General features: G+C 41.4%; 6 protein-coding genes and 1 long non-coding RNA gene across 10 annotated transcripts; 4 read left to right on the top strand and 3 right to left on the bottom strand.

The window, feature by feature from the left end:
• The first annotated feature begins 14,869 nt into the window (after nt 1-14,869).
• On the top strand, nt 14,870-20,964 carry pi15a (peptidase inhibitor 15a). The gene is made up of 6 exons (XM_075452330.1): nt 14,870-14,995; nt 15,124-15,451; nt 16,138-16,256; nt 17,701-17,833; nt 17,925-18,040; nt 18,951-20,964. The coding sequence occupies exons 2-6, from the start codon at nt 15,176-15,178 to the stop codon at nt 19,084-19,086; spliced, it is 780 nt and encodes a 259-aa protein (XP_075308445.1). The 5' UTR covers nt 14,870-14,995; nt 15,124-15,175; the 3' UTR covers nt 19,087-20,964.
• Nucleotides 20,965-30,679: 9,715 nt separating this feature from the next.
• Nucleotides 30,680-52,725, top strand: LOC142370065 (cysteine-rich secretory protein LCCL domain-containing 1-like). The gene is made up of 15 exons (XM_075452486.1): nt 30,680-30,943; nt 31,480-31,836; nt 38,485-38,603; nt 40,947-41,079; nt 41,180-41,295; nt 41,945-42,045; nt 42,126-42,314; nt 43,030-43,090; nt 43,207-43,273; nt 43,757-43,887; nt 44,006-44,049; nt 44,145-44,217; nt 44,308-44,383; nt 44,481-44,614; nt 50,391-52,725. The coding sequence occupies exons 2-15, from the start codon at nt 31,576-31,578 to the stop codon at nt 50,440-50,442; spliced, it is 1,557 nt and encodes a 518-aa protein (XP_075308601.1). The 5' UTR covers nt 30,680-30,943; nt 31,480-31,575; the 3' UTR covers nt 50,443-52,725.
• An 8,252-nt stretch (nt 52,726-60,977) lies between these two features.
• On the top strand, nt 60,978-116,871 carry dok6 (docking protein 6). 2 transcript variants are annotated; one of them, XM_075452489.1, is made up of 10 exons: nt 60,978-61,132; nt 61,249-61,337; nt 90,538-90,645; nt 95,313-95,427; nt 99,873-99,992; nt 102,110-102,299; nt 102,648-102,786; nt 103,838-103,943; nt 110,558-110,590; nt 111,859-116,871. In XM_075452489.1, the coding sequence occupies exons 2-10, from the start codon at nt 61,272-61,274 to the stop codon at nt 112,008-112,010; spliced, it is 1,029 nt and encodes a 342-aa protein (XP_075308604.1). In that variant the 5' UTR covers nt 60,978-61,132; nt 61,249-61,271; the 3' UTR covers nt 112,011-116,871. The 2 variants fall into 2 exon arrangements, with proteins under 2 accessions (XP_075308604.1, XP_075308605.1); XM_075452490.1 differs by lacking the exon at nt 110,558-110,590.
• Nucleotides 109,749-111,899, bottom strand: LOC142370069 (uncharacterized). The gene is made up of 3 exons (XR_012767782.1): nt 111,811-111,899; nt 110,614-110,681; nt 109,749-109,841 (listed from the first exon to the last, which is right to left on the bottom strand). It is a non-coding gene; the product is annotated as an uncharacterized LOC142370069 (long non-coding RNA).
• Nucleotides 116,872-117,636: 765 nt separating the features above from the next.
• cd226 (CD226 molecule) lies at nt 117,637-122,234 on the bottom strand. 2 transcript variants are annotated; one of them, XM_075452488.1, is made up of 6 exons: nt 122,074-122,234; nt 121,055-121,378; nt 120,523-120,903; nt 120,088-120,190; nt 119,269-119,323; nt 117,637-117,755 (listed from the first exon to the last, which is right to left on the bottom strand). In XM_075452488.1, exons 1-6 carry the CDS (start codon nt 122,135-122,137, stop codon nt 117,729-117,731), a joined length of 954 nt encoding a protein of 317 aa, XP_075308603.1. In that variant the 5' UTR covers nt 122,138-122,234; the 3' UTR covers nt 117,637-117,728. The 2 variants fall into 2 exon arrangements, with proteins under 2 accessions (XP_075308603.1, XP_075308602.1); XM_075452487.1 differs by having other exon boundaries at nt 117,662-118,806.
• Nucleotides 122,235-122,712: 478 nt separating this feature from the next.
• rttn (rotatin) lies at nt 122,713-154,876 on the bottom strand. 2 transcript variants are annotated; one of them, XM_075452485.1, is made up of 49 exons: nt 154,738-154,876; nt 154,275-154,462; nt 153,302-153,491; nt 153,038-153,136; nt 152,842-152,932; nt 152,487-152,601; nt 150,807-150,957; nt 150,327-150,495; nt 149,739-149,926; nt 149,395-149,510; nt 148,320-148,487; nt 148,030-148,242; nt 147,836-147,948; nt 147,619-147,745; nt 147,169-147,294; nt 146,774-146,890; nt 146,354-146,493; nt 145,632-145,803; nt 145,454-145,553; nt 144,148-144,233; nt 143,529-143,646; nt 142,904-143,000; nt 142,713-142,778; nt 142,411-142,602; nt 141,313-141,555; nt 140,633-140,789; nt 139,390-139,556; nt 138,835-139,054; nt 137,751-137,879; nt 137,523-137,633; nt 136,812-136,970; nt 136,340-136,417; nt 135,575-135,767; nt 135,323-135,435; nt 133,925-134,012; nt 133,399-133,600; nt 132,957-133,047; nt 132,467-132,617; nt 132,089-132,226; nt 131,204-131,406; nt 131,007-131,112; nt 130,673-130,770; nt 130,342-130,419; nt 129,779-129,905; nt 127,098-127,288; nt 126,465-126,738; nt 123,188-123,291; nt 122,928-122,997; nt 122,713-122,802 (listed from the first exon to the last, which is right to left on the bottom strand). In XM_075452485.1, exons 1-49 carry the CDS (start codon nt 154,766-154,768, stop codon nt 122,723-122,725), a joined length of 6,744 nt encoding a protein of 2,247 aa, XP_075308600.1. In that variant the 5' UTR covers nt 154,769-154,876; the 3' UTR covers nt 122,713-122,722. The 2 variants fall into 2 exon arrangements, with proteins under 2 accessions (XP_075308600.1, XP_075308599.1); XM_075452484.1 differs by lacking the exons at nt 149,395-149,510; nt 149,739-149,926; nt 150,327-150,495; ... (5 more) ...; nt 154,275-154,462; nt 154,738-154,876 and adding an exon at nt 149,283-149,362.
• Nucleotides 154,877-164,096: 9,220 nt separating this feature from the next.
• Nucleotides 164,097-172,688, top strand: socs6a (suppressor of cytokine signaling 6a). The gene is made up of 3 exons (XM_075452516.1): nt 164,097-164,445; nt 164,883-164,952; nt 167,591-172,688. Exon 3 carries the CDS (start codon nt 167,717-167,719, stop codon nt 169,319-169,321), a length of 1,605 nt encoding a protein of 534 aa, XP_075308631.1. The 5' UTR covers nt 164,097-164,445; nt 164,883-164,952; nt 167,591-167,716; the 3' UTR covers nt 169,322-172,688.
• The last annotated feature ends 71,105 nt before the right edge of the window (nt 172,689-243,793 follow it).

Here is a 243,793-nt window from a genome sequence, read left to right as displayed (position 1 = left end):
GTGTTTGCTCCGTGAGACGCTGCTCTCCGATAGTCCCTCCCCTTCTGGTGAGTTTAAGACTGTTGCCATGGAAACAACATGTGAATGTGATGATACATCCCATAATTAACATTGGGAGATGGGGCACTTCTATTTGCGCCCCTTGAATTCTGCCCAGCAACACCAGAACCAGAACCGCGAAACCTACCTGTACCCTAATCACGTGACCAAGAACAAAAAAACACACAGCTCATAATCAGATAGAGAGATAGACTGTGACATTACTGCTAGCCATTACTCGTTTGGAAGTGTTTTAAAATGAATAATGTAGACTACTTGTTGAGGGTGCAATTTAGTACATTGTCCATGGGGGAGAAATTAGAAATTAAACGTTTGGGGGCACACAGACCAGACAACTTGGTCCTGCTTCAGCCTGGTGATAAAACAACTCGAACTTTCAAGACGGAGTGGTTCAACAGAAAGACGTGGCTAACTGCTAGCGCCTCAAAACATGCACTATTCTGCCCCACCAGAAATTTCAAGCTAGAAACGCCACTGGTCTAGGGATAAAGCTACGAGAGTCTACGCCATCTTAGACGAGCAAAGTAATCGATCTCTAGTTACCTCCCAGTTCTTTGAAGTCTTCAACGACAAGAGTTTGAGTTCACCTTACACTTTGAGGACATGTGCTGGAGTGAAGCAAGTGTCAGGGAGGAGAGCTACAGGATACGAAATGGAATCTCTAGACGGAAGTGTTCGCCTTCCATTACCAAGTCTTATAGAGTGTAATGATATCCCAAACAACCAAGACGAGATTCCAACTCCCAACGTAGCGCTTAACCATCCTCATCTGAAGTCACTAGCGCACCTGATCCCGGAGGTCGATCCAAATGCTCCAATCATGCTCCTTCTGGGTCGTGACATGCTCCGTGTTCACAAAGTTCGGAAACAGGTGAATGGCACACACAATGCACCTTACGCACAGAAGTTGGACTTAGGATGGGTGATAGTCGGCAATGTATGCCTGGGAAATGTACACAAACCACCTACAGTTTCTACCTTCTTCACCGCTGTTTGCAATATTGGACGCCCAACGCTTTTTCAACCATGTCCAAATGTGTTTCACATTAAGGAAAGATATGGTGGATGTCCAGTTAACGAACACCTTCCAGTGTGTTTAGGAGAGTCAGTCGTTTGTGAGTCTGATAACCTAGGATGCTCGGTGTTTCAGAGAACCAAAGATGACAACCAAGTGGCACCTTCAATTCAGGATGTGCACTTTATGAAGATAATGCAGAAAGGACTTTGCAAAGACTCAAGCAACAGTTGGGTAGCACCACTACCTTTTAAACATCCACGCTCACGGCTCCCTAACAATAGGGCTCAAGCATTGAAACGTCTCACATCTCTTAGACGCAATCTTGTCAAGAAGCCTGAAATGAGAGAACACTTTCTCAGCTTCATGAGCAAGATGTTCAAGAATAACCATGCAGAGTTAGCTCCTCCACTCAGTGAAGAAAAAGAAAGGTGGTACTTACCCACATTCGGTGTTTATCACCCAAGAAAGCCGAAACAGATTCGGGTTGTTTTTGATTCAAGTGCCCAGTTCAATGGCATATCCCTCAATGATGTGTTGTTAACGGGACCTGATTTGAATAATACACTCCTCGGAGTTCTGATCCGTTTCAGAGAAGAAGCAGTTGCCTTTACAGCGGACATAGAGCAGATGTTCTACTGCGTCTTAGTTAAAGAGGAGGATAGGGATTTCCTACGTTTCCTTTGGTTTGCAGACAATGAACTCTCAAAGGACATAGTCGATTATCGTATGAGGGTTCACGTTTTCGGCAACAGCCCCTCTCCCGCAGTGGCTATCAACGGTCTGCAGCAGTCTGTTCGAGGTGTGGAGTTCCATGTTGACCATGATGTTCAACATTTTGTGATGCATGACTTCTATGTGGATGACGGGTTGAAGTCTCTACCTACTGCTGAGGCTGCCATCAGCTTACTGAAAAGGACACAAGATGTTCTTTCCAAGTCAAATCTGAGACTGCACAAGATTGCCGCAAACAGCAGGGAGGTCATGGAGGCTTTCCCACCATCGGATCGGGCGAGTGAGTTCAAAGAGCTAGACCTCAATGTCGACCAGCTTCCAATGCAGCGCAGTCTAGGACTTGGCTGGAACCTACAAACAGACTGTTTTCACTTCAGTGTCTCGGAGGAGATAAAGCCATACACTCGACGTGGCATCTTATCTACAATCAACAGTCTTTACGACCCTCTTGATTTCGCAGCACCAATCACTATCCAAGGCAAAGCAATCTTAAGAGAACTTGCAGCAAGTGGTGGAGATTGGGATGCACCTCTACCAAAGGAAAGAGAGGATGTATGGACAGCGTGGAGAGTCTCTTTGACTGAACTGTCTCACCTTTCGATTCCCAGGTTGTACACCAAAATGTCACCTTCGACAGCTGACAGCAAAGAACTGTGCGTTTTCCGTGATGCGTCGACTAAAGCTATTGCGGCAGTTGCGTATTTGAAAGTCAGAGATGTTGGAGGTAACAATCAGGTTGGGTTTGTCATGGGCAAAGCCAAATTAGCCCCACGTCCAGAGCTCACAATCCCCAGATTAGAGCTTTGTGCAGCAGTGCTTGCTGTTGAGTTAGCTGACTTAGTGTCTGCAGAACTAAGTTTTAAGTTTGACGCTGTGTCCTACTATACAGACAGTAAAGTGGTTCTGGGTTATGTTTGTAACGAAACAAGACGGTTCTATGTCTATGTCAGTAATCGGGTACTACGGATCAGAAGATCATCTAATCCGAACCAATGGCATTTCGTACCCACAAATCAGAACCCAGCAGATCATGCAACTCGTTCGGTTGCTGCTGGGCAACTCATCCATACCAATTGTTTGGTTGGGCCTAAGTTTCTGCATTCACCCGAGCTAGTGGTCTCCAAGAGAAGCTACGATCTGGTAGAGCCAGAGAAGGATCCAGATGTGCGACCCCTAACATCTGTCTTGAGCACAACAACATTCCCTGGCCATTTGGGTTCTCAGAGATTTGCTAAGTTTTCTTCCTGGGAGTCACTTATTCGTGCTATGGCCTGCCTTTTGCACATAGCCCGTTCTTTTCATGACAAGGCAGCAAGAAGCGACTCCTGCAGAGGCTGGCATTACTGCAGGTCAGATGTCAGTGTTGAGGAGAAAAATCAAGCTTCAGCCATCATTATTAGAACAGTACAAGAGGAGTTCTATCGCCAGGAGATCAAGTGCATCCAGGAACAGAAGAAAAGTCCTCAAAACAGTCCTCTGAAGAACTTGGATCCCTTTGTTGCTATGGACGGGTTGTTGAAGGTTGGGGGTCGTCTACAGCATTCTGATCTTTGCCAAAGTGAAAAAACTCCAGTGATTATACCGGGACAACATCATATTGCGACTGATCATTCGTCACCACCATGAGCAAGTACATCACCACCATGAGCAAGTACATCACCAGGGCCGACTCTTTACTGAGGGTGCCATTCGGTCAGCTGGCTTCTGGATAATTGGTGGAAAGAGGAAGACGAGCAGTGTCATCCATCAGTGTGTGGTTTGTCGACGACTTAGAGCTCCCGTTAGCATTCAGAAAATGGCTGACCTGCCAGAAGCTCGCCTGTCTACAGATCCTCCCTTTACGCATGTTGGACTTGATGTCTTTGGTCCTTGGGTCGTCTGCTCAAGACGCACTAGAGGTGGTCTTTCACACTGTAAACGCTGTAATAATCACGTGTATGAGTGTGAGAGCTGTTCACATTGAAGTCATTGAATCTCTTGATTCATCCAGCTTCATCAATGCCTTCAGGCGATTCATTGCGGTTCGCGGACCAGTCAAACATATCTACTCGGATCGTGGCACCAACTTCATTGGGGCTTGTAAGGAAATGAAAGTACCTTCTAACGTTGACAGTACTGCAGTAAAAACCTATTTGTCAGGTCAAGACTGCGTGTGGACTTTCAACCCTCCTCATGCTTCTCATTTTGGCGGAACTTGGGAGAGGATGATTGGTATTGCAAGAAGGATTCTTGACTCAATGTTCATCCAGATGAAAGACAAACTTACTCACAAAGTCCTGACAACTTTCATGGCAGAGGTTGCAGCGATTATCAATGGTAGACCTCTGGTTCCTGTGACAACGGACCCTGACGATTCATTCATCCTAACGCCTGCTGCTTTACTCACTCAGAAAGTAAACTTTGTTCCAGCACCTGCAGGGGAGTTTGAAGCTTCCGACCTTTACAAGCATCAGTGGCGCCAGGTCCAGCATTTGTCTAACACCTTCTGGGACCGATGGAGGAAACAGTTTCTCCCAACACTGCAGCCACGCAGGAAGTGGTTACTTACTCATCCGAACATCAAACCAGGAAGTGTCGTACTCCTCAAGAACATTCAATTGCCAAGAAACGAATGGCCTCTTGGACTTGTGACACAGACTTTTCCGAGCAAAGACGACAAGGTCCGGAAAGTCGAGGTGAAGGTCTGCAAGGCAGGAGGTTCTTCAGTATTCCTCAGGCCTGTCACTGAGATAGTGCTTCTTTTCTCTCCTAATGACTAAGGACAAGGACTGTTGTAGTCTAGTCAGTGGCGTGAAGTCACGCCAGGCGGGGAGTGTGTTGTTAGGGGTTTAACAAGTGTTTTTATGTATGGTGACTGTCTCTTTAAGAGAAAACCCCACAGTCATGCATCATGTGATCTCTACTGGGAGGGACAGTCAGAACTCCATGTGTTCAGTCAAGCTAACGCCAGCTGCATACATCTTTGCTTGGAATGTAGCATCGTGGGTATGTTGTGTTTAATATATTATAAGAGTTACTGTAAGTTAAGATTATGTAAAACGGTAACAGTTTGGAACACAAGGTTAAGTTATGCAGGACATTATTTCATTCATATACGATAATTGCATATGTGCATGTTAAAAAGCTGAATGAGTGATGTATCTTTTTTGTGTGTTTTAGTTTCACACTTCTTCAATGTTAATAAACCTGTGGACAAAGAAACAACGTTCCTCAGAGTCGTGATATTGGGGAAGAGTTTAACTGACTGTCGAGTCACATTTCCTTCGTGTGATGAGGGCAGCACAGCCACCTCCTTCAAATGACAGTTTTGGGAAGTTATCTAGTACTTTTGAATAAACAATCTGAAAAAAAATTCTATAAAAAGATTTATATCTCCTGTTGGAAGCCACAGCTTTAGGGCCACTGGCAGGAATTTATTGACCTACTTTCACAGCTTATCCTATTAGTCACGGAAAAAAATCATAGTTTTTCCATTTCTTTTTTTACCTTTTGACATGAGGAATATCAAGAGGTTATTAATATTATTTCAAGTAGGATTGTAGTGCTTAGGAGTCAGTTTCCTTCAGTAAGTGGTCAACGTGCTCAGTTTGGATAATCAGAAGCAAATCCTGTTGGACTAGCCACGCTAAAAGCTACTTAGAATTGAAGTATGGGAAAGAGTGGACTTTTAACTATCTAAAACAACTCTTACCTTAAATTTCATTGTGGTTTGAGGAAGAGCTGTATTCTGGATATTTACAATGCATCACTCCATTGGACAGTACTTTGTCATTATCTTTTCTCAACTGCAGACTGTCCAGGTTGCAACATGCACCATGTCAGAGAACGTCACCTCAAATAGAGCGCCATGGGACATTTGTGCACGCACACCAAAGCGACCTTTCTAGAATGCGATATGTCTATGAAGGTGGCGATAATGTCGTACATTTTTTTTTCTTTACAGATTTAAGACAATCCTCTCAATGGATGTTTGTGTTTTCAACCATTTCTCCATTGTTGATCACAAACATCAAGTGGATTCTGGCTGAGCTGATGGGAAATATTCAATAAAGTTTCACTAGTCTGACCTGCACCTCTGAGAACTTGGGAAAGCCTAGCGCAGAGATGACGAAGACAAGGGGCTAAAAGAGGGGACTCCCAGCAATCCTCAGAGACTTTGCTTCAACTTAACTCAAAATCCATCACTTGTGTGGTGCACAGACCACAAGAAAGCTTGAGAGTTACTGATAAGCTGGATCCAACACTAACATTGATGTCATTATAAATGTGGACTTGGCAAGAGCCTGCTAATGATGGATTGATGATTATTCGTTGAACGTCACTGACCCAAACTAACTTAAAGATAAAAGATAAATACGCAAGAAGCCAGTCTGATACTGAACATCTTACATTTCTTTTCTGGTATCATATTACCCACAAATCAAGCATGAGGGGCTGAGAAACTTTTTGAACACCAGTGTTATAGTTCCTTCTGTACACAACCTGCTGAACTCTTCTTGACTTAGTGGTTTCAATTCCAGATCAAATTTACCCTCAAGGCTGGAAAAGAGCAAATAAGGGTGAAAGTACTGTAGAAACACAGATCAAAAGTCAGGAAAAAAAAACTTTTGCACAGTTTGAGATCGAACTGCATGTGGATACAATATATGAACATTTAGTTTAGGCACTGTGTCCAAAGATTTCCCAGTTAGGTCTGTCATCAATCAACTCACAAACAAGTTGAAATCTGAGTAACATCTTGTTGAATCTTTTATGTTACACATTACAAAGAAATCCATCTTTAAATCCAAATGCTGTACAATGAAAATTTGTGTAAGAGTCTATTTTACGTCTATTTAAATCATGAAAGGAGCAACCTGGAGTGTAACAATGGTATCACTGGAGTTATTGTACTTTGTTGCTCGGGTTTGCTGGCAGGTAGCAACTTGAATTGGCTCTAATAGGATCAAGGATGAAAATCTGACATAAAAAATAATCCAACATAACAATTTGCATATTCTTTAACGATTAATGGTACACTTCACCAGATGTCACCGCTGCACTCTGGACACAAGCACTGCAAGCTACAGGCTTCCCAAACGCACTAAAGCTCTTACTAGGTGCCAAATAAGCAAGGATCAAGTCTTAAATCTCTCACATAGGTTTAGAGACCAAGTGGGTTTTTCACCCACTTTTTGACGATAACCATTTAATTCGGTAAAAAGAAGTCTAACCATAAATCTTGAGCAACATATTGATATGTTAACTCTCACTTTATGATCTGCTCTTAGTTTTCTCCCTCGAAAAAAGGCTTATTGTGGTTACAAAGCTTGGACATGTCTCCTTTAGACTTATTGAGTAGACGTATATTTGCTGTGAGGGAACGAGGCCCAAGGGCCCTGACCTGCCAATAAGAGTGCCAGACACAGGGCCAGTTTGACACGGTCCAACTCATTGCTCATCTGCCTCCAGGCCTATACCGCCACTGCCTGATTCAGTCAGCCAGCCACCCATCAAGCATCAAAATGGCAGCAAAATATCAAAAGAAACCTTCCTTTGTAGGAGTAATCAGCATTTCCAGTGCCTGTTTTCAGTGAGTATATATATATATATATATATATATATATATATTATCATGCTAAATGTTGATGCTAAATCAAAAGCTCAAAGCAGGAGATAGTTAGCTTGACATTTTTATCAGGGAGCAAGGGGAAACACCTGGCTTGGCTCAGCACTAGTCTGCATGTTGGAGCATAATCTTTTGAATATTTCAGTTTTGTACAAATAAAAAACAAATTACTCTGTATTAAAGTACTACTGACTATCCTGGCCTGCTCAACCTGGTCTCACAGGACTACAGTACCAAAAGTTTGGACAAACAAACTTATTCTAAATGAATAACTTTTTATGCCCAAACTTTTGACTGGTATTGTGATGATTGTGACCTCTATAACATTGCATTGCCTGGTTGTTACAATAAAATCTTCTTGTTGTGGAGGAATGCAAAGAGAATTCAAGTCTCGGGGGGCATAGCTCTTTGTGGGAAATAGGATGAAGTTGCCTTTTACTTAATATTTTATTAGGCTTTTGTTTTCAGTCAGTGTTGGGTTAGGATTAGGCACCAAAACGTATATGACAGGTTTAGGAAGAGGAAACTATAACCCCCAGAAGTCTAGCTTTGCCATTGTAGAAAATAAAGTGCGTGCACAGTCTCTGAGCTTTTTAGAATAGGGGTGTCATCTAATCTAACATGCTAGTTTGTTTTAAACCTTAATATCGTAATCTCTCCATAGGAAAAAATTGGTGAAGGACAGACAATAAAAAAAAGAAGAAAAAAATAGACTGAGCATGTGATTGGATGGAACATTTTTCTGTTACTCTCCTAGGAGATATTTAAGCTATCACATCAACAAAGCAGTGGAAGTGCAGCCAGTCAGTGAAGAAGAACTGACATTGCTGACTATTATCACACCTTAAATCCGCCCAAAGCTTTCAGTATTGGATGATGGCTTTTTTTGTGTTGTGTCCAAAAAGACATAGCTGGTAAAATAATATATCTATATATACATTTTGTGAGAATTTAACTGCCTTTTAAGTTATTGCCAACACTGCCTAGAGCAGGACTTGTCACCATGGTAACCGAGAGAGCGGAGGAGAAGCTTGTTGCTCTCTGTGGTGCGGGTGCATAATGTCAAGAGGTTGTAGTCATTTCATGTTTTTCATTGGGACCAAGCTGATGTCATTTATAATCAATATACATCATTGCAATGGATTATCTGAATATGTAAGAAAGCAAACAACTATATGACTCCAATAGCCAAAATATTCCTCTCAGTGTTTAAACGCACAAAGCAGCAGTCTTTATAAAACCAAACAAGCTACAATATAGCCCAAAAAAGATGCCACATGTCCACAATATCTGACAGTCTATAGTCTATTCTATAAAAGTAAAGTAAAACTATACATTTTAGAAAACTCTGTTTTGGTTGTTTTGGTTTTGGCAGCTCACTTCTGAGTCCCAGGTGATAGTTTTTGTTACCTCCTGTCATGACGATACATCATAAAAAGCCTTAGGTCTAACTTTAGGTCGCGCTGGAGTTTTCATATTTGCCTGTCTCTCTCACCTGACATCTGAACCTCTTGAGAAATGTCTGTGTGTGACCACAGCTCTATCCAGTCTACAAGGCTTGGGCATCAAAGATGGCTGTAAATGTCTTATAGATGGGTGAGAATATCTGGGGGCAAAGGAATGTAACATGTCAAAAATAGATACACAGACGGAGTGACTTATTCCTGAAGAATAAGCCCACGCCCCATCTCTAGTAATCCCTGGGATTTTTCCCACACTCTAATCGGTGTTACGGGAAAAGGGCTGTTTACATTCTATTGACATAATGTTTATTACGATTGTTTGAAGCGCTTTACAGGTTCTTTAGAGCAAATTAATAGTTTACCCAATGTCATATACATTTATTATCCATTTCAGTTGTTCCTAAAATGCTGTTTAATCTGAACCTCAATTGCCCCCGCTGTCGTTTCATGTTTACTCTTTAGCTTGGTTTTCTGGTCTTTAAACTCGGTTTCCTTCCTGTGACTGAGGTTGGGGAGAAACTCACCTTGTTCTTTGAGCAGTCAAACAACAGCCAGACTTGTATCTAGACAACAACGGGGAGAAACATCCAGTCTTCACTGCATTCTCCGCAGTCATGTTTGTGGAAGGTGCTGTTCTGTAAATACTGGGCTTTAGCTTTGGGCTGAATTGGTGTTATAGTCACAGTACCAATTGTGGCTCGTCTCTCTCCAATCAGACTTAATGAAAAGAAATCTTATCTCCTATCTAATCATTAGCCGCCAGTGATATTATAGTAGCACGTTGCTTTATATACAGTCTAAACACTGCAGGAATTTAATTTTGAATCAAAATTGAAGCTCAGCGAAGCTTTGATCAGAAGATATTTATTGACTTAATTATTGTGCTTGTTAGTGTTTGGACAGGGGTAATAATCCTCTCCTGAACTTCTGACGGGGATACAGGGTTGAAGTTTTCTCACCCACAGATTTTTTTTTTTTTTTTCACTGTCCTATTGTAAAGGTAACAGACTGTGTGAAACATACAGTATTTGCTATGTAACTATATATTCCACTGATAAAATGTTTAACAGCTGTGTGTGCAAAAAAGCATCCCGGACAGCTTGATGTTAGAGACTGGGCTTCCTACCAATGTAAACCACACTTGAAATGTCACCAGTTTTTTTTTGTTTTTTTTTGTTTCCCCTTCTGCCAACAAAAACCATTCATGACATCACAGCTTCACAACCCCTAAAGCTGCCCCAATATGGTTGCATTTCATGACAACATATAAAAGCTTTTGTTTGTTATAGTAAGATGTCATTTTCACCATCTGTATATGGAAAGAATATCTTCACCATTCATACCACACAGATTCATTTGCTGTATGTCATTTCTGTAAGAGCATCCTGGATGCCTCGTTCAACCTTTTAGTAATCATTGGTTTTAGGCAACCAGAAGGAACATTATGCAAACTAAAAAGGTTTAGCATCCATTTGCCATCGCGGTTGGATTAGGATTTGCACTAAAAACTGCTTTCCTATGCAGGATTTTCCTTTGCGGCTGTATCCGAAACAAGTCTGAAATTGTGATATAAAAAGCTCAATATATAGCCATTGCATGGTCCAACAAATCTACCCTCTTCATAAGTTAAAAACAATGGCTGTATTTGTTAATTTGGTAATGGCAACATGAACAGTGATCACTTGAAAAGGAGGTTATGCACAGTCATCAAAACAAACCACAAGGACAACACTGCACATGTCCAAGCAGCTCCCAGTTGCTGCAGTCATTGCAGGGTTCCTGTTCCACCGGAGGCCACAGTTTCAGGACTGCTGTCTCAGGACCAACGTGTCAGGACCGTCATTATTTACAACAGCCGCCTCTAATGGCCCTCAGTGTCGAAGAGAAAGCTACGTTTTTCAATTCGGGTTTTTTCGTGTGGCACTAAATCACAACAAAGCTCGTCTCAAGGCACGACAATCCAACTTTCTTCCCTTTTGAGCAGAGAAGGGACCCTGATAACGCAAAGCCAAAAAACAGTAATCTTTTCTTTTTTTTTCTTTTTTTTTTAATTAAAAGTCAAAAGTAAATATGTTGATGCAAAGTTTACAGAACATAAAACAACCCTGTCTTTTCTTTCCAGTTCACTTAAATTTGTTTAAGTCTAACCCAGTGTTCGACTGTGTTAGACTTTAAATGAAGTGTGTTTATAGAGTTTGGCAGTTTTGATTGGGACAATGCTACAGTGGGGTTTCTCTGGCTAAATAAAAAGTACAGATCTTTATTCTTGAATAAACTACTCATACTTTTGATCGTTAGAATTAAATCAACAAATGAAACTAAAGTCACAGATTTGCGCTGCAGAGGAACAAGGTGAACAAATGATCTCCATACGCTGGACTGGTTTATACTGACCCTGATGCTGTAACTCTTTTCAGATTGCTGTACATGGCAAACTGTTTTGGGACAAATTTTTTGCACTTTGTATAAGTCGACAATCGTTCATCGGTCACATCTGGAGCATCAGCGAAAGACTGTTTCTCTTACGTTTTTGAGGTGGGCACATTGTTGAACTTAACGTATAGGTTTTCGTATTGGTACATTTTCTTTTCCACCCTATAGACATGTAGAATTGGTGTTTAATCTGTAAGTGAGAGATCACTCCGAATGTCTGTTCTGCGAACAAGTGCACGAGAAGCCAGACGGACAGAACAGAAGCCAAAATGAACATAAAATTACAATGAACGTGTCACAGTACCTCCTCTCCTTTGTCATCCTAATTTCTCCAAAGGAAGCAAAACTTCTATAACAACATGTGTAATGAAGGACTATCAGACTAACTGATAATCATGGCTCAAGAAAGACCAGTTCTATCTAACATGACTGAAAAATAACCACATACTAGGATTTATTTATCTATTTTTTTTTCCTTTCATTTTTCATTCAACTACTTTTATTAATCCTACCGTATATTATAAGTACGACCGTCATTGTCTGCATTGGCAAGCTTCATACATTGCATGTTTTGGCTGGCAGTTGGAAGTCGACTTTGTATAGCGCTCAAGTGCTATTTTGTGTGCCCAGATGCTTGCAGCACGAGAACAACCCAGCAAGCATCTGGTTAGTTAGTTAAGAGCCCTAACTTTGCAGAGGACAGGTGTTTATCATTGTGTTATATGAAGTAGAAAAAGGACTGAACATGACTTTAGAGCACACGTGCATAACGACTGATCCCGAAGGTCAGTACACAGGCTCCCTGCATGTGAAAGACAGCCTCAGTGCTAACAGGATCCTCAAAACAGAGCTCATAGACAACCCCAATCACCAAAATATGAATGCAGCACAACCTCAACTTCACATTCTCTACAATCCCCTTGCTATTTGCTTAGCCAAGCTTTCTGTCTCCTGTTTCTAACTTCATATTCACTCAAAAAACCTGATTGTGGCATAAGTCATCTCTCTCTGCAAAGAAACAAGGTAGCATTTCTTAGTAAGCTCTTCCTAAAATTCTCACTTGTAAAGTAACACACTAAATGCTCATCCAGATGCAAGCTATCAAACAAAAGCATGCATCTCACAGCTGCATTTCTAACTTTTCAGACTCCTAAAAGTTTTGGTCTTTGAAGTAATTGGATTTTCTTTTTTAAACAATTACCATTAACATGCTGCTTTTAGTGACTTTCCCATGCACAAAAGATTGTGTCAGTACAGTAACAATAGCCCAGGGCGGAGTGCACAGCTGGGCTGGAGTATGCAGCATGTGCTTTGATTGCTTGAATCATAGACAGAATCAGGAGCCAACCTGAATAGATTGTAGTACTTATTGAACTTTCCAGGTCAGTGTACTGTACTCTAGGCCCAAGTAAAAAAGAAAATCCCCAGTTAAATCTATTTACTTACGCTTTTGTGAAAAAAGAAAGTGGATATTTTGGAAAATCATTGCACATCACACTCTGTACCCTTAAAATTGTGTAAATTCCTTCCTGCATTTCTATTTTGAATACTTCTGCCATCTAAAAACCTGATGAAACCCATGTTGAGTCTGTCTGGTCTGTGTCTCCTTTCTTGCTTTCCCTTCTGCTCACTACTGCACCTCATTCCCTCTGCTGTATTGGCATGGACACTGGGTTTCAGGAGGCCTCTGGAGAGGGGGAAAAGCATGGGGGAAACTTGGAACAATATATTGTAGGTAAATAAATGCTCTGTCTGAAAAAGAATGCCTTTTCAAAACACACTCAAGCCCGCTTGGAGAAACATGTGCCCCAAATAATGCTCTAATTACTCCTCTGATAATATGATAATAATGCTTCAATCCCTCTTGAAGTCACTGGGTTCGCTGAGCAAACAAGGACCGGCACTCTGAGGCTGAGGGAATATCATCTGGGGCCTTGAGGAGATTGCACATGAAGACATTGTGTATGTCTCTGTGTGCGTGTGAGAGAGATAGAAAGAGCGAAGGAGAAACACCAACTGTAGAGTTACAGTATTCTTTTCAGTCCCGATTCCAACTTTTCCACAGTGAAACTGAACTTTTGTCGCCATAGTTTAGCCTTGGATGAAAACCCTACAGCTGATTAAACATAAAAACAGGGTGAAATGCTGTGAAACAGGTGTGTGTTAAGAAAATCTGATGATATCGATTTTAATATGTCCATAAACCTGGGGATAAGATCTCTGCGCTCTGTCGATCAGAATCCTTGGCTGATTATTAATACCAGATGACTGGATGAATCAAAACACTGAGCAGATGTGATGGTGCGAAGCCTCATCAGGGAAAGGAGAAACAAAAAAAAAGATGCTGATTTAGTTCAATAAGATAATAGGAAATAATTCTGAGGAAATGGGTTTAAATATTTACATGAAAAGCATGCATGCACATTATTGGCTAATCTTAAAACTTTTAACCAAGCTTTCAAAATATATTAAAAGGTAACCAAATGTTTATGTGAGTTTTGATTAATTTCGTCCACATATATTATTTATACAAAAAATGATCACAACTAAACATCCCACAGACTCTGTTTACTCAGATCAGATATTTATACTACATTTCTGATTAATACTGAACAAAATCTTAGCTGCGGTCAGGAAAGAAGAAATGCACCACCTTTTGGACATAATCTAACCTCTCACTATGACCACTTTCCATCACCATAAGGCTCTCAGTCAAGCTACAGTGTAAAGAAGGGGCTGAAAGGTATGGACGGAGGAGAGCGACCACTCTTGAGTGATTCCAGCACCTGAAATGTCCATCACTTCCAAGAAATTTTTTGGGGAATGCACCAGTTGTTTGCAGCAGGAAAAGAGAGGGAAAAGAGAAGGATTGGAAGAAGAAAAGGGGGAGAGAAAAGGGGTTCCTGCGTCACGTTGCTTTAATTTGTTCACCAGCTGCCAATGAAAACGATGACCCGAGAAGGTTTTTTTTTTTTCTCTTTCTTTTCTCTCTTGGCTCCGCATCTCAGCCCTGGAAAGCCACACAGCTGGAGACGCACTTTGAACAAGTGTAATATTTATGTGACAGAGAAGTCCCTGGTGCACTGATTTCGTTCGCAATAACTGCTGGCTTTCTTCCCATCCAAGTCCTGACCTGTGTTCAGCTGTATATGGCGCTGATGTGTCAGCTTGATTAAACAGTTAAGGGGAATCACACAATTTATCCTATTTGATATGACTAAATATGGACATAAATCACATTTTTGATACAATAAACACGAATGACATGACTTATTGGATTGTTTTGTGGCATTGTTTTGGCTTTATTATGAGAAAAGCTGTTTTTTTTTGTTTGTTTTGTTTTATTTACAGTTACGTTATCCATTCTCCTACTTCATGTCTTTGTTAAATCAAGAAAGATCTATAGGGAACAAATTGGGAGAAACCCAACACAAAGCATCCAAACTTATATTGTGTCTCAGGTGACGAGGAGGGGCTGTGCTTCCACCTCTGAGTCAAGCGCAGTTCCTGCATTGTCCACTGCAATATATAAACCCGCAAAAACGGACATCTCCCGAAACACTCACAAAGTTCGCAAAGCACAGAAACGCTCACTCTCAGCCCTCTCTCTCCGAGGCTTTCGAGGTGATACTGCCTTGGCAGCGCGCACAGAGGGTACAAGGCAGAAAGCTCAACAGAAAGGTAGGACTTATTTTTGTACATTATGTGGGAGAGTTGGAGGTTTGAGCTTTAAGTATGTCTGAACACTATCCTTCATTGTGCGCACCACGGCAATTACTTGAAGTTCCGTCTTCTTGGTTTATTTCCAGAACTATCCTCGGACTCGGGATATTCTGTCTGCAGTTTCATAAAAACCCAAACATGAAACCCCAGTTATTCGCAATAGACTTATTACTCGTGTGCATATCTTGCGGAGCAAGTGCACTGGCAACAACTGTCCGTGTTGCCTCCACGTCCCCGCCAGCGGCCAGTATCGCCAATCTTGGCGCAGCGCGCAGCAGTGGAACAGATGCGGCGACTCATTCTAAATCCCGGAGGAAGCGTTATATTAGTCAAAACGACATGCTTGCCATTCTTGACTACCATAACAAAGTAAGAGGGAAGGTGTTCCCTCCTGCCTCCAACATGGAATACATGGTAAGTAAAAGCTTTCATTCAAAACTCATTCTCGGTGCATAAATTAACAGTCACCGCAGCTTGTTCTGCCACTGACTAAAACTGCTTCAGTCAAATACACAGCTGAGATAATAATTTGTCACAGAAGATAATTGAGTTTTTAAGTATGGGTATAGTGTTAAAAAAAGTGATCATCGTTTTCAGGTTTTACTTGGTATCCTCATCTGCTCAGCACATTTCATGCCAAAGTAGTCACCATTGGAGGAAGAGAGGTGTTGTATGATATCAGTAGCCTGCTGGCAGTTGAGCATTGAGAAACAGTCAAATTGAAAGCTTGCTGTTAGTTCTCAACTCTCATATCAACACAGTGCTCAAGTGGTGTCTCTTCATGTGTTGAAACTACTGTAGGAAGTGTCTCTCACACAGCATTCAAGTCATGATCCATTCCCAGTGAAAGCACCTGCGCCTTTGTTTCATTGTTGACATGTCTTTTTACATCACAAAAAAAAAGTAATTCCAGCGAAAGACTGACACCAGTTGCGATAATAGAAAGTTTCTCCTCATATGTAACCACTTTGATGGATGATTTTTGTATCTTGCCATGTGACCACCTGTAACAGAATGCTCGCTGCTAAATGAAGATGTTGTCTTGTAATCTTTATGTCAGTTATATAATGGGTTTCCTCCATGTCACCCTTTGTGTTTAGGTGTGGGACGACACATTAGCAAAGACAGCTGAAGACTGGGCTCATTCCTGCCTGTGGGAGCATGGCCCGTCTCACCTCCTCAGGTTCCTGGGTCAAAACCTCTCTGTCAGGACAGGACGGTGAGTGACCTTTGACTCCTCTTCCCGCTCCCTGACATCTGCTGCTCCTCTCAGGGATGACCGTCTCTCAGCAGTAGAGGTCGTTTCCTTGTAGCCCCCTTTTTCTCTCTCCTAAAAGTTTCTGCACTGTGACCCAGGGACTGCTTGAGGAATGCTCCTGTGACCCTTTATATAAACAGAAGTTGTTCTGTCAGCCTTGACCCTTGAGGACAAAAGCCTATCCCTTTAGTGGGTCTTGACTTTCCATTTGGCAATACAGGGCACCTTCATGTGTTCCTGAACTTTTAAATTTTATTGAGGAACAACATGAGACTCAAGGGAAAAGAACTGACTCTAACTGCTTCTGTGCACTCGCAAAGAGGGCTCTATAGCGGCTATTTCCCACAAAAAATTCCCAGAACTGCTTTGAAATAACAATTTATTCCTTTCTTTAATCTTTCATGTCCAAAAGACCAGCAAAATTGCGATGCTTGAGCTTTTCCCCGACATTGAATTAGAACGCTTATTAGCAGTTCAATAAAACACAGGATGCAGTGATTTATGTAGCTACTATTTATTCCCTATTAAACAAAATAGCTGTGAGTGATTGCGGTGGCACAGACCATGGGCATTTCATTCATTAATCTCAGGTTCTTTAATTGTTATTGCGCTCAGACAAGCTTAAACAATGGAACCGATGTTCTTAACACCAACACAAAATGTATTCATGTTAATCAACACTGAGACTGAATTGTTGGAACGTTCATTGAATAAAAGTTCTGGAAGACAGAATGGAAAACTAGATAGTCAGCATACAGTTATATGAAAATAAAAGAAACTGAACAATCTGCAGATAAACTGACAAAAGTCCAAGGTTCAGGGCTGGAGAAAACCCTGCTAACAGAGATTTTATTAAATCATAGTAGCTCCTCACAAAACTTTATCCTTATTTTTGGCTTTAAGTAAGCCCTTGGCAAAAAAAACAACCCTGCTAACAGCTGCTAACATCTGGCTTCTGAGCAATGGGAAAGTTTAACCAGCATTCAGTCCTGGATCAAATGGACTCTCCAGTGGTCACTAGTTTTTATCAACTCCAGCAGATGATGGTTTTCAGTGAAGGCGCTGCACTCAGAGATGCCAGAGTAGTCACAGTGAACCTTTTTCTTTACAGACACACACATTTACCAACAATAACATTTCACACTGAGGCTCTGAAACTAATAGCAACAAATTGCTGTCAAAAAGAGATGTGATTGATTGATTTTACCCGTCTGCAAGACAGTGCTCAGTGCTTTTGTGTCGGGGGAGTCAAATATCATAAACTATAAAATAAATTATCTTGGATACGATGACTCCTGTCAATCACAGTGGTGGTTTGACCACTAGGGGGTCTAGGTTAACCTCTAATTTCTGCAAACAGATAAGAAATGATCACTTTTTGAATTTCTCTGTATTTTGTTCACAGTTATCGATCCATTCTTCAGCTTGTTAAGCCTTGGTATGACGAGGTGAAGGATTACTCTTTCCCCTACCCCCGCGACTGCAACCCTCGATGCCCTCTCAGATGCTATGGGCCCATGTGTACCCACTATACACAGGTAGGAAGATAGTTATTGAATCTTTCCTTAAAAAACAGTTGAATTGGAGCTGCAGTGAGATTAAGTGAAAGCTGATCACTCTGTTTTACAGATGGTGTGGGCAACATCTAACAAAGTCGGCTGTGCTATTCACACGTGCCACAATATGAATGTATGGGGCGCAGTGTGGAAAAGAGCAACGTATTTAGTCTGCAACTACTCACCTAAGTAAGTAGGCTTTGCAACCTGTGGGTTTACTGTGCATACTGTTATATAATCTGATTCAGTGTTAGTTTCATGCTTTAACATGATGACAGTACCATGACGACAGGCTTAATCCCAACTCAGCCCATTCTGAGTACGTGCTGATTTATGAAATGCCACCCATGTTGATGGAGGATTCAGACAACCCGAATGCAAGCTTGTGAACCGCTACTGTGTTGCCAAAGCAATGAAAAAGTCTCCAAATAAAATTCAAAGCTTGGCCAGACTTGTGACTCACTTATGACCTTGGCTCCTTAATCCCACTGGTTTAAATCATACTCTATGTAACAGCAACAGGCTCAGGACACGCATGACCTCTATGGGTCTGTTAACTTGAAATTTTTTACCATTTATTGAGAGACAAGGCAGTAAGTTCTGACTCTATCCTGCTTTCCACTCTACAGAGGTCACTGTCAACAAAGGAAAAGTCCGTGCATGATGCCAGCTGGCAAGAATTTAATGAATCAAAGTCATGTCAAGATAGAAGTTCAATTTAATCCTGTGGCTTGTAGACGCTTAAAATATATTTGACGGGCACACTGAGGCAGGATTTACTATTTTTCTCTTTACAAAGCAATCTCACCTCAAGGTCAAAGCTAGTCTGATTTAAACATGTTGGTTTCCAGCATATAGTTGTAGGTTGTCTTACTGAAGATTACCTTATATGACTAAAAGCTGCAGAATTTGACCTTGTAATGACTGTTGAAAATGACCCTTTAAAGATGATATCCCATACTTATTCCTTCTAATCTTGACTATTTGATGAAATATTTGATAATCAGTTGATTCAAGTTGATGTTTTAAAAAAAATCTAAAACAGGCATTTCTGTGATCACTACCACATTCACTTACAGTAAATGTTGTTTTCTTCCAGGGGTAACTGGATCGGAGAGGCTCCCTACAAAGTGGGTGTACCCTGCTCCGCCTGCCCTCCCAGCTATGGGGGCTCATGCAGCAACAACATGTGTTTCCCAGCTCTCAAGACAAACTACCTTCACTGGTTCAAATAAGCACAGGTTTCCTCTCAACATAAGCTGACAACCTACAGTACCACAGAGACATTATTTTAATTGAGTAAGCATTTGCACAACAGTCACGGACCACACTATTTTGTATATATAGGCTTATTTAAGGAAAAAAAAACAACATTTGAAGGCATTGAGCGATTAGATTACCTGTAAATAATTTGTAAATTAGTTACTTTTTTTTTACCGGACTGCTATGACTATTTGAAATAATTAAATATATGAAAATATATTTCTATGTAAAATGGGTCTTTTACCAGTGCATACTGTGTGGTGCTGCAAACGTATTAGTTTTTACTATTTTAGTTTACAGTAAACAATGTGGTAATTAAGACTACGGCTACACGAAAACGAAACGAGGTTTTTTTTGAAAACGGGTACGAAAATTCTTGCGACCACACGGAAACGCGCTGCTGGTCCAGACGAAAACGATGAAACGATGCAGTACACACGCCACTGTGTCACGCCACGCTGTGAGACAATAGAGAAGTGTTAAAATTGGCTCACAGCGTCAACGTGTGACTGACGCAAAAACGTTTTAGCTGTAACAATGGAAACGAAACGAGGCCGTTTTCAAACTTTCCCACTCTGGAACCCGTTTTCAAAAACTATCGTTTTGGGGTAGTGGGAACGCCGGCTCCGTGTGGCCGCGACAGCGAAACGATAAGAAAAAGTATCGTTTACAGTGAAAAACGTTTCCGTGTAGCCGCAGCCTAAGACATTGCAACTGTCACAGCTCCTCATACCTGCTCACTTTGGTGCTATGGGCATCACACCTTCATGCTGTGTGCTCTGCCTTCACAAGAATGTTGGGATCAAACGGGATCAAAAGGATCATAGTTTTTGAACTCAGAGGGAAACTTTACACTGGTGGCGTCAGCTTCACTGTTGCTTATATGTCAACAATGACTGTCAAACTTCACACTTAAAACAGAACTTGGTAACTTGAATAAAAGCCTGTTTCTGTCACATTTTCAGAAACTGTTACTACTGTGTAAGAGTAATACATAGGACAGAGAATCTGTAATCACGATGAGGTTCCTTTAGCTCCTCCTACTGCTTCTAATGGGATTTTCAACTACACAACAACCTTCTCTGCAGGGAGGTGCTTTAGAGGCAGAGCTGAGGCACAGCAGAGAGGGACGTGGAGGGACCTGCAAGTTGCATTAATTTCCAAGTCCACTTTTTTGTCAAAGTTACCAAGTTGTGCTCTAAGTGTCCTGCAACAAACAACACAGAGTATACAAAAGGTAGACTGGGATGTTTCCATTTATAATACCTCTGTTGTCAATGGTTTTTAAACACAGTGCAATTTCAGTTTAAACCTGCACTAACTGACTTGTTATACTGACAATTCATCCTTTGGAGAATTTGCACAGTTTTATCCATATTTCATATGTTTATAACAGAAAGACCACATGCAATAAATCAGACCCACATATGTGCTCTGTAATATACTCACATACATATGTAAGCATATAAGTATGTAAGTATATTGGTATGTTATATAGTATTATGTATATTCATATTTTCTATATTTTGTTATGATCACTGATTTTGTTTTTTGGGAATCAGGCACTCGAGTGCACCTTAATTGTTTGTAAATTTCTAAAATACCAGAAAAAATTGTTGTTTCTTTTCTATGTGTAGATAATCAAACCATGACTATCCTAAATCAACTATATTGTAAGTTATTCATTTTTGTATTGAAAAGATGTTTAAATGATATGGATTTTTATTACTGTTTTGTAAAAGGATTGCAGTATATGAAAACATATTCAACATATCCAAGAGAACAAAAACCCAAAAGTAGGAAAATAACATTTTCAGCACTGACAGTATTTAAATCAACAACGAGATATTTATGCAGTGAATTGCGTTTTTTCCTTTTGTTTGTACATGTAATAAAATGCTCTATTTTGATTGTTACTTATTGTCTTGTCTCTAGCCAAAAGAGTATTATTGTCCATTGTCCGGTCTGATGCTATCTGATGTTGATCTACTTCCAAAAGTATCAGAATTGCTCTTTGATTCTTATTCGAAATGCCATATCCTGCCAATCATAAGCTGAGAGGGAGAAGAGAAGACTTGTTGGGACTACAATTGAATCCAGAACAAGAAATAGTTGACATTGGCCCCAACTGTCTATGTCCTCATAAATGGATTGACAGCTGACAGGGTTTTTAGGTGAACCTCCTGTGTTGGAGTTTGTCCATTGAAACCCATAGACACACTGATGTGTTGAGCAGATGCTGCAGCTCCTGCTCTTTTCTCATGCTGGGTTAGCATGATACTAACGCTGACTGGTCAGCATGAAAACTACAAAATCAACAGGCTATTGAGGAAACACATTAACACACATTATTGCGGCTAAATCCAACACCAATTAGTTCAGCGCCACTGTAGGCTAAGCAGGGGGGAAATCAATTGTCTTACGCGCACTCAATGATGTAATGTCCACACACTCACTCCGGTTTCTTCCGTTTATTGCTCTCCATATCATTCAGACTCCAATAGTCCTTTCTAATTGCAAGATAGAGCAGAAACGTTGAGATAAAGGCTTTTAGTCCATGCGATGTGAGAAGTGCGATGCGATGCGGTGCGATGCGGTGCAATGCGGTGCGATGCGGTGCGGTGCGGTGCGGTGCGGTGCGATGCGGTGCGATGCGGTGCGGTGCGATGCGGTGCGGTGCGGTGCGATGCGGTGCGATGCGGTGCGGTGCGATGCGGTGCGGTGCGGTGCGGTGCGGTGCGGTGCGATGCGGTGCGATGCGATGCGATGCGGTGCGATGCGGTGCGATGCGATGCGGTGCGATGCGGTGCGGTGCGGTGCGATGCGGTGCGGTGCGATGCGGTGCGATGCGGTGCGGTGCGATGCGGTGCGGTGCGATGCGGTGCGATGCGATGCGGTGCGGTGCGGTGCGATGCGGTGCGGTGCGATGCGGTGCGGTGCGATGCGGTGCGATCCGATGCGGTGCGGTGCGATGCGGTACACAAAAGGATAGCCTTCCCCCGTACTCACCCCACGCCAAACTGAACTTGCGCACAGGTGCCAGGTAGGGCTAATTAAGGGCTTCCAATTGCGCACCACACACGCCCAGTGTCACACCCATGTCCAATAAACAAAAAACACAAATCAAAGTGAACCAATAACCATGAAGTGTACCATAATGAAAACAAAAAATATAAAGAAAATAATTATGGCTCCTACACACATGGATGAGCCAAACAAATGTTATCAGTTAAACAAACACTAGTTTACTGAGAACTGGACCGCAGTGAACTTCTTCCCAGACAAATATAGGCTGATCATTTTTCACTTTAAATTTTGTACAGTGTGAGGGTTTCAAAGCAATTCCATGATTAAATTAATAAGCTCTATCCATGCAGTAGTTCAGTCTTATTAGACCAGCACATTCCCTGGGGCCAGACAACAGAGTTTTCGAGGAACACATTAGTATGCATTGGGGAACTTCCATCTGTCTGCAAAAATAGAGGATTTGATGACAAACGTATGATTGATGGACGGTTTAAGGCACATCCAAGTGATGTGCAGTAGTGTGCAGTGGAGAGTGAGGCAATCTGCTGGTGACATTTATCTGGTTTGGCTATCGATAGGAGACGTAGAGCAGAGTCTGTGGATATGAATTTGAGATCAAGTTTCGTTCGATGAGTTGAGTCAAGGATGCAGACAAAAAACATCTTCGAACTGAATGGAATCTGTAAATCAATTCCTTACACCACAGGGTTCTATTGTTTCATTGATTTCGTGCTCAGCTTCGCTGATACATCTATTTTTGTGTTGTGCTTCTGAGGAGCCTGTCTGTGGCTTATAAATATTTCCATGACAATCACTTGGTAGCTCTTCCTTTAGTACAGTACCCCCCCCTTCTTAGATCATGCTAGCTTTGCATTTTTCTCAAGCTATCCTCAACGAGGACACAATTTTCTGTTTTATCATGTACCCAAAATGTCATCAAACAGGAATATATAGAAAAAAGGCAGTTTGAACTGGATTATGTAAAAAGGTTATAAAAGGAGTTTTTTACCGGTATAAGATAAACAAAAAAAATCTGAAGGTTGGAGGGAGCCTTGGCATAGTTTTACAGGATTATAATCCAGGAGACCCAATGTTGTATCCTGTTTGAGGGTTAGGGTCTCTTCCATCTCTGTAAAACTAGCAATGCTAAGCTCATATTGTAAAGACAAAACAGCAATAAAATGATTAGGGCTACTAACTCATTCAGTAAGTGACAGACTGGTGGGATTTTCAAGGTGGCACCCGCTCGTACTCACTTCATTTTTATCTTAAAAATGCACCAACCTCAAAATACAGACTGCAGACCCATGTCCTCACTTGTAATCTGAGTTCATTTGTGTCCATGACATTATTTGCATTTCATGCTTTTTTTTTGGTTTACCATAAGACCGGGATCCAAAGTGACAAGCAGCAGGTTGTGCTTGATCGTTTTGGGTCCATGAAAAAGATCGAGATTAAGCACATTTTCCATCTCTATTACGTCTCTTCGTAATAAATCCAAGTCAATTTGGTAATTCAATCTACCAGTGCCAAAATCTACTTGCGCATGATGACACATGTAAAGATACACCTCTCTCCCTAATAACGCACATGAATTACTGCCCTGTCAGATCAGCTGTTACTGCTGAAACAGTTAAGTCCCCCTTATAAAAGGCAGCAAAATGTTTATTTGCAAAGAAGAGTGAGATTTCATTGGAACCAAGGCAGGTTGATAGATCGCAGTTTGAAGCAGTTTGTTTCCAAACGTGCAAGCAGTTCTCCAACCCCAATAGTAGTGAGAAGTAGGACTAAGAGTTTCTAACAGTTTGAGTATAATGAGTATTATTGAGTATAATAATGAAAAGTTAGGAGGAACCTTGGTGTATGTTGAGACATTTTGTGATGTTTGCAGCACAGCTGCATAAAGTCTCTCCTTTATAGTTTCTGTACTCTGCAACCTCTCTGGACTCCCTGACTTCACAGAGTGCCTGACACTTGGCTTTGCTTCTCCTCGAGGAGGATATTGAGAGAGACTTCTAATTCATTGCATTCTTTTTTTTTTTTAGCTCTCCAGTCCTCCTGAGAAGAACAGCAACTATGTTTATTTAGCTCCCTTTGCAGCTCAGCTGTCGGAAATGCACCTTGTGCCCTACCCAAGCCTCCCTCTTCAAGCCTTCGTAAAAAAATCCTTCACTGGCAAAGCAGCACAGCAGCTTAAAGGTGGGGTAGGGGATCTTTTTCTGGAACATTTTTTTACATATTGCTTGAAATACTCTTCACACCCCCATTGCAACCAATTAATTAAAAGTTTTGACACAAATATGAAAAGTTTTAGTGGCCTCTAGAATGTACAATCTAGGAAAAACAGTATCCAATCATTGATTGGATACTGATGCCGTCTATCAAACTGCAATCTGCTCCTCCCTCCCCCTCCTTCCCCCTGTGCGCGTACCCTGCTCCGTGAACGAATTACGCGTCCAGAAGCTTGGCAGGAAGCTAAACTAGAGCCAGCTTGGCTAGCACCTAGCATTATTAAACGTATAGTTAGCATATACTAAATACTAAATACGGCAACGATCGATGCTTGCTGTCAGAACAGCGCTCGTGCACCTTCGTGCTCGTGCGCGTTCATGTACTCTAGAGGCGTGGCTTCGGGGGGAAAGTGAAGAAAAGGGTTGGGACTTTTTACCTGTGTATTTTCAAAATGCAGCTTCGCTGGACTCAAAATCCAGGATCTCCTACCCTACCTTTAAGGACATCAAAGTAGAGCTAAAGTATCCTAAAGAAACACACAAACCTTTCAATGCTATGTAGATCCTGTACATTACTCCACGAGTTTTAGGAATTTTCCATCAGTCATAATTCAGTAGGTTTCCAGCAGAGATTTATGTAATAACTTTTAATGTGCACAAAACGGAGCTTATTCCTATATCTGAGCTTAGGTCAGGTGAGAGCCAGTTGACTTGTTTCCCAAAGTCTGATGTCAGCTTCTGGAAGCATGTTTTGGGATCTGCTTGAGTGTTGGCATTGACATGTTAAAAAGTCTTTTGCTGCCATAAATCTCTCAGCAAAGAGTTAACTGCAGGTTTTTTTGCAGACCTCCTTCCCTTGAGCTGGATGCCCTTACTTCAAACAAGGAGTGAAAAATAAAGCTTTTCGGGTACACAGATCATTTGTGGTGTCTCGGACTCTCGGGTGCCTATTTTTATGTATAATACTGTTTATTTAGGATGGTATTGCTATAATATGCAGGGAAATGGGTCATTTCGTAGAGGTTTGTACGGCTGGACTCCCTTTGCTTGAAACACATGAGTGAGTGCTGACGTTTCTCGCAATCAGCCACAATGAAATAGGACACCAGTTTAGTCTTGGCTATACGGCTTATGTTATGGTCACTTTTCTTGTCTAGTGACTTTCCCTTCTTACGTGGTCTAGTAAAATATAAATAAAGCATATATGACATACTTCAGAACAGGTAGTGCACGTTAGAACAAAGAACGTAAGCTGGCGTTATGTCATAAAACTGTATAGTCTAAATTCAACCTTGTATGTGACCTTAAAAGATTCGACCTGACATGTCAGACCCACAGTGGCTATAAGAATAAATCTGCAGAACGTCTAACACTGACACAAACTAGACTTGACCCTCTAGTTTAGAATATGATCACAAACTGAGGCAAAGGTGGCCTACGTTCAGTGTTTGCAACTGTAGTCTTTGTCTTGGACGAGCTCATGTTACCTCCTAGCAGGGACTTCAGACAGGCGACATCCTGCAGCTGCAAGACATGGGCCAAAATCAATGTCCTCTCAGAGGCACATGGCTGGGAAAGGGCTTCTTAATCAGATGGGCTTCTTCCTTTGCTCTCAACTCTCTTTTCTACGCATTGTCAATAAGCTCAGAGAGGCTTTGAGGCTGACTACTGACCTCTTTGCTTCAATGATGTGTTGGGCTTCAAAAAACTCCTTTTTCTGTGTAAATATCCCTACATCCATGAAAATGTACTTTTTACTTACAATTCTTTTTTTTTGTTTTGGCTGTTCTTTTTTTCAACTCTCTGGGAGAAATTTACAACATCCCGTGTGGCAAACCAACCTTCATATCAAATCCAAGTATGCACGACTTTGGGATTCTCTTCAGAAGATGACCAGAATGTAAACGGAATTACTGCAAAGTTACTTGGTTTCTCTTGGTTTTCACCACAAACAGCAATCCAGTCAACATGCTTAGTGAAGCAATGGCACTGTGAAACAGTGTTCTGCTAGAATGACTAAATTGGTGGTTTCATGATTTTTTTTTTTTTTTTTTTTTTTTTTTTCTTTACAAAACAATAGGGCTTTTGGATACCCACAACTCTGGGCTCCCAATTCCTTGACATTATCACTTTACCAAAATCTTGGCTTTTTTTGTTTGCTTGGGATCTCGCTCTGATATTTTGAAAGATGGATGAGTGCCTCAGTTTACCCAGAGCTGCATCTGTGGTGGAAAAGTGGTGAAGTTGAAATGTTTAAGTTTGTCATCAGGAGCTATTTTTTCTTTTTTTTTTCCCCAACTTGAACTGCAGTTTATTAAGAGATGCACATTGTCTGACATGCTGGTTGTAAATGCTGATTGTATGTGAAAGGACACTGACACCTGGTGGTTATGGGAACAGTCGCCACTTCCTCCTTCTGTGCAAAGAGGTCCAGCTTTTACCTTGAGACATTTTTTTTTTTACATTCAGAAAGTTTAATATGACAATGGTGCCATGTGGAATCTGTTAAAGAGACAGACACCATTATTCAAGAGGCAAAACAGAATTATAATTTGATAAGGCGCTTTATGTCATATGATGATAAAGGGTATGGAGGAGGGGTAACTATCGGTGTCATATCGTTTTTAAACCTGCTTTACACTGATCTTTTTGGACTGTGCCCAATGCAAAGGTGTGTGATAGTAGCCAACATCTCCCTGTCTGGTTGGCCGTTTGTCAGGAAGATGGTGGTGCACCGGGAAAGAAAGAAGCAGCTCAGACTTGGTTTACAGCCAGATCACTTTCTTTAAAAGGCAGAACCAGGCATTGACCTTGGTTGAGGATGCCCTCTTCTAGATTGATTAACTGGATTTTTACAAATTGTAATCATGAAAACGAAATAACGCTGTATGTAGAGTAGAAATGCAACATGCTGAACAGTTCACATACATTATTTATATGGATTTGGTTTTTGGTTTTATAGATTTGGCCAACATCAAAGCTAAACTCTTCAGCATCCTGATCAGTTGTTTGGTAAAGCATATTTTTAGACGCTACATTTTTAAAAAGTAATATATGTAGTTATGTTGCGCTTAATGCTCTCCTGTGTTATGTTGTGAGCTTTTCTATATTTGATGCTTTTACCGCAAAAAGATTTATCGGCCATTTGTTCAAATAACACATTTCCCGTAATAGGAAACTCGATAGAGGACACCAAAAGTAAACAACAATGTGAAACTATTACTTGAGTGTTATCATCATATTGACTGTTATGTTATATCTAATTCAAAAGCTTCGACAATTTCTAAAACTACGCATTTAGTTCCCTATGACTGTACAAATACTTGGTGTGTTGTTTCAAATTGAACTTATACTCAAATTAAGCTCCAGCACATGGTAAAATACTACTTTTACTATCAGTAGTGTTGTATCCAAACATAAGAGCCATTGATCCACATAATGCATAGTGTCTTTTCTTTTAACATCAAATATAAACCCTGATTACCACCTGCAAACCAAAACAGCCCAGCTTCCAGTGCTGATTTTTCGCACATGCATTGGCATCTCTTCACCACTGGGGGGTATTCAAGGGCAACCTAAATTCAGACAGACCTAAGCTGGATATCTGAGGAAGGCTTCTGCTAAACACTGCTGATAATGTCACAAAAGCAATGATGCACTCTGGAACATCTGCCAAATGACCTTGGTGCTCTTTGCTCCCATCCTCACCCCGTAGCCGTTCCAACAATCTGACCTCAATCCAGCTCCACCAGAACCATTAGGGAGAAATGCGCCAGATAACACAGGCCAACAAAAAGTGTTTTTCGAGTGTTTGTGTGGTTCGCTGCTGTGTCCAGAGGCTACTGTTGTGTGGATATGGGGCCTGGCACAGTTTCTGCATTCTGCTGGGTTCATGGGGTTTCTCGCAAGACCACATGCTGAATGGAGGAGGTACAGAATGGAGCGTCTGGGCGCACGGCTTAACAGTGACTGTGTTGGTAAGATAGAGAGGATAGAGAGAACAAGCAGAGAATTTGAGAGGGAAAGCGTCTATGTGAGAGACACAAGCAGGGGAAAAGGGAAAGTGTGTGTGCGCGCATGTAAGACACTGAAACAAAGCCCAGCGCTGAGTGGTATGAAACAACAGATGCAACAAAGGAGGATAGAGGGATAGAGAGAAAGATCTCATACAAAACGTCTAACAACAGAAACTCAGGCATGAAATCATTTATATTGCTTTACCTCTGCCACAAATTGTGTGTATTTATTGGCAGGCACTGTGATAAACTTTAATCAGAGAATGCTTTGCTTGTTACAGATGGCCAGACCTAAATCACCACATGGTAAATCACACAAATCTCAGAGCAGTCGGTAAGTCTTTCCTGTGCACATACTTTCATTCTTCATCCTCAGAGACAGAGGTATCCTCCTACAGTCAGGCTTTTTGTGTTTCATATCTCAAGCTTAACAAACTCTTGAGAATTTGAAAAAATTGCATGGTTTTTTTTTTATGTATTGACTTTTATGTGCCCTCTCACTCATTTGCTCTCACTCTCTTCCAGCAAAACCGAGAAAAAACCCCCCCACATATGCACTCAATCTCACACTATCTCACACGCACTTTATCTAAATGTAGTTATGGCATTAATTCTATAGCAGACGAATGAGAGCGTTCAGTGTTGCTTTCCTCATGGGAGTTGTGAGCAAAAGGGAGAGCGTTGCTATTTCAGCTGTGGTAAAAGAGGAGGGGGGAGGCCTGCCGGGCCTGACCGCAGAGAGAGGGCCGCTGCTGGGGCCGTGGCTAAGGCCCCTGCTACTGACCCAAAGAGCAGACAGTAAACCTTGGGTTTATGGACATTCTGAATGCGGTGGGTCCCCAGTGTGAGAGCTCTTGTTCTGCATTTAAGAAGTAAGTTAGACAGCAGAGACACCCTGGTGTACCGGGTTTTTATTTCTGTGGTCTTTATATACAGTGATCAGATTAATCAGTTAGTGGCTGTGATGGAAAGTAACCAGGTACATTTTCCAGACTAGCATACTTTGATATAGATTTTGTGTTGGGCTGTGTTTGACTTTAAAGTTCCATGGGAAATAGACAATTTAATCTTACCTGACAAAATGAAATGCTGTCTTTAAGAGACCAGAGTAATTATGGCATGTGGCACGAGAAAAAGACAGGTGTTACTTTTGTTATTACAACAAACAAACCTCTCAATTTGAGTTGAATTAGACTAACTGAAGCTCATAGCGGTCAAATGGTCCAGAGTCCACCTCGACCAGCTACAATAGTTAAAAGCTATTTACATATTACAAACTGATAGAATAGAATATGTCACAATGTTCAGTCTGACTGCTGACACACACTGTAAACCCTGTAAAAATCATGAGATAATAAGGCATATCAATGCATAAACGAGAGAAAAAAAAGCCTTTTATAGATGTAGCCTCTGATGTTCAGGGTTTTTAGGCCAAGAAAAAAAAAAAAAACTAAACAAAGCAGAAAATTACATGAGTTATGGAAACAATAATAAGTTCAGTTAGTGTTTGGTTTGTTGAACATGTCAGCAATAGTACTCGAAGACTATGTCTCCCCTCAAAGGGGGTCAGACACAAGGGGCCTTGTGCTTCGCTGCTGTTTCCACAAGTGCCATAGCAACGGGTGAAAATGACCAGATGACAAAAGGCAAAACCTGCCTCTTTCCATCATGGAATTCACTATGTGCTACAGTGGAGAGGGGAAACAGTGACGACAGGTTCAAGTCTTGGAATTAACAGAGAGTCGGTTTGTGTTGTGGTTGCCCCGTAAGGAGTCACCTGCAAACAGGCTGCAAGGGCCAACTTTTACTGTCGAGTCACACAAAGGAAACAGCTCTCATTTGAGCCATTGTAGTTTCTCTCAAGTCTGTCACAAGTTTAGGGGGCAGCATTTAGACAACATTTGGGGCTTGGACCTTGACAGATGAAAGCCTAATAGACATCCACTGGTACTTTGATGAGATTTTGATGTACTGTGACCTTTACATCACATTAAAAGTCAATGGTGAGTATATTTTATGTAGCTACCTGAAAAGGCATCATGCAAATGCATGTTTTTAGCTTGATATTGCCTGTAAGAAATTTAACACTGAGTGCATTATGGGGGGGAGAGAGAGAGAGAGAGAGAGAGAGAGAGAGAGAGAGAGAGAGAAAGAAAAGACTCTGCTTGTATGAAACTACACGCGCACTGCCACGCACGCGCATTAAACGGGAGGACTTTTTCCAACCTTTGCAGAGGCGTGGTCAGGGGCGGCTCTCTGCAGGAGCAGCCAAGTTCAGGATAAAATGTGGATAGGTGACTCTTTATCGGCTCTCGTGCAAAAATCCCGAAAGAAGAAAGGCTGTTTTCTCTTTAAAAAACTAGTTAAAACTGAATGAAGCGACCACATCACACCTTTGGTTTATGTGGAAAAAAAGCCGTCCAGCGACAGTCATCCCCGCTGCACCTGAGCTGTGGAGAGCGGATTTCTGCTTCTTCTTCTTGCTGCTGAAGTTTTCATACAGCCAAATCTCTGTCAGGACCTCAAGATTTGGGCTCTGCTCCAGTTCATTAAAGGTAAATTATTTCCACCGTCTGCATTAGATAACACCACTCTGTTTCTGTTTCAATATGCATAACTCTCCACATTTTCCATTAGATAGTGGCTCGTTATATCAGCGCATGCCAGCGATACTGCTTGCATACCAAATGGCTCAAATATGTATATGTTTACATTCAGCTTTGGAAATGCAAGAGCAGATTTTTTGCAACACTCATACCTCTAAGCACTTTTAGAACAGCTACAACTGACTAATTTGAAATTCTGTGTTTCTTTTCAAGGGTCTACCCTGAACCACACTTTTTTTTTAATGATTAATTTTCGAGAAAAGTTGTTTGATTTCTTTAATCCAGTCATTCCCAGCCTGCCAGTTTGCCCTCAGTGAACCCCATGAGCTTACAAATGGCATTGCACCAGACCAAGTGTCTGCAAGCCAATGCACTGTTCTCACCAAGTTCAATATTGACGTACGTTTTTCAGTAAATCTGATAGAGCATTCATTCAAATCCCTCCAATGTTTCTGTTTTCTCTTTTCTCCTTGGTCCTTTGCCAGCTCACACCATACATAAAAGAAGAGAAAACTTTTTCCCTCCCCATCCATCCAACTTAAGTTTTAGAGGGATCACCACCATCACCAGCATTTCCAGGGATGTGGCCAGTATTCCAGAACTGGCTGAGGGGTGTGTCCTTGCTCCTGCTGCTCCACACCACCGCATCCATGGTGATGCTCCCCAACTCCACAGGCTGGGAGCAGATATTGGACAAGTATCTGGATGAGGATGGGGACTGGTGGGAGGCCAAACAGAGGGGGAAGAGAGCAATTACTGACAGTGACGCTCAGCTCATCCTGGACCTTCACAACAAGCTCAGAGGCCAGGTTTACCCCCCTGCTTCCAACATGGAGTACATGGTAAGCGGATGGAGGATGCATATGAGACCTTTTATGATAGATTTCTGTGAAGAAGTGCCCAAATACTTCACTGTTTATGACCCTCTGAGTGAACTCCATAAGAGTCTTGCACATTTGTGTGCCATATAGCTTAGTGTGGTGACCCAGTCACCGGACCACCTGGCACTTGTCCCACTTGGCTCCCACATGTAGCATGCCAGCCTCTAAGTAGTCTCGCACATGAACCCCCCCAGCGTGCACACACACACACATACACACAACTTTGTACCCTTGTGACTTTGGTTGTTTTGCCAGAAGAGAAGAATTCCACCAACTTGCCAATGATTACATTTCTACAGCGCACTTTTTTTTGCATGCTGAGAGATTTGTTTGACTTTATCCTTTGGCCATCTTATGTATGTGCAGCGCCAGATCACTTTTCACAGTGCAATTAGAATCAGAGTGCGGCACCAGGGCTTGTTTTACCAGCTGGCTGACCCCCTGCTAAACACACACATACACACACACAAGCAGACCACACCTTCCAAAAGCCAGAAGTTAGCACTCTGCAGATCTGGAACTTTTCCAAATACACTACATGTGTTGGCACAGCAGTACATGACCTCCAGTGGTGCTTCACAGGTTCAAAATCAATACTATGTACAGAAGGTAATGAGGTTTTATCACCCTTTCATCTTCACTTAAAGAGTAACAGAACAAAAGGCAGTATTATTCTCTGGTGAAGGCAAATAAACAGTTCCTGCTGGGGGCAGTTGCTGGACTGTGTAATTGTATAATTGAGAGGTTGGGCTTGAGGACCCCTTATATGTATATGTATGTGTGTGTGTGTGTGTGTGTGTGTATGCATGTATTGTGTGCAGGCTTCTGGTTGAGGCGCACACATGTGGAGAAATGCTGAGCAAGCAGTGCGCAGCTCTTTTGTACTGTCTCCTGTTACAGTTGGCTATTTTTCTAAGCTCCACGGGCACCCAGGGGTGAATACGGAGAGGCATGCAACAAGAGGATGTGAGGTGAGAGAAAGGGAGAGAAAGTTAACTGGGAATGCAAGGTAAATAGAAAAGGAGGTGTGAAATGAAAGAAGAGCTTTGCGAAAAGAAAGAGGAGGCAGCATGAAGCAGATGGAGAGTAGCAAAAAAGGTGACAAAATGAGTGAAGTGAAGAAGTTGATTGGGAGTGACGCAAGAGGAAATGAGAAAAGACACATACTTGGAGGGGGCTCAATGAAAGGACATCTTTATCTACAGTTATGTAAATGTCAATATTTGAGGCACAGTTTCACAGGTCACATCTGAAGTGCTTTTTCAGTGACTCTTTTTTTCTTTTTTTCTTTTGCGCTTTATTTCGGAAGGGGCTCCACATTTCTCCGCATTTCCTCCTGTCTGTGTTGAACCGCTGTCACCTTTCAGAAGCCTCACAGCTTCAGTCTGCTGGAAGACTTCACAGACATGCTCGCCTGCGCTCCAGACGCACACTCATGCATGCAGATGCACTCGCGCAAATCCTCGCGCACATACAGAACCATTTGGCCATCAGCTTTATCATTGTCTGCCATTGTATTAAACCACAAGCCCAGTGACCCTCTGTGGCAATCATCACACAGACAAGGAGATAACATCAATTCAAATCCCCCTCTTCCTCCCCCTTCATCTGCTTCCCTCCCTCTGCCTCCCTCTCCCTTATCCCCGTGGCTCCGTTCCCATTCTGTCATTATCCAACACAGAGGCCCAAAAAATTCCCTGGATAAGCATTCACACTCTGTAGCGATCCACAAAGCCTTAGTGTGGCTTCAGTAGGGGGACAGAGGTTCTGCCTCTCACCCGTATGTTGACCCACAGGTATAAACAGAGCAGTGTCAGCGTTTGAAGTCCTGTAAGACAAACAGATGGCATCTTGGGAAAAAGGGTCCCACCTGTCTTGATGTTTAACTTGGCTTTGCTGGCCTTCTCTCAGGTCTGAGATGGCAGAGATATTAGTGACTTATAATAAAGCTCTTTTGATATTTTTCAGTCCAGGATGAATCAATGCTGACCTGCAAGCTCTGAGCATTTTAATATACTGTGGAATAATGCGCCTCATGTGAGTGAAACCTGTGAAACCCAATATTTAAAGGTCTAGGTTGATAGATATGTGGACAAGCATATTAAGCAGAATGCACCAGTTGCTGTCAAAGGAAAAAAAAAAAAAAGGATGAGAGATGAATTATTTCCAGCTTGTTTGGAATATTTAGCTCAGAGGAACTGGTTATGTGCAAAAAATCTCCATAAAAGGGTATCCTGTAGATCCAGGTGCCTATAGCACATCCAATGACTTCTATATAATAGTAGCTAGATACAGGGTAGTATAATCCTACTATATGTTGTCGCAAGGAAAAAAAGAATATATATGTATATTTGGCCTTATTTTTTTGTCAACTAACTAGACTACCATTGTTTGCCATAGAAGCATCTCAACAGCTGGCTCCTTTCATGACAACTGCTGTGATTTTTCTCAGATATATACTGTTTTTCGAAATAATCAGCGATATATCAGACAAAAAAAACTCCCCCTTGAAATAAGTGGGTGGCATTCAGAGCTAGAGTGTAAGTGGAAAGAAAACTTTTTCTTTAAGCTGTCAAATTGTCCACAATTTTCACTCTCCGGGCTCCATTTTTTCATAAAAAAAAAAAATAGAAAGATTTGTTATGTCTTTGTGATCTCTCCCAGTGTGACTCCTTAAGCCATCAGAACAGAGACAAAATACCCACCTACCCCATTGACACAAATGTATAAAGAGAGCAGGATTTTCCACAGTAATCCCAAGAGTTACGCTGTTTGTAATTCAACTAAGTCCACATATTTTTACACAAGTAATGTGTGTGGGAAAGCCCTGCAGTGCACACAGTTGCAAAGCCATGTCATCAAGGGTCATCTTTTTCTCTAAATAACTGCAGTTCAAGATAGGTTTAGTGAATCTGAGTCCGGTAGAATGTTGCACACAACATCACCATGGCAACTTTAACTACCTCTCAGAGCTCTCGGCTGGTGGTCTTTTGATAATCAGTGTCTTCTCTCACTCTCTTCGGTTTCCTCACTCTTAGCGTGAGCGTAGGCACAGACGATTTCAGCAATCCCACTGCAGTTTATCCAGAAAACGCATCGCTTAGTTTCAGGGAATTTTTCCAAATCACTTTAGAATTCAAACATCCTTTAAAGCCTCAAAAATATGTTTGTTGGCCCTCACCTCCACTACTAGTGGGAGTCCAAAGCCCACAGGGATCCCACCTAATGGAATGCAAAACGTGTGAACGCTGCTTCGTCTCCATTCACCCTTACTATGAGTTTATTACGGTGCAATTCGCAGTAAATAACATTGTCATGAAACTTTGTACAGATGCCAAATAAAAATGACTGTCTATCTGTGTCTTACAGCTCTGCCATCTCTCCAATGGAAATTTCCTTTCGGTTTCATCCAAGTTTCTTTTTTTATCCTCTGGACAATGTCTTGAGCTGCGGCCAACAATGTATTGCTCGAGCTCACAACAGTCTGGACACAGGCTTTCCTTCCATTTCTGACCCATCGGCTTGTTCTAAAACTTTTTTTTCATTGCTGCAATTCCATGCGGGCTAATGTAGTTATTGCTAAGAGCAAAATAAGCACTGGTCTGATCCCATCATGTCTGGCTCACTTTTAATGTCTGATACCTGAGATATCTTCTGCATCATTTTAGGGCAATAAAGGGATGATAATTCGGCCCATTTTATCCCTGATTAATAATAGTTATTATTAACAATAGTAATTGCTTTTGTTGTGGTAAAACTATGTTATATTATGATACGGAATTTATGGGTTTTGCCGTAGAAAAGTTTGCTCAGTGGCCAGCTCCAAGTTTTTAGTGTCAGCTGATGTGGGTTAGAATGACCTGCACGAAAATAACTGAGTGACAGCTCATACTAGGGATTAAACGTAAGGGTGTTTACAGGCAAACTGACGACCAAATAGTTGTTATCTTCCTTTTCCTTTGTTTTTCCATCATTTCCTTTCTGTTAAGCTTTATTAGATTAAGTCACCCATTTGCATCCGTGTTTTCTCTCTCTGGAACACCTCCTTTTTTCCTTTGCTTTACTTTCCCAATTCCCATATCCTTCCCATAGCTGCGACCCAGTATTCCTCAGCATGCATCATTGATTATGAACAGGAAACCCATACTTGCAAAGGAAGTATCCCTCTGTACCCCTGGAATGCAACCAGATGTACATGGGAGGAAGGAGAAAAAAAAAGAAAGAATCCAAGCTGCAAATGAAGTGTTAAGCGAAATAAACAATGCCGTGTGCACAGCGCTGAAAGACTTTAGCAAGGGAGGTGTTTTTCTTTACCGGCCCTGCAGAAGTGGGGTCAGAGTGGGTGGTGGGTGGGGTGCTTCGCGGTTACAAGGCCTCCCCTGCTGGGGTAACTGTGCAAACAACAGCAGCTTGACGAGCTGCCTGTACTCTGTACAATCTCCACAGATGAAAATCACAGCATATGACCCGGCTGACACGCTCTGAGCCTGCTTTCTCTGCAACTTTTTTCAGGTTGATGGAATAACTCAGCTTATAGATGCTGCTCGTGATTATTGTTATTATAACACTCTTCCAGCCCATCACAGATCATACTGCTGTGATACAAACCATAAACCATAATCCTCCAAGAAGCCTCAGTCAGTTTGTTCGTTTTTGACTTGAAATTTATGTGCGTAGAATTCTCAGTTTAAAGTTTTCACACTGATAACCATTTTTTTAAGTGATGAGAACATTATGTTGGAAAAAAAACACAGCAGGAAAAAAATGTCCTACATCCTTTAGTTTGCAGATCCATTGGTGGTGTTTCTTTTTACTATGCTTTAGCTTGAAGTAGCTTTTAATCAACAGTTAGAGAGACGAAAAAGTAAACGCCCACTCGGTGGAACTTGAACCCGGGCATCCGACATGCACATTTAGTCTTCATTCATGGTACACCCATGAATGAAATCAACCAGTTGAGCTACCCGCTAAATGAGGAGTGTGAATGTTGGTTAGTTTTTGTTGAGGAGGGCCTCAGTTTAAAAAAAATCTATTAATCTTATCCCGCTGTACTCATTGGATTGATTTTGTTTTTCAATAGAGAAAAAGGTTTTTAATTTTTTTTTATCACTGTGTGAATCTGTCAAACTGGTGGCGTAAAATTATTCAAAGGTCTCTACTCAGGCAAAAATGTTTAAGTTGTAGAGCTGTTAGCCATTATGGTGTCAAAAAAGGAATAAAAAAAACACAGAACAGAACTTGTTGAAATGCTGATATTTAAATCGGCACACTGCCAGCAGAGGTCTTGTCAGAGTACAATGAGTCTCCAGTAAACAAATTCTCATTATTGCTTCAGCCTTGGCTCTGTCAGTCATCACATGGTCCCACTGTACAACGCAGACCACAGACAAATTCTCTCACACAGATATGCTGGGATGGGTTATCATGTATTTGCTCCATATGCCAGTTATGTAACATTCCACAAGGCTCGGTGTTAAAACCTGCCGTTTTGCACGGTGTCCGGCAATTGGTCTTGTTGATTTTCAAAGAAAATAAATAAATATGTCTACTAACTAACAAATAGGTTTGCCAGAAGCGGCTGAAGAAACTGCTCTGAGTTAAGACTTGATTTGCAGCACTGCCAGACATCCTGCTTGTTAGGGAGGTGTGTGTTTGAGGGGCTGATGCAGAGAGCCGCAGTTGTTTGTGGTGGGACTGAAAGTGGGTGACGGAGGAGGAGGTGGTAGAGGAAGCGGGGGGGGGGGGGATCCGTTATTGGATGAGATTTTCTTCAGAGTAAGCTGAAAACCAGGGTCCAGTGTGTGAAATGTGAAAACTTCTGACACCTTTCACTATTATATTACTACCATTCACAAACTAATTGATTTTCCTGAAGAAACCTGTAAGTCATCCCACACTGAAGGTGCATGGAAAGGTGTGCAATTAAGGGCACACACAGTGTCCTTTAGAGGAGTTACAGCTGTGTTATTGTAACATTTTTATAGTAGAGTGGAGGTCAGCTGTATGGAAGGACAGTTTGCATTCCCAGGAAAACCTCAGTACGGCATGCACCTAGTCATTTCAGACATATGGAAGGTAGTACTTTAGGGAACAAAAAAATTTAAAAATATTTTTTAAATTACCCCCTGTGTCATGAGATGACCTATCTATACGGAAGAGTATTAGGGCCAGGCATAAGAAAAAATATTTATATTTTGCCTGTCGAGAATAAAGTCGACATGTCGAGAAAAAAAATTAGAATTTTTGAGAAAAAAGTCAACTCCTCTGGTCCATCATCTAATTACTTTATTTTCGACATTTCGACTTTATTCTCAACATGTCGACTTTATTCTCGACATGCAAAATATAAATATTTTTTCTTATGCCTGGCCCTAATACTCTTCCGTATATCTAGGACGTGAGCTGGGTAGCTATTAAGTCAAAAACACAGTCTCTTAATTAGCTCACCATCATCCCAACTGTAAATATCTCCACTTATTAGCATCGCTCTAACCTTATATTGCTACATCTTACATCCTTGGCTTTTGGTTGGCAGTGGCAGCTCATTACCACTTTGCATTTGACATAGCCCAGAGATCTAATGTCTTTTCCTTCTCACCTCTTGGGCAGGTGTGGGACACAGAGTTGGAACGTACAGCGGAAGAGTGGGCAGAGACCTGCCTGTGGGAGCACGGTCCCGCCGGCCTACTGCCACAGATCGGGCAGAACCTTGGCGCACACTGGGGAAGGCAAGTCATCTATCAGTAAATACAGTTTATGTGTGTTCATGAGTGTTCATCTTATCAAACGGTTTTTTGTTCGAAGCTTGTTTTTCCAAATGCACTTTTTCGTGATTGAATCAGCTCAACAAATATTTTCGACCCAATCTTTCCGATCCCAAATAAAACCACCACTTGTCGTCTTTAGATGACTGCCCGTGTATGAATAAAAAAAGATAACAAATGCCGCATTATTTAGTGAGATTTACTTCAGCGCAATTTTTGTTGTACAATTTCACTCAAGTCCTCACAAGGGCTTTTTTATGATACTGAGGGCATACTGATAAAAATGATAACCTTTGCTAAACAAGCAGCTGTGAGCACATATATTACACAACTGTCAGTGGCATTTATCCACTGCGAGTAAGCACCTGAAAGCCAAATAACCAATACTACTGCATGGAAGGCAAGTGGATTCACACGTTACAGACTCTTTGTTGTTTGGCTGGCCTATTTGTTCACACCGCCTCCACAAAGCTCCTCTTCACTTAAGAGACTCTTGTTCCACATCTATCCATATCCCCCAAGAGTCAATATGTTTGACAGATTGTAATGAGATTGACCTGGAACACCTGGTAAAAGATCAGTATCCTTGGTTACTGAGCAGTGATTGCCAGTTAGAGCAGTCTCGACAGACGTATTGTCACTGCTGTTCTTATGACTGGATGTTCACTGTAGATGGCATGTTTGTTGTATAGTTGAGTGTATAGCAAATTATTTTCTATATGGTGTAAGCACTGGTGAAAGGTATCCAGGTACATTTAATTAACTACTGTACTGAAGTACAATTTTGAGGTACTTTTACTGTACTTAAGTGGAATCATTTTATACTACTTTATGCTCCCGGTCCACAAAATATCAAAGATTTCACACATTTATCATCCGTTAACAGCTCCAACATTTAATTCACTGTTTGTGTTGTCTTGCAAGCCACATGTTAGACATTGTTTACTCAAAGGTAATTTAAGGGGTGCTTGTTTTCTTTTCCTGGTACCCTGATATGATCTTTTGTGAAACAAGGCTTTGTAAAACAGAAATACAAACAGAATGCAACAATTTGCAAATAAACAAATGTTATAGTCACAATCAGAACAGAGTAAAATGTCTCACTTTCCTGTTTTCTTTCATGAAAAATTAGTTCATTTCAATTTTGTTGACGGCAACATGTCTCAAAAAAGTTGGACCAGGGACAGCTGGTGATTATAAATGGTATTAAAAAGAAACAGCTGGAGGAACATGTTGCAGCTAAGTTGGTAAACGGCGAACAGGTCAGTAACATAATTGAGTATAAAAAGAGCACCTTAGAGTCTCTCAGAAGTAAATATGGACAGAGGTTCAGCAATCTGCAAAGAACTCCATCTACAAACTGTGGAGCAATTTCAGAATGTTTCTCAATGTAAAGTTGTTAAGTACAGTAAATAATACAATAAAAATATAAAAAAATCTGGAGATATCCAGATATTAAAATGGACTAAAGCAAAGTGGAAAACTGTTCTGTGGTCAGATAAATCAAAATGTGGAATTCTTTTTGGAAATCATGGAAACCGCATCATGTGGACTAAAGATGAGAGGCACCATCCAGCTTGTTATCAGAACTCAATTCAAAAGCCTGCATCTCTAATGGTATGGGGGTGCATTAGTGAAAAATGAAACTGGCAGCTTGAAAAATGTGTAAGGTACCATCGATGCAAAGAGGAATATTTTAACAAGACAATGCTAAACCACATACGGGCATCTATTACAACAGCATGGCTTCATAGTAGAAGGATCCAGGTGCTACCTGCAGACCTTTCCATATCTGAAAACATTTCAATGATAATAAAATTCAAACCACAACAAAGAGGTAAAGAATGGGACGGCATTTCTTTCCAGAAACTGGTCACCTCAGGTGATAGACATCTACAGACTATTGATAAAAGAAAAGGGGATGTTACACAGTGGTAACCATGGCTACGGGCAAACATTTTTTCAATTTTGTTGCTGACATTGAATTCAACACGTGCTAATATTCTTCATGAAATGGTCAAATGTGCCACTTTCCACATTTGATATGTTTTCTATGTACTATTGTGCATAAGGTAATGGGTTATGATTTGTTAAAATCATGGCATTCTGTTTTTTTTGTTTTTTTTTCTATACAATTCACACAGCGTCCCAACTTGGAATTGTAGTTGTAAAACAGAGTCGAACTGAATTAGCGCGTGTGTAAAATCTTTACTTCCAAAACTCTTAAAAGGCAGCTTAATACAAAGTCAGTGCCATAAGAAGTGTTTGAAACATTGTTGTCTTATGTAAGCTTACTGATCTCCTCAGGTATCGTCCAGCTACGTTCCATGTGCAGGCCTGGTATGATGAAGTAAAAGACTACTCCTTCCCTTACCCTCAGGAGTGTAACCCCTACTGTCCCTTCAGATGCTCCGGCCCAGTTTGCACACATTACACACAGGTAACTGCTGTAAGACTGGATCGTACCTTTTGAAGACTTTTGCTGATTTAAGGCACATTGTTGTCAGTTATTTGTTGCTTGTGTCGTCATTCTTTTATAGCTGGTTTGGGCCACCAGCAGCCGAATTGGCTGCGCCATCAACGTGTGCTACAACATGAATGTGTGGGGACAGATTTGGGCCAAAGCCGTGTACCTTGTTTGCAACTATTCGCCAAAGTAAGAGTTTTTGTTGTGTATGTTATAAATTGGCTTTATTCTTAGACTCTATGTATTCAAATTCTGTAGTTTACTAAATAATCTATGTTCCTAGTTTGTACTTTTACACTCTGCTCATTCAAACGCAATGTATGTCCAAGACTTTAAGATGACGTAGCGGGATAAAATAACTGGGTCAGATAAAGCGTCTCTATTAGGACAGATAGGTCTGGGACAGTAGATACACACCTAAAAAACAACACTCACACACACACGTTGTTTAGCACATCCAAAGAACATGACGAAGACCGTGGATGGCCTGCTTATATCACTAGCAAATGTCCAATTATACTTTGTCGAGATAAAGGTGAACATAAATATGAAATGTTTCCGGATATCGGGGCTCTGTCTGACGGAGGCTCTGCGGGAGCTCTGTCACTCTGAGTCCAGCGCTGCTATACTTCACATGTGACCACCAATAAATACTTTGTTTAACTTAAGATTTCTCCAGCTTGTTCTTGGGCTTCCAATGAAAGAATCGAGCTAACAGTACCAGGCGCGCGATTTGTATACAGGCTGTGGAAGTTAGTAGAAACCTAAATGTAGCCTTGTGTGATTTATTTAAGTAGTTTATGTTCAGCAAACCTGGTTTGTTACTTCGCCTGAACAGGGGAAACTGGTGGGGCCATTCACCTTACAAGCATGGGACCTCATGCTCTGCATGTCCTCCGAGCTATGGAGGAGGATGCAAGGACAACCTCTGCTATAAAGGTACGCATGACCTCCACAAATATAGATTGAGGAAGCCTGGGGAAACAACTGCTCACCATTCCCTGCTTTTGTTTCTTTAGTTGAAGACGACAGATCCAATGTTCTGCAAGAGGAAACAGAGGAAAACAACTTTATTGAGCCAGAGCCCCCCCGTGCTACGAAACCCCGGCCCCGGGCCTCCAAACCTGCACCTCCCAGGCTCCCGGCCCCTACCAAGCCCCCCACAGAGGACCTGCAGAAGAATGAAGTGGTCAACACACAGCAGATGTGTAAGCTGCTATTTAACTGTTTATTCTGGATCTAGTTTCATCTCAGATCGGGGGGGGGGGTGGACGGTAGGATATGGTTTTATGGGTGGGTTCAGTGCAATATGTACTGTAAAGAAAACAGTGCTCTTTAAAACTGCGTAAGAACCCCCCCCCAAAAAAAGAGAGAGAATTTGCCGCTCGCTTAGTTTTGAGCAAGCAATAACGGATAACACAAAGAAAATAGACCTTGACCGGAACTATTTTTCTTGCAGTTTATCTTGAATTGCCTTGATGTTCTGTAGCCTTTATCTGTCATCTCCCTGATCATCCCCAGACAGTTTCGAAACTGTACTTAATATTTCGAGTCACTGTTGAGCTGAGAGAGGGGAGCTCTTGTTTCAGCCCGATCCCCTGAGTGTGTGTTTGTTAGTTTTTGGCTGGCTGAGAAGGGTTGGAGGGGGGGGGTTCGCTGTGGTTTTTAAATGGCTTCCTCTCTTCCGCACAAGTGGCCTGTGCTTGCAAGCTGAGACGCTTCCCCTACTATTGCTGACCACCCTGAACCTAGTTGCAGAAATTCTTGTCTTTGGTTCTGGAAGCGTTGCAACAATGTCTCCCCTGGGTTTCCCTCAAATGTGGCTTTTTCGTAGCTAGTCATCTGAATCAGAGCTGCTAGGCTCGTACATGGGGTTTCCTGTAAGAGCGCTCACTCAGAGGTCTCTATGTTTATGTGTTTCAGCTCAGCTAGTGACCTGTGACACTAAGCTTCGGGATCAGTGTAAAGGAACACCGTGTAATAGGTACCGTGCAGATGATACAAAAAAATAAAAAAATAAACACAATCAATGATATTCCATATATATGTATATATATAAACTTTTTTTTCACATGGTTCTTTTTTTGCATTGATTGACAGGTACGAGTGTCCGGCTGGATGCTTGGACGCAATAGGAAAAGTAGTTGGGACGGTATACTATGAGATGGTGGGTACATAAGTTGATAAGCTAGACTATAGTTTGAATAATGCTGCGTTCAAAGCTTGCTATATTTACGTCTGCGCGAGGGTCACCAAAGACCATCTACAGGAAATAAGAATGCAAGAACACAAAATGGCATGAAAATTTGTGTGTTTGCGTGTGCAAAAAAAAAAAAAAAAGGGTCATCTGTCCTTAAATCAACTTTTAACTTCAACATGTAATGCACAGAAAATCCCACCATGTTATAAATCATATGGAAGATAAAGAGGCCTGACACACATCTTCTTCTTCCCAGCTCCCAACATGTTTTGAGTCAGGCTACTCCAATGCTGATATTGTTGTGCGCTCCTCAGCTTAGCATGATCCAAATTATGTACTGTGTTACGACAGCAGTCGTGATTAATACAATATAACAGCCACAGCATGTGTATAACCACTGTGCCAGCAAAATGTAAATGACACTGTCAACGAAATGCATTTTTTTTGCAGCAATCAAGTGTATGCAGAGCCGGTCTGCATGCTGGTGTCATAGATAATGATGGAGGATGGATGGATGTAACACGACAAGGCAGAAAGGACTTTTTCATCAAATCCAACAAGAACGGGGTGCAGTCATTAGGGTGAGAGAGTGATTTAGAAAGATGAATTGATAGGTTACTAAAAATATCTGATAGTTGTAGAATGTAAATAAGATAGTTAAAAGTAATAAAATCTTGTGTGTGTGTTTCCTCTTAACAGAAAATATCAAAGTGCTAATTCCTTCACAGTTTCTAGAGTGGCAGGTTGGTTCAATTTACACAAAGTATTTAATTTAAGAGAATGACTCAATGTATACTATGTTGCAACAGTGGACATTCGCCGTTTTTTTCTTTTTCAGTTAAAGCCATCACGTGTGAAACCATGGTCGCACAACTGTGTCCATATGAAAATCCTGCAAGACACTGTCCAAGGTTTGAACCCTATTCTCTATGTCTGACCCACACGTCTCTTTCTGAATCACTTTCGCAAACCACGATCTCCATCTTGTCGCCTTTTTATAGGTTATACTGCCCGAGGAACTGCCTAGAGGAGAATCCTCACATTGCCAGGGTGATCGGAACCAGAATATACTCTGACGTGAGTTCCTGTTTTCGAAGCTGAGCGTCTTGAAACCCCTTTTGTCGAATCCAGAGAGGGAGACAATACTGACCTCTCCTCCTGTTCACTCCTGTAGAGGTCCAGTATATGCCGAGCGGCAGTCCATGCTGGAGTCATCGAGAATGATGTGGGTGGTTACATCGATGTGATGCCAGTGGACAAGCGGAGATACTACACTGCCTCGTACCAAAATGGCATTTTCTCAGAGAGGTATGACGTGGCTACTCTGCAAGTATTGAGTGGATAGTGTTTGTGTTCGGTGTGCAGTTGTAGGGGAAACTAACGTTTACGACGTTTCTTTTTTTTTTTATAATCGCATAGCAAACACCTCAGTTAATGTAAAAGCACTGAAAATGATACCTGAAATTGGTGGAAGCAACATTGATAGCTGACACATTTATTGAAAGTTTAAAAGGAACTGAAAAGTAATGTTAAGCAAAACACGGATGATGAAAGTCAGGGGTAAGAAATCACTGGCTTTCAGGTTGAGAGAATTTTAAGCGCTCTTTTCGCCCTGTGGCCCTAATATTTTCAAGATGCAGACATGTCATTACACCTCTCCTGCAGTGAGGGGGATCAGCGAGCCTCTAGTTTAAAATGATGAATTGCTTGGCAATCAGTGTTGAGGGGATGAGTGAATCTTTGTGTAGCTCAAGGAGTGGTTTTGTCTTTTGGGTTGTGAGTAAGAAAGAAAGGACAACCTCTGGACAAAGATCTACAGCCAAATATAATGGCTCAGACAAAGAGAAAAACAAGGACACAAAGCAATGAGAAGGCACACCGAGGAAACAGAATCCTGCCGGCATTTATCAGGAAGGGGATCAATATTCGGTGAAATTCTAAACAGTTCTAGCTCAGTCAGGACCGTAAAGTGGATGAGTTAATAAGGTCGAGGAAAGCAAATACAAAGATAGAATGAATTCCTGTGTATAACATTTGTTTTGTGCAAACGTTGTTATCTGAAACTAAAATAATTTATCTCCGGCAGATTGCACTGCTGTGATTATTGGAAGCGGCACTGGCTCGGCATTGCTCATGATATTCAACAGTGTGAAATTAGCCTTTACCTATAAAGGCTGCCATTTTTTAAATTAAGTGGATTCTGCTTTAAAGCTCACATCAGAGAATGGCTGTAAAAAAATCGACCCAGAATATATTCACAACTTACATGGTCTTACACTATCCTTAGCAAGAGCACAATTCCTCCGTCTTCAACTTAAGCTTTGCATAAAGAAATAAAAGGAGGCCAGAGCTAACATTTCTTTCTACCTATACTTATAATGAACTTAGAATGAGAACCAGTATAATTTTCTGGCTCTGTAAAGATAGGTATGCGACATGAGCATAAACTTAAGCTTGTGAAGAACCAATTGTTACATTGCACATTACCTGTAATCTAAACTGGCAGTTATGTTGAATTGTCTTCCTGTAAGATGCCTCGAGATGAGTTTTTGTTGAAGAACAGCAAATTAATTGAGCCAATTGCAACTGAGCTAATATATCAAGAGTTGTCTGCGGAATGCATCTACTGCATCTGAATCGGCACAAAAATTAGAAATGCAACATGACTGATCACATCATTTTCATTGTTTTAGTTGATTACCGCATGTCAAGGTTAAATTAGACACTCTAATACTCTCTTTTTAAACTCTTTCAATAGTTAGTTGAGAATCCGGTGCAAAAAGTGACTGTATGAAGTGTTGAGCCTGTTACCATCTTTAGTTGATGTTTGTTGGGGCTCATTCTGCTTCTAGTCCTCCTCTTACTTTTTACCCTTTTTTACCCCTGGAGTGGGAAGCATCATCCAGTGAACTTTGCTACATTTTGGCTGAGTCTCATCAGACGGTATCTCCCTCTACGCTTCAAAATTTATGCGGCTGACTCGTGTTCTGTCACATTATCAATAAACACCAGTGACCCAGTGCCATCACGCTGCCTCTTTACTGATGATGTTTTATGCTTCAGATCACGCGCCTTCTCCTTACTCATTTCTTCTAATCATTTGGATTCATCTGAGTTTCTTCTTTCCAGATTGTGTGTTCCAGAGCTGGTGTGGCTTTTCTTTTAAGATGTTTTTAATGGCAAAGTCGTATCTGATCGTTCTATTCCCGAGGCTTATATATGGTTTGCACCTTTTGGTGAAGCCTCTTTATTTGCTCTCGTAAAGTCTTCATTGTAAATCTGGATAATGATATGCCTACTTCCTGAAAGTGTTCTTCACTGAAAGTGTCCCTCCCTGGACTTACAGGCCTTTTTATGTCACTGCTCATTATTGTATTCTGTTTGTACCAAAGCTTTGATTTAGCCTCTACTAATGTTCCTGCTATATATTTGATGGGTTGGTTTTGTTTTTGCTACCCAAGGACCCCTTGTTTCACTTGCATTTAGAGCACTTTGATTAAATGTTGTTGGGTCCACACAGGTCATATTTCAGCTTCCAAATGCAAATGCCACCCGATTCAATGCCTGACTTTTTACCTGCTTAATTGATTAAGAAATAATAAAGAGCCAGCTCACAGCTACCCATGCAATGGCGTTGGAATAAATTGTCCAATTAGATTTGATCCCCTCTAAAAATCAAGTTCTACATATTGAGAAGCTGCAATTAATAAATGCTTCTATAAAGTGCAGTCAGTCTGCATTTCAAGCTAGAATTGGAAAATAGTGGCTTTGTCCTATTATCAAGTTATTTATGGAACTTACTCTATACAGAATGTAACGCATCCATCTTCACAGACAGTTCCTATATATATAGAGGGCAGCCAGTCTGTGCTTAAAAATGTTTTACACGTAGTGAAAGACAGCACTGGACACAAGATAAAGCACCCAACTAGGAAATAACGGGTTTGCAAATAGTGTACTTTGTCTTCACGTTCCGTGTGCATTCTTGCTTATTGTAACCCCGTGTTTCTTTTTCCTTTACTTTATGGATTATACAAAAAGAAGGATTGAGAGTGAACTACTCTATTCGGTGCCGTGTGCTAACGCACAATAGGAAACAAGAGACATCATTGGTTTGTACGGTAGCTGTAGGAATGTTAAGCAGACTTCATTTCAGCTTATGCCAACCACCTGTCATTTGACATCCTGGCTCTCCATGAGTCCTGGATTAAGCCTGAAAACAATGCTACCCCGGCTGCACTTTCGACCAACCACACATTCTCCCACACCTCTCGTCCATCTGGGAGAGGTGGTGGAACGGGCCTGCTCATTTCCAACAAATGGGAATACAACCAACTGCCTCCAGCACAGTCTCCTCCCTTGAGGTTAATGATGCCACGGAGTCCCTCTGCTCTACACTGAGCTCATGTCTGGATAGTCTGTGTCCTCTATCCACCAAACCCGCTCGATCCTCCCAGTTCCACCCTTGGCTTAATGATACTCTCCAAGCGTTGCGCACCAACCTCAGTGCTACCGAAAGGAAATGGCACAAATCAAAAGATCCTGCAGATCTAACTAAATTCCAGGCACTTCTGTCATCATTCTCATCCAGTGTCATTGATGCAAAAAAGTCTTTCTACATTGACAAGATTCACAGTACTAATGACACCCGTAAACTTTTTTCCACTTTCAAAACTCTACTTAATCCTCCGCCCCCGCTACCTGCTACCAAACTGACGGTAGACACCTGTGCCTCATTCTACTGACAAAGTGGCAGCTATAAGCAAACAGTTTTAACGAACTGCCCACACCCGAACCTTGTACCACAATATCGACATGCAGAAGTCCTACAGCATCATTTTCTTCATTCACCCCTCTCACTTAGGACTGTGTGTCTAAACATCTCACATGTAGCCGTCCTACTACATGTCCGCTGGACCCTGTTCCTACTAATCTATTCCAATCCATCGCTCCTACTGTAACTGCAGCGGTCACACATGGGATTAATGCTTCACTGACATCGGGCACATTTCCTACCACATTCAAACAAGCTCGGGTTACACCACTGCTCAAGAAACCTTCCCTACCTCCAACTCATGTGGAGAACTATTGGCCGGTCTATCACCTCCCGTTTCTGTCCAAAACCATTGAAAGGGTGGTCTTTAAGCAGGTCACTGATTACCTCTCACAACACAACCTCCTTGATCCAAACCAATCTGGGTTTAAAAGTGTACACTCCACTGAAACGGCTCTGTTGACTGTGACAGAAGCCTTAAAAGAAGCCAGAGCGACAGCTAAATCATCAGTACTTATCCTGCTCGACCTATCGGCTGCGTTTGACACTGTCAACCATTGTATCCTTTTGTCCATACTCTCAAGCATGGGCATCACAGGGAGAGCACACTCCTGGTCGGTCATTCAAAGGGTCCTGGCTTGGTCACACTTCTGCAGCGCACCACCTCGCCACAGGGGTCCCCCAAGGTTCAGTACTCTTTGCCATATACACCACCTCACTGGGCCAGATCATCCGATCACATGGCTTCTCATACCAATGTTATGCTGACGATACCCAGCTCTATTTGTCATTCCCACCTGAAGACCAGACGGTCTCAGCACGGTTCTCAAACTGTCTCTCTGACATATCAAAATGGATGAAAGCCCATCGCCTCCAACTAAACCTGAACTGCTTGTCTTTCCAGCCAAACCAACCATACACCACAGCATCTGCATACAAACTGAATCCCTATCTCTTGCTCCATCAAAGGTAGCTAGAAACTTGGGTGTCATGATTGATGACCAACTAATCTTTCAGATCATGTTACCTCCATTGCTCGATCATGCCGCTTTGCATTGCTAAACATAAGAAAGATCAGGCCATACCTAACCCAACACGCCACCCAGCTCCTAGTGCAGGCCATGGTCATGCTCCGGCAAAGGCTTATGTCACAACTTGGTCACTCCAGTCGTCACAGGATTGTCGTCTAGCAGTGCCTACACCACGCTTAAGACAATCCAGACTCTTTTCATGTGTTGTTCCACGACGGTGGAATGACCTACCGAGCGCTACCAGAACAGGGGGGTCCCTGAATATCTTCAAGAAACTCTTGAAGACCCAGCTCTTCAGAGAGCATCTCCTATCCTAGCACTTACCCTGTGCTTCCCTATCCCTACCCCTTCTACTGAACTTTATCTTTCTGTACCTCCCTCTATGCCTGCACTCTATCACTACACTGTCCCCCCTATCACCTCTGACAGAGTCTGACTAGTGGTTTCCTTCAATGTAGATTATTGTTAGCTTTGATGTCAGCTGTAATGTTATATATTTTTTCAATTGTAAGTCGCTTTGGATAAATGCGTCTGCTAAATGCATAACAAAACAAAAACAAAAAAAAAAGCTTAAGCCAGGCTCACCCAATTCAAATTTATTCAGTGTAAAATGTCTTTTTTAGCCCAGCTCTTACAAATCAAGCGGAGTGAGCAGGTGAGCCCTGCGATGTTTAAACTTTAATGCCTGTCTCTGATATCAAAGGAGAGGCTGCTTTTTATGAAGTCTCTGGCCAGTCAAGACATTGCTGAGGCTAATAAAGTGACTGCATGAGTAACACGCTGTACCACCTTCTGACAGCATTAAGGTCAGAGGCCCATACCAGTCTCTATCCTTGACGTTAAAACTGACTCACATGCTGTGTAGAATGCTCCAGTTTTAAAGAGATATTACATGACCTATGCAGATGGGAGACTCTTTCCAAGTTTCATTTATTCAGAGGCACAAAAAAGTATTTTCGCATGCATCTCCATTTGCTTTTGTCACTCTGCTGAGATGCTTGACGTCTGCCCATCAACTATCTGTCACCTTTAGCCTTACAGCATGTCTGTCTTTGTTGCATAAAGTCCCCTGTGTTTGGGTTCTTTACTTGTTTTCTCAGGAAGCTTCACTCTGCATCTGTTCCTGTCCTATCTATCCTATCTATGTTCGAGTGTCAGAAGAACACAGTCCATCTGTTTGCATGTGACTGCCATCTACGTCTCTTTGCCAAAAAGGCTGGGACATGTTCTGTATCTGCTGCTCCTGGACTTAACAGCCCCTTGTCTCTCTTCTCTGCAGCCTTCAAAACCCTTCAGGAGGGAAGGCGTTCCGGGTCTTCGCGGTGATTTGAGCACCCTGGAGGGCTGTTTCACCAAAAAAAAGAAGCGCACTTGAGGCTGTTGAATATGTGGTAATCAAGCCACGTTGTCAAACTCGGTGACTGAAATGTTTCTGGCTCTGCTACACACACAGGGGTTACAGGTCGTTACCACGGCAGCATAAACCCAACAACAAAAACGTACGCAGTGAGAACCTGCCCGTCCTCTGCCTTGTGGAATTTTCAGCTTTTGCGGGAAATTCCAGAAACTGTAAATATTTCCGATTATTTTTGTTGTACATATTTGTTAATAGTGTAACTGTTTTTACCTTTTTACCATTGTCTTGCCCTTTTTAACTGAAATCTGTGTATGAATATTGATTATAGAACATTATAACTGCACTTAAAAATGAATATCATTATATTGTATTAAGTCTGGCACATTTTTATTGGTGCTTTTGAGAGGTGTCTTGCCATATTTTGTACTTTTTTAATGGGGGGATGGGGTATAATGCATTTATTTTTGTATGATTATGCTTTATATCAATATGAATTGTAATGAATGCTGCTATATATTTTATGTATTGTTATTGCCTGCCTGCTGGGTTTTGTTTGTATTTTTCCAAATGATGTGGTTGAGCTAAAACTCCCTGCCGGTCAGGAAGTACATTCGTCCCTCAGAGTTGTCATTCTCTAAACAAAACCTTTGTATCTCCATCGTGCATTTCATTTCACAGGATGTCGCTACTCCAAAGATGTTTTCAGGTCATTTTTTTTCCCATCTTGATAAACAAAAGCAACAATTTGCAACGGTTTTATTTCATACACTGTGTGCCTTGTTCCCATTTTAAGCAGCTATCAGCCTTTGTTCAATCTGCAATTGTCATAATGGGAAGTTTAACTGTATTATTACGCGTTTTTCCCTTTGCATCACAGAAATTTTCCTCCTACGGATTATAAAGAAAGGTACATGTAACAATAATAAACAAAAGACCGACCTGCGATTTTCATCAGATAATTGCATTTTAAGTCAATCAAAGTCTTGATTCACAGTTATTTAAGTGCCTTAACATTTTAATTAGTGGAACATTTATTCTTTTAGATTCCCAAACATTTACCTCTGAACAAGAAAAATCTAAGTTGTGGTCCTCTCACCATCCATGGAGCAAAGTGACCCTTCTATTATCGGTTCCAACGTGTTCTCGTCTGGCAGTGTTAGAATGTCTGTAGGGCTGCAATGGGTTTGGACTCAAGCTGCCATTATACGCTATTCCCCTGACAAGTGCTTCTAAATTTGACCTAATTGTCTGATTGTGGTGCTACAGGCTTGGTGGCACTATGAGAGAATACAAGTGCACATTTGAATGGTCTATGTGCTTGTCAGGTGCAAGTGAGTGGGAACAGTAATTCCTATCTGCATTAGCTAAAACCATTGCAGGGATCGCATAATCTTATAAGGTCCTCACAACAACTAACAACACTTGGTACAAAATTAATGGTCTTGAACAAAGGAAACAAGTTCTCGTTTACTTGAAATGTAGAACTGCCCCAAAACGAGAAAACTAGACTGCACATACAACTGTATGTAATAAGTGCACAAATGCCCTAATTGTATGTAAACAACTTCCAGTATGGACACAGTATAAAGTAACTAAACACAACACCCCTTACATTTACTGTCACACACCTTTCTGAACATGAGCACATAAATATGTCATGCTTAGATTAAACTTGATCACTTGACTTATGATTGGCTGAGCTCTGGGGGACAACTGGGTCTGGAGAGATTGATAGGCTGCCCGTGTCTACCCAGATCCTGTGAGAGAAAAGAGAGACATACATCAAACAAGTGTCAAAATTCACAGCAGGGTGCAGTGATAGGTGGTATTCAGAGGCTTTGAGGAATGAAAGGCAAGAGGAGGAGCAGGATAGCAAGAGGGTGAAAACAAGGGACAGAATAAAGGGCAGAGATAACTACTTGAAGGTTAGAGAGGGGAAAAAAGCACAAGGTTTTGATGTTATGACGGCTTTATGAGCGTGACATTGGGTACCCTCTGCACAGTTTCTCCTCTTTTCCAAAGTTCCACTGTCTGTAAAAACAATACAAAGGTCAAGATTCCTTACAGTTTTGCAGAGGGGGGGTCCATGTTGTGCACCTTTAAACAATTAAACACATTAGATGATAATGATAGATTATTATCTATTTTCGCAAGCAACCCACCGAGACTGTTCATAGGCCCCACTAGACAGACGAGGATGCATTAAGACCAAAACTGATAAAGCGAAAGCCACGGGCCCATTAGAAACAAGGAGACCGAGTGCTGTAAAGACAGATGGGATGAAAGACAAGCTTGCAGCTCGCAGGGCCCGCATGGTGCCACCAGTGTTTTCATACTGTCGTTTGAAATAAGGAAGGTCATTAATAACCTCCTTACTGTGTTCTGCTCGGCTGCAGGCTGGCGCTTCTTGCAGAGCTAAATGTGGCGCTGCATGGCAGCAGACTGGCAGGCTATGTCAAAGGGACCATATATACCTGAGGACAGGGAAAGACAAGGAGAGAGGCAAGCAGGCAGAGTTTGGACGTGCTTGTGCATATGTTTGTGTGTGTGCCATGTATTTAGTTTGAATTGATTTTAACTTTCTTACCTGTTTGTTTATGTACTGGGTCTGTGCTGTCTGGCCCACTACATTTGGATGAGAATCAGATAGCTGTGATCAGTCAGAGAAGCTGTCAGTGCTGAGGTGAAAAGTTATGGTTGCCAGTAGTACTGACTGTGTTCCTTCTTGTCAAACCTTTACCTTGGCGGATGAACAAAACATAACTTTTGACAGGGAGCGTTTTTTTTTTGTTTGTTTTTTTTTCTTTTACCCTTATGGTCCAAAAATATTACATGCACATAGCCACACTGTGAATGAGTTTTTGCAAAGGCACTTTGGGTACTTTGGTGGGGGAAAAAAACAAGCTTTTCCTGAGTTGCAACGTGACTCATATAATTATTGAGTTATTTTAGGCCTCTATGCCTTTAAAACAAACCTCTGACAATTCTTAGACATTTGATTTATAATAACCATTCATTACGACCCACTCTGCTGCGACCAACCCACCCAACATGACTGAAATTGGGAATCGTGTAGCACATATTCAAATTACTGCCACGGTCTCCTCGCTTAGTGATGAGATCCTCAAACTGATGCTTTAAATGTGTCAGTCAGGGGGGCTAACAAAAAATATACAGTTGGGCCATGTTTTGAAGTGTGGCCACTGAAACTACCGCTTATGGCATTCTGCTGTATATCTGTAACATGAGCCTTTGGGGTGCTTATTGAATCCAAGAACAGAAAATACTGCTATTTGTGGGTGCCATAGTTACAGCAACTAGAGAATGTCAACAAGCAAGACTTGGCACATGTGTTTGTTAATTGCTGGGTGCTTTAATGGAGTAAATACTCATGATGTGTTCGCATTAGAAAAAATAAATAAAAGAGACACACTACAAGAAAATGACCCTTTGTTTGATAGAGAATTTTAGAAAAATGGGAGCTGTTGCATTATTACCTAGTTATGAACAACTGGCAGAGTAAATATTTACAGATTATACAAATAGTAATATTGTGTATATATGACTGCACGTATTTACAAGTTGCCGCAGCTCTGTCTATCAAGGTTTTCTTCTCTCCTGTACACTGGCGCCTCTGTGTGCTCGCAGTGATTAACATACATTCATCTTACTTCTGTCATGACAAGGCTACGGCTATATTTTTCAAACGCCTCATTGCCAGGGGAGAAAAAAAAACTTGGACATCACGAGATTTATTGTCAACAGTTTGCACACGTACGACACCAATACTGACATTAGTTCCTGTATAAAAAGGTGTCAGTCAAGCTGTTTTATGCCCCGAATGCAGATGTGGGCCACATGTAGAAGTCTTCCTAAAACAAGCAGTGTGGAGAGTTGTGCTTACAGTACCTCTCCAGGAGGGGCTGGCTGCCTCCCAGACTGCACTGCTGTCAGATCTGCCCCTGCAAATAAACAAAGACAAGTCTGCATCAAATCTGGGCATTTAGGAAAAGAAAAAAAAAACGTCTTAATATGCTGCCTTACGAGAAGTAAAACTAAGCTAGTCATTTCTCTCCAGATATTTCCAAAAAAACTATATTTCAATAAAGTCTTAGTTTTAGGCGTAGTTACAATATTGTCAATGGGCAGTTTTCCTGTTCATCCTCTAGATGTGGGTCAATTGAGATGGCACAAATAGTAAACAAAAACAGCATTGCAATCCAGGAATGTGGCATAAATCTTTACACACAACGCCAGTGATAACAGAGGAAATGGATTTCGTTTCAAAGAGCCATGCCGATCCAAGGCGCAATCTGACAATCTGTGAGGAAGCAAATGCTGGAACGCAAAAAGGAGGAAAATAAATGTGGAGAAAGAGAAGGAATAGGGGCAGAAGATGCCTGCCAATGCTACAATCTGAAAAGCGACAGACAGCACAGTTTGAGGGTCACGGCCAAACAACAAAGCCAATGCGTGGCAGATGGGCACACACACTCTTTTGCAGTCAGTCATAATACAAGGAGAAGGAAGTGGGACATTCTTGGGCCAAAGCCTGGAGGGCTCAGGGGTGGTGGGAGAAGAGTTCAGCATGAAAAGCAAAAAACAGGGAAAACTCGTGAAAAACACAGCTCATTGTAAACTACATCAAAAGGAGTCCCAAAATAAGTTTGTTTTGAAGGTTTTTGTGCAAGTCAGTGAAACTCTTTCTTTTTGTACTTGTCCCATGGCACAGGAGACAGACTTATAAGCAGTGGGCAAACAGAGTTCTGTGGCAGAAGCGCTCCTCTGTATTTACACTGGGATCATGGTCGAGGTGCACAGAGTGCAATACATACAGAGCAGCAACCAATCAGGCCCTGATGATGGGCCGCAAAATCATGGACGGAGCTGTCCAAGGGCTCTGACGTGATTGCTGACCTTTCATGTATTTATAGAGGAGTTTAGATTTCCACTCATTTTCCATGCTCACATACGAGCCGTTGTGAAGGAGGCCCAGGAGGTAAAAGAGTAGCTTTGTCTCGACCTGGATGGTAAACCCTGGAGTCATCCGCTTCTGCCAGTACCGAATAAGGGCCCACAAGCCACGGCCATTGGGAAAAGCACAAGAGCCACCTGTTTTCTATTAAATCTGTCAGATTAAATTCGGAAGTCAATAACCTGCAGTGCTCAAGGTGTAGTTTGAGCCAAATGTGACCCTCTGCTATGGAGGACTGAAACCGCCACGATTCAAGATAAATACAGAAATATATAAATGGCTCAATACATAAAGTGATATGCCAACGTGCTACACGGATCACACTCCTATCAAAAGAGATGCCCAGTGATAAAGAGAAAGGGCAAACAACAACAGACAACAAAAGTGTCTATCTGGGTGATGAAGTTTATGTGAAGCTTCATAATGTATTTGACAAATCACTCGCTCTGTCGCGAGCTGATTTCTCCTTTTATGTAGCAATATAAATCATCTGTATCACAGCCTGCACTGCTTATTTATCGCCTTATGAAACTATAGCAGAAGTAGAGAGATCTCATTATCATGCAAAAGGAACATGAAGACATTTAAACGGCCCCTTGAAAGTACTCTTAGCACTGCAGACAATATTGCCCTCTGCAGGGCAAACACATTAGTCACGCTTGTCTGTCTACTCCTTTTTTTTTTTTGAGGGACGGTGATGAGATAAAAAGACTCAGCAACGCATTAGCTGGTGATTTTACAATGAACCCGTTCACAGAAAGGCTGTGATAGAACCTAAGGACCCTGACTCACACTCTCTTGACTTGTCCTGCTGGAGTGTCCTCTGCCAAAATGTCCCTGCTTTCTCAATGTCAGATGCTGAATAGTTGACCCTGACCTCTGAAAAGTCACACCTTCGCATAGAAAGCGAATGAATTCTGCTCCTTGTCTCCAAATTAGCGTGCAACATGAAAAAAATAGAAGAAAAAGATAAAAACTGGAATTCTTGCAGTATAGGACCGAGGCACCTATTTTACTCTTTTATCATCCACGAAAGAGCTGAGTTTGATGAACTGTGGAGTCGTTTTCTCTAAAAAAAACAACACAGCAGCAGAACACTTAAGTCTCCAGAGATCCAGCCTGGGGTTCAGCAACACTGTGACACAAGATGGACCCCAATTTAGGACACAAAGACTGGGTCAAAACAGCAGGAGGTATGGGCTTTCTTTACTAAAGAGTGATCTGCTTCTTCTCACTTTGTGTGTGCATGCCCTGGCCTCTTTTGTTCCTATTTTTGTGCTCTTCCCTTTGCTTCCCTCTCATCTGTCCACATCTTTTTCTTCCCTCACTTCCTCCGTCACCTCTCCATTTTTCTCGCCATTCACCTTTTGTTGATGTAAAGAACATGAATATAATTTGGGCGCCGTGATCCTGTACGTGTGTATCAAAAACGAGACATAGTGTAAAACTGACCTCCTGTCAAAGTGACTGTAAACTTGAAAATGGTTTAAATTGATACAGAATGGCCCAAATCTTACCCGAACGTAAAAGCCCTTTTCATCTTAATCTAGAGAGATTGGATTGAAAACTAAAGGTCGATCTGGTAAGTCGTTTTTTTTTTTGCAAATGAATTTGCGGCAGCAGACGCGCTGCTGCTAATGAAATCTTATCCTCAGTCCACTTTTTATGGGGGGGGGGGGTTGATCTGGTAATGTGAGGAACCCTTATAAGAGGCTTATACATTCTGCTCATACACTGACTGATGTGAAGAACACTCCTGATTCGCCCACTCTCATGACTCACCTTCTATAGAAGGACAGAGAGGCCCTCCAACCACTTCCACCTCTAAGTGTTATGGAGTAAATCGCAAACATGTCATGGCCTGATCCTCTGGGACTACACACAACCTATGCCATCCTGTGCTGTGTGTCTAACCAATGTCCTCCTTGCACGGATAAGGACCCACTGAGCACAGAACCACCTACATCTCTTATTCCGAGAAATTGGCTTTTCTTTTCGTCTTTCCACCCAAGCTTTTTTCCTCCAGGCATCGACATTTAATCAAACCCAAATCCCATTGTGACTATTAACATATCAGGCTGATACGAGTTGCTGTAAAAAGCTTGAGTACAGGAACCCGGAGCAGAACATTACCATAATGTGTGATCTCTATTTTCTCTCCTCCGCCTACATGTAAAAGTGCTTACCTGGCAAACAGCTAACCACAGAGAGGCATATCTTTCCCGCACTCCGTCTTTTCCTCTCTGCGCTTATCTTTATAGAAAGTGTTAATTATTTAGCTGTTTGTGCTTGTGAGCCAAAGAGCATTCAGACAAACTAAGCATTTAATATTTCACCAGGCCATTAAAATCCTCTCTGGCCCCGGTGGTGACAAAATAAACAATTCGGGGGTTGTTTTTTTCCACGGATGCTCTGTGCTTTTATAGATGGCATTGCTTCTCTGCGAGCAGCTTCCGTGTATTAATCATCATGGACGTGAAGGGGGACTGATACGTGAGGTGAAACGAGAGTGAAAAATGATGATGATGATTATGAGGTCAGTGGCTGATAAGTTGCCATATTGGAGGCGAGTTGTTTTCTACAGCTCAGCAGATATTGGCTGCTTTGCCCGTGTCCTTGGTGAAGGTCTTTTTGCTCTTGAACGAGCCTCAACACATCTGACCCCGCTGGCAGCCGCTCATGTATGTCAGGGCCATATGCTAGTTTGCATGGCAGTGTACACACAGGGCATGCAGCCTCTCTACCTGGGACCAACGAGGGGGCCAGAATTGGTTGTTAGTCTTGTATCACGGCAGGCAATTACTTCCCTAAAACTGGGACAGTTCTCGGCGCTGACAGCCACCAGAGTACGATATTTAGCGCAATGAAAAGAAATTGTTGCTGTCAGCATTGTTTTCTTTGGGAGACGATGACAAGGCGGCGGGGATGGAACAGGGCCACGTTGTACAAAGAGGATTATGAAGACAAAACAACTCTGACAAGTCTGAAATTTGAGGACACATCCAGGGAGATTTGAAAAGTATCAAAGTCAAGCTGTTCGTTGGAGGGGCTCGTTTCTGCGTGCCCTTGTGAATGTGATGAGCAGAAAAAAGTACAGAGAATGAATTTTTACCTCTGCACTGAAAAAGCAGACACTTGACAGAATGGCGCTTCTCAAAGTGGCAGCCGCCAATACCATGCTGAACAAAGCCTCCTCTTGGCAGTGAGCATTTCACTCACTTGAATCACAATAAAAAAAAAAAAGAATAAATGAATGAATGAGTATAAGGAATAGAATAATTGCGCGGAGGTTTAAGGGGCAGGCCGAGCGAGAGCATCTGTTTCCTCAATTATAAGAAATCACTTGTTTTCTTCTTCTTAAAATGAAAAGTGCTAAATAAATTAAATTAGGAAGACTCGAATGAAAGGACTTTGATCCTCACTTAATCATGCAGTTATATACTGTACATAGCTTATATAACTCCGTTACATAAGCCACCTCTCTTCTTTGACTTTCAAACAATACGAGTAGTCCTTCCTATCAATGCACCTGCTTTCTAATACCAAGGATTTCATTCTCTGTGATTGCACCACCTGAGCTATGCCTCTCACTACATCCCAATCAGGATTATAGCTTTGGCAGGGATCAAATTTAGCCTCTGTGCTTTTATTTTCCACGCTTTATGATTGCCAATTTGCAGCGTTGTGTCTCCTATATACAAGCTACGGGCAGTGGTTGAGTGCTTTGTACAGTCTGGTTGGCTTACAGTTACTTTGTTGATCCGTTAATAGGGCACTGGGTTTTATTATTCAGCATATCAAACAACATCAGTTGAGGGCCACCTGCTAATGACAAAACACAGTGCCAGCACACTGGCAAGCTCAAATTGTATTCCCTTATTAACAGGCTGTCTGGTGAAAAATATGGAGATGCTATTCATGCTCAGACAGGTAGCAACCACAAGGCAAGGTGTTCCAAATTATTCCCAACACTAGCCTCTGCTGTATTTCTGCGTATTTTCTTAGAATATGTTGTTGACGAGGGTAAGAGGGAATAGAATAGTTTCCCAACTTTTCAAAAGTTAGAATAAAATTCACTAAAGAATCAGAGCTATCAGACAAATAGAGTGTTATAAACATCCGAGCTGTGGAGCTTGAACATGTAATGAGATGTGCAAATGTACAGACGAAGAAACCCCCAACAAACTGTGGCAATAAAAGGTGAATCAAGACAGCTGCTACACGCTTTCAGGAAGATTTACTTCACTGAGTTACCAGTTTCCTCAATGCTCACAGACACTTGGTAGAACTCCTACCAGTTGGACTTAATTAGGCTGAAATGGAAGATTTTAAGCTGCTGTGAGCAGATTTGCATGTAGTGGTGGGTTTAAGAAAAGTTGCATATGTTCGGCAAAGGGGTGGATCCAGCATGATCAATCACTAGCTCGTGTTGAAACAATTAACATTCCACTTCATCACACTCGGTAAAAATGCCGAAGATTAAAAGAGGACATCTTCCACCACAGCAAAAATGTTCATAAGCACATCCCGAAATCTGTGATGTGTATAACGTGGGTGCTAAAAATTTTGCCTTGACCCTCACAGGTCACCAAAGGGAAAACCCGGAGGTGCCCTCAAAGGCAGATGGCGAAATGATCTGACAGAATCTAAGCCTTTTTGCTGGAGGAATGGGCGGAAAAGTCTCCAACGAGAACTGAAAGACTCCCAGCGCTTACAAGCTCTGATATCTGCCAAAGGCTGTGTAAGTGGCGGTCATGCAGGGTGCTGCGAATTCTTCTCCTTTTCTGGTACTTTTTGAAACTGCGAGAGATAGAAATGAAAAAGTAATAAAACTTAAAATATTCAAGATACGTTTCATCTTTAACTCGCGGCTTTTGGAAATCAGGTCATCTTTTAGTCACTTAAGTATTCACTTAACTCTTCATAATATAATTATTAGCACATAAGATGATGAAAAAAGAGCAAATCTTCACATCAGAGAAGCTGAAGGCAGCACATACTAGGCCCACATAGGAAATGGCTTAAATGATTAATTTATTATCCAAGTGGGTCTGTTACTTTAGTAATCTATCAGTCAATCAGTTTTTGCTAATAAGCTGACATCTTGGTCTGTGAGAGTATCTTATGCTGTGCTATCTCAGCAGACTAAAAGTGATCGGACAGAATCCTGATATTGGACTCCTGTCTGAGGAAACATTTCTTGGAAGTTACTAACGTTGATTGACATGAAAACATGCCCAAGGCTGAGCTCAGTTATAGAAATGACCAACAGAGTAAAACATCAGCCCACCAATAGGACGAATGCAGACTAATCCATCAGGACAGATGTGCAGTTCTCTGGTGAAATGACGTATTCGCTTAAAAAAAGGGGGGAATAAAAGAAAAGGAAAGCAAAAAAAATGTTGAGAAGGAGGCTGAGGGAGGGGGAAAAAAGGGAAGGAAAAAACACCTTGTCCTTAGCAGATATCCCCCACCCCCTCGCTGCTTCGGGGATGGTGTGGTCCAGGAAGCGCGCCTCTGCTCTCCTCTTCTCTCCGGCTGAAGTGAATCAGCTGACGAATGGTATCTCCCTCCTCTCCCGGATGGATCGCGCCGCTGAACCCGGCCAGCCTGAGCGCTAGCTGACACTGGAGCAGGTTGCCCGCAGCTTGCACTCATCCCGCTGGATGTCAAACGGACCGAGCCCCAAGTAAACGCTCTCGCACCCTTAACAAAAAAAACCAAACAAACAAAACAAAACAAAAAAAGACAGAGAGAGACCACTTTATTATTCATTTACTTATTTTTCTACCTTCTGTCGGACAGGAAGCCGCCCGTTTCCCCTCACCATGGCTTCCAACTTCAACGACATAGTCAAGCAGGGGTACGTGAGGATACGGAGTAAGAAACTGGGGGTGAGTACTGTTGCACTTGCTCTCGAGCGCGGCGGAGGAGGAGAAGGAGGCGGAGGGGGAAGGGGAGTTCCAGTTGTTTGAAGTGAAAGGCAGCTGGGTTAAGGAAGAGGCTTTAATTGTTCCGTAGGCACCGGTCTTGCTGCGAGCCTTACCAAAGGAAAACAGATTAGAGCCGCACGAGCAGCGGTCAAGTTTCTCTCTCGGTGCTTTGCGCTCGTGCACACCCTGGGTCTGGGATATTGGGGAAGTCTGGATGATTGACAGCCGGTACATGCGCAGGTGGTTGTAAAACATACCCCCCCCCCCCCACACACACACCTTTTTTTCCACCCCAGCTGAAAGCAGTTTGTAACTTTTTTTTTATCTTCGAGAAAGTTGGGCTTTAGCTAATATTTCATCTAATTACTCCCCTTACAAAGGAGAGAAGCTACCTTCTTTTAGAGATGCAAAGGCTAGGACAGATAAGTTCAGACAAAAGTAGTGTGACTGACATTAGTCTGATGACGTAACGTAAGTAATTTTGGTGTGCAGACGGAGAACACAATAACAACACTCAGAACACAGAATTGTTAGTCTCTCGATTAATTATTATCTGTGTTGAATCAGTCTGATGGCAGCTCCCCTGTGCCTTGATAGTGGATTTTTATTTAGATATAGGAAGTAGAAAATAATTCCTAGACTGCTTACATTGAATGAATGCTACATATTCAGTCATGAGGGCCCTATTGTCTGACTCATCAAGCCATCTGCTTTTGTTCATACTTCCAGCTCATTACGCTAACAGAGCGGTCACACTCCCTGTCCTCTGATGAAGTGTGATGATGGGGGCTAATGATGTCTGCCTCCTCACATCATCACCTGGCTTCATCAACACTATTCTGCTGTTGTTACAGCTCTTGAGGATCTCTTCGATAACTCGCAGAGAGTAATCATTGTTGGGAGAAAGAGAGAGAGCAACCGTCTGTGTCTGTGAGGGTCTTGAGCCCCGCAACGAAACAAATGAAAGCCCAAGACGTCTCTTGTTGTTAACATGCTAATAAGCTCGCTCGTATCCAGCTGAGTCAGTTTGTTTGCTTTCTGCATATGCTGTTAGAAAATGTTGGTAGCCTATGACTTTGTAAAGCAAGTGAGGAGCGCACGCTGTGTTGGCTGTGCTGGAGGTATGGATGCCATATCGCTGCCAGCTCTGCATCTCATCCTGCTGTTTATGGAGGAAAAAAAACAAAAAAACAGTTTGTGTCCCGATCGCCCACACTCCCTCAGCCCTCCACCGCTCGCTGGCTGTTTCATCATCGAAAAGTCATGCTGAGATAGCCTCAGAGGACCCCAGTGTGGGCAGACTGAAAGGATTTATCTGCACACGTAAGGGTAGTTATTCCAGGACGGCTCTCATTTGGAATCAGACAGAGCAAAACAACAAAACTAAACAGGATCAGGCATCTGTATGCCTGAATCAACAGGCAGGCACGGGTACATCTGGGTTATCATTTTTATTTATTTCATTTCTGTGGGGGAAAATGCCATAATGTAGAGTGATTAGAGAGATACATACACGTGTGGGTTGACTGGAAAGATACACGTGCAGGGAGATGATTCACAGCTGGCAAAAAGGAAAGAAAAATAAACGTATTTTTGGAGCTCATTTGCAACCCAAATCCAAACATCTTGTTTTGGTCTTCCTTTTTCCACGTTGTTACTGATTTACCGGCTCAGTGATGTGTGCATAACTGTAAAGTGAACAGAAATTCACACCAGAGGGGTAACTGAGCACACTGGTATTTAATGAAACACTTTGCATCTTTGCTTCTTTAAAGCAAAGCTTTTTCTTGATTTAAGAAAAAACATCAACGTCTACCCGTCTAAAGATGAACTAGAAGAATAAGAGTGGCACGTAAGACATGTTTAAAACGAGGGACGAAACTTTCTTTCGACATTGTGAGCAAGATTGTGTCTTGTCTTTCATATGTTGGCACTGTGACTTGGCAACGGTTACCGTTGAGCAGGGCAGGTGACACAAGTTTCGAAGCTTCATGACCTCTCTGACTCCTCACACTCTGTCCCGACCATAAGCGCTCATGTGCTGTTCTTAACAGCAGCCTAGCTCTCTGAATAGGTAAGAAAGAATATCCACAGAAGCAGAGGAAGGCTACAGGAGGATAGCAAAGTATTTTTCATGCAGCTGTTCATGGTAATCGGGGAATGGTGGAATTCAACTTTAGGTCCTCAAGACCTTTTAAGAGGATCTGTTGTGGTGTTCCGCTGTGCACCTCGAATAAAATGTTCTCCGGAATATTCATTCAAATTCCCACCTCACAGCGGTGTTTCGATGTGTAAACGCTCTTCGTCAAAGAAAATGGCGCCCGGAGGAAAACAGAAACCGGCCTCTTAGGAAGTTTGATGATCTGGAGACAGAATAATGTATGAAAATATAAACATTTGACCATGTTTTAACACCAGTCCAATAAAACTTCGCCATTGCAAGCTCTTGGACTATAATATACACCGTATAAATCAATCACATGCTTGATTTAGAATAAATATCTTTCTAAACCAAGACATTATGGATAACACTGAATGTTTTAACCTGACCGGATCCAGATAGTCAGAATGCGGAATTATTTGTGTTATTCAGTATTTAGCTTCAAGGAGAGGATTTGTGATTTAAAAAAAAAAATAGAATAAAATAACTGCCCTATTATAGAATCCGATCCAGGACTTTAAAAGGGTATTTACGACGCAAACCACGCATTGTTGATAAGACGCCGCCCACCGTGAGAGACACGCTGGTTGGAGCTGGCCTTGGCCGCATCTTCCACGGGCTGCTCCTCGTCTCAGTTACAGACGCAGTAGCCGTGTGCAGTGGAATTTCACATGCGTCACTGCCATGTTTCATCAGCACAAACGGAAGAATCTTTTCAGAGGTGTTATAACGTGTGGTTTGGCTCATATTTGACAAACTCTCGGGACTCATAACATTTTCTCTCTCAGTCATTGGGCTATTAAAGTGGTTAGACTTGCTTGGCACACTCAATTGATGTCGAAATATTGTCAAAGGTTCACATTTTAATCGATTATATAGTTTTTGATCACCTGATTTAGTCAGACGAACCGTTGCACTTATTACTGTCTGTATTCTTTTGTCTTGTTGTTTTTACAATTTCTGCTCGTCTTGCTCACGCACGATCGCTCTTCATCGGAGGCAACAAAGATAACCTTTCTTGTGTTTTTTTTGCAAACTTTCTTGTAGTTCGCAAATAAACATCTAACCAAGGCTGATGCATTTTAGAATGAAACTTTCAAGCCATGGCTGAAGCTTAGCTGTAAGCGCAGAATTAGAGGGCTTATTTGGAACAGAAGGACTCTTAGTCGGTTGCAGAAAAACATTTACAATCTTGACACTTGCCAAAGAAGAGATTACTATGTACTCACCATACAGGGTGCCAAAAGAATTTCAGTACGACCGCTATTCTTTCCTTTTTTAGTTATTTCTACTGTTAAATGACTGAAATTTGGACCAGGGTGATGTGCAAAATAAACTTTGTCATGTCCCCTTTATCCTCTTAATTCTCCAAAAGTCTGTTACAAATATCCCATGAATATTCAAACAAAAAGTATTGCCAAGTGTGGGGTTGGGTGATATCTCTAGAGTCCCTATTTGAACACAAAATTGCTTTAATTTCTGAGATTTGTTTGCCTTTGTAAGCGAGATTTGATAGCCAGCCCTGCAGCTCTGTGTGAAGTATCTGTGTTAAACTGCAAGTCTGAGCCAGATATGTCCATGGTGTTTTCCTCCCCATGTGATGGTTATGAAATAAATACATTTTTTTAAGGCTTTAAAGGTCTCTCAAATATCACATATCAAGACTTTGGATCTCTGTTGACCTTCTAATGCTCCCACACTGGCTTCTATTGTAACGCTGTGCCATTTAAAATGAATTAAACATTATTTTTATTAAAATGCGGTGCAGTTGAATGCTTCTCTGTATGCAATATGTATTAAAGTGGCCACAGCAACATGAACAGCTTTGGCTGAACTCATCAGCATCACTCACTGTGATTGGCTCATTTCCAAAGCCCATCATGTGTGAAGGTTGAGGCCATGAGGTCAGTTCTGTGTTCAGCAGAGTTTTCAAAAACACCTACTGAGGCACTTTTCTCCCCCCCCCCCTCATTCGGGAGCGTATGTTTTAGTTTGAACTGACATGAATGCCAACGATTTCCTACATTAACTAACTTCTTTGTTTCTTTGTTGCCGAGGAGACAGCGGTGCTGCACTAGTGAATCTTGAATGCATGAGAGGTATCTTTGCTTTCTCATATTCCCCTCCTTTTCCTCACCTTTAAACCTATTCTGTCACCTCCCCTCCCCTCCATCTCACCTGTAATCCCAACACGTAACAGTTCCTGTTCTCATCTCCTCTCCCCTCTTTTATCTCTCTTCCTCTTTCTTCTTTATCTGGATATCTACCTCACCTTATCCCCCTTTCTTCCTCACCTTTCTCCCCTTCACTGGTTTTGTAGACAGCTGTGGGACTGAGCACAAAAGCATCCTATTCATCACCCCATACTGCACCCTCCATAACCTCAAAGGGCTATTCCCCCTGACACAGTGCAAAGACACACACGCGCACACACACACACAAATTGGCTCGGTGCAACACTGAAGGACTGGCCCACACATCACACATGCACCCAACAATCAAGTAAACAATCTGCTGCCAGAGAGCAGTGTGTGAATCGTCAATTAATTTGAACCATGTTGCTTTGTACCATACAGGTTTTTTTTTTTCTTTACACGAAGACAAAGTAAATGCTTACAAAAGCCAAAAACAAGTGAATTGTCTCTGGGGCAGAGCTGAACGAAATCTGACTGCGTCTCCAAAACGGCAGTGGTGGTATTTCCGTCATCAAGGCGTGCTCTTTGTTCCCTTTTCTGCAAAAAAAAAAACGGCCGATGCTATCAGTGGGATGGGCTCCCCTTGAAAGGCCTAATAACATGACCTTTGATGAATTTGTGTGTCGTCTCAGTCCAGGTACATGTTTCCCAGGCTAAAGACCACCGTGGTAAATAGAAAAGGTCAGCTGTTGAATGTTTTCTTACCGTCCGTCCAGCTCTTCTTCAACCCTTAGCAAAACTAGTCATTTTCAAGCTTGCTGCGGGTTCAGGTTTGTCTGCCATTCTCATCTATTTATTTCCATGTTTGGATGGCTTAAACGTGTTGGAGATGGGGTGCCGGCTCACAGGTAGGCGTACGGTGTTTTAAGAGGACACGGAGCACTTCACACGTAGACTTCACACGTCTTGTTAAAATTATACTTCTCACCCTAATAAACGTGGAATAATGTTGTTAAAGCAATACACACAGACAGCTCAGCGGTATAGCTAATTTAATATTTATTTATCAGCAGGAGTTGGATTTGCAGTCGTCGTGTGGAGGTCTCAGTGGTGTCAGCTGCCATGCGTGCAAATGTGTGTGTGTCAGTATCGCTGACGAGCTCAATATTTCTCTCACGCATGCGTCTACATTTGAAGGAAAACCTTTTTTTAAATGTAAAAATGTAGGCCTACATTCGATAACATACAGACTGAATATAGCTTGAATGACCAGCTGATGTGCAGAAGTGCACTCCCCTGTATATCGGGGCTGTGCTGGATCTTTGGGAGAGGAGCGTTGTGGCATTCGAGCTGCTCAACAGTCCCGAGTCGTCTTTGTGATATTTGGCGTTTCATGATGCTTGAAATGTTTTTATTTTATTTTTTTTCAGTTGGTGAAAGGTCTGAGCTGCAGGTAGGCCAATCCAGCACCTGGACTCTTCTATGGTGAAGCCAAGCTGTTGTAATAGATGCAGCATGCAGTTTAGCATTGTCTCGCTGAAATATGCTAGGCATTTCCTGAAAAAGACTACATCTGGCTGGGAACATGTTGCTCTAAAAGCTGTGCTTTTATTTCAGCTTTGAAGTTGCCAGCTCCGTTGGCGCTAACGCACCCCCTTATCGTCAGACATGCAGGCTTTTGAAATAAGCGTTGATAACAAAGCAGATGGTCCCTCTCCTCTTTAGTTCGGAGGATGATCCATGATTTCCGAAAAGAATTTCCAATTTCGCTTTGTTTCTAACCACACGGCGGTTTTCCACTTTGCCTCAGTCTACTTTTAATTGAGCTTTGGCCCAGAGAGGGCGGCTGTGCGTCTGGATTATTATCATTATGATAGAGCTTCAACCTACATTTATGGACGGCACGGTGACCTGTGTTGATAGACAATGATTTCTGGAAGTGTCCCTGAGCCCATGCAGTGATTTCCGTGACAGAATCATGTCTGTTTTCTAAAGCAGTGCTGCTTGAGGGCCTGAAGATCACGGGCAACCAATATTGATTTTTGGCTGTGTCCTTTGTGCACAGAGTTGTTTTCAGAGTCTTTGAATCTTTTGATTTTTATATATTTTTATATATATATATATATATATATATATATATGATGGAATATTTAGAATTTTACATTGAGGAACAATATTCTGCAGTCTTCCTTTTGTTGCCTCTCCTCCAACCTTTATAAGATTTGTTGCTTCCATCAAATTCAGGATGAGACCATATTTTTAAAGAAATAGTAAAACATCTCACTTTTTATATTTGTTATGTATTCTATAGTGAATTAAAGCATGTGTGTTTACATTTAAAATGGACAGAAATTGAGGAACAGAATGAACTGTTGATGGCGGGCTAGCAGGTAGTGGGAGGAGAAGGGGCGGCAAAAACTGTACTGCAAAAAAACTGATTTAATCTCGACAACTAGCTTTATGCCACACTAAGCTAGCGGGCAGAGTTAGCTTACGCCCGGCAGAATTAGATTTAGTAGAAATTGAGGTGTTTGTTGTCTAAGCCGAAATAAGATCAGTCCGTATTGAGTTCTGAAACTTTAATGTCACGTGTTGATTGGTTCATCAAGTCTCTGGGTTACCAAAGATAACTTGTAGCCAGCGGGGGTGTGCTGCTTGTTAATAAACCAGGAGCTGGTCCGACAGCTGTCAGGAACAAGTCAACATCCATTACATTCTAAACATACATTATTAAAGATATATTTGAATCTTGTTCAGCTGAATGACTCGATAGCATTAGCGTGTGCATGTTCCGAGGCATCAGTAATTGGTCACATGACTGCATGTAGCGTTAAAGGGCCCAGTCATCCTCAAGAAGTATGTGGTCGGTCAATCACTTTTTTGCTGAAAGTAGAAGCACGCTTGGAGTAAATAAGAACTATAAAGGCTTTTAAAAAAAACACAATAATTAGCTTAAAGATGCCAGAAAGCTGGACAGACTGAATGGAACCACAGTATCTATTTTCAGTGGGTGCATGATGGCAAATTACATCATTTTTATGGGTTGTTTTTATATATATATAAATATATAAAAAAAATGATTATGTCGCATTTTTTAAGCCACAACCACCTTTGATCATCTTTTGTGCCAAATTTTCCACACGTCGCACACTTGATATTTTGTGTTCATCCTGCAAAACATGAAACAGTGAGATGTAATGTATTCATGAGATTCAGAATATCCGAAAATGAAGTAGTGAACTGCACAATGAGTCTGTCTTTCTCTCTGAAAGTCAGGCGCATGTTGAAGTGAAACAAGCGAGCTGATTTAGACCTAAAAATGTAGGAATAATAGACAGCGTATGCACTATCGCGTTGATGTAAGTCACAGAAGTAAAAACACAATTGAAGTGCCTTGGTCAAACCACCACATTAAATGTCAACGCGGAAAACACATTAAAAATACATCAGATCTGGTTGAGAGTGAGGAGGAGCGAAAATACAATCAGCCATAAGTCTGGATGTAAATAAATAATCAGCGAACCAATAAGCATGGCTGCAAACAAAGAGTTTAAGTCATTCATCATCTCAAACACAGAGATATACTTTGCGAAAAAACAAACAAACATGTACAATGCTGTTTTTAGATCTAAGTGATTTAAAATGACTTTTTTTTCCCTCCTTAATACGTGAACCGTTTCTCAATAACGTGTGTGCATACAGCCTCTTCGATGGCAAATAGCTTTTTGAGATGTAAGAGCTTGAAACTAAACACTCCGGCTCGATAGAACATAAACCACTTTTGGTCGTGTTAGAAGTATTAAAGAGTTAAAGTTCCAAAGTTTAAAAGAAGATGCACAAGACGAGAGGTGCTTCGTGCAAACAAAGGCCAAAAAAAAGACGGTAAGGAATGATGATATCCAGTTACGATTTGCGTTTACACGTTTCATTATGAGGATGAAAGATCTGTGATTCTTTCAGCGGATGCACTCTTTGGCAAGAAATGAAGGTTGTCCATCTAAAGTTGAGACAGAAAAGGATTCGTCATTTAATCAATTAGCCAAAAAGCAACACCTGACCGATCACTTTTCTAAATTCTTTAGTTTCAGCTCCTCAAGTGAGAGAATTTCTCAGCTATGTCACGATAAATGTGATAACTTTAAGGATTTGCACAACACTGAGCAATATGAAGGTGCAAATGAGAATGCTTTTTCCTAATTGTTATTGATATGGAATAGAGGAAAAATATTACAGGAGGAATTGGTCAGAAAAAGAACAGTTACCCAATTTTTGAATTACACTGTTGTGAACTGTTGCTCATTCCATCTGATTTTTCATGTCCCTTAAGACACGGGGGTGGGAATCTATAAGCTTGTCTTCATCCCACTCCTTTCCAAGCTTATTTGAATTTGCACAAATACTTAGCCGCTTGTTCTGTATATTATTTTTGCTTGGAATAAACTAAACGAAACGAAACGAAACCTCCCATTCCAACCTGCCCTGTTTTTCCACCTGCTGCATCACCTGATCTACCCACTTGATTCTGCAGTGTACTGCCTCCCACCCCTTAGTCAGTGGGCTGGCTGCTTTGCCCCGTTGCTCTCCAGCCCACCGTCTCTCAGCTCGTGCCTCGCGTGTTTTTCCGAATTCACTCTCAGCTTGTGGCCTTTCTGTTTGTTTGCCTGCTTTTTTTTTTTTTTTCGTACAACCTTTACTGTTGGTTAGTAAAGCACGAGATTTTTTTTAGATGATTTCACCTCGTGTGTCATGCATGCTTTTGGGTCCATGTCTAAACCTTGGTATGATTACACATAGAAAGCTGAATGAATCCTCCTGAAACTCGAATGCTTGTCCACTTGCAACCAGTTTTGAGCATCAACGTAGTTAACCTCCAAGCCATGGGTGCTGTGAGAGGGCTCGGTGTCTGGGAAATGTTTCTTGAGTAGCCCCGTATCACAAGACAGACATGTAAAAAAAAAAACTGATTTGTATTGATGCATGTTCTCCCCGTGTATGCGTGGGTTCTCTCCGGGTACTCCGGCTTCCTCCCACTGTCCAAAAAATCATGCATGTTAGGTTGATTGGCATCTCTAAATTGTCCTTAGGAGTGAGTGTGAGCGTGCATGGTTGTTTGTCTCGTATGTGTCTATGTGGCCCTGCGATGGACTGGCGGCCTGTCCAGGGTGTACCCCGCCTCTCGCCCATTGACTGCTGGGATAGGCTCCAGCCCACCCGCGACCCGATCGACGGATTCAGCGGTATAGATAATGGATGGATGGATGGATGGATTTGTATTGAGAACATGCATTAAGCCCGCATAAATAATATGACACGTGTTTGCACAAAAATACAAGCAGGCGCGGTTTTGGTTGATTTGTATTCAATACAAGAAGCCTCTTCCTGGAGAGAAAGACATAGGTGATGCTGGAGGAGTTGGAGAAGGAGCTACTGCAGCAGCAGAGTGGTGCCACCTCGGCTACACGCTGAGGTTGGTGACAGGGAGGCATCTTTATGCAGCTGGTCTTCCTTTGTGGTTGTGAAACATTTTTGTGAAAAGATGTAACCTTTATGATAACAAGTATGTCCAGGTGACGCATTCACAGATGTAAGACTGTAAGATGCACTGCATTAGAGACCAGGAAATGTTATGTGAACGTTATAACAGATGAATAAACAAATGAAAAGTAAGAAACAAATGGCTACAGCTCAAATAATAAAATGGCTTTCAATAAAACTATTAATTATAGGGTGAAAAGTTGACCAAATAGCAGAAGTTGAGCTATCAAAGCAAAACAATTTGAAGGCGCACTCGTATCGATATTTTCTTAAGATGTATGAAACCGATTCAAAAAGTCTTTGATCTCGTCTGATCGTCAGGCTGAAAAATGTGAAAATTAATTAGACTTTTGGATGCCATAAAATTTTGACCCTTGTACGAGCAGGGCTGGAGTGGTGAGGAGAGCAGGAGGAGCAGAGGAGAGGAGTGCAACAGACAGATGGGACACCGTAAGAGCTGGACAGGCAAAGAAGAAGAGGATGTCAGAAAAGACACGGAGTGAACACAATTGGTCTCAGTTCTAAATGAACCCTTGTCAAAGGTAGAAACTCTGACACACGATTTTGTAAATGATAATAAAGAGTTGGCAGCTTACAGTTTAGTAAACATCTGTCATCCATGTCAAGGTTCCAATTTCTTCTCAGTATTTTACTTCTTCTACTAATAATAAAAAATGACACAATTCTGAATGGGGAAACTCAGATTGTACTAATGTTGTCTTGATTTCGATTTAGAAATGTCAGTTCGTGCAAACGACTGGTACAACACGTCGTATCTTCATTCTCCTCTGAGGAAAAAATTCAAATAAGCCATCCCGTTGTATGAAAATCCAAAGAGTTCTGCACTGGGTTAAGCCCGGTTTATACACTCTAACTTCGACTCTGACGCTCATCTGGAATAATGACATGACAGACTACTTATTAAATCGCCCCCCCCCCCCCCCCCCCCCCGGTAACTCCAACCCTCTCGTCTACACAAAGAGATTACAAAAGCTTAAAAAACACTATCTTGGTGAAACTTTGGACAGCTGAGTCTGACACAGTCTGCAGCTTACAGAGCAAAGTGATAAAGATTAGAGGTTACAGCAAATAAAAGAAGGGGGTGTCTTTATAGTCATTAAATATATATAAAAAAAAAGAAGTAAAGAGTTATGACTCTTTAAGTACTTTTCCCTGTACTGCTCTGCTCCCACGTCCGTGCACAGAAACTCCCTCCATTAGCAGCTATCAACAGACTTATTCCCCTTTTGTCTTCCCCCAGCTTTTTTCGAATCTGCAAGCGCTTGTGTCCGGCAGCCAGTGGCCTATATGTGGACAGCATGCATTGTTATGGTGTGTGGGCATGTTCCCACTTGCTGGCGCAAAAGCACCCGACACAGCAGAGGCAAAGGAGCGGAGAACAATGTGTCTATTGTCCAAGATGGCACAGCCGTTTAAGACGGGCTCTTGCCACTTCCATTCACTCACTATTAACCATGACGGGCTGTCCAGAACAGGGACTGTTTGGAGATTCCTCATCCTGAGAACTGTGCTTGTTAGTGGACAGCTGAAAATGCGCCCCCAGCTGTGTACAGGTTGCTTCACGTGAGACTTCCGAACAACACGTTAAATGTGATGAAGTCAGATTATATCGGTTAGGACGGGTTTTTTGCATCTTGCATTTGTGTCTTAATTTGTGTCATTTCAACCGAGGCAGCGAAAAAGCATTGTTTTGGTTATGGTTTCATCTGTGCCTTTGTTTTTCGGGCTCGGTGCATTAATTCACAGAAACGCGGAGCTATATACCGCATGGTCGTTTTCTTTTGGTTTTCATCAGCTTACTCCATCAGACAAAGGCTTCGAGACAAATCGCCGTGTCTTATTGGCCCTGATGAAAAGCATCTCCAGCAGGATATGGGAACAACAGCGCAACGGTCGTTATTCATGGTGAAAAATGGGCCTCTGTTATTTAGTTGCTTTCATTAATAAACCTGCCGGAATCTCACTCGAACACTTCATATCATTGATGCCTGTTCTGACTGACTATGAAAGAAATCTTCTTGTAGTGAATTGGGTCAAATTATTTGCAATTAATTTAGTCAAAAACCCAACCAATGAAATATGGCCCAATAACATGGTTTGTGGTTAATAACGGCGCATAGCAACACTTTAGAGGTTTACAAAGGGGCATTTCTGATTATTTAGTTGGCCATGAAATCTGCACACACTTGTGTCCTTAAGACAAATTGTTATCCGGTCTTTTGCAGTCTTGAATTCGAAAGTCGTGCAGATAAACGTTCGGATGAGATATCCATGCTGCTTTTATGGGATCTGCATCTGTTGGTTGCAACCCCGTTTGCCGTCATCTTTCATTTAACAGAACACATCACGGTTAAGATAGTCTAATTTTAGTTCCCTATGACCTCAAAAATGATATTATACACGATTACAGTCAAACCAGCCACAAAGCAGGTGTCATGCAAACATGTTTCATAGCGAGGAAAAAGAAGTTGTAAAAGAATGACAATTGTTTATGTAAAAATCCTGATTTGAGGTGATCGTGGTTGCATAAAGGCCATATTCGACTTCCATGTAAATGTTCGAGAGGAGCGGGAATGAGAATGAGAAGAACCATTTGATGAGAGTTGATACCTTTTTATTGGCATAATCTTGTCGCACCCCTGCTGTCCAATGTTTTTGAACTAGTCATCGCTGTCAAAAATGTCTGTTTGCCTTCTTTTTTTTTGGGACTTCATTTCTATTAAAAAGCTTTTAAATTAAAAACCCTATTCTTTGCTAGGGCTAAGGGGATTATGACATTTTCAACAGGCAACAATTATATTGTTTAATGCAAGCATTTGTTTGACAAAAAGTAATTTCCTTGTCAGCACAGCCTGCCCACAGAGAAAAAAATACTTTATGTATTATGTATAGAAATGCTTTTCTTAATAGTCTCACTTAAGCAAAGGGAACTGATTTGGACTCAATGTCTTTGGTGAAGTTCTAATTAAGTCGAATAAAAGTTAACACGTTTTGCATTCCTATACCTTGGTAAAGCTTTTGTGCAAAACCGTCCTGTCATCTTTGTTCAAGCCCCGCTAAATGACACGATACTGGATAAAAAACTGGTTGAGCCTCAATCCACCTCAATGCAGTGGGCCTGGGTTTCAAACCCAGCCCGGGGCCCTTTGGTGCACTTCATCCCCTTCTCTCTCTGCCCTTCTTCTCCTGCCCTCTCCTCACTGTCAATAAAGGCATGAGAGCAAAACCTTTCAAATAAGTCCTGCTAATAAAGAAACCAAACTAAACACATCACCTCAGTTATACACATTTCAGATGGTTTTCTGGTTCATGTTTGTATTATACATAACATCAACTTATCCCAAGCTCAGAGATTTACCAACTTCTCCTCATATTAGGCTAAATTAAAGCCATGTTTTTTTTTTTTTTGTAAAACTAGTACTTTTAAGATAGATTCACACTACGGGGACACTTTGAGTGTCACTGGGTCGTTGTGGTGTTCACACTGTGCGTGCTTCAGCAGTGGTTGGGAGTTTTGAGTTTGTTCACGCCACTAAAATGATAGGTCGTGGGTGGGGTTGTTATCGTACTCGCGCAGTCACACACGATGCGATATTTCATCCGGCTTCACTTCCCGACTTGTCTGACGGATCTTTATCAAAGAGTTCTATGCTGTCACAAATTTCTTTACTCCTCGTTAACATTGCATGAAACAAATAGCTCCTGGTGATCCAATCTGTTCTGCTCACCTGATCTGTTGAGGAGACCCACCGGTTTCTCCTCACAGCTCCCCATACTTTCCTCACTATGCTCAGTCATTTCTGTTGCATGTTTGTTATTAATCCTTTCTTGATTTTCCCCTGTCATGTCCCAAGACCCCATCTCTTGTGTGCTCATTGTTTTTAACTCCTCACTCACTAACTCCACCTCCAATGACTGCCCGTAACATCAGGCGCCTCTCAAATCTGAACTTTGAAGCGTGCACGCATAGCAGTTGATGACCGTAGATGGAACTCTGATCTGGTCCGAGACTTCCAACGTTTTCCTGTGACATGAAAATCAGGCTTAAAGTCTCGTCGTGTGATCGTGGCTTAAGGGAAAGGCTGTTGCTGTTTATTAATGCTGTCTTAATGCTGTCTTAATGCTGTCTTTCAACCACATTGAGATTTTATTCACTCTGCCTCCTTTCACTGTTCTCTCAGCAGTGACTTTGTCTTGGTAGAGATGCTTAGGAGGTCATTTTCTTTTTGTTGTGGATGGAAAAAAAGATCCATGGATTTCTAATGGGTTTTCACTAAGAGTAACGTCAGATGTATAATTCTAAAAAGGGAAAGTGTTTAGCTTCCCATCGTAGTCCATTTGATTCACATACTTCACCTCTAAAGCCAGACTGCGGCTTCACAGTTCTCTGTACTGTGTGGCTGCAAATGTGCAAATGCTCTGGAGACTCACCTACAACGCAACAGGCCTAGAGGAATCTATCATAGTTCCATTAACACTCAAGCTTCATCCTTCTCTTGCCTTCCTCCCCTCATTAATCAACAGACCGGCCCTCGGGGCTCTACTCTGCGGCCAAGCTCACTTTCAGTGTGTGTCTCTGTGTGTGGGCGTACAGTTTGGGGGCATCGTGTTTGTCTGTATTTGCATACGAGTGTATGCATGGGTGAGTTCATGCATATGTGTGTAAATGACCAGTAACCACAGGGTTTTAATGTCGTTTTTTTTTGTCAGTCCAATAACCAGATGAAAAGTAATACTGTCACAGCTTCCATGAGATGTATTTCCTCAGTCGTCCCACTCAAAGTGCTGCTAGATTCAATTTAGCCCTTACTTGATCTTGAAAATTTGTATCAAATTGTCTCTTTTGAGATGAGTTGTCATCCTTACAAAAAAATCACATTTGCACATACGGTTTCAAAAGGGGCCCGGATATGGTTATTCTTGGGGAGAAAAAAAAGTCTCACCTACCGCTTATGTTTGAATCATGATCTATAATGAGTTCCTCTCCTGTAGTTAGCTTTCATCAGTCTGCTTGCCAAGCACATTCAGTACAGTGTGCAGCCAAAGATAGCTTCAGCTGTGTGTGTTAAGGGGCTCGTCTTTGTGTCTGTGTTCTTAATTTACTCACTGTTGTGCACTGGTAAACATTATTATGGCCTTGTTCAACATATGAAATATTACACCTGATACACATTAAATGGAGGCAAATGGCTTTGTTCAACAACGTGAAATCGCTCATGGTGTCAACCGAGCAAGACCTTTTATGTGACGGAATATGTTAGGTGCTCTTTTATTAATGTCTTGTTAAAAAAGCCTTGACCTCAGAGTCGTGTATAAGTGGAGGAAAAAACAAGCCGTGCATGCCACCCCGTCAGCATGGAAGCTCTGTTTGTTTCTGTTTGTTTGGGGCTTAGTGGCCACTCCACTCCCATCCCCTCCCTCTTCCTTTCTCAGGGGACTTCTTTTAATAGTAAGGAGGTGACAGTTTACCTCTCGCTGAGCGCTGGGGGGGCCACAGTTTGGTACCTGGCCAGCTCGGCATGAAACACTCCAGCTGACTTGCTCACATTGCCTGCAAAAGCTGCCCATGTTTTAAATTTGCTCTCCGTCCTAATGAGCCGAAATGACCTCGAGCGCGGGCCAAGGCAATCTGATCCCCTCGCTATTAAACAGCTTTTAATATTTCCCAAGACTTATTGTTCGGGGGAATGAATTTTGGATAAGGTCTGCCAATGGAAATGGAGCACACAGAGGTAGCCTAAGCTGTGGCACTCCGAACAGATCGTTTAAAGGTCATAACAGACAAAATAATGGCTTCTAAGGGTCATAAAACAATAGAAAACATGAAGTTATGGGACCAATTTTAGAGAGAAAAGTTTAACAGAAGGAAGAAAAGTTGACATGGGGAACTTTTAACCAGCATAAATTAGAAGTGTGGCAGCACGTTAGGGTTTTAGCAAATTTAACAAAAGAAAGTTTGAAGCTCGGAGCAGAGACGGGGGTCAACTTTAACTGCTACCTCCCCTCCCCTCTCGTGTTCCCAGTTGTTTGCTCTCATTTCAGAGAAATGTCTGTCGGGCAAAGTGATAATTGCATTCCTCTATGATTTCATGCTGAGACACAGAGTGACACTGAATCACAGCCTACTTATTCCAAGGGAGCGTGTTCTTTTGGAGGAAATGAGACAAAAACAATATGACAAACTCCATCGGACCCCATTCTTTGACATAAGAGTCCGCATTCCCCTAGCTTGCACACGCACATGTAGATGTATTTGTTTGTCCTCCTTGATTTGCAGACCAAATGAGGCTGAGTCAAGTGAGCTCCAGCAAGCGCCAATCTCTACTTACTGCGTGAGAGGGAATGGCTGCTGCAGACACAGAGCCCACTGCTTTCCCAGCTAACCGTATCAGAGAAGCAGCCCAAATATCATTGAGCGAGCATCTCTTCAGAATTAATCCTTGGGGTAGGGGGGTGGAGGCTTGGGGGCGGGGGGGGGGGGGGGGAGCATTGCACCAGTGCACTAGGATTACTGCTTTTAGGGCTTCTGATGCAATTCAAATATCAAAGTGTCCTGGAAAACACTTGTTTCGTAATACCCCGCTAAACATGCAAATATTTGCCAGAACACTGAACAGCGGCCTTTGTCTCATCTGATTTCACACTCTTCATTGATATGATAATCAAATGGTCAGCTAATGGTAATTGAGCTCGGTGGAGGTAGAGGGTAATTGTGGGGAAGAGGTCCTTTCATCCCTGTGCTTTGTGTTCTCTTTTAAAAATTCGGCTACTTCTAAGGCACAGCCCTCACCTGTTGGCCTAGATGCTAATTCTGCAGGGCTGGAAGCCTCTGGCAACATGTGAGGACCAACAAGCTAAAGTGGAACAGGTTTGCCTACGTTCCACTCAGACCTGAATGGTGTTTTGTGCTTTTTGTGCATTCAGACCAAACCCCTCCTTTTTTTTCTTCTTGTTTTTCTTTTATGGATTTAGTTTGATTTAACATTTTGCCTTGACAGAAGATACAAAGTGTTGGACACTTTATTGTTTCTCCATACATAAAATACCGCTGCGCCGCTTTGTTGCCCTCTTTCCGCCGTGATCTCAGCATGCTCGTCGGTGAGGGCATCCTGCCATAGTCAAATTCCTCTTTGTCTGTGTGTTATTGACTGTGAAAGCTTCAGCCTTGTACATGGATTAAATGGAAATTGCAGTGTGCGTGTGTGCGCAGAGGATTGCTGACTAAAGCTGTAATACATGAAGAGCTTTGGAAGAGGGATGGTTTAAAAAGCAGGCAATTGTCATTATGAGGACTTAAACCACAACTGTCCCGTCGTGAAGATGTTTCACGCACATGCAAGTCCGTACACTGTAGCCCTCCGACCTCAGCGTCAATACAGTCAACAGAGGCTTAAATTTATGATGGAATAACTCAACCACAGAGAAGTAAGCAATGTTATGAAGCTGTATTGATAGATTATGAGATTATGATTAGAGTGCAATCCTTTCCCGTCCTGTAAAATCACCGTTTGATCTACTTGTCTCGATGCCTCGGAGTGGAAGCTGATGGAGCTTAAGACAACACGAGCAATGCGTCACCCTGTTTACAGCCTAACCCCCCCACCCCAAAAACACGCCCCCTCCACTTTTCCTTCATACTTCACTCCTTCAATATGACCCACATCTCCTTCAGAATAATTAAGGTACTATTTTTAGGTGCCATGCTTTGGGGGAGAAAAAAAGAAAAGAAAACGCACTGCCACAGTCGCCGTGATGGCTGCATCTACAACAGCGGGTGACATTTTAACTAATGTTTTCCTGCTCAAGGCTGCACTGCCTGGAATGGGTCAAACATCTCCCCCCATCTCCTCCGCAGTAATAAGAAAGTGTAGATGCACTTTCCCGGAGCTTATTTGCGTGAGAATTGGGAGGGCGTTTACGAGGATGCTCGTGAAGGCTCAGAACGAACCTTTCCAGGCTTGGAAAACCACTGATCTCTACTCTCTACGAGAGATTCCTTAGAGCTGTGCGGCACAAGGTTGTCGTCGTGCTGCAATTTCTGTTTAAAGGCATGATTTATCATAGATCCAAAGGGAGGGCAGCAGCCAGTTGCCTCTATGGCTCTGGCCTTTCAGCTGCTGCTCTCAGTACCAATTTACATCATCATTTTCTCGTAAGCAAACTTTCTTCTTGCTCTCGTTTGTCTTCATTTTCTTCACTTAACCCTTAAGGTCCACGCATAATGTAGGTTAAGTTAACAATCCAAAAAAAGAAAGAAAGAAAGAAAACATGCCTTGTTATGCCATGCCTTCTTCAGCACTACATTTGGTCTTACTGGAGTTTGATGGCGTTGCTCTTTTTGAGTTTCATAGATTGGGTTGCTCGTTTCATGACCAAATTCGACAACGCCGGCTCTAGCAGAGCTTAGCGCACAACGGAATAGATGCCGTGAAAAAGAAAGCACACTTTTGAGAAACCCGATTAGACTTGAGCTCTGTGTGTTGATGGATAAGGAGGGCATGCATGTTTTTAAGGTCGGAATATTGCTGTCCATGCATGGGATTTTCCACCAGCTCTACAAATCTATAAAACCAAGATGACAAGCCAACAATCAAAGATGGGCTGGTTGCTGATTAATACTCTTATCTTTTTAAATTTCAGTTCAGTCTGCTGTTCGAGTGCGTGGTTTTTAATGACTGAGTGATCCTACGGCAAATTGCGGCAGAAATAGTAGAAAATTTAAGAAAATTCTTTAAATCGGGAACATTTACCTCTTATACGTTAGACTTTCATTTTGGTGTTTTAACTCCACCTTCCATCGGCTTCTATGTTGTCGTTCTGAGATGACAAACCCTTCGCTTGTATCTAAAGAATTAGCTAAAACCTGTTGTCCATCATTTTCCGTGGCACATTTTGACTGGCTTCCAGTTTTCAGTTATGAGCACTCCCGTCTGCATATTGGGTGTGTGATGCCACACAGCCACAGCCGAGGCCTGAGCTAATGAAATAAGGGCTGCTAATACTTTGATATTACATTTTGGGACTAGTTTGGCTCATGAATGTTTGATGAGAACGTCCAATCATGCATAGACAGAAGAAAGAGATGAGGAATGGAAGAGGAGAAATTTAGAAGAGACAAATCAGCCTTGAAGAGAAAGTGAGCAGGGGTGTGTGTGTGTGTGTGTGTGTATAGGGGGGGTGATTACTTGCTGCTGAGGTAGCACTGCATTACACATGAGGATTTGAAATGGCCCAGATAAAGTAATCTGTGATTAACTAGGGCGCGGCTCGCTTGCCACCCTGCCAACATCTGTAGTCGGGGGCGAATTACAAAATTATGGGATGTCCAGACATTTTATATGCGGCAGAAAATATATTTGGGCACAGCAGGGGGAAGAAGGTTGGGTGGGACGAGAGCTGCGAAGTCAAAGGTGACAGCCAGCGGCTGGGGAAGAGAGCGACCAAATGAACAAGTGGTTCAATTAAGAAAAACTTCATTTGGTCGTTGCTTTCAACAGAGAATTGTTGAAATTGTGGAAAAGTCTTGGGAGGATTTGTGTGTGTGTGTGTGTGTGTGTGTGTGTGTGTGTGCGCGGGTGGTGGTGCAGGCTGGGGTCGTGGTCGGAGGAGTGATCGCTGCAATGATTGCTGTAACAACTGTCTGATGGGATAACAAATCAAATTATAAAGATGGACACCCCAGCACAGACCCTGCCGCCGTCTGAAATTGATTGCAAGCACCAGGAGCTGATATTGCGGAGTCTGGTCTGTCATAGTCCATCAGGCGTCATTATCACCAAGGGAACTCTAAACCTTATGCAGAGCTGGAAGATGAGGACGACTTCATCCTCTCTACTGCAAGGAAACTGGCAGAAAACACAGACAGAACCACTCTCTGTCAGATGTTTTGCTTTTGAATGAGTTCTTTGGGATTTCAAGGATGTTAATGTTTTTCTGTTCAGAATAATATTAAAAAATGGTAAGCTATTCAACATCCTAATCACTTGCTAAATCCAACCTGTAACTACCTTGATTGAAGGGCTCTTGTGTCTTGCGCTGCCTGTAAGTACAGCAGCAATCATCTTTAAATCATAGTTTGTAGCACATGAATCATGGAGAGGTTACTAACCCTTAATGCATTTGTCCCCTTCGACGAATAGTAAATGGATCTGCGACTTTTAAGTATCATGATTGTGTTTCAATATTCACCAGTTCTCTCATTTGAGCAGACGGCTATTTTTATTCCGCTGTGTGATTAGTCATTAAGCTGAGGCGAGCTGTCATTGGAAATCATTTTCATGTCTTTAGACAGTTCCTCAGCTCGTCCAAATGATGAGGGATTTTGCCTGTGGGGGGAATTGGGCCCATTTTTTTCATTGAGAGCCAAGACAGTTCCTCAATAATGCCCGAAATTTTCACAATGTTCCGTGAAGTGAATGGACTTTGTGTTTGAGGCCACTTACAAAAAAATGACTGTGGCTCTAAAGATGGCTCATTACTTTGTTCCATGAGGTGTCTGAGTTCCTAAATTTGCTACCAGTCCTCTCAGTCATGCTTTTATACTCTCCAGTTCGAGAACCCGAGTTGACCTATATCATAAAGTAAGGTTATTCGATGGACTGATGAGTTCCTGAGTACATTTTGAACAGTTTAAAAGACTACAGTCTGCTTCCAACTATCCTGCGGTGATGTAATCCTTCTTCTGGTCCACTCAGACAACAGTCTTTGTTGTTGTAGTAGAGCCGATGCTGATGAAAGCGTTGCACTTCGCCAAAAAACCCTTGAAATGCCTGTGCTGACGCCTTGTTATGTGTGGGAATAGACACATTCAGAAATATGGTACTTCTGTTAGCTTCACCTAGCTGTTTCCATACAGATGAATGACAACAATTATGACAATTATGGAGACGTGACCACGACTATCATAAAATAATTGCAATTATCTGATTATTGCTCGTGACAGGCCTGGACAGCAGGAGGATATTTCAACAGTTTTGTTGAGCTCTGACGCCTTTATGCCAAGTAGGGTCACCCACTTCTCAGGTAAATTCAAGCTTATTAGATTTGTCATTTGAACAGTACGACACAACACGAGGTCGTCTCAGGGGGACATTGGAATAAGGAAGTGATCAGCTTCATGCATGAATGGTGTGTGGGTCTATGACACTCCCCAGAATTTAAATGAAAAGACAGTAACTGCTTTTAAATGTTCTGTTAAGTAGGGTAGGGATGTGCACTTCAAGTAAAAGTACTATTCAAAATCACTAATTCAAAACGTATTCAGCCAATTTTTCAGCTAACTCTCTGCAGATGGTGCAGTCAGATCATGCCTCATATTGTATTAACTGTGTGCTCTTTTTTTCCATCTCAGCCCAGCGTGATCTACTGTTGTTTTGCTGCTCTTTTTCTCCTCTCTGTTCCATGTATGCAGGTTGTGTGCGTTTCTTTCCACACTGCTCCTCCCCTCCTGAACTGCTTTGTGTTTTCCCTGTTAAACACCTTGAACAACAACTCTGTAACTGCTCAGTGACTAAGTGTACCAAGGCCTGTCACAATTACTACAGAGCTGTGCAATCGCAGTTATTTGAGAAGATCAGAATCATGCCTGTGTAATTGTCCTCATCATCATCCTCATCACCTTCAAACTATCAGAAATGTTGCATAATATTTCATGTTACATTTTCCAGCAACTACACACAAGGTCTACATTCCTTTTGCAGCTTTTTCTTTTTTTGACACATTCACACTTTAGGGTCAGCATCAGACGTTTGGGGGCACACATCTATACATGACATCAGCTTTATCAAGCAACAAAGAGGTGCTTACTAGTGGGCAGGAAGGGGTAGTGATAGCACTAAATCACCCAAACTTTCATTTAAAATACAGGAGTTTGACCTCTGCAGGATGTTATTCTTGCCCCTTTTTCCTGATATCACAGTTTTATCGTGTTATATGTCCAGTTACTGGCATTTTTCCTTTGGTGGCAGAGATAATGGTTCTTTAATATCATCATTTGGTTTTGCCCCCGTCTTCTGTGTTGAACATATCTGCCATGTGCAGTTTTTGTTTGAAAAAGCCTAAAAGGTAAACAGAAATACTATTTTTATACATGTTGTCGTATTTGTTTCCGATATGCGTGTCCCTCATAAGGGTTATGTGTATTATTGAATTACTGGTGCCCTTCTGCTGTCATAAAAACTACCAGAGAAGCACAAAATATAATCAGTTGCAAATATTTTCATGCCAGTAAATGATCAACAATGATTTTACAATCCTTACAGCACCTTGTGGGCCGACATGCCAAATGGCTCCGGAGGAAAAAAAACCCCCAAAAAACCAAAAACACAAATCAAGTAGTCCAGCGACGCACACACAGCAGAGCGGTGGCACACAGTCAGAGGAGAGACACTCGCATGTGAAACGGAGACAAAAAAGAGGACCACAAAGCACCATTAGAGACTCTCCCGTTGACCTGAGGTAAAGCCAGAGTGGAGCAGCTGTTGAACACGGCCGACACAAATACACAGCTGGGTAAAGTGAAGACTAACAGCTGAAGGGGACTTACCTCTGCCGATTGTAACTGGTCGTGTTACTGTTCGCACCAAGTGTTCAGGGCTCCGCATTGATAGCTGCCAGCTTGTTCAGGACAACTATGAGTTATATTTATGCTGCGAGCTTGTTAAAGTGGAAAGTCTCATGCAGTTGTTCGATCTGGCAAATGGAATCGAATGTGATACCAGTAGTATTTTTGCCTTACTTGAAACTATGTTGATGTTGTCCACTGACATCCATAATGCTTTGCACTGAGTCTGTCAACAGATCCCACACTCGTGCTCCTCCTTTCACTCCGTGATACTTGCATCTCAAACACACAGTGCAAAAGAACAAGGATAGTGATATTATTGATATTGTACTAACCATAAAGCTTGATTTTGGTTCCATCCAACAACTTAAATTTGGCCAAATTCCTGTGGGGAAAAAAAAAGCCAGTGAAATTAGGAAGTCGGCTGGGAATACAAGGATCACAGCATTATTTAGGTTAGCTGCTCATCAGGATTCAGATGTTTAAGTTTTTAATCAATTTTGTTTTTTGTGAATTTTGAAAACAAGAAATATACAGAGAAGTGAAAAGATTAAATTATCTGTTATGTAACAAGATTAAAGGCTCAATGGACCTGACGACAAAAAGGTTGTGGCTTAAGGAGTTTCAACACAAGTCAAATTACTCAGGCTGTGGAAGCGAGATCAGCAGGCCAGCACGATGACGTGATCAAAGCTAAAGTTGGTTATTTTCAAGTCAGTTACCAGAATCTGTGCTGTCGAGGATTTGGTCACTTGTTTTCACTGTATTAAACCGCGAGCGTACAACAATGGGGTTTAGGAAGAGGTGTAGTCGAAGGGGTGGAAAAAAAATGGGATTTATTTTCATCAGAACTGTCTCTTTATAATTGCATTGTTTTTTTCAGTTACGGGTGAAGTGGTTTCTGGTGCCAAACAGAGCATTTCTTCACTGTTCTGGCATCAAATGAGTCATGCCAACCCTGCAGAGAGTCTCATTCACATCTGTGTAATTACAATCAGTGTTAAGAGTGTGTCTGAATAAGACCAACCAGCAGCCTGAGAATAGGACTGCATTGACAATGCTTTGACAACTGTGGAACAGGCGAAATTAAGCCTTCTCCATTCATACCCCATAGTTCTTATTATGCAGAAGCTATCTCACTGAGCTTGCTTTTGTGCTGCTATAATTACTTAATCTGAGCACTCCTAGAGTGAATTACTTTGTGTGCAGCAAGCAGGCAGCATTGCTTTGACTCAAGCTCCCAATGGGGAATTGAGGTTGGCTTTAATTTTACTGTTTTAGAATTGCAAACGCAGAACTGGCCACTTTCAAAAGATATTCACATATGTGTGCATTTTTCATCAACACTATCATGGAAATAAACGCTTGTTTGTTCAATTTGCAGTAAGATTTTTATCACCCATTTGTTTCTTTACTTCTTTGAAGCGCCATATGGGTGGTGAAAAGAGGTGTGCCGTGCATTATTTTCCGTTGTTTGCTACTTATAATGGACCCGTGTAACACTTTACTAGACTGGAGACCCATCAAGGCAGACCGATAAGGACCCAGGGATCCACTTTAGTCATTTACTGCAAAGTGCCGAGTTCAACTCAGTGGGCCTTTTTATGAAGTACGCCAGCTGAGTAAACAAATTAATCGTACAGCCGTGGGTTCCCCAACACAACCACGGAGCCCAGGGCCATCATACATCAGACAGAGTGATGGCAACTGTCTCCAGCAGGAAATAGAAAAGATAGGCAACCACAAAGGACCCATTGGTTAATGGCCATCATACTTATTCTAGTTCTCAACTGAGCTCTTCTAGTTCGGTTGGGTTTTTACACCCTGACAATGCATTTGTTGTGGAAGGCTTTGCTTTTGTAAATGCCTTGTCAGTACTATAAGTCGAGTGATAAAATGGAGCTGCCAAACATAATAGGACTATCTTGAGAGCTGTGTGAATGTATTATTGCCGTAAGACAGTGTAACAGATTCAGTATTCTATGTTTAAATGCAGAATAGAATTCTTCTCATGATTTGATCTTGAAGTAGATCTGTACACTGTACAGCAGCCTGGGCTGGTGTCATCCTCAGCAGGTGCTGACTGTGCTCCTGTAATTACCACAGTACAGTGATCTGCAGCACCACAGAGGGCATCTACGTGTGTCTGCACATTACATCATAACGGAGATGGGGAAAAAGAGCGTGTTGAAATCACATTACCTGAGGTTTAAACTAAGTTATAAATGTAAGCTTTTACAGCAGAGTGTGGTTTTGTCCAAAGCTTCCAGGAGTTATTGGCTTATTCTGATCGTTTTAAACACTTAAACTCTAATTTCAGGATTCGGAACATTTGTTTGTAATGCTTGTAGCCTGAAATGCAGTTTTAACTCTGGCGGTGTCGGGACACATTTGCCTTATTAGTGATGAATGTACAAACGCTGCACAGTGGTACTTAGAGAAAAAAATGAATAATTGCACAACTGAATTAAAGTGAAACATTGAGAACTTCAGTTACCAATTAATAGCAAAATATAAATGTAGATAGATCACATATTCCCTCCCTGTTCACATGTTTTGAAGAATTGAATATTTATCTACCACATGCACTTTATTTCCCCTTTTAGCATATGGTGCGAGGCAGATCACAACGGGCACGACAGTAAGATTTAAGATTCAAAACTGCTGGTGTTGGTTCATAAACCTTCTTTGGGAGCAAACCACTTTGTTACAGAATAAAACATCCAAGTCAAGGAGCAAATACATGTTTGGGTTCAGTGAAATGCATGTTGGCTAGCTTGCTAATGGTGTAGCTTTCATGTTAAGCTTAGTTTTAGCCCACAACCCCTGTCAGCAATGAAAAATTAAATATCATATAGCAGCTCAAGCATGGAGACAGCACTGAAAACCCCCCCGAAGTACATTTTCTGTCTGCAAGTGAAGTGAGAACTGATTTGGTTATGTCCTCATGTTTGAATGGTGTGTGCTCAGTGAGGGAAAGGTTATGTCATGTCTGTGCACCAAACAGAACTCAGCAAGATTTTCATCTGGATATGATGACGGCTGGGGGTTTGTAGTCTGGTGCTGCCAGTCCGCTTCAATTAAATCTGATCAAAAGCTGTCCTCTGATGAGGCAGGTTTGCAGAGGTTTGGAGAATTGAAAGTGAAAGTTGCTCGTTCTACTGTCACTTTCAAGCTTAGCAGATAGACATTTGCTCACATGACGCACAATGATCAGCTCAGACACTCCCTGATAATAAAGATTAAAATAATGGCAAATATTAATAAAGGAAGTGGCCAGTCCGGGGGGGGCGGCTGTTGGCACTAATTGACAAATATAACATATGTTTGACACCCTTTTTTAAGCAAGGATCACATATCTATGTGCATGAATTATGAATCTTAATAAATCATCCATTCGGATTTATATATCATTCAGTTTTTTCTGTGATTATGAAACAATAAAGCCTGACTGACTTCTCTTCTACACACACACCCACAGAACTTTTTTGTCCAGTCTGTGTGTCATCGCAGCTTCACACAGTGGCGCAGGGATGAGCAGCTTTTGATCACCATACTGACGGGACACTTTGCGGTGGAAAACGCCGATAACTTAAACCATTCACATGTTTCCGAGTGCTGTGACTCATCAAAGTCACCTCTTATAGCCCTGAGGCTCTTTAAAGAAGACCGTATGAAGCCGACTTATAGGTTCATTGTTTTCTGTTAGGTGTTGTACTCAAGTATCTGGCTTGCTTTGATGTGAACAGAAGAACATTTCTGGGCCACCCTTTGTCACCTCCCCCCGGAACACCCAGATTTAGCTACCGTTTCTTTAAGGACCCTTCCGAAAAGGCCCCGATGGCTCAGAGTGGTCAGCTGATTGCGCAAAATGGCAGCGAGGCAGCTTGTTGATCCAAGTGGGAGATGTGACAGACTATAAACTATGAAGGCATTATACCAAAATGCAGATGGTGATCTGAATAAGTTGATCAATAAGAACCACTCAACTCCTTCTGCTGTGGGCTTTTTAACTTTACAGATCTTTAACATGCACAAAACATCCCATAATGCAAAATATCCCTTAATGCACTGAAGGACAGGAAACTATGTCCCCTTTAATGCAGCAATCACAAGGTCTGAATGGGACACAATTTGGCCATCAAATAAAACAGGGAATATTTTTGAGCTGCTGCTGACCAAAACAAAAGCCCAGTTTACTCAAATCGCACGATCATCGGTCATAAACGTATAACTTCTGTCACGAGAGGCGAAAAGCGGACTCAAATAAAGGTTACACAGGAGGATAGAACTTACCGAACAAAAGAAACGGGATACAAAAGACTGTCTGACAAGGAAAAGGCGACTGAGAGGCAACAGAAAAGCGACTACATACATATATATACAATGTGGAATGGTCCGCCTGGTAACAACTGAAACCCAGGAGTAAATGTACAGAGGGAGTAAATCACAATTGAACGACAGGTGAAACAATCGGTAATGAAAACCAGGTGTGACAGGGAAAGGAATTAAAACGCTACAGAGTAAACACGTGGGGAAACGTCAGAAAATAAAACGATAAGTGATGAGACACGAATGAACTACAAAACAAATCCCACGATCATGACAACTTCATTGAAAGATGGGATTTAAATGAGATAAACAGCCAAACTATAGTTGCTTAGATTTGTGACTAATGCGACACAATAGCCCCTTTCACACTGAGATCCGCTACCTTAGCGGGTCCAAATTGCCACTTCGTCCCGCGTCGAGCAATGTGAAAGCTTGCCGTATTAGGTGACCCGTGTCGCCTGAAGCCGAGTTCAGGGGGTATTGCCTAGTGGCAGGGCGTCACACGAAACACATAAAATGCTGGGCGTGTACAATGACGTAGGCACAAGCCATGCGTCGGAGGTAGGGTTAAATACACCTGTCTGCATCAAATTTTTCAAACCAACGATGGCGGGACACCTTGAGGACTCGTTTTTGCAATTGTATATGCAGTTCATGGAGATGTTATTTTACGGGGTGTGGATGGTCACAACGTGGGATGCCGCCGAAGAACATATGCGGAGAATACAAGAGCACTATAATCTCCAAGTTGAGGAAATCGCCCTCTGCCACTCCTACCGTTGTGGTCATTAACCGCATGGAACTTTTTCCTCATGTCTTTCAGTTTGTTGGTCACCTGCGTCTTGCTGCGTGGGAAACCGCGCTCTCCCATCTTTCTCGCCAGCCCTTCCAGCAGAGGTCCATCTTTCACCGTCCCCGACATGTGGCGGTAAATAACGTCCTCTGCTCGGAGGCTGAGGAGCTCGCGGACCTCCTTATCTCCCCAGTTGGCCATCTTCAAAAATGTCTTGAAGTAAAACAGAGTAAAACTTGTCCTCACCTGTCGCTGTTGTTCTGAATCAGCTGTCCATTCTGTCTTTTAAACTCCTCACGTCACGTGACGCCACGTCCAACCCGCGTCAATTGCTTTCACATCAAACTCGGCTTGGCAAAAAGACTAGGGTCCGACGCGGGTCGAATGGCGAGTCGAGTTGACACGCCAGCCCGGGTCGTCAGTAGCCCCTTTCACACTGCGACCCGCTACCTTAGCGGGTCCAAATTGCACCTTCGACCCGCGTCGAGCAATGTGAACGCTTGGCGTGTTGGTGACCCGTGTCGCCTGAAGCCGAGTTCAGGGGGCGTTGCCTAGTGGCAGAGCGTCACACGAAACACATAAAATGCTGGGCGTGTACAATGACGTAGGCACAAGCCATGCGTCGGAGGTAGGGTTAAATACACCTTGAGGACTCGTTTTTGCAATTGTATATGCAGTTCATGAAGATGTTATGTTACGGGGTGTGGATGGTTACAACGTGGGATGCCGCCGAAGAACATATGCGGAGAATACAAGAGCACTATAGTCCCCGAAATGTGGCGGTAAATAACGTCCTCTGCTCGGAGGCTGAGGAGCTCGCGGACCTCCTTGTCTCCCCAGTTGGCCATATTAAAAAAATGTCTCGAACTTGATGTAGGCTAAAACAGAGTAAAACTTGTCCTCACCTGTCGCTGTTGTTCTGAATCAGCTGTCCATTCTGTCTTTTAAACTCCTCACGTCACGCCACGCCCACGTCCGACCCGCGTCGATTGCGTTCACACCAAACTCGGCTCGGCAAAAAGACTAGGGTCCGATGCGGGTCGAAAGGCGAGTTGACACGCCAGCCCGGGTCGTCAGTGAGAACGCAACAGCGGACACGCTAAATTCGCGGATTAAACGCGGGTTATTCCTCAGTGTGAAAGGGGCTAATGATTCCAATATCCAGTGTCTTCTGGTGGTGCATTAACTTTCTAATGGAATGCCGTTCCTTAGAAAATCCCTTTGAATTTGGTTGGTATAAATCCAGGATGATCTGTTTTTTTTTTTGTTAGTGCTTTCCAATATTAGGCTACATGAAAGAGCCATTAGGCCAGTCTTTATTTCAATCAGTGGAAAAGCTGCTTTTATTTATGCGATTTTCCTTGACGTTTGAAAATTTGGGCTGTGATGGATTTGAAAAGTTAGTGCTGTGTTTGAATTCTTTTGTTAGCCTCATCTGTTATCTGTTGGCGTAACAGGAGTTGATTTTTATTCCTTTCTTTTTTTTTTTCCATGTGAGACGGAGCTCTGAAATTGTTTTATTGCTGAGTTCAGTCTCTGTGTACGTTCGCCTGCCGTTTCCCATTATATATTGCTGCTAGCTGTGCCTCTGTAACGGTGTTGCCATCATTTTCTGTTGTCAGATCTTCAGGAGATGTTGGCTGGTGTTCAAGAAGGCCTCCAGTAAGGGACCTCGACGGCTAGAAAAGTACCCAGATGAGAAAGCTGCCTACTTCAGGAGCTTCCACAAGGTAAGGAACTGTGATAGATTCATCATAAATGTTGTTACTCTTTCACTCTATAATCTATTTAATCTGGTCTTTACTATGTCATAAGATTATTGGTACAACCCCAGATGACATATTATCCATGATTTATTTAGCAAAACCCGGGCCAAAAAATGTCAAAGCAGCATCCAAAAACTATGTACACTCTTATTGCTTCTACAGGAGTTTAAAAGGTAAGTGGCAGCCTGGTGCTTTTATGCAAAAGCACTTGATTCGTCAACCTTGCTTCATCTGCAAGTGTACGCACCTCCATAAAAGCAGAGGTTTTTGGCCGAAACCGATCTTGTGCATTCAGGTGCGTATTAACACAATGCAAATATGGGAGAAAAAAACATCAGCAATGATCTTGGACAAGCAAATGTTGCTGCACATCAATCTTTCAAAGGTTAGAAGGTCATTTTAAAACAATTTGTTGAGTACATCATTCTACAGTAAGAAAGATTATTTGCAAGTGGAAAACATTAAAGACAGTTGCCGATCTTCCCAGGAGTGGAGGTGTTCAGAGAAACCGCTGACACCCCGAGCTACATCTCAGACTCCACAGGCCTCAGTTAGTTTGTGTCAAACCGGACACCATCTGTGTGACGGCCCAGTTAAAGTCCACACCTCAGCCTGACTGAAATGCTGTGATGCACGGACAAATGTCTGCAGAACCTACTACTGTTTAAAACTTGTTTTGATCTGAAGTTGTATTTTTCCAATTTTAACATCTGTTTAAAGACGAGATGATTTTTTTTTTTATTATGTCCTGATGCTCAAAACCTTAGAACTGAAAGAAGGTTTTATTTTCTTTTTCTCCTAACTGTACATGCTTTTCTTGACTGAGCTCAATGTCATTTCGTAATACATTGAATTAAGGAATTGATCTTACTGATTTGGAAAAACACCTTGACCTTTTTGTCTAATGCCCCCAATAGACAGTCATCCCCGTTTGATGTCACTTATGTCTCTGGTTGTAGCCAGTAGCGTATATGCGGTGTCCTGAGAAGGACCTTGAAAGTTTGTTTCTCCCCTCTTTGTCCTCTCAAATACCAAAAAGGGACTAAACCTGGTGTGTCGTTCCTAAGGCAGCTGATTCTGGTGGAGTCTAAAAGCTTCTGACATCGACATGCAGAGCACAATTACCAGGGAACAGCCAAGGCTTTCATTTTGCAATTTGGCCAACTGATGGAATTAATTTGCTTTGGCTGATAAAATCTGACGCCACCAAAAATGAAAAGCCATGAATTGCATTTTGGCCCAATAAAAATGCTCTTTTCCATATACAGAAACAAAGTCTCCAGTACTGCTGTTTTGAATTGATTTTTTTCAAAAGGCTTTTGTGCATTTCTACTATGAGTTCTGCAAAATGACTGCTAATTACTTGAGAATTAGTTCCTCACAGGGTGTTTCCCCCCCCCCTTGCATTAAAAAGAGAGAACACCAACCTCGTTTTCGTCTCTGTATAAAAAATTATGTCCATTGGACATAAACAATGGGGTTAAGGATCTATCAAAGCAAGGTTTGCGAGTTTATCTTGTCCTCTAGGGCCGTTTTCTTTCTCGTTGGAAAGCTATAACCCTGGGCATAATATCTCTCTCCCCGCCTCCTAAGCCCTTTGAAATACTCCAATTATGGCTCATTATCCCGGTGAGTGGAGATGATGTTAAAGGAGTTGCACCGTGAACAATGTTTTATCGTAATGAGAGGAGATAACAGCAGATAATAGAGGACTGTGACATAAGGTTTCTTACGAGGCTGTAGCTTGAGGGACAATTTAGTACTCTTTCTGCTGCCGTGTGGTTATAAAGCAGGTGAGGGGAGTTTTCGTCTCCAGTGAAGTTTTTTATCTATTTTCCTCTATTTCCCCCGTAATTGATGAAAGCACAAGCTAGGCAGATGTTTTGATCCATTTTGTTAGCGCCCCATGCTGCCATTGTATCAGTCGTGTATTTTGAATGAAGCATCTCTCTGCCTACTACATCATGCTGTCACATGTGGCTGTAACCTCCCCCTCCCAGAGGCATCTCATACACCCGGCGCTGGAGTGAGCGATGGGTGCGCACATGCACCAGTGCACCTGGTAATGCTTTGCCACAAAGATCAAGAAAGGTCCCGTCTGAGGGCTTCATTCAACGCTGCAGTGCTTTGGAATGGGGGGGAAATAGGCTGCACTGGGGGCTGATTTACACAATCAACACAAAGGGGATTGGCTTTCTCTTTTCCCTCGGTTTCTTTTGTCTTTCTCCATTTCTTCCTTTTCTCACCCATGTTTTGTCTGTCCCCTTGTGCAGCTTTTTTTCTGTCTGAGGAGCACTGGTCCACACAGTGAAACAGTCACTGCATATTTTAGAAGTATTTTTAGCTCTCTGAAAAGTTGTTGCTCTGCGAGCTTAATATCTCGAACACTCCTGAGCTCCTGACAGTGGCAGCTAAGGTGGAAAGATGGAGCTGCACTTGAATACCTACATACAGATTGTGCACACGTTGGAGGAAATAACCAGGTAAAGAAGGCTCGGTCAGTTTGAGCCACATATTGGTTGGTCTACCACTTTGGTCGAGAGTGAACATTCTCTAACAACATGAGACACATCTTCCTTTTAGAGGATGAACTAAACCGATTGTGAATAGATGGATGTTTGGTTTTTTTTGGGCTATGACAAGACCGGGTCTCACACTGATTTACATTGTGGCAGTATTTCACATGTTGGAATTACATGCAGGCGCAACATAAACAAAGAGGTAGTAAAGAATAACAAAAATCAACATTCCTACAGAAGTAGGAGCCCAAGTGATACAAACGTAGGACCTTCTCCAGACTGTTTTTCTCATCCCATTTAGGGACAAAATTTTGAGACACAGTTGACATCTTTTCCCTTTGGTTAGATTAAGGGAAGGGGTTCTTTTTTTGTTTTATAGTCTCTTACAGACAGCAAAACTACTTTAAGATTACAGAAAAAATTCTGACCTCACTAGAGAAACAACAAAAGTTGTCAAATAATGACTGTAGTGCTCAATTTTTGCCATCATGTGACTGAATTGTATGTTAAGTGGGGGAGTATTCCTCATCCTTGTGATTTGGACAATGGAGGCAACACATCACCTGCCACTGTGTTATAGATTAAGAGGTTGCAATTCTTTTTGTGCATTGCTGTGTCAAAAGTCTAAGCTAGCTCTTTACAAGGTGGGTACATGCAGCTTTAAGCAGCTTGTATAACATTTAATTATCTCTGTCTACTTCTGGAACTCAGGATATTTTAGATCAGAGGTTTTTAAAGGGAGAGGGGAGCCTCCCTAGGGGGGGGCTCCAAACTGTTTCAGGGGAGCCTCACTGAACAGAGATGAGAAAATATTACATCAGTTAACAAAAGAATAACTGGAGGTTTTTTACGGTGCAGGGTTGAAGGGCTCAGATGCATTAGTTTTGGGGGGAAAAAATCTTTTCCTAAAATCAGAAACAAATGAATACTGCCAGAAAGTCCCTTCACCTGCTTAACATCTGCATTGATACTGGGAGCATGTGAAATAGCTAGCGGTAGCATTTTGTACAGGCTAAATGAGCTGCTAGCATGGTTGGAGACACAGGTCGATTTTCATGGAATCTTTTTGAATGAACATGACATGAAGATGAAAAGTACAGACAATGTGGAATAGGGCTCATCACATTCGATCATACATGAGGTTAACTTCCTGTCAGTTATATGTATGAATTTCCTGTATGAGGAGACACACACATTACTCTTTTATATAAAAATGCTTAGATACTATCTATAAGGCGGATATGAAAGAACAAATGAAAATAATCTGCTTTCGATCAATATTGCTGCCTCCATTTTTTTTAATCATTTTTTATTTTTATGTTTACGATGTTGAAACACTACAATCCCCCCACCGCCCCGTGTTGAGCACACAGTGTTTAAAACTTGATGCCATGTCATCAAACAAAGACATCTGTAGTTCACATATGGCGTGTGTATTATAAGGACTGCTCTTTTAACCTTTTACAGTCAAACTTTACTGTACGGGCAGTGAGCCCAGCTAATTCATTCCTAACAGTCTGGCAAAGGGCCCACAGTTAGCACACAATGGACTGCAATAATGTAATGGGCCTTATCTGCAAGGGAGAGTGAACAGAGAGGAGGCTGTTGAACAAAATGGCCTGTAAATGCCGGTGATATTCAATTAAATGTAATCTCTTTTTTTTTTTTTTAAATTCACGATCAGACTCCTGGTGAAGTGATTTAGACGCATATGATTGCTCTCCTCCCTATTGACTGGAGGAGTAGTTTCGAGAAGACGCACAACAATAGATGTGTGAGCTGCAGTTCACATTAATTCATGAGGGTGCTTTTAAAGTCAATAACATCCCTGTACCTGCATGTTACATGTTACACTTCAGCAGATGATTGAAAAAGCTGGCATTATTATGATTATTATGATTTGGTTGAAACAGCGTTTTTTTGTTTTTTTTCATCCCTTTAGATCTCTTCCTTTTTCGGTTTTACTTTGCTGCTCTTTATCAGCCTCTAACTGCTATTGCACTTTCAGCAAAGCTGTGCAAGATGGCAATAAAGCCTCACTGCCTCCGTTGCTGCGGGTGGCTGTGTTCACTCATGCTAATGTGCTGCTGCCCCTCTCTCCTTCCTCTTTAGATCACCGAGCTCCATAACGTCAAGAACATTACCCGGATGCCGCGGGAGACAAAAAAGCACGCCGTCGCGATCATCTTCTGCGACGACACGTCCAAGACTTTTGCTTGTGAATCAGGTGAGGGCCCCTTTTCCCCCCCGTGCAAAATTCTAATGACTTTGTTAAGGTCTTGCTACTCTAGAGCCAGGGAAGGAGAAGAGCATTTATTTAGCCTCTGAAGACGTGCATTTCTGCTCGAGACGTGGTTTTGGAAAAGTTCGGACGGAAGTGAAGAGGTGAAGGAGGCGGAGGAGAATTGGAGTTGAGCCAAGTGATGCTCATTTGCTGCTATATTAAGAAGAGGGAGCATGTGTTGCGAAATATTGATTTTCATTGTGTAGGTATGAAAACTGATATTGGGCATAATTTGCGGTGTGTTTCGACCCAATTATGGAGTGTGACAATAGAAATTGCTTCTTATACGTGGATAGGAAGCCAAAGAGGCACATGTTGGTTGTCTTTAAGTGTAGCTAGATGTGAAGGGCTAGACAAGGTGGATCCACCTTAATTTACTTCTGTTACCAAACAAGAACATCTTCTAATCCTTCTGGAAATTATTGATAAGGTGAAGTCCTTTCCTTTACTCTCTTTCCCATAATCACTCACCCTTGGCACATTGTGCTCATGTGAGCTATGGATGTTTTCATCCTCCTGTGTCCACTGACCTCCTTTTACAGTGATCATAAATAACATTATCATATTTAGGATATTGGATATCTGTGCAAATCAAATGTGTGTGAAGCTTTGCTGTCAGCATGTGGTGTGACCTTGCGGAGAAGCAATAACTGCAGCTGGACTGCAGCTAGTTAGTGTTGACCAGAGCTGCACATCAGCTTTGAGCATTTTTAAGCTCATTCCTCTGTGGAGAACAGCTTCAACTCTGGGATGTTGGAGAGTTTCCTTGTATGATCTTCCCACATTGGTCCTTCAACTACTTTTCTGTTGGATCAAGGTCAGGACATTTACTTGGCTTTCTATGTTCATCTTGTGCATCCGGTGGTTCTCTCCGGGTACTCCTGCTTCCTTCCACAGTCCATAAACGCACATGTTAGGTTAACTGGTGACTCTAGATTAAACCTAGTAGTGACTGTGAGTGTCCATGGTTGTTTATCTCCTATGTCTCTGTGTTGATCCTGTGATGGACTGGCTACCTCACCAGGATGATGGCCCACCTCTCGCCCAGTGGGTGAGATTTTTCAATGAAATCATCTGGGAATATGTGTTGCTTCTCTTGCTAGTCATGTGCTGTTCCGAGGAGGCCGTCTTGGGCTTTTGGCTTGGGATTAAGGATGTTCACCTGCTCTCACAAACGGGCTGGAGGCTGGAGACTATCCCAGTTTCCATTGGATGAGAGCCGGGATACAACCTGGACAGGTCTTGATAGATTCTTCTTCTTTAAATAAAACCGATCCTGCAGTCGTACCTGACCTTCGTCACATTGCCTGAAAACACCTGGCTATTGAGCTGTTAGAGGTAGAGCTAGAGGTCCGGATACTTTTGTCCGTCACAGACACATTATGTTGGATTGTTTTCCTCAACAAATAAATCAATCCTCAACAATAATTATTTTTGTATATTAAGTTGGCTTCTCTCCTTTTCCTGTTAGGATTTGAGTGAACACTTTACAATGTTTTAGCTCACGTTCATGCAGGGATATATAAAATCCCAGACTACACAAACTTTTAAGCACCACTAGAAGTCGAAAAGGGAAATTTGCAGATCCCTATTTTTTTCACGGCTTTTGAACACATTTCATGATTTACCTGAAATAATAAAAACGTATTGCAGAGCCGATTGTGCCAGCTGGCTCAGGTTGGACGGGGACTCACCTACATAAGATTCTAATTTGGCACGCTGCCTTTCCACTGCAGTGCAGCGTCAATGGGAGTGCGGATTTGGAAAACTGGACCCAGCAACTGTAAAACAATCAGTTACACTTATTTTGAAGGCTCTCATTCAAATATGCACTAATAACCTGAAGTTTGGCCAGTTTTCCGAGAGACCAAGAAAAAAAAAAAAGAAGCATTTAGAACATATGAAAATCACCTGATATTTCCTTTTTTTTTTACTGCATCTGTCAAATATGCACATCAGAAAAAGATGAGAATGTGACCTCTTTAAATTCCACACAAGACTCGGGTACGACAGAAATAAACATATTCATATTGCATTCATCAGTATAATGCTGCGGAAACAGTAAAGACCCTCTCCTGACTTGATTCTCACCTACACTTGACTGCTATTTCATCTTTCTTTTTACCTTTTCGGTGCGCTCTCGCACACTCGTTAATACAAAAGGCCGGTCCGCACTCTTCTTTCACAAACCGACACACAAACAAACGCGCGCACAGAGGCTTCATCCGACTGTATTTCTTCATGCAAGGCACGTAGAGTTGTCAGGGTGCCTCTGTGCCGATGAAGTGTTTGTTTAGCTGATTTTCCACTCAGTGGCCTTAAAATGTGTGGGAGTTTAGAAGCACTTAAAGGCCATAGCAAGCCCAATCAAGGGGAGGCATGAGGAAAAGGACGAATTGCAGAGCAGCTTCATTTCTGCTTCCTGTGAAGTGCTTTGGGTAGCAGCAGACCTTCCATTAACTCAATCTTTCCCATTTACTTTTGTCAGCTGATCTGACAGAGAGGTTGTTTAAAACTATTCAGTCGTCATAGTGACGACGCGTCCATCCACATGTTGCACAAGCTTGTGAAGAGTTATGGTTAAAAGGCCCTGAAAGATGGTTGCTTTCCCTCACTTGCTCAAGTGTCTCTGTGCACATGAGTGACCATAGTTACATGTTCCAGAATTCCCCGGGGCAAGGGAGCTTAACAGAGATAAACAACTTGGGTGTTTGCCTCATTTCGCACTCGAGTGACTTCTCACCAAAAGCCCAAAGAGGACCGTTTCAAATTTTCCTTCTTCATGTGTGTCTAAGCAGGAAGAAAACACAGTTTTTTAGAAAAAAAACAGACTGCCACACAGACTTCTAGACTGATTCCTGAAGTCCTTTTTCTCCATTTTTCTCCTATAAAGACTTACTTCTTGTACAGAGAGCTCAGTAAGGAGATACAAGTTTTTGATGTCTGTCCATCATTTACAGAATGTACTACGTAAGTCACAACAAAACTCTGATTTTAAATATTTCCTCCCAACACAATATAGAGTCTTGCCACACTGAAGCACTGGCCAATAAAGTAATGATTTATTATTTGTGGGTTATTTCAAACAACTGTTTGGTTCATTTACTGTGGGCTTACATTAATTTAGTCAGTCTTTATCCATGCCTGCTTAATCCTATTCCGGATCGCTGGGGTGCTGGAGCTTATTTTAGCTGCCATTGGACTAGAAGCGCAGGGTATTCTATCACAGGGCAAAGATGAACAACAGCTCACACTCAGGACTCACTTTTTCGAGTCACCACGTAACCTAACCTTAAATGTACGTGCTTGGACTGCGGGAGGACGCCGGAGTGCCTGGAGAGAAATCACACGTGCACGGGGAGAACATGCAAACTGCACACAGAAAAGGCTCCGATCGGGACTCAAACCAGGAGCTTTTTGCAGTGAAGCAACGGTGCTAAAAAAAAACAAAAAAAACAAAACACCGCTGTGCATCCCTTTGGCCTACGTAAAGCACGACTGTTTTTGCACATTTCTGCCAGACTGAGCTGAAATTTTAAACGGCGAACAATTGGTCCTCTGACAAAAAGAACTATTCTTAACTCACAGTGAAACCTCAAAAGGAGGATTCTCGACAGCAAACGAGACCTTTGGCTGTGCTATTACGTGGGTTTTCCCACTTTTTTTTAACCTTTCTATATTAGAACTTTGAAATAATTATTCAGCATTTTAGGAAATGTGCTGATTTTGTTTGTCTGTCTGTTTTTGTCTGTGAAGAAGGAAACCATTCTTTTGCACACCGAATATGACACGACAGCCAGTAGATATATAAAGACTACAAGCTAGGGAAAACCTCAGTAAGAAAACTCAGACAAATAAGATGAAAGTGTTTTTACTGTTTCCCGTCTTTGTTCTAAACCAGACATGCTTTAGCATCATATTGACAGTATTGTAGATAAATCGGACAAAAACAGTAGTTACTAAAACTATTATAAACCCATTCTCTTTAAATTCAATTGTACGCGCAGTTCCTTTCAAGTTAACCTGATGATCTTAAAAGCTGATCAGTAGTTTCGAATGTAACTAACGTAATTTTATGGCAGAACTACTGATCTTGCGCAGCTTTCGAGCTGAGTGTTGTCAAAGCAGGGAGCAGAAACCCAGCCTTCATTTGTCGTTTGCTGTTGCTGAACCGACAGCCTCTTTTAATCTGCACCACATCGATCAGACTGACCACCCTGGTTAATAGTCGCTGCTCTGTACATGCCACAATTCATTCTAAAATTCCTCAAGTGATTTATGCCCGTGTGCAAACAGCGGCCGTATAACTAGACGGTAAGCTTGATAATGTATGCGGTGTGTGAGTGTTGGACGGTGGAGGCGCCTTAACGCTGTGTTGCTGTGTGCAGAGCTGGATGCAGAGGAATGGTGTAAGCTGCTGTGTGTGGAGTGCCTGGGCAGCCGTCTCAACGACATCAGCCTTGGAGAGCCAGACCTGTTAGCAGCGGGGGTGCAGCGGGAGCAGAACGGTGAGTGCCCAATTAGTCCCTGCCAACACAGACACCCATTCAGGGTCACTCTCTCTCACTCAGCCCGCCACCAAGCCGTTAACTGTTGCAGTCGGGGCCTTCTTGCGTTAAAGCGTCTGAGACCTCAGAGGGTCAGGGGAGTGGAACAGCCACTGTCCAATTAAGCCTGGCTAATAGGGGCCCTTTTTTGTCGATATTTCACTTCAAGTCCCCAGTTCGTTTTTAGGCTGCATTAGAACACTATAGTCCAACTTCAGAGGCTTGTTTGGGTGTGTGTGTTGAAGGAAACCTGTGTGCGTGCGTAAGCACAGGTCACAGGCTGCGGCCGGGGCTCTGTTCCAGTTCTAATGAGAAGTGCTGTGCATCACTGGCTTCCCTCGTAATGAAGCTTGTCATAGAGATGGATGAGATTGTGGCTCCTAAAGCCATGTGAAATAAATGTGCTTCCCCACATATTCCACTCACAGGAAATGGGAATGGAAAGGAGGGGAGACAATGGGGCTCTGATGTCGCAGGGAAGCTCGTTCCATGTGTAATTTGTAAACTCGTGGAGGAAATCGAAAAAAGCCGACAGGCAAAAAGGAGCCGTTTATAGTTGTAAAAGGAGCGAGTAATTGAGCAGAATCTGCTCTCATTCCAACCTATTCTTTTCACTGGAGCCATTAAGGGAAATTGTGCTCCTCAACACAACTTGGCCCCATTTATTTAACATATCAGGACTCAAAGTTTTGACTGCGATGGGGTGAGCCAGTTGAAGCGAAACAAAGCGATCCCTCTCCCTTCTGTTGTGGCTGAAATCCTGCTGTTTGGTGTTCATACAGAGCTTTCAACAGTGTGAGACGGAGACGCGCTGAACAAGCACCTCTCTCCTGCCGCTTTGAGCGAACGACACAAAAGGCTTTAGCCTGCAATTTCAATTAGCAGCCCTCGCCAAACAGCAGGGGCCGATAATTAGATCACAGTTCATTTTCACTGTCCCTAAGAATATGCCTCGGCATGACATTGCCGTTTTCAATCCACCGCAGATACATGGCTTATTTTGAATCATTAAATATAATTAGTGAGAACTAATTTAGATTATGAGGAACACTCACTCTGTCTGTGTCTCTCTTGCTCCCCGTGTCTGCCACAGAGAAATAGTTTAATATGGACAGGCAAATTTGGCTCCTTGATCCAAGCTCAGCGGAAGGGAAGTTTTGGCTGTTAGTCGGGTAAAGTACGACACTCCAGATTGGATATAAACTACCAAATAAAAGACGGTCATTGGTAAGCACGGTGCAAAATACTGTCCTAAAGGTTGAGACAAACTAATTTGGGTCACTTGTCTCTGCAGAATGCTAATATTTTGAAAAATAATTAGGATTTTAATGTTTCCTGCTTCCATATTTTGTCAAATCTCATCTCACCATCCTTCCTGCAGTCGATATCAAAGTGTAAAGTACCTTAGTCTTTCAAGAAGATTTCAATCTGAATTCCTGCAAATTAAATAATCTTTCAAGTCTTTCATGCAAGGCAAGAAACCAAATGCACATAACTGCAGCACATGTAGCTGCCTCTGTCCATGATCATTACAGCCTGAGTAACCCAGTCAGTTCACAACAATGTGTTTGAATCGCAGATATCAAATGCGTGACAACATTAGGCATGTCTGAACGCGATTGGTTTATACAGTAATGTTGTTATTATTATTATTGTTATTATACAGTGTGTGATTAAGGATCAGGAGTATAATGCTTTACATTACGAGTAAGACTCGTATAGATAGGGCCGGTTTGTTTGCTTTCTTTTTACACTGTAGAGCAGCTATCACGCTCCTTTTTTCTGTTTTAGCATTACAGCTTAAACCCAAAAGCAAAAAACAAAAACATTTTCAAACCATTCCTTTACATATTTAGCTTTAATATTTAGTACATAGATTGAGTGATATATTCAGGCCCATTTCGGTCTGTAGATTCTGGAAACTGGAGTCAATTTCTATGCAAAGCCATCTCCAAGATGAAATGTTTCCTTTTGTTTTGTTTCACGCTGGGTGTAACAGAAAGCCGTCGCTCAGTTTTAACAGCATTCTTCACTGTGAGACGCCTCCTTTCAGGAAGTGTGACTGTGAATTCTTTCAGAACGCTTCAACGTGTACCTCATGCCCACTCCGAACCTGGACATCTACGGGGAGTGCACCATGCAGATCACCCATGAAAACATCTACCTGTGGGACATTCACAACGCTCGCCTCAAACTCGTCATGTGGCCGCTCAGCTCCCTGCGCAGATACGGCCGAGACTCCACCTGGTTCACTTTCGAGTCGGGAAGGTGTGTGCGCGCGCATGTGTTCTCTCTTTGTTTGTGTGATTGCAATGATAGCAGTGGGTGGGGGGGGGGGACTTTAGTTTTGGAAATGTTTTGACAACTTCAACAAAGCAACTTTGAATATCCAAAACATCCCACGATATTTGCCGCTGAGCCCTTCAGGCGATGATGTGACAGGTGCCTCGAAATGCCGTGAATGCGTGTCCTAGTTTGTGTACTCCCCTCTTCGGTGGGCCACTTGCATCAACGTGCCTGCCTATAACTGAACATTCAACCGTGCGCATTTATAAATGAGCAATCCGAGAGTGAGCGTGATCAAAGCGTGTCTCTGTGTGTGTGTTCCTGGCGCAGGATGTGTGACACAGGAGAGGGTTTGTTCACGTTCCAGACACGGGAGGGGGAGATGATCTACCAGCGGGTCCACTCGGCCACGCTGGCCATCGCCCAGCAGCATGAGAGGATGATGGAGGAGATGGAGAAGAGCTCCCAGGTACATTTGTACGGTTTGGGTTGTTTATCTCTTATTCACAGCTGGCCACGAGCTAAGTGTATTCTTGTCCTACCAGCATTTGAAACAGTTATTAATGAGTGCAAATGTAGACACAGCATTGTTTTAGGAATGCTTGCATATTGTGCATCACTTTCATACACTTGCAAATGCAGCAAGTGGATGAAATGTGTACAAAAATGCCCTATTTTCCTGGTTTCCTAACACGGTCTTCACTGTGTGTTTGATTTAGGCTGATCAAACAAGCCTTTCTTTGAGGCTGTTTGCGGGATTATTTTCAGAAATAATTGAACACAAAGGAAATAAATCCTAATATTCACACAAAATCTTCACACTCACACATACACACATATGTGTTTTTATTTAGGAATTGCCGCCTGGTCCATCCTCTAAATCACTGTGTTGGATCAGGAGCCTTCTGACACCCTGTGGTCTTGGCTTGAGTTCTTTTCTTCCCTCACAACAGCCATCCATCCCTTCCTTCCTTCCTTCCTCTCCACTATCATCTGTATTCTTTATTTATGGGGGCCTGCCTAGCGTTTGATGAGCCTTGACCATATGGCCGTGCTCCTGGACCCCTCCATTTCTGGAACACATCCAAAAAAAAAAGCAGCTACCCTTGGCAGTATAAATTGTGTAAATAGATACACAAAATTGCCCACTCATGTTTCAGAGAGAGTGAAATGGCACGTGTTTGCTTCTGAGTAAATGCATACTTTCCCCTTTTTTTTGGTAAAATATTAATCTATTTCACACATCTAAAGCTGCTCTTTGGCTCTTAGATGGGGGCTTTACTTTCATGTTGCAGATAAAAAATGAAAAATGCATCGTCCAGCGGCAAAACATCACTCTCCGAAATGAACCCTCATCCCAGCCATCAAACGGACATTTGGACTATAGACATGTCATTCAGCTTGTGATTTGTCTTATTATTCACACTCTGTGTATTGAGAAATGCAGATCAGTTTCCCCTGTCGTGACTGAGATTGACAGTAGAGTGCGAGGTGATGCAACCTTTCTCTGTCTGCTTCAGGTCCACTCCACAGAGACGTTAACCAAGTCCATCTCCCTGCCACGCAGCGCCTACTGGCAGCACATTACACGTCAAACCAGTGTGGGCGACCTCTACAGTTACCAAGGTAGGTCCAACAACCTACTCCATCCTTTTTACATGCTTCCGAAGAAATGACAAGAAGAGAACATGATGAGGACTTTTACAGCAGCTGACACTTATCAATACTAATGGAGTACCTCTGCAGGAAAAGTGCAACCCAGGTTATTTTCTATGGGGAGAATTTTACAGAAATCCTCTAAACGCATCACACGCAGACCGTAGACAGACATAACAAATTGCAGATTTTTTTCCCTAACGGCAAGTAACTGGTTGTTGTGCAAGTGCAATAGAAAGATAACGTTACTGTTATGAAGAGGACAGCTGGAAGGATGCTCTCAGTGAAGGTGAAGGTGAGTGTTTGTGTGTGTGTCGCTGCTAATAAACATGAACTCATGAACACTAACTGAGGACATGAGTGACTAAGTCCACTGAAACAACCGCAGGTAACTAGGTTTCTTTCATGTTATAACTGTGCCCACATGTCCCACAGGTTGGCGGCACCAGGGCTACAGTTTACCCATTCCTCCTAAAAAAAAAAAAAAAAAAAAAAAAACAGCCACCGTTAGTGGAAGTGCTCGTTTCAGGGATTTCAAACCTGGTACTTCTTTACATCTTCTGCAAATCGGATTAACGGTAGTTGGGGGAAAATAAAGAACGAACAGAGACATGTGGAGATTCCCACATTTATAAGTCTGATGTTTCAGCACCAGGGAGATTATTATTTTTTTTCTCTTAAGTGATAAGGATCACCCACACATTGAAAAATCTGTCTTTTTTTCCCTTTATATAATATAATAACAAGTATTCCATTGACAAGAAACCGAAAAGGTGTCTTAATCACTTTCTTTGTAGATTTGTTTTAATATTTGGGGCGGATTCGTGGCTACAAACATCTATTAGTTTAAAGGCCAGATAAGTTTCTTCTTGATCAATTTCACCAGTTTGGCGAGTTCTGTCCTTCAGCCACTGCGTATATCCTCTGCATTGTCAACCAGATGTCTTTGTGAAATACTTTTTCACTGCCCTGGCAATGATATATTTGCTCTTCTCCAGGACGGATCATTTCATATGAAGTTGTAGCGTGAGGACTTTTGGTCACAGTGATGTCTCCTGAAGTGCAATGCAGAAAGGCAGATGGTAGTAAAAAAAAAAAAAAAAACGGCAACAGATCACAGCTTCAAGGAATCGTGTTGTGAAATCCACCGTTCAGTATGCAAACTGTGCTTCCAGATTGCCTGGAGCATGGATTTCAAGGAAGGTCGCCGTACAAGAAAAAGATGCCAACTACAAAGAGCACCTTGATGCTCCGATCGGAAAATGTTTTAGGGAGAAATGAAATGCTTTAAAGGAGCACTGAACGCAAACACGACAACTACAACCTATAGGTGAAGCGCCGGGGATTCAGTTCTAGTCAGTTTCGGGCTGCTTTGCTGCCGTTGGACTTTTTAATCATGGGATTTTCATTTTGGGGTGGGCAATGAAAACTCTGAGTTTCCAGTGCAGCAAATCAATCAAGCCATCAGAAATGTCTGCCGTTTTTTTTTTGCGACCCGGTCAGAGCGCAGATTGGCGAACACGCAGCAGATGTTGCGGAATGACCTCGAAAACCAACATCCCAAGAATATGGCTGAGCTAGATCAGCCTTTAATGACCAAAAGCAGAGGCATAAACAGATAGACTAAAGTTTACATAGACTATTATCTAAAGTACGTGATAAAATATTGTTTTTGTGTTGGGTATTGCAGGGAGGCACATTCATGTTTATGTGTCTCCAAGTAAGGGAGAGAAATTTCCCCTAATTGCATCAATAATGCAGCAGGTAGTCTATAGCATTCAAGCTCAGCACCATTTGTCCTTTATGTGCACTTACTCTGGACGTATACTTAAGAAAGAGGAAATGTGCGAGTTTGTGTGTGTGTGTGCCTAGATGAAGACCAAAGGCAGAAAGGTGATTAGTGAGCTGATGCGATTATCCTCTGTCCATGGTATTAGTTGATTAGAAGACTTATCTGAGGATTACGGGCCTTTTGGCTTTCACTGATAGAGCAAAACAGAAAGCCAGGCAAAGATGAAAGTCGCCCCGACGTCATAATTTTCTTTTGAAAAGCTAAGGCTGCCCCCCCCTCATTATCATTTAATTGTGGCCTGATAAGCTTAAAAGCAAAATGCGAGTCCTCTGTTCCAAACATCAACATGTTTTTTTCCTCATAAACTAAACGAAGAAGCTTCCCCCTCCGGGGGGGGGTCATTATTTATACTTGCAGTCTCAGTAAGGTCTCCTTTTAAACTCTTCCTGCTCAAACTCCGGAGCTCCTATGCCATCCATCACCGTGGCGTCTCCACTGTTCCTCCCACACTTTCTCCTGTGTAGCTGCCCGCTTCAGAACCACCCTCCACCTTTCCCTGCTCATACGCATTCATCGCTGCCATTACCCCCTCCTCCCTTTCCCATGAATAAATTGAATGCATCAGTGTGTTTGAGGTCTTGTCAGACAAAGAGGACAACTGGGTGATTCTGTGGAGTGATGGCAGTTCAAGTCCTGTTGTGACATGGGATGTTTGGACTGTGAAAGGCATGTGACGCATGCAATTTCGGAGCAGGTACTGATTTTATATTGGCAGGAAGTCGTTCTTAAATGTAATAATTCCTCACTGACATATAGTCTCCACCGTTCTGGGCGTCATTGTTTGGCATTGTCTTTCAAAGTAAGCAGGGCCCTGTGATGTTCTAAAAGCTTTCCTGAGGTCTTAGGGAACTATCTGTGCCACGCGTTGGTAGAACCACAACAGGGAAACTGTGCAGCTCGTTCCTTTTATTTACAGCTTTTTTTCACTGCAAATGATTTTAGGGGCAAGAGGGACTCAATAAACTCTGGCTTTTCAGTGTCGCTCCATTCCTCTGTGCGCAGCTCAAGTCTTCAGCGGCCGACGTTAAGAGAAATGCCTTCAGTAACAAATGGGAAATCCTACTTTCCAACTTCTGACTGAAAAAGAATTTAAGAACCCCAATTATAAGTCAGACTTGTATGCGGGATGTAAAATATTGTACTGAAAGGGCATTATGAGCTCATTCAGTTCTTAAGTGAACTATATAACCACTGATGAGAAATTGCAGATAGCGGCGAAGCAAAAATTGGCTTCTCACTTCGAATATACAGTGAGCGTGGTGAGGGTTGAGATGGGGATGCTGGATAATTCTACTCTAAATCCGAACTGCTCGCCAAATGAGACATTTTCTGACTTTAAGTGCCTCAAACAAAGAGCCAGCGTTCTGTTTTGTTTTTTTTTTCCCAGGATTTTGGAGTTCAGACACACAAACATGTGCTCTTTTGCACAGAAAAAGCAATCTTTCTCATTTACAGATGCGTTCATAGACATGTAAGTTACCAGTTTACTAACCACTATGAGTTGCTGCCTAATGTCAGAGGCGTATATATATGCTAACCACCCTCCTATCCCCCTACCCTGCATAGATATACAAAAGCCACAGCCTTCTTTTGTTGCTGGTTTACATTTCTTCTACGTATCTGCATCTCCAAAGTTGTGTATAAAGCACTTTAGTCTGTTACAATTCTCATGAAATGTGGCTCGGTAGACAAGTGAGAAATTGGATGTGATGCTTGTTACTATACAAAATTGATTAAAGCTCAGATCTGTTTGCAATAGATAGTTAGTATTTGTCCAGCTGTGAGTTACTCCAAATATGTAGAATTCTGTACAAACTGGTTTTTTTTTTGATGATGTAATGATTGGTTGATTAAACTTTGGCAAAGATAATCCCACTACTGCAGCCTGGACAGATGCCACAACACAAACGTTTTTGCAAATATTGTCCATTTCAACTATTTAAATTCATTTACGCCATACATAAGCAAGTGTAACAACATTATGTTACTAACATGTAGATTTTACAGACCTGTGTTACCCCACATTGCTTGTGCATGCGAGTCCCGCGTCTCGCACCACCGTGACAGATGAAAAGTGAAGATGGTGGCATTTCAGGATGTATGTTGTTGAGTTTTAATCTACACCCGTGGATGCAGTGACAAACTATGTTCACCCCCCCCAAACTCCTCCAGTGATTTCCACCACATGATCAAGCCTGTTTTTAATCAACAAATGCATCAGGTCCTGAAAATCACAGCCACTCAGTATCAGTTTTTCATCCTTGTCTCATGTGCAAATATATATATATATATATATATATATATATATATATATATATTTGAAAACGAAAGAAATTCTCATCATTTTGCTAATTTACTTTAAGTGACATCTCCTTCCATTATTCACTTATAGCACATATTACACCAGCTAAGTATGCTTTTTGCTTATCCATTACTTTGAGCTATCGAGTTTCAATATATCCATCATCCACCACGCAGCTTCGACACCATCAGGCTCTCGCACGTATGGGAAAGTGTTGCTGTTCCAGTGTTGGAGCTGAATCGGTGTTAAGATTAAATTTAAACCTTTTTAATTAAGTCTTCATTTCTACTTTGGGACTGAAAATGAGCTCCTCTGCAATCCTTCAAAGTAAACCCTTTGAGCTGTAGAAGTAGCTCTGGTTTACATCCTGAAGGAAAAAAACCCAAGAAAACCAATCCGTCTTTAAATACATTCTTTATACCAATTTAGGCTCATATTCAGTGGACACAGCTGCAGGTTTCATTATTCCTGTAATAATGACACTATTAGTTTCTGGGATAATAATTTGGATGTGAATAAGGAATCAGGTTTTTGGACCATGGTGGCGGGCTGTGTTTGCTCCCCGGCTGGATCACTGTGCACATGATGAATATCCAATCAGCACAGTCAATTTGCTGAGTCATGCTCGGGTTGCTTTCAAATACCCTGCAGGTCGGGGAGGATAATTAAGGAACACAGTTCTTTTTTTCCCGTTGAGGTTTTTCACCTACTTGTTTATTTACTTGGCTGAGTTAACGGAGTGTCTGGTGCTGAACAAGTGGAACTCCTTTGTTTGAATATTTTTGACATATGCGTTCATACAGAGCTTAAATGTCTAAGGAAAACCTCCCAGAAAATACTGTTTGCGATCATTAAAACCGATCATTATTATACGTGTTTGCTTTAAGAGAAAGTAGGAGATTGTGGTGCTTTCAAATTCCCAGAATCGACAGTAAATATGAAGACAATATATCTACTTTCTGCTGCCTTCCACCGCTGCTCTCCTAAGGTTATTCCCTCTTTTGCATTTCGGTGAAACTGCGGTGTTCTCGGAGTTTGCTGATTCATAGGAACAAGTGCACTTTAAAGTTTTGGAGTCAGAAAAAGCATCGCACCACGCCAGCCAGAAATGGTTCAATTACCAACTCCCATATTGGAAAGCAAAATGGACAAAAATGCTCAGATTTTTTTCGTTCACCCATATGTATACATTTTTTTTTTTGTCACATCACGGGCAGTACCCCCTTTCTCCGACTCCCTCTGCGTTTTCACTGTGCTCCACAGTTTAGCGCCGTTACATTAGCAATTCTAATGCCGCGCAGCGCTGTACTTTGATCCGCTGGGAGTGATACGAGGGGATTTTTACTGAGAAGGTAGCAAGTATCAAAGGTAAAAGACGAGATGATGGGAGAACATGTTAATGTCGGGCTCTCATCTGCAACAGCCAGCGTGGAATGTTGCGGGTGCAGGTGCAAAAAGCCGGTGTAAAATTCAAGTAAACTTTCCCGGTCTCTTTCTAATTGGTGCCAGGAAAGTTTTAATCTCAAGGAATCAGAGTGCATTACCTGAGCCCAGATTTCGACGAGCTGACCCAGTTTCCAGGGTGTGTTTGACAGTTGTTTCATTACTCCCAGCACATTGTTGCTCCTGTCTTTTATAATCTGGAGTCTGTGGTACATGGAGCCTCTGTTTATCTGGTCACAGCTGTTACTCGACTGCCATCTGGGTTGTTACACTTTGAGGAAAGAAGGTGCAGACAGGTGCGTGTCAACATGGATACATGAATGGCTGCTTGTGTATCCCGGTCTGCTGTTTCTCTCTCTCTCTGTGTCACTGTGTGTGTGTGTGTGTGTGTGTGTGTGTGTGCACCCTCCCTGCCTGTCCTGTCTGCTCCGGCCCAGCAGCTGCCATCCCAGGCCAGATAGGATGACATGACCTTCCCTGGTAATGAAAAGGCACTGACAAATCACTGTCTGCTTCACTTGGGGAGAGCAGAGGAGGAGGAGGGATGCTGACGCCATCACCTCTCTTTCTGTAGTTCTATTATTTTTCTATGCAAGTGTATACATGTATGTCTCCCGTCTAGAAGTGGAGCTTATGTTAGGGAGGGAGGGAGGGCACCACACAACAAACACTAGCGTTTATGACTAAGGAGATGATGGGATCTGCTTCACCCTGTCTTTCTGCACTGGGCTCCCTGCCTTCTGTTTTTTTTTTTTTTTTTTTTTTTTTCCTCCAGCCTAAATTGGCCTTGGTTGAGGAGAGGGATTGTCTTGGCAAAGATGTGAAAAGGATATGCCTGGTTGCACACCAGTCGTTTCAGCAATCTATTAAGTACAACGCAGAGGGAAGAGAAAACGTCCCCCTTTTTCGTTTTCTTTCTGTTGCCTGAACTGCATTTAAAAGCTGTGAATCTAAAGCCTTATGCTATTTCTTTTTTCTTTATTTCAGGGAATGGCAGAGAGGAAAGACTACTAGACAGAGGTGTGTGTGTATGTATGACTCACCTGTGATATGGTACAGCTCCTGTTTTGGTCTCATCCTCACACCCACACCGGCCCCTTTGTGCCTCCTCCTGCAGACTCACACAGGAAAATGTCTTTTTCAGTATTTTGCATTCAGAGCATCATCTCTCTTCATACTGTTTTAAAAAAAACAAACAAAAAAAAAAAAACAATCTGAGTAGACTTCCTTCTCAGTGACTCTGACACGTACTCAAGTGGCTTATTGACATTGATTGCCAGGCTGACATGCTCATGCTCCATATTCCAAGTTGAAGCGAGTTGGCACTGCGTCTCGCAGCCTGAGCAAGATTCCTTTTGGTGGTATCTAAAGGGGCCACTACGGGCTACCCACACAGCTGAGAGTGTGTGCATGTGGGCGCATGTTCTCTGTATTGTGATCCGCATTTGCTAATAAGCATTTTTGCACCAACGGCAGATATGAAAATGATCTCTTTGTCAAACGTGCCATTACAGCCCTTGAAGAAAACAATAAAGTTTTAATTTTCAAATCAAATTCCAATTAACCTCTGTAGGTGAATAGCTTTAAAGCCTCTTAGATATATTGATGTGCAGCAGCTTCTATTAGCAGGTCCCATATACGCTATAGGTTAGGGTTGATTACAGCATTCTGTAAGGTTTTGCACCTCCTGAAATATTGATCACTGGCCACTTCCTCCTTGTTTGGTGCATGATCAGCAGCCTGCCAGCCACTTTATCCTCAACCCACCTCTGTGTGCACATCTCCAAACAGCATTGTAATGTATTATTAATGGTCTCGCAGTTGCAGACGAACAGCCCTCCGCCCACAAATATCCATTTCTCCCTCTCAGTGCATTTTAACCAATATCAACTGCAGAGCTAATTGGTCCAATTAATTTAAATTAAGGTGGTGAGGAAGACAGCAGGACAGGGAGCCGACAGCAGACAGTCTATTAGCAGATGAGGCTGTGAAATGAAGTTGTTTATCTGGCACCAGGGGCTTTCTTTTATATCACATCTGATAATACTACAAGCATAAGACGACTTTACGCTAAAAGAAGCACGCCAGCTTTATTCCTGTGTTTCCCCCCCCCCCCCCCTCCAAGATATTATCATGAACAATTGCTAAGCAACAGTGGCACCATGACTAAAATGACTAAGAGAAACATTTTTTTTTTTTTAATATTGTGTCACTGTTATGCCCAGTTTACTTAAACTTACTCGGTTTATTTTATTCCTTTTAACATCGATCCACTTTCTCCCCCGCAGAAGCCGGGCTGTCGATGACTTTTATCCCGCGAGCGCAGACGTTCCCCGGCTTCCTTTCCGACGAGCCAGAGCAGGAGAGCCACCGTCAGGAAGAGGCTCCGTCGCCCTCTAGTGGCTGTGAATCAAGTTGCAGCCTCAGACCCCTTCAATGACAGAGAGCTGCTCGAGCAGCTGTGGACACTGCGCCCACTACTGTAGAAAGGATGTAGAAATCTGTATAGTGACATGTGTAATATATATAATTTTCTGGCGATACTCACAAACAATAGTGTCAACTTTAGAGTGAGCAGTACATGGGAAGAATCGTGAGGATGATTGTGTCATTTCTTTTGCGATAAATGACTGCAGGTAGCTCAAAGATTGCACCAAAAATCCTTTTAAGTGTAATTTTTCCAAGTGTTTTATTTTGTCATCCTGTTGGAACCCAGCATGACCTAACTCCATCCTTGGATTTTTTTGAGATGTTAAAGGCACTAAGATCCACTGTAAAACAATGTTTCAAGCAAAAAAAAAAAAAAAAAAAGGCTTTAGTTCTGAAGTTGATAAAAAACACATCAAGCTCAATCCAACAACCTGCTGCCTCAGCAACCAGTTCAAGAGGAAACTCCACCAGTTTTGACACATAATCCTCCCACCCTTACCGGACTCTGCTTTCTCTCAAAGAATGTGAAATCGATCAATGTCTCATAACAAAACATCTCCGTGTCCATAGCAGTGATGAATCAGCTAAACCCCCTAATTGGTTACAACCAGCAAAGGGTAAAAGTCACACAGAAGTGTGCTTCAACGATATAGTGGCGAACGGTCATGTCAGAAATTATAAAAGGACAACCCTCTCACGGCCTCTGCTTTAAACTGCCAGCCTACCTTTCACCAGAGCAATTTGATTTTAATAGCTTCCCAGCTCCTCAGCAGCGTCATTTGAAGCAAGTAACTGATAAGCTGTTCATTAGTGGAAAGTGGGGAGAAAAAAAGAGACCTGATGGGATAAGATGTGCAAAGCGGAGGTGTCCACCCTGCCCCGAGCAGCACATACCTGGTTCATTTCCTTCTTTCTACCACCACTTCTCCCAGTCTTACTCTTTACTGTTATTATCAAAGAAAAGACCCAAGAAAAACAATGCTGTTCCAAGAAAAAGCTGACGGAATGGCAGCACTGAGATAAATAGACCATTACAAATCCATCTGTTACTTCAGTATCACAGACGTTGCCATGGCTTGAATAACACTAGCTCTGTCAGATAACTCGTGGAAAATGTTTGGAAATATTTTTTCACAAGAATATGTTGGAAGTTTGGCATCCAGACTCAAATACCATTGCTCCTTGTGTACAGGTTTTCCCAATTTGATATTAAAGTCATGAGTGAGCTTCTGCCCCAGAGCTTACAGGTGGATGGTGGAAAGCCTTAAAAATAGAGAGACGGTTTGCAGTGTTGAGGGGCGGCAGAAGCAAAGGTGATGGGTGGGGTACGTTTGATTGGTGGCATGTAGAGTATAAAGCGGCTGACCAGCTCGAGTTGATTGCCTCAACTAGCTTGTAGGCGTTGTTCCATGTATCCCACTGATGTCTCTGAGGTATGGCCTGGGCCATTGATTCCAACTTGCAGAAACTTTACTCGGATAAAGGGTCAGTCAGGCTGGCTGTCCCCACTTTCTCTGCTACCAGCGTGTGGCAGGTTAACAAGAGGGGATGTGTTTTGGTAATCTTGCTAACTAAAGGGGATTGTTTTTCCAGCAGATGGATGTAGCCCATTTCTGAAAAGTGGATGCGGAGGGGCCTTAAACCTGAATTATGGCTTAGGGTAGAGCTACCTTGGGATTGACAAGTCTAATGGATGTGGGTGCATAGTGTCCGCAGGTTCCACCCCCAACCCACAGCGTCTGTTTTAAAAAGAATAAAGATGTTGACTGCTAAACTGGTGGCATCAGAACAAATGTCTATGACATCATGGAGGTTATGTCCATCTTTTATATACGGTCCTTGATCCCTCCTCATATTGCCATTGCCACATTCATCTTTATGTCAGATATGGCAAAGCAAGCCTTACATTTTGTAAAGGTAACAAATCTGAGAGTCATCACCTCTGAAACCATTTGCTAATTTCTACAGTTAAGTCCATGCACACATTGAATCATTAGGATGACAGTTGATCTTTAGAAGTACTTGTGTTCTTACTCTTACCAAAGTAAACCGGTTAGGGCTTTCTGTTTTCTGTTTCCCTTGTTAAGTTGGGGGTAGCTTTATTTTTAGCGTATAGACGGGATAATAATGTCCTCTCATCAAGAGGAAAAAAAAAACACATGTCCCCAATAGTAGGGATTAGATCATAAGCAAACAACATGAAAACTTCCTTTTTTCTTTTCTTTAGTAGCTTGCAATTCACAGGAGGGAAGGCTCTGACTGGCTAATGTGTATGCACCAAACAAGCTCCAACTACCTGGCCTTGAAGTTTCCAGAGGGTGTGCCACCTGGGGATTCCACCATTCTCCATCATTACCCTGATTGGGAGGAATGGCCTCCCTGATCTGAACCCAAGAAGTTTTTTGTTTTTGAACTTCTGTGCTAGTCATGGATTGTCCATTACAAGCACCATATTACAGCACAAGGTGGTTTGTAACACTACCTGGTATCAGGTCACCTTAGGCCAAAAGTCAATGACCCATTCTGTAGTTGTATCATCAAACCTGTGGTTGTATGTCTTGGTGAAGACACATGACATATGATCATTACCTGTTGTATGTTGGGTCTGCTGATGGAGAAGACTCCCGGTCAGACCTGGTAAGCCCAAATGAGTGAACTGGGAATGTCTTGCAGAGGTCCCTGTCCGTGAGTTCTTCAACTCACTCCTCTGGGAGAGTTTCTTCTCACCTACAGGGGGAGGTTAGGGACATGGAATCCGAGTGGACCATGTTCAGCACTTCCACTGCAGATGCGGTTTCCAGGAGCTGTGCCCAGAAGGTTGTTGGTGCCACCAGTGGGTCCTCCGCTTACTGCCACAGGGGCCATCAAGCTGAAGGAGGCCTTTCAGGCTTGGTTGTACTGGGGGTCACCTGAAACAGTTGAAAGGTACAGCGTGGCTAAAAGGGCTGTAGTATGGGAGGTTGCAAAAACTAAAACTCGGGCATGGGTGGAACTTGGCAAGGTCATGGAGAAGGACCTCGCTTAGCCCCAAGGATGTTCCGGTAAACCATTTAGTGGCTCAGACAGGGAAAGCAGGGCCTGTCCCAGGTTGCGCATGTCCTTTGTGGGAAACTACTGACCTGAACTGCGGATATCATGGAGCGGCGGAAGGAGCACTTTAAGGATCTCCGTAGTCCTGCCAGGATGTTCTCCATTGAGGAGGCAGTCTGAGGACTTGAGTGAAGCCTTACCCATCATCTTGGCAGAGGGGGTTAGGGTAGTTAAAATGCTTCCCAATGGTAGGGCACTGGAAATGGATGAGATTTGCTTTGAGATGATGCAGGCTCTGGATATTGTTGGGCTATCTTGGCTGACACACCTCTTCAATGTCCTGTAGAGGTGTGGAACAATGCCTGTGGAGCGGCACACCGAGGTGGTGGTTCTCCTTTTGTAGAAGGGGGACCACACCACTCAGCCTCCCGAGGAATTCTTGACCTTAAAGTGTGTTGGGGAGGAGGCTCCGACCAATTGTTGAGCCTTGGATTCAGAAGGAACAATGTGGTTTACTGAGTTACTGAGGGGGTCATGGAAGTATGACCATCCATATGTGTGTTTTGTGGACATGGACAATGCTGACCTACACGTTACTTATTTCTAAAAGAATTCTGCAGTCCCGTTCCTTCATTAGCAGCAGCATGAGTTAGAGTGAAGTGATGTTGGCACTATAACTAAAACCAATACGGAAAATCTACAAAATGTTTTCAGGAAATCCTTTCTGTTGCATGACTGATATGTATCTATATACACACACACACACACTGCTGCTGTGATGATGATGGCTCCGTGTTGCCCTCGCTGAGTACGAAGTGCCTTCCGACACAGAGTTTGAGATCCAACCAAAGCAACGACTTTGGGCTCTTTGTTTACTATTGTTGGCGGAATAGATGGATCTCTACTTCTAAAAGAAGAAAGCTTCAAGTCTTAAGTTTTCTTGAAATATTGTAGACCCAGCTGTGAAATGCCATGTCTCAAAAAAACAAAAACTCCTGAGCAAAACCCTCTCCGCCCGTTGGTGGCTGGTTACCAGACACTTTTCTGCCTGTTTCACACACGAGGTAAGGGAGATGGTTCCTTTTTTAATATGCAAGTTTGCTGACGAAAGATTTTATTTTATTTGATGAAATCCAAAACTTACAATACCAGTGTAAACAAAAGGGTTTCCAGTGACAATCACTTTTAGGCAACAAAGCAGTCTCTCAATCTTTTGTGTATTTTTGTTCCTGATGGCGTCTCGCTCATGGCTTCATGTTTAGAAATACAGTAGATACTAAATGCCTGGAGAGCTGGAACAGTACAAGCACATTTTGTCTTAAAATGACATTTTGCAGTGATCACTTTATTTTGTATTCGTTATTTAAAAGAACCCAACCTGCATATCAATAACTCTTAAAGCATCCGTATTTAGGTAGCTGTTTGCCTGCATCAAGGAGCCTGATTTAACAGCGATAAGTGTTTGACTTAGTTGCTTACATACCTGGTCACATATCTTAGCTCAAATGTGGTTAAATAGATGTAAATTAGTCCCACTACACATGGGGCCATACTCGCTGAGATGAAAGGAGAAAAAATCCAGTTGTTTGTGCTCATCGTTTGACATTTTTGTTATTTATTGTAGCCATTGACATGTTTGCTGAGTGTCATTAAGATTTCTATAATTGTCACTTTGATTGTTTGTCCACAATGTTTTTGTGTTCTATCAGTTTATACATTAATAGCACTTTAAATACATGAGTTTTAGGACTACAGTTTTCACTAAATGTACATATGTAAGATTTTTGATGATCAAAACAGGTAATAAATTAAATGTTCTACCATGTATCTTTTTTTCCCTTCAGCCTTGACAGCTCACCACAGTAGTTTTACCATCATTTGTACCAAAATGCATTTATCACTCCCTTAAAAAAAAATGTAAAACAGGCATTGGCCCCGGTTGGAGGATGCCGTCTGCCCTTGTATTTCCAGTTTTGGTTTTGTGTGATCAGAATATAAACTGGCTATACAGTGCGAAACTAATGTGTGCAAGGAGAATTTTCCTACCTTTCGATCATCGACTGTATATACGGTCCTGGACATATCCAAGTGCGATGTCACCCAAAGATGGCTCATGTGCGCCATCTTTACCACTTTGAGCCACGGCGTTTGCAGATAACCAGTGTCAAGTGTTGTGTTTTCTTTTACACGTTACACTTAGAAACTTCACTAGTTAGGTAGAATATAACGGGATCAAAGCAAATATCACTGTGACTGACACACCACCCTTTTAGGGAATTGTTTGGATAATAATGCAGTTTATTCTAATGATAAAGTGAACCCAAGTCTCCAATTCCTGTGAACAAAATAATACTTAAACTTATCAGAAATTCACTGGTTTTCAGTCATTCAGCATCTTCTTCACACCCTCCCACACCAGGGGAAATTCAGAGGCATCAGCTACGACACTTTAATGTTCGCCACATTGAGTCTTTTACAGTCATGCACATCAGTTTCAGTGTTTCTGGCCACACACACAGAATCGAAAGTATCATCACAATCAAAATGTACAGTTACAGCTGTTGTTTCATCAGGGAGAGCAAGCAGAGAGAATGAAGACAAAAACTTTGCGATCCAAAACTATATTGTCCCTTCATGTTCCACTTTTCTAACTTGTCCACATTTGTCTCGTTTCCTAGCGGAATAGCCCGCATATCCACTACTGCCTCTGCCACTGCCTCCACTTCTATGGAGATAAATGAATTAGATTACACCGACAGCACACAGCTTCATTTTACAACAGTGCCGTAAAACAGAAAAACAACAACAACAACAGTAAACAGTTCGTCACGAAAATGTCTTTCTTTTTTCACATTTTATAAAGCAGAGTAAAAAGAGAAAAAAAAAAAAGAACACACACGTCAGTAAAAAGACAAAGTGCACGGACGCGTAAGCTGCAGCCCAGGATTTGCTCATTAGAGTTTAGCTTTCGTACTAAGAGTGTGCAGGAACTAGAATGCAGTCATCCCAGACAGAAAGCCCATTGGGGAGAGATGCAGTCCCAAGTGCTGGTAGATTGCTGAATGACTGCTTCTCTTTTTCTGTTAGATGATTAGACACTATTGTCAAGCTTTGAATGGAAACCAGGAGGGATGAAAGTGAAAAGAGTGCAATTACACAAGCTTTTGTCAATCGTTTTACTCGGGAGGGGCGGCAGGGGGTTGGAGAGGCAAAAGGAACGATTCTGCTGGCTTTTGTCTTCTCTTCTGTGTGATGGTTACTGTCAAATATTGTTTTGGCCAAAAAAAACAAACAAATGTTTTCTCAACAGTAATTACATACTACATTTAATTAGCCGGAGCAAGCCTGTGCCCAAACAACCCCGTCAGCTTTTTTTTTTTAACTTCGAGATGAGCAGCGGCTTGTTAACTCGTTTCAACGCCACTGGGTGGATATTAATCTGCGTCAGCGTGATCCCTGCGTCTGATTAAGGAAAATTCACAAAGATAATTAGGATGCGCGCTTGCCAGTATTTGTTTGTTCTCGCACGGATTTACACCGACGAGCTGTGTTTGTGTGTAGCTGAGAGCACGCCGACAGCTGTGAAAGGCAAAAAGCACATTCCCAACATTATGCAGTAGCAGCACAGTTACAGCATGTGTGTTCTCCTATCAAACCTATCGTGTGGTTTGAAGCGATCGCACAGCCCGCAGGTTGGCATAGACTGGGTAGGTCTTTATCTGCCTGGACTTCTTTCCAGTCTTGGGATGCATAGGGATGTTCTCGTACAAGTTTGGCTGTGAGGAAGTAGTGTGGGTTAGTCTTTAAGGTGAAACACAAGTGACAAATGATAATGTACTGACCCACAGTGCATTTGCCTGATAGCATGTTTGTTTAATCAATATTTACTAAAGAAAATGAATACTTATTCCAGTTTTACCACTTATAGAAAAACAGCTATCTGCATGCTGTGCTTATCATTTTTTTTCCTTTTACCAACCAAATGAATATTCTGAATCCTGCACCACATTATCCAAACCACCCTGTTAGTTGTTGTGAAGCTGCATTAGTTAAGGAAACAGACATTAATCACAGTGTTTCAGGATACCCAACAATGGGATGTGCCGCATGAAGCGGGATTAATTGTGAAGCGTAACGGCATTGTAATTGAGAGCGTATCCGATTAGGAGGTGCGGGAGCGCCTTAAAAGTGTCAAGTGCGAAGACGAGCGTAGATAGAATGAACAAACCGACGCCTACCTGTCTCTTGGACGGGTGCAGTTTGACCCGGTACTCCTCTCTTCTGGTCTTTTTTCTGTGGCGATTATAAGACAAAAGGAAACAAGAAAAAACAGGAGAAAGAACAAACAGGGTCAAAGTTATTAGCCACGCAACAGACTTGCAACTTTTATCATGGAATTCAGACAGATTTATACCAAGAGTGATGCTACTGTTACAAGGACATTTTATAAAGTAGACAGTGTAGTACCCGCAGCATCCAAAGCGTTCTCCGTTTGGTGAATCACGGAGGCCACTCACATATAAGCCACAAAAGGGCGATTGTTCACCATCAAAAACAACTCAGACCTCCAAAAGCAAACCCTTAAGTATAGTGAAAATACTTTGTCAGCACTTTCTCAAGCATAGAAAGTCCGTGGTGCTCCACCTCGTCGCACGCACAGGGGTTGTGCAGCGTGTCCTGCCATCGATCAGCATCAGGATACTTTAACTCAGGCAAAGATGTTGGACTTTGGGTTTTTGTGCTTGTGTGCCGCTTTCCCAGGATTTCCATTCATTTTTACAGTCTATTTGTAGGCGTTTGGAAATCGGACAACTGATCAGTGGCAGGGTGCTTTGGGCAACAATCGCACATGCAATGGGGGCAAGAAGGGGTGTAAAATTCACTGCATGTAGCTTCTGCTCAAGCCTCTATAAAAATGCGCGAGGTTCGTTTGAGATGGTGAAGATCTGCTTGTTGTGCGGCCCCCCCCCATATTCTCCAAGATCAGAGCGTTCTGACCGCTCTGAATACAGCTAACATTCTGCTAAAACATCAGCTGCAACGGCTTTGGACGTTACCTGTGCCTCATTGCTACGATGAGGATAGCAACTAGTAGAGCAAGTCCAGCAGCTCCAGCCCCGATGTAAATGTACATCATGTATAATGTCAGGCTGAATCCACCTGGTTAAACAGTAAAAATGATATATTAATGGTAAAAAAAAAAACAAAAAAAAAACAGGACAGCCTGGAAGCAATGATGTCTAAGCAATTCAACAACGAAATAATGTGGTTTTGTAAGTGCACAAAGATTTCCCATCTGTTGGAATTTGTGGTTTTAGCACATTTGAGTCCCTTGTGCAGCTGTTGTGAACTTATGAGCCTGCCCTCACACGCACACTTTCCTTTTTTTCCATCATGTTCCATCAGTCATTGCTCTCTAAACCATTTTCAGTTTGAGAAATGCTTCACCATCTAGTCATACAGTTGAGTGTACACGTGTGTTGTTTTTCTACCTGGAGCAGCAACAGTGAGCTGCACGGTGGTGGTCTGCACACCCACGTCTGTGTTAAAGGTACAGCGATAGAAACCGCTGTCTTCCTGTTCAACATCAGTCAGCTGCAGGCTGATATCCAGGCTGTCGGTGCAGTTGACTCTCCCCCTGTCGCTGTAGTCCTCACCCACCAGGCCCCCCTCCACCTTTTTACACACTCCAATAATGTTCCACCGTTGGTCGTTCAGCATCTTCTCCAAAATGACCTGGTAGACGGTACCGTTGTGCCGGTGGCTGCATCCGATGGTCAGGTTGCTGCTCTGCTCTGCCACCAGCCCGGTGTCTGCCACAGTCTCCTCCGGGGGAGGGGGATTTGTGCTGTTATCTTGTTGCGGGGGCTCGTCTGTAAGCACAGGAAGGAGGACACAGCTCGTAAAAAATAAAGACATCTAAATGGAAACAATAGAATGACACTCTACTTCATTTCGTTTCCATTTCAGTTCTTTTTCAGTCGTCTAACAGGCGCAGATGAATTCATCTCAGAGTTTCTTTACCTAAATCCTCCACCTGGATGTTCTTGGTCCAGGGTCCCTGAGGGAAGGTCTGAACAGAACACTGGTAGAGCCCGATATCCCGATGAGTGACATTCCTCATGGAAATACTTCCATCCATAGGCGTGGTCCTCAGGAACTCTATTCTCTCGCGGTAATGGTGAGAAAAAGCCACACCATACTCTGGATGGAACACAGCCACTGGATTCTTTTTGGGAATTTTGGTCCAGGACACCATGCTGAGGTTGCCAGCCCAGGGACACAAGCAGTCGAGCACCATCCCCTCCTCCAGTCGAACTGTAACGGCCTCTTTCTGCTGCACAGCAACTGGACAGACAGGGTTTTTAATCCGTCAATGTAACAATGACACTCACTTATACTGAATGAAACAGAAAGAAAGAAAGAAAGAAAGAAAGAAAGAAAGAAAGAAAGAAAGAAAACAACAGAGACCCAACTCAAAAAGGTTCATATTACTGATTACATTTGCATTTGTGGGTCCAAAAACTTAAAAAACTGAAGTGATGGCATTTATCCCTTCACAACATGGAATTAAAAATATTATTCCCCCCTCAAATCTCCCCCCACGCGGTATATAACCACTGCAATTCACTTATTTGAGGCCGTCCCATGGGTAGTTAATGGTAATTAGGCTGATTTGAGCCAGTACACATGAAAACAACTTACAAAAGCTCCACATTTTTTAAAAGCCTTTTATCCAAGATGAATGGCAACTGATTGAACTGTTACAAAAGAAAGCGTTCCTACCATTTATCCCACCCAAGCCGACTAAAAAAAATGGACTCTGGGATGAAGTGTTTCTCGTTAAATGACTCGGTTTAAGATTTGGAGAACTTCTTCAACAGAGTCATAAGCAGACTTAAAGATAATGAGAGACTGAGAACATCACTTTCAGCATTGTTAAAAGTCAAAGTATTGCCACGGGACCCCCACACCATTCACAAAAATATAGAAGCACTTTTGGATAAATATCTAAATACAACAAATGTGTGCCAATTCCATACCTTTAAGAAAAGGGAGAAAGACAAGTACCACGAAGTACCAGCGGTCCTTTTGTACAGCTCCCATCTTGCCTCACAGGGGGAGAATGAAAGCTGCATTGATGAGACGAGTGGAGAGGCGCCCGAGCTGCACTTCCTGCTAGCTCTCCGGCTACTGCGAAACACTTGAGCTATTGGGACACACTTCACGGTAGCCCCACTGTAAGCTCATTCCACACAGAGGGGCGCTTTATCACCAGGATTGGGAGAAGACGACAAGGCTCACAGCTAAAACGCTTTCTTCTGGGTGTCAACACGGGAAACTGAAACCGAGCGCTTGGCTGACAACTGAGCTCAAAATGAGTTTGTGGGAAAAAGTTTGTGTTTACTGTAAATTAAAGGTTCTCAGCGTCAAAGTGTATTTGTATCCTGTTCCGGCGCCCCCCCATCAACAGCACGGTGTGGCACAGCGTCATGACACCAACCTCACCACACCAGATGTGTTTAAGCCACAAGTTGTCAGCTTTGTTCTTACTGAGCTTAACCAAAATGACCACACATGCATGCACACACACGCTCACACACACACAAAAGGAAATCGCTTTAATATTCAGATGTATATACATTTACTTGAATACAAATCATGATACAAAAACATAAATTAACGGAACATTCAGCTTTTGAGCAGCTGGGAAAGGTTTTCCAGGCACTTCAGCAGGTAGGAACTCAAAGGTTCCCGCTTGCTCTCTGCGTCTACGGTTAGAAAATGAACAACAATTAAAAAAAAAGAAAGAAAAACAAGAAGCAAAAACCTTGTGTGCAAATGCAGCGCCTGCACAGGTGCTGATCCTCTTCAATCAAACCAAGTAACCGCATACCTTTTTTCGAGATGCTCTGCGCCTCCTCGATTTTCAGCCAAACGGTGGGACACTTCAGTGTAGTCTTGGCCTTGGAGAGGAGTAGAGTTAAAAGAAAATTAGGGAAAGGGAACAACTATTTTTTGAGTACAAGAGAGGAAAAAGAGGAATGAAGACCTCCCAAGGTGATCTAATATATCGCAGATAAACCGTACCAGCCGATGTAGACACCATCACCAAATGAAAAGTTATAGTGTTGGGGTGCAAGAGTGTGAAGGTACCCTCTGATTGTTGTGCAGCAGGGCCCACAGTGCAGACGCGCCCATACAGCGGGTTTCCATCTCTCTACTTTCCAGGCAGGAGAGCAAGACCTTCACGGCTTTGTCTGGGAGAAAGACGTGGAGATGATCAGGGGGATTCATGACCAGTTCAGGCAAAAAGATTAGCAAACACGTGTGTTTTTATTTCAAACAAAAAAAAAAAAAGGATGCTAAAAAGGTACTTTCACAGGGAAAATAACAGGAACAACCTGTTAAACACTGACATGACCAAAGTTCAGGAAAATGCGTCTCTACGCGTTGCGTTGATCTGGGTCACAGTGTCACACCACACCTCCACATTGGCTTTGCCTGCTTTGATCAGATAAGAAGCTGCACTGCATGTTTCCTGTAAGCTGAATGATTGATTGGGTTTAAAAAACTGTACACACATGTGTCTCAGACCAAATGGCTATGACCTGTGGGGTTCCCCAGGGGTCAATCCTGGGACCCGTATTGTTCAATCTGTACATGCTTTCACTAGGCCAGCTAATACGCAGCTATAATGTGTCCTACCACAACTATACAGATGACACTCAGATCTACGTGTCACTGACAGAAGGAGAACACGACCCTGTAGATACATTGTGTCACTCTATCGGACAGATCAGTGTGTGGATGCAAAACAATTTTCTCCAGCTAAACTCAGACAAAACTGAAATCATTTTCTGTGGTCCACAGAAACAAAGAGAAAGTGTTATCAATCACCTTGAGACTCTCTCTGTAAAACCTAATTATCAAGTTAGAAATCTAGGGGTAATATTGGACTCAGACCTGAACTTTAACAGCCACATTAAATCTATAACATCAGCAGCTTTTTACCATCTAAAAAATATTGCCAGAATCAAAGGAATAGTGTCTAAACCAGACTTAGAAAGACTTATCCATGCGTTTGTCTCCAGCAGGTTAGACTACTGTAACGGCCTGCTCACTGGGCTCTCTAAACGGGCTGTAAGACAGCTGCAGTACATCCAGAACGCTGCTGCTCGAGTCCTGACTAGAACCAGGAAATATGACTATATTAGTCCAGTGCTCAGGTCTCTGCACTGGCTTCCTGTCGCTCAGAGAATAGACTTTAAAACAGCTCTGCTCGTGTACAAGTCTCTTCATGGTCAAGCGCCAAAGTACATCTCTGACATGTTAAAGCCATATGAACCAACTCGGGCTCTGAGAACCTCAGGGAGGGGTCTCCTGCTGGTGCCCAGAGTCAGGACTAAACAAGGTGAGGCTGCGTTTCAGTTTTATGCCCCTAAAATCTGGAACAGTCTTCCAGAAGATGTGAGACAGGCCTCAGCTCTGACAATGTTTAAATCCAGGCTGAAAACAGTTCTATTTAGCTGTGCATGTGACACCTGAAAGTATTTTATCTGCACTCTTCACTTTTAAATTGATTAATTAATGATTATTTTTTAATGGGTTTTTTATTTGATATATTTTTTAATGATTTTATTGCCTTCTTGTGATTTTATGTAGCTGTAAAGCACTTTGAATTACCTTGTGTACGAATTGTGCTCTATAAATAAAATTGCCTTGCCTTGCCTTACACAAGTTCCGCTGGAAAAAAAAAAACTGTCACATGACAGTTTCCATGCACCTTGCCCCCTTGGATCTGCAGCTAGCAAAGCGCACACACACACACACACACACACACGCACACACACACACACGCAGACACACACCCTTTGTCTCAGTGACATCCTTTGCTTTCTTCATCCGAGTGCCTGGGGTTCTTTCATCTTTGTGCACCTGCAGCATTAGTCTGACAACACCAAATTGAAAAGTGACCCAGTTTAACTGGAAAAAAAAATACTGAATGCAAACATTTGCAAATGTCATAAATAAACATTATATTCAAGATAAGAGCACAGAAAACATATCAAATTTAAAAATGGGACATATTTACCATTTTTCCTCATATTTATGAAAAACCTTTCGCCTGAACAGAATTTGATGGCAGTAAAAGTGGGACAGGGCCATGTTTACCCACAGTGGGACACCCCCTCTGTGTGCTGTTAACAACAGGCCGTAAACATCTGGGAACTCAGGACGCCAGTTGTTGGACCTTTGGAAGTTGAGGGTTGGCCCATTCTTTGTTTGATAATAGCGCTGGCTCTGTTTCATAATGTAGTATGTGGTTTAGCGTTGTCTTGTTGAAACAAACAAGGGCTTCGATGATGAACATGTCATCTGGACGTAGCCTCAGTGTCCATGATTTCCAAAAATATTTTAATTTTGATTCAACTGATCACAGAACAGTTTTCCACTTGGCCTCATTCGTATCATTTACTTCTCCAGTCCTTTGTTGCCCCCAAGTCTACTTCTCTGAGATGTATTGCTGCCATCAAATTCAAGCTGAGCTAATATTTCAACACTTTCTATGTTCCACTCTGATTATAACATTGGTGTATGACATCTGCAAAGCATTGCATTCAGTTTTTCCAAATCATTAATAATAGGAATTACTTCCTGCTCTGAAACGCCGCTCCGCAGCTTCGATACTATTTCTAACGGTTACACTGCACATGTTTCAAACACCACTCGCTTTTTGGTTCTTGCATAGCGGCCGTAAAAAAATATACACTAGTGCTTTTTTTTCCCCCAGTGGGTAAGGAGGTCGATTTCACCCAGGTGAGCTTTAGACGTGGAGCTACATCCAGGAAGCTGTTAACCGGGCATATAAACTGGTAACTACTAGAAACAGATGAAAGCAGCCAGTCCGGCTTGTGCTGAGCTGACACAGCTCACTTCCTGGTTGAAGCTACGTACTTAACCCTTTCAGACTTGAGGCTTTGTTCAAAACAGTCTTCTAAAATCCACTAACTTGAAACTGTCCACCATTTTTTTAAGTTTTTTTTTATTTCTCAGCCTATAAAGAAACTAGAAGCATGAGATTAAAAGCATTTAAGGTTGGACTTACAGCTTTCATAGTAAATGACTGACTTTGCACTCACGTTGCCGTTTCTTTTGAAAAACTCAAAGCAGTAGGCGTGAATTGAAATCACACGTGTCGCTAAAGGTCATAAATGGGTTGAAACGTGCGCAAGAGATGGATTGATCTTCTCAATTGACTTAATGCGAATAGTTTTCAAAAAAAATGTTTGACATCGAATGTGAGGGAACTTTCTAGTTACCATCTGAGTGAGTGCGAAACCAGATTGATTTCAGGTCTTAAGTGCTTCTTTTGTGCTTCTTCAGTACTTGTAAGCAATCGATATATACCATCCCCACTTCCCTTTCATACCGTTGGTGATGACGTGTGACTTGTTGGCAGGGCAGAAGCAGAGGTTGTGAAGGGTGAGAAGTGCGTGTCGCCGATGCAGTGCCAAGTCTGCCAACAGTTCCAGGGCTCCATTCACCCGGAGGATACTCTGCTGGCCATCCTCACTAGACGAGATACTGACCAGCAGTCTTAGCCACATGCCAAGGAGGCTCCCACCACCAGCGCCTACTGGCAGGGCTTTTAAACCAGCTGCCTTGGGCAGGGGCACTGACAAGAAGCCTTGCAGGAAGTTATTCTGAGAAAAGATGACAGTTTTAGCATTAAATGATGAGATCATTAACAGCTGCTCTTGAGTTTAGAAGCCGTTTCCGCAGACAGGACAGGGTAGGTGTGAGGGAGCTGCGTCTGTAATTTACAGCCACATGACGCTCTGTGTCACAGGGGTTATTTTTATTCGACTTGTGAAATTGTTTCTCACATGAGGTAATCAGAAAATGAAAACCTTTCAATCAGGAAAGAAAAAAACTACAGTTCCTCCACTCTGACTACTTCAAAGCAAATATTATCACTAAGAAATGCATCACGCCTCTGATCATTTCCTTACATTCGGCACTTGTCTTGCTCAATATGACATTCTACATAGTGTGACTGTACCTTCTGCAGGATGCATCTGCAGTCTCGTGATACAGCCAGGTTGGTTAAGAGAGAGAATGCCAGATTCTGGATGGGGCTGTTGTCTGGGGCAAGCGACGTCAGCTTCATGACGGAGTGCATCAGAGAGCTCCCGGAGGAGCCTTTAGATCCTGGGACCACGCTGGGGCCACTGCCGCAGAGAGAACTGCATGCTGGGAACGGAAAAGAGTACTGTGATTAACATCTTCTTTATGTTCTTTTGTATTTACAATAAAAGGGACAAAGAAAAAGATAAGTTAGCTTTCTCTCATTATGCACAAAAAAATACAGGCCAACCGCTGACCTCAGTGCTGTAACAGCACAGCAGATCATGGCTAAACTTCTGTTTCCAATGGAAAAGAAAGGATAACGTAATCCTTTTCCATTTGTCTTATGAGGGGAAAGTCACATGTTTTACACAAGTCTGCACAAATATATCACCTTGCACTAAAGCATTTGGTAAAATCTGATTAGTGGGCTGAAGGATCCCACTGCTGGAATACACCTTCAGTGTAAAAAGTGACATCTGCCAATCAATCTGCAAACCGAAAAAGTTTAAATTATTAATCAGCAGCTAATGTTTGGTTATTTTTTTTTTTTGAAGGACAATGCTCACGATGATTAGTTGTAAACTGCCTCATGTTTGATGTGAGTAGCCTTTTATCCTAATAAACATGCAAACAAGACATTGCACATGGCAGATTTTTACTATTACCAACAAGCAAACAGTGGCTTCAGTGAAGTTAATGGGGAGTGCTTACCATAGCAGTAAACATCTATATAATCCTCCTCGTAGTTGCTGTATGTACTCCTAACTACATTTAGCCACTTTTAGCATCAATACAAGTCCAACCCAATAATGAAACACTGTAGGAACAGCTTGCTTTTTTCTGTTTATCTTAAAGCTGGCCAGTCTTAAATAAAGACTGGTCCCGTTCGGTTGCACGGCTGTCTGACATTTTCCCAAAACATCTCTGCATGGCTACGTGTAAACTTACTTTTTTGTGTAAAGACCGTCTCACAAAATGACCAATAAAACAATATAACAAAGAGAACCTTTGTACACAAATGTTACAAGAGTGGAATGTGCATGTGAGGGAATGCCATTTACTGAACTGCTGACACTGACAAGCCATTACCAATAAAAACTTGAAGAGATGAAGTAAGTACATATTGAATCAGAAAACGCTAAAACATCTATGATAGGTTTTCATTTCTTAATCATCAGTCACCATGAAAGGACAGCTTGGTGATGACTACCATGGCCTCTTATTAGCCTTAGGCTACAGCTGCAATTTACTCTGAAAGGCCATAAAGGCATGTAAACACTAACAGATATCACAGAAATAAAACATCTCTATTTCGGCACCACATTCAAATCAGTGTAGCTGGAATGCCAAATGACTAAATACAAAATTTTAAAAAATTAAGCTTTTCTCTGAAGACACTGATTGATGTTGCTTATTTGAGCGGACGGTAGCTTGTTGGTCATGCTAATCATACATTTATACCACAGAGGAACAGGCATGTGGTGATGTTAGCCTGAAGTTCCCTCAATTTCTGTCAGGATATTATTGACAAATTGTCATGGGAGTTCCACTTTAAAATAAATCGCTCTGATATGAGAGAAAAAACATCGAAAATAATGAACTGCTTTGCAACCATGTAACATATGGGGCATGTCATTCCAAGTTAAGTGCAGGAAAAAAAATGGTTTTCTATTTTTTTTTCTTTTTTTCTTGAACGAGCAGAGCTAACAAAGCTCTGGATGAAGGTGGGAGATGTGAGATGAAAGAGTCAGTAGAAATGTGGGAGTCTCAGGAGACTGAATGGTAGCCTGAGGGTGGATGGTGTAATACTAAGCCTGACTGCATGCAGCTTGAACACAACCTGCTGTTCAGTTAACCTTTAGAGAAATACTGAGCCTGACTTCACTGATTTCTGGTGGTTCGCCACTTGAGCTTATTGGGGATCGAAAGCATGCGAGTTAAGATCAGCGTGTACAAAGGCACCCGCTGAACTGCTGCCAAACAAATAAAGAGTAAAAGAGCCACATTCAAACACAGTATATATTCAGATATATATGTTTATATCAGGTTTTTCAGTATTTTTGCATAGTTTCCTCTCTGATGAAACTGATTTCTATTGCACAAGTATGTCAGACATAGACACAAGATCAAAAAGAGGTCATGAGCTGTTAGTCAAAGCAACATTTCCCTTCAGTTACTTCCTGTTAAAAGTCTGCCGGTGTGCTGATTTTCACATTTCACATTCACATCTGGCAGGATGGCCAGCAGTTTTTTTTTACATTTTCATCATGGAATACCGACATCTCTGGCAACACAGGGATGTTCTGTTCTTCCCCACATCATCTCCCACTGGTTTGAAACTAGTTTCAATTCCTGCAGTGAGACAGGCATGCAGCCTGATGGATCCTGACACTGTGTCACAATTGTGACTGGCAGGCAACCAGAAAACTGCTCTTATACAGTGAGACACAATGTTGTCCATTCGTCATTGGAGAGGACAATGGGATTCTTAGTGCTAAAGTGTGTGTGACTCAGAATGCTGACTGCAGACAGAGGCGAGGGGGAAGGCACGGGCCAGGCACAACGCCTGCAGAAACACACACAGACTGACAAAACAGGCACACACATGCAGACCTGCTGTGCAGTTGGCCGTATAGATACAGAGAAGCTCCAGTGCCGCCTCCATGGTGGGGTCGTCCAACAGAAGCCAAGGCCAAAAGGCGTTGATGGCTAGTGTTAGACGGGCATCTGTGGCAGCCACCTACACACACAAATACAAATGCAAATACAAATACAAATACTTTAGGGGGAGGCCAAAGACCGACTTGGCAGGATTACTGATTCACACTTGATAAAAAGATCAAATAGACTTAACCCGATGCAGACAACTCCGCCAACAAAGACAGCTGTGATCAACTTAAAAATGACTCCAGATTAATACAGATACAGATTAAATACAACTGGCATTTAGTCCAAGGTAACCAGCAGTGACTAAAAAGGCCACTTGGAAAATAAAAAGCAGCTAATATGCACTAAAAGTAATGACACATAAAGCTCAAGAAGCTAAACTTGCTGAAGTGTTGGCAGTGTCAGGCACATTTAGGTGCATCTCATTTACAGACACAGCACCAGTACTCCGAGGTTCCATTAAAAACCAATTAGCAGTGGGGAATTAAAAAGCAGGCAAAGGCACTCACTTTGCATTCATCGTTGCGGTAAAGAGTGCTCCGCAGGATCTCCAGAGTCAGCTTGACTTCCTTTAAATAGCCCCCTTCCTGATAATATGGAAAAACAAAACAAAGAGCAATAAGTTTAATTGTCCCAGTTTAAAAACAACCTTGACTGCACCAATTAAAGACTTAACAAGAAGAGCAAGAGAACTTTCTGCTGAGTAGCACAGTGCATATTTATAACATTTACACAAAAGACTCTTTGATGTTGGATCGGTTTGTTATTTTTTTTCAAAAAAAAAAGAAGAAAAAAAAGACACAGGCAGCTCCTACAGGTTTCCAGCCAGTCTCGGCTCACCTTTTTGCGATGAGAAGCCTTGCCAGGTCGGACTGACTCCAGCTGGAGGTGGGAATGAGTCTGTTTCAGCTGCTGCACACAGCTGTCAATTAAACCGGCTACAAGACAAGACAGCGAGGGGCTCAAAATGGGTTGAAATGATACAGATTTGATTTTTTTTTTGTTTCAGTTGACAAACTGACTGAACTAGGGATCAATGGTGTTTGGGAACTTTGGAGAGTAGTTATTTTCAGAGTGAGACGCCTAATGAGAGAGGGCTAAAAATACAGGTTAACAAACAGAAACTGCTGCTCAGGTGACAGCTCCATACGAGCCTGATTTCTGGGGAATTTACCTCTGGCAGCATAGCTTTGAGCTGTGGGACTGCAGGCAAGCAGTGTCATCAAGGCTCTAGCTGTAAGCTTCTTTAGCGGGTCCTGAAGGGTCCTCTTCTCAAAGCTCTGACAGTTACAGAGGGACACAGCGATCATTCTCAAACATAACATTTGTAAATGATAATCCTGGGATTAGCAAAACACTCCCTCCACCAACCTGCAGTAACAGTTCGCACAGCTCGCTGGCCAAGGGACCATTTAGGACGTCTGACAGAGAGGTGCCGCGTTTAGACCCTGAGCTTGCGAGCTCCTCGCTGCGGCACTTTGCCTCCTCTGTGAAAACTGTAGAGAGAAACTGCAGAGCCACTGTGTGGAGAAGAGGGTCTGCAAACTCCTCACTCATACACTCCGATATTGTCCCTGCAGACATGCAGAGAAAAACAAAAGCATGAGTTTGCTAGAAGAGATTCCTTAAAGAATATGACTTGATCACAGTAAGACGAAAGGGCAAATCTATTCTTTAAGGTATTTGATGATTTGTCTGGGACTCAGGTTGTACGCCATGGTGGAGAACCCACCAATCATTTGAATGAATGTGCCCAGATACCATAAACATTACAAACTTCTCCTTGCAGACAAAAATACACACACAAAGACTCATCATTTATTATTTACTGGCATCATCAGACTTTCCTGCTTAGTCAGAGAGGGAAATATGAGTGGGAGGAGTAGTGGTAGAGTAATTATCATTTCCCTGCATCGACTGAAAAAAGTTTATACAAACGATAATGATTTAACTAGCATGCTGAAATAATTTAGGCTGAATTAAGGCTGCACAATTATACCTAAAACGCTAACTCAGATCTTATTTGGTCAACTGATCTGATCGGCATTATTAGCCTAATTATGACGATCGATCTTTTATGATGTAAAACCTCGTCTATCTGAGCGAGATCCTGTCTATTAAACCTCAGTAAGCTATTTCGATTGAACCATTTACCACAAATACAAAGAATGTGAAAGGTGATCTATAATAAATAATTGCACAACTGACTCTGCCCTGTGATCTGGAGCAATTACTTTGCTCACTCTCTCTGTGTACCTGCAAATGCCCGCCAGCGTCTCCCGAGCGCAGCAGAGACAGATGGGTGCGATGCTGAGCCGTCCCTCTTCACCAAAGAGGCCAGGAGCATAAACACATCTTTCCAGCACACACAAACCACGTTCCGGGTACCTGCGTCTGAGGGGGAGGGGGGAGTGAGTCACAAATTTTACGACACCAGATGCCCGCAAAGCCACACACAGATCGCACTTTTGGGCAAACTGTAGATAGAGTGAAGCAAATGGCTATATGTGCCTTGCATGGGAGGGATTTTTTTCCTCCCTCTTGCGTATCGGAAATGAGGATAATCTTGTTCGTTAATACTTTCACCAACTTTATTTCATATAGATGTGCTTTCGGTGTACAAATGGGTCTGACCTAATCCTTTAGGGTCCAGCATGAGAACAGCCACCAGAGTAGACAACAGCTGTTTCAGGAGGTCCAGCTGGCCAATCAGCTCCGTGTTCGCCTCGACGCACGACTCCAGCAGTTTGCAAAAGCTGGACACAAACTGAAGTGCGGTGACAAACTAGAGAGACACACACACATACAGGTGGATTTAACGACAATGCAGGCAAGCAAACAATCATTGAGCTGTCGAGGTTGGAGGGAAAAAAAAGCAACAAATCAGAAAAAAAAAAAAAAGAAAGAAATTTTGATGCTTTGAGCAACAGCTTGTTAAGTATTCCACCCACACTGAAATCTGTGAGGTGCCCTCAGATAACCCAGTGATGCGCAGGAACTGGCGCGGTGTGCCAACCCACACATTTTGTGGTGGGTCATAGATTAATAAGAAAAATGAAATAAATAAAAAATGGAAAAGTTGGAAAAACTATTCAAAACTATGTTCCAATCAGTGTTTTGTCACCTGACTCTTGATGTCTTCTCTCTCTCCAGGAAGGATGTTGGGTGTCCTCAGCTCAGACAAACATTTCTGAATAGGCCCAATGTCCACTAGACTGGGGGGGGTTAAATTACGTGTTAGCAAGAAACTAGCTAAAGGTGATCAGAACTACAATGACACATGCAATGACTTATTTAATCTTTCATGATTAAAAAACGACAGAAATATATATTACTGGGGCTCAAAATGTTGGTTTTATGATTTGTCTTTACACTGACTCACTGGCAATGGAGCTGCATGATTTCTTTTTCTAAACAAAATCAGAACTGGGACATGACTATATGCTCAATGAACTGAAGTGTAATCTTTTCAACACTTGACTGATTTTCAGCTGCATTCCCGACGACACATTAAGTGGGAAGTTGGTGGTGTGATGTTTACCTGGACTGAGACTGTGGCCTCTTACCTTGCCAGGACCTGGAGGAGTTGGTTATGTCCAATGGCAGTGAGAGTGAAATCTGGCAGGATGGCCAGTAGGTTGGTCAGCAGGCCACAGTGGGCCATCAAGAGGTCTGGAGTTACCATGACAACAGGCTCCGTGGCTAAGGGCTCGCCCTGTTGGGAGTCCAGCGTGGTAGCCGAGTTGCTTGTGTCTGTATCGCTCTGGCCTGTGAGACACACATCAATAGACAGCTAACTAGACTTGTCATCCAACGGTTCACATCTCTGTCTGTCTCTAGCGATACCCTGACCGCACAATCAAAAGCGTGTAACCAAGGTAAAATAACAGAGAACAAGGTCTCACTTTCTGGACTGTATATTTAAGAGTGGTTTTAGTTTAGAATTGTTCCTGACCACGTCCAAGCTCACTGTTTCCAAAGGAAAATAATGTGAACGTTTATGGGGTGCGAAAACTATGCAAACACTGTTAAAATGATTGTGTACAGGAGTGTGCACATGTGCATTCACACAGACGTTTCTCTCTGTAGTACCTTGAGCCATCAGTCTGTTGGCAGGCGTGTCCTCTGTGAAGCTCAGCGGGGAGGGAGCCTTTGGGGTGTGTGGCGTTGAACCTCTCATCTGCATTGGACCACAAGCAGTTATAAGGATCCATTTGACTTAAAAGAAAACTCTTGTATTTCAAGATCTGGGTGTCATTTTCCCATCTTTTACAGGTTTAAATTGTTAAAAGGGAACAATAATTGTCCAAACAAGTACAAAGGTCCTGCGTTTACCACCCACAGGCTAAGATTGCCATTATAAGTGACTGATGTCACAAATGCTGGAGATTTGCGAAGTTTGAGTGTGTAGAAAGAATTGTGGAACAGTGGAATCATGTGACGCAGAGTAAAGACAGTGAAGGTTACTGATAACTAAAAGATAAAAAAAAACACACAACCGAGAGTTTAAGTTTGGTGAAATCTAAATAATAAAACAATAAAAAAAGACAACAAACTGACAAGCTTTGAAGTATACTTTCACTGATAACATCCGGTGAACTGGGTCACGCTGAAGAGGCTGCTAGTTGTGTTATAAATGCAAGAACATACTCATGTCAGGATGTGGTGAGGAGTGACTCATCGTAATACCTGTGTGTTGGGCAGCTTCAGACGAAACGTAATTAACAGTATTACTAGAAAAAAAAGCAGCGTTATGAGTAAGTTACCTAAGTTTCTCACTGGGAAGGCTGCAGGTACTATAGGCAAGTAAATTGGCACATATTGTGATATTGTAGCATTGTGTGATATCAGTTATGGTTAAGAGTTTTAGGAGTTAATTGTGGGTTAGGCAGTGCAAACTGACTCTTGTGGGAGAAGGATGTCATGACATGTTCATGACTTCTGGCCTAGTTACATCCTGGGCCTTGTTGACTGGTTCAGAATATTGTTGATAGTTAGAAGGAGCGTGTTTATGATAAACTGCGAAAGCTAGGCGCCTCCGGAGAGGGCCACGTACACTTGTTATGATAAAACGGTATAAAAGGGTGTCACTAGATGAGCTCGTCGGACATTTTGTACATTCTGTATGCACATTTGCTGTGACGGTTTGTTCAATAAACTCCCCAATGGACGGCTGACCAACGCGGGATTCGACTCTAATTTCTCCACAACACTCTCTAGCTAGAACCTTTTCCTAAAGAAAAATTTTACCTTTTCCTGCTCAAAAAGCAGTGAGATATGCGGCAGACGTAATTGAGGTTTTGAAAGTTAAAGCGTGGCAGAATAATGGCAAGAAAAAGGGATTTTCACTTTGATGTTGGAAATCTCCCCTCAAATTACACGGCAGCCCTTTCACAGTTGCCAATTAGTGCGTTTTTTGCTCATACAAGACAATATGTACAAATAAAAAAAAAAAAAGAAGAAATGTAGAAATGTAGAAAAAAAACCTACAAGAGAATTGCTAACCACAGTGCTGGAGGTGGAGAGTGAGCTGGAGGGTCTGCTGGAGTCGGTGGTGGGGGGTGGGGGTTCACATCTCCAAAACCACAAAGAATTCTCAGAATCTAGACAAGTGCATACACTAAATTAAACACACTCCCATGCGACACAAAGGTAGAAACTTACACATAAGTGCAGATATAATTGCCTTTTCTCTCTGTAATCCAACATGGAGACATGGAGTTACTGCGAATCTGGACTTACCCTCTGAAGTGCTCTCATGAATGCTGGGACCACTGCTACCACCAGGTTGGAGATGGAAGGTGTACCTGCCACGGTAACAAATAGAGGCAGAGAGAGCCACACTTTGGAAATATTGACAGTGGTAGAGCAGAGCCTGCAGCGCTGGAAGACCCACCAAGGACACACTGGTCACTTCATCGTGGACACATGGGTGCTGGAGGAGTAGAAGTGAATGCAGAGAGGAAAGATTTGTGAACATTTGTATGGTCATACAAAAAGAAAAAACAAGGTCAAGGCAGGTTAAACGTATATGTTAAGATGTGGCATCGTTCTAAGACATTTAAAAAAATGTCACTTCACATCAGTGGGGTGACATTACGTGTCCTAGTTTTATTGTTTTGTGTTTATTTTTCGCCCCAAAAAAGCTCCTGCACAGCTCGTCACCAAGTACATTCTTTTGTTTCATTATTCGCTCTGTTGAGCCCTTTGAACATTTTCAACACCAAATCTAGAATAGCTTTCCAACATGCAGCTCCCTACACAAGTAACTGCATCCTAATTTAGGATGCTTCTGGTGTTCTGACATAGAAAGTGAATTCCTTTGTATGCCCGCAACCCATTACAGCTTTAATCCAGTCCCAAAAACAGGGATGAGTGGGATTAGGAATAGAAAGGCAGCGAACTAGAGGGGATCCAGACAGAGAAAAACAGAAAGAGAGGGAGGAAAAAAAAAAAAAAAGTTCATGGTCTGTAAAAGCTTTTTAACGGTCTGGCAGATCTGCTGACCTGCCAGTGGGAGTCCTTGGCTTCCTCTGCATTGGCAGGCATAGGCATCACCAGCAAGTTCTGCAAGATAAATGCAGCCTGGACACACAAACCACAAAAGTAGAGAGAGAAAAGCGCACACACACACACACACACACACACACACACACACACACACACACACACACACACACAGAGAGGGTTAAGTTTGGACAGCACCAGCAACAGTGCCATCTGCCTGTATTTGGCCAGTAATACATTGTAGTTCAGCCTTATTTTCTTACAACTGATCAAGTGAACTGTTTAATAACAGTGTAAGAACAGTAAGTAATAAACATTGACAATTTGCAACGTAAAGCTTTTCATCTATCGATCTGCCACAACAGAAACAAACTGTCTAATATCTGTAACTTGGAATCGATAGCAGTAGAAAATGCGACAGGTTTCTGTGTCATAGTGAATACAGAACGGAGCTGCGGCTCTCGTGCTGTACCTCTCTGCGGACCATGCTGCTCTCCTGCTGATCCAGGAGGATGTTGAGCAACGTTCCCCACAGACCTCCGCTGATGTTCTGACAGCTGGCGCACAGAGCCTGGCACCCACTGGGCCTCGAGGACAGAGCGGCACCTAAACCAAGGCTGGCAAACCTCACCTGACAGGACGGGAGGGGGGACATCCATTAAGGCTTATGTTTGAGAAAATGAAATAAATGAATAAAGGGAAAGATCGATGCCTGTAGAAACCAAGATGTGCACACATCTGCAGAGTAAAAATGGACTTTGTACAAGCTCCTGATGTAATGGAATACCTAACTATAGGATTATTAAATGCAAGATTTGGCAATGTTGGTTTTTCTTAATTCTAGAGAAGTGCTTCAATTGTTAATAGCAAAGGCATTCTTCTTTGCCTAGGGACACTCTTAGACTGACGTGTGTGGGAAAAGACAGACTTTTGTAAGAGAAGCTGTCATGTGCATGTTATTGTGTGCGAGATCTGGTACAACTGTCACGCGTTATATCCCCTCCCAAAAGCCAAAGATCTAAAACTTCTTTCCATCACGGAGGAGTTTATAAAGTGAGGATGCAGACTGATGCATCCTGGATATTTTGGACTGTCTCGTCTTACTGAATTCATACAGAATTCAAGTAGCGATTGATGCATTCAAATAACCTTAGAAAAGTTGGAAGCTGGTGACTATCTTTACCTCTTGATCTCGGTCCACCCACAGGGGGATAAGCCATGCCAAACCCAGCTGAGACGCACTGGCTTCCTCAGTAGTTCCCTCATTTCCCAAAGACCATTGAGAAATCAAGTCCTGGTGAAGAAACGTGGCTTTCGTTTAAACTGTGTGGCGTTCTGACGCTACAAACAGCCAGTACTGCAAATCTACACATGCATTCGATTTCACGTATGAAAGCAGGTCGACACTTGCCTTGTCCTTGATTTTGGCCATCATCTCATGTGACAAATGAAGCAAACAGATGATGGCATTCTTGGTCACACCTTTCCCCATGAAAGACAAGGAATTACCTCCCCACTCAACATAAAATGAGGAGATGACCTGCACGGGGAACACAGTAGTTAATGGAAAAATATCAATCACAGCAATGCTATCCTGCGTATTTGTCGTGTCTGGAATGAATAAAAGATTTACTGTTATTTGAAGTTGCTGTGTCAGAAAAACAAAAGAAGCAAAGTCAGACTACTGAACAAACAGTAACTCCTAACTATGCGCATGTCATGTACAGCAGCTAAATAAAACTTGAATGCAGCTAAGAGAGTCATTGTTTTTGTTTGCCATCAGCATTTGATACTGCACTAAAGAGCACATGAAATGAGGAGCCAAAGGCCTGCTGAGCTTTAGGGCCCTAAGTTGCCAGGAGTGTCAGGTGAGATGTGGGCCAGAGGGTTTAAAGGGGTAAAAGAGTTCAATGACTCACAGTATCCGATGGAAGCAGATGACAAAAAAAAATCTTAGGGAATTAACTGCCAATCTCAGTTCCTTTCCTTTTATCTATTTTTTTTTATAAATCGAATGATTCTGAAAGCTTTCCAGTCAAACAAAGAAAATAAAGAGGTGTGTGTGGTGTAAACAGGATGGCGTATTCCGCAGGGTTCTTCGTTCACAAACAAAAACAACAGTTTGGACACCTCTGTGCTGAGGACTGCTGTACAAGCTGGTCTATGCTGCGTTAGGCTATTGTTTTATGGGCTGTTGAACAGCTGAACAGATGGAAAAAAAACAAGGTTAATTAATCTCATCAGCATCTTCACAGTGTGGCATGTCTAATCAATGAGATTTTTTTACACATTGCAATTAATGTCCCGTAACTACATTTTCCAGAATTTTAATTAATTCCTCAGAAAGTACTGTTTCTGCTTTTACACATTTTTCTGTAGGCATTCTTATATTTGATGAGCGAGCGGGGGGGCTGGCATGGACCCAGTCAACACATGAGCATATGCGCGAGCACACACACCACATGCAAAAACAGGCTGATGGGCAAAACACACACCTCTAATAATCCACTGAGATACTTGGAGCAGAGGGAGCCGGGCTCCAGGTCAGGGCAGTGAGAACTCCAGCCAGGCTGGGCAGTCAGGCTGACCATGCCCTGCAATGTCCTCTCCAGGCTGGGAAGGCCATAGAAACGCGGGGCATCGGACACCCGCAGGCTCTGAAGCAAATGGCCTGCCAGCTGGCTCTTGAAAGGCCCCGCTAATGCCAAACATAGTCTGGACAGACAGGAAAGGCGACAGCGAGAAAACGAGCAAATCACACAGGCAGAGGGGAAAAAAAAAAAACTAATAATCGGAAAACACAACACTAAACATTTTTTATTATTTTTCTTCTTTTGTCTTTGATATCAACTGAGTTGGACAGAATAGTTGGATAAGGGATTAGGATACACTCTCATTCATTAACAAGCAGTACAAATTCAGTTTAATCTATTTTTCACGAGAACGGAAACACACGTTCCACATTATTAGCTTGTGATGTTTCATATAAAACAACTGATATTCAAATTGCAAGAAAACATTTGACGACTTGAAACTTGGCGACACCCTACCTGTCGGTGGTGTGTGAGAGTCTGAGCAGTAAGGTGTTAAAGAAGCCGGTGAGCTCTCTCTGCAGTCTCTGGCTGACGTGGTTCTTTAGCTCTTCGGGCTCCCTGGGGCTCTGAGGTGAAGCCTGGGTCTCCACACCAAGCAGCAAATGAAGGAGAGCTGCTGTCTCCTTGGGGGATTGTTGAATAAATGGAAGGTAATGGAACTGTAAAACTCATTCGGGTTCGACATTTCCAATGCATTCTTGCTCGTCTCTATCAACAGCTAACTAGCAGTCTCTTCTTTGTTCACTGTTTAAAACGCATCACCGTGGTGAAAGCATTCATCACCTTCAGGGCTACACCATTAATTGCCCACTGATGGGATAAATAAAGTTTTCTGCACATAGTTGGGATTATTTGTGAGCTGCAAAACAAAAGTTATTCGTGTCTCCAAAGCTTTCCAAATTCAAAACGATTTGACCGAATTTCAAATATACCGAAAAAAAGAAGAAGAAATCTTTTCTGATGAATTTCTTCCTGAGCAGTGAGCACAGACTAGCTTGCTGGTGCAAGAGTATGAAGCGACAGATGCTCCTGAAACAGCTCAGTAATTAAAGAAAAGACAGAACAGCGCGGCGCCGCTCACCCCTACCAGGCATTCACTCCAAGTCTGCTTTAGCCGCCCGGGGAGAACTTATTGTTTACACACACATTAATGAGGAATCCAAGGTGAGATTAAATCCAAAGAGTAGCTCTCCTTGCTCAAAGAGTTTGGCAATTCTTTTCCTCGGGCAAAAATATAAATCCGGATTTGTTTTAAGAGCTCGGGATGTAATCTGTCTGAGGGGAAAGGCCTTGATGTTGTTTTCTGTTGTTGTGAGACAGCAATATGTTCGGCTTGTATGACAATGCGCGGGATTTATTCAAGCATTGCTAGTAAAGTGCTGAAGAGGAGGGAGCCCAACCAGATTACTGGTTAATGGAGATGCTTATAGGAGTATTATATCATACTGGTACACAGACACACATATATAAAAGGCTACAGTCTCACACATAAATAAGAAAAGCACATATGTTTAAGAATGTGAAGATTGTTAAATGAGGATTTCTTATCTTAATCCACATCTTTAACCACTGCCAATGCTTCCACGTCCCAACTAAAACGTAACATAGATCCCATTGTGTCACCATCCTTTTCAGTCAAAACCCCGGTAAAATAAGATTTACTTTCCTGCTCGTCTGGAAAGTGAAAATGAATCTGTACCTGGTTTAGAAGCAGCTCCAGTATCCAGCGCAGGTCCCCGTCTTCTGCGTCAGACACAAACTCTGCGCGAGTCTGTTTGAAGTAGGCATTCAGAAATGTCACAATTCCCACCAGCAACCTTTCATCCTCAACACAGGCTGGGCGCACCTGGAGAAACCTGCCGGGGGAAGAAACAGGGAATGTGACAACAAGGGGGGGAGCGTTCGTGAAACAATGATCACATATTCCAGTCCGGTAAAATGCCATCAGCTCATGGTTTTAATTATGTTGTTGGTGGTTCATTAAAGCACAGTTTAAATAACAAATTTTAAAAAAATAAAAGAGAAGCAGAAGATGCTGCAAGAAAGAAAACCACTTGAAATAAATCAGTCGAGGGAAACAAAAGAAATTGAAATATGTGAATGTACATTCACATAGAATATGTGTGAATTCATAGTGACTTGATCTGAAAATAAGCTAATCATTGAAGTCAAAATAATCGTAATATGAATATGTGTATTTGATTCAATATAAAACGGAGCAGATAAGCTAGGAGAGAAAAACACATGGAGTTATATACATGTTAAAAGAACAGACCAATAAAATGATGTTGCAATGTTTCTTTAGGGAACCTTCAACCGTCCTAAAGCGTTCACGTCCACACGGCACATGAATCCTGCCTGAATGCTCCTGCAGTGTACCTGGTCAGCGCTGCCTGCCAGCTGAGGGAGTGCAGGGTGTCTCCGCAGCTGTGGGTGGGAACGTGTGGCAGAGCCAGTCTGTCAATTAACAAGTAGAGGCAGAGCCTAGAGAGGGCGGAGGCCACCGATCTGTGCCCCGAGGCGGTGACGATGGCCTGGATGCAGTCCTGTAGCGCAGACGGGAGGTGCATGGTCTGCAGCGACAGAAGCTGAACTTCTGACAGCTTTAAGTCAGGATGAAATCTGTGGGGAGGACGGAGTTATGGTGGTTTAAAAAAACAAAACAAAAAAAACATGAATATTGATGTGCTGACAAGTTTGTAGCATAAACAGCCCCCGAAGATGCATACTAATGACTGCATTAACAAACATATTTGATCACTAATCCACAGGGATATTTATGAGCCATCGGAAGAGAAAGGTTTGCTCAGAGTCAAGCAGTGGTAGCCATGATCACACCAGGCTTTAATTACGCCATGATAGTACAACTCTATTGATCTGCATTCACAACAAGAAGATGCGTCTCAACTGTCACAGACTAATCCACCTACTCTTCTCCCAGTCATACCTCTGTTCAGATGGATAGCTCTATCCACAGTGTGCTTCAAATGTCTTTTCCTTAATCAAGCTGGTTAAAACATTAGACGAATCTGCTCATTTGTTTGAATTAGGTCACATTAGCAGCAAATGAAGACAGATGAAACGGAATATGCCGAGACTCTGATTCTAATACTTCACTAAACATCCCACAGGAGACAGTGTTTTACAAGAGTGATATGTAAAAGTCTGCTCAGTTAGAAAAGCCTGCCTACTGTTATGGCCATTGACTCCAACATCTGGCAATTTCCGCCTCAAACTGAACCAATATATAGTAAACTTTAATGGACCAATAATTCTACATGAACGTACAGAATAATCACAAACTGTTACAGCTTTAACCTAGCTTTAACAATGCAGTTTGCTCTAGTCTGAAATATACTTTTTTAGTCAGATCTTTAAATCAGAATATGAGAAGAGACTTTAGAAAAAGAAAAGAAAATCCCAAGACAACATAAGGATGTCACCACACACAAACCCGGGAGGCATAAGGAATCTTACTCGGAAGAATCGCAAGCTACAGCGTGCAGCTTCTCCAGGAGGTTATCTATCCCAGAATGCCAAGCAGCGTTCCAGGCCACCTGCAGGACTTGGCGGGCGGGGCTAAGGGTGAGGAGGTCTGCAGCAGGAGGCAAGACGCAGCAATACGGGCTCACAGCGTGGTGGGTCGCTGCCTGAAAGGGAATGCTGTACCTTCGGGGGAACATTAAGCAAAGATTAAAACTTAGTAAAGAATGTTTGGAAAGTGATTTTGTGATGTGGCGGTAAGTGGGCAACATGGCTTCATTTCTTCGTAGCTCTACCTGCGTACTGCTGTCAGTGGTAAAGAGAACGATGAGAGGGTCACGCCTCTGGCAGACTTGTCTGACCTGATGTCAACAATGAATAAATAAGTAAAATCACACAGCAGGACGAAATACGAAATGAATGCAAAATAAAACAGTAGCGGCGTGGAGAGCTTCAAGTGGGGAAAAAAAAAAAAAAATCAACCAACCATGTTCCAATGCTGGCAATCTCGTCAAATAGCAGTAAGCTCATAAGGATGGCAATCTCACTTCCATTGCCTTGGTTCTCCTTCAGTACCAGTGACGCTACAATGAAGAAATAATACAGTGTAAATAATAACCACATGCTTCAGGAAGAAAAACTGGGTGTGAAACTTCATTCTGATGTCACACTAATCCTTTTAAACTAAAGATGAGAAAGCTTACACTAATTATCTAAAGAAAAGAAAGAAAGAAAAATCTCTTTTTAGACAAATCTGTCAGTAGAGCTGTATTCTCTGTCATTCTTATAGGATAAATCTACTTTCATGTGTATTTGGAAGTATTCAATTTAAATCAAATGCTGCCCAATTCAATATAAAAGACTGAGAATTGAACTATATATGATGCAGCAGCTGTTTAAGCTGCCCTCTTTATTACCATCTACTGTTAATATGAGGCTGCTGGTGTCGAGCCGGGCTCCACAGCAACAAGTTGCATCATACATATGCCCCTTGCTACCGTGTGACAACATGTTTAAAAGCTCTGCATCAGTCGACAACTTGTGACTTTGCCCCAGAGCCACAGCACACAATGTGCGTAGCTGCTACTTAATGAGTTGTGTTGTAAGTGTACCCCTGAGCAGCGTGACGAGCAGGAGGTTGCGCTGTGCCAGGCTGTGCCTCAGAGACGGATCGGCATACACAAGTTTTCTCAAGATGCATACGCACGGCTCCAGCAGACAATCAAAGCTCTGGGGAGAACAGCAACATACTCACTTGGTGTTTAATTGCAGGGAAAAACACACACAGGCATTCTGTATGTCACATACACACACAGGAGTCTCTTAACTGCCGATTCATATAAGCTGAACTACGACTTAATGACTGGTCACAGGCGCAGGGGAACAGCGACACAATACAACCTGCAGCCTTTCCTCTTATGCTGTCTGAGTTAAGTTTCTGTCGCCCTGATCTCCCACCTCCAAGCAAGCAGACATGTTGGACCCTGGCGGTTTATGATTCTAGCACTGGGAATGATCAGCAAACTGCAGTGACTAGGGGGCAAAATACACTGCAGACGGGGGCCTGTCTGACACTATTAACAGAGGCCATTTCATCCGCCTGTCACACACACGCCTCAGTAGCTTTACTCCACATGCACTCACGCAAACACTTTGAACTAATTCATGTCAGAACAGGAATTCATTCAGTGAACGTCCATTTGTAGCTCTGCCGAAGCGGTTTGCTCTTACCTTGTTGCCATTTACACTCTCCGTAATGAAATAAACGACTTTATCTGTTATACCAAGATTCTTCAACACCGGGTGCATTGCTGTGTCTGTAAGGGAGAGAAAGAACAATTTAACACGAATCAATGAACATTTGCATGATTGCTGTCTATTTTTGTCTCAAACATATGGCAATCCTACTTTCCACGAAGGGGAAAACTTTCAGTCATTCATCAAACTTTTAAAAGCTGCTTTTTTTTTTTATTTTCACCATGCGATTAAAAAAAACACTTGACTCACACAGAACATCAACGATCTCACCAGTCTCACATTTGCTGGTGCAAACTGTGAAACTGTGAGGCTAATTTAAAAAGACAAGAACTGTAACTACTGTCAGCTCTGCATTTTAAGACATACTTCTCTATGCTGTGGAGACGTCTCCCGTAAGTAGACTGCGTGGGTGGTTTAAAAGTGAGCTCGGAAACATCAGGACAATACAAATGTGAGCTGTTAAGAGGAGACATAACGTGTCCTTTTTTCCGCGAGTTGCACAACTTCCTGGTGTCTTAATGAAATGTCTGTGACACGCTTTGGTCAAAATATCACAGAATGACAATACGCACCAATCTTTTTCTCAGCATGAATTTGAATCTTTGTTCATGTTGATCTCTCTTCTGTAGGGTATGCTTCTTTTAAAACTGGTAATACTCAATCACTAGTAATTCCATAAACTCTGGGCTTCACTGGCAGTCCATTTGCCTGTGTTGAGAGGCTGGTATGAAAAACTGTTATTTATTTGGGCTACTTTTCACCAAAGTCAACAAACTTTTTTTATTTTTTTTTTATTTAGTAATGGCCGACCCACTGATGGCATATTCAACGAGGAATACAAAATCGTTATTTGCTGTGGATTGCAACAAAAGAAGAAAGTTCAAAAGAGTTTTGGTGTCCCACTTTAGGATACGGGTAAGGGGCCGGATGTTTTGGGTTGGCAAGGATGTCTGATTAATAACTGTGATAATAAAAAGAATGAAATAACGATATCATTTTGATAATACACATATGAAAATAATGTGATTTGATCTCAAAACAATTTTGAATGCAGATTTTTTTCCTTTTTTTGTACAGCATCAAAAATTACTTACCTCTTATTTCCAGCATAACTCAATCAGTACCATATTGGTATCCTGATTATATGGTTATCATTTTGACCATGACACCCAAACACATACTCTGCAGCACAGAAACAGTGACTTTTTTTTTTTTTTTTCATAATCTCCCCTCTTTTGACACTCATTGTCGGCGCGATCACCCTTTGCAGACGCCTCACCTTGAAGCACCACAGACAGCTGTTCTGCAGCCGACCTTCTGAGGGAGATGGCAACAGTGTCCGAGTGCAGGATACAAAACAGCTTCTCCACCGACTCCACCTGACCAACATTAGATACAGTAACTAATACGTATGTTTGTACGCAAGTCATAATATCATTGTGCATATGGATTTATACCTTTAGGACAGACTTGTTGCTGGAGTCAAGTGTGATGTCTACAGGGTTTCTGAGGCAGTAGATGTTGGGGAGGGAGGAAATCAATAACTTGTCCAAGTCTGGCCTGGTGGTATTTGCATCATCACCGCTGGTTAAGTGGGGCAGGATTTGTTGCACTGCTGCTATTCTTACACTGTTAATAATGAGTAATACCAGAATTAAGGCAACCCTTGTAGTTAAGAACTGCACTGTAAATCAAACCGTAATATTAATAGATCACAAAATCACATTATTTGCACAATACAGCATAAACTTTCCTCTGTGTTACAGCACTGAGTAATGGGTGCAAATATTAGCATATTAGCATAATTTCTGGACCGGGCAGACAAATCTATTAGCTGCTGCCAAAATTTACCAAGGCTTCATTGGTGTTCATTTCCATCTCTATCAATATTCATAGACTGGGACCTGATGGGAAGCACTTTTACACAAACCTCAAAGAGCATTTAAAAGGCTTGATGATCACATCAACTAACTGCTACGTACAGCAAAAATATGTCCACTAAAAGTGGCTCGCAGGAGTGTGTCTGATGAGCAAAAACATCCCGAGACCAAACATCAAAATCAACATACCAGACAAACAGCATACACATCACACACATCTAAAAGAAACAACACATACACACTCCGAAGCACATGATACCAACCACAAGACAATAGGAAGACCCAGAGATCAGACTCACGCGGGCTGTTTAGTGAAAAGGAGTCGGAGCGCTGATTTTAGCCCGGCTGTACGTGGGCACAATGCATCTCTCGCCACATCCGACACGTCACTTATCAGCAGGACACAGTTTCCAAGCGAGTCTTCAGTGCTGGCATAGCCCTGCCGCAAACACACACAGACGCAGATGAAATTTTCAGATCGTCTTGGCAGACAAAAAAAAGTAAACAACGGGGAATTCCAGCTAAGCAGTGCGACAGTAAATAAAATCTGCATCGCTTTGATTAGAGGTGGTTCCGTATGGTCTGTTGTTGACATGGTGGGCCCATCTCTGTATAGCCTCATTGAATTAAATCACTCTTGACAGCCTAGTGAAAATCTCATGTATATTCATTAAGAATTTCCTGGATTTCTGTTGCCTGAAACAATTAATATACAACACCTGTAATATAGGTATGACCGGGTAAAGTGCCCCATTGAATCTGTCCCAGGATGATGCTGTCATCGTCAATCGTCCCTTGAGCAGGAAAAGCAGGATATCCTTGGCAGCCACGCTCACCTATAGATCACAGGTAAACTGCTGATTTCACAAAGGTGACGCCGATGAAGCACGTACTCGCAAGTTATTCAAGTGACAGATTTTTTTAACGTGTACACATACGCACAAAGGTCACACAAATTCCCATCATTTTAATTTCCTGCAAACGTTTATCACTTTTAACTCTCCCCACCATTAACATAAAGGAAGCGACTATACTGACCTCACTCAAACTTCCAAAAAAGTCTAAGTCTCTCTAATGCATATGAAACCACAAAGAATACACCGAGTACATCTACCTTTTCTGCAGAGTCCTGGAGTCCAAAAGCGCTTATTTCGTAGAGCACCCTGTGGTGGAGAATGAAGTTAACACCGGCACACACCGCCGGTTCCCGTCGTGACAGATTCTGGATGCCGAGGCAGTCCTAGGGGTATATGCAATCACACCAGAGCACATCATAAATTATCCCCATCCTCTCACATGTGCTCACATTCATGGGTTTCTATTCCCTTTTAGCTCTAGACAGTGATTGGAAAAATGAAAAGAAAGACTGATTTTAAATGTCAAGTGAAAGTTATATAGCATGCATTCAAAGAGCTGTGACTCATCCACCTTCGTCTTACTTATTTGAATATGGATGCTCAATCAAACAGATCAACTCAGAGGCTTCATCGGGCTGGTATGTTTGAGCCGTGACCCTTTACACTAATTCAAAACAACGGCTGTCTTGAAAGCGGCTTGCTCTTACCTTGACCGTGTCTAAAGTGCATTCATATGTTTCCTTCTTGACAGGCAGTAAAGGATGGGACAGCAGCTTGAGCAGGAGTTTCTGGCTCTCACTCTGGAGGAGGGGACTGGGCTGATCAAACTTCCACCTAAGGAGGGACAGTCGAAAGCATTTCTTTTTCAAATAATGCATGTGATTGAATTTGCATTGCAATAAAGAGATCAGAGGCCTGTCTCACAGGTAAGAGCACATGTGAACGCATTCTTTGATGATGGGTAAGTGCTGGTGAAACGGAAGGCCATCTATAGCTTGGTCTGCCAGTTCCAGTAACTCCAACCAGTTCTTTTCCCCCTTTGGCAAGAAATCAATCAATGAATTAGTTTAAAAATATATATTAGGGTTATTGGTTTCATTAGGTAATGCAGTTTATACCTCAGCTTGCACTTCCTTGAGGAAGTTACAAGTCGATTCCATCCAGAGAGCAGCTCTGGTCACCCTCCTGTACAGATCGTGGCTTTCTGAGTTCACCTGCTCCAAATATGCCACTGCTGTCTCTTGCATGCTGGGTAATAAACTTCCCAAAGACGTGTCCAAACATAAGTGGAAAACAGCTGTCGCTGTGTTTTCTGGGAGATTGTCACTCGCCTGTTTGCGGTTAAAAGAAATATTAACTTTGGGAAATAATACTTTTGTTTGATTTGGTTGCTCGAACACACACACACCTTCTCAGGAGGGAGGATGGTCTGCAGGAGTTTAATGGTGAATATGGCAGTGCCTATGTAGGCCATTCTGTGCTGAACCTGAGAGCTATGGGGAATATCTGCTGAACAGTTCTGGTGATAGCTGAGAATATCCCCCAGTAACTCCATGCAGGCTTGCAGCTTCTCCTTCTAGAGTACACACAAACAGAAACGTAGACCAAAATATTAACAGACAGAAATGTAGACAAAAGCAACACAAACACACCAACACATGCGCGTGGACTCATACTGCGTGCATGTTCACACATTCAAACACAAGCTGCTGGCTGGGAGCCAGTAGGAAAATTGTTCGTTCCAGGGGTTGAGCAACTGAATGTAATCAGATTTCAGGGTTATTTTGGGAAGAGATACAGATCCACCCTATCTCGGTGTGAATAAACTGGAACAATCTATTCTCAGCCACTTTGTTCTACATGTTGAAATTGAACAATAGTGGATAAATACCAGCAGGGGGCAGTACACGCCTTGTGCATCGCACAGATCAGCTCGTTCCCATTGGAAAAACCAAGAGGTCTGGTATACAAACGCTGCTCTCCACATAAAGATGACAAAATAGTTCTCAGGATGCACGACTCTGGGCATGTATTAAACAGCAGAGAGCAGCAGGAGCCTGGGCTTGACAAGCATGTAAATTCCACAGTTGAACTGCATAATCTTTAAACCGCCAGGGACTCTAATAAATGATTCTGTGTGGCTTAGAATAAAAAAAAAAAAACCACACCTGTTTAACTAAATCTATTGTATGGACGTTTAATGCACAAGAAACAAAGCCAACACTTCTTAACTTTGATAAATCAAGCGGTGCAGACAAGAAGTTTGCATGTGTGCGAGTGAAGCTCTTTGTATCCAGCAGAAAGCCTTGAAACCCAACATAATTCATTCAGCTCAATCACAAGCGCACAGTTCTCCTTGACAGTTGAGTACCGTATGCTTGTGTGTCTGTTGCGAACTGTCTGGTGGCCAACCCAGCTCCCTGTTTCAGTGAAGTGTATCCATTCATCTACATAAGAGGCTGTCGTGAGTTGTGTTGACTTGCCAGCTCCATCCCCACCAGGCTGCGATCGTCCCAGACCAGCTCGCAAACACTGTCCCCGAGCAGGAGGACGGCATCACACAGCAGCTCCAGAACACGATAGAACATGTGCGGACCTTCTGAGAGAGAGAGAGAGAGAGACAGAGAGAACAAAAGCAGAGGAGGTTTTTTTTTTTTTTGCACAAGATCAAATAAGACTGGATAGCGTCTAGTCGGTGTAAGGATACTGAAGTGGGGATATTTACAATACTCCTGTTTACTCAAGCAGCAAAGGAAGATGAACAGAAAGAGATCAAAAAGAAAGAAAAAAAAAGGACTAAATAAAGAAAAACTACAGCGACTCCCACCTGTCTTAAGTAGTGGTATGGCATGCTGCATGGTTCTCACAGTGAACTGAGCCACGGTGAGCTGCTGTAACTGCAGCTCGAGGACATCTTCCACACCCAGGTCAGGAAGGTCCAAGTGGGCCACATCTGCGGGTGAATTGGGGGTCTGTGCCTGGGCCTGAGCTCCTCCACCTCTGTGCGAGCTGCTACTGGATGACAAGCAAGGACGACAACAGAAATTCACGATCTGTTTCTTGATCCATTTAAAATGTGTGGGTTGCTTGTGTCACCAGCAATCTTTTAATAAACAAAGCCACTGAAAACCCTATTGTGTATGAATTAAAAAAAAATAAAAATGATGGGACTTGCTTCAGTCAACCGTTTGGCTTCAATACTGAATCACATCAATATGATATTTCTAGGTGCAGAGGAGACAGACTAACGTAATACCAGTTCTGCATTAGAAGCGTGACAGAAGCCACACTGTGAATCTCTGCTCTCGCTGCCAGTAACATTACTAAGAACAAGCACAGAAACAACGTCTCATACAACAAGCGTTGCAAATCTACACACAACATCTTGTGCGTAGATTTGCCTCCATGCGCACACCTATTAGAGGCTGCATCTCCGTCCTGGCCATCTCCTCTAGCTCTCTGGCCCCCGCGCCCCACCACAGAAGGCCGGGGGGAGCACTCTGCTCCGGGAGAGGAGGCCTGAGAACGCTGGGTCCCAAGAACCTCCTGGGTGTAAGAGAAGGAGGAGTTCTGCGACGCTGGATCTACACAGACACACATGACAAAAGGACATACATGCATACTGGGTGAATCGTTATGATAACACAGATAGACAATATATAATACTGTTACAATATCACTTAGTTAAGGCAAAAGTCAGTGGGATTAGATAGCAACAGTACATTTCTTACAACTGTCGGAATTGGAAGAAAAACACAGTTGATGAATACGTGAATGAACTACTGACACAGACCTTCTGAAAATACATGCATAAGTGATAACCACTGGCATTACCTCATTAACATATAAGACACCTATAAGAGTCCTACGCATGAGGTTAAATAAGGCAAGAAACCTTGCTTTGCAGAGTAGAAGCCCGGATCCTGATGAAATCGCAGTCTCCTCCTCAGCCCCACGCAAAGCTGCCGAAGACATGAGAGAGCCGGCGAGTGGAGGTAACTCGCCTCACCTTTACCTGAACCCAGCCGCAATAGAGACAGAAGGTTCTGAAAACAGAGGTGGGAATCAGTTGTGTTGTATTACCCTCAAGCTGTGTTCAGGGAAAACAAGGTATAACCTGTTACCTTTCTTTTTTTTTTTTGTACAATGTACAAAGAATGAATAGAAACAAGGCTTACGCTGACAGAAAAGTGGTAATGAAGGTGAAAAAGTTAATTATTCAAGCAGTAATTTGCACAGTTGTCATTCCTTACCCTCTGTTGCTAATGATATCATGTCTCTTCATTCAGTGATTATAATAATTCTTAATAGCACTGGTTACACAATGAAAAGTACTTTCCAGCAACGGTTTCTTTTGAGGATGAGACTGCTGGGTGACAGTATAACAATGCTACCCTGAGACCGATGCAGGTTTATGTTCTACTTTATTAACAAAATGAAGATGCTCACAGCGGCTCATTGAGGCTAAATGATGTGTCCTTAAACACTCACTCTGTGTGCCAGTGAAATGAAGGATTTACAAAACAAAATCACCGTGTTGCCGTCATGAAACCGGAGACGCCAAAACGTATGGCTCGCTTCTACACGGGTACCGAGTTTTCTGGTGAAAGTAGAAAGTGGGAACTCACAGACGACCCCAGGCATCAACTACTCGCACTCCTCAAACAAAGCATACAAGAGAAGGCCGGCGGCATTCAGCGCATGTTGATGACGGTGTCCAGTTACCTCGTAACACTCAAACTGACAAAGGCTGAGTAAAGAAGTAAAATGTTCCACCAGGGACTTTTGCAAACTATAACTATAGGAACTATAACTATCCAAACTATATCCCTCACAGCAATCTTGTACATACTCAACCAAAGCCACCTAAATAAAATTCTACAACTTCCTACAGGATCAGGGACACACAATCATGAACGGAGGTTTTGTTCAAAGATGCTGTTTGACGCTTGTTATTTTGAGAGTGGTTGGAGTGGTCCTTCCATTAATCCTAATTGAACTGTTGACGTTAGCTCCTCAGAACAATTCACTTAATCTAAATGGTGTGATGTGAATGACGAATACTATGACCAAAAACCAAGAGAAAACAAAGAAGCCTGGTTATTCTTCTCCAACATGGTTAAATTGGTCTTTTTAAAAATCACACTTTTCTGTGGTTTTAAGTCAAGGTGCGGAATTTCAGCCAAACACTGCTGCAAAGAAAACTAGACTTCTTCAGTCTTAGAGCCTCAAATTAGACGTGCAAAGTACACATTAGAGAACATTTCTAAAAAAAAATTTTAAAAATGTTTTAAATTTTAAAAAAACTCAACACACACTATAATTGATGTATTTCAGGTCAGTATAACCTCAAAGCCGATACTGACACATTCAAAAGTAACCCATGACTCCAGAGAACTTTAAAAATTTAAAATGTGACTTTCAGCCTTTCTAATGTAATAGTGGGAACGACAATCTCGTAAGCCCTCTCTCCTCCAGAGGAGGAAAAGTGCAATATAGAGAAGAATTAACGTGTCTACAGTTTCTGATACCACTACTCTCACTCCAAAAGAAATCATTGGCATTGTAATAGTACCTTTACAATACCAGGCCTCTGCAAGAAGATCTCAGCAGGAAAGTCTTGCATAATGACGTCGCACAGAAGTTCACATGTTGTTCTCACCAAGTTGGCATTGCTGCTTCCCAGAGAGCTGTTGAAAAGAATTGAGGCAAATATACGTTATGCTCTAATCCGTAATCTAATGTGACAAATAAATGTGAAAACGAGAAGGCACAGGAATTATAGTGGAAAAGAAAAGCCACCAAATAAACTCCTCGAGCAGAGCCGGGCATAAAAACCTAAACTTTTTGAAACTCAGAGGCTGTAGTGTGCCGCAAGTTGAGTGAATGATAGAAACGATAAGAGTAAAGCAATTTGTGTGGTCACTCACCTCTCATTGGAAGAAAGTATGTGCCTGTCTGTGTTTGTCAACATCAGCCACGGAAACACAGAAAACCTCAGACACCTCACAGATTCGTGTACTGCCCCAAAAAATAGAAGGATAAAAGGAGGAAAAAACACCAGTTATCTTCAGAGAGGCGGGACTTTTAGAATATGGTGACAGCAAGATTTCAAGCAAGAGTAACCTGCTATCCTCTGAGGTGGTACCTCAGCGCTGCTGGGCATACTCTTGTGGAAATAACCCGATTTCGGCAAATTCCCTTCGGGCGAAACAAGCGTCGGGGCTGAAGCAGAGAGGGCAGATTTGTTGGCAAAATGACATTGTTTACTCTGAATATATAGTTTTGTTTTTAAGAAATGAAAAAGAAGAGGACAACTTATCCACTAAACAGGATTTTTGAAATTATGCATTCTAAACAGGAACAAATATTTGCATGATCTTGCAACACCTGTTGGAGTTGTACAAAGTGGTCCATGTGAGTAGACAGATGAATGACTGGGGAGTAGCTCGGGGAGCTCGAACAGCTGGTCCAGGGTTCCATCAATGACAGCTCGCAGACTGGGCTCAATATTAGGAGATAGTTGAGTGAGAAAGTCCACCCCCCCGACGTCTCTCAGCATCTGGGCTGCACCGGGATGCTTTGAAGACAAAATAAACACAAAATGGAAAATACAATGTGTGGAATTGCTGGGTGTGGTGCTGTAAACGTGCTTCGCATAGTTTTTAAAATGTTACATCACCACAGCAATATTTTGCACAATACACTGCGTTTGCGGCTATTACAGAGGCAATTCAACCCACAGAAACGATAGAAATTGTTTCCATTCACCAGTGTAAAAACTGCTGTATAAATTTTTTGTATAAATCATTTTCTGCCATTTTAAATCTGACAAGAAACGTCAACATTGTTTCTTTGTGCCACTGTCTTCTGATTTAGTTACATGCCAGGTGGGTCGAAAATAAGTATCCCCAGTTGTGTCTTCCAAGCTACTTAACTTTAATATTTGACCGTCAGGATTCTACAGACATGACTGAATGCGGACGACAGAGATATGGACTGTTAGGTAACGCAGCCGATACTTTACTATCACTTGACTTTTGGCACCTGTCATTATCAGTGCATTACTTGTATATTTCTGGAACATAAGTTATCACATATGCATATCTGATGTGTGCAGTGTAGGGTCACGAAGAGCTAACTATTGTTTTTGTTTTAATTTTTTTATTTTATACCAATGAATGGCTCATCTTTGCATGAGGCGGATGTATATTATCGTAGATTAACTCACTGTTACAGTGGAATAAATGAGCCGGAAAATACAATTAGGCTGTTTTTTTTTTAAATTCAAGAATTAACTAAAATCAGTGTAATTTTTCATCTTGTTTGACTGCTCTTCATCATGCGCATACAGTGTATCTACCTTTGACAAAGTTAAAAGCAGTCCAAGGACCTCCTCCTTCATTGGCACCTCAGGGAAATTAAACCACTCCAGGAGATACACAAACAGCATCTTTTCTTGGACAATGTCATTTACGGAGATAAGGGAATGGTCAAGTTTACTTAAGATGCTCTTCAATGCCCGAACTCTGATTTCCACCAAAGAGTGGCCTAAAATGTGGAGAAAACAAACCAATACATTGTTAACAGACAATAGAGAAGTAGGCTACTTAGTATCTACTTAATGATGAATAAGAGCTCGGTACGTTTAGAAGACTTTTTTTTTTTTTTTTTTTAATAAGCCAGTTACAGCACATTTTGGCAACAGCAACAAAAAAGTGTTCCTTAAAGAGAGATGCTAACGTTAGCTAACACACAAAAACATGACAGATCATGTTAATCTAAGTTCAAGAGAACCAGTTAACCTAGCTAGCAGTTTAGCTTACCTATTTTCTTTATAAGGGGCGATAACTCCATTTCCAATGTTATATTATATGAGTTTTTTTCTGTGAAACAACTAAATAAACAATAGCCTGGGCTTGCATGCCCAGAAAGTGCCTCTGCCTGTGTCACAGCAACAACGTCTCCCCGGGTTTGTTTTCAACAACCGCGCCAGCGTCACTCCACTTCCTGTCACGGTGCATTCACTAACACAAAGTATGTGGGATAGCTGAGCACTACTGATTTAACCTAGCAATTCCACATATAGACATAACAGATTAAATAATGTAATCATCTTAAGCATCCAATAACCCTAACCCGTTAAGCATTTGTACAGCACAGTGCAATCTTCTAATCATTTTAACACATACATAACATTTTAAAAGCAAAAATTATACGTAGTAAAACTGGAGTTGTCAAACACATACACCAACCACAGCCAAACTGCCATGAGAAATCCAGATGTCTGTCACAAAAGAAAGGAACCTTAACGACTCCAGCTTTTGTAGCTGGTTGTTTTGAGAAGTTGGGAAGTTTCAGCATTTCTCTAAATTGTCTTTAAACTATACACAAATTCCTGCTTTTTAACTTCTTCTACATTTTACAAACATCACACAAAGGGGGATGTACATAACCTTTACCCCGCCAACAATCAACAATGACACCAACCACTCTCAACATTAGAACCTTCAAATACTGTGTGCACAGTTGATTGTAGATCCTAACGTTTTATTTCTTTCAAGTATTAAACGGCTTTTTTCACTGTCATTTGAAGGCCTTAACTTTTCCTTTTATATTTAGAGCAGCCAGATTGATGCTTTCAGAAAAGAAATCTTCTAAAACACTCAAAAAACTCAACACAAGTAACCACAAATTACTAATTCTCATACTGAGGGAGTAAATGAGTCTAAAATGCTTGAGATCTCACACACGACTTGTGACATGGATAAGATCAGCCAGCAGGGTGATCATTAAAAAACTTAGCAAAAGATAATTTGATATCATTATAATGTTATCAGACTGCTTTAAATAATCCCACAGGAATCTAAGCCAATAATTAGATTTGGCCTCATAGTATATGTTCTTGCGACAAATCATCACACTGATGCTTTAAAAGTATGAGTAAGAGTGGGTGGAAGGAGCATGATCGTTTTAACCTTGCCAATCCTCGCCTTTTTAATTTAAACATATGTAAGTTCATTTTGCCAATGTTTATTTGAAGTTTTTCCCTAAGTGATTTCAAATTTAGACTGAGCATTTTTTCCCTCATAGTCTTCGACAGCATCACCTAATGCACATTAATCTGTGTTCCACATTTCCAAGGTCTTATATATAAAAAAGTGAGCCAAAGAATAATGGTAACAGACCTTTTTATTTTAACACCTGCACAATCACACTTCAGGGAAAGTTATTTTGGACACACTTCCTTTCAGTTTTTCAATTAAAAAATTGACCACGGTCACTGCTGCCTCTGAGAACAGCACAGTATACAGGGCTGAGATTTAGAGAGTGCACTGTGGGAGCTCTGATAGCCAGAAAGAATTTCTTTACCTGGAAGAAAAATACACCTCCCAAGGTCAGAGTATGAGGTTTGTGGTTGAATTCTAAAGAATGAATACATCACTGTCTGACACCATCTGCAAACAGGAGGCAAGCTTAACTCTACAAAGAATTTTAAAACGATTCTTCCCTCATTTTTGTGACTTTTGTGACTTTTGTGACTTCGTATTCATTCAGCTTGAAGACTTCGTCATTTCAAGCTTTTATCGCCCCGGTTTCCCTATTTCAATTTAAGGTTGTTGTTTTTTTAACAATGCAAGTCAGAAACATTTGCTCTTTATCTGTTTGGAATTTCACGTCAAGGAAATCTTGACAGGAAATATCTTTGTACTCTCACCATGGATAAAGCTGATCAGCGATGAGCATTAAACTGCCAAGGTCCGTTTCCCTGTGAAAACAAGCTGTAGATATAAGAAAGCAACAAAAGTAGTATAAACGATGTAGACCAGCTTAAAATGTAAAACATTACGCATTATCTACAATATATGGTGATATTTTTCTTAACACACCCTCCTAGTATCTCAAAGTACACTAGTGAGCATCTCAAAGTGTGGTGTTGAGTTGATTTAACTATTTTTTGCCCATATTGGTGGCATTGTTATACCAGTGAAGGATCAAATCTCTCAGTGCCCACAAATGTGTTCATAATAAGCCAAATGACCAATTAAATCATAGTAATCATGGTCAAAGGAGAAAGAAATCCCATCTAGAATTTCCATAAATCAAGATTCAACACAGCTAATTCTTCTCCCTCTTCCCACCTTTCCCATTCCTTTTCACACCAGCCCAAACCTTTAAAGCCATAACATAATGAAGTAGATATAATTCCCTATTTATTAGTTTATTTGGTGGTTTTCAGCAACAAGCTGTGACTCATTTCAGATAGAAGGACACCAGCTAAAAACGCAAGCCTGTTATTTTTGACAAGCAAGGTGTCATGAGGTAATAGCAGGCTCTGTGGGTGGAGGAAGACTCTTAAAAGAGCAGAAAAGGTTCAGCATTTTTTCTCATTTTGTTAAACTGCATGCACTTCAGCACCAAATGATGGAAAGTACCACTAGCATTGTCTGGAAAAAATCTAAATCTACTTTTGTTTTAGCCTTTGAGGTGTAAAACAAGACCCGTAAATACATTTACAGATTACAATGGAAAGGGTTTCTGGATATGAGGACACTAAAATATAAGATTAATTAGAAGGAGTGCTCACAACGGGATGAGCTAAATTCCCTGGTACAAGTATTAAAGATAGAGAAGTATAATATTAGCTATATAGAATGAAATGATATCCATGTGTTGACAAAAGACAAAGAAGTTTACTCTATAAAATGAAGCAAGGTACAGACATTATCATTTGCAGTGACCTGCCTTTGTTCATGGATGTGATGGCTCTCTCTAGCTCATCAGACAACCAAAGCCTCTGGGGACAGCTTAGGTTGGGGGTAACCGTGTCTCAGCAGACAGAGTGGTTTTCCTCCATCCTCCAGCAGGAAAGTAGGTGGTTTGTTCCGCCCACGGGTCAAAATGCCTTTTGCACTAAAAACCACCACAGATGTGCTCATGCATGATTGTACAAAAAAAAAGAAAAGTTCTGGATTCTGTATACAAAGTGCATATAAATATATATGTATACAATACGAATATATGATGTAAGAATGATTGTGTTAATGGCTGAGAGAAAAACACATTTTAAAGCACTTTGTGGAACCCAAACATGGTTAAAAGTGAGCTGGATAAATTTGGCCCATTTTCCATTTAGGTGAATGTAATTATTCTAAGAATTCAGTATAGACTCTTTAATCATGAACAACCCATGAGATAGACAGCTTAATGAAACAGTTTAACTGTATTTTAGGGCTTTATGATATTCTCCTTTTATTGGTCCTGACATGCGAGATGACTATTCATCCTTAAGTTCAGAGCGAGGCTTGCCAGCTGGATCGAACATTGTTCACAAAGCAGCTGCTTTCTGACACGTGTAATATTTTTAAAATTCTCTGTTATGAAGCCAATCAAAGGCATGAAGGAGCGATTATAGCTGAACAACAGAATAAAAGACGTGTGAACCCTGTTGATCCACGTTGTATTCTTTGTGTCTCATAATTGACCTATAGAGCGGGCTAAAAGTAGTTGAACACTTTAATGTTTCCCACGTTTAATATTTCAGACCAAATAGATTTAATTAATTCCCTGCAACCAACAAAGAATACACCACGATGACAAAACAAGCACAAGTGGCAGGAATCTTTTGTCAATTCCTTTACAATAAAAAAATTGACATTTCCTATTCGTGTGATTGAATATTCAGACTTTTCATCTGCCAGTGGATTGAAGCCCTTTGGGCAGGAAAAGTGGCATCAAGTCTTCTTGGGAATGATCTCACACACATGGTACAACTTTGCTTTGGAAGGTTTTCCCATTCTTCGTGTCTGAAATAGTTAAGATAATCCAGGTCAGATGGATGTCAATGCATTGTTATTTTCCCCTTGTTCCTGAGCTGAGTTCATAAGGTCCAGAGCATTTAGGAAAAAAGTTTTCCCATAGAGTTGCCGCATATGTGTCTGCATACACCTTTACCTTGATCTTGCCTAGAAAAATATATCCACAGATTAATGATGCCACAGCTAAATTTGGCAACAGAGATGGTATTAATGAGGTGATGCCCGCAGTGTTCTTTTTTTCATACATGCCACTTAGAATTAAGCTCATGAAGTTCAATCTTTGTTCCATTAAACCAGATGACTTAGCTTCTCATGATTTGGATCATTGAGGTGCATTTTGGCTTTTGTCTGGTAATTCTACTGTAATAACCTTGTTGATGAAGTGGTGCACAGATGATTGTGTGGTCTGGATCATATCCATAGTGACCGTTGGCTTGTTGGTCACTTGTCTAAGCAAGACCCTTCGTCCCTGATTAGCCAATTTGACTGGACGGACAGATGAAGTGAGTTTCTGAGTGGTTCTGAACTTCTTTCAGTTTAAAATGAAGGAGGCATCTATGTTCATCAGCACAATCATGATGCAATTATTTGTTTTTTTTTTATCCTTCTAGAGATCTGTGCCTTGATTCAATATTGTCTCTCTGGTTACAAACATTTGTCTTATAGCTCAGCCTCAAGGCTTTGATTGGAGGTTTTCCTTTAGAAAAATTATTACTAATGTATTCAAATAGCTTTCATTTGACACAATGGTGCTTGGGCTGTAGACATCCAAAAGACAGAAGCTGCATTCATTGCAGCTAAATTATTACACTGTTGAGTGTTCAAAACCCCAAAGAAGTCACGAGATTTTTCTCAACAAACAAAAACCAAAACATCAGTTCTGGATGAGTAGAGATTAGAAAAGGTAACCCCTTCGTGGTGCATCCTCCATGCTCAACCTTCAAGTCAAACAACCCTTATTCAGAAAAAACAAAGAACATAGACACAATCACATCATCCCCATCTATAACCTCTCCTGTCCATCTAATAAACTGTGAGAAAGAGCGTGCTCTGGACATAAAAAAAACATTAAGTGTTAAGTTTTCATGGATAAAACAAGGTCAACTTAGCCAATTAATCATGTCATTACTGTAGTGTTCAAAATTCAGGACCCCCATATGGCAACAAAATGAGTAGCGCCACAAGCGGAATTCACAATATGAAATCAAAGGTGCTGAAACGGACCTGAAAAACACATTTTAACCTGGGAGCCATTTGGCCTGAGCCACTACATTGACTCATTACATACCGACTCAACTGCTGTAAGAGAAATTAATGCATGTCAATAGATGAGATATGTGGCAGCCATGCTAATTACAGCAAAAAGAAATCTGTTTCAATTGCTTTGAGGCAGCACAACAGTGAGGCTACGTTGCAACCATTATCATGTATCATAAGTGTTTGGATCACTTTTTCAAGTAAACACTATATGTTACATCACAGTCACTCTTTAAACCCAAACCCAAGAAGTCCCACAGGCTCTGTCACTATTTGACATGCCTGTAATAAACAGCGTTAAAGCCCCACCCGGACAATCCCCAACCAGAAAAGTCGTCAAGTCAAAGGCCTCAGCCAAATTGAGGCAAGCACCTACATATTGTGAAAATAATTTATGGCTGATGCAGCGGTTCATTTGAAATTAAGATGGATACAAGGAGTTTTCCCACGTGTGGTGGTATCTCATTACACAGTGTGGCCCAGCTCCATGTGTGCAACATTCCATCTTGACTTGAGATTTCATTTTTTTGAGTCGTACTTATAAATAAATTCAAATTATTTTGGATATATTGATCTTGGGAGAAGAGAATGATAGCCCTGAGGCCCTCATATGTTGTGCACCGTGGTGTTTGATAACATTATGCAGATACACAACTCCCAACAAACTATAAGAACAAGATTTCATTTATGTAAATTCGAAAAAAAGCTCCGCTATTAGTAACTATCTGAGCTGCTTATCCTGTCATGATAAAACAGTCCCCCCCCCACCCCCCCCACACACACACAACTGAATATTCACTTGTTTTTTCCCCGTCTGGCAACAAATCTCAACGACGCTAAAGTTTGTTTGTCAGGTCTAATTTGGCTTGTAGAAACACTGCATCCTTGCTTCTCAGTGTCCTTGGTGTTATATCTAATAGCTGCTGCCCCCTCCTTCCTCCCTCCTCCACAAGCCCTCCCCTCTTGTGCCAACACATCAAGAGAAGGCAGCTTGATCAACCCTAATAGGGCCTGGTAATTAGAGTCTTAGCGCAGAGCCTGTATGCATGCAGCTGCTAAGCAGGTTGGAGAAGGACTGCCATACACTTGACAGAGTGGAAAAAAACAACCAAAAAAAAACATGTAATGTTCAGTATATCCACCAAATTGGCCTGGCAGTGGTAAACACATTCCACTTTAGAAACAATAGTGACACTAATTAGGCAACCAGTGTAACATTTCTGAGTTCAAGTTTTAGTCTGAAACTATTGCAAATACTCAGAGAGCCATCTTGAGGTTTCATGGATGCAAATCAAAACGATCTTCGTCAACAATGGTACAGCCAGCATTACGGAATATGGGGAGAGAGATAAATGGTGGCTTCTCTGTGGTTTGTAGTTTGAATATTGTACACAAAATCGACCTTGAAAAGGAATATCTAAATTATCTGCTATTGCCTTAGTCCACTTGAAATCCTGTTTTCGTCTTTGGTTTTAATTTTGCCGTTCTATTTCCGTCTGAGTGCACACGTTTTCTATTGCACTCGCAGACCAGTGCTGATGGAAAATTTCTTTAAATGACTAAAATCACGTTTGTGATTCAGGGCAGTTAAGAAAAATGACTTTTTTCCCCTTTGGGGTCATTTCAGGCTTCGGACTATGTTTTCACATGCTACAGTCTTGTTAGAAAAAGTCTTAATGGCTCAGGTCATACATTTTAAAGACTACTCTCTGAAGGGGAGGTTGGAGCAGCTTTTGAAAAATAATCCAGGGTCATTTGTGAAAATTCTAAATTCTTTCTCTTTTGCTGCATCGCAAAAAAAAATCTTACGAGGCACAGAAAGCTGATTTATGTCTTTGCCGTTAGAACAGAAATGATAGGAGGAAAGTTTCTACAAAAACTTCTCGGCAGTCCGAGTTTTGCTCTTAATTATTATCATCAGAATATTTCCAGTCTGTGCGGCATAGCATTTCTTGCTATGGTGTTGCATCAAACTGAAGGTAACTTGCTTTTCTTTTCATACCTGAGCCAGCGAATCAAGCTTTCATCTGTGTAGACTCCTTCTATGTTCGAGAGTATATTTTTGACTGGGAAGTACTGGTCATTATTGCATCCTTTCCTTGCCACTACACTAGTTATTAATTAATTAATTAATTTTTTATTTAACCTTTATTTAACCAGATAAAAGCCCATTGAGATCAGGATCTCTTTCACAAGGGTGACCTGGCCAAAACGGGTCAGCAGCATGAGACATAACAGCAGCACAGCAGTACGTGTCAAACCAGATTACAAAGAATGACAGATAGAATAAAACAAACAATTTAGAGATGCAATCGTGATTTCATACAGAGACGTGGGAGCTGTAGCACAAAAAAAAAAGCTTTTTGCCCAAATGCATTTATCAAAGCCCATGGAAAGAAGAATTCAGTGGAGAGACTGATCTTTCTCGTTCACTGGACTGTATGTGTTCGGTCCAAACAGGCACAGGCCAAAGGTGTCGGAGAACACCCGATCTTGTCCCAGAAAGACATTCCAGTAAGAGACAAATACCCAAAGTGAGATTTAAAATAACTGAACGATATTTCATTCAATTATGATGCAATAACATCTGAGTAAGGATTACAAAATGAGCAATATGAGAAATGAAACAACCATTAAAGGCATTCTCCAGGCACTGTTTAAAGAACTAAGAACTAATTTTCATTGATTATTACATTTATACAGTGTTTTTTTTTTTTTTTCATGACAATAATCCATTTAAAAAGTCTTGCCTACACTTTTGCCTCATTTAGTGTTCTGGGATCCGTGAGAGCACAAATTAGTCCTGTCTCCACTCTTTGCTGAAGCAGCTTGTCATTGCTCCGATGAGGCTGATCTTGTTGCTTTTCTTTCAAGCGATACTTCCATACTTCATATGTGATAACAACACAATGGTGCGAGGCTTGCCCAATTGCAAGAATGACATAGAACACATTCAATACCTTGTGGTGAAGCATGATTAAGTCATGGCCCATGATTGGGCATCATGATCAAGTGCTTTACTGACATGATGTCCTTCTCACCCCTTGTAGCTTCTAGTCACATAATAATATTCTTACCTCTGATGTCACCAGGGGGCCTCTGGAGCTGAAGAGTGATTCGTGAAACCTAATTGGACAAAACTAGTTTTCTTTAAGACCTAAAATCTATTTAATTTTGGAGTCATTTAAAAAGGTGGCCACAGCACACTGATCACAAGAAGTGAGTAGCTAATGAGACCATTATGTCTCAAAGGGAAAAATTTCTCAATGTGGCCACAGAAGCCGAAGCCTTTTGAATTTGAGTTTGTTGGAGCCAGAGTTTTGGGGCCAGCATCTGGCAGCAAATAGTGCAACTACACTTGCATGTCTGCTTATTATTTGACATCAGATAACTAGCGTTTCTTATGGTACCTCATCCCAACACACGGCTATGTACAAGAGCATGTGCTGCCGGGAAAATGATATACTGTGGGGCTGTATGTTGCATGTTGGGGTTGAACGGTGGTCATACTGACCGGAGGAGACCAAATTTGAGCTGAGCCTTGTCCCAATACAGTCACTGGAGAGGAATGGATTGATAATACAGCAATACAGTACAAACCTTCCACTTAATAACATCAATGAATAAATGGGAATTCTGAACAAATGGTGCACTGCATTTTCAAGGAGCAAATGCATGATCTCGATTGCTAGTTTCACTCATTAGCAATGAAAATAAAAACGAAAACAAACATACAAAACAACATGTCAACATGTCAAAATTGATTTTCACTCGATGTGGTCTTAAAGGAAATAATTTCTACAGGTCCTCAAAAGCTTATTGTTTTATCAGATGGGGGGGGGTTATATCTATGTTCTCTCATTGGCAATATACTCAGGAAAGGTAATTGGAAAACTGTTTATTTTTGCTGTGTCTCAAATGATGATACTAATGTATCAATAAAAAACCCCTCGGAAATTTTTCATGCTTTCATTTCATCTAGGCAAACTATGCTCATGACCTATGAGTGTCAGGGCTACGTGCACAGCGTTTGCCTGCTGCCGTGTGTCTGATTCGCTGCTTGTGAACGCTCTGACTCTGGCTCCCACAATTCAACAGGCAACAAAGGAAGAAAGGAAGAGGCCGTGAGCTACTAAGTGTTAGCCAACCTAGGCTCAAAGATGTCACGTTAATGTCGTCAATATATTCCCGTGTGTCACGAGAAGCAGCGGGTCCGCTATGTTGGCACTTTGTGCTTTTGTTTTGGCCCAGAGGCAGACTATATGGAAGGTAACGACTATGTTTTCCACATAAAACGCTAACAAAGCTGGCTGACTTAGGTGGTAAGCTAGCATTAGCTTAGCTAATGTTAGCCAACAATCGTCAAGGAGCGAATCTTTCACAACGTGTTTCTCCAAGACAGAAACCCAAAAGCTTTTGCTTTTTTTTTTACCCACCAACACGGTCAGAGGAGACCAGGTAAGAAACCATATCGTGATAATTATAAAGCATGTTTGGAGATTATAAATGTACTTTGTATTGCGGTTCTGCTAACTGCCATTTATTAGCCCATTAAATAGCCCAGCATCTGTTTAATAGGCATGCTCTCTCGTACAACTTTGTTTCTTCTTGGTGTTGAATTTAAAGTTAACGGGCAAATGAAATAGCAATGTGAGCATATCGGAGTATCGCTATTAAAATGAGGAAAGTGGAAAGCTAACAGAGCTTGAGCAGAGCCAAAGGCATGCTCTTGTGTCCACAGGCCTTTCCAGGTCAGGGCATACCTGGCTCACTTTGGCTTATTTCACGTCGTTTTTGCCAGTCGTTTTGTAGCCAAACGTCTGTTTTCTCTGATAAAGTTATGTATACATCAGAAGTGTGCACTTCTTAAAGTGAACTGGCTTTGTTTTCCACAGCAGCAAATGAAAGGTGGAGGAGGTGGAACTTGACCCAACCAACAGAGTCACCATTTCCCTGCAGATAATGGTGAGTAATCAGATTGCAGCTGTCTTGATTATCAGGCTACTTTGTTGAGGAGCTCCAAGAGGCAGATTTGTACATATACTCTCGTGTTGCGTTGCCAGAACAACCATAGCTGTTTGTTTTTGTTGTTTTTTTCTTTTAGAGATAAGAATGTAATGAGAGGGTTAGGGTATGACATTAAACATTAGTTTATTTTTATGAAACATTAGTTTCATAAAATAAGATTTTATGTAACTTGGGTGGACTACGTTTTGGGAGTGCCCCATTATAAATGAAATCGAACAGAAAAGCACTTTTAAGAGGCAGGTAGATCATGCATTTGATTTTAAATGGAGTCCCCTCTGTTGCACATGGTGTCATTGTAAAAGGTTGTTTTGGTGGGCAGGAATGACCTTCTGTACCGAGGAGATGAAGAAGTCTACAGCTGTTGACACTCACACACTGTGTTGTGTTGTCCGTTCGTTTAGCACCTTGTGCGATATTTTTCTCCGTAAAATCTGCTCGGTAGCCGTACAAATTAGATTCAACAGGAAATGACTGAGCTAGTGGGAGTGACTATAGAGGTGTTCCCATCTTTGTCCTTGATGTGCATGAATTGTTTTATGCGGTCCGTGGTGAGTAGTGCAGCAGGCCAATAATCTTTAACACACAAGCTGTTTACCTGTGAACACTGTAGAATAAGGTCCAAACCTTCTCTGCTGTCGCTGCTCACACGTGAAATGTAAATACTTCTAAGTGGCGTCTGTCTAGAATACACGGGATATAGGACATCATGTTAAAAGTATCCTGTAGAAATAGCTGAATTCTGTCCACAGCACGTTCGGAGTGCTTTCTAATGATAATATATGGTATCCATGATATAGATGAGGGAGTATAAAGCAAGTCAGCAGAGTCTTTGCCATTTTATTCATAGAGGGGACTGACTGACCTTCTAGATTTCTTGCTTTGTTAATGGTTGGGTGAAATGTACAAGAAATCTTGAGCAAATGTTATTCACATTTGTGTTCACAAAGGCAACCCTGTCGGAACATCTTTGGAAAATTTAGGGCTGCAGTGCATGTGTCAACAGCTACTATGACAGCACAAAAAAAAATAACCGTAGACCTAACTCCGCCTTCTGCCATGAAACATTTGCACAGGTCATAAAGTAAAGATGCTGCAAAGATAGTAGGGGTGCAACGGATCAAAAAACTCACGGTTCGGATCGTTCCTCGGATCAGTCACGGATCGGATCATTTTTCGGATCAGCAAAAAAAAAAAAATAAAATAAAATAAGACAAATAAACATGTTTTGTCTTTTTGTTTATCAACACTTTTAAATTATTAAATTGAAATATATAAAATCAACTTAAAGTGCACAATTAACATCTTCTTTTCAACATAATCAAAGAAAAACAACTTAAAGTGCAACATAAAAAGGCATATCTCCTTCCTTTAAACATGGACCAATGACCATTAATCCACAACTTTTTTCTTCTCCTGCTCATAAAGATCTGGCACAATCTTTTCGCTGAAGTGGTTTCACTCCTGTCAGTGAAACACCGGGGTGATGTCGCTGCAAATGCAGACTTTTACCAGAGCGTGGAAAGTAGCTCTGTCCCTGGAACTAGCAGGAAGGGTAACGGCTGTGTGAGGACTGAACATAGATAGATAGATAGATGGATACTTTATTAATTCCGAGGGAAATTTAAGGATCCAGTAGCTTGAACAGACACAGAATACATGCGCACAATTTTTTTTTCTTTTTCATAAATCAATCCGCGGATCATGTGCGTGGCGAACCGAAATAATTGATCCGAACGGATCAATGATGATCCGTTGCACCACTAAAAGATAGTAATGTTGTGTATTCCATGCACTGTTGTCTATGTGGCCCAACTGTTTTGCTGAGAAAACACCTTTTCAAAACTCTACCACAAAATTTCATCATGAAACGCACCTCATGTGCAGGAACTGCGTGTCGTAAGCTGTCCGGGGACAGATGGAAGTGCAGCATTTGTAAATAAGAAATGTACTCATAGGTCTGCAGGGGCAGCTGTAATTCAGCACATCCTACCGCAATGTGAAGATTACTTGTCATTCTCTAACTTAATAGTTCACGTCACACTATTCACTGAAATAGTTTAAAAAAACAAAATCAAAATAAGGAATGGAAAAGTCACCGAAGCACCTGTTTTTACATCATGAAATACTTTTTCTAGATAGCTAAGATTTTTCCAATTTATGTTTGAGGCATTTTTGCCTACTCTTGCTGTAAAAGGTCTCGTGTGTTGTGAGATTCTTGGGCTGTTCTGCATGCAATTCTTTATCCATAGTTTTTTCCAATGGTGTGTTGATGAGGAAACTCTTCTTGAGAAAGTTGGAACAGTTTAAAAAGTTGCATGTATTTCTTAACCTGAAAAAAACCCTACAAATACAAATGTTCTTTTAAATATTGAAATGAGGGTTTTATCTTTAAATGTCTGCCTTTTGGATATTTGTTCATCATCTCCCAACTGTTTACAGTAAATTGTGACATGGGGTGCCCGAACTTTGTAGGCCACTCTAGTTTAATATTGGGAGCAAAATGTGCACAAACCTCTCGTATTATTAAGTGTTTTTAATCAAACCAAGAATTTATTGTGTGTTTCTGTTTCTGCAGGGTTCCTTGGCTCCACTGTTTGCATGACTTATTTGGTGTGGCCTGATGGGAGGACATTGTGGGTAGTACTTTCATCAGGATACCAGGAGAGCCGTCCCATGCCCTCACTTTGGAGGGCCTGTCAGAATGAAGAAGATAAGCCTTAAGACCATCCGCAAGTCCCTAAACATAAAGGGCAAAGAGGAGGGGGATTTTGTCATGCTGCAGCAGCCTTCAGTTACTACAGAGTTTTCGAAGGAGGAATCACTTTTTGGCGGCTGCTACACCAAGGAGCTCTCAGGCTGTGATTTTGGTGGTGAAGACGAGAAAGGGGGCCAGAATAAGAGTCGCTCAAAGAGCGAGGGCCTGATGGGATCACTAAAGAGGCGGCTGTCTGCCAAGCAGAAGGCAAAAGTAAAAGGCGGCTCTTCTGCCATATGTTCAGTGGATGATGACACCTTCTCGTCCTCCTCTGTTCCCATAAGCTGCAACGAGGTGAAAGCCCAGAGACCGCTCAGATCTGCATCTTTACGGATCCACCATTACAGTCCCTCACCTTGGCCTCTGCGTTCAGTCAACTCTGATGAGGCGTGTATCAAGATGGAAGTAAAGGTCAAAGCCATGGTTCACTCTCCTTCTCCGAGTCCTAACTTAAATGGTGTCCGGAAAGAATTTCAGAATTTCCCGATGGAAGGGCTTTTTCAGGACCAAGCTGAATCCCTAAAGAATCTCCAGCAACCACAAAATGGTGAGCTGCATCTAAATATTGATGAAAATGACGTGCCTGTGGTGCTGGGTTTGACACCCCAGGACTATATCCAGTACACAATGCCTTTAGATGAGGGAATGTACCCGGAGGGGTCCCATTCCTACGTAGACAGCTCTACACCCATGGAAGTGGTGACAGAGGCTGACAGTGGGTCCCTCCACGCAGAACAGGGGCCAGAGGAACATGAACTGGTTAGTGGGATGTCTCTGGATCCCTTCATGGAAACCTCACTTAATAGTATTCTTATTGGTTCTGCTGGTATGATGCTCCAAAGCTCCAGAGTAGAGGTTGCACCTCCCCTTTCCCCACTCCTGCCACCCATGACAAGTAATGGACTTATTCCTAGGACTTTTTCAGGCTTCAGCTCCTCAGATAGCCATGTAGCTGAGAGAGTAAGACACCACCTCAACTTTGACCCCAATTCAGCTCCTGGGGTCAGTCGGGTATATGACTCAGTCCAGAGCAGCGGACCCATGGTTGTGACCAGCCTGACGGAGGAGCTTAAGAAGCTTGCAAGGCAGGGCTGGTACTGGGGTCCCATCACCAGATGGGAGGCAGAGGAAAAGCTGGTGAACTTGGCTGACGGTTCATTCCTGGTCAGAGACAGCTCAGATGACAGGTACCTGCTCAGCCTGAGTTTCAGGTCACAGGGGAAAACTCTCCACACCCGCATTGAACACTCCAATGGACGCTTCAGCTTCTATGAACAGCCTGATGTGGAGGGACACACATCAATTGTTGATTTGATTGAACACTCTATCAAAGACTCAGAGAACGGAGCTTTTTGTTATTCCAGGTCTCGCCTACCAGGGTCTGCAACTTACCCCGTCAGACTAACCAACCCAGTATCTCGGTTTATGCAAGTGCGCTCCCTGCAGTATCTTTGCCGCTTCGTCATTAGGCAATACACAAGAATAGACCTGATCCGAAAACTGCCCTTACCGAACAAGATGAAAGATTATCTGCAGGAGAAGCACTACTGAGGACACGCAGACATTACAGTGGTAGCAATTTGCACTTTTGCGTTCAGTTAAGAGATTTAAACAAGGTTTACAAACAACCTCAGTTTTGAGACGATGGGTTCTGGTGGCTCTTTATTTGTCTCTAGGTGACCCTGTCACTGTTCAGTCCTCCATTCCACTGTTTTGGGATCTTTTTCGCTGGTTTTTAGAAAGCTCTGCTTCCAGAATTATAGGCCAGCACATAATCAATTGCAAAAAACAACAACAACAACAGAAGTGTACAGCCAAGTAATCCAAGTTGAGTCCATTAAGTGCAGACATCAGGCGCTTGTGATTTTAACTGCAAGTAAAGCAGATTTTCATAAATGAACGATCTGCATTAAAGTTGGGCCATTTGGAAGGATAAAAATTCCATTCTGAATTTGAAAAGTAAATAGTGTTTGTATCCACAAAATTGTACATTTCAGATATGATTTCAAGACGGAAAGGTGTTGCTATATCTGATTTCGAAGTCTACGGAGACTGACCAATTTTGAACATCCTTTGCATTTTAATATTCTCAGTGTCGCTGTCTTTTCCAACGTGATGAGACTGCAAAGTCAGACAAGCTACGGTCATACTTTCCAATTGGAGGACAAAAGGAAGGCTTTATATATCCGGTGATGGCTAACCTGCTTTTGTCGTTTTCCTGATACATGACAAATATCTGTGTTTTTATCCTTTAGTATTAGAACGGTGCTGGCTTCTTTTGAAAGTCATCTTTGTGACTTGTAGCTGTACCGGTGTACAAATATGGACATTAAAAACAGATTTATTTATTTTTTTTCTGGTTAAAAATTTCCTTTCACTAACCAAAGCATAACCAAAGCACCGGGTCTAACCGTGAGCGGAAGAATGACGATATTAGCGCAAATGTGTTTTTAAAAGATGTCCAAAATTTGCTAGTCTCTCTGAGGCCTCTTAACAGTTAGCTCAGAGGAGTGGCTTTAAATTGTATGGCTGCATTAACTCGTTATCCATTGTATAAGCCTAAAGGTACTGATAATGCTGGATTTTAATCTTGTGCTGTTTGTCGAAATGGCATCGACCTCCTCGAACTACGTTAACATTAAAGTTGAAATGTTCTGCATTGGGAATGTTACAAAATCTGCACCTCAGCTCAGGCCCGATCTGTATCGCTTGTTGTCTGCATGTAGTAAAGGCTTTTGGACTGCTTAGAGTAACTGAATGAGAAAAGATGTCATGGAATGGTTTGGTTGTGACGTTAAAGCGCAACTCTCGAGTGAAAAGGTTGCTAAGTGCAGAGCTGCATTTACCTTTGGCAGTCAGTGTAGACTGAACATTGCCCTTAGTTACCCTGAAACTGCAGGATGCGCCTCTAGTCTGTGGAGCTGAGTCCGTATGTAGGGATAGCTGTCACTTAATGCCTGCAATGAGCTGGACCCGCATGAAAGGAATCCAGAAGATGTTACCAGCTTAGGTAAACAGATTTGGGAAAGCCTGAATCGAGGAGGTTTCTCCGTCTCAGTCAGGCTCTCGGCAGATGACAGGAGTTCAGTCCCAGCCGATGTCATCGTAAGTGTCGTATCGGTTTTAAGGACATGCTGCTTTTTTTTTTCTTTTTGTATTTTCTTATTTTTTGTATTTTTTCTTTTTTTTTTTTTTTTTTTAAAGCATGTTTTGTTTTCCCTTCACTTGCTTTTCCACACTGTCCTCAGTCTCCACAGAGCCGCACTACCCCCACGTGTTATCTCTCTACTGGGCCGTCGGTCCCGAAGGAAAGGGAAGAGCACACAGAATGCTACGCAAGTGCTTTATACGGATACTTGACAGGGAATTGTGTTTTCACATTATGAATGAACTCTCCTTTCAGACATCAGTGTCCTTTTTTAAAAGTATTTGGACGAAGAAGAAAAAAAAGTGGTCTTGGGCAACTTTGGTAGGATTGTTTAAAGAATAGTTGTAGTCGTAGTTAGCAGGAAGTATCGCGTCCGAGGGAGTTACTATGAATCTAGCACAGCAGAATTAGATAGGAACTAAGAATGGTGTTGCATGTTTAAAGACTTAAGCGTTTAAAAGCTTTGAGTTGTATAGGAATGAAGGATTTAAGTTGTGTAGAGAGTTGTTTTTATGTCACAAACACGGGCTGGACATTCTATGTACAAGAAATGTATTTTTCCTTTTAAGAGTGTTTTTTTGTGTGTGTGATACGTTTGTTTTTTGGTGACGTTTGCCATCTGGGGGATGGGGCTGTGCGAAAAGAATGTACACTTGGTTGAGGTATCCATTTGATCTGCCTGCAGACCAGTTTCAGAAAAAAAGAGGAATAAAGCACGGGGAACACAACAAAGACATTCACACCTTATTTGCACTTGAACATTCTTGACATGTTCGGATCCTCTCCCGCCCGCAGTTGTCCCCCAGATGGCGGATGATCCAACTAAAGTCCTGCATTTTGTCCTCGCGCATTCATATGACTGCAAGATTAAAATCGAGATCGTTTTGTTTCTTGTCATATTTGTGGGATTTTAAGGGTAAGGCATCAGCATCGTTTCAAAGCCTTTGCTCAAGCTAATTGTCTGTCAAGGTGTGGGATCATGGCAAGAATGTGGATGTAAATGTTTTTGTTTTTTTCTTTCACAATTCTTTTTGTGTGTGGATGTGTTTCAGTTGAAATGTGAACATAAAAATTGTCAGTTTTTTTTTTTTTTTTTTTAATACAATGTTTTAATAGTATTTCCATTTTTTGAATTCTTTTTTTCTTTCATTGGATTTTGACGAGCTGAAGCCTGAGTTCTCGAAGATACGAGTTCTTGTTATAAAGCATTGCCTTCAACGTTCGATTCCAGAGGTGGACGCTTGTTCAGACTGCCGAAGCATTTCGAGTAATGGCCGCTGTTGAGCACTTAACAAGCTCCAACTTTCTTTTGTGCATCTCGGTGAGTGAAGGTATTTGTTTACAACATTACGTTTGGACGTGTCCCTCCCTTTTCGTTTACCCGCTCTCACACGAACATCTTGGTACAATTAGAAGATTTCCTTTTTGATGTGTTTTTCTTACACATTTGTGCTGCTTATGGATATGATTGCCTTTCTTTGTATTTAACAATGGGAAATAGAATGTCACCAACGTAGATGTATGTACACATAATGACTTTGGTTATCATCTTGGGAGAGCAAAAGCAGATTTGTTAACGACTGCAGTCGGTTAAAAGAGAATTCGTAGCGATTAGTAGAACCTCTGTAGAATTACCAGTTCGCTCCAGTTTACATTAGTTGTCAACTTTCCAAATGGATGTTTTTTTTGTTTTGTTTTTGTATTTTCTTTTGGAAAAAAAATCAAGTGATTTATTGCACATTTTGGATACAGTTCAAGAGTTTTTTGTATCTGCCAATTATAAATTATAAATAAAACTATATTCTAAAAAAATGTGAAGAATCATCTACTTTTATATTGACTTCTATGTATACATGTACCACCGTCCATGTTTGTGTCTTAGCACACTTTGGATGCAGAGGTGCACCCGTAAAGAGCCAGATCATGCTTTTTAAAGAGGTTTTAAAAGAGACTCTTTCTGCAGTGAGTACATTTGGCAGCTAATCCTAGAGCTCTGAATTACAGAGACAATCTGGGTGGTCCTTAAATACAACAGAGTGAAGCGGAGTCTCTGGGGAAAGATTAGCAGCAATGCTACCGTCCTTGCTTTAACTTGGCTTTCAAGTCGACTCTGGAGAAATACGGAGCAAGGTTTTTCCCTCTTGTAAAGGGAGAAGAGAAAGGTGGGAGTGGGGGGTAATGGTGCAAGATTTGGACTTGGATTTACTGCAGCACGTCTCGCATGGTGATGAGGAGGTAGACTTTGTTAACTGCTTTGTCTGACAGGCCTCTGCAGGCATCTGAGGTGAAGATACACAGCTGTTTACTCTCTCTGCCCTGTTAAGTATGATTTATTCATGGCACGCACCGGTGGTTGCATGTCATATTCAGATGCTTCCATCACAAAAGGACCCATCTCTGCTTTTAGTTTTTTTTTTGTTAGTTTTTTTTTTTTGTCTCCTTCCAATTTGCAACTTTTCAAACTGTGTTCTGAATTTAACAGGAGAGGTTTTACTTTGCTGGAAGAGTTCAAGTTGACATGAGGTGACACGCCATCTCTGCGGTTTCGGATTTCTCTGAAAATGTGATATTCGCCCCGCTCACCTTGCTGCTTCTTACAGGATACGGGCATGTTGCCTGCTTATACAGAATGCTTAACTTTGGTGCGGTGGTTTGGGAGACAAGCTGTCAGTAATCCTCAGTGGCTGTTTTGGCAAACATTTAAATCCAAAAAACAAAACCTATTTTGTCTGTCAGTAAATGTACAGATTAGTTTGGTATTATGTTATTTTGGCCCATGTTATACATTGTGGAGATCACACAGCTGATTGTAATTGATATATTACTTAACAGGTTTTATTTGCAGTCTTTATTTCGCAATTGATGCACGTGAAAGTGAATTTGATTTGTATGCCGACTGTGAAGCTGACATTGCATCAGTTTGAATGAGATGGCATAATTTATTCAATTCCAAATGAATTCTATTCATTTATAGTTTAATTATCTCTAAAAGGAAATTATAAATGAAATTGCATTACTGCATCTTAGACCGCTCCTATTCAACTCATGTGGATTTAGGGTTTAATCCCAGGCATTGCATGAAACAAAAGTTTGCTTTCCTTACCGCACTGCGGGGTGACGGAGGGGTCAAGCATATGAATAGCACTAATTTTTGATTGTTTTCATGTACCCATGTTGTGCAGTTTAAAACTGCCTGTTGTTGACAAACGGATCTGCCAGATTGAGACTCGATTACCATCCGTTTATCGGTCGTAAAACGAGTCGGATCAGTATCGGGGACAAATCACTGATGACATGCATGAAATACTAAATGAATGGAAGAAAATAAAAGGGCACAGCCTGCAGATTTGATGACCTCTGAAAACATGGACTCATTTCACTTCTAAAACTTCCACAGCCAATGGAATCTTCAGTTCCCAGGCCTCTTTATGGGGAAAAAGAAGGTATCAAAATCAGAAACAGCCAATGTTTGATAAAAATAAAAACTCAATAAAATTTGATTTGTTGTCTTTCTACTATTTTCTGTTCAGTACTGGATTTAAATGCAATACATTGCATACACAGCATCCCAACTTTTGTTGAAACAGGATTTATTTATGAAATACCAGTTACAGCTTATTCCAAGCTTTGTTACAGGAGGCATTCTGTGTTTTGTTTGGGAGCGACGGCTGACTCCAATCATTCCTTTTTTATTTCGCTTGGTGCTTTGAATTTAAATGAGACCAAATCTTAAATTTATTTGCATTGTTTACATTCCTCTCAGTGCATTATGTGGACGCAAAGGTGCTCATTTGTGAGCAAATGCCCTCTCAGCGTGGTTCTTATTTTGAAACGGTTTACTCTGGGGAATCCATCCATCACATGTCTACTGTCTCAGACTGATGATCCAGTCCTGCCATCTGGTGCTCTGTGTGATACACCCATCTTTCACTTGCAAACTGGGATGATGTCGACAGCTTGAATTAACCAGCAAACATATATATCGCTTTAAATTATCATGACAATGAAACATCGGTGGGTCTTGCTACTAATCATAAAGCCAAAGTTACCTGCTGGCAACAGATGTCTTTCAGCCCTGAGTGAAAGGTTCAGCTCTATTAATGCTTGTGATCTCATGCCAGCACTGCGATGCACCGCTGACACTCCGTTCTTCTCCATCTATCATTGCATTCGATTTCTCTGAATCCCAATTAGCGCTATCAGAGATGGGACTGCCTTCATCATTAGCAGGTCCCCACAGAGACAACAGCTCATTGCGGTATTCACTGAAATCATCCTTCACAGTTCCTCATCTATTCGCAGAGAGTATGTTTATTGAAGTTGAGCTTGGCAGCTACAACTTTGTGTGGTTCACACTGTTGTGCCGGTTCCCTCTCATCATGGGGGATCTCCGAAAGCGAAAGAAAGCGGCTCAGATTTTAAGCGTGGAGCCACCGGCCTCAGTTACTCTGAAAAAGCCCAAACTCCATCATTCTTGAGACATGAGCATGGTTAATGAGCAGAAAATGGCGGGTCCAGATGGCCCAAGCTCCAGGGTGTCAGGAAAGAGGAAGGTGGCCACTTTGATTTCTGATTGATAATCTGTCAAGGAAGTAATTCCTTTTGTGTGGCTTTTCATGGCTCACATTTTCCATGATTAAGATGTGATTTTCTATTATGCTGTCCTATGTGATAATATGTGACAGCAGGAGGGAATGTAAATTAGCTTCATGAGCTACCTATAAGCCGTCTTTCGAAAAGACGTCTGTAATTATAAAAGGCACATGTGAGCAGGTGTTGAATTTTGATTATATGCAGGGCATGTATGTGTTTATGTGTGGGTCCAGTGTGTATAGCTTCCAGCACGGATTGAGGGCCAAGGGGAGTCACAGGACGGTCATAATTATGCCATTAAGAAGAGTGACATCTGGAACTTCGGGGCCATCGAGTAACATAGTCCCCGCCTCCTTCCCTTCCCTTCCCTTCCCTTCCCTTCCCCTGTGACTCCGTTGGAGGGAATGAGAGTGGATTGTCAGGCTGCCCATGCTTTACACGGGAGCTAGGTGTGTGTGTGTGCTAGCAATGTTGTTGTGCGGTGGGGGTGGGCCACGGATGGGAGGGGGGAACAGGTGGCAGCCATCAGGAAATAGATGGGGAATGTTTTGAATGGGAAACTTTGCTCCATTCCTCATGGAGTACCTGGGTGTCTGCCCTTCACCAGTGGTCCAATAGGCGCAGCAAGGATGCGAGAGATGAAATGAGAACAGGTGGTGGCTTGTCATTTAACGAGGAATGGAGTTCCCCTCAAGGTCTGCGCCAGCACAGCCAAAACTGCAGTGGAGACGACGCTTTTCGCAACAGGAACCCTACCGCTTGCAGGTCTCAGCCGACCTTTGTCACCAAAAAGAGGCTCACTTTTAAGGATAGCCTAAAGCTCGAATTGAAACAGCGTGCGACGCTGGTTGAAATTAATTTGGTAGTTGTAAATGGCAAATTTTCTGAGGACAAAACGAGCAGCGCCAGAAGCCAGTGTACAATGTGTAATTAATGACATGCCTGCCTCCAATATGTTTTTGGTCGAGGGCCAGACTGCCATGATTATGCGCTTGATTGAATTGCAGTCACACTCCTCACTCGCTGAACTGTCACTCTCCCTCAAGAGCTTCACGTGGCCTCATCTACGACGTTGCAATTGAAAGCCCTGATATCTTACCCCCATCTTTTCTCTTTCAAAACCTAATGTGTTGGGCCTTTTCAACATCTGATGCTCCTATGAACTCAGTCCCCCAGTCCACCAAACCTCTGGTAAAAAGCCACAGCTCGGCAGCTTTCAAGCTGACAAGAAAAGCAGCGAAATTCTTTTTGTTTTGCATTCGCTACTATCAGTTAACAATTATGCTGCCGTTTTAATTTCTCCTTGCTCAAATCAAATATATCGTTTTCACTTTTAAGACAGAGAGCCTCAAGTACTTCATCTAGTTTGTCACCATTCTGAAGTGGCTGATGTAATCTAATCACTGAGATGGATGTTAATTGCAAGATTGTTCGGGTTAGAGGTTTGTAGGCACGAAACCCGTAGGAACATGACAAATGTCAGTACGATAATGAACATTTACACGAAAGAGCATCGGAGCATATGAACATTTTCACATCAGATCAGATGTCAAGTCTTCCATTTAAGAATCAATTAAGGACCCTTCAGGAGGAAGCAGGAGGGATGGGAGGTGCAAGTGTGTGTGTGACGCGAGATCGAGACCAAAATATGACAGCTGCTTTGGACTTCTGAGTTCCATTTGGTGAATATCACTAAAGCTTGTCACTTCGTGGTTGGCTTTAGGCGATACTATCAGTGGGTTAGCGTTAGAAATCAAAAGTTGGGTTTGTAAACAATCACAGTTTGGGCTAAAATACATTATTTTTACAATGTGAACATAACCCTAATGTATGCTATTGTACACCTCACATGCACTTGCTCCTACAACCACAAGAGATCCCATATTATTTGAACAAAATTGTAAGTCTTAACTGCCTGCATGGACATACGACGTAAGGCCTAATTCCCCCAAGATGTAATTCCCCCAGCAAGATGCAAACATATTAGCAAAATTATATCTAGAGAAAACCTGGAATCGGCAAAGTTTTATCGGTTCTGAAAAAGTAAATGTTTAAATGCATACAAAGCGAGTTTAAACCCTTTGTTTCATTCACTATGGTTTAATGCATCGATGAAATGATGTCCGCTTGTTAACTGTAAACTTTGATTACATTGTATGCGCTGGCACGCATAGCTTCTTAGTTCTTAGCTCCACATGCAGAGAAACTCTATAAACTCTGTAAACAGTGAGAAAAAGGCAGGTACTGATTTGTTATGGGAGCCTCAGCTCCCTCCTCAGTCTTGTATTCTAGGACATTGTGATGCCATTGCAGGCTGTTTGCCTCTCTCCACAGGATGTCTTTAGTGCGCTGGCACTGTTTTCTTGTTTTTTTTTTTTTCAAAGTATAAGATGAAACATGAAATGATTCTGAAAACTTGCATGATGCATATCTACGCTGGGTCTCGAAAGTCCTTGTTGACAGATATTCATCATCTCTGGGGCTTGAGTCCTACAGACTCCTGCAACTTGGAAACAGCAGTATTATCTAACTTTTAATCCCGCTCATTTCCTTGTATTAGGCCAGCACAAGAAAATAGTGAAATCTTTTTTTTTTTTTTTTTAAAGTCTTCGCCAATGTAATCATCAGTCTGTATGTAGGGTGCAGTGAGAGGTAAAATATGCTTCTCTGCGTTTTGGTTGGGAAAACCTTTTTAAATGTAGCGTTCATCATCTGTACACACGGTTTCTCCCCTCTGATGGAGGAGATCAGAGGAACGGGCACTGCCTCTAACAGTGATGTAAATCTGAACAAGCAGCAGGAGCAACCCGTTTGAAAGTGGAGCTGGAGGGAAGTCTTTTAAGATTTGATTCAAACTGAAGGAATTCTGAGGAATGTTGGCCACAACTTGCAGATACGAAGCAATACCACATCTCTACTATTTTAGCATCTCATTTTTAGCTATCAAGCGGCACTCAAATACCACAGGTGAACAGTGCAATTAAAACTGTTTTACATACAAATTACTGGATCTGGGCAAACTCAGTCTCCTCAATGGTTATATCAGCTAATCTTACTGGCATTGTTGTTTCTAGTCAGCCATTTATTGAGTCCGTCTCTCAGTCAGTCAGTCTGTCTGCCCTTTCTTCACCTCTCCCTGCAGCCGTGTAGTGTCGACTCTGAAATCTCTCAATCCCATTAGGTCACATATGTCTGTCCAAAACAAGTCAAACAGAGAGCTGTCGCCTCCTCGTCTTCCAGAAACAAACAGCTACCCAAGAGAGCCGTAAGGTCCTTGAATGCACCTCCACCATCAGCACATAAAGAGGCTTAATGTAAAATGACACAGAAAATGAAATACTTATTCATAATTCAGTGTTAGGTTTTTAATGGGTGACTCCCAGTCGTGTAAAACAGTGCTCCTTAAATTGTTTCCAGTTTGTAAATAATGTAATGCTGTCTTGATGGGTAAAAGTGGCCACTGGCCATACAATAGTAATGAACTCGGGGAGTGGGCTCAAGCAGAACTGAAATAATTCTGTTTGAGGAGGACTGTTAACTATCCACAGCTGTCATTAGAAAGATCTACAGGGACACGCTCGCATAAAAGAATGTGTTCCTTCATTTATTCATCTCACAAACTGTCGGGCGCTCTAAAGACTTGGCAGTTTGTTTAACGTCAGGGTGCAAATGAAGAGAAAGTACGTCGGGCGAGGTTTAATAGGAAACATCAGCTGCTAAGAACAGGCACGAAGGCATCTGTGAGCGTGGAAGTGTGCACTAAAAGGGAACAAAAGTTATTTTGCTTTAAATGACTCGCCACTTATAAAATATTTCATCACAATTAAGTGACAAAACTCAAAAGGTGGTTAATTTCAACAGCAGTTGCACCTTTTTTTCCCCTTTAAACAACGTGCACTATTGTTGTCTTTAGTAGCCCTTCATTTTAAATTTTTTTTTTTTTGAAACACAGGTCCTAAAGGTCAAAGCAGCCTCTTGAATCAGAATCACAAACCACTACTTGCACTGATTGAGCATGATGAGGAAAATTAGTTTTCTGAAAATGGCGCCTCAGTCTCTTTGTAGAAATGAGAGTCTTTGGAGACATCAAGTGGTCTTTGTGGAGTGTGATGTAATTTCTGAGAGAAAAAATATATTTACATGCACACACACACACACACACACACACATGCAAAGGAAAGCACATTCATATTAGTGCATTCCCCAATATATCCCTGAAAGAGGTGAACAATAACTGTGTTTATGCAACTTAATTCCATGAAAGACCTCGGAAAAACATTTTCTTTCAATTTAGTGTGTCATTTTGACTAAGTAGCTTTAGCCCATGCATGTCTACTCCTCTCCTGCTGAAGAGTGCCACTTAGTTTTAAGTATAAAAATCCCTCCAAATCCCCTCGAGGAAAACAGCAGCTTAAGTACTGTAGGTTAATGTTTGCTATACTTGTTCCCCCACTCTGTGTAAGATTATATTGGAGGACATGAATCACTACAAGCAATGAGTCATGAGGGACGGCAGGTTGGGATGTATGAGCAGTAACGGAGAATGGGCCTTTTTTTTCGGTCTTCTAATCAACAAGTAAAAACACGTGATGCATATTTTGAATCTGCATTTGTTTAATCAGGCAGTTGTTGTCAGATCAGAGTATTTTATCTGTTCCTTTTGTTGTTCCTTGGAAATGTGTTTTCTCATGTGTTTTTTTTGTTGTAGTTTGTTTTGTATAAAACATGTAACTAAAAATCAGATTTGAAAGATTGCACTTTCTATTCTGTGGTTTATCTACCTTAACGAAAAGGTGTAACGATTCTGTCATGCTTTTTGCATTATGCTATCTGACCCATAGATGTCCTTGTTCAGCAAGTGATTCGGCTCCGATCCTGCCCTGAAAAGGAGTCGCTTCAGTTTGTGAGCACAAAGTAACAATATTTAAATCCTGAGAAAAACAACATACCGATATAATATAACATATAAGTGTGGGGAGAAAAAAAGCCTTCATGTTTGCTGTTTCTTTTTTGTTCATATTTCTTTTCATTCTCCAGCACAAAGGTTTTTCATGCAAGTAAATATAGATGACTGTGATCTGCGAGCCTTTTGTTGGATTCTCTTTAAACTTTGCAGCTCCTCTACCGAGTTGTGTTGACTTCTCAGAGGTCTAAATAAAGATGTGTTGCAGAGGGGAACCTTTTGGATGCTGCAGTACAGACTCATCTTGTCTGCATCGTTCACAGAGAACTCTGTAAGTCAGGAGCCGAGACACGAGTTGATCCAAGAAAGGCAACAAGCGACGTCTCACTCTGATTCGCACACTGAAAAGAAAAAAGACAAAAAAACAAATCACGTTTAATCATAATACTCAGTTTCTGTGTTTTAGATGAATCAGCCCAGACTGCTCGTCACAGATTTAGCTTGCAGGTATGATTAATGATCGCGATTATTCATCATTTCCACTGCAGCTCAGCAGCTTGCACTTAAGGTTTTCGAGAGATTCAAAGCTTGCGTAGTTATTATTGTGCCTGGAATCTGTCATGGCCCCGTTAGATGTTTTTCCGAATGCTCTTAGGTTATTTCAAAAGACAAGTTTTGTCTGTCAAATCAAAATGCGAAAGAAAGCAAAACAAAAAGTCTCCTCTTGTTGCCAAGCCACATGAACTAGTTCCCTGTTTGGAGCTGACCTCAACCTGTGCCCATAACTACTGTCAAAACAGGTGTTTTTGTGGATTTTGGGAAATCATAGCGCACTGAGTTATGCACATTTTGCATACAAATCCTTTGCCAGAGTTGAACTGTCTACAAAACCACATTAAGGGGTGGGGGGTGTTAAAAAATGCACTGCGCAATGCTTTTGAATCTATGAATCACAGAGCAAAAGACTGTCAGCTCCGGTGCTGCAGTGCCTAGATCTTAACAAGTGAGGAGACAAGAGGAATGTGGAGCAGACGTGGGCGGTATTTAAAACTACATATAAATAAATAAAAGGTATAAATAAATAAATAAATTCTACCTACATCACTGAGCTGATAGTTATCTCCTGTGGTATGAATCCAAACAGAGCAAATGGAGGACAAGCTGCTTAATTTTCTTGGTTTAGCCTTGAATCTTTTTGTGCTTCCACTCAGAACTGACACATTCCTATTCCACTCATGCACACACATTTGACCTTATCACCACACTGACTCTGATTGCACTTGAGACTCATATAGAACTCATATGTTTATGTACTGTGTGTCTCATTTAAGCAAAGAGGAGAGGTTTTCCCGCGGTATCTTTGGACATTTCAGTCTCTTTCCTGTTATCACTTAAGAAAATGGATATTATGAATGCCAGCCGTAATAGAGCACTTTTTAGCTTATTATTCAAATTGAGCTTTCAAAAATACAAAAGGACCCAAAAGTGTGGAGTTTCAAAGCTGCTATCACCTGCCAGTCCTACAGGAACAGAAGAGTCTTTCCTTTGTTCTTTTTTTCTTAGAAGTGAATATAATAAGGTGGTATTCACCTATGGCAGCTGATGGAGAAATATCCGCATGAACAAGTGTCATTTAGCACCGTTCAAAGCGACATTAACCAGTGCTTCACGCCTGTAATTTTGCTTTGGATCAAGCTTAAAGGTGCAGAATTCTGGATCAAGCCAGTCTAGTGTGACGGAGCCTCTAGTTTTAATTTGGATGAGTGAATGTTGGTATGCAGTGTCAGGATTACAGCACATGGACACATTTTTTTGTTTGACATAGAGTGAAATGATCTGCAGCTGCATCTTGCTTGAATAATCTAATCGAACAATAAACAAAGATCATAAGGAAGCTGGCAAGTAACCGGAGATACAACCAGGACCTTCATTAAATAGACCTCAGCATGAGTCCTATACAATAAAAAATGTCCGTTATTGCTACACTTTTACTGTTGTTTTTGCTTTCCTGTCACTCTTTTATTACATTCAGGCACATGGACTACTTGGTTAGGTTTAGGAAAAAATGATAATGATTAATGTGATAGTTCTTGTTTAACATTTGTTGATGAAATACTGTGCAGTTGGTATGGTTTATCCCGGCTCTGCTGTGGTCTCATGTCACCACAGCTGTCACTCTCAACTACACAGGTTGTAAATCTTAACTTGTTCAGCCCCAGGAGTCTTTCTTGGGTTTGTGCTTGAAAATTACATGCTCAAAATGAATCGAGTATTTCTCTGCAATTACAAAATCTGTGTAAACCATCTTGGTATCGAAATAAAGCTAACAGTCGCGAGACTTCATCAGGGCTGGAACAAACCGGATGTTTCCCTCCTGCCCCATTTACCGGGGCCTCTGGAGTTGAAGAAGTTAAGCAATAAATTAAGCGCTTGATGTTACAGTCACTTTTTGACCAATGCAATTAAAGATGGCAGGGGTTCAGAATTGTATCAAGTAATCTGTATACCTAAAAACCACCCAGTATATGTTGCCTTGCTTGGTTCCCGGCCCTGGGATCAGTCCACTCAGTGTAAGGGTTTGACAGATCTGTCTGATATCAGGTTACCTCCTTCCACCTTCTTGCATTTTTTGACCATCTAGTCAGAGCATGTTGAGCTACTAGATTTGACCCATGACCTTCATTGATTTTACCAATAAATCTTTTACCTTTGCTTTGCGTGACATGGGGTAAAAACAGAGGGGACTGTGTCATAAATGCTTTTACAACTCTAGTTTTTTTTTTGCAGGCCTTTTAATTTTTGTCAAGCTATTTTTAAGTGTCTTCTGCAATTAACTGTCTATACCTGTCCAGGGTGTACCCTGCCCCTAGCTCAATGGCAGCTGGAATAGCCCCCCTTTGTGAGCCTGCATTGGAACAAGCAGGTATAGAAAATGGATGGATGGATTTAACAGTCGTATTAAAAACAGCTATGAATAACTTTTAAATAGTGGCTAAGAGGGTAAAGGTAGAGCTCAACATGAAGAATCATCACACAATTATCATCCAAATTTGATGTTTCACTTAGCTCCACAAAGTGTTTTCACACCTGTTGCGTCTTATTGTCTCTGAGATGCTTTAATAGCTCTTTTTCTTGCCAATAAGTTGGCCTAAAGAACATTAAAGTTCAACAAGTCTTCCAACTGAAATGATCAAATAGTGAGCGTGTTCATACCAAAAAAATTTGAACCACACTGGTGCCCATTACTGCCCCTACAGGCGACAGGAAAAAATATGACTCACTTCAGCCTTTCCACATCAGAGCAAACGTCCTATTCAAAGAGTTTCCTTTAGCAAGCCACGAAATCCTCATGTGGAAGGAACGGTAGTTGGATGGCAGTGTTATCAATCATTCATTCGGTTTCAAATGTGGGATGCGTGTTGAAAGTTACATTCAAAATAATATGACATTTACACTTTCCTGAAATACATTTGTCACTTTCTTGTTTAGGCAATTATATCCCTCAGCTCAGGTCAGAAAACAACCATGTTTAGTACTAAAATATACTCTTTTCATGGTCATTGCAGTTGCTCTCACTACCACTAGAAGTCGCTTTTTCATTGAGTGTCATTATAGGTTGTTTTGGTCTGAATGTGTAAACGACCCATGTTTGGTCTTTTGAGGAAGTCAGTCAGCACACAGTATTTTGTTCAGAAATTTGATTTTCTTTCCTCAAAACATGTTCTCGTTTGTCTTTCACCTCTCAACTCCTTCTTTGTTTTTCCTTTTTTTTTTGTCCCACAAATATGTGGGACTTTTCCTGCAAGCTCCAATATATTGATCAAACCACGGCCGTTCATTTCTGACTGGTCAAATTTGATAGCGTTACAACCACCCTCAGTCTCCTCTATGTCTCCTAAAGGGAGCTTGTCTTTTTGGTTGCTCACTCCGTCACAGCAGAGCAGGGTGAAGGGTCACCAATAGAGCAGTGCCTGTGGAGCTGGTGCAAATTCAAAGTCTGGTCATGGACACTTTTTGGGATGCACAACAGCATGAAGGACAGTGTCTATATTCTGTGCCACAGACAACAGACTATTGCAGGTAATATTGGTTCACCCATTGCAACAGGACTCACACTCAGAATAAACTATAAATACAAACGTAAATTATCCTTCAAGTGTTTGCAATCATGCCAGCTGCAAATTTGTGTGAACATTTGAAACTTATGGAACATTTTTAGAATGATTTAAAAAAAAAAAATAATTCCAGTTTTGGCCAGTCCTCGAGAAACCCTATGAATTCTACTTTTCATTCTCAATTCAATTTCAAGCCGTGTCTTAAAGAAGAATCTCCACCAGCTGACTGTATCTTTGTGACAGTGTAAGTTTCCCAGTAGGAGTCATATGCATGGGGCTCTGCATATTTGTTCAGGTGTGGTGACAGACATTCGGTAAAAGCAAAGCAGGGGAGGGAGGTAATAATAGTCCATATTCATGCAACTGACACTAAGCTCCTAAGGAACAGGGAATAGTAACCTAATTACAGGGGGAGACCGATGTCATGCTGTTGTTGTGTGTAAGCTCAGTGAATCATGATTCAGACATGAGGATGTTCATTTACATTTTGATACAGAGAGGCATAATCAGGACAGAACTCTTCTATGCAGTGACAAGGAAATGTGTTTTTTATGTTCTCATAATGAACTTTTGCTGCCTGCTTGCTCTGAACTTTGCCACAAAAAAATCTCAACATGTCTTACTTCATACCCATTCCATGATGCTGTTGAAATAAAAGAGTAGTTCATTTTCTAACATAGACATTCATTTAGATATTTAAGTTGTTTTTAAGAAGCCACAAAGTAAGATCGCGACTGAAAGCCCCTCAAACGCCAGCAACCACTTTCTTCCGACCTCATCCTTCCTGTTACTCGGCTAATCATTTGACCTGTGCGGAGCTACGTCAGTCTCTGTGCCGCAGGAATCAAGGTGTACTCTGCAATGCCAGCTGGTGCACCACTTGTGCCTTTTTGATCTTTTGGCAGACGTCCTGTCCCGTTTAAAGTATATTTTTAGGATATTAGAAAAATGTGTTGCCCACAGTAATGTTGGGTAGATGTGAGCTCTTGCTTGTGCTAGTTGTCAAGTCATTCTCATTAGTTTCTCCCAAAATGTCTACAATACATGCACGTGTTGGGGTCAAGGAAAAGTCAAGCTGTGTTATTCATATGTGTGCGGCATGAGTTTGGTTACACTCTGGTGGGCAGCAAGTATTAAAAAGATGGAAGAGGTAGAAGCAGAGGTAGTCTCTTGCCTTAACACGGAAGAATTCTATTCACCTGACTTGAGAGATTTAGGAAAGGTACATGATTTACACTTTTTGGCACAGACACACAAATACACAAATTTATTCAGGGCTGAATAAGAAAACTGATATTACTGACATGTCCGTCTGTTGAGTGGAAGGTACAGCCAGCACTCAGTTGGCTCAGGGTAAATACTAAAAATAGAGAAATAGCTATACCTTACTTTGTCCAAAACTAACAATATCTGCATGTCGCCCCTACTAAAACTGAATATTTTCATTCCAGCTTTTAGTCACTTTTCCTCTTGTGGATCTCCATAGCAGATTTAGTTTAGTTTCTCCAAGGGTTTTATGCCTGATAGGTCAACTACATCATCTACCGAATTACATACAGCCACCCTCTGTCACCACTACGCAGTCTAGTTTGTTCACTTCAAACCACTTGGTGGAAATCTTTTGAAAAGATTGCATCAGATTTGTTTCGGCAGTGAATGGAACCCTGTCTAATGACACGGAAACTCTTCATCAAATAACTTAATTGTATGTACATGCTTTTCACTCCCTTTTTTTCATATATCCTCACCTGATCTCCTCAGTCATCAAGTAGTTATGAAGCATGGGAATAAAAAATTTCAAAAATGGCCAGTCATGATAGAAAATCTGAACTTTAATCCGACTTGAAATCCATTAATATAGAATTCATTTGTGTACATGCTATCTTGAAATTTTAACAGATGGTTAGATAGATAAAGTTTAGACTGGCATTTTGGTCTTTTCCCCTCTAACTACTGTATACATTGCAGAAGTATACAACTACAAAATTTCTGTATTATGTATCTTGCCCCCCACCCCACCGTCTTTTTATCTGTATTTAATTTTGTCTTTCTCCCCTCCTCTGTGCCTTGCTCCGTCTCTCCCAGGCATTGGATTTCTTACTGTGTTCCTGCTGGGGTATCATGGCACCTCATTCGCATTACCCAGAATCACAGTCTTGACTTCCCTTCCCTTTGTTAATCGGCAGTAAACAATACGGCCGTCTGGGGACTCTGCCTGGTGTAGAGACATATTTTTACCCCCGAAAAAAAGTGAAAAGAAGAAAGGCAGAAGAAGAACAAGAATAAACTAAACAAGAATAACAATACACGATTAAGGATGATGCCTTCAACAATCTGTGCACAGTCATAAGCAGCGCTTAGATATCCCGGTGACATGCCAAAGCGATGCAAACAGCTAATTGATGCTGCCTCAGTCTCACTGCAGAACCAGAAACATTTGGCAGTTTCCCATTGTTAGCGAGCATAGTTATTCTCATGGGTGTAAACCAGACTTCATCTTCTGTTCTAATACTACTAAACAATCACCTTCATTAACTGGGTGCCTAAATCACTGAAAAGGAGATCAGGTATCATTCATTCATTTCCATGTTCGTTTCCAATGCATAACTTTCAGGTCGGCAAGTGATTTATTTTGCACAAGGTAATGTGCACTGTTGTTGGGTAATGGGCAATGTTGTTCCCTGTTCTTTTTTTCCCTAACATTCTTTTATCCTGATTTTCAGTCGATTGAAGAGCAGCATCATTCCTAAACATGCAGAAAAAAACCATTGCTGATGTAGTGTAACAGCACGAGGGACAAAAGAGTTGGTCTTTGAGATATGAAATTAATGATTCAAGTACATGGCATGCTATCAACATCCACTTAGGTAGCACAGCTACCCAGATTCATGATTACCCGGTTATTGTAAGAATCAACCTGTTACAGAATCACAGGAATATGAGCATTAATTATTTCTCTATAAGACATAAGAAGATGTTTGGCACTCTCAGAGGAACATCAGAAAAAGTTTGTGATTTGTGAAGTCTCACAAATCGTTCAATCAGAAAGCTAAATCCCAGCCTAAATACTTTTCTTCCAAAGGCAAACCCTACAGCACAACCTTAACTTGCATCTGACAGCAGTGTGTGAATATTTGAGAGTGCTCTTTCAGCTGATTGAATATGTGAATATTTAAAAATGACAATTCTCAGCACAGCTGCACATAGTCGGCAGGTCTGTTCCTGAGGGAACGGACAAGCTGTTCCTCCTGCATTCAGCACCATGCGCTGCACTGCATGAGGAGGCTCCAGTGCTGTTGGAGGGGACTCCATGTCATTTGTAGAAGCTGATCCCCCCCCCCATAAATACAGACCACTCGGCACGCTCCGCAGACAAAAAAGTCGAATCCATAGGGCTGTGGAATGGTTGGCTTGCTTCCAATTAGATAGTCCCTCCCTTCTCTGGTTCCACCACTTGCTTCTGTTTATTTGTGGCGATAGTGGCAACATGGCTCTGGCTATAACTCTGTGATGATTATCTGTGGAGGAAGGCAAACTGTAGACACACTGGGCTTGCATGCACACATGACGTATTGATGAGATCTGTGTGATTGTGATGGAAGCTGAACAGAAAGGAGGAGAGTGCATCATCATGGGATGTTAGGGGCATTCTCTTTTTCCTCTTTCCGTACTCACATCATCAAACAGGCAATGTAAAGCTTCTATGCTGTCATGTTTTGTGTAAGTATCCTCAACCTTACATAACTTCGCCTTCCTGCCCTTTTTGCCATTTATTACTTTGAGCCATTACAGATAAGAGCAACTGTGCCAAGCATGCCTTTGCTGTCATACACTATTACAAGTTGAGATGATGGAGACCTCGCCCTGAGCTCTTCATTTGTATCTTCAAAGAAAGGAAACAGACAGATGTCGTTTACATTACAGCAAATATGACCTGGATTTCTGAGGATGTTGGAGAAAGGAAAACAACGTCAGAGAACAACTCTTACTGTAAACACAGTAGTATGCGGGCATTTTGAGGCAGGCGGAGAAACATAAATGTAAACAATTGCGGCAAGAGAATGAAATAACATTTTAGGATTGACGCGTGCAGCTTTTCCATCCTCTACAAACAGTCAGTTAAAAGTAGCATTGACCATATGAGAAAGGGGCAGGAGGGAAACATCTGGTTTGATCCGGCTCTGATGAAGTCTCACAACTGTTAGCTTTGTTTCAATTTTTTCAATATTCGTTTTTAGCCTGTCATTTAACCCCAGAGAGACTCCTGGGGCTGAACAGGTTAAAAAAGTACAATTAGTTGTTTCGTTCCCATTTTGTGCATTTGCACTAAATCAACCTTTTGTGATGCAAAAGTATTTTTACGCTGGTTTGTGAATTTTCATGCACTCAGAGGGAGATGGAAACATCTTTTTACAAATGAGAAAAATTTTGCATCCTGTGGTGTTTCTGCGCTCATCAGTTTGATTCCTCAGTGCTCTACTTGTATTCCCCTCTTATTATTTGCCAAAGGCACAGGTGATAAATTGACTTGACTGTAGTGTGACATTACATGATTCCTTTTATGGAGGTCTTTTTGTTACAATCGCCGTCATAAGTGAGGTTACATTGAGCGTGGTAACCAAAATGATGCCCTCCAGAACGATTGCTGAAGTAACTGGAGGTGTAACCACCTCAGAAGGAAGTAAATATGAGAGTTGTTGGCAAAATCTGTCTTTAATCTCTCTTATCCCCAAGCAGTTCTTCTTAAAACACGTTGTTAAATTCTCCATTCTAAATTTTCTGTATGATAAATATATAATAACGTTTTGTTATCAGCCTCCTTGTTGTTGTTGTTGTTGTTGTTGTTGTTGTTGTTGTTGTGCACCCTTTGAACACTGTGTAACTCCATGAAGATGTTTTTGTGTCTGGTACCATGAAAAAAACAGCACATATCATCTCAGGGGGAATAAATCAATAGATTATGTTTTTGGGACTCTTTCGTGTCTTGTTGTCAGTCTAGTTTTTTTCTTGTCAATACTGCACGATCATACAAGGCCTTTTGATTTAATTGTAGGTTCACTGTTTACTGTGTAGTTATTTTGATCTTTTTTTTTCTGGCAGCATCATTCAGTAAAAATGTGTTTTTTCTTTATCATCTTTCGTTGAAAATGGTTGTTTATTTTACTTAAGTCTAATCTAAGTCTGCCCTTGATTAAATGTGCCTGGCTGTGGTTTATCGAGCAAATCTGTGTGCACATGATCATTCTTTCTCATGAAACAAATCTATAAACCGACGTTTGTTATAATCTTCCAACAGAAATGAAAAAAACACGAGTCGAGAACTATGAAAGACGGTTCAAGCCGGAACCTAGACCCTTTAAAATTCTTTTTTTTTTTTTTTAGATGAGTCTGAAGCAGCAAAATGTAGAAAACTTAAAGGGGTTTGAAATGATATTATTGCCCTTGTATGCCTGCACTTAAACAATTTTTCAATCAGATCAAGCATTAAAACATATTCAGTGACTCAGAATCTCCGTATCATCATAAGTACTTTATTCAGTGCCATGAATTGTTCCTGTTCCGAGGAAAATTACAAACTGATTTAGATGAAGTGATGATGCGTCCATGTTTCACACTGATGCATTTTGTCACTTCGAACTGACTGTGTCATTTTCTGCTGATTAGACCTGATGGCAGAATTAAATGCGTTTCTAATTTTTGCAAACCATGATTAGCTATGATATCATTGTTTCTAAAACAAAAAAAAACTTGCTCTAATTTCCAACTTGGGATGGATAAAACATACACTCGTGAATGTTGCTGAAAGCCCCAACCACCAGTGACAAATTTGAAATGTATTTATGTATGTAAGTGGATGGATGGATGCATGAGCCCTATTGAATGCACCATCAGTGGAAACAGCTCGTAAAGCCTAAGCACAGCAAGTCTCACAGCTAAGTTATTATCCCTTAATGTCTTGTTTGTGGAATTCATACAGAGTTTATATGCTCAGTCTCTTACATGCAGTAATCTACGGTGTAATCTATAAAAACTCAAAGACTTGAATTCAGAATTTCTTGTTTTTCTTTAATTTTTTCATGCACACGTGCACCTACACTTTCACACGATGGCGGTCTGATATAGCGGATCACCCACTCATGAAAGTTTATTTGCACATTGAATGCTGATATTTCAGCTCCCTTTGAGGCTTACTGGAGTCGTGCTTCAGAGTCCTCAGCTCTCCTACCGCTCACACATGCTCCCTGCTGAGCCCATCTGCAAGCTCAGCCCCTTCCCCATTCCCTCCAGCCCCCCTACTTGCGTCAGGCGTGCCCCTGAATTGCCCCACTCACTCGCCCCTTGAGTGTATCTCTGAGCTTTGCCAACCCCCTGCATCACACTTCAAACACACGTGGCTACACTGCTGTACTTATGAACACACGTGAGAGACAAGGGAGAGGAATGAGGTCAGTGGGTCTCCTCAAACACAAAGAACCTCTCGAGGAACACTGACTAGTTTACACTGCACTCAATTACCTGTATTTTATTACTGGCTTATCTGGTGATTGGCTTGTTCCAAGTGCTGTTGGTATACGGTAAAATAACCTCAAATACATTAGCTTCATGCTTTTTTTTTCTTGACTAGAGTCTTTAATTCAGCAATAGTTCTTCAAAGGTTCTTCATTTCATCTTTTAGCATGCCATCATTACCTAGCAACAGCAATGCATGCTTTCTTCTCTCATGCTTGAATTCTTTTCATCTCGTACTTCGTACTGCCTCTTTCAGTTTTTCTCATTCACTCGCTGCCCTTTCATATCTGGCACCTAATTCGGCACATATTAACAAAGATATCTCTATGTAATACAATATGAAAATACATCATACTGCATTGCACTAGCCTACATGCATTTCCTTAGTGTGTAAAAAAGTGAATATCTATTGCTACTGAAATAACACAATATTACAAAGAAATGGTCTAACCAAATCCATTTAAATGGTTTAATGTGTGGATGAACTTTTTAGTGTATGGGTTATTACCAGTTAATGAGCAGGTTGTGTTGCAAATGTGCAGGTTTATTGAATGATCCCATGTTTGGCAGATTTTCATTTGTGAGTCTACGAATATATGGTGAAAAGGGACATAAAATACAGGGTTAAAGATTTGCAGCGTGAAGAAACCCTTTGGTGCTTTATTTTCCTAAAATTTAGGACCACTGGAATAAGAAACAAAAACATTCCAGATCATATTTTTTACAGATACCACTTTAACTGCTTAGAAATATAATTTTCTTTATATCATATCAAATTCATCATGAAATATCATAATATAAATCCTGCACTCCATATAAACATGTATGCATGCATCGATAACCTGTTCTCCAGAGATTTATTTAGTGCATACTGCCAGCTACAAGTGAACTACAACACAACTTGTAGGACTTGTAGGGGAGATGGGCATCACACAACCCCAGGTAGCTGGATGACCTTAAGAGCAGACCACAGCATACTCCCAGAAGTAGAAGCAGTGGCCATAATCATGGCAGACATCCAACACTGAGCCTGAGGCATTTAGAGCTCGGCAGCAACTGTACCTGACATTATCAGCTCGTACTGAAACGAGTGAGCTGCTTACTCTCCTAGACGAAATAATCTGATTATGGCCCTACTTTATTTTTATTTCTGGACTAAGAATCCAAACTGGAAATCAATATAAATATCTAGGCATTATGTTAGACAGCAATCTCACTTTTAAACATCATGTTAAAAAAGTGAGCAAAATTTTCAAATTTGTCTACAGAAGCTGCAAAAATGTGTATGTTTTCTCTCATAATATCTCATTATTGTCTACCTACCTGGGCCACTGCAAACTCCACTACTTTAAACCTGTCAATATCCTTATACAAACAAGCTCTAAAAATCCTGGATAGAAAATCAAGATTATTCCATCATTGCACAATCCTCAATAAATATAGGCTTCTAAGCTGGAACAGTCTTGTTATTTTCAAAAACTGCTGCCTTATATACAAAATCCGTCACAGCTTATCTCCGCCTCCACCTGCAGCCTTATACAATTTAGATCACCTGTAAATATACCCAAAAACTCATTTGGGTATCCCAAAGGCCAATCAGAGTCATGATGATCCGCTCCGAGCAAATACCTCCATATGGAAATACAGGTGTTAAGATGTTAGAATATAGAATATGTAGAAATAAGATACAAACATCAACAGATTTGCCCTTCAAGTCACTAGATGTTTAAATAGTAAACTGACAACTGGATGGGAGACAGAAAAACTGTCCACAAAGCACCAATTGTTCTGACCAAAATCCTGCACCATAAAGCTGTACCAAAGGTATAGGGTAAGTCAGAGCTACTATCCAGAATGACACAAAGCACATTCAAGGATACACCCAGAAGTTGGCACCCATGATAATCAGATCAGAGTGCCTTGGGCAGCATTAGAAGCAGGAGGAAGTGTAAAGGAAGACCAAATCCTTCAAATGGATGTATCCTCAGATTAGGGAGTGGTTCAAATTATGAAATCCTGTCAGGAGTAAGAAAAGGCCAGCCGTAGGTTAACAGGCTTTCGTGCAATGGACCTATCACATTTGACAGGACCCAATGTGCAGGTTCTGTGAAGATGCACCTGAGAATATACAGTATACAGTGAAAGGATGTAACATGCTAGCTGAGACAGCATACATTGAGAGGCATACCAACTATAGTTAATATAGGTTAGACTATCCAAGGCTTACTGGGACATACCACTAAGAGTAGCTGATAGCAAAAAAAGACTCTGGGTCTTTCAAATAGAAGACATATGCTGGCCCACCAAACATTTTTTTGGTCTTTAACAGATCTGAGAGTTGTTTACGTAGTGTTTAGGGTGCTGTTCAGTTGAATTAAGGTAAAAAAAGTGTTTTTTTTTCCAATCACAAGGCTACATACTTTACAAACTTTTAAATGATTATCATGATCTAAAAAAGCCCACCACAACTCAACAGTACTACAAATTCTAGCCTTGAGAATGGCCATTACCTTGAATCAGAACCTCTAAAAAAAACCCCAACAACTGAAAGTTAAGACATTTAAAAAGAGAGCTTTTAAAGTAGGGCTGATGTGTTGGGCTGCATGAGTAACTGCTGCTACCCAATCTTTCACATGGAGCTCTAGAGTTATCTTGTCTTAATGCATGCCCAGATAACCTCTTAATGAAATAAGCTAATGCTATGTTGGCCTTGTTGTAATGGAAAAGGAGGACACTCGCGAGCAAAGCCTTCCTAAGCATAGAAATCACAGCAGCAAATAATCTGAGAGGGAGTTAACTAACTTGCGACCCAAGGAGGCAGTGGAAGCCCAATATATAAGCGTATCAACTTTAGATGTTCAACATTGCCCGACTGCCTGCTATTCAGCACAGTCAGCTACAGCATATCCCTCTCCAGAGGCTCATAAAAATGCCATCACCAACAAAATAGCAAGATTCAAATGCAATGATGTGCAGGTTATTGGTATTGTTTTGTGAAAGAGGTCTCAGGAACTTATGATGACTTATGTTACACTAGACAATTACATCCTATGTACGAAGGAGCTGAGAGCAACAGCATTCAAATACAATAGAAAAACTACATGCTTGTTTCAAATTCATTCAAAATTTTATTCTGTATACCAAATTGACCTCCTTTAGATATTTACTACATTTTATATCATGTGCCTGCACAGTTATTTTTTCTGATGAATCTAATCTGTTCAATTTCCAATGAGATGGGTAATTTTCAAAATGGCAATCTGGGCAGTATTTAGTTGACCTTATATACAAATGATGCACTCTTTGGTGGTCTGTGATACCACTGTACCTTGATGGAAATATTTTCAATGAAGATCATTATGCTGAGCAGCATTTATATAGATTGTCAATAGCATGAATGCTGTTAATGTCAGTGCTTTTCAAATACAGTTGTTTTCCTAAAGCAAGTAATGCATTACAGTATAATCTGCAAGAATTTATAGGCTTGTGCCTTTTTAAAAGGACATTCAAGTTTGATTAATTTTAAAGTTACCCTCCACAATGTCCTGTTAATGGCAGATTCTAAATGGAGTGATAAAAAAAGACAATATTTAAATATTTAAAACAACAATTTTCCATGCCACAGACACAAAATATCAGAAATGATTGGCAACCCAAGTCAAATGTACATATAATTGAAATTGAAACCCTGAGGCGAAATGAGAGCAATCCTGCAAATTTCAACCTTCTTAATATGCTATTCTATGATAACTAAAAGGAAAGTGTGGCACATTTTCTTGCTCATGAATTATAATCTATTTGACAGCTGCACACTAACACAGACGATGCTGTGAATCTGCCAGGTTCTCAGAATATTTTCATACCAAATGAAACTGTATTACTGAGACATTACTTGGCAGTTTTTGCCCCATGCTTTATTAAACTCTCGCTAAATTGCGTTTAAAAAATCATGCAAGGAAAAAAGTGACAATGTATTTCGACTCACGGCAAACGGTTCTTTATTATTCAGCCACAGACTGAGGTCTTCTATTTAAATGATCTGCACTGCTTTGTCATTTTTCATCTGTCCACACCTCACCTATGCATCTATTCCAAACTCTGCCTGGTGCTGTGTGTCGTTACCTGTGAGTTCACATAGTTTTGCTTCACCTCAGTGAGGAACAAAGTTCACCTAATTAGCTTCAAACCCAGCTGAGCTCCCCTCTGACAGGGTGTGGCACCATCACAGACAATAATATCCTTACTATGGCCAGTGATGAAAAAAAAAAGAAAATAGAAATGAGCTACTATAACACATCACAAGCCTGACAGACCATGAATTCATATGCACCAACCCCGTTATGTTTTCTTGTCCTCTCCACCCTCTGTATGTCTTCATGTCTGTCGCTCTCTAGCTCCCTATCTCCTATCCGAATCCCTTTCATCCTTCATTTTCCCTCTTCTCATATTGTCACCTGTCTTCACCACCTACACAACAGTCAGCTGTACATAGCAGCTTCAAGATGACACTGTAGCCCGGACAGTGAGACACCTAATTTATCAGCTCACACTCTACTTATTCACTGTAAAAACCGCATCAGTCCTTCAACACACTATTTGATCAACTTGCATGAATTAGAAGGAGGAATCTTTGTCATCACAGCTCAAAATGTCTTGGCTTATAGAAGCAAACTGGTAGAGTGTCTTTAACTTGAGCTCACTGTGTGCACAACTTCTGGACTGTAATCATTTAGAAATGTTGACAGATCACTTCACTTTTGATTTTCTAAATTGAAAGATGCACGAGTTATGGAGAGTAGGGGTGTACACAAATGATGTTGTAATGCTATTCTTCCCACACTCCCGACATTCTCTTGATATTCAAATGCAGCTGGTTATTAGTAATTATGGACACTGGGAGAGTGGTTGTGTGATGTTCTCTATCAATATGCAAATCTTATACTTTAGAAGACCCCGAGCCATTATTGTAACCTCTTACATAAAGAGTGTTATCTGTCTGACGAACAGCGGGTTGTTTCAGATGCCTCACTTTCTATGGAATAATGAAGTTAGGCGGCCGTGTGATTACTGACAGTTATATCGACAGGAACAATGTGTTGTACAAATCACCCTCTAGAACTTGTAGAAGATACAACTCCACATAACACTGTGTTCAAAAAATGCATGTGTTCTCCCAGAGGAATGCAAGTCAGACTACATCTGTCTCTTTTGATAAGCTAAATTTATATGCCGTGATCTTTTTTGTCAGATTTAATAACTCAACCATGACCCTTTTAAACTTAGAATATCTCTTGATGCAACAAATTCCTCTTTTGGCTTCGAATTCCAGGAGGACAAATCTGGAGGTCATTGGATACAGCAGAAAATTTTCTGCATTCTATCTATGAAAGCGTCCTGTAAATCTCTTCACTTTTGTATGTGGTGACATGAAAACAATGCAGTTTGGCAAGGCCAGTTTATTTGTAGGGCACAATTCGTAGATTGGCAGGTTTGTCCACCAGAGAGAAGATTTTCTTCCAGTGTAATTCCACATTCTTTTTGGTAAAAAACTTGGTTCGAATCATTATCTGTTTTTTCCATGCTATTTAATATTTCAATGGAGCTGAACTGCCAAATATCAGTTTATTTTGTATCACAACTATAAGAAGGCTAAATCTGCTCGACCCCGAAGCTCTAAGTGGACTAAGAATTCAAATGATTTTTCCTGATCTACTCTCCTGACTCTCCTGACCGTGTAATAAATACAATGGATGGCTACTGCAAAAAAGATTGTGACGTTACAAGGAGTTTTCATTGAATTAAAACACAAAAAAATCTCAAGTTTTATAACTTAAAGAGGGTGGCATAGTTGTACTGTAGCTATGGACTGCTGGATAAAAAGGTTGAAACCTCCTGGTTGGCTGGGGGTTTGCATGTTCCTCCTGTGCTTGTGTGTGCTTTCTGTGCTCAGTTTTTCTTTTCTCGGTTTTTCAGCAGTACTATGACATGCATGTTAGCCGATTCTAAATTGGCAGCAAGGCTAGGAGTGTGAGACCGGCAAGCTGTCCAGGGTGTATCCCGCCTTTCACCCGATCATAGCTGGGATACACTCCAGCCCCCTCCCTCCTCCACCCTGAATGCAGGTGCAGAAAATGGATGGATGGAGCATGAGCATACATGGTTGTCTATCTCTCTCGTTGTCTCAAATTGTGTACCTTCTTACTTACATATGCTATTTCAAGCGCATGCCATTCACACTGCCAAGTTATAGTCCCCTGAAAATTGATAATTTATATGCCATTTTGTGGTAATTAGCGCAGGTTGATTGTCTTACGGCCGACACTAATCATAACATTGGTCAGCAAAAAAAAAATGCAGGTTTGTCTGCAGTGCCAGTCAGACTGTCAGTGTGGAACAATGTTGGTGCTCTCCCTTGTGTCGTCTCTGTCAGTCCACCGCAAACATCAGTGAGATTTCAGATTCTATAAGTGCTTTGCTGCTGGAACATTACCTTAGAGAAAATGGTAAAACTTAAATACTAGATTACAAAATCTCTACACAATTATTTGTCATTACTTACAGTGTAGTTGTTTAATTCCTACTTTTCATGACACTTTTTGCCTCCGACCAGCTGAACCAGCTCATAGATTTTTTTTTATGAATCACTTTTTAGAGGTTAAGTTGGATGTCTAGCAATTAGCCATCTCAAATGCCTTCCACCCATGTGTTACTGAGACTTTCTCAGGTCACTATTTGGGAAAAGCCTCGCAGGATCAGCGGATCTGGGATTGAAAATGTCCAGTTCTTGTCACTCTGTTGCCTGAAGGGGTCCCCTGAAGAATGGTCTCCATTCTTCAGATTCGGGCACTTGTGACAGAAAAGTTTTGTTTATTTATTTTCAAGATCTCAGATACTGTTGAACATGTACCTGCCTACATTCGGAGCATGGTTCGATTTCGACCCTGACCTGGGATTCCATGCGCCGGGATACTGACATTTTCACCCAGTTGTTGATGTTGCTACGTGTGTTGTGATTTGGTGATGCTCATACCAATGAAATTCAGAGCCTCGACAACTTGTCACTTCATATTTGTAAAATGTGATGGATAGTGTGACATTCCCAATCAAACAGCAACAAAGCAAGAGGGCGAAATAACTGATAACTTTTCTGCCAGTAGGAAGAAAAAGTTGATGTCGTTACTTGAATTGCTGCATTTTTGTGGTGTGACGGTGTGTGTATGTCAGCTCAGTTATTGTTGTCACTGGGGATGTGGTCAAAGGCTTGACGAGTTGTGGCTAATTATATTTCATAAAACGAAACAGCTAGGCATACATTCTCGTTCAAATGGCTACTTGGCTGATGGTTAGTAAAGGAAGTAAAACTAATGTTCCAGGTGTTGTATGTCACTTGTGTGTATGTCTTTTTTTTTAAAACTTGTAATATGGTTGGAGGCTTGAAAAGGTGGAGCGAAATATTTACAAAGTTTGCCAACTAAACCAAAAACACAAGTCAAATGTTGAAATTAACATTCCCAACGTGCACACACTATGGTAAGTATACTGAGAAAAGCATGAGAATTTAAAAAACACTCTCTGTGCTAGCCTCGAAAGACTAGTGAGCTGTCAAGTGTGTACTCTGCCTCTTGCCATATGTCATCTGGGAGAGGGAGTCTCCACCCTCTACGGAATAAAACAGGTCCTGAGAAGCTCATCAACCAGCCCTTAAAATCAACTACTCTGGTGATAAATGATTTTCAATGGACTGCTGGTCCCTGTAGAAGATATATGTAAGCAGACCCTCAGAGTTTTATTCTAAGTGCTTTTGTCTGCATTGAAACGTCTCTACTCTACTTTAGGCTTGTTTTATGTGTGGCATTTAAATAACTTCCCCTTTTGGGATTAACAAAGGATTTTTCAGTCAAAGTAAAATGTTCATATTTGGTTAATTTTAAAGCTAACGTTAATGCCGAGTAACAGTACTGGAGAGGTTAATACAACTATAGTGCCAGAATGATGGTTGCCTAAAATAAGCCACCACACATCCCGTCCTCTGTGTTAGGTGACATATTGGTTAAACAGGAGCTGCCACAGGCTGAGGCGTATTCTGCATGCCAACACCTTCAGTCACGTTACTAGACATTTCTGCATTTTCGGTCCCACCCTCTGCTGCACTGCCTGGTCCATCCATCCATCTGATTGACAGGTTATGAGCCAATCCTTGCATAAATGACTCTGACACACCAGGAATCTAGACCAGCTGGGTTCAATCAATCTCACTTAAAGCATTCTGCATCGCAGCCGCGCTCTCCTGTACTGAGACGGCAGAGAGGGCAGTTCCACTGTAATGTTATCAAATCTCTCCTGAAGGGCTGTGGTGATCACTCTCCAGCAGATTAAAGGGGAGGGTGCAGGGTACAGAGAATTTGTATATGAAGGGGAAAGAGGAAGAATGGGACCGTAATTGTGCTTTATATTTTTGTGTTTGGAGTGTGTAAGCAATCAGACCATGAAAAGGGAAAGGTGATATTGCATCAGACATCAGTAAGATATGAGGACAAACTCATAACAGCAGCCACACTTCTGTTAATAGGGGTGATAAAACTGAACGGACATAGCCATCTGTGTTTGGGCCGAGAGATGTGGCACTGAGAAACCCCTGAGGTTTATGTCATAACAAAAGCTGTGAGGACAAACGCTGGTAAAGAATCACTCCGACTGTATTGACGTTGCCTCCTCTGTTGAGGGTTTGCTCCCTTTGTTCCAAGCCTGGTGTCAGGGGGGGAAGTAAATTTACCCACAAACCCTCTGTGGCGAACAAGTGAACTTTCATTATTGCAGATTCTGTCGACCCACAAATAACTTCACTCAAGAGACAGAATGATTGATACTCTTCATCATCTCTGCCTCCCTCCCCAACCCCCCTAATTCAATTCCAAATAACTGTGAAGCTGTGTCGCCCATACCAAGGAACCCACCAATGGAGCAACGTTATTGATCCACAAACACCACAGAACCTTATGCATTTTCCCAGGTTGTGAGTAAATAAAAAAAAAGAAAAAAAAAAGCAGCAGACCTCCATACGTGCAATATATTCTCAAAGCTCACAGAGAGAGGGATTGTAATAGCAGCAAAACTCAATAATGAATAAGCACAGTGTTACACCTGAGAAGGAAGCGGACACAAGTTGGAATACACATTGCACGGAGGAAACATCATCCAATATGAATGCTCTTAATTTCAGCCCTTCGTTACAATGAAACTGAAGCCTCTTTGCAGCACACACAAACAAACACACACACACACACACACACAAAGACACAAACACACACACACACAGCTTTCCAGCCTTCATTTCCCTGTCCTTTTCCTGAAGTTACTACCAGTCAGCATCCTTCTCTACTCCTAGTCATCATTTTTCTAGCCACAGCGGTATAATCGGCCCCGATCAGGAACCCCCCGGACTCTGAAAGAAGCACTTTTATGCAGAGAAGCCCAACAGCCACAAACTCATCGTTTTTTTTTTTTTTTCCCAAGATGGAGGGGGGTGAGTCACACACCTCAATAGCACAACAGCGCTTGATGGTTGTTCGCAAACCTTTACGTCTGTGTGCATCTGAGTGGGCCTTCAGATTTATCACATCAAAGACACAAATTGCTACATAATTCAGTTTAGAAAAATTCTGCCAAGACTGCAGAAAAAAAAAAGTGAGTATGATAGGGATTGGAGGCGGTGGTAATGCTGTCTTAATTTCACAAGAAAATAAATCATTTATTGCACAAGATTATTTCATGGCATCTTTGTGCATGAGAACAAAACTTTTTAGTGGTTTAGTTTCCCGACAAAACCTGATTTCATTCGCTGCACAGCAGAGATGACGGTTCCCACGATGCTTTACTCAAACAGCTTAGCTCAGCAACCAGGAGAAACCTTGCCAAGGCTCCAAATGCACACCCAGGAATACAACATCTGGCTTAGTCTCAGTTTCCTTATCTGTCCCATTGCATTCATCCACACAGACGCTCACCCCACAATTTAGACTTTGTTTGTCTCCCCTGACATCAGGGTACAAACTAAGTTTATAATAGAGCCTTGCATGATTTAATATTACTGGGTGACATAATGTATTTAACAATGCACCCGAGTAAAAATTATCAGAGAGGAATGGCTCATGAAGTGTCATCAATCTGCGGTAGGGATGCACAAGTGTGAGATTATGTGACGTCAGAGATGAGTAACTGACCTGATTAGACCACTTTGATAAACACTGAGAGGATTGTCTCTCATACTCACCTCCTCTCCTCTCCCTACCTCACTCGTTAGCTGGCTGAATGGCGCTGCATTAGAACATTTGCTTATATTTGAAATCATCCCCACCTTCACACACATTGAATTAGTGCCAGAAGAAGAATACAGCCTGATAAAAACAACAGATGCGCTGCATTTTCCGGCAGTCCTCCTGGAATCATCTAATTTCCAGCCTCTGTGTTTGTACATCCCACCATCTCTTAATGCCCCTAACATACTGTAGGATGAGGATGAATGTAAATGAAAAATACATTATTCATATCCCCACAAAGCCATCTAAGAGTGTGGTTGCTGTGCCAGGATGCCACACCCCTGCACACAGAAGCAAAGAAAGACAAAGCTCACCGACACAATTTATTATCAGATTTATTGATTTTTCCCCTCTTTGGGGTTTGGTGAGGATGTCTGCAACTATCTTTTACCCAGAAACTATTTTTTTATGCAGCTAATACAAGATATATCGAGCAAATCGAAAGCCTGACTTGGGCATCTGATATTTTTCCACCTTTTATATAAAAGGGATGCACTTGAATAGCAATGAGGAATAAATGACAACGTCAGGAAGTAAAATCTAAAAAGGTACTACAGAGAAACAAAATGGAAAAACAAACAAAAAAAACTTCACCCCTCCTTCTATCCTAATATGACTTATGACTCAGCTGCAAAATGACATGTAATGATTTTGCATTTTGATCTTGGGTTCGTACAACAGTGCGTGATCCAGAAGTGTTGTAGTGAAACCCAGAACAGACAGCAATGCAGATCGATTACTTCACAGCCACACATTGTGCATACCGGCATTCAACCTGAGGCTTCAGCCTATAGCCTCACTATATCATTCTATATGCCATTCTCCACAACATACCAATGAAATATGCATTCTGGTCTCACACACTTAACTCCCTCTCCTGTGTCTTGAAGTAGGAAAAAGAAAATCAATTCTGTTCATTTTCAAAGACATCTCAGATGGGAAGGGAGGGGTATTTGTCAACCATTCTGTCATGTTTTTATATCACTGTGTGATTCATAGGAAAGAGCCTCCAGAAATACATGTAAATTATTAAGTAGTGACTTGGTCACATGGTGCTGTGTCTACAGAATGAGCAATTACTTTACTCCTCCTGGGACCAGAGGCTGTTTATGGTGCTGGGTCAAAGGCAAAGTAAAAAGTCAAAGGCCAAACTGGAATCAAATCCCTTCATTACTGATTTAACATATATCGCTTGGGCTCGTGAGTCGGAGACACCTGTGTATTGACCGTGTGATGCTATTACATGTAGCCATCTGGATCTATCATTTAACTGTGCTAAGAAGTTAATTGGCAGCTATTGTTCTTCATGAGATCCAATCATTTATCAGAAACTATAAGCGATAGTATTGTCAAGAAAACATTTTCTAACAACTCTTCTAAAGTGGGACTCGTACTTATCCTTTGTTTACATCTTTTGGCCGCCAACATCTTTTTTTTTTTTGGCCACTCAGCACAGCTGATCAGAGGTGAGAGCTGGGAAAGGTCACTTGCTTATCCATTTCTCTGGTGAGTGGAGTTGATGCAGAAGAACGACATTCACGTTTCAGGTCAGTGGAATATAGGTGAGAGCAATTTTGGAACATTAAAACGCTCATTAACAAGGGTTTTTCAGTGGGGTCATTTTAAAAACGGTGTTCCGTTCACCGAACAGACGATTGAGGTTTGTCTGTATGCCCTTTACAGTGAAGTCTCACAGTTCCCATAGTTACAGCATTGTTTGGACATAAAATTATTAAATTCAGAGCTGCGGCCTGGGAGGGTGGATGGAGCTTACAGATATAAACAAAACACTATCATTATTTCTTTACATTTTATATACCATTACTCTGTTGTAGAGATGCGTTTTGTTTAGAAAATAAAATCGAACTCAGTGTTTAAGTCTGGGGACTGGTTACACTTGACATGTGGTTAGAGTCTGGACTTGCCTGGCCATCAAACCAGGCTGTGGTTTGTTGCGTGTCACTTTGATCTATCTGGACCTTAGGTTTGTGAGTTTTCATTTTGATATGTTCTGTATTCAAGTATGCTCTTTGTCTAATGTTGACTTTGTTTTCGGAACCCTCTGTTTCTTAGTTAGCTCTATTTCCTGTTTTCTTTGAAGAGCTTATTCTTTTATGCAATCTGTTTACTTCATTTCTGTTAACTGTGCACTTTGCCTTGTTTCACACCTGCTCTGTGTTCGTCGCATCACCTGTTGTTTATTTGTCTTCCCCCAGTATTTATACCTTCTGGTTTTCTTTGTTGATTGAAAGATTCTCATTACCCTTATGCTCCTGTGTTTACAATGTTTTGTCTTAGTTTTCACCTCTTTGACTGTTGTGTCCTGCATTTGAGTTTCATACCAACTGAATTTACGTTGGATTTCCCGTCGTTGTACTCCCTGTCCTAAGCAGCACCTTTCATTTGTGCTTCTATTAAAGTTTTATTGAAGACTCTTTGCATCTTTATCCCGCTGACCTCTTTATCTACCCGACTCATGTGTTTCTGACTTTGGGTTCTCATCCAGCTTCACCGGTGAACTGTTTGGAATTTTCTATACCTTTGCATTGAAATGAACATGCAAACAAACTCAAACAAAAACAGATTTTCCCAGAAGTCCTGAAAATGACCAAGCTGAACCCAGGGAGCCCAAAGAAATAAACCATATATTTAAATAAAAATGATCTAAAATGATAACTGTGAGTTTAAAAGATGGCATTAAAGTGAGGCGTTTTTGTATTTTTCATCGGTCACAATTGTTTCATTTTGTTCAACTAAGATTTCTGATCTGATGATCTTTTATTATGGTTTCGAAGAGGGATCTGAAAGCCATTTCTACCATTTGGACTCAAGCAATCCACAGTCAGATAAACTGGTTACAAGTGGAGGAAATTCAAAACCGTTGTTGTCCTCCACAGAAATGTACAACCAACAAAAATCAGTCAAAAAGGAACCCGTGGTAACTTTAAACATCTACCATTAGAAGAACAGCAATGAAGCGCATTGCAAGGCTGCAAAAAGAGAGCCACCTCTATCCAAAAAGAGCAATGCGGCACATCTGCAGTTCGCTCAATCACACAGACAAGCCAGAAGATGAAGAAAAACAAAACATGCCTCGTGGAAGGAAGAGACCAAAATAGAACTTCTTGGTTTAAATAAAAAATGTTTTGCTTGGAGAAAGAAAATAATTGCACTCAAGCACAAGAGCCTTGCTCAATCTGTAAAATGCAGTTATTGTTTAGACATGTTTTGCCAATCTCAGCCGTCATGGATGGAACATTGAATTCTGCATCATACCAGTGAATTGTAAAGGAAATTGTCTGGGAATCCGTCTGCGAATCTGTCACACAAAGTAGGTCAAGCAGCAAGAAAACAGTCCAAAGAAATCAAGTCTTTCCTCTGAAAAATTGTTATACTGTAACAGTAAGGCGAATGTTTTGGTATGACCAAGTCAAACTTCTGATTTTAATGCAGTACAAATGTGCTGGAAGGACCTAAAGTGAGCAGTTCATGTAAGGGAAATCACCTACAACCCAAAGTTTAAGTTGTTCTGTGCAGAGGAACAGACCAAAGCTCCCAAAAGCAGATGTGCTCAACTGATCGCCAACTATTAAGAACATTTAGCTGCAGTTATTCTTGCACAAGATCGTGAAAGGAAAGGTTCACATGCTTTTGCTATTCACAACGTTCACGTAAGAACATTTTCCTTATAGGAGAATGGATCAAATGCAATATTTTGCCTAATTTGTTTAATTGAACTCTCTATTTACTTGTAGCACATTTGAGACAGTCTGGTGATAATTGAGGTCATATTTATCTATAGTATAAAATTCGAAATGGTTTACAAACGAGCTCCCCTGCACCAAAACACGCCCAGAGAGCAAAGATCCTCTTTCTCAGTGTGTTTTAACACAAAATGCAGACATAGCCACCTTGTTACAAACGAACACAAATTCAGCACCTAAAATGGCTGTGAGGTAATGAAGACATATGGTTTCATTTGATTCATCTTGTTATAGCAAACCTTGTAAGGTCTTGCATCTGTTTCATTAGCCTTAAAAGGGAGAGACCGTGCCCCAGCCATAACCCGCCCACCCTCCCCCACTAACCTCAGGTGTTTTCCGCATGTCAATGTGTCTGCAGCGACAATGATCTGCCTCCTTAATCAGAGGCAAATCTTATTTTCAATAATTAGCCGACACACAAAAAGGAGAGAAACCTCATTTTCCTACGAGACTTGACGTCTGTAAGATCGATACAACGAATGTCTAATGACAAGCCTGTTTGGCTCCACCAGGAAGATGCTAATGTGGAATTAAAAACATGTCAGACCTTTCACATGTTCTTCTGCCTATTTGCTTTAAACCCATATTGGCTGTCTGGATTCTCCCTAATGAACACACTTTTGTTAAGTGATGGTCTGTAAACAATTCAGAGAAGAATCTTACAAATGATCTCTGTTTTACCTATTTTTGTAACACTACTTGTCAAATATATACAAATGGTTCTTGGTGTCAGTGCCAGACTACACAGTGAACTTGATGCGCCATGAAACCTTTTCCTGACTTGACTTTGACTGACTTCATTGACTATCTCCTACTTTTTCTTTGCTCTGCTTGTTCTCACGAAAGATGCCTGCTTCTTTATTCCATTCAGCTCCGCAGTCTCTGCTGCACTTTTGTCCACAACAAATGTGCCAAGTGCAGATAACCCGCACTGACAGAAACCCCTGGAATTCAATATGCGAGACAGATTATAAATGCTTATGCATCTTTGGAAGATATAAACTTCTGATTAATGTAGTCATCTCGCAGCTTGCTGACAGGAGTGCACCGAGTCTGGAGACGACATTCAGGAAAAGCAGCAGTGATAAAGAACTAATTAAAGAAGGTAAAAGGTGAATATGAATTTGGGGATCTGTCAGTAATTGGGCACATGAAAGATACTAGCAGGGTGCGGAAGCCACCGCTGTTCTCACTTATTACGCTCCAATGTGAAAGTTAATGTATTTCAAGCTGGTACCCAAGTGCCTGGAGATAGGCTACGGTATGGCCTCTAATGTTCCTCAAAGAGTTGGAGGTCCACAGGACCATTTGGAAGTGTTAGGAGCAAGGGCAATATTAACAATTTTAGCTGTGAACAAAAACAGCTGTTTCTGAAACTGCCCAGGGGAATGCGGAGGCTGATATACAGTGCACAGTGAAAATGAGTACATTTGTTCATCTTGGTGTCATCAGATCACAGGACATGGTTCCAGCAAACCATATCCTTAGTTTGTTTGTCTCTGATGAGACAATGATAAACAAATTTGCTTTCGATGGTGTCAAGCATGTGTGGTGGTAAAAAGTGATTTGTACAAAGAAAAGTGCCCCATGCTTAAAGTCAAGCATAGTAGTGGGAGTGACATGGTTTGGGGCTGTATGGATGCCATCAACAGTAGGAAGCTGAATTTCACCAAAAGAAACATGCTTGTCAACATGTACTGTGACTAATGAAGCAGATCATGATACTCTCCATAGGATTTCAGTCAAATCTCACACACGTCTCTTTTAGCCTGGTGCAGACTCAAAATGTAAAATTTCAATGTAAGGCAAGGATGAAACGCACAACGATGACCTCCCTTTTAATGCCTTTTCATTTCATGACATTTCGGGTCAACACGGCCCATTCTCAGGGAGTTTAACATAGGGGTGTACTCACTTTTGCACCAGCATAATTTCACAAAAATGGACAAATAGGTCATTTAAGTTATATTATTGATCTTTCTTTTCTGTTGTAAGCTCAACAGATGTTGTATTAAACTTACTCTATGCACGTTTTGGGAATAACTTGTGTGTGTATTAAAATATTGTTCAAAATGTTACTTTTCAACAGGGGTGTACTCATTTTCACTGTGCACTGTACCTCAATTAACTTTGGTTTCCAGCCCCGCACCACACCTTTAGGATTTTATGGTCACTTGACATTTTTGTGGGCTTTTGATGGTGTCTCTGTGGCCTTTTCGACGTGACAACAAATTTTTGTCCATGACTTTAGATGTGCAGGGCTCACACGGAGTTTTGTAGTCATGACAGTGGTGTTAAATGCCACAACTCTAGGCGAAGACAAAGAGCAAAAGATATGTCAAGTTCTCTTACTTTAATAGTCGAGTTAACAGATTTGGGGTTGTAGGGGATAAAGGTTTTTCTAAGGTGGACTAATTTTGACCAAAAGCACTCAAAGCAAATTTAACAGCCTAGGCCATTCTTCAAGGAGATATATGATATATTAAATATATTTATTAAAATAATAATTGCTTAAGAAAAAAGGAATATTAGTTTGTTGACATGTGAACTGCTCTCCTTGCCAGATTGTTGGAGCTGCGGTGCTCGATAGCTCTTTTAAGGGACAGTTAACCCAGGAAGTGCTCTTTAGCTGTATTAACTCAAAATCTGTTAAACATTTCTTTGAGGTTGTGGGTGATTTTAGCTTTTCCTGGGAAACAAACATTTTTTTGCTCTAATTCTATTGCTTTTTTGTCCTGATCAGGAGATGATGATCTCTCCAAATCATTCCTGAGCTTGCTTGGGCTCGGCAGCTCTCTGTGTGCACCGTCGTTCTGCACCTTATGAAAGTGGGCATGAATTTCTGTGATCGGTGTTTGTTAGGAATTCGATGGAGCACCGCGTTAGTTCTGGCAGACCACGTAGTCAACGCGCCCTTTGCCTATTGGCTGACGCCGACCCAACCCTTATGGCCAGCTGCGCTCAATGGGTAATCAGCTGCTGCTCGCAATTGGATGCTGGCATTTGGGGCACTTCATTTAAACTTGGTTTGCTGTCACTGCTTTTTTTTTTTTGCTTTCTGCTTGCACCCACCACCTCCCCTGCTCCACCGACTTCTCATTGCCAAACAATGTCATACTGTTGTTCATAGTTGCTTGCTCTGTTCTAGGGGGTTTGTTGCCTTTACAGCAAATGGAAGGCACTCCACCTGAGGATGCTGCTGTTCCCTGTCTTGGCTTCCATGGAGCTCATGGAAAAGTCGGGAACTTCCTCCGAACAGAGCCATACCGCCAAACATAAATTGTATGCATTCAGAATAAGCTTCTGAAATTCATCTCTGTTTCTCGTCTCGTTTTGACGAGAGTGGTTCTGACAGAATTTGTTTTAAGCTGAAAACAGGAAGTGGTAAGCTAGCTGCTGCTAGTGTTTTACTGGTTTGTGCCTGCATGCTGAGATGTGCGCACTCCCCTTCACTTTAGGATAAGCCACCAGACAGCTGCACCAGAAAACACTTTCCAAAAAACATTATTTTATTTGGTGTATGGTATGTGTAAATTAATTTGAACCCAGCAGCAGTGTGTAAGCAGGTCTGCACTACTGTAAATTTGACAAGTTATCAGACAAGTTGAAACTTAAGCTAAGTTTGTGTATGCACACTGTACTTACTTTACGACATCTTGTAGTGTTATTCCTGTGGGGTCGTGCTGCCATTTTTTGAGCAGCGACAGCCACTGTTTAGGAAGAAAACGGAAGTGAGTCCAGGATGCCTGAAGTGCCAGTATGAACAGTTTCTATTTATAACAAAGGAAACTTGAAACGCCTCTTTATATATGAGAGGTGAAAAGTCTTCCAAACAATATATACTATAATTCTACAGCATAAGTATTAACACTGACTTGTGGCTCCTGTGGGGTTTAATGATTGACATCCTGGTAGCTCTTGTCAAATTTTACTGTTAAAATGTTCTGCTTCGTAATCAGATGCACGAAAGGACCCAGAGGTGGGAATACTGTGACTTCATACATAGCTCATGTGCTACCACACAGTTAAGGCTGCTGTTCTCGTCTCATCTCCCAGTATTCCCGTTGGGAAAGACTCTATCTGGAGGTGGCAGGAGGTTTTGTGTGAGAGTTCTGTACACATTGCAGATAATGCTGCCTGACAATATGCCTAGTACGTTATAACAGCTGCACTGTAGCTGATTGAAATTCACCAGTGATAGCAGAAAATGTGAACGTCAAGCTGCTGCAACATGAGAGTCTCTAACATAAAAACTTATCGCCTAATTAACTGCCGCGCTTGAATGAACAAAGTGGGTTAAAAAATATCGTTAAAAGGGGCCTTTGCGTCATTCTGACATTCTGACATGGATAAAGTCCATGGTTGATATTTTTCTTGAACATACATTGCTCCTAAATACCAAACTCTGTTGGCCGTGGGACCTGCCAGTCAGAGAGACAGTTTGATTGGACTTTTCAGTTAACTTGCTTCGTAGTAATCGATACAACAGTGCGTTACTTGTAAAAAAAAAAGAGAAGAAAAGAAAAGAAGATTAGGGTATATGCTAATTATATATAGCGATTTTCTTTTTATGCTAAACAGGAGTGGTTTTGGTTTCACTGAACCTTTGACAATTATGGCTAATGGATGCCTTTCTATGTTCTTGAAATGCCCAGCAGCCCTGTTAGGTGTATTTTTGCATCCTCTGGTTTCGTTTTATTCTTTACTTCCACATCGTAAGTTCACAAAGTTCCAGTGGATTTATTTATTGTTTAATCGCTCCCTAAGGAGACAGGTGACTCAGCCTGGATCTTATTGGCTCTTGCATAATGAGTAAAAATGATGGAGCCAACGTTGGACCCTGCAAATGTCACACAATCGCACCCTTTTACAGAAACAATCAGAATTAATGACAGCCATTTGTCCGGACATCTCCTGTCTTTCTCGCCTTCTGTATGTTGCACCGTCATTATATTCTGTCTCCTTCTCTGTCCAAGCCACACTTTGCGTTTACTGGCAGCTTCTCATTGTCTTACTGTGCAACTTTTACAATCACAGTGAGCCCATTGCTGCATCTGTAAGCTGTTTCAGCATTGTTTCTGCTTCCTTCTCCCAGCTGAGTTTCATAAAATCGTTTTAATAAAGCCAGACAAGATCTTGGAGGGGATGAAAAAACTAAATGAATGGATTTTGTATACCAGGAAACAAAAGATAACAATAAAACACAGCGCCAAAATTGTACATGATTGGATTATTTCCTGCAAAAGTACTCTCACAAGTGGGTGGGATATTGCAGCCTCTATTATAAACCAGAACTCAGCGAAGTTTGAATGTTTGAATTGCTGAGTGGAAAACTGCAGATGAAGTACAAAGGTAGCAAACAACTTCGAGGCAGCAAAGGGTGCATGACAAACAAACACTGCATCTCCTGCCCAGATTGTCTTTTAATGGAGTGCATTCTTAAAAGTAACAAACTGGGGTGAGGAAAGTTTCAGATACAGATAGTGAGCACATCAGGATGGGTCTAGCATGAAGACTCACGATTCGGTGCTTATCGAATTTCCCTCTGGACCAGAATGAAAGGAGTTTACACCTAGCGTAGCAAGAGTTTTTCTTAGCGTGTGGTCGCTTTCCTCCACAGATCAAAAGATTATATCCGAACCCGGATGGAGGGACAGAGGGGCAGGAGGATGCCTCGAGGCCGTGTCACTCTCAAGCTGTTAGCTGGATGGAAATAAGACAGTGAGGTTTAATCAATGGTCTTTACAGTGTCATCATCCATCCACAATGAACATATGCTGTCATCCAGAGGATTATTTCAACTGTAAAGGGAGGATATCTGCATGGAGGTTTTTCACTGGGTGTTTACAAAGGTTTTGAAAAAAAAATGAGAGAGAGAAAGAAAGCCTGACAACTAAACAGTTGAATCATTCAGTCGATATTCTGGGATTTCACCTGGGGGGGTCCTCTGCTGTTCTGTTTTGCACTACTGACTCACAGTGTGTGTAAGGAACACTGCTAAGTTTAGACTTATGTATGTTTTCTCCACAAACGAAGCTAGTTCGTAATTGGCAGATGCAAGGAGTGAAATATTGACTGTTCGTGTGTGCATGCATCTGAGTGTCTGTGTGTGTGTGTTTGTTTTTGGCTGCCATCCTGGTTTCATCTCTGTGTGCTACCAAGGAGACATAAGCCACTTCCATCTGCCTCATGTTCCAAGTTTTTTTGTGGGCCTGAAAAAAAAGGAAGTTCAGTTTAAATCAATTTTTCGTTGCCACACTGGTCTCTGATCAAAGGATAAAGACAATCTAAGAAAATATTATGTTTTCTACATGTATAGTTTCCTGATTGCTGCAGTTACTGACCAGTCAGGCCGTATATAAACAATAGATGGCAGTTTACGTATCTGTCATGCTTTGAGCTCTCCTCCAGTGTTGAGTGCACACCCTGTTATCTGACTTCCGTTTCTCCTGCAGGTATTAGTGTCCATGATGTGTTGTTATTCTAGTCGCTCTTTAATATTTGCTTATTGTGAGCATTTAATTACCCTCGGATCAGCTCGCAGTGAGGCTTCCTCCTGTTCTCTTCTGGATTATTCCCGGTAGGTTTGCTTCCTACCTGTCATCAATCTCCAACGTACTGGCATTAAGCAGGTGCTTCGCCTCAGGTTTATACCACAGGTAATTGGATAAGCGTCATGCTGCCTCCTGTGTTGGGAGTCACTGCCTGATTGGGATCCTGGGCCTGTTTTGAGGTCTTTGGCAGCTGGGACGGGACTATTGCTTGCGCTGCTGCAGATGTGATCTGGGCTACAGGAACGCTGCTGTTTTGCCCTACCGTATTCATTCATCCCTTTGTGTGTTCATCCCCGTTATTTTGACCATGTGAGCCTTCTGACCGTTATTTTAGCTTGTCACCACAATCTGACTCGCTCATTGTTACACCCAGACAGAAATAACATTTATTTTTGGATGGAACACGTCTCCTGTTCTGAGTTTAACGAATCTGAGTGCCTTTTTAAATCTTCAGGTGGTAACTGTACTAGTTTCTAATCGCCTTTTTAATTAAGGGATATTCCCTAGGGGAAATTCCCAGGGGGGCCTCGTTGGTTTTCATTTTAACCCACCTTAATTGATAGTGGGACGCGCGCCACATACACATGACTAACTGAGAAATCATGACAGAACAGCATGAACGAGTTAAGAGACATATTTGATATTTTCTGTTGGGAGTATTTGTGTGCTGTGTCAGATTTGTGCTTAAATGCGCAAACTTTAACAGCTTCTGAAGAGGACGTTCAGAAAGAATCTGAACATGAAAAGCTGAAATCTGTGCAGAGCTCAAAGTTGGGTGCATGCTTGCAGTTTTGGGTTGTTCCAGACAAAGATGTCATATGTGAAAAAATCCCAATAATATCATTGAGAAGTTAATAGATGGTATTGCAACAAAAGATAAATTCTGCTGTTATCATGACTGCATCACATGGGATGGAACATGAAAAGAACTATAATAACTGATTCAGAAAATGGAGCGTCTCCTGCTTCAACACCTCAGACCCCAGGTCCAACACGCCCAGGATCCCATCCAGTTTTCCTACCAGGAAAAGGTGGGGGTGGAGGACGACATTCTGTACCTGCTTCACAAGGCTCATTCTCACCTGGACAGGGGGAGCAGCGCTGTGAAGATCATGTTTTTTGACTTCGGCAGCGCCTTCAACACCATCCATCCCATCCCACTGAGAGACAAGCTGAGCGGCTTGGGAGTGGACGCGCACCCGGTCTCCTGGATTATGGATTACCTTACCGAGGGACCACAGTTTGTGAAGCTGGGTGGCTGCACTTCAGACACCGTGTTCTGCAGTACAGGGGCGCCGCAAGGAACAGTTCTCTCCCCTGTCCTGTTCACACTCTATACATCCGACTACCAGCACGAGTCAGAGCTCTGCCATATGCAAAAATACTCTGACGACACTGCGATTGTTGGATCTATTGCAGATGGACAAGAGGCGGAGTACAGGGGCCTGGTGAAGGACTTTGTGGGATGGTGCAGGTCTAAACACCTGCAGCTTAACACCTCCAAGACAAAGGAGATGATGGTGGACTTCAGGAGGAAGAGACCCCATCTCCAGCCCATTTCCATCGAGGGCTCTGACTTGGAGGTGTTCAGGACCTATAAGTACCTGGGACTGCAGCTGGATGACAAAACTGCTGCTGATATATTACCAGTCTGTTGTGTCTAGTGTTCTCTTTTATGCTGTGGTTTGTTGGGGGGCATTATTAAAAGGAGGGATGCTGGTGATGTTGTTAATAACTTTTGTTTTGTTTGCTGTTGATACTAACCTGCATACGGGCATCTATGTAGCTGCTGAATGCTTTGAATTTCCCTTAAAGTATCTATCTATCTATCATCTATCCAGAAGATGGTATCGGCATACAGTCTACATGTACAAAACCTGATATTGTGGGCAGGTTCACTTGGTCCATATTCTACACCACACCTAGATGATCGCTGGAATCTCACAAGTAGGTGCTTTTAAAGTCCACAGCTTAAAATCAGATTGGCACATGAAAATAATGATTGAAGACCTAAAGGCCCAATTTGATCATAGTCAATGTTGTTTTCTCAGTAGGATGGGTCCCTCCGAAATTCTACATTCTTCTTAGGCAAGAAATGAATACTCAATAAGCTAAAATAAGCACACATCATGGCTGCGGTCTCAGTCACACTATACAAACAGCAGCTGAAAAATGTACATGGCTGCTAAAAAGCTAAAAGGTGTTGGCTGGCTTTCTAACACCCACTTATAATTGGCAATTTATACTTTGCTATTCTTTGAAGGAAGAAATTACAGCACTAACAACATAATGGTGACGAGAAATGCGGTGAAAACAAACTCGGTTACATTTAAATGCATATTGTTCATCCATCTTCTGTCTGCAATGTTTCGGACAGGCGCAAAGGCTTGTGGTTGTTTCGAGGACGCAGGGGATACACAGAACAGAGGCATGCTTGACATTTTACAGAATGAAGGACTGAGTCCTTTGAGGGATCCTGGACATTGGAACAGTCCTTCAGTGAGTTATGATGATGTTGCATCCTAGAGAGCCATTAAAACTACTTTGTTGACTTTGAGAAGCACCTGCAGACTCACCCTAGGGGTAAAGCTGGTCGAAGAAAAATAAATAAACTTTATTAACAAATCAGAAGGTGCTGTCAGGGGCAGAGCAAAAAGTCCAAAGCAAAAAGAGGATGGAACAAACGTAACCTGGAAAACCAAAACGACCACAACGAAGAAGAGCATTTGACAAGAAATCGATTAAACGTGGATACAAGGCAGGTGTGGCAATTAGTAAATTGAAACCAGGTCTGTTGGGGAGCAGATACCCAAACTCAGGCAACAGATGAAGAAACAACAGAAATACAAAATCATGAGAAACCACACAACAAAACTAAAAGTTGACAAAAAGTAAATGCGACTTCTGAAATCTTTTCTCTGTATTTTTCCTATTTTCATGGAACAAAACTGGCTCTTTCTGTGTTTCTATGGCAAAGAACTACAAAAACTGTTGCAGTCTTCTGTTCTGCGCAAAATTTAGGAAAACTTCTCATGATTTATTCAGGTAAATGACAGCTCATGCAAAATTGCTCCCTGCTTGGGATGTTGTGATGGCGAGAGCCTCACATTAGCTCTCTGTTCTCTAATACACATGAATTATCAATAAAAACTACATTTTATTACAAAAACTTTTTGCTTGGCTCTCTCACACTGTGCCCCATCTTCATCATTAAAATCTACATAGACAACTGAGTTTTAATGAATAGTTTTAAACAATAGACAGTGGAGAATAACAGTGGAGTGGATGAGCGAAAGTAAGTGGGAAGTTCTCAGCCAATCATTAATGTTCAACCTCACCTCACCTCACCTCACAGAACACTCTCGAAAATACAGCCTCCTGAGCATGGGTGTTTAATCTCCCCATCGCTTTGTTTAGTCCCTTGTGGAAACACAAAGGGTCACAGACTGACACTGAAGCCCCTAAGGCTGACTTCAGTCTGTGTCTATTGCTGTAAACTGCTGTCAGCCACTTCGTGTAACTCTTGTGTGTTATAATAGAGGTGGTATGTTGAGCTGTCTTCCTGTAAAGGGTGTATCCTTCTAAAAAAAAAAAATGAAATCCCCCTCCTGTGGTTATTTTCCTCTCAGGGCACTGAAGAAACAGCACAGGTCACAGATCAGATGAATATAAGCAAAAACAAATGCATAAGGTCAGGGTTAAAATATGGGTTGAGTTCTGTTTAATTAAGCTGTTTGGAGAGATGTTAAAAAGTGATATCTAAAACATAATTTGACATTCAGCTAAGCAAGCCAGGAGTCGCACGTACTTACCTTGGACAAAGACTCAAGGGGCAGTACTTATAAAAAATTCTTTGAAATGCTCCAAAACAAATCTTAGAATTGTGGGCATCCCCCCCCCCGAAAATGAAAGCGTAGATAACAGTAAAGGTAAGTTATTCATGAAGCATCAAACTGTTAGAAGTAGGGAGGAGGACTTTTAAAAGTTAGGAGTTTCTGAAAGAAAGAAAGAAAATGGCTTCAAAAAGAAGAGATATGCTCAAAAGAATATAGTGAGCTGTTATATAGGTTCATATATATAGAAACATAGATATCACCTTTTTTTTTTGTTGCAAAAATGCAACCTAGGGCTTTGTGAAGCAATTAAACAAAATCTGAAGAAAATGTGAAAGAATGACCACGCTTATAAAAGCAATTGGCAATACTCACAAGGGCAATAAGACCAAAGATGTCATAACACAAAAAACACAACTCAAAAATTTGAATAATCACTTTGTCAATATATTAGGAAAATGCAAGTTGGCAGTAGTGATGATTTTGCTCTGTCACAATGTTGTGGCATGAGCACACAAACAATTACAGCACTTTCAGAACACTATCGTCCATTAGTATCAAATAAATACACTTCAGAAGTAAAACATTGTGAATCAAATGTAAATGAAATATGGCAAAAAAAATACGTGCATGTGTGTTTTCTTGGACAACAAATCACAGTTGTTAAAATATTGTAAATGATAAATAGAATGTACTTAAATCGCACGACTGTAATCTTTCTGACCAAGTCTGAGTGCTTCTTTACACCAAGCCACATTCACCCATTCACAAACATGCTCATACAGCACTTCTCAGTCTGTGTAGCATTACAGGCTTTGCAGTGCTTTTTCCCTGTCACACACATTCACTCACCAGTGGATGCATTCCAGGCGATGTAGGGTTCAGTGTCTTGCCCAAGGACACTTCTACATGTAGTCTGGGAAGCCAGGAGTACCAACAACTTCATGTTGGCAGACATCTGCTCCTCCTCCTGAGATACGGCCACCGCGTAACGGGGTAACGGGGTAACGGGGTAACGGGGTCAGCCTCCTTTATGGCTCCTCCTTGCTTGTAGTTACTCTGAGATTGGTCCTTAATTAATATGAAGCTAAAACTCCAAGCTAGAAGTTTTTATGCCCAGTTAGGAGCTCTACCCAAATCTGAAGCTTGAGTTTCAAAACTTAATCATATTTTAGAATCTACTGATTCTATCTGATTTTATCTATTGTACTTATTTCTTTCTTTTTTGTTTAAAATTTAAATCATGCTTTTTATTTCTACTGTTTTAATGTATCTGTAAAGCACTTTGAATCACCTTGTTGTTGAATTGTGCTATACAAATAAACTTGCCTTGCCTTGCCTATGAGAGGACTCTTTTCCTTTATATGGCTCCAGGTCTGATAGATTATACTAATGCAGCAATAAATTAACCTTGACTTGTTAAAGGGATAGTTCGCCTCTTTTGACATGAAGCTGTATGACATCCCACATTAGCAATATCATTTATGAACATTCTTCCCCCCCGCTGCGTCCTGTGAGCCGAGTTCCAGCCTCGTTTTGGCTTTGACGAAGATAGTCCGGCTAGTTTGCTAGGGTCCCGAAAATAAAGCGTCTTGCTTCTCAAAACAATATGCGTTCAAAAGAGTAATACATTTGCATCACAAAATCGTCCCTGCAGAAAAAGTCAGACCTCACAAACATTTTCTTTGTGTATTTATGGTCTCAATCAGCAGTCTCAAGTAATCCTAAATACAGCATTAGCATTTTGTGAATTATGGTCCAATCCAGGGTACAAAAGACAAGATGGATGAACAAGGTTTGAGGCCAGGGATTCCTTGTGACTGTTCAGCTGATACTGCATGGGTTTGCATACTGTTTGTATTCTGTCAGTTTCTGTCAGTCTCAGTTCACTAGAGCTGAATGTCTCAACAAAGTGTGCAGCGTTTTGAGGAAAGTCAGGGATTCTTGTGTTTCTCAACCTTAACAACTCTCACGCTGGAGGCTGTTTCTTTTCCACAAACCCATCACAAACAGCTGGATGCAACAGGTCCAAATGTACCTTGTGCTTGTTTATGGCTGCCTGCAGTAAATGTCTTATTTTTTTCTTACACTGGAGACTTTTAACTGTAAAAAATTCCCTTGCTTATGTTACTCTGTCGGCCCACTCATAATATTAGACAAAGCATAATATAGTCTCAATTTTTACTGGTGCCAAGTGTCTAAAGGCATGTTACTGAATACAGGAAATGACAAGATGAAAGAGAAGTAAATGAGGCAGGCAAGTTGACAGTCACAGAGTGATATCTAGCTGTATAATTGTAGGGTTGAAGAAGATGGGCAGTGATTACTAAAAAGGGCTTTTAAAAGAAAAATGTATTCCTCAGAAAACACCTATCCACTGGGAATTCTGGGATAAAGAAAAGTGAAACCATTTATTATTTAGTAGCAAGCAGCTAAGAGGGTGTTTAAGTCTTTGAGGGGCTATTTGTTACACTGATGAATATTTTAAAGTTAAAGTGATTGACAGCCAGAGCTTTGGATCCTTATAGAAAATTGTAAATATAGAAAGACTTGGCTGAGTTTGTGTTGGCCTGACTTCAAGTGGACGACGTGGTACAAACTGACTGCCTAGAGGTGTTATCTAAATGAAAGAAAGAGAGTGTTAATTAGATTTAAGTCCATCTTAAATTTGGCCTAGTTATCATGCCCATTTCACATGCCTTCAAAGATACAACAGCCATGCTGGTGGTCGGAGAAGGTAATTTTTCAGCTCATAGTTATAAGAACCGAAACAGACCAATTTCAGCACTCAAAATTCCCCGTTGTTGTAAAGAGGTCAGTGCAGTCTTAGTTAATATTCTCACAGGACTCGAGCTCATGATGACTAAATAAATCCTCGTTAAGATCAGGCCAGTTTTGTATTGTATAGATATAGTTAGAGGTGTTGTGGTCACGACACGTCCGCTATGCAGAGGCACGCACATTTTAAATCATACTGAGGTGATGATGGGTGCATCATTTGGTCAAAATTTGCCAAACCTCCATCTTGGTGGTTGGAAAGTCATACCATACCAGCAGCTTTTTCCATCTTAATGAGAATACCAATCACCAATCAAGTGTTAGGTCATGTTTAGATAACTTACTAGAAATAATGGTGACTGATATAGATTTAGAGTACCATGAAAAAGTATTCACCCACCCATCACTTTTTGAAATATTTCTCTTCCAGTGAGTCAGATTTCCTTGTAACCTTTTAAATTCCTCATGCACAATAGTTATTTTCATTTTCTGAAGTTCCTTTTAAAGGTTTTATGTGGACATTGGCTGCTTTTTTAACATACTTTAAGTCCAGTCTTTGAACCAGGTCTTTTTCAGAGGAATGTGTTTGTGAAGCCACCAAACACTTATCTATGACTCAAGCTTAAAGAAGGTACCTAATTCAAGGGATTAACTGTTGTATCAACACAAACTACACTTTTATTTAGGCCTCCCTCTTCGGATTTTATTCTCCACTTGTACATTTCCATCAAATGTTTTAAAGATGCATTGCACATCATGCCAAAGAATGCCAAGTTATAAGCTAATAGCTATGAAGGAAATCACCTTGTTGGGGTAGAAATAGAATGCTATGTCTGTCAGACTGTGTTATCGTTGGTATTTTTCATCATGGGAACAAATGGTGCGACAGGCTGCCAGTAACACAGTGGTGCCTACAGATACAATTTAAATTAGTTCTTTGCTGAGTTGTTAGATACATGTGAATAACACAAAACAGTTTCTTCACTGGATTGGTCATTTCTTGCCAATCTCCAAAGAAAAACTTTTAGTGACTTTCATGAAGCCTGACAAACTATTGCTTAAGACCACTTAATTAAGTAATCTTGTAATATTTGTCTCCTTAGAGGCAAACTATATAGAAATAAGCAATGGCTCAAGACTTTTGCACAGCATGGTATTTGGACTAAATTTGGAAAACATTTTTATTTCATATCTATCTATCTCTCTATATATGTATATATACATTTAAGTTATAACTATTCCAGCTATGTGAATATCTATGTTTCACAATATACTCTTTCCAAATACAGCTAAACTTTTATCACTGATTAACTTATACAGGAAACAAAAGGCAAACAACCAGAAACAGCATGTAAAGAAGTGTAAACCCTATTCATTAGTGATAATATAAACTTGATCGTAGATAAGTGCCATGTGTCAGCGCTGTGACAGATATACAGCTGCAGAAGAAATGGAGCCTGACATATTGCCATTTGAAAATTTGCCAAATTTTCCTGGTGGTGGTGTGATTCAGCATGACCAGATGTGATCTGACAGACTTTGTGGGCTGGAAGGATTTTTGTTGTCTCTGTGTGGCCTGCAAGGTAGTGACGTCATTTCAATCACAAGGGTGAATCTGTCTGCACTGAAAGCTGAAAGCAAGCGAAGACAATCAAAGTACTGGTAGCTGACTAACCACCTTATTCACTCAGTAAGGTTGTGGAGAAATGGTGCCCGGGTTATTCTAATGCTTCACTATCCATAATTCTTAATGCAAGCCAGCATTCAAACCTTGAAAGCAAAAAGAAAGAAAAGCTTCTGTAGTTGTAATACATGGCAAAATATGCCATGTTGGTTCATATAAAATAATTAAGTAACATAAAGATAAGAGACATTTTACTTTGTACTTTAACATAGTTAATGCCATTGTGGAGGAGTAGCTTTATCACAGATCCCATAACACCACAGGGAGTGTTTCCATGTTTTAATCAGGTGCTAAGTGGCTGCAGCTCAACAGTGCATGACTGTACCTGGAAAGAGCCTTGGCTGTTGTCTAATGAGGAATCACATTTAGCTCTGCCTCCAAGTGTGAATATCAAACACCTCTCATCTCTCTCTTTTTCTTCTCATCACTCCTTGCTTCTTTATGCCTGAAGGTTTTCAGTTTTGATGATGGTACTGTGAGAAGACAGACAGGGATGAAGTCTGGTGAAGGACTTGGGTGTACTCTCTTAGGTTTGAGTTTGTCTTGTGTGTGTGTGTGTGTGTGTGTGTGTGTTAGCAGCAGCACCAGCAGTATTAGCTGCAGTTAAACCCATGCATATATGCTTATTTTGACTGAAATGACTCTGACTGGAGTCAAACTTAATTCTTCATGGATGCTAAAGAAAAAGCGTGTCTGTTGTTTTTTGATTAAGCAGCAATGTCAGCAGCGTATACTTTTCCTGCATTATTCAAACAAGGCAGAATGCAAGAGTGCCCTTCATAACTTACCGAGAACCGTGTAGAGAACGTGATGCTATGTCACGTTGGAGCATCTTCCAAACAACATTGGAGAGGCTGTGGAGGGAAATGCACAACGACTGTGGGGAGGGTATTGTTCACACTGAGTCCTTTCAATGAGGAGTAGAGGTAAAATTTCCAAATTACCCTACAGTTCCTCATGAAATTGTGTACTTTAATAGCAAAATTAAGTTCCTGAAATGATAAGTACGATCTGTCACATCTTTGACACTTGACACTTAAAATGACAGATAAAGTGCTAACATGGTTATAAGGTGCTAATATTTTCCATTTGAACAGAGTATCAAAAGCTTTAAAGCCCTAAAGATATGATTAATTGTGATCAGGTAAGATTGACGCTGTCTGATTGAGAAGGTTACTTCTGGGCATTTTCAGTCTTACTGGGCTATTTTCCATACAATTTGTTGAATATTGTGGCAAATGTACATGCCTTCTTTTGTTTCCAAGTATAGCATTCTAATTTGCTTATGCACGTGAACTTCTGCTTCACGTATTTGAAAATGAGACAAGGATCCAGATGATTTTGCTATTCTTCTGTTGGAGACATAAACTTAAACTGGTGTTAAAAACTAGAATTCTTCCTTTACACGTATCCTAATTAATCATGGATTGAAGACAAGGCCTGGTTACAAGGTTCTTGAACAGGAAACATGATCTAATCTGTAGGCATTAGGGACCACACCAGGCTCAGTGTAGTTTACAATAATTATTGTGATAGAACTGAAGTTGAAATGTATACAAAAAATATCCAGTGGTATTATAACAATTGCAGGTTTTGAACTGAATTAATTCAAAATTTCAACTTCAGTAGAACAATAGAATGATACATGACAAAATATTTCGGGCAAATCTTGTATGATAGCTCAGCACTTTTCCACAGTGACATCTCTATTTCTGTTCTCTATACGTGTAGCAACAGATAATGGTGCAGATTCCACATAACCTTTGCTAAACAGCAGTCTGTTCTGTAATGATGATGTCGACACAATAACCTCTGCTGATATGCAGGCCAGATGGCCAGTCAAGTTGCCTTTTCAGATCCCTGCTATACACAATGAGGAATGGTGGCAGCCCTTGTGTGTGTGTGTGTGTGTGTGTGTGTGTTCTTGTTTTTGTACCACACTGGGATCTTTTCTTGTACAATCCTTATCTTGTAAGATCCAAAATTTCTTATGAGGACCGAAGACTGAGCCTAATGAGGCAGAACATCATTTTCTAAGGGCATGGTCTGAATTGGGATTTAGGCTAAGGTTAGGTAATAGTTAAGGTTAGGTAGAGGGTTGGCCGCACACGCTTCTGTGGGTTTTTGTGTGTGCATCTGAATGTCTGTTTGATATTTTAACACATGTAACTGGTTGCATGGAAAGAAGAACAATACCAGACACCAAAAATCTCATTACAGGTGTTTGTGTTATTCTATAATTTGTATTTCATGTTTCTCATTGTTATGAAATCCAATCAAACCAACAATACCCCTCAAACGTCAAAGGTAGTGTATTTTACCCCATTTTTACCCCAGCTTTTAGCGGATTTTACCAAAAAAACTGAAGCCAATGGTGTTTTTGCTGGGGCCAAAGAAATGTATCCTCTTATTCATTTGAATGGAGACGCAGCACCAATTCAGAAATCTTCAGGATAAGACAGAGCAGTGCATTGGCCACTTAAGTGTGTGGAAGTCACATGATGATTGTAACATAATTTCTGTGCTAAAAAGTATCATCACAGAAAAGCTGATTTTCTGTCACTATGATTACTTTGCCAGGACTGAATAATCTTGTCTTTTAGTATTAAAAGCAGCTTTTGTTGATCTTAGTATCATCAAACTCATGAATCAATCCCTCGACACTGACTTCTTTGTCTTTGTTAATAGCTACGTTTCTTTGTAACTGTCAAGCGAATATAAAGTCAGGCTTTGAAATGCTGTTAAAAAGATATTGTGCTTTCGTTCAAAACTTTCCTCCTCTTAAATACAATCCCATGGGTAGTGTGCTCATGGGGGCCAAAGCAAGTTTTAACTTTGTTTGAAAAAAAAAAAGTAACTGTGTTCGCGCGAGTAACTGCACGTGAGCAGTAAAAACGACGTCAGGGTCATGCTCATATATACTCTAGCACTAGTTATGCTCTTAGCTGTTTGGTTTTGGAAGGAAATGCACTTAAGATTTCTTGTGACCTGAAGTTCTTTTGCCTACCGATGTGGAACACACTTATTGTAAGTCGCTTTGGATAAAAGTGTCTGCAAAATGACCGTAATGTAATGTAATATATATGACCTGTATGATTGTTTTGTTTGGAGGACTAGTTTCATCCCCTGGGTGTAGGGAGATTAGCTAACCACAAATGTGTCATCAAAAGGTGGTAGTGTATAAAATGTTGTGCATGGCTTTAATAAACAAGAGTTGTAGAAGTAAGAGTGGTTAAAACTTTGAAGAAGAAACTGGGAAAACCAATCATCTTTGCAATATGTAAGATAGAAATAAAGAAAATTGTTTTCAGGCTGAATAGCCAGTAACACACATCTGGTGCTGTAGTGAATGTTTACAATATAACAACAATATACAATACAACAATATATGTGGAATGAATAAAGCAATTTGGCCATGTTCTTGATATTGAAAGAGAGTATCGCCCAAAGTAACATTGTGGTTCTCAATGCATTTTTTAAACTTACTGGGCTACAATGGAGGAATGCTATAAAAGATAAAAGAATTCACTTGAACAGGCTTCGGCCACACTGACGTGACTCGACACAGGAATCATTGTTGTTTTTTCTTCTTTTGGTGTGACTTGAGAACAGTCAGAAACATTTCTTTACACTAGCAGCTTAATGCATCAAAAAGACAGTGAGAGAACATGGGGGTTGGGGGGGGGGGGGGGTCAAGAATACGGGGAAATCCTTTGTTTCCATGGTATTCTGGAGATAACCCGTGCCATGTGAGCAGGTGAGGAGAGCTCTTCAGGTTGTTAACTTGTCAGAGTAATCCAGTTCCAGCTTTTAACCCTGTAAGACCCAGATATAGAAAAACACCAAAAAAAAAATTTTCAACCATTAAGATGTTGTTGTAGGAGGCCTTTGATGCTGAAAATGATGTGTTTTTAAAAAAATATGTTTTGTTAAGTTTTCACGGAAACGTTGTAATATTGCAACGTTGGGCTCAATGGGGAGCAGAATCTCCTGCATTTGCACTCATTGTCTGAACAACAATACAGAACTAAGGATTCTTTTGCAGGGTTTTGCTTTTGTCCCAGAACAGTATAACATGAAAAATAACCTCAGTCATGTTGTTCTGAACAGTCATTTATTGCAACAACAAGAACTTAGAGTAGAGTAATAAAGATAATTGTGCAAAGAACATTCTATGAGTTGCAAAAAAATGTGCAAAAAAAAACATACTAGGTCAGTATGTAACATTTATGTACAGTGATAGTCCCAGAAACAGTTCTTGTCTTCTGAAAAACAGAGGCGAACATCACACTTGCTGCATTGGGTATTAGTATACCCTTTACTGCAGTGTCTGCAGCGTCCTCTCTTCACCTTCATTGGGAAATGTCCAGTTTGGTCCTTGCGCACATCCTGCGGGGGGTGTGTACATGCTTTCTTGGAAGAGGGACAGTTTGGACTCCCATCACCTGGGGATGGTCTCTTCCCAGCATTCAAAGCCACATCTGGGTTTGAAGATGGTTGTCCTCTCTTCGGAGTTTTCGGTGTTGTGTTCACCTGGAAAGAGAAGCATCAATATTACTATTAATAATTAATGCATGTATATGCTAAAAATGTATGATGATACAAGTCAGAGATACAAGTCACAAACATGGCAAATAGCAGAAATAGATTCTTACCAGAATGAGAGAGGATGCTACTTGTGCCTGGAACTTTCTCATGTTCATTATCTCCTTCTTTGGCATCTTTAGAGCTTGGCAGTGCCGCTTGTAGAGGAGCCAGGCGTTGACCACAGCAAGGGTGATGGTGTGCCAGAAGATGTACATGTACCAACGCCGGGATTTCAGGGTGAACTTGTATTTCGCTGTGAACGAGTCCAAGTCCATGCCTCGCATATACTGCTTGATGCTGCTGAACCTCCCCTTGAAAGGAATCATCATCTCATCCACAGAATTGTGCTCTTCGGGTACCACCTGCAGGCATTTCTCTCTGTATGACTCAAGCCATGGTCTGAGTTTCCAGAGTTTGTCCCTCTTTTCAGTCTCTGACACTGTTGAATTGTTCACAAAATGTAATGTTGTCAAAAGAGATTGGAATCTGTTGCGGGGCATCACATCAGCAACTGGGGAGTGCCGCGTATCTGTCTCCCAATACATACGGGTTCCAGCCATTTGGACCAAGCCCATCCTCAGGTACATGCCCAATATTTTCTGTATTTCCTTGATTGTGGTGTTCACAGATCTTCCATTACTTTGAACGCTGTACTCATTTGTATGGGTTGCCAGAGCTTGAATCATGTCTTCTGAGACAAACTTGTCAAAGTACTGCAGCGGTGTGTGGAGGACAGTTGCATCATCTGTGAGAGCTGGACCAGAAAAATCAGTATTGGGACTGATGAAATCTTTTTTTTGCCAGCGATATCTGTCACGGGGCTTGATGTGTTCATTTGATTGGGGCTCAATGTCCAATGTCCTGGCTGTGCAGTCAGTGGGTTCCTGGTTTTCTTTGTCCACACAGGCATCGTTATCTGACTCCTCATCACTCGCATCAGTGTCGTCAAACTCTATGTCCACATCACTCTCTCCATTATGGACCATCTCAATCACATCCGTCACACTGTACCGAGGATCTGTCCTTGCTGGTCGCATTCTGAAATGGAAAAAATAAAATTGAATATAAACAGCACACATGCTTATTAGACTCTAGATAACCTGCAGAAAAAGAGGGGATGATGGGGAGATTGATTTCAATATGAAGTGTTTACAAATTGCACTGAAATAACCTATTCACACATTTCACTGGTCACACAATAGTGTATAGCTGACCAATTGTAAACTCTGATTATCATACTAATAGGTATGCAGGTAACCTCCAATTTACAACAACACCTTACATTCCTGAGCATCAACACCTGCTCCAGAACAATGGAAAAGCCCTCCACCATCATCCCCCACAACTGCTATGTCTATGAATTGATATAGGAACATTTCCTTATCAATAGCCAAGACAAAGAGCAGACATGCACAAAAAGAATTTCTTTGTTAGAAAGTCCTGCTTTCTGTGATAAGGGGAAAATACTGAATGTTGCAGGTGGTTAGAATTCATTATAAGTAAATGAAAATGATTATATATGGCAATATATACTTTTGCACACTAGTTTCTAATACAATAATATGTAATCTAATATAAGGCTAGAATGTATAAATCATGTGTAGTTTAAAGTTATATAGAAAAAATGTAAATGGAAGGTCCTCTGAAGAGGTTCCTCTCAAAACAGGGATATTTTGACTACCACATTCACCCAACGTTGTAATATTGCAACGCTTACAAAACAAGCTCTAAATAAAATGTAAAGCACATTTTCCACAATGAATACATATGGACACGTTCTAGACACTGTAATAAACACAAAAAAAAATATTTAAAGCATTTTACTTACTTCAATCAGATAAATCCAGTCCAGTAAATGAAGGGGTTGATGCTCTCTCAAAAATCTGGAGGTTGTGTGACTTCTCGACCTGAGGGCAGGCCTTATATACAAATGTGTGACCCAATAGCTTTCTGAGACTGAACAATAGGACCAAATGAGTGTGTTAATGTGGTTGAACCAAAAAAAAAAACAAAAAAAAAAGTTTTTTGGGGGGATGCAAAAATTGTTGTAATTCTGCAACAGTGGGTCTTACAGGGTTAAAGAGAGCCACTGGCATTTCCCCCGCAATTTGTTATAAGAGTGAGTTTACATTTTGATTTAATAAGGCCCACAGGAATGGCTCCAAACAAGAATCAGTCATCATACTATAGCAAAAGAGGCTGGGCCCGCAAAGAACAAGATGATTGGTTAAGCTCAGACAAGTTAGAACTAACTCACTTACTTGGCTTCTCCTGTCATTTTGTCCTTTTTACAGACGCACATACATACACAATTACACGCACACAGAGCCAGCGTGTGGCAGAATTGTGCCAGTCCATATCAGTCAGAAAAGAGGCAGTTTTCATCAAACCAGGAATCAAAGGCTGAGTTTGTCTACCCACATGATTGTTAGAGGCACATGAAGGAAGCTGCTTCACTTTAATAAAATATGGCCTTCTTCTGAATAGAATGAATGCAAATGTATTTAAAGCACAGAATCACATGCTGCCTGGAGACATCAGAGCCTGCAGGGCTATACTTCTCTGTGTTCCATTTCTCATTAGTGTCTAATACCTTGCTCCCTTGATATGGCCCCGAAACCTCCTGATGGAACATTCATAATTGATTCTGATTTGAGACCCTCATTACCAGCATGTGACTCTGTATCGGTGTGAGCTCATTCAGCTCCAGAGGGCAGATCCTTTAGAGTAAAAGTTTTAGCTTCACTCGTCTATGTGCATGTATGTGTGTGTTTCACATCTTGAATGTACAAACAAGGAACGATTGTCTGTGAAAGAGAAGAAGGGTTGGTTTCCTTTGGAGTGTGAATTTTTGCTTCTTTTCTGTCCTCGGCTCTTTCTCATTTCCTTTGTTGCACACGTACACAATGCAGTCGCACACACACTCACACACAGCTAACTGTCTTTGACTCTGCTGCTTTTGTGCGCATCTTTTTTTTTTCTGCATCTCACACAAAACAGTGGCAGCAGGATGGTCTGTTTTGCAGATGGAGGCAAAACGGTAATGATATGAAAACTGCCAGGGTGACACTTAAAGAGCGCAGGATTTGCACTCTTTTAGAAGGAAAAAAATCCAACGATTAAACAAAAAAAATAGGACAAGTTGTATAGTACACATTGTTTTCCTGTTTAATTTTCTGTCTCTTCAGGAGCGGTCCCTCTTGAAAAATAAAAAAAAAAATCTTCATCCTTTAGTGGGTGAAGGGGCCAGGGACTGTTCTCTTGACACTGAAAACACTACACCTATGTGATGAGATAACAAGCTGAGTGGCCCTGACCTTGTCTAATGGCACCTCCGTCATATTTACCAAATGGTATTTGGAGCAATCTCTACCACTGAGGCGAGATGGATTGACAACAAAGCAATCAGACCCACAAGGATGTGTGTAGTTGGCTTATCCCAGCTACAACCTGTTCGTGGTTCAGGCAGAACAAGATGGATTTCTACACTGACACAACCAGCTCCCCATCTCCCTCATCAGGGCAAGGGCACCATCAGTGCTTTGTTCTCCAGCCTATTTTAATCACAAGTGATCAAATTAGAGAGTGAATGTTCAAACAACAGGGAGCTTCTTCTCCATCTCCTCCCTTGATTTAGTTAAATACTCAAATGTCTAAATGTGAATAAACCCTTTGAGGGAAACATGTTAATCTCCATCACTGATATTTGCCCCTCCCAGTGTGCGGTAGGGGGATGGCTTCTGCAGGCCATCAAAATTCTGCAGGAATCATTCTAGATGGTCCCTCGTGGGCCGCCCTCCTTGGAGGATGACCTGAAAATGGCTCCTGGTCTTGTCAGTCATTGTAATACAGTGCAAGACACTAAAGGGATAAATACCTGGCTGACAAATAAATGCATTGTAAAAGAGGCATTAATCGCCAGCTTTGTGAGACGGGTGTCCTTATGACAAAGGAGGGAGACATTTGTCAGTCTGTTCCACAGATGGCCCCACAGAGCCCTTGATGAATCACCTCCACCTTGCTTTAACTGGCCGCAGAGGCAGTGGCGCCACAGCCGCTCAATTTGCAGCCGTCTGGCATCCAATCTACTAAAGGGGTGGCAGCAAAAAAGCAAAACACACTTTGTTCCCCAGAACACCTGTCTTCCTGCTCTTCCAAAAAGCTCTTTGTCATCGTGATACAACACATATAAAAAGCCTGCAAAGGCTAGAGGTTTTTCTAATCATAGACTCCCTTTTGACTGAATAGATTTGGTGAGTACAGTAAGCTTGTCTGTATAAAACTGGAGAGAAGATAAAATTATTATGTTACTCCAACCAAAACCAGGCCTTTGAATGCATCTAAACATGTTAGTCTGACTGAAATAATACAGCATCAAGCTTCTCAAACCTAACCAAAACTAACACATCCAGATACTGCGATTAGCAATCAAATCACTCCTGCATGTATATGCCCAACTAGACTCAAATGGGGCTAGGTGCTCTGTACATGTTTTGAAGTGCCATCTTTTGGCATATTTTTGTAAAAACAATATACCAGAGGTGTATATCAATACAGTGGAATTCCCAATAAAGCTGCTCTCATTCACATATTTTTATGTGTCTTTTGTCACATGGCTTAACGGCTCATAAATTATATCATAAATTATGAATGCGGCAACTTACTGCCACTGAAAACATTTCTAGACAGCATTAATAAAATCCTGATTTTCAAACTGCACCATCACCTGACAAAATCACCATTCAAGTAACTTAAAGAAATCTGCGCAGTGAATTTGGCTTTATTTACATGTAGATATCTCACAAAGAAAGCTATTAGTGGCAGAATGTCTTTTATTTCTCACATAGTCCACACTGTTGGATGTACTTTGGTCAATAACTGGATTCGCCTCCCATCCACATATAACGGGAAAAAGAAGGTGGTTAGGTTAAATGGCCAAATCAAGCTGTAACTGTAGCTTGACTTAACTGCGCATATAACCATATTGTATTTTGTTACAACAGTAGGGATTGATAGACAAAAATTTGATCCAGGTCATGATAAACCCAAATGAAGCCTAATGAACCTCATAAAGTCTACTCTGCAATTCATATACACATCGTTTGGTCTTATTAACTGATTAGGCCTTGCTGCATCGGGCTGCCCATTAGTGTGCTAGCGTAAGTACTGCAAAGTGTTTAACATTGTTTAGAAACCTCAATGAAACATGTCTCAGGTACTTTTCAATTCAAGCAGTCCCATATAACTCTGCCTGTCCTCTGAGTCATTTCCTACAACATGGCGCGTGACTGCACCCGATGGTTTTTGCTGTCCAGGACATTTTGCGACGGACCCAGGAAGTGTACCACACTCATTTTCACCAAGTAATGTGACCCTGACTCCTCTAATTGGTCGTGTGGTTCACAAAGGCTGTGATCAATCACTACCCAATTAGCCATTGGCACCTGTGCCAACGCTGGCTGGGAGTGTGAGCAACTCAAGTGAGAGTCAGTGGCACACTGCTCACTAGTTCTCGAAAACTGTTTTAATGACTTTCCTACTTTGTGTTTTATTTTTATTTCTCCGGTGCTCAGCGTATACCGCAAAGGACTCCCTGCGAGCGAAAACGATCAATTATGCATGCCATTAAAAATGTATATCTCTGCCTTTGTTTATTCGATTGCTGTACACTGATATCTCTTTTCCCAACGAATTTACAACGTTAGAGGAGACTCCTTTTACTCTCCCTCCTGTTAAGCTTTGACAACTGCTGACAAATATGACCTGCAGATGACTCCCTGCGTGACATCACTGAAAATCTCCTCACTGCCTCTGCCAATCAATACTGTCCCCCTCCTCCTATCAAGCCTGCAGGGACACTTCCCTTGGTACCTCAGAGTAACTAAATCCTTTTACAGTGGAGCCTCTGGTCGTGTCACAGCTGACTGATGATCCTGTATTACACATTGAACTCCAACCATCCTCCAACCAGAGAGGGAGAGCAAAAGAAAGGAGTCTAAATGATGGCTTGGGACAGAAGACTAGTCTACTCATGATTCAAAGACGTGTTGGGGCTGGAGTTTGGCAGGATTAGAGTGCATAATAGATTTCAGAGCAAGTGAGCACTGATGGTAGCCTGGGTGCCAGCCGAACTTAGCCCCGCCCATAAAAGTTTTGGTCGGGAAGTTCGGTCTGGCTCTGCTCAGTTGGGAAATCATTATGCCCGACCAAGAATTGGTCGGACCAATCAGATTGCCAGGGCGGGCTTTATACGATGATGGACAGATGATCAACAGGGACATTATCGACTAAGTCACTAAAGAGCTGAACACGGCTGCCGCTGGAGAGCTAGGGTGTGTAGATTCTGCCATCGAGTCTGTTCTACAGGATCTCCACATTACATTCATTTTGAAAGACGAACAGAGGAACGTGATAAAGGCTTTTATCGATAGAAAAGATGTTTTTGCCGTCCTTCCTACAACAAGTGTGTGTTGCTTAATCTACGTCACATACTACGTTGCTCTGATTGGTTGTAGGTCTGTCCAATTGAGCGAAGAGGCATTTTTTCTCCTGGTTCGGTTGAAACACGCCCCATACCCAAATCTCTATTGAGCGGTATCAGACTCACATTCTGACTAGAATCGTGAGTATGACGTAGTCAGGCTACACTGATGGAGCCCCAATTCAAAAACTGCCCGGGGCCTTTAAACTTTCCTCACAAAGGATTGCAGGAGAAATAATGGTAAGTTGTTTTTGCTAGTGGTAAGGCACTAATCGCCTCTTAGGAAAATCCCAGACTAGTGTCTGACAGCATCTTTGATTCAGTGGCAAAGCTGAAGTGAAACCTTAAAAGGACTTTTCTTGACTGCCGCCACTTATTCAGATCTCCTGGAGATCCCTCTTGACTGCAAGGTAACGTTAAGCTTGTGTCAAAACTAAAAGTAAACTATAATAATTCAACTGTTACTTTTTAATGATGTACATTAAGGGGATGCACTGTTGCTGCTCTTGTCTGTTTGAAGAGTTTTTGTTTATCTCGATGTTGACTATCTGTGGTGTGTTAGTGTGATCTGAGCAGAAAGATTAGGCCCTGACCACTGACCCTAAACACTGCTAAGCCACATAGAGACAGATAGGGCTATTAAAGTACCATAATGGAGGGAGAAAAGTGACACCAATTAGATTAAATGTGTTAGATATTCACCAGGCCTTTTTCTTCTTCTAATTTCTCTTGGCAGAGAACCAGAGAGCAACTCAGACTGGATAACAAAAGATAATGATCTCATTACAGTACACACTCTTGTTCGTATGAAACCTGAGAGAGGAGTCGGCATCATTCAAGACTGATGCACAAATACACACACATGCTCAAGCAGTAGACTCAAGCGGAGGCTTATCTGACACAGCCTGTGTGATATCTAAGTGAATATTTATTTCAAGGCCAGTTAGACTATCTGAGGAAAACCAGATAGTCAGCTTGTATTCCTTGAATTATTAAGCAACTTAAATTTTTACCAACCCCCAAAAGTTCCCCAAGCATTAATTAAAGAAGTTATGCTGTGTAACATTCCCTTGATTAAGGTAGACAAGATACAACCATGATATTGATCTCTGGAGAGCGTTTATGCCAGATATCTGCAGGACTCTGTTGTTTTGTCTGTATACATGAATATATACTTAAAGTAATGGTTTTTTTTTTGTTTTTTTTTGTTACACGGTACAAGGCATTTAATAAACAAAATCCACTATTAATGCCATGGCTACCTACATCCTCAGAAAGGTGAGGTCAGACACCGTTCTACTTAGGACTACTTTTCAGAACAAATCTCTGCAATTTGTAGGATGGGGGGTATAGCCTACAGTTAATGTGCATGCACTAAGAGGAATCAATAAACCGCAAATCTAGCAAGGTATGGAGAATAAGTTAGCACAAATTAGGTGGAGAAGACGGTAGGATAAGGCTGAGCGAGCCAACTTAGGTACACATCAAAATATCAATTTATCTTAGCCGAGAACTTATGGGTAAGTTGCTTGCTTGGGCTTGCTCTCAGAACAATATTTCCAGTGCTGCAAGAGCCCAAAGCTTGCTAAATTAGCTCTCCCGAGTGCTCAGCCTCGAACTCTGACGAACTAGATGGACCTCTGAGGTTGCAAGCTAGCCAGGTTAGGTAAGCCACCCATTTAGGCTCTCTACCAAGCTAGCTGGCTATGAGCCACAAATTAGCTCTGCATGCTACCTGAACTAGGAGCTTGCTTGCAGCACCTCTTGGCCAGAAAGCAATGATTTTCTAGCACTGTTGAAATCCAAGGAAAGTGAACATATTACCACTGTCATACTTTAATCTGCATATGACTTTCTATCTTTTTTACAATTGCTCTCCAGTTAAAAGATTCACAGCTGAAATATTCCAATATTAGAGGTGGTAAACAGAGCAAAGTGTAGGTGGGTGAAGATATGTGAGCAAGGCTGAACGGCATTCATCTGCATAAACAGAATGAGGTTGAAGATCTTTGGATCTTAATCTTCACCAGGACAAGCTGCAGGTGAGTGGCATCAGTAATCAGGTTCACCACCAGCTGCCACGCCCACAGGGAGGGAGTAGAAAACCACAAAGAAAGCAAAAAGAGAGTGAGACAAGTAACAAAAACATAGACCCTTACACAAAGCCTGCTTTGAAACTGTTAGACAATCAGAGAAGCTGGGAGTGGTCATGGTCCATGGGTTTTTTGTGGTTTGATTTTCATTTTGCTCGTTTTGATGCTTCCTGTTTAATTTTAGTAATTTATTTTGGCTGCCCTTTGGTTAATTTCTGATTGTGGTTTCTGTTGCTAATTGCCTCACCTGTTGTTAATCCCCTATATATTCTCCCGAATTTCCTTTGTTCATTTGCAACATAATTCACAAGATTGCTGTCTTTAATCAGTTGTAGTTGAATTGTGTTGCTTCTTTTGATGATGTCTTCGTTTCCCTTTGGTACTCAGTCAGTCAGCTAATTCGTTTGTCCCTCTGTCTGTCAGCCATTCTTTCTTTGTTTTTATTAGTTCTCTTGGTTTGTTCAGCTCAATCTGTTTTTAGTTTCACTTGTCCTGCCTCAGATGCACACTGTTGTTTTGATTAAAAAAAAAAAAAAAACTACCATTACCGTCACTGCCAGTCTTCATCTCCTTCCTCTGGTAATCTTGTGTTTGGGTCATACATCTATTAGTATACTCTTCCTGACAGGAGTAGCAGCAGTGTGGGGACTGCAAAACAGGAAGTTTATTGGGCAAACTGGTTCAAACAGTAAATATCTGAAACATTTTAAAGAGCAGAAATTAACTCACTCCCATTGACTGTATCTAAATCTTAAAAAGTTAAGTACATTTTCTGTGTGCCTCAGAATCATGGAAAATGCTGTTTGGAGTAAGTTGGTTTTGCAAAAGATGGTCCCAGACGCAGGAAACCAACACACATAAAACTCCAAAGTCAAAGTTTGATTAGTTGGCTGGAGTTAAGCTTTGTAAGCTAATCAGCATGGCAGACACAAAGTAAGAAAAAAAAAAAACAAGACCGGTCCCATGAAGGGTTTGTCACAGAACAGCCAAGAGACAATAAAACATAAAAAGGTGGGCATCATGCATAAAAACAGAAACTTATGGCGTTTATGTTAGGCTAGAATGTGTATGGGTTGTCCACTCACTATAAAGTCTTCACTATAGTGAGGACTCACGAGGGAATGGGGTTGCCAGCTTCAGGAAAGCTTTGTTCTTCTGTTTCCAGTTTTAATCTTAAACCGAGCTAACTTGCTGCGGCTGGTTCATGCACTGCAAATACAGACATCTTCAACTTAAGCGTGCCAGAATATCAGAATAAAAGATTTGTCCCTGCCATTTATCATGATATGACATACAATCTATTCAATCTACGGTAGCTCTTTAAAACATTTTTACTTCCTGGGTCGGACTCTGCAGTGTAACTTCAGTGTTATCTTCCCTACAAACTTGGAAGAGTACAGACTTTGAAGCAGATGCCACAAGTTAAAAGACAGACGTCATTAGTCACATTTGGTCTGATGAGTTACTGGGGTACTGTGGTCCATCTGCTCTCATAAGGCACTGGCTTTCTGGTTGCCAGCCTCCCACCAGTCTGACTGTACTCCGCTGTGACTTTGTCTAGAGTGCACTCATTAGGGTTGAGAGGAGTATATTAAAGCCATTCAACGGCTATGATATTCACTCATATCTTTCCAACTGACTATGATTGGACTTTGTGATTATGGTGAATTGAGCACCAAGTTTATCCAAATAAGAAACACTCTTCTCAAGAAATTACAGATATATGTGATTAATTGGTTTTAATTGAACAAGACTTTAAAAATCTTTATTCTTAATGAATTATTCTGTGTTCTTACAGCAAGCGGCTACACTACAGGTGTGTTATGTGGCAGCAAAAATAAATATATTTAAAGAAAGAAAGTAGTCTGTGTGTCTTGCTGAACACAAATTCTCTTTCTCTCTATATATATATACATATGTATGTGTGTGGGTGTATATATTTGATCAAATTCTTAATACTCGAGTCTATAAATTGTGGTTGGGATCCAACATAAATTTATAATGCTGACAGGGGACTGGTTGAATTTGTGTAAGTTGTTCGAACAACTCCATAACTGGCTAAAGAACCGACAGCTTCCCAAACAGTCTGTTTTTTTTTATTTCAATCTAAGTTTATGTTGAGTGACCTCAATTATGTGCATAAATAAAAGCAAAAAGTTCCCTGAAGAGGGGCTTTTAATCTCATTCAAGACACCTATGTTACCTCACGCAAATGACACAGTTAAGTGCTTTTTTTTCATTTCAAGGTGCTCTTTCCTCATAGTTTGTAAAACTAACTTTGCACTCTTGTATTTGAGTGCTTAAAGCAGCACGAGAGTAGTTTGTGAACCTTAAAACCAAGTGATTTCTGACTTGTTTTAAAGTACACCAACCTTTGTCATGCCCATTCCCGGACCCGAAACCTCTTTTTTAGCTCCCCAAGGCTGAGAAACTGCACTTCAGAACTTTGGTTTTCTATGTGACTGACTGACTTTCCTTCCTGCATGACCTTGTTTTGCTTTATGGTGGCATGTCATGCTCCAGCAGCTAAATAATAACACATTATTGCCATGTTAAATAAAATTTTAAAAACTTTTTTTTTTTTAAAAGTAGACAGGCGCAGCTACTCGATCCAAGACAGACCAACAAGACAAAAAAAAAGAATTATTATCAGATTGGATTTTACCGCACGAGTGAGCTCAGAGGAAAAAAAACAGATAGACAGACATTAGCTCTCTTGTTCTGACATGCTTTGCTTTGCTTGGCTCAGTTGGTAAATTTGCTGGCATGCAGGTTTGAATTCATGAAAGTAACATGATCACGATCATTTCTCCATCTGCTCTCTGTAGGCTTTAAATCAGAGGAGATTGAAGCTGCGGTTGATCCCCATAACAACACTAATGAAACGTGTTTATATACTGAGGACATCCAGATGAAGTCTCAGGTTGCACCTCAGTTCTGTTTCAGACTGACATAGAAATAAGCTCTTCTCAAAAAGGAATGTTTGGTCACTTTCCAGCCGTTCATAATGTCCCTTACTATATTGTAATATATGTCACTGTGTAATGAACAATTCAATGTGTGGAATTAAAATGTGAGCAACACAACGCGTATTAAATCCAAAAAGAAAGTATATTATAGAAAGACAAGAATATTTTACTTTATCCTTTAACATTATCCTACATTGTCACAAAAAACTAAACAGAATGATACACATGATACTTACAAGTGTAAATCTCCAAGCATATGTCCCCTCTGGGTCATGTTATAATGTATAATGTTAAAAATCTTCCCAGTATTGATCCTATAGTGACAATATTGAGAATACGTTACTTTGCCATTTAGTAATGACTGGTTCTTAAGGATGAATATCTAGATCCATATTTAATCCCACAATTTTACATCCAAATTAAGCATTCATGAATTATTCTGCTCCCCGAAGTAGCAGGCCTGGCAGTTTGGAATTGTAGATCTATTCAACCAAACAATTCCCACAAAAAGAACAACACAATGCCTGACTTTGGTAGGTAGCAAAGTACAAATCTAAGTTCTCATATCTTTCATTGACCCAACTCTTAGAAATGCTGCCATCAGTTTTTTTTCTTTTTTTTCTGCCTCCAATCACACAGAGTGGCCCTATCATTAGTAAGTCACCGGTTCCTTCGTCTTTGCCTCAGAGTTCCTCCCTCTCACTACCTTTTATTCTTTTTCTCGTACTTGCTTTTTTCTCTCTTTCATTCTGCCTTCAGATTGTCAGCGAGAAAGGGGCTAAGTGCAAGACTGCCGTTGGTTTCACTGCTCTGACATCATGCTAATCATGGCAGAGGAAAAATGATGGTCGGGGTGGGGGGTGGGGGGCATGATTTTGACCTAATCTAGCTACTTGCAGTGGCAGCTTCTGGTGAGTTATTGTGCCTCAAGGGGCAAATTTTGCTTCCAGTTTCCTCTATCCCCTTCATCTTCATCACAGTCAAAAACCGTATTTGTAAATGTGGGCTGGTGCTACGTTTGTGAGCATGCGGGGCTGGCCCCATGTGGTCGCATTGACTCCAAAATCAGTATATCAGTCATTTCTTTTTACCCGTTTGCGTGCAGTTTTTTTTCCTCTCTTTTGTGTGTGTGTGTCAACTTTTTTGTGGTGCTATTTGTACAGTTGTGGACATGATTATGTTCTCTGGTTTTTGCCCACCCAGATAACTGAACACATTCCCTGCGAGACTTTGGTGACATTCGTGTTTTTGTACGGAAGGTCAGTAGCACACTGTGGCCTCTGTGACATAAAAGGACATTCTCACACGAGATTTGATAAAAGGTGACACCTCAAAGCCTCAAGAGGGAGCATAAAATATCAAATTCTAAATCCGCAGACCAGATCATTCAAATTTTAAAGCTATTATATGCTAAACTCCAGGTAATCAGAGCATTTTAATTTCCTGGCCACAGTGAAAGGGGTAAATACAGTTGTCACAGATTGTAATGCCTTTCTTTAACAATGACCGAAAGGGGCAAAAAGAAAAACGTCTGGCTCTTCCAGACAGCAGCAACAACAAAGAAAATCCTGTATTTCCCTGAAGTATTTGTAGGTTAACCCCACATACAGTGAGAACGAGAGCAGGAGGAACGTCTGTGTGTGATAGTCGATCTCTGTTTTTTTTTCTTAGGAGCCCAGATGGTATCAACCTCTTCTCTCATTTGTGTGTAAACAACTGCTTGGTTATTCTAACTGAAACTCAACCCTTCTGGGCAATAGCAAGTGTGCTAAGATTCCTGTAATCAGTCTTCCTTGCTGCAGTTGAAGCCCGTGGAGCAAAGAGCAATGTGGGACTGAAATGGAGAAAAGGTGCAGTGCAGCCTGAGTGAATCTGAATCAGCTGGCTTCTGCACTATCATCTCTTTGTTTTTGTTGTGTTCTTTTTCTTCACTGCGGGGTGTTTACAAGAGCTTACAATCCCAGGGAAATAGCTCTCCCCATCACAGGTCAGAGAGTAGATCCAGTCAGAATCATTCTCAGCAGCCTGTCGTCCCTCTTCTTTTTTGTCTACGTGTCTTTATCTCCAGACACCAGCCTTCAAAATGGAAAAAAAACGGGCCTCAGCCTGCAAGCTGAAACCAAATACCCCAGGAAAGTAAAATAGAGTGAAAGCATATTACTGTGAAGTGTCCCATGGATACATAAAAATAGGGAAGGGAAAAAAATCCTCCATCTCATTTCCCTGCAGAGGACCTCAATGAATTTTCTGAATGATGCTGGAAACAGATTCAGTGCCTTCAATCCTCCCACCGTGAATAGGTTCTGAAGATGACCATAATAAGAGGGGCGGGATCTGAAAGCAATCAAATCCTCTGGAGTGCATTGATAAGGAGCTGACTGTGTGTGTGTGTGTGTGTGTGTGTGTGTGTGTGTGTGTGTGTGTGTGTACACATACTGAGGGTTTGGCTGGTGATGAATAGTCTCAGGATGCATGTGTATTTGAAATTGTATAAATTGAGTGAGGTTGGGGATCCCAGCAGGGACAAATCAAAACTACATGAATACCCCTTCTTATTTTCCTAATTCTTTTCCACACTCACTTTGTTTTGTATTTACTTTTGGGTCAGCCCATCATTTTGACCAAAAGTTTAAAATTTCTACAACCGTGGAGTTTTGTACAGTGATTTACTGTCCTTGATCTGTGATAACCATGATAATCCACTCACATTTCCCCCCTGCACCGTCACGGACATTTGCAAAACTAATAATGTGTATTTTGTGCTTATTAAGCAAATGTTCAGTGTTGGTATGGTTACTTTTGAAATTCTTGCTGTCTGTCTGAAATCTTGTATGCCTAAAGATGTGACTTTTCAGAAAAAAAAACAGTTCTTGGCTTTCTTGAAATATCATTGGCTATATTACTCTTTATTAAAGAAGTATAAAGCAATTTCTTCTCCTTAATTTTTATTGCAGTTTAATTTCCGGCATTGTCAGACCCAACGGGAAGAATTCAAAATTTTTCTAATTTTTAAACGGCTACAAAAAGAAACAATATCTAACAGCACTGAAAAGTAAAAAGGTCATTACCAGATTACTTGGTGTCTTGTTAAAAATCGAACAGGTAAAGTAAAAATTGTAGTTACTTAATCAAAGTATGATAACTTATTACATTCACTTGCTTAATGCTTACTTTTTAATACATGTTTAAAGTTCTTTTTATTCAGGTTTGACACTGAGCTATGCTGACAGCATTTTCACTGCTGGTTAAAATCTGTGGAATGTTCGAGTACTTTTCTGCATTCTGAAGAAAAATATTGCTGAATTTCTAACTCGGAAGCATTCTTCTCCTCTTTGGACTGATCGGTCTGCGATGATTTGTCACCTTAATGGATATGAAACTTAGTGCATTTACTTGTGTATAATTCTTTAACACGATGTTTTCCTCACCTTAACCAAGTACTTTTAATAGGTAATGAATGACTTTTTCCTGTCTCTGTTTTTGATTATTATTAGTAAATGCTACCTCGAGCTTTGAAAACCGTCTCAAAGGGCTCTTGACATAGAGTCGGTATGTTATCAGCTGAATAAGAAGGAGCTGTTATTGCTAAACACATTGGCCAATCCGCACTCAACTTGTGACATCAACACATTTTCCTTCTTTTATTCTCTTTCGCTTTTATTCTTCAACTCCCTTGCACAGCCCTCTCCCTTTGGAAGTGTGATAACACAGAACACACTTGCCATTGGCCAATCGCAAATGAGCAAAAGCTCACACAAAAACTTAATTGCCTTTGCCATCTGCATTGATTTGATTAAGACTGTACAGTACTTTCCCACAGGAAAAACGTGCTTTCATTCAGAATCATATATTTCAAAAATAAAATTGCTTCTCTTCTATGTTTCTTCTCATAAAGTATGCAAAAATAAAACTCAAACATCAAAAAATAAAAATTAAATCCTTTGTGCCATAAAAGTTGAACATTTAGTATGCATATTTCAAATGTGACACTCAGTTTAAGTCTAATCAGACAAGACCAACACTGTAACTCTCGTACAATCAAAATGCAATTAATCATCGCACAGCGTTTGCATCTGAGTGACATTTTCCTTCTGAGTTGTCAGAGAATAGATTTGGATGTCTCTCATAATCCTTGGGGATCATTTTTCAACTTTATTTTCATTTCTTTTGTCTGATGAGACATGATTGAGTACTTGTTTTTCTCTGCTTTGGTACATGTATCCACAATCTCGGAGAGTAAATGTTGGTAACTGAAAGCATTGCTAATGTTTTGATCAGGGTCTAAAACTGAACTTAAGCTTAAATGTTTCTACAAATATTTGTGCTTGAGGCCTTGTACTGTCACTTCAGTTGCACCGTTTTTGTACCTTGAGGCATCTCTAAATTACTTTCTGCAAACATTTCGAGTGGTGTCTTGAATGAACTAGAGCATCTGTAACAGACAACATGGGGCTTGCGATGTAATTTACTGTGGATTTCTCGCAAATTCACTTTTAAGACTTGGGCTTGTGTTTTCCGGTGAAAAATAAATCTTAAAAAGAGTTTGTCTTTACTGTAATAGATCGGCCGACTACATATTCCTGCTTTTCAATAGTCATTAATAAGGCTGCGATTGTAAAATATCCCCCCACAAATCATTCACACCCATTAGATGTGTCAGGTATAATTAATGGTTTTTAATAAAGAAAAAGAGATTCTTCATAAAGCGGCAGGAGCACGAACAGTGCAGCACTGTATTAAAACATATTGCAATGCTGAGAAAGAGGAAAACAGTCATTCATCATGCCATGCTAATGCCCATGCTTCAGCATCCACCAATCATCGACTACCTCTGTCTGGAGTTGTGTACTTGCGTGCGTGTGCATGTATGTACGAACAGACATATGCACTGGTGTGTGGCTATCTACTGTATGATGTAGGTCCTCATTACCACACAATTGACCTGGTGATAAAATAATCATGGTTAGGGTAAATCATGCCGCCGTACACACTGAGACAGACCGCAGAAACACTCAAACTCAAGACCTGCATGTGGTGCTCGTCTGAAAAGAAGAAAAGTGTGAAAAGATACTGCCTCCAGGATGGAGAGCTGTCACTTTGATTTTCTTACCTTTAGCCAGGCGAGATTCTGGTATTTGTGGGAAATGTGTTAATTAAAAGATCCTATCTTTAAATCTTTATTTTCCTTTTCATTCAGAGTCCTAGTACCTTCTGGCAACCAAAGAAAAGTAGACTGACTCTACATAGATAGAGAGTCCTCGGGCTTAATCAATACACCTTAATCAAAGTTAGAATATGAAACATGTGGCCTTTCAAAGAAAGTGCACTTAAGGGGAGGTGAAGACTAAGGAATTCATTAGTGTGGAATTTCTTCCACATTAAACTTGAGGAAAGTTTACTTTTGGAACATATGAATGCTCATTAAACCCCTTGTATTCATTTCTTGGTATTTGGCAGATGTGCTCGCAAACATATAACGACGGCACTGCATCCAAGAAATTCGGTTTCATGTATTTGCTTTACATTGTTTGACAAGTTGCATATGCATTGCTATCACAAATATCAGTAAATGTTCTTGTATGACTTTTTATTTCGCCAAAAAATGTCTACCTTAGCAGTCCTAGAGTATATCACCTTACAGAGACAACAGCGTTACATGGTTCTTTTTATTAAATGGTTATGTTTTGGGAATCAAAGTAGAAAAAAAAGTCTCCATTATTTGATGCATTACATGTTAATTTACATCTGACCAAATCCATTAATTTTGTCTTGACCATAGTGCTTTTTGTCACAAAAAATAAAACTATATATAGTACTTACATTAGAAGCGAATCCTGGCCTCTGGCGCTTGACAGATTTGTGTTCAACCATCAACTCCAACCATTCAAACGCTTTTCATCAATGCGTGACCTTACAGTTAAATATTGTATGAAAATGTTATCACTGTGCATTTTTTCCTTTGTGTAATTTCACGACGCATAGTCTCAAGGGCTGACACACCTCACCCTGAACTCATACCCTAACCCTAACCTTTGTGTGTCAAACAGTTGCTGTAAAATGACCCGTGAAAATTGCCAGAGGTGGTGTGCTATGTATATAGAAAGTGTGAAATGACATTAAAATGTGACATTTCCCATATTATTCATTGAGTAATGAAAGTGTTGCCCTTGAACACACTCTTACCAGCTGTTGCACATAAATACAACTGGGTTTGAATCAATTTACTCGTGCAGAACATGTTATTTTAGAAGTAATTTTCTAATCTTTTTTGTGATGCAGTTTCTTTTTGTAGCTGTTTAAAAATTAGAAAAATTTTGAATTCTTCCCGTTGGGTCTGACAATGCCGGAAATTAAACTGCTATAAAAATTAAGGAGAAGAAATTGCTTCATACTTCTTTAATAAAGAGTAATATAGCCAATGATATTTCAAGAAAGCCAAGAACAAAGCTACCATCCAGACTCTGGCTACTGCTCTGCAAGTCTAGCATCGGTATCACACCACTTACTGCGCCACTCAGGGTTCACACACTTTTTCACCAACTTTTTTCCATGACTTTTCCAAAACTTTTTACTGAATTTCCATGACCAAAAGACCAATCACCAATCTCGCTTGCGCGGGCATATTATATACATAGCCTATATTATATATATATATTTACGTATACTATAGGCTATGCTTTACTATTGGCTATACGCTGCCGTTATACTATGTTATACTACATTAATTATATTCACTTTTTTATTTATATTATTCACTTGCCTGGTGTAGGCCTTGAGTCAGAGATGAAAATGAATAGGCCTATAGGAAATTAGGTCATGAAATCATCATGAAGACAAATTTGTATTTATATCAACATACATATATTGTGGAGATAGATATAAACAGGGTTCATACACTATTTCATCAGGTTTTTTCTCCATTGGCACTATGACCCAAAACTTCTCAACAAAATATTCTTTTCCATAACTTTTCCAGGGCCTGGAAATTTATTTTTAAAATTTCAAAACTTTTCCAGGTTTTTCATGACCGTATGAACCCTGGCCACTGGACCAGTTCTAGGCTCTAAGGAGTGGGGAGCAAAAATAATAAGACCAGAGACCACTGCTTTAAGTTCAAAAGGCCGGCAATTTACTGAATGCAGTAGAAACATATAAAACACAGTACACAAAACAAAAAATACCCTGCAGGTTCTTATAAGAGCTAAGTGCAATGAAATAAATGAAAAAATAAAAAAGGTATTTCACCCTTTACTTTTTGTTCCTTTAAAGGTAGGGTAGGAGATCCTGGATTTTGAGTCCAGCGAAGCTGCATTTTGAAAATACACAGGTAAAAAGTCCCAACCCTTTTCTTCACTTTCCCCCCCGAAGGCACGCCTCTAGAGTACATGAACGCGCACGAGCACGAAGGTGCACGAGCGCTGTTCTGACAGCAAGCATCGATCGTTGCCGTATTTAGTATTTAGTATTTAGTTTATGCTAACTATACGTTTAATAATGCTAGGTGCTAGCCAAGCTGGCTCTAGTTTAGCTTCCTGCCAAGCTTCGTTCACGGAGCAGGGTACGCGCACAGGGGGAAGGAGGGGGAAGGAGGGGGAGGGGGAGGGAGGAGCAGATTGCAGTTTGATAGACGGCATCAGAATCCAATCATTGTGAACGGTCCGTTCACAATGATTGGATACTGTTTTTCCTAGATTG

The sequence above is a fragment of the Odontesthes bonariensis genome, chromosome 20 (genome assembly GCF_027942865.1).
Source record: "Odontesthes bonariensis isolate fOdoBon6 chromosome 20, fOdoBon6.hap1, whole genome shotgun sequence".
In the NCBI taxonomy this organism is placed as follows: Eukaryota; Metazoa; Chordata; class Actinopteri; order Atheriniformes; family Atherinopsidae; genus Odontesthes; species Odontesthes bonariensis.
This window is presented reverse-complemented; position numbering and strand designations above follow the sequence as displayed.

Bases quoted from the DNA above. Each gene is read 5' to 3' on its own strand.
- LOC142370065 (XM_075452486.1), top strand. From the start codon at position 31,576: ATGTGGCCAGTATTCCAGAACTGGCTGAGGGGTGTGTCCTTGCTCCTG. The intron at 42,046-42,125 runs GTACGCATGACC...TTGTTTCTTTAG, and splicing joins GGACAACCTCTGCTATAAAG to TTGAAGACGACAGATCCAAT. The intron at 42,315-43,029 runs GTAAGCTGCTAT...TATGTGTTTCAG, and splicing joins GGTCAACACACAGCAGATGT to CTCAGCTAGTGACCTGTGAC.
- pi15a (XM_075452330.1), top strand. From the start codon at position 15,176: ATGAAACCCCAGTTATTCGCAATAGACTTATTACTCGTGTGCATATCT. The intron at 16,257-17,700 runs GTGAGTGACCTT...TTTTGTTCACAG, and splicing joins CTCTCTGTCAGGACAGGACG to TTATCGATCCATTCTTCAGC. The intron at 17,834-17,924 runs GTAGGAAGATAG...TCTGTTTTACAG, and splicing joins TGTGTACCCACTATACACAG to ATGGTGTGGGCAACATCTAA.
- cd226 (XM_075452487.1), bottom strand. From the start codon at position 122,137: ATGGGAGCTGTACAAAAGGACCGCTGGTACTTCGTGGTACTTGTCTTT. The intron at 121,379-122,073 runs GTATGGAATTGG...CTGTCTGTCCAG, and splicing joins CTTTCTCCCTTTTCTTAAAG to TTGCTGTGCAGCAGAAAGAG. The intron at 120,191-120,522 runs GTAGAAAAACAA...CTGTTTAACCAG, and splicing joins GCTCACTGTTGCTGCTCCAG to GTGGATTCAGCCTGACATTA.
- socs6a (XM_075452516.1), top strand. From the start codon at position 167,717: ATGAAGAAGATAAGCCTTAAGACCATCCGCAAGTCCCTAAACATAAAG.
- dok6 (XM_075452489.1), top strand. From the start codon at position 61,272: ATGGCTTCCAACTTCAACGACATAGTCAAGCAGGGGTACGTGAGGATA. The intron at 61,338-90,537 runs GTGAGTACTGTT...TTCTGTTGTCAG, and splicing joins TACGGAGTAAGAAACTGGGG to ATCTTCAGGAGATGTTGGCT. The intron at 102,787-103,837 runs GTACATTTGTAC...TGTCTGCTTCAG, and splicing joins AGATGGAGAAGAGCTCCCAG to GTCCACTCCACAGAGACGTT.
- rttn (XM_075452485.1), bottom strand. From the start codon at position 154,768: ATGGAGTTATCGCCCCTTATAAAGAAAATAG. The intron at 133,601-133,924 runs GTACTACAGAGA...TGTGTCTCACAG, and splicing joins CAACAGACTGATGGCTCAAG to GCCAGAGCGATACAGACACA. The intron at 133,048-133,398 runs GTAAGAGGCCAC...AACCCCCCCCAG, and splicing joins CTCCTCCAGGTCCTGGCAAG to TCTAGTGGACATTGGGCCTA.